The sequence below is a fragment of the Hyperoodon ampullatus genome (genome assembly GCF_949752795.1).
Source record: "Hyperoodon ampullatus genome assembly, chromosome: 17".
Classification (NCBI taxonomy): Eukaryota; Metazoa; Chordata; class Mammalia; order Artiodactyla; family Ziphiidae; genus Hyperoodon; species Hyperoodon ampullatus.
In genome coordinates, this window is record NC_136930.1 from 7,682,706 (window position 1) to 7,925,274 (window position 242,569).

At 42.5% G+C, this 242,569-nt stretch overlaps 1 protein-coding gene across 1 annotated transcript; it reads left to right on the plus strand.

Annotated features, from left to right (window-relative positions):
- Positions 1-92,662: 92,662 nt before the first annotated feature.
- CLVS1 (clavesin 1) lies at positions 92,663-239,275 on the plus strand (the record flags this gene model as incomplete). The annotated part of the gene is made up of 5 exons (XM_079722789.1): positions 92,663-93,117; positions 147,402-147,576; positions 207,130-207,240; positions 211,825-212,060; positions 239,188-239,275. 5 exons carry the CDS (start codon positions 92,663-92,665, stop codon positions 239,273-239,275), a joined length of 1,065 nt encoding a protein of 354 aa, XP_079578915.1.
- Between the last annotated feature and the right edge of the window lie 3,294 nt (positions 239,276-242,569).

Genomic DNA, 242,569 nt, shown 5'->3' on the forward strand with positions numbered 1-242,569 from the left:
ACTGATGACCATAAAAGGAACCCAACGTTAGATCAATGATTGTAAAAGTGAGGCTGTTATGGGTTCTGAGTTTCTAAGTCTCTGGCCCCAAATGGATTGCGTCTTAGGACATTGAGAAAAAAAACCCTTCATTTTCAACTGCAGCAGCGCTGTCAGCAACCTCGGGGGGATCCTGGAACATCATCCAGGGATTAAAGTTGGAATTTTCAAGGGGAAAATAAAAATATGTGTTCCATAAACTGGTGAGCACGTATATAGAAGAGGCAAGGTTCTAGAACACATATTTAGAACAGAGTTTCAAAAGGAGAGTTTTTGAGAATTCAAATTCAAGACTCAGCACCGGTTTAATGCCACAATGACCTTCTTTCTTTGTTCTCTGGGTCTTGAATGAATGTATAAGTGTATCTGGATTTCAGCAAGTGTCTGGCATATTTCTCTTTTCTGTGAACTGGCTTGTTATATTTTAGTTGGGTTGATAACTGCTTGACTGTCCACAGTCCTTCCCTGTCCCCTCCTGGGAGATGTTTGTATCATAAGTTGGATCTGAATGTTGGTGTCATGCTTATAAAATCTGAGAGTGAAATGTAGGACAGTTAAAATCCTAATGACAGTATCTGCACTAAAAAAAAAGAAAATATCGGGCTTCCCTGGTGGCGCGGTTGTTGAGAGTCCGCCTGCCGATGCAGGGGACATGGGTTCGTGCCCCGGTCCGGGAGGATCCCACATGCCGCAGAGCGGCTGGGCCCGTGAGCCATGGCCGCTGAGCCTGCGCGTCCAGAGCCTGTGCTCCACAATGGGAGAGGCCGCAGCGGTGAGAGGCCCGTGTACCACAAAAAAAAAAAAAAGAAAAGAAAATATTAATCAGGTAGCAAAATGGTTTTAACAGAAAAAGGGTGAGACCCAGGTCCCCCTCTTGAGTACCCCTCCCCACCCAAAGGATACTAGTGATGACGCTCCGCAACAGCACCTGTGATAGACTTACTGTACTTAGTTGGCTGAGAGCTTAATGGGAGAACTAATGAATACAGGTTGTCAAAGCCGATGGCGACTTTGGCACCCCAACGTCTGGAAGCACAGAAGTCTAGTTAATGGTAGGATGGAGTCCAGAACAAGAGAGTGAGTGCATGGACCCCCCCTCCTGTATCTGTGAGACCACATTTAAAGTGGACTGTCCAGTTTTGAACACTGTATCTTAAGAGCAGCACTGATGGACAGATTTATACATTTGAAATGATAGAGGAATATCGCTGTTTAACCAAGAGGAAAGAAGACAGCTGTGTCTGCGTGCCTACATAGGCCTACACATGCGTGCGTGAGCGTCATGGTATCTGTCTTCAAATATGAGCAGAGGCCAAGGCAAGAGGGCTGGAAATATGCTGTGTGATTCCAGGAACATGCACGTGGCAGGTCATGTGTCACCTTAGCCCTTCAGAACCCCTCATAGAGAGCCTCTCCTCCCGGGCCCACACTGTCTCATCATCCTGTTTCATTTCCTCTGTAAGGCTTAGCACGAGTTGAAGTTTTTGTTCATTTGTTTTCTTTTTTTTTTTTCTTTTTATCCATCAAACTATAATCCCCATGAGGCAAGGGCCCTTCTCTCCTCTTCAATGCTGTGTCCTGGTGCTCAAGCCAATTTACACAGCACAGAGTAGGTTCTTAATCAATAATAGCTGGAAGATAGAAAGGAAGGAAGGAAACATGAATGGATTCCAATGGGCAAAAATAGACATAGTGCATACAGTTAGGAAGAGACTAATTCTAACTTAATAAGACATGGGATGTTCCAACAATTGTTGGTGTCTGGTCGTGGAACCAGTGTTTTCTGGGGATGGTTCTCTGTGCCTTGATATATTCAAAGAAAACATTGCAGGCCAGGACTAGAGTGAGAAATGGATTCAATAACCTCTACAAGCGAGTGAGATTAAGCTAAAAATATTTTTTATATTTAAAATCTCTTCTCCTCTTTAGGAATCCAGCGTTGTGTGGATTTATCAGCTTAAACCGTGTGGATTTAGACCTCCGGCTGCTAAGGCGCACTCACGGCCACGGGAGGGGGGAAGAGGTGAGTCAGTGGCCACTTTCATTATCTGTGACCGTCACGCTGCTGGAAATCCCACTTCCTGGGAGCGCTTTGAACTTCTTGTTTCAGTTTTTTCAGTTGGGGAAGGTGAATAATAATACCTTCCTTACAGACATGTTGTGACCTAATTAAATATTTCAAAAGTATTCCTGTGATGCCCAGATAAAAGGCATCTAGTAAAGGCCAAACAGCCCTCTTGTTCTCTCTGCAGACACTTCCCTGTAACCGTCCTCACCACAGCACCTGGTGCGCGCGCGCGCGCGTTTGTGTGTGTGTGTGTGTGTGTGTGTGTGTGTATTTGTGTGTCCTGGGAGCAGATAAATGTAAGGCCGGAAGTGCTTTGTCAGTGTGATGGGAACCCTTGAAAGACTTGACTTAGCTGCCATGTTCCAGTTTCACTCTTCTTCATTTCTGCTCCAGCAAGACAAAGCTCTGAGCCACACAGAGGGTCAAGGTCATGGTGCTTAGTACTTCCTGCATTCGACCAGGTGCTCGAGTGGCCCTGGGTAGCTCTGCTGTTCCTTTCCACACTTTTCTAAGCTTGATCTCCTGAGGCCAGGTGCTGGGGAAACCTGCCTTGTCCCATTCTGTGACCCGAAGTTTCTGTGGGTTATGTGGAAAGCCTGGTTTGGATTCTCCCCCTGCCCCCAAGGGAGGCTCAGGGAACCTGGGGAACCTGCCCCTGACTCCCATTAACCGACCCCAGTCGGGCCGGGCTTCCTCTAATGCTCCAGGGGTAGGGCCCTGGGTCGCTGGGCCCAGGATCCTTGGCTGCAGCGGGCGTGTGCCCTCCAGAATGTCATGACGACCCTTTCTTGCCCTGAGGTTCCACCGGAAGCCCCAGCCACTGTGATCTGCCTGTCCCCTCAGTTGTACAAAGATGTGACTCTCACAGGGCTAGTTGGGGCAAATCCCTGGAGTTGGTGTGTAGGCACTGTGGGTGATGCATCCTCTTGTTATGGAGGTGGATACGCTGGCAGGATGAGATTCCCGGGCCGCAGAAAGCCATCTTTCCCAGCCAGCAGACAAGCTATCTTCAGCAGGAGAGGAGGCTGCTCCACAAAGGAAAGCAGAATGAGGCATGGAGCCAGAGAGAGCTGGGTGACATTACAGGGCCCTGGATAAGCCAGGACGTGAGTTCTCGGTGGTGGGAATCAATGCCCTTCCAGACCATGTTTGAAACATTCGATTTCTGTCTCTTGCAGTAAAAAAATCCTGACTAGTACACTGGCTACCAGGGTTAGAGGAACACAAACTCGTGTACCTACGTGCACGTAACAGGAAGTCAATGTCGAGGTGAAGAGAAGTAAGAGCTGGGCTTCTGAGGTGTTAGTACAGCAGCTTGGGTGAATTAAGAAGGTAGGTTTTCAAGTCCGGTGCTGTTCAGAGGATTTTGGAATAAATCAGAAAATGGAAAGGGGCCAGAATGAGGAAACTAATATTTACTGAACATTTACTGGCTTTGGACCCTGGGCTATGTGCTTCGCTATGTTATCTTGTTAATTCTCACGATTATCCTATGAAGTAGATAGTCTCCCCATTTTACTGATGAGAAAACTGAGGTTTAGTGGAGCTAAGTTACTCTTTCAAGCGCCCACAGCTACAAAGAGGCAGAGGTTTTACTGAAGTCAAGATCAGTCTGATCTTGAAGTTGTTGCTCTTTCTAGAGCCCCCGAGGGCTTCTTGAAGTGAGAGATTGTGGCCTCAAAGAGGACTGTGGTTCCTGTGGAAAGATGGGAAAGTGTGAGGGGGTGGTGGGGAGCTGGGCGCGACGGGGGGCCTGTCACATGACCTCTCCCGGGGCCAGGCACATATCAGGTGGTTCACAAATATTTCCTGGGAGGAGTAGCTTCCGGTTCTTGCATTTTTCTCCCCCAGGAAGGGTGATCCACTTGGATGCAAGCCTCTTCCTTGCAGATTTTCAGATCTGAAATCCTTGAGGTCCTGGTTTATTAAAGCTGAAAGGATGAGACCAGGCGCTTGCAGAGGGGGCCGGGGGAGGGGAGTGTTCAGCTGCCCCTCCCTGTGTCTCATGGACCCGCGTGGGGTAGGGGCGAGATTTCACCGAATGTCGCCCCACCACTCTCTTTCCTTTCCTATTTCTTCTTCTTGGCTGCTGCGAGGCTCAGATTCTCTGTAGGTGTCTGAAAAAGGTGACTATTAAAGTGAAGAATAACTGGTGCTCCCCACCAGTGTTTTCCTAGGGGTGGTGCAAGCGAATTTTCCAAAATTGGTAAACGCTGTTAGCAGAAGAGTCTGGAGACCCCTTCTCCTATGGGCCTTGGTTCTTGGTAAGGACGCAAAGAAGAATCTGGGGTCTTACTCGTTGCAAGAGAGTTTACTGAAGATAAGGAGAGAGCAGAGAGAACACCTCAAAAGAGGGGTGGGCCAGGCCAAGGAAGGCGATGGCCCCCAAGGACTGGGGTGTAGAGCTTTTCAGGCAAGGGTTTTGCCTAATCCAGGAGGTCGTTGATTGATAGTCTTAATTGACAGCTGCAGGTTATATAACAAGAGGCTCTGCTGCGCACGTTCTTCCCATAATGCAGTCTGTTATAATTAGATGTATATATTCATAGAATATTTATGAACTTTTAATGAGCCCAAAGGTTATCTAAGGACATGATAGCCTGAGGTGTGCGCATGTGCCAGAGTGAGGCCCGTCCCTCCAGTCAGCCGGGGCGGTTGCGGGGGGTGGGGTTCGGTGCCCTGACCATTTTGGAGGACTGATGGGGTCGTGTTTGGGGCAGGGCTGGCAGAATAGCTTGGCGGGATTAGGCGGCTGTTGGACATACCGCCGAGGGGACTCCCTCGCGTTGCTCGTGGCTAACGTGCTGCCTAACAAAACCAATGCAGTTCTCGGACAACCCTGCGGAAGCGCTTGAAATGGGTAGATTTGCCTTTTAGAAATGCCATTTGAAACGCTCACTTATGGACTTTTGATTGTCTAATCAAGGGGCTGCAGTTAAAAATCTGAAATCGCAGTGTTTACGGGAAAGCAGTCGCGTGGCTGGGCAAGTGGCTGCCTTTCAGAGGCCCGTTGGAAACGTTTGCACGCGGATGAAAGGAGCGCTCTCGCAGTCGGTGGCTGCAGGTGGGGCTTGCTCTAGGGGCAGGGGGTGTGGAGACAATCGGAAGCGCTGTTGTGGTGTGTTTTCTGCAGCTGGCAAGGTAGACATAAAAATAAAGTCCTCCAATAACTAGGATAAAGTAAACGGGAGAGGAGGTTTGTGCCTCCGTGGGGGGGAAGGCTTGAGGGGGACGGGGACCGTAACGGGCCCACGCTCGGGGCTGCGAGTCTCTCCTGGAGGAGGGCGGCGGCCTCGGGGTTCAGGGAGCAGGAAGGGGCTGCCCACGGGACCCCTGCCTCGCGTCTGCATGCAGCCGTCCCTGCAACATCGTGGGTCCGGGCTCGTCCTGGGTTTCCAGGTGCCTCCAGGATACTGAGGGAAAGGAGGAATGTCGGCCACCTGGCGGGCTCCTGAACCCGGTGTCCTGGGGGCATTTCCAGGTAAAATTGCACCAATACAGTTAGATGGAGTTCAGATGTGCAAAAAACAAAAACGAAAACATAAACCTAGTCCTTTCAAGATGCTTTACAAGCCATTTTAAGCTAGATCCCTAGGTTTTTAAGAGAGACTATCTGGGGAGCTGGAAAAAAAAAAAGTCTGCAAATCAGAATTTTTTTCTTCTCCACAAAGAAAGCAAAAAAGGAAACCCCAAACAGCAATTACAAGAGGCTCAGCACCAACCCTGCTTTTGTCATTATTCAGAATAATGACACGGAACCTGAGATCTTTTGTTTTCCCCCTGGTGGAGCACGTTACTTTATTTTTTAGGGGGCAGAAATTGATTTTGTCTGTTCTGAATGAAGCTGAAATGAAAGAGGCTGTATTCAACAACACCATCAGATTCAACAGAGGAAATAGCGTTTCTTTGCCAAACATTCCAACTGAAAAATCAGAAACAACCCTGTCATCATTCTGGCCTGAAAAATTGTAGCTGCCAAAGCATATGAGGGCACTGTATCACTTTGCGGGGGGGGGGGCGGGTAGTTTTAACACATAGCTTGAGCTGGCAAAAAATAGAACAAATAAACCCAGAGCAACACAGAGGAATCTAGCCTACATCGTGGTTAGGAACAGGCATTGAAGCTTGACAGCCCTCTATTCAAACTCAGGATTAATTAGCTCTGTGTCCACAAGCAAGTGGTTGAATCTCCCTGCGTCTCTGCTTCGTTATCTAGAAGATGATAATGATGAAACCTCCCTTGTACTGTGGTTGTGATCATCAAAGGCGATGCTGCCTCTGAAGAGCTTAGCACAGTGCACGGCACAGTCAGTGCCCAGCAAGTTCCTTTCCTGCCCATCTCCAAGCACTCAATATATTCACAAGGCCCCTACATTGTGACTTTGACGACCATGGCTGGAAGGAAGACTTTCCACCAAAACTTCAAAGAGACCTATCTGCCATGGATGTACAAAAATTACTATTCTTAAAATGTCAGTTTCCCTATGATAAAAATCACTTTAGAATTTATGAGGAGGAAATAGGAAAGTGAAAATTGGTCAGGCTACTTACTCCTTAATTCTGATTTAGAGCAGCTGTAAAACTCTAAATATATCTGCTCAGTGCCCTAGCATGGAGGAGGTTTCCATGCGGTTTTCTAGAAATGAGAGTAAATGACTGTGTTTTGGATCAAGAAGCCCCACACGGCAGAGCTTCGTGAAGAACCCGGGACCATTCCTCTTTCAGTGGGGATGGAAAACAACAAACTAGGACTGTATCCTTTGCAAATGCCAACAGCTCTTTTGATTTATTTTCCGTCTCTCTCTCATCATCAGAGAGCTTGAGAAGCTAACATGAGAATCAGGCCTCAGGTAGAAGTGCCCCCTGGTTCGTGCCAGTCACCTCCCCAGCTTGAACGCTCCTGGGCTTCATTCACTGTTGGTTTCTTCTGTTCGAGGACAGGGCAGCTCCTGCTCTGGAGGATTCACAGCAGACCCGGTATAGTCCTTGTACAGATGAGAATCAGTTTCTCTGTGGCCTTCCCTTCCTCCTGGTAGAAAGGGGTCTTTTTTACATAAACATATTAAAGTAATGGTAAGTCCAGATATAAGCATTCAAATGATTTTTAACCTGGGCACCAAAGCCATTTAATGGAGAAAAGAAAATCTATTCAACTGGCAGTGCTGGGATAACCGTGCATCTGTTTGGAAAAATAAAGAATGTTGTTCCGTCTCACGCCACACACAAAAATCAGCTGAAGCTGGATCACAGATCTACGTGAGAAAGCAAAAATGATAAACCTACTAGAATAAAACACAGACATATCTTTACAACCTTGAGGTGGGTATATATTTTCTAGAGAGGACATAAAAACCACAGACCATAAAAGAATAAACATTAATAAATTAGACTATCAAAATTAAAAATTCCTGTGGATTAAAAAACACCAAGAAAATTGATAGGCAATTCACAGACTGGGGAAAATAATTCACAACACATACATATGACAAATGACTTGTATCTAGTATATGAAGAACTCCTGCAACTCAATAATAAAAGAGACAACCAAATAAAAACTGGACAAAAGACTTAAGTATTTCACAAAAGATGATAATGAAACGTCAGTAAGCACATGAGAAAGCACACACGATCCTTCAGGAATGCAAATGAAAATCACGAGATACTGCTGCACACCCACTATAATGGATAAAATGAGAGAGAACATGCCGTAATCAGAGCTTTCATATATTGCTAGCAGGAGCATAAAGTGGTACCTCCTGTTTGACAGTGTTTTAAAAGTTAAACTTACAACTACCCTATGACCTAAGTATTTATCCAAGAGAGATGAAAACAACATGTGCAAGCATGTTTATAGCAGCTTTCTGTATCATAGCCCCAAACTAGAAGTATCCTGCATGCCCATCCATAGAGTGGATAAGCAAACTGTGGTACATCTAAGCAAAAGGTACATCAAAGCAAAAGGAACAAACTAATGATATACGCAGCAAGATAGATGCACCTCAAAAACATTTTCCTAGTGAAAGAAGCCAGACCACCTCATCAGCCAAAACCTAAGTGTATGATTCTACTTATATAAAATTCTAAGTAAAGCAAACTATGTTATGGTGATGGAAATCTGATCCGTGATTACTTCCAGGGAGCGAGAATTGAGTGGGGAAGGGCACACAGACTTTTTGGGGCAACGTCAATGTTCTGTGCTTTGATGCACATTCGTTAAGACTGAGTGGACAGTACACTTAAGATCTGGGCATTTCACTGTGCATAAATTAGACCTCGATTTAAAAATGAAAGTTAGCAGGGGAAGGTGGTCCAAAGGTACAAACGTTCAGTTAGAAGATAAATAAGTACCAAGGATATAAAGTACCACGTGATGACTATAGTTAACTCTGCAGGGTGATATATAGGAAAGTTATTAGAAGACTAGATCCTAAGAGTTCTCATTACAAAGAAAAAAATATTTTTTTTCTTATTTTGGTTTTTCTTTTCATTGTATCTCTATGAGATGATGGAGGCAAACTAAATTTATTGTGATAAACATTTCACAATATATGTAAATCAAACCGTTAGGCTGAATGCCTGAAACTTATCCAGTGATGTATGTCAACTATAGCTCGATAAAACTGGAAAAAGAGTTAAAGCCACAGCCAATTGATCATGGGTTGCAAAAGAGAGCTTTGTTTGTCTGGCAAGTGCTTCCTGCAGAAGACCCAGCAGTGCATAATGAGGGGCTGGATGGCCTGGGCTCTGAGGACAGAGCTCCTCTCACAGGTCTAACCTAAAGGGGCGGCAGCAAAATGAATCTAGGTCAGAGGGTGGGTGAGGGTAGGAAAGAAAGGGGATCAAGAGAAAGACCTCACTGACCCATCTGCAGTGGCTTCTGAAGGACTGGAAGATGAGGGTAGGAATCATAAAGAAATACGCTGCAGTGGCATCTGGACCTGATGGGCTACTAGTAAAATTGCTTCCTTTGTGCTCTCAGCCTGTGCTTACAAATGACTTCACTGGGCCGAGTCACGGGCCTAGGAGATGCTCAGTAAATACTTCTCGAATGTGTGTTCTTCTGGAGGGGCCTTCTTCCTCACCTGAACCTACCTTACATACCTTAGTACCTTAAACGCTTCTTCCTGGCTCACCCGCTAGTCCCGGGGCAGGCAGGAGAAAGGCTGGGATGCAAATGCAGGCCCAAAGAGACGAGGCTGGGCAAGCTTGCTGAAATGGCTCATGCCTGTCTGAGTCTGCTCGGGCTGCCATGACAACACGCCATGGACACAGCACTCAAACAGCAGACATTTCCCGTCTCACAGCTCTGGAGGCTAGAAGTCCAAGGTCAAGGTACAGGCTGAATTGGTTTCTGGTGAGGTCTCTGTTTCTGGCTTGTAGACAGAGAGAGAGAAAGAGAGAGAGAGAGAGAGCGAGAGAGCGAGCGAGAGCGAGAGAGCGAGCGAGAGCGAGAGAGCGTGCTCAAGCAAGCGAGGTCTGGTGTCTCTTCCTTTTCTTACGAGAACACTGATCTTATTAGATTAGAGCCTTACTCTTATGCCCTCACTTGACCTTCATTACTTCCAAAGGCTCTATCTTCAAATTACAGTCACATTAAGGGGATGAGGCTTCAAAGTATGAATTTTGGAGGGACACAATATTCAGTCCACAACAAGGCCAGAGGAGTGACCTTTGCAAAGACTCCCGGGTATGGGGGAGATTTGCTCCTTCTCTGCTAGTGAATGGCTTTTAGACAATAGCCTCTTGTCTCCATTACCCAAATGGGATTTGAATCAGAGAAAAGCACTTTTATTTCCTCAGCCTCCTGAGCTATCTTGTCTTTCCACTGGGACATCTCCTCTCCAGGCGCCCAGTCATTTATCAGAAATGAAAAAGCTTGCTGAGAATGCAAAATGCTGTAAGACAAGGCATGGATCTGAGTCCATAAGAGAAAGTCAAGGCTTCGTGCATTTAATTGATTGCCAGGAGGAGAAAGAATGGCTGGTGTGACAGTCCTCTGGGGCTTTGTCACATGAGCAACAGAAAGAAAAGTGGGCTGTGTCCTGAACAGAGCCCAGAGGGGAGGGGCCAGCGGACATTGAACCATTGTCTACACTCGGGAAAGGAATTCAGAGCGATTGGGAGTAGCTTGGTTTTCCTGAACATTCTCCAGGAATTCTTGGGAGGCCCTCAGAATTATTTATAGCTCCTTTCCGCCTAGACTTAGGTTTCTTGCTGACACCATAAGTGAGTGACACTTCCCCAGGCTGGACTTTTTATCTCAGTGTTCACTGTCAGTGGAGCTGAGGCTGGCGTGTTTCCGTTTCTTCTCTGGCCTGACTGGTTCTGGAAGGAACTGCAAGTCTCCTGCAGAAGCAGAGCACAGAGGAGGCTGGGAAGGCCCTACTTGAACGACTCTTGGATTCAGAGTCGTTCAACCTTGAATTTTAAGAAATCCATATTGATGACAAGAACTAAGTGCGGTGGATTTTAACCTTACATTTTAAGAAACGCATATTGATGACAAGAATTAATTGCAGTGTCTCTAAATTCAGTATCAATAGTATGTCAATAAGCCATTAAAAATATCTAAAATCAGGGCTTCCCTGGTGGCGCAGTGGTTGGGAGTCCGCCTGCTGATGCAGGGGACACGGGTTCGTGCCCCGGTCCGGGAAGATCCCACATGCCGCGGAGCAGCTGGGCCCGTGAGCCATGGCCGCTGAGCCTGCGCGTCCGGAGCCTGTGCTCCGCAACGGGAGAGGCCACGGCAGTGAGAGGCCTGCGTACCGCAAAAAAAAAAAAAAAAAAAATTAGCTAAAAATATCTAAAATCAGTATCTGCTGACATTGTGAGGAATGTTTGCTTTTTCAGCCTTTGTTTTACCCATTATGATTCCTTACTATGAAAGAGAATCTATATTTAGTAAACAAAGCAAAGCAATCACCCCCCTCTGCCCCACCCTAAACAAAACTAATTCTACCAGACCCTTCCTGGTGGCAGCCAACTGGGCAGCCCAGGAGAGCATCCTTCACGGTTCTGCTAACTTAAGCAAAATAGAAAAAGGGAGGAAGATTTACTTATGCCTTTACCCTCAGGGGTTCTGGCTGTCCCACCCACACTTTCCCAAAGATTGTGCTTCTAAATTATCTCCTAGTCTCTCTCACCAGCTTCCTTTTCCCTCAGATGAATTAATAACCAGGCATACATGACAAAAATAACCTTTTTAATAGGCATTTGCTTTTCAAAAGGGTTTGTTGAGCTCAGTTGAATATTCAAAGGATGAAACTGATAAAACCTCCCTCCTTGACCAAACTAGTCACGCTCCTCTGAGCTCCTGGCCCAGTCCTTGCCAGGCTGGCATAGCCCAGTCTTAGCAAGAATCCTGCCAAGTCAGCTTAGAATCTCCCCATCCTTGATATTTGATCACCTGTGATATTTGATCCCGTTTCTCATCTGCCACCCTTGATATTGGATTCCCCCGACCTGCCTTCAGCAGGAATCCTGTTAAGTCAAGTTCATGAAACTCCTCCCATCCTTGACGTTGCCTCTTAGTAATTTTTCATCCATCCTCCCTGCTACCTTAGCTAGAAATCCCCACTTTTCTGTGTTGCATTCAGAGTCGGATCTGATCTCTTTTCCCAGGTGTGATGGTCTTGACATCTGTTACAGTAGTCTTGAATAAAGTCTTCTTTACTGTTTCAACAAGTGTCAGAATAACTCTGTCTTTGATAGAATGAGAGTGCCGTGAGGGTAAGAACTTTGTCTTTCTGTTCTGCTAGTGTATCCCCAGCACTGGAAGTGTCAGGAACCCAGAAGTCTCTCAGTGAATGTTTGTTCATAAACAGATGCTGACACAAATCATCTCATTTGCTTCTTTCATCAACACCGAGGCAGGTTCTTGCCCCCCATTTTATAGAAGAAGAAAATGAGGTGGACATGGCTTAGGGTATTTACTTCTTATTTCCCAGCTAGTAAGAAACGTTCCATATAGGGATTGTTCTTTGCTCTGTCCTGTGTTGCAAATGTCTCCTAATGTAAAGGTTAAGAACTAGCTTCGATGGAGGTAAACAGTACATAAATCTTCAGAAAACAGCAAGAGCTACGTTTACTGAGAATTACCTACATGTAGGCCTCTAAGTATATATTAACTTTAATCTTCTCAGCAAGCTAATGATACAGGAGCTATTATTATTGTTGTTGTTTTAATAGCTTTATTGGGGTATAATTTAACATACAATAAACTGCACACACGTAAGTGTACAATTTGTAAATTTTGACATGCATACACCTGTGAAATCACTCCCACAATCAACGTCATGAGCATATCATTCCCCCCATAGGAGCTCTTATTATTCACACCGTCTTACAGATAAGACAGTTGATTTCATCTGTACGATGTTACACCGCTGCTGTGTGAGGTGCCAGGACTTGAAGCCATGTCTGCAAGATTTCAGAACTATGCCTCTTGCCACAGTATCAGCAACGTGTCTCTCTCCCCCTCTCTCTAGCCCCCTATTTCTCTCTCTGTATTTCTGTCTCTCTCTCTCTCTCTCAGGTATTACTGATCACCCACTATTTGTTAATAGCTCTATATTTATTTATTTATTTATTTATTGCCGTACGTGGGCCTCTCACTGCTGCGGCCTCTCCTGTTGCGGAGCACAGGCTCCGGATGCGCAGGCTCAGCGGCCATGGCTCACAGGCCCAGCCGCTCCGCGGCACGTGGGATCTTCCCGGACCGGGGCACGAACCCGTGTCTCCTGCATTGGTAGGCAGACTCTCAACCACTGCGCCACCAGGGAAGCCCTAAATATGGGGCCATATTTAAAGCGGTGTGGGTCTTAAGCTCTTGGCATGGCCATCAGGCAGACTCAGCTTTGAACCTCAGCCCCCTCAGTTACTGTGCAGCCCTGGATGATCTTAGGAAACCTGTTGAGCCCCTGCCTCTTCATCGGCAAAAGGAGAGTCGCAATGAGCATCTCAAAGCCGGTGTGGAAACCACACGGCAGAATTACGTAGCACAATGCCTGATAACAGCAAGTACTCCCGAAGTCACTGTGATCCTGAAAATCATCACAGCAATTTTGTAAAAGGGTACAGCTCCCAAAATTTTAAGCAATAATTTTTCTCTTTCAAGACTACAGTTGTTTTTACACAGGTAAATAGATTACATACAAGAGCCCATCTCAGTTTTCCAAAATTCAGCAAATATTGATACTTTGTGGAACACCAGAAATTCAGTATTGTTGGAAAGGGGTAGAGAAAATTGGAAATGGTCAACATCTGCTTAATTTCCCTCTTAATAAGTTTATTTTTAGTAAAAGCCTCTTGAGAAAATGATATGACTCTCTTAGACAGTAGTTTAAATAAAGCAAAAGGATGTCTCCATCTAGCCACCCAGGTGTCAGGCCAAGGGTGAGTTTCACAGCCTCCTATTAGCCCCCATTTCATTGGTTTTTAAATGCTGTGGCTCCATTTCCTCATATAAGCACAATCATCATTGAACAGATCAGCAAGAAATTTGAAAAATATTTTCCAGGTCTTGTGGTCAATAAAAAAATCAAGTTAATAAATTATTATTGAAATAAATAGCGAATTTAAATGTCGAAGAGATCAGCAAGTCAAGACAGGAGAGAAATTAGTCAGTTTAAAGAGTATGGTGGGGCTTCCCTGGTGACGCAGTGGTTGACAGTCCGCCTGCCAATGCAGGGGACACGGGTTCGTGCCCCGGTCCGGGAGGATCCCACATGCCGCGGAGCGGCTGGGCCCGTGAGCCATGGCGCTGAGCCTGCGCGTCCGGAGCCTGTGCTCCGCAGTGGGAGAGGCCACAACAGGGAGAGGCCCGCGTGCCGCAAAAAAAAAAAAAAAGAGAATCAATTTTATATAACAAAACAAATGTGAAGTGCCACATGTCACTTTGTTTAGCTACTTGTCTATTAAAGCAGTTTCCACTGTATGTGGGAATCCTGCTTCATTAAGCTTCCATGAGGCCAAGTTATCCCACGAATAGATGACCTAATGGACTTAGTGTATTTTATTTGTTTTCTTCAAGAGTTCTTCGCCACTAAAAAATCCAAAACCAAACCAAACAGAAGCAAAATGGGAGTAGCTTATGGATGTCAAGTTTGTAAACTACAATTTAAGGATGTATGTTTCAGTATCTGCTAAGCCAGAGGAAATGGTTGAACTTTCCATAAAGAATAACTGCTTAGGAAAGAAATTTTGGAGGTAGATAGGATTGTTCATTTGGTTGAAAGAACTAGAAAATCTGCCAAGTTTCGTGAATTCATACATCACGAGGAAATTACTTAAGCTTAATGAGGATAATGCTTTTTAAAAAAATTAAAACATTAAAAAATTGTAGTTAAATACACGTAACATAAAATTTGTTATTTTAACTATTTTTAAGCATTTGGTTCTGTGACATTAAGTACATTCACATTTTTGTGCAACCATCACCACCATCCAAATTCAGAACTTTTTCATCACCCCCAGTCCCTGGTTACCATAATCTTTATTTAAAAAAAAATTTTATTGGAGTATAGTTGATTTACAATGCTGTGCTAGTTTCTGCTGTACAGCAAAGTGAATCAGCCATACATATACATATATCCACTCTTTTTAAGATTCTATTCCCATGTAGGTCATTGCAGAGTATTGAGTGGAGTTCCGTGTGCTATACAGCAGGTTCTTATTAGTTACCTATTTTATATATAGTCGTGTGTATATGTTAATCCCAATCTCCCAATTTATCCTTGCCCCCTTTCCTCCTTGGTAAACGTAAGTTTGTTTCCTACATCTCTGACTCTATTTCTGTTTTGTAAATGGTTCATTAGTACCATGTTTTTAGATTCCACATATAAGTGATATCATATGATATTTGTCTTTCTCTTTCTGACTTACTTCACCCAGTATGACAGTCTCCAGGTCTATCCATGTTGCTGCACATGGCATTAATTCATTCTTTTTTATGGCTGAGTAGTATTCCCTTGTATATACCTTCTGTATACCTTCTGTATATATTCTGTATACCTTCTATATATATTCTGTATATATCTTCTGTATATATTCTGTATACATTCTGTACATATTCTGTATACATTCTGTATATCTTCTGTATATATTCTGTAAACCTTCTGTATATATTCTGTATACCTTCTGTATATCTTCTGTATATATTCTGTATACCTTCTGTATACTTTCTGTATATATTCTGTATACATTCTATATACCTTCTGTATATATTCTGTATATGTTCTACCTTCTGTCTCTATGAATTCGATTACTCTAACTACCTCATAGTTTTAAAATTGAGGTATAGTTGATTTACAGTGTGTGTCTGTTTCAGGTGTACAGCAAAGGGATTGGGTTATATATATCCCTCATATATTATTTGTTGAGCAACTTCTGGGAGTTGTGAGACCCATGCTGTCTCATGCTCCATCCCAAAAGCAGCTGACATCTCAGGTGGAAGAGTCCTGCTTTGCTCTCCTGATAAACTGTAGGGAGGTAGTGTGATTCAGAGCTGGCCTCCTTAAGTTGCACGCACATCATATTTGCCAGGAGATAGCATTAAAATACAGATCACGGGGCTCCCAGGGCTCTGGTACCAGGCTCTAAAAGACTCTCAGGGATTCTGATATACACTCAGGTCTGAAAGCTACTGAAAAAGACAGAGAGACCTGAGCTCACAGCCTGGCTCTGTCACTGGCCAGTTGTACGACTTCCAGTGATTCACCTGCCGACTCAGCCTCCGTTTCCCGACTGTATATTGGGTTTTGGTGAGGAGGAAGTGATTGTGAAGTACTTGGCTCATAATTCGACACCATTTTTATCCACATAGAATGTGTGAGGGAAAAGGTTAGTTATGTTTATCTATCATGATTCTCAGCTCTAACTCTGTTCACAGGGAGGGCGGGTGGAGACAAATCACTCAGCCCCTTGGCTTTCCAGGCAGCCGGTCTACCTGGTCTTGCAGTTCCAGCTTTCTGCCACTGGAGGGCCTTGGAAAGATGCTGACATTGCTCAGGGAGTTAGGCGAGCACACGCTGGCGGTGGGAGCGGACACACCCTGGTTATATTATCGCAGGTGGATGGAAGCGGGGGGAGAGCGGTGGGCTCAGGTCTACAGGAAACTCAGATTCGTCCCTGTAACCTTTCGTCGGGGTTCTCGGTCCTTCAACAAAAATACAAATGAGAAATCAGAAATTAGCAATGCCTTCAAATATTTTATTGCATACAGATAGATCAAGTGACTTTGTGATCCATTACCAGTACATTTGCTAAGGAGGGATATTTATTGGCTTCACAAAATGATGGATTTTTTCCAGACACACATGCTGATTTAGTTTCAACTGTGTGGCAGAATTCTGTAAAGCGCCTATCTTTCATATATTTTGGAGCAAGGTATCCAGGTCATTAATTCTGAAGAAAGGGTTCTGACAAAATATGAGATACATCAGAACAGTATTACATCTTAGTCTTTCCTGGCAAGAGCCACAATCGTTTCAGAAATTAGCCCACAGAAAGTGCAACGCTGAGGTGAATTTTGCACATCAATGACTAAGGGTTTTTTTGTAGTGTTTGAACAGAAAAATCAACAAAATGTAAAAGTTATCAGAATGTATCTACCAGATATGAAAAATAATTTAGCAAATTGACTGCTCACCCTTTTCTAAAGGGATTGGAGAAATTTTCTCACAAATCCTCTTTGATTTCTAAGAGACAGCTGTGGGCAGGTGTATGGTCCCATTAAAAATAGGGTGGACGAGACTGAGTAATTCTTGTAAGATTATCCAGCTGGTAGGGTGGTGCAAGACCCTATGTCAATCAGCCATAAAAAGAAACGAAATTGAATTATTTGTAGTGAGGTGGATGGACCTAGAGTCTGTCATACACAGTGAAGTAAGTCAGAAAGAGGAAAACACATACCGTATGCTAACACATATATATGGAATCTAAAAAAAAAAAAAAAGGTTCTGAGCACCTAGGGGCAGGACAGGAATAAAGACGCAGACATAGAGAATGACTTGAGGACATGGGGAGGGGGAAGGGTAAGCTGGGACGAAGTGAGAGAGTGGCATGGACATACATACACTACCAAATGTAAAATAGATAGCTAGTGGGAAGCAGCCACATAGCACAGGGAGATCAGCTCCGTGCTTTGTGACCACCCCTCTAGGGTGGGATAGGGAGGGTGGGAGGGAGATGCAAGAGGGAGGAGCTATGGGGATATATTTACATGTATAGCTGATTCACTTTGTCATAAAGCAGAAACTAACACACCATTGCAAAGCAGTTACACTCCAATAAAGATTTTTTAAAAAATAAATTTATTTTATTTACTTTTGGCTATGTTAGGTCTTTGTTGCGTGCGCAGGCTTCTCATTGTTGTGGAGCACGGGCTCTAGGCACGTGGGCTCCAGTAGTTGTGGCACTCAGGCTCAGTAGTTGTGGCTTGCGGGCTCTAGAGTGCAGGCTCAGTAGTTGTGGCACACAGGCTTAGTCGCTCCGTGGCATGTGGGATCTTCCTGGACCAGGGCTTGAACCCGTGTCCTCTGCATTGGCAGGCAGATTCTTAACCACTGCACCAACAGGGAAGCCCTCCAATAAAGATGTTTTAAATAAAAAACCCTATGTCAATTCTCCTAAATGTGGGGTTATCTTAATAAACTTCTCCGTCACTAAGGTAACAGCATCCATTTCTACAGGCACTGACCGTATTTTCAACCTGGTAACTCTCAGGGAGACACACAGTGAATAGAATGGATGACAGATGTGTGGACCAGGCTCGAGGGGCCCATCCGTATCCAGGGCTGGCCTCGGAGCCCAGCAGCCAGCTGTGAGGCTAAGCTTGTTCTCTGGGTGTGGAGGCTGCTGTCTTGACTGCCCAGCCTAACTGCCTCAAGCTTGGAAAGTTTTATCCCATCCTCATAGAAAATACTTATTGTCACATTTCTATAGCCCTTCAAAAAAGCTGCAAAAGAAGAGAGACTCACCTATGATAGAACACTGGCTGTCGTGTGGCTTCGGGTGGGCAAGACCATAAGCGTGAGGTCCTGCTTGACGGCTTAAAGACTGGCTTCAAGTGTAGTCGTCTAGGGACAAGGAGACCACTGCCTGACTAAGGCAGAGGCAGTGGAGATGGAAGAGGGGGACCAGTTCAACTTCCAGCTGTCTGAGTGGGAGTGGTGAGAAGGAATGAGGAGTGAATGGTGACTGCCATGTTCTTGGACCTGAGTGACTGGGTCAGGTGACTTAACTGAGCCTTGCAAAAGAGGAGGAAGGGTGAGGGTTGAGGAAAAGCTTATTTACTTTTGGACATATTTTGTCGGTACCTGTGTTGTCTAAGATAAAGGTATTTGGGGAGCAGTTGGATAGATAATTTGAAGGTCAGTGTCATGACCGAATTCTAAGAGGACTCCCAGTGACTCATGCCTTGAATAACCTCTTCTTTTGAGTGTGCGTGTATGGGGCGACCTGTAACTTGCTTCTGTGACCAAGGTGATGGGATATGGCTTCTGTCATTATGTTACATCCAAGTCTCAGGTGATTCCAGGGCCTCTGCAGATCCTTCAGAGTGGTTTGTGGGTGGTACACAGTCCTGTTTAAACATCTCACCCTGACCTTCCAGCACATCTGGCCCCAGTGAAACGTCTACCATCATTAATGGTCCCTTTGGGTCACTCTGTGACTTTTTTCTCTCCTGTGGCTTCGAAAGTTTTTACCTTTATTCTTGGTATTCTGCCTTTTACTATATGGATTCTCCTTGTGGCTTTGGTTTGTTTTACCCTCTGAGGCCTTCTGTACCCACTCTGTTGTGGACACCTCGGAGCCATTACCCGTTTCATTCACCCCTCTGCCCGCCCGTCCAGTCTTCTGAACAGAGTTCCTGTTAGAAGCACGAGGAAGCTTCTGCAGCCTCCTGTACATCTCTTAAACTCTCGTGCATGCTTTTTAGCTTCATATCTCTCTCTGTACAGCATTCTAGGCAAATTACTTCATATCACATCCTTTCTTCCTTTAACTTTGCCCTGTCATAGGTTTATCCAGTTTGTTAACTTTGTAAAAGTTAATTTCCATGTCAACGTATATTATTATTTCCAGGGGGCAGTTGGCTAATCTGCTCAGTTTTTTTTTTCATACTTTTATGGTTTGATTAAATGAGTGTTATTTCTTCCTTTATCTCTTTGAGGCCCTAAAGCATACTTATGTTAAAGTCATTTCAGATTGGTCTGTTAAGTATTCCATTTTGTTAGGAGCAGGATTATTTGCCAGACTCAGCAAAAGCCAAAAAGCAAAAGCCAGTTTTCTTCTGGCTGGTCATTTCTCAGATTACCAGTTAAATCTGAATTTTAGATAAACAATGAATAACTATTTTTAGGATGAGTGTCTCCCATGCAATATTTGAGACATACCTATGCTAAGAGATTTTCATGGAACTGCATTGTATCTGGCAACTCTGTGCCTGTCCTGGCACCTCTGGGGATCTGTGATCTCTATTCTTAACACTATGCCCTGGTGATTGTGATGTGCATCAAACTTGAGAATGACAGGCCTGCACTATACTGTCTCCCTAGTTGGGTGGAAGCTGGTTTGTTGGTTATCTTTCTTAGTGTTTAATTTTTCTCATGTGATTTGAAATGACAATTTGCAGTTGTGTCAAACTAGGTTACTTTCAAAGTTTTTCCTCTGTTTTTCCCTCCTTGTTTGGTGGCCCTAAAGTTGCGTCCATCTGGTCTCCTGGGATTCCCTATCCAGAAGCAGCTCTTACACTATTGGCTGGACCCTCATGGTGAAGCTGGGTTTATGGCATATCCGGTTCTCAAGCCAGTGGGCACTTTGACCCAGAGCCAGTCTGCAGTTTTAGTTTCATTTATAGCTGTGCCCATTTCTGATCTATGTATTGTTTCTTCTGTTTTTTTTTTTTTTTTTTTTTTTTTTTTTTGTGGTACGCGGGCCTCTCACTGTTGTGGCCTCTCCCGTTGCGGAGCACAGGCTCCGGATGCGCAGGCTCAGCAGCCATGGCTCACGGGCCCAGCCGCTCCGCGGCATATGGGATCCTCCCAGACCAGGGCACGAACCCGTATCCCCTGCATCGGCAGGCGGACTCTCAACCACTGCGCCACCAGGGAGGCCCCTCTTCTGTTTTTAATTGCACTCAAGTTATTCAAATTAAGTGTGTGTGTGTGTGTGTGTGTGTGTGTGATGTCACTAATGTGTTTAAAACAAAGTGGGAAGCTTATAGTGTTAAATCAACAACATCTTTACAAGAACGCTTTATGACTATATTCTGATTCTTTAATCAATGGCTTAGTGGCACTCGAAACGTATAATGAAGAATTTTGAGATAAGGTTGCCTTCCGTGAGTTAAACTAATGAAACCCACTAGGTGAATGGGTTTGGCCATTTGTGGAAAAGAATAAGAGAATAAGTCATACATAAGAAATGTGTGACTCAGGAGTTAGGGAACAGCCCAAATCCAAAGGAAGCTGCCAGTCGACAGAGGCAAGATTGAAATAAAAATGCAACCCAGGAAGGTTAGATCTAATCGCTTGAACGATACTCTTAAGGAAAATTGCAACACTGGTGGGACTGTCATCACTGAACTCGAATGGGGATCCCATGAGCCAAGAACTGGTGTTTCCAGTGCTGTCAGGCAGAGTGCCCTGAAGAGGCCCCACAACTGCGCATCCGCATGGTTTCCCTTTGACTTTGTCAAGGGAAATCGAGGCTGACCTGGGGAAGGAACTAGCTCCCATGGCTGTGCCACTGGGGAGAGGAATGTGAGTGCTGTTTCTACCCAGGGAGCTGACCTGGGGTCAACAGGTCCTGCTCTCCTCCTGCCTCTGAGTCACCCCACCCCCAGTTCACTCCACTTCTTGGGCCCTTCCCAGGTGCGTGAACATGTAAACTGGGTAGTGGACACTCAATCCGAGTTTGTGAGTCAGATTCCAGCACAGGAGGATTTGGGGGACATAGAAAATATCCTCTTGGCCTTTACCTTCTCCTTGGTAGGCCTGCCCTGGGGCTTGATAACCCTTTACCATCATGCTGAATTTAGAGCCCTGCTAATGAAGCGCATCCCTAACTGGAGGGTACACTGGCTTGTCTCACAGGGCCATGGATTCAGTGTTAGCACTGGCTCCTTACTGTTTAAATTCATTAGGATCTCATGGTCACATGACCAAAACTGGGTGTCAAGGGAATATGATTGCGAGTCTAGAATCCTGAGGAATAGCTTGGAAGATCCCCCCAAGAGCCTTTGCCTCGCCGGCCACAAACGTGCGCTGGAAGCCAGTCTGCTCTCTAAATATACCTGCCTGACCCTTCCACCCTCTGGTCTGTTTGGAGGATCGAATTTAGCAGACCATGCTAGCATCCACCTTACAGCTTCCCCATAAAGACAGCCACGCGGCCTTAGGAGCTGGGCTCTGGACCACAAACACTCTAACATTAATGTATTTAAATAGAGAAAAGAGGCTGATGTGTGGGGATCGAGATGGGGAAACCAGATTGATTTTATCACCCCGCAAAACAGGATTGCAAGATGGACGTTCAGAAATAGTATTTTTCCCAAGGGAGTTTGACAAATGCTGTAGACGTAATAAGGATGTGAATCCAGTTTTCTGTCTCTACTGGGATGTGCACAAAGCAGGCAGCCTCTGCCCTGACACAGGCCCTGGCTTGGGTGCTGGCGTTCTAGTGTCCAGGTCCTATGACATTAGGGCAAGTTTCTCATTGGCATTCTTCTATGATGTCAGGACACAATCTTTAGAAACATGTACCTTCCACCTCCAGGCTATTCTAAATATGTTTTAACTCAAAACAAAAGCACAGATTTAAGCATCTTTAACCTTCCTTAATTGTCCGTCACATAAAAATGTCTGCTCGTCACTTGTCCGGATCTAGATTTTCCCACCTTCTCTCTTCTAAAACACTATCCTAATTAACCTCAAGTTCTTGAAATCTCAGCTCCTCTAGAGTTTTTCATTACCTTTTCTGAGGCTTTTCTACTATTTTCTTTCCCTTTTCCAAGTGTTGTGTTAAATAGCATCTCATCAGTGTAGGTGGATTTGATCTTGAGTTGCAGAAAGTCCCTCACATTTACAGATTGGAGAGTTGGGGTTTCAGATGTTTCTAGTTCACCAAAGTATGTATGCCCCATGGATCACAAGAAAGTCACGGCAGGGGCCAAATGAAGGGGCTACAATGCCATTTGCCCCCCTTTTTATTTCCTAGCAGACTGGTTGATTTTTTAAAAAAATTTTTTATTGGAGTATAGTTGCTTTACAATATTGTGTTAGTTTCTACTGTACAGCAAAATGAGTTAGCTATACATATAAATACATCCCCTCTTTTTTTGATTTCCTTCTCATTTGGGTCACCACGGAGCATCGAGTAGAGTTCCCTGTGCTCTGCAGTAGGTTCTCATGAGGTATCTATTTTATACACAGTATCAATAGTGCAGATTATTTGGCGTTGAAGGGAGAAAAGTAACACCAAATGGTGGAAGGAAGCAGCCTGCAAGAAATGCTCAAGTACATTTCCTCTTCTAAAGTATAAATGCTGCGAGTACTGCATTTTGGACCAAAATTATGCCTCAAGTCACCATTTAGCTTCTCTGTTAGAATATGGTTGACTAGATTAGCCTCATGGTTCAGCGCTTTAATTAAGCGCCTATTACTTGCCAGGCCATGGGCTGGGCGCTAGATGGTATACAAACAAACGAGACAGCGGCTGAGCTCAGGAGCTCACAGTCTTTGTAGGTGGAAGAGATGAACAAGTAAACAGAGCAGCTCTCTCGATGTGGTTAATTCATGTTCACGGGGGTCACAGGATGGGGTGGGGGCGCGGGGAGATGGGAGGAGATGGTCCTTAACCACTGCAGGACATTCGCTTTCTAATCCTCCGTCAATGCGCTGTGAATTCTCATCGATAACTTTGGGAGAAATACATATTTGTGCTTTACCAGAGTAATTTTATAGTTTTGAAAACAGAAGCTTAAAAAAAGGAACATAAAACCTTCATGCCTAGTGGTTATCAACTATGATCGACAATCATTTATACTTGCCAATCCTGAGAAACCGAGTTAAAAAATCTCACATATTGTTATTGGTTAAGTGAAATCTTTGGCAGTCTTGTTCCAATGTGCTGAACATGTTGGGATTTGAAAGCGAGATTTTTCCACTGGATTCTCAAATCCTGGTAAGGCAGTTTCAACTCTGAAGGGATTCTTCTAAATTCATATCACGGTTCCCTTTACAGTTTTACAGGTATTGAACCACTAGGATGAAACCTGAACCAGAAGAAAAAAAAATCCTATTTTGGCTGGAGGGGAATGTATTTTGTAAGTCAGTGTGTGTATTTATGTATTTCAGGCTATTTGCACGTGCTACAAATAGAGCTACTTACCTGGACAGCACATCCTAGGGCAAAATGACTAGTTGGAATTAATGGAATTTTGTCATCAACTCAGTCCCTTGGCAACCCCTGGGCTATCATTAATCCCCAGGATGCATTTGCCTGTCCTGGTAGTGCTTCCTCCTGGGTAGCAATTGCTAAATGTAATGCATAGGAAAACATCATGTCCACTATTTCCAATTATACCACGAGAGATGGTGTAACCAACTGGGTTTCTAATACTATCCCTAAAAGGCCATCTTTGCTTATTCTCAAGACATTTCCTGTAAGCTTTTTAATAAGGAGAATTATCAATTTCCAATTTGAGATACATGGGTGATAACTACTAACTTTGACTACAGTGAAGATAATCTCTAGGTTTGTTTTGGCTTCAGAAGTGTTGCCCTGGAGCAGAGATGCTTACTGAAGTAAGATTTATATGTTCCAGAAATGAAAAAAAAAAAGCTGGTCAAATAATTTTTTAAAAACCTAGTGGCTCTTTTCAAGATGGCTAAATCAATTGGTGAAGAATAGATGTTACTTTTTTTTTTTTTTTTTTGGCGGTACGCGGGCCTCTCACTGTTGTGGCCTCTCCCGTTGCGGAGCACAGGCTCCGGACGTGCAGGCTCAGCGGCCATGGCTCACGGGCCCAGCCGCTCCGCGGCATATGGGATCTTCCCGGCCCGGGGCACGAACCTGCGTCCCTTGTGTCGGCAGGCGGACTCTCAACCACTGCACCACCAGGGAAGCCCAGATGTTACTTTTAAAAGGAAAATCAACCCACAATTTATTGTTCAACGGTATTATTAGAAGTTGTGTTTTTGAAGAGTACTGCATTCTTGGCTTGGAACATAGAAGACACTCAAAATGTTTTATTTTTAAAATTAAAATGTCCAGACCCTTAAGATCATTGAAGCTTTTCAACTTGAGTCTTGGCCCTTAAAACTGGAAAATATTTTTCACATGCAGCACTTTATTTTTGTTCATAGCTAGTGTTGTTTTCACCTGATCAGAGTGAATGGGTGAAGAAATACCAAATTCTCCACTTTCGCATGCATCTTGATGTCTTCTTGTAACAGGATTTGAGGCAGAACTCAGTTTGCCCTTAAAATCAGTAAAATTTAGAGTGAAGAATAATTTTGGAGTGTTCTTCATGTGGACTTTTTAGATCAAAATCATCTCCTCTTCATCGGCAATCATGCAGGCCATACTGTGGCGTCTTCTCATTTAAATGCTGGGCCTGGGGAGGGAAGAGGCTCAAATTGGTGGGGATATGGGGGGAAGGTAACTGGTTCTATTTGCAATCATTGGTGTGGTGTCAGAAAGTGAGAATTAATGTCCGTCTAGTGAGGACATCAGAAGGTACTGCGGTCTAAAGATGGCACAGCTGAGGTAATGTGTTTCTCTTTGGAAAGTATTTAGAATGAATGAGAGTTCAGTTTTTTTTGATTAATTTTTATTGGAGCATAGTTGCTTTACAATGTTGAGTTAGTTTCTGCTGCACAGCAAAGTGAATCAGTTACACATATACATATATCCACTCTTTTTTAGATTTCCTTCCCATTTAGGTCACCACAGAGCGTTGAGTAGAGTTCCCTGTGCCATACAGTAGGTTCTCATTAGTTATCTATTTTGTATATAGTTGTGTATATATGTCAATCCCAATCTCCCAATTCATCCCACCCTCCCTTCCCCACCTTGGTAGCCATAAGTTTGTTTTCTACATCCATTTCTTCTTTGCAAATAAGTTCACCATTTTCTGGATTCTACATATGAGTGATAGTATATGATATTTTTCTTTCTCTTTCTGACTTACTTCACTCTGTATGACAATCTCTAGTTGCATCCATGCTGCTGCAAATGGCATTATTTTGTTCCTTTTTATGGCTGAGTAATATTCCATTGTATATATGTACCACAGCTTCTTTATCCATTCCTCTGTTGATGGACATTTAGGTTGCTTCCATGTCCTGGCTACTGTAAATAGTGCTGCAGTGAACAGCAGGGTGCACGCAGCCTTTCGAATTATGGTTTTCTCTGGGTATATGTCCAGGACTGGGATTGCTGGCTCATATGGTAGCTCTATTTTTAGTTTTTAAAGGAGCCTCCATACTGTTCTCCATAATGAGGGTTCCTTTCTGATGATCTGGGCTTTTAGAATTACAGGAGTCCCCCCTTATCTGTGGTTTTGCTGTCCATGGTTTCAGTTACTTTGGGTCATCCAGGGCCTAAAAATATTGCATGGAAAATTCCAGAAATAAACAATTTATAAGTTTTAAATTGTGTGCTGTCCTGAGTAGCGTGATGAAACCTCGCTCAGTTCCGCCTGGGACGTGAATCATTGCTTTGCCCAGCGATTCCTCTCCTTTAGTCACTTAGTAGCCAGTAAGATTGACTGACACGGTGTGGCAGTGCTTGTGTTCATGTAACCCTTATTTTACTTAACATTGGCCCCAAAGTGCAAGAGTAGTGATGCTGGCAATTTGGATATTCTCTTACTCTGCCTACTTTATAAACTAAACTTTATCTTAGGTATTATCTCTAGGGAACAACATGGTATATTTAGGGTTTGGTGCTGTCCACTGCTTCAGGAATCCCCTGGGAATGTATTGTCTGCGGATGAGGGGGGTGACGACCGTACATGAAGAACACCTGTCATATTATGAAAACTTGTTTTTCCTTGCTCAGCTCCCATGTTAAATTTAGCTTTTCAGAAGCAGTTCAATATTACAGCAACACCTGGTTCTAATAAATAAGTTCTGATAGTAGTTGAAAGGCATACTACAAAATGAAGTGTTACCAGTAGGCCCATGACATCCATGTGTGTCCGGAGCTGGACAGATGTGTACTAATAGATGAACATCCAGGCAGATTGCCTTATAAAACAAGATTCTATCATAGACAACCAGTGCCATATTGAATGAATTCTCATTAACAGTGAAGTCCACTTGGCTGTGAGGAACTAGCCCTTTAAGGATTCAGTGAGAAATGCTATTCCTTTCTTGTGTGAGCGATTTTACAATCTTTCTCATCAGGCCCACAGCTGTAAAATCTGATTCTGGCAAACTGTATAATCGCATTTCCAGCAAACCTTTGATGTACCCTGAGCTGAAACCACACCATTACATTTTCATGAGAACTTGATGCTCTTTGCTTCATTATAAGCATTTTCTCACATTTCCTTCTGTTTAAATAATCCAACTTAAAGAAAAATATCTTGAAGGGACGTGAGTCATTCTTTTTATATTAATTCCTGTTTTGGCTTTTGCCAAGAAATTAGTATTTATTTTCCATAAATATGACACATTCATTCTTGTGTTTACCTTTTTCCCATTGTGATCGTATCCAAAACAAGACACTGAGAGGGAAGGCATATGTTGTTTGACAAAGGTCAAGTGCAGAGGAATGAGTTATTTTGAGACATTTTATATTACACTGCGTGGTACCCAAATGTTAAGCTTTTACAGTTCAAAGCTATCTGGGTGCCAAGGAGGGTGATGTGAGAGAGGTTTTCTTGAACACAGGACTGTTGGTACTAAAACTGTGAAATGCTTGGCCAACCAAGGCTGTCGTCCAACCTGTGCTAAGACAGTGACTAGACTAATGAGACAGGAAAGATCAAGACAGAGGAATCCTGTTTGAAGAGGTGTTTCCTGTTTGGAAAGAAAATACACAGAAATCGAATACCAGAAGTCGTGGGAAGATAAAAAAACTGGTACCCTGACAAATTGAGGTCTGTGGGATTCTGTGTTTAGTTCCAAAGAGAAGTGACTTTTCTGAGACACAGCTGTTTCTGGTTTCCCTGAATTTCAATGAGTGAGTTAAAACCAACAGTTAAGTGGTTTGTCTTATCCACTCACTCATTAGTTTATTCAAAAATATTTATTAAGTATCTTTTTCCTATGCAAGACATTGTCAACAGAAATACAGTCATCCCTTGGTATGCGCAGGGGATTGGTTCTAGGACCCGCCATGGTTACCAAAATCCGCAGATGCTCAAGTCCCAGAGTAGGTCCCTGTATCTGCAGTTCTGCATCTGTGGATTCAACCAACCTAGGATGGTATAGTTCGGTATTTACTATTGAAAAAAATTCTGCATATAAGAAGACCAGCCCAGTTCAAGCCCATGTTTGTTCAAGGTCGACTGTAAACCAGAGAAGGAACAGCATGCGTCCTGTGGGGAGGTTCACACTCACCATGCCGGCTCTTACGTCACGCTGAGCACCCACCTGTGTTCTCATGTATTCCCCATAATAAGTCTAATTACTGAATTCCATTGTTAGTTCACTTTCTAGGGAGAGAAACAGAGGCTCAGAGACAAAGGAACTTGCCCAAGGCAGAACGGTGGGATTTAAGCCACTAGAGTCTGAAATGAAGCCCCTGTGACACCATGCCCCTTGAAGCAAAACCTGGGATTCAATGCACAGCTGAGTAGTGGAGCATTTGTGTGGTGCCAGGCACGTTTCTAACAGCCTTCACATGGGTACTCTTATCTGATGTTTCCATCAGCAAGGAGGAGAATGCCGAGCCATCCGAAAAGGGCATTCTTTCCTAAGATCTGGGAAACTCTCTAACAGGAGTAAACTAAAGGGGGGGCCGGTGACAGATGAAGTTCTCAAAGACCATGTGCTAACCCCGGACAGGGACTACCATGTAGCCAGTTTCTGCTTTGCTTTTTTGGGTGAATAAGTTAAGTTTTCCAAATGTCAGTATTAGCAGATGGGCAGCACCTAGCACAGTGGTTGATCACACAGACCATCTAGGTCTAGATCCCAGCTCTCCAGTCCCTGGCTGTGTGGCCTTGGGCCTGTGACTAACCTCTCTGAGCTTCAATAATCTCATCTGGAAAATGATCATGAGAAAGACAGCATCCTCCTTAGACGTTATTAGGAGGAATCCTTTAGGTAATAGGTTAAAGCATAGGATAGTCTCTGGAATACAGTAAGTATTGCTTAAGTTTTAGCTATAGTGTACTGTAAGGCAAATATCATCACTACTATTTAAATTAATCTTAATTGTGTACTTTGTAATTTGCTGTTTTTGTTTACCTTCTCTTTTTCCTGTTCATCTACTCAGACCTTCTACTTGGGTTGAGCAGAATTAGCCACGTGGCTTAGTCCGCAAAACTGGACAATGCCGTTTACCTGGAGATCCAGGACCCGGAAAAGCTATCTTCCCTATAAGCTATTTGAATCCATAGGGCCAGCTGGACCAGGTCCCATGTTAGAGTCCACTGGGTCCCTTGCTTCCACTAAAAAGGGCATTAGAATCTCTGGGGGAGTTTGAAAAATACTGATGCCCAGGCATCCCCAGAACAATGAAATTAGGCTCTCTTGAGAGTAGGGGCTGGGTCTCAGTTTTTTCTTTTTTTTAGAGAGCCCCAGGTGGTCAATGCTGAGACCCCTGCCCGAAAGTAAATCGACCCCCATGTCTTCCCTACCCCCTTGGCACACAGAGAGTTTTCATTTCTTGAGTGTAACGAATGCTTTTTGAATTCACCTGTTGTACTATTTAAAGTGCACTGGAGGCAAGTGACAGGAAACCGGGTAGCATCCAGATCACCTGAAAACTCGCTGGAAATACAGATTCTCAGGCCCCACTCCAGACAACTGAATCCGAAACTGGGAATGCACACTGTTTGCACAAGCTCTCTAGGTGCCGACGCTTGTGCACACTAAGGTTTGAGAACCTGGCTTAGACCAGTAGGGACCCATACCTAGAAATGAGGGCAGGGCCACTTCATTCAAACCTTACCACAGCTCACAACACAGGAATGGGTGTGTGTGAGGGCAGATATGGGAGAGGCAGTCATAGTGGCCTCCTGCATGTCTTTTGCTGCCGTAACATTAGATGCTTCCCGATCCTTGTGGTCTACGGGGCAGCCAAAGAAGGAACCCTGAAAAAAGTTTTAGGATAATTTTAAAAGTATAGTTTGCATCAGGGACCTCCAGGCATCTATATGGAAGAGGTCTGTCTATTATTAGGGTCAGCCACATTTAGGACTCTTGTGGATATGGAAAGCTTTTGGACCTTTGAAGAATGAGAAGCTTGGGTCAAAAAGAAGTCTTATTTAACTCTCACATTTTCCCAGACTACTTTCCTTCGTTTGAAAGGTTCATTCCCCATAGAAAGTCTACTAAATGGGAGCTGCAACCCAGATCTGCAGTGTTGTTGGTTTTTGGACGCCACCATGATGTAATCCGTAGTCTCTTTACTATGTGAATATCCATGGATCTAGAAACTTTCTTAGTGAGAGCCTCCCCAAACCCCAATATCAATCTTTGGCTATCCTTACCCCTGGACTTTCTGACCCAACATCAAAAACATAGCCGTTACTATGTCAACTATCTGGCAGTATTTTCACATCTCCCCCTATGATAAGTGGGGCCTCTTGAGCAAAGCATAACAGCATGAATTATATTAGTTATTGAGAGGTTGCATTAAAATAAACCACATTTGATCACCTCTTTAGCTCTTTGCTTAATTTTGCGGATTTTTTTCATTTTTAGTCTTGGCTTCCTAGAATCTTTGGAAAGTAAAATAATATATAAAAATTATATAACCACATAAAGCTTTAACAGAGGGTAAAATACGTTGGTTATTTTCTAGCATGTCTGAAGAAGATAGTAATTGTTTAATATCTTTGATTAATAAACCATTGCTTATTTTTTTTTACCAATTTTTTTTACATCTTTATTGGAGTATAAATGCTTAACAATGGTGTGTTAGTTTCTGCTTTATAACAGAATGAATCAGTTATACATATACATATGTCCCCATATCCCCTCCCTCTTGTGTGTCTCTCCCACCCTCCCTATCCCACCCCTCCAGGCAGTCACAAAGCACCCAGCTGATCTCCCTGTGCTATGCTGCTGCTTCCCACTAGCTATCTACCTTACGTTTGGTAGTGTATATATGTCCATGCCTCTCTTTCACTTTGTCACAGCTTACCCTTTCCCCTCCCCATATCCTCAAGTCCATTCTCTAGTAGGTCTGTGTCTTTATTCCTGTCTTACCCCTAGGTTCTTCATGACATTTTTTTTTCTTCTTAAATTCCATATATATGTGTTAGCATACGGTATTTGTCTTTCTCTTTCTGACTTACTTCACTCTGTATGACAGACTCTAGGTCTATCCACCTCATTACAAATAGCTCAATTTCATTTCTTTTTATGGCTGAGTAATATTCCGTTGTATATATGTGCCACATCTTCTTTATCCATTCATCCGATGATGGACACTTAGGTTGTTTCCATCTCCAGGCTATTGTAAATAGGGCTGCAGTGAACATTTTGGTACATGACTCTTTTTGAATTATGGTTTTCTCAGGGTATATGCCCAGTAGTGGGATTGCTGGGTCATATGGTAGTTCTATTTGTAGTTTTTTAAGGAACCTCCATACTGTTCTCCATAGTGGCTGTACCAATTCACATTCCCACCAGCAGTGCAAGAGTGTTCCCTTTTCTCCAGCATTTATTGTTTCTAGATTTTTTGATGATGGCCATTCTGAATGGTGTGAGATGATATCTCATTGTAGTTTTGATTTGCATTTCTCTAATGATTAAAGATGTTGAGCATTCTTTCATGTGTTTTTTGGCAGTCTGTATATCTTCTTTGGAGAAATGTCTCTTTAGGTCTTCTGCCCATTTTGGGATTGGGTTGTTTGTTTTTTTGCTATTGAGTTGCATGAGCTGCTTATAAATTTTGGAGATTAGTCCTTTGTCAGTTGCTTCATTTGCAAATATTTTCTCCCATTCTGAGGGTTGTCTTTTGGTCTTGTTTATGGTTTCCTTTGCTGTGCACAAGCTTTTAAGTTTCATTAGGTCCCATGTGTTTATTTTTGTCTTTATTTCCATTTCTCTAGGAGGTGGGTCACAAAGGATCTTGCTGTGATTTATGTCATAGAGTGTTCTGCCTATGTTTTCCTCTAAGAGTTTTAGAGTGTCTGGCCTTACATTTAGGTCTTTAATCCATTTTGAGCTTATTTTTGTGTATGGTGTTAGGGAGCGATCTAATCTCATACTTTTACATGTCCCTGTACAGTTTTCCCAGCACCACTTATTGAAGAGGCTGTCCTTTCTCCACTGTACATTCCTGCCTCCTTTATCAAAGATAAGGTGACCATATGTGCGTGGGTTTATCTCTGGGCTTTCTATCCTGTTCCATTGATCTTTGTTTTTGTGCCAGTACCATACTGTCTTGATTACTGTAGCTTTGTAGTATACTCTGAAGTCAGGGAGCCTGATTCCTCCAGCTCCATTTTTCGTTCTCAAGATTGCTTTGGCTATTCGGGGTCTTTTGTGTTTCCATACAAATTGTAAAATTTTTGTTCTAGTTCTGTAAAAAATGCCAGTGGTAGTTCGATAGGGATTGCATTGAATCTGTAGATTGCTTTGGGTAGTAGAGTCATTTTCACAATGTTGATTCTTCCAATCCAAGAACATGGTATATCTCTCCATCTATTTGTATCATGTTTAATTTCTTTCATCAGTGTCTTATAATTTTCTGTATACAGGTCTTTTGTCTCCTTAGGTAGGTTTATTCCTAGATATTTTATTCTTTTTGTTGCAGTGGTAAATGGGAGTGTTTTCTTGATTTCACTTTCAGATTTTTCATCATTAGTATATAGGAATGCCAGAGATTTCTGTGCATTAATTTTGTATCCTGTAATTTTGTATTACCAAATTCATTGATTAGCTCTAGTAGTTTTCTGGTAGCATCTTTAGGATTCTCTATGTATAGTATCATGTCATCTGCAAACAGTGACAGCTTTACTTCTTCTTTTCCAATTTGGATTCCTTTTCTTTCCTTTTCTTCTCTGATTGCTGTGGCTAAAACTTCCAAAACTATGTTGAATAAGAGTGGTGAGAGTGGGCAGCCTTGTCTTGTTCCTGATCTTAGTGGAAATGGTTTCAGTTTTTCACCATTGAGGACGATGTTTGCTGTGGGTTTGTCATATATGGCCTTTATTATATTGAGGAAAGTTCCCTCTATGCCTACTTTCTGCAGGGTTTTTATCATAAATGGGTGTTGAATTTTGTCAAAAGCTTTTTCTGCATCTATTGAGATGATCATATGGTTTTTCTCCTTCAATTTGTTAATATGGTGTATCACATTGATTGATTTGCATATATTGAAGAATCCTTGCATTCCTGGAATAAACCCCACTTGATCATGGTGTATGATCCTTTTAATGTGCTGTTGGATTCTGTTTGCTAGTATTTTGTTGAGGATTTTTGCATCTATGTTCATCAGTGATATTGGCCTGTAGTTTTCTTTCTTTGTGACATCCTTGTCTGGTTTTGGTATCAAGGTGATGGTGGCCTCGTAGAATGAGTTTGGGAGTGTTCCTCCCTCTGCTATATTTTGGAAGAGTTTGAGAAGGATAGGTGTTAGCTCTTCTCTAAATGTTTGATAGAATTCACCTGTGAAGCCATCTGGTCCTGGGCTCTTGTTTGTTGGAAGATTTTTAATCACAGTTTCAATTTCAGTGCTTGTGATTGGTCTGTTCATATTTTCTATTTCTTCCTGATTCAGTCTTGGCAGGTTGTGCATTTCTAAGAATTTGTCCATTTCTTCCAGGTTGTCCATTTTATTGGCATAGAGTTGCTTGTAGTAATCTCTCATGATCTTATGTATTTCTGCAGTGTCAGTTGTTACGTCTCCTTTTTCATTTCTAATTCTAGTGATTTGAGTCTTCTCCCTGTTTTTCTTCATGAGTCTGGCTAATGTTTTATCAATTTTGTTTATCTTCTCAAAGAACCAGCTTTTAGTTTTATTGATCTTTGCTATCATTTCCTTCATTTCTTTTTCATTTATTTCTGATCTGATTTTTATGATTTCTTTCCTTCTGCTAACTTTGGGGTGTTTTTGTTCTCCTCTAATTGCTTTAGGTGCAAGGTTAGGTTGTTTATTCGAGATGTTTCCTGTTTTTTAAGGTGGGATTGTATTGCTATAAAATTCCCTCTTAGAACTGCTTTTGCTGCATCCCATAGGTTTTGGGTCTTCATATCTCCATTGTCATTTGTTTCTAGGTATTTTTTTACTTCCTCTTTGATTCTTCAGTGATCACTTCGTTATTAAGTAGTGTATTGTTTAGCTTCCATGTGTTTGTATTTTTTACAGATCTTTTCTTGTAATTGATATCTAGTCTCATAGCATTGTGGTCAGAAAAGATACTTGATACAATTTCAATTTTCTTAAATTTACCAAGGCTTGATTTGTGACCCAAATATGATTTATCCTGGAGAATGTTCCATGAGCACTTGAGAAAAATGTGTATTCTGTTGTTTTTGGATGGAATGTCCTATAAATATCAATTAAGTCCATCTTGTTTAATGTATCATTTAAAGCTTGTGTTTCCTTATTTATTTTCATTTTGGATGATCTGTCCATTGGTGAAAGTGAGGTGTTAAAGTCCCCTACTATGAATGTGTTACTGTCGATTTCCCCTTTTATGGCTGTTGGTATTTGCCTTTATGTATTGAGGTGCTCCTATGTTGGGTGCATAAATATTTACAATTGTTATATCTTCTTCTTGGATCCATCCCTTGATCATTATGTAGTGTCCTGCTTTGTCTCTTCTAATGGTCTTTATTTTAAAGTCTATTTTGTCTGATATAAGAATTGCTACTCCAGCTTTCTTTTGGTTTCCATTTGCGTGGAATATCTTTTTGCATCCCCTTACTTTCAGTCTGTATGTGTCTCTAGGTCTGAAGTGGGTCTCTTGTAGACAGCATATATATGGGTCTTGTTTTTGTATCCATTCAGCCAATCTGTGTCTTTTGGTGGGAGCATTTAGTCCATTTACATTTAAGGTAATTATAGATATATATGTTCCTATTCCCATTTTCTTGATTATTTGGGTTCGTTATTGTAGGTCTTTTCCTTCTGTTGTGTTTCTTGCCTAGAGAAGTTCCTTTAGCATTTGTTGTAAAGCTGGTTTGGTGGTCCTGAACTCTCTCAGCTTTTGCTTGTCTGTAAAGGTTTTAATTTCTCCATCAAATCTGAATGATATCCTTGCTGGGTAGAGTAATCTTGGTTGCAGGATTTTCTCCTTCAACACTTTAAATATGTCCTGCCAGTCCCTTCTGGCTTGCAGAGTTTCTGCTGAAAGATCAGCTGTTAACCTTATGGGGATTCCCTTGTGTGTTATTTGTTGTTTTTCCCTTGCTGCTTTTTTTTTTTTTTTTTTTTTTTTTTTTTGCGGTACGCGGGCCTCTCACTGCTGTGGCCTCTCCCGTTGTGGAGCACAGGCTCCGGACGCGCAGGCCCAGCGGCCATGGCTCACGGGCCCAGCCGCTCCGCAGCATGTGGGATCCTCCCGGACCGGGGCACGAACCCGTGTCCCCTGCATCGGCAGGCAGACTCTCAACCACTGCGCCACCAGGGAAGCCCATCCCTTGCTGCTTTTAATATGTTTTCTTTGTATTTAATTTTTGACAGTTTGATTAATATGTTTCTTGGCGTATTTCTCCTTGGATTTATCCTTTATGGGACTCTCTGTGCCTCCTGGACTTGATTAACTATTTCCTTTCCCATATTAGGGAAGTTTTCAACTATAATTACTTCAAATATTTTCTCAGTCCCTTTCTTTTTCTCTTTTTCTTCTGGAACCCCTATAATTCGAATGTTGGTGCGTTTAATGTTGTCCCAGAGGTCTCTGAGACTGTCCTCAGTTCTTTTCATTCTTTTTTCTTTCTTCTGCTCTGCAGTAGTTATTTCCACTATTTTATCTTCCACGTCACTTATCCGTTCTGTCTCAGTTATTCTGCTATTGATCCCATCTAGAGTATTTTTAATTTCATTTATTGTGTTGTTCATCGTTGCTTGTTTCATCTTTAGTTCTTCTAGGTCCTTGTTAACTGTTTCTTGCATTTTGTCTATTCTATTTCCAAGATTTTGGATCATCTTTACTATCATTATTCTGAATTCTTTTTCAGGTAGACTGCCTATTTCCTCTTCATTTGTTAGGTCTGGTGGGTTTTTATCTTGCTCCTTCACCTGACGTGTGTTTTTCTGCCTTCTCATTTTGCTTATCTTACTGTGTTTGGGGTCTTCTTTTTGCAGGCTGTAGGTTCATAGTTCCCATTGTTTTTGGTGTCTGTCCCCAGTGGCTAAGGTTGGTTCAGTGGGTTGTGTAGGCTTCCTGTTGGAGGGACTGGTGCCTGTGTTCTGGTGGATGAGGCTGGATCTTGTCTTTCTGGTGGGCAGGTCCACGTATGGTGGTGTGTTTAGGGGTGTTTGTGGACTTTTTATGATTTTAGGCAGCCTCTCTGCTAATGGGTGGGATTGTGTTCCTGTCTTGCTAGTTGTTTGGCATAGGGTGTCCAGCACTGTAGCTTGCTGGTCGTTGAGTGAAGCTGGGTGCTGGTGTTGAGATCGAGATCTCTGGAAGATTTTCGCCGTTTGATATTATGTGGAGGTGGGAGGTCTCTTGTGGACCAGTGTCCTGAACTTGGCTCTCCCACCTCAGAGGCACAGCACTGACTCCTGGCTGCAGCACCAAGAACCTTTCATCCACACGGCTCCTCAGTTTGGGATGATTCATTGTCTATTCATGTATTCCACAGATGCAGGTACATAACTTTGATTGTGGAGCTTTAATCCGCTGCTTCTGAGGCTGCTGGGAGAGATTTCCCTTTCTCTTCTTTGTTCTCACAGCTCCCGGGTCTCAGCTTTGGATTTCGCCCCGCCTCTGCGTGTAGGTCGTGGAAGGGCGTCTGTTTTTTGCTCAGACAGGACGGGGTTAAAGGAGCAGCTGCCTCGGGGGCTCTGGCTCACGCAGGCTGGTGGGAGGGAGGGGCACGGAGGTGGGGTGAGCCTGCGCGGCAGAGGCCGGCATGATGTTGCACCAGCCCGAGGTGCGCCGTGCGCTCTCCCGGGGAAGCCGTCCCTGGATCCCGGGACCCCGGCAGTCACGGGCTGCACAGGCTCCCTGGAAGGTAGGTGTGGGTAGTGACCTGCGCTCGCACACAGGCCTCTTGGCAGCGGCAGCAGCAGCCCCAGCGTCCCACGCCCGTGTTTGGGGTCCACGCTTTCAGCCGCGGCTCGCGCCCGTCTCTGGAGCTCCTTTCAGCAGCGCTCTTAATCCCCTCTCCTTGCGCACCAGGAAACAAAGAAGGAAGAAAAAGTCTCTTGCCTCTTCAGCAGGTCCAGACTTTTCCCCGGGTTCCCTCCTGGCCAGCCGTGGCGCACTAACCCCTTCAAGCTGTGTTCACGCCGCCAACCCCAGTCCTCTCCCTGCGCTCCGACCGAAGCCCGAGACTCAGCTCCCAGCCCCGCCCACCCCGGCGGGTGAGCAGACAAGCCTCTCGGGCTGGTGAGTGCCGGTCGGCCCCGACCCTCTGTGCGGGAACCTCTCCGCTTTGCCCTCCGCACCCCTGTGGCTGTGCTCTCCTCCGCAGCTCCGAAGCTTCCCCCCTCCGCCACCCACAGCCTCCGCCCGCGAAGGAGCTTCTAGTGTGTGGAAACCTTTCCTCCTTCACAGCTCCTTCTCACTGGTGCAGGCCCCGTCCCTATTCTTTGTCTCTGTTGTTTCTTTTTTCTTTTGCCCTACCCGGGTACGTGGGGAGTTTCTTACCTTTTGGGAGGTCTGAGGTCTTCTGCTAGCTTTCAGGTGTTCTGTAGGAGCTGTTCCACGTGTAGATGAATTTCTGGTGTATCTGTGGGGAGGAAGGTGATCTCCGCGTCTTACTCTTCCGCCATCTTCCCCGGAAGTCAAACCATTGCTTATTAATCAAATAATATTAGTTAATTAATCAAACAACTTAGCAGTCATTTGAACATATAAAGGTTTGAACCTTTATAAGGACATCACTAAAGAGGGAATTATGGACATTTTTCTCTCTTTCTGCTAAGTGAAAAAATTAGGAAATAGGAAATATTAGTGTATCTACCAGACAAACTATGCTAGAGTTTGTCATCTTATGTTTCAAAAGGCTAAATGAGAATTTACGGAGTGTCTACATATTCTGAATCAGTTTGCATTGTGAGGTATTCAGGACTGCTAGATATCTGCCATTTACATGTATGAGATTTTGTGGAGGACAAACATGGAAAGGACATTTTCTTATTTTTCTCCCCATCGTTTCTGTCGGCCGTTCTCCGTCAACTGTTTCTCATTTCTTCATGAGGTCTCAGGAGGAACCCATAGCTTTTTACAACTTTCAGTTATTTAAAAATCTAGGTTGGTATAGTCTAGGTTAAAACTTCAGACTCAGTTCTGGCTTAATGCTGATCTCTTTCCCGTCTCCCAGAACCAGACCTCTTCCAAGCCTGCCACCAGCGCTGCCTCTCCTGGCTGAGGACCCCCAGTCTCTCATAGCTGGGGTCTCCTCTCCTGGCAGCCTGTTCCCTTGGCTGGGGAAAGGGCCTGCTTCATCCACGGGGTCCATTCAACCTGGGTAAAACACGCCCATCCCCCCTCCACCCTGGCCCCGCCCTCACTCTGTTCTTTGCGGGGCCGGTGGAGCAGTCTGTTGCCCAGGGCTACGCATGGCTGACATCCACTCGCAGCACGAGACGCCAGCCCCTTCTCTCTGCACACCCAGTGCTTGGTTTGGTTTTCTTGGAGACTTTCTCTCCCTTTCTTTTTGAGAAGATTCCCCCAAAGAGAGAGAGAGGAAATGGTTGGAAGTGTGAGTCTTGCACGGGGGGAAGTGATACTCTTTTCTTCCCTGAGTACCCAACTCAGGAAGGGGAGAGGAAAGGGGTAGCAGTTGGATGGATAGCAGGGCCGATGGCTTGCTTCTTAGTAAGCCAGGGAGGGGGGTCTAGCCCCCAGTTATGTATAACTTCCACGAGAATGGGGGGCAGGTGACACCCCTTTGCTTTAGTTTTGTGCACCAGCCACCCATCTGAGGCGACAGGAAAAGGCCCGCTCAGCATCCTGTTACCTGAACCAGTTCCCTGGTGGCCTCAGTGCAGGATCCCACCTCAGGCCCCCGGCACCAGGGCATTATTGACCCTAGTGCAGAAGTCTCTTTCACCCAGGGAGTGGGGGACCAGGGTGGCTGGATCCTGTCCCTGGCTGGCTGGACAGTGTGGGCATTCTGGCTGGAGGGACAGGGCCTGGTCTGACTAGCCCTGTCATCCTTTGTCCTGCCTTTGCTGCTGGAGTGTCAGCGTGGCTCGGGGTCCCTGGGTCTGTGCATAAGTAACTGTAGATAATTACTCCAAAGGAAGAGGTGAATTATCCCTGCTGGGCCCACCTGTATCGACAAGAGCGTGGACATGCCTTTTATCTGAGTCCAGGCAGGCGGGGGCTCAAAGCACACTGGGGCTTTGCTCTCCTTCAGCTGCTCCATCAGGAGGGAGGGTGTGCCACCCTGGCCATCCCACGCAGGATTGGAGTGCGTGGGTGGAGTTCGGGGAACCTGGCATTTTAGGAAGAATTCTTTCGCGTCCATGACAGGCCATACGAACTGCTCACTGTAGGCTGCCTCGGCTCCTGCAGTGGAGAGAACAGCCTTTCACGCTTCCCCAGAATAGCAAGGCAGTGTCTGAGCCCTCAGGGCCATAGGCATAACCTTCACAAACAGAAATCAATGAGAATCAGGTGGGAAGTGGTATCCTCAACACATTTCTGATGAATAATAATTGTTTATATTTGCAGGGACTTTTTATATGCTAGATTTGGGGCTAGGAGTTCAGGGTATGCAGCATGTAGACACATGACCCTGTTCTCAAGTTGTGCACAACTAGAAATGTATCTCCAGTCCCCCTAAGCCAGGGAGAGTCGAACAAGATGGGACGTATACATTAAGAGTTTCTGTCACTTTATACACACCATTTCATTTAATCCTCAGAACCACCCTACGTGACTGGATACTTTATCCTCAGTTTTTTCAGATGAGAAAGCTGAAGCTTAGAAGTATACTTAACTTGCCCCAAATCACACAGGTAGACAAGGACAAGCCAGGGATCAGTCGCTGGTCTCTGGCGTTGTATGTAAACTTTTAACCCTTGTGATACTGCCCATATCTTTACCAGCTTAGCAGACGTGGGTCTCGGCAGGAAAATAGGGGTGTTCAGAGCTCACAGACTTCAGCATAAATGGTGCAATTTTTGCTAGTTTTTATAGTTAGGTCTTTAAAAAAAAAATCAGAGCCGATAAAATAGCTGCTGTGGTTCTCTTCCACCCTAGATCTCTAAGGAGCAGGTGGTTTTCTCTGCGTGGGACACGCAATTCTAGGTCACTTCAGAATAATCATTGTTACCCTAAATAGAGTAAGCCGAGTGTTGTTTTTAAAATGACCAATCTAATTGCAGCTCATAGGTGGATCTGGTAGCCACTTAAATAGAAAGTCTAGGGAGCTGGGTAGAGGGAAGCACTAAAAGAATTTGTGGAAAGAGCATCTCAATGACTCGACTGTCCTCTAAGCAATTACTGTGTAGATTGTAAAGGTTTCAAAGATTAAAATCCAAGCACGTGAGCAGAACACAAAAATGTACCAGTTGCTGGAGGATCTGTGACAGCCCCCAAACTGAACAGAGAAACGACCCACAGAGAGAGGATTCCAACATTGAAGTGCCCTCTGCCTTCTTTTTTAATGGTCTCAAGAGGCAAGAATTTCAAATCACAGATGCATTTACCTAGTTCTGCGTTATTATCAATAACTATGATTAAAGCTCAAGAAAATGGAACTTGAGTGGACACACTTTGTAGTTTTTGTTTTATTCAAATTTAGCAAAACTCACCATTTTATTTTCTCAAAGCTTCTGAACATGTCTTTCAATGAAAAGAAGCAATTATAAATTTTGAGGGCAAGATTTTCTAGAAAGTAGAGAGGAGCGTGGGAGGAAAGGAGAGTTTTTGGTTTGTCTACGCACAGTTCCTCTTCCCAGGCTGATCTCCAAGAGAGCCTGCATTTGTAAGGATGTCAGAACCCACAAATATCAGATGATTTGACTTGAAGGTTAATAAATGACTGCCTTGTTCTCTGGCACATTCTGTGTCCTGAAGCTGAAACAGAGTGTACCAGCCACTTCTTGTGGCTAGGAATGAAGACCATCGGGGCCAGGATCTTTTGAGACTTTCCTTCTTTGTTTACAGTCCTGCCTCTGAGCCAGAAGCCCCGTCAACATAGCGATGTGCCCTCTGGCACGTGGTCAGCCAGGCCTGGCACTCCAAGCAGGCAGGTTTCTGACCGGTGAAATCAGAGGCTGGGGTCCAATCTGCCGAGACGTGCTATTGATGTCAGGATCTCCTGTGAGGCTGCTGGACCCCTTTCCATGGTCGGTGAGGAAGCAAAACCGGTCGGGAATGAGTTGGCTGTGCCATTAATCCCGGTACCTGAGCCAAGCTCCCCTCCGTTCATCTTGGCTGTGCTGACCCAGCGTTGACATGAGGCAATGTGCCGCCAGGGCCAAGGGCAGGGAGAGAACAGCACGTCGGCCAAGGGCACGAGAGCGGGGAAGGGACAGTCCTCAAGCCCGAGGGAGAAAAGGGTGAGAGAGAGCCGCGAAGTCAGTGTTTACAGGAAGGCGGTCAACGTGGCGACAGCAGGCAATTAGGGATGCTGTGTTCAGCCTGAGCACCGCGGGGTCCCGAGTGAGCGCGGGTAGAAGACCTCCTTCTGGGATGTGGCCTGTGGGGGCGCGATGTCCCCCGCCCATCTGCCACTTGCTCAGACATCCCTCTGGGACCCAGAAATCCAACCAAGCACAGACCTCTGGAGTCGAGAGTAAAATTTCACAAATGCAGCCCTGGCATTGTTTCTTGGCGGATGGCCTTTTCTTTTTGTGAAATCCCATCTCTTCTCCCAGCGTTCAGCACCTGCTCTGTTCTTTAATAGCTCCCCAGGGCCTAGATCCAGCTGGGCTTCACTTACAAAAATGAGAAGGATTACAGGCTTCTAAACAGAAAGGATGGTAGAGATCATCTAGTTCCTTGACCTCATTTCACAAATGAGGAAATGGTGGCCAAGAGAGGCTGAGTTACTTCCCCAGGGTCACACAGCTTGTGCGGGGGGCAGAGGGGGGATATCAGCTCAAATGGATGAGCCCTCACTTAGCCTGTGAGGGGTCAGTGGAGCCAAAACCTGCCTCCTCAACACTGTTCTCTCCACACTGGTGGGTGGAGGACCATTAATTAATGAACACAGTATAAGTAAACGTTATGAATGTGGCCAGAAGACCCAGAAACTCTCAAATCCTGCCTTCAATTAATCATTCCTTTATATGAAGTTCCTAAGAGAAATATATCCATGGGGCAATGATCAGTAAGGCAAAAGAGAGTATTTTTAATTAGCCCAGGCTCTGTGCCAGACCTAAGAGAATTCCATCAGATTAAAGTCAAATCACAGAATGACGCCTATTTCAGACAGAGCTGGCCTAGGCAGCAAGCCCCCGGCCAGAATGATGAAGTCCATTTTTAGGAGGTTGTTTGGAAATGCCAGTAAGGGGGGAAATGGAAGAGCAAGGTGGTCCATGGAGAAAGAAGTTCTCCTCTGTTCTGAAAATCTTGATGGCACTGAGCTGGACACCAAGATGGACTCAGGGGCCCTTTTTTCGAACTTGTTCAATTAGTAATTTAAGAGCTGAGGGTGCTGAGGTCTAGAGAGGTAAAGTGACTCCTCTCCCAGCTTTGACAAAACTCTGGGAACCTTCAGACAGACCATGGTGGAGCAGCCTGTCCAGGGGGCGGTGGTTTGATGGGGTCCTTTAGAAAACTGAGAAGCTGCTGGAGGGCCCGAAGGGGAGAAAGACCTGCGGTCACACCTAAGACGCTCAACGCTCAGAGACGTCCCGACTCGAGACAAACGGCAGAACCAGGTCCTTCCCCTCTCCAAAGGCAGATGGACTCAAAGACAGGTGAGGCCCAGAGGCTACGCGGCTGACCTTCCGGGGCCATCAGGTCCCATCATCTATCCTGATGCTCCCGTGAAGAGGATCCTGGGGGAGGACGGAACTCCGAAGTGCTGAGTGTTTACCTGAGTCATTCAGGCAGAGACTGGATGAGTTCAAGAGGCACTTTAATGACTGGTTTGATCTGACAGATCCTAATTTGTAGGGTTCTTCCTACCCCGTCCCACACTACTTCCTGACCGAGCAGGGGGTCCTAGAGATCTGAGCGGGTGTAATGAAGAAGCTATGAGATTGTCCGAGACTGTGCCATGGATATAAAAAAAGGGAATCAACAGTTTCCTGTAATCCTAACACTCAGAGAGGCCCTACCGTGAACATTTCTGTCCCGCCCTCCCTTCCTCTTTTTTTCTTCTTTCTTTCCTTCCTGCTCTTTTCCCCACAAAGAGATGCTTCATTAAGAGGCTACAGCTTGGCTCCTAGAGCAAAGGTGACAGCTGTTGCCAGGCCCCAGCAACAGACTCGAGCTGGGGGTAACCCAGAAAGGCTCTGCTTTGGTTCTCCCCGCAGATGTGTTCCAGCCAGTTCTCTGCGGGGGGTGGGTTTTCTCTGCTTCTCGGCGCAGTGGTGGGCCACCCACCATCACGTGCTTCTGTGTGCTTCCTGACACTCAGCCTCTCAACCGGAGTCATGCTGCACAGAGTTTAAAAAAAAAATCTTTGTTTTACTTAATATTAAATTGTGTGTAGTTTCTCATGCAATTAGGTATTTTTTAAGAATATTATTGCAAATGAAGATAACATGATGTATTGAATCAATCTGCTGTTATGGCTATTCAAGCAGTTTCTAATTTTTCACCCTGATTTATATTTTTATACATCAGTCTTGGTGGATAAGTGTGACTCTTTCTGTACGGTAAACTTGGATGTTCTTGGAAGGGACAGGCTTGTGTTTAAGGAGACCCGTAGTTTAGTGGTCTTAGTACATTCGGCCAAATTTCTTCTTGGAAGGAGCAAGGCAATTCACACTTCACACTGAAGTGGAATACGAGTCTCCATCTCACTGCAATTTCTTCAACATTTTACCTTTGCCATTTTGACAGCTGGAAAATTTATCCTTTTTATTTTAAGAACTCTTTTTTTTTTTTAATTTGGGTGCACCGAGTGGCCTGTTGGATCTTAGCTGCACAGCCAGGGATCGAACCAGGGCCCCCCAGTGAAATCACCAAGTCCTAACCAGTGTATCGCCAGGGAATTCCCTAGAACTTTTAAAATAGTATGGTATTGGCTAGTATATTTGTTTCATTTTTAAACCCAGCTTATTTTAGATGTTATTTTAATGTGATCATTTAATAAAGATGTACTGTTGCTCATTGTTCCCTGGGATTGTACAGTGTAAAATGTAGACAACTGGATATATCAGCCCTAAAGTATTTCTAAATTTTGTTAAAATCACCTGTGGAATTTGCATATATTTCCTTTGTGATTTCCTTTATTGTTAGTGTGCTTAGAAAACCAGGCCTTATCCAGAGATCACTTACACTTTTTTTTTTTACAACTTTATTGGAGTATAATTGCTTCACAATGGTGTATTAGTTTCTGCTTTATAACAAAGTGAATCAGTTATACATATACATCTGTTCCCATATCCCCTCCCTCTTGCGTCTCCCTCCATCCCACCCTCCCTATCCCACCCCTCCAGGCGGTCACAAAGCACCAAGCTGATCTCCCTGTGCTATGCGGCTGCTTCCCACTATCTATCTACCTTACGTTTGGTAGTGTATATATACCCATGCCTCTCTCTCGCTTTGTCACAGCTTACCCTTCCCCCTCCCCATATCCTCAAGTCCATTCTCAAGTAGGTCTGTGTCTTTATTCCTGTTTTACCCCTAGGTTCTTCATGACATTTTTTTTCTTAAATTCCATATGTATGTGTTAGCATACGGTATTTGTCTTTCTCTTTCTGACTTACTTCACTCTGTATGACAGACTCTAGGTCTATCCACCTCATTAAATAGCTCAGTTTCGTTTCTTTTCATGGCTAATATTCCATTGTGTATATGTGTCACATCTTCTTTATCCATTCATCCGATGATGGACACTTAGGTTGTTTCCAGCTCCGGGCTATTGTGAATAGAGCTGCAATGAAACATTTTGGTACATGTCTCTTTTTGAATTATGGTTTTCTCAGGGTATATGCCTAGTAGTGGGATTGCTGGGTCATATGGTAGTTCTATTTGTAGTTTTTTAAGGAACCTCCATACTGTTCTCCATAGTGGCTGTATCAATTCACATTCCCACCAGTAGTGCAAGAGTGTTCCCTTTTCTCCACACCCTCTCCAGCATTTATTGTTTCTAGATTTTTTGATGATGGCCATTCTGACTGGTGTGAGATGATATCTCATTGTAGTTTTGATTTGCATTTCTCTAATGATTAATGATGTTGAGCATTCTTTCATGTGTTTGTAGGCAGTCTGTATATCTTCTTTGGAGAAATGTCTATTTAGGTCTTCTGCCCATTTTTGGATTGGGTTGTTTGTTTTCTGCTATTGAGCTACATGAGCTGCTTATAAATTTTGGAGATTAGTCCTTTGTCAGTTGCTTCATTGGCAAATATTTTCTCCCATTCTGGGGGTTGTCTTTTGGTCTTGTTTATGGTTTCCTTTGCTGTGCAGAAGTGCTTGGTTTGTGTGTACATGTCCCTGTCCAGTTTTCCCAGCACCACTTATTGAAGAGGCTGTCCTTTCTCCACTGTACATTCCTGCCTCCTTTATCAAAGATAAGGTGACCATATGTGCGTGGGTTTATTTCTGGGCTTTCTATCCTGTTCCACTGATCTATCCGTTTTTGTGCCAGTACCACACTGTCTTGATTACTGTAGCTTTGTAGTATAGTCTGAAGTCAGGGAGCCTGATTCCTCCAGCTCCATTTTTCGTTCTCAAGATTGCTTTGACTATTCGGAGTCTTTTGTTTTTCCAAACAAATTTTGAAATTTTTTGTTCTAGTTCTGTGAAAAATGCCAGTGGTAGTTTGATAGGGATTGCATTGAATCTGTAGATTGCTTTGGGTAGTAGAGTCATTTTCACAATATTGATTCTTCCAATCCAGGAACATGGTATATCTCTCCATCTATTTGTATCATCTTTAATTTCTTTCATCAGTGTTTTATAATTTTCTGCATACAGGTCTTTTGTATCCTTAGGTAGATTTATTCCTAGATATTTTATTCTTTTATTTTTTTTTTATTTATTAGTTTCTGCTTTATAACAAAGTGAATCAGTCATACATATACATCTGTTCCCACATCCCTTCCCTCATGCATCTCCCTCCCTCCCACCCTCCCCATCCCACCCCTCCAGGCGGTCACAAAGCACCGAGCTGATCTCCCTGTGCTCTGCGGCTGCTTCCCACTATCTATCTACCTTACGTTTGGTAGTGTATATATGTCCATGCCTCTCTTTCGCTTTGTCACAGCTTACCCTTCCCCCTCCCCATATCCTCAAGTCCATTCTCAAGTAGGTCTGTGTCTTTATTCCCGTTTTACCCCTAGGTTCTTCATGACATTTTTTTTTTTAATTCCATATATATGTGTTAGCATACGGTATTTGTCTTTCTCTTTCTGACTTACTTCACTCTGTATGACAGACTCTAGGCCTATCCACCTCATTACAAATAGCTCAGTTTCGTTTCTTTTTATGGCTGAGTAATATTCCATTGTATATATGTGCCACATCTTCTTTATCCATTCATCCGATGATGGACACTTAGGTTGTTTCCAGCTCCGGGCTATTGTGAATAGAGCTGCAATGAACATTTTGGTACATGTCTCTTTTTGAATTATGGTTTTCTCAGGGTATATGCCTAGTAGTGGGATTGCTGGGTCATATGGTAGTTCTATTTGTAGTTTTTTAAGGAACCTCCATACTGTTCTCCATAGTGGCTGTACCAATTCACATTCCCACCAGCAGTGCAAGAGTGTTCCCTTTTCTCCACACCCTCTCCAGCATTTATTGTTTCTAGATTTCTTGATGATGGCCATTCTGACTGGTGTGAGATGATATCTCATTGTAGTTTTGATTTGCATTTCTCTAATGATTAATGATGTTGAGCATTCTTTCATGTGTTTGTTGGCAGTCTGTATATCTTCTTTGGAGAAATGCCTATTTAAGTCTTCTGCCCATTTTTGGATTGGGTTGTTTGGTTTTTTGCTATTGAGCTGCATGAGCTGTTTATAAATTTTGGAGATTAATCCTTTGTCAGTTGCTTCATTTGCAAATATTTTCTCCCACTCTGAGGGTTGTCTTTTGGTCTTGTTTATGTTTTCCTTTGCTGTGCAAAAGCTTTGAAGTTTCATTAGGTCCCATTTGTTTATCTTTGTTTTTATTTCCATTTCTCTAGGAGGTGGGTCCAAAAGGATCTTGCTGTGATTTATGTCAGAGTGTTCTACCTATGTTTTCCTCTAAGAGTTTGATAGTTTCTGGCCTTACATTTAGGTCTTTAATCCATTTTGAGCTTATTTTTGTGTATGGTGTTAGGGAATGATCTAATCTCATACTTTTACATGTCCCTGTCCAGTTTTCCCAGCACCACTTATTGAAGAGGCTGTCCTTTCTCCACTGTACATTCCTGCCTCCTTTATCAAAGATAAGTTGGCCATATGTGCGTGGGTTTATCTCTGGGCTTTCTATCCTGATCCACTGATCTATCTTTCTGTTTTTATGCCAGTACCACACTGTCTTAATTACTGTAGCTTTGTAGTATAGTCTAAAGTCAGGGAGCCTGATTCCTCCAGCTCCGTTTTTCGTTCTCAAGATTGCTTTGGCTATTCGGGGTCTTTTGTTTTTCCAAACAAATTTTGAAATTTTTTGTTCTAGTTCTGTGAAAAATGCCAGTGGTAGTTTGATAGGGATTGCATTGAATCTGTAGATTGCTTTGGGTAGTAGAGTCATTTTCACAATATTGATTCTTCCAATCCAGGAGCATGGTATATCTCTCCATCTATTTGTATCATCTTTAATTTCTTTCAACAGTGTCTTATAATTTTCTGCATACAAGTCTTTTGTCTCCTTAGGTAGGTTTATTCCTAGATATTTTATTCTTTTTGTTGCAATGGTAAATGGGAGTGTTTTCTTGATTTCATTTTCAGATTTTTCATCATTAGTGTACAGGAATGCCAGAGATTTCTGTACATTAATTTTGTAATCTGCTACTTTACCAAATTCATTGATTAGCTCTAGTAGTTTTTCGGTAGCATCTTTAGGATTCTCTATGTATAGTATCATGTCATCTGCAAACAGTGACAGCTTTACTTCTTCTTTCCAATTTGGATTCCTTTTTCTTCTCTGATTGCTGTGGCTAAAACTTCCAAAACTATGTTGAATAAGAGTGGCGAGAGTGGGCAGCCTTGTCTTGTTCCTGATCTTAGTGGAAATGGTTTCAGTTTTTCACCACTGAGGACGATGTTCGCTGTGGGCTTGTCATATATGGCCTTTATTATGTTGAGGAAAGTTCCCTCTATGCCTACTTTCTGCAGGGTTTTTGTGTTGAATTTTGTTGAAAGCTTTCTCTGCATCTATTGAGATGATCATATGGTTTTTCTCCTTCAATTTGTTAATATGGTGTATCACGTTGATTGATTTGCGTATATTGAAGAATCCTTGCATTCCTGGAATAAACCCCACTTGATCATGGTGTATGATCCTTTTAATGTGCTGTTGGATTCTGTTTGCTAGTATTTTGTTGAGGATTTTTGCATCTATGTTCATCAGTGATATTGGCCTGTAGTTTTCTTTCTTTGTGACATCCTTGTCTGGTTTTGGTATCAAGGTGATGGTGACCTCGTAGAATGAGTTTGGGAGTGTTCCTCCCTCTGCTATATTTTGGAAGAGTTTGAGAAGGATAGATGTTAGCTCTTCTCTAAATGTTTGATAGAATTCGCCTGTGAAGCCATCTGGTCATGGGCTTTTGTTTGTTGGAAGATTTTTAATGACAGTTTCAATTTCAGTGCTTGTGATTGGTCTGTTCATATTTTCTATTTCTTCCTGATTCAGTCTTGGCAGGTTGTGCATTTCTAAGAATTTGTCCATTTCTTCCAGGTTGTCCATTTTATTGGCATAGAGTTGCTTGTAGTAATCTCTCATGATCTTTTGTATTTCTGCAGTGTCAGTTGTTACTTCTCCTTTTTCATTTCTGATTCTATTGATTTGAGTCTTCTCCCTGTTTTTCTTGATGAGTCTGGCTAATGTTTTATCAATTTTGTTTATCTTCTCAAAGAACCAGCTTTTAGTTTTACTGAACTTTGCTATTGTTTCCTTCATTTCTTTTTCATTTATTTCTGATCTGACCTTTATGATTTCTTTCCTTCTGCTAAATTTGGGGGTTTTTGTTCTTCTTTCTCTAATTGCTTTAGGTGCAAGGTCAGGTTGTTTACTCGAGATGCTTCCTGTTTCTTAAGGTGGGATTGTATTGCTATAAACTTCCCCCTTAGAACTGCTTTTGCCGCATATCATAGGTTTTGGGTCTTCGTGTCTCCATTGTCATTTGTTTCTAGGTATTTTTTTATTTCCTCTTTGATTTCTTCAGTGATCACTTCGTTATTAAGTAGTGTATTGTTTAGCCTCCATGTGTTTGTATTTTTTACAGATCTTTTCTTGTAATTGATATCTAGTCTCATAGCATTGTGGTCAGAAAAGTTACTTGATACAATTTCAATTTTCTTAAATTTACCAAGGCTTGATTTGTGACCCAAGATATGATCTATCCTGGAGAATGTTCCATGAGCACTTGAGAAAAATGTGTATTCTGTTGTTTTTGGATGGAATGTCCCATAAATATCAATTAAGTCCATCTTGTTTAATGTATCATTTAAAGCTTGTGTTTCCTTATTTATTTTCATTTTGGATGATCTGTCCATTGGTGAAAGTGGGGTGTTAAAGTCCCTTACTATGAGTGTGTTACTGTCGATTTCCCCTTTTATGGCTGTTAGTATTTGCCTTATGTATTGAGGTGCTCCTATGTTGGGTGCATAAATATTTACAATTGTTATATCTTCTTGGACTGATCCCTTGATCATTATGTAGTCTCCTTCTTTGTCTCTTCTAATAGTCTTTATTTTAAAGTCTATTTTGTCTGATATAAGAATTGCTACTCCAGCTTTCTTTTGATTTCCATTTGCATGGAATATCTTTTTCCATCCCCTTACTTTCTATCTGTAGCATGGAATATCCTTTTCCATCCCCTTACTTTCAATCTGTATGTGTCTCTAGGTCTGAAGTGGGTCTCTTGTAGACAGCATATATATGAGTCTTGTTTTTGTATCCATTCAGCCAACCTGTGTGTTTTGGTGGGAGCATTAAGTCCACTTACATTTAAGGTAATTATTGATATGTATGTTCCTATTCCCATTTTCTTGATTGTTTGGGTTCGTTATTGTAGGTCTTTTCCTTCTGTTGTGTTTCTTGCCTAGAGAAGTTCCTTTAGCATTTGTTGTAAAGCTGGTTTGGTGGTGAACTCTCTCAGCTTTTGCTTGTCTGTAAAGGTTTTAATTTCTCCATCAAATCTGAATGATATCCTTGCTGGGTAGAGTAATCTTGGTTGCAGGTTTTTCTCCTTCATCACTTTAAATATGTCCTGCCAGTCCCTTCTGGCTTGTAGAGTTTCTGCTGAAAGATCAGCTGTTAACCTTATGGGGATTCCCTTGTGTGTTATTTGTTGTTTTTCCCTTGCTGCTTTTAATATGTTTTCTTTGTAGTTAATTTTTGACAGTTTGATTAATATGTGTCTTGGCCTATTTCTCCTTGGATATATCCTGTATGGGACTCTCTGTGCCTCCTGGACTTGATTAACTATTTCCTTTCCCATATTAGGGAAGTTTTCAACTATAATCTCTTCAAATATTTCTCAGTCCCTTTCTTTTTCTCTTCTTCTCTGGAACCCCTATAATTCGAATGTTGGTGCATTTAATGTTGTCCCAGAGGTCTCTGAGATTGTCCTCAGTTCTTTTCATTCTTTTTTCTTTCTTCTGCTCTGCAGTAGTTATTTCCACTATTTTATCTTCCACGTCACTTATCTGTTCTTCTGCCTCAGTTATTCTGCTATTGATCCCATCTAGAGTATTTTTAATTTCATTTATTGTGTTGTTCATCGTTGCTTGTTTCAGCTTTAGTTCTTCTAGGTCCTTGTTAACTGTTTCTTGCATTTTGTCTATTCTATTTCCAGGATTTTGGATCTGTACTATCATTATTCTGAATTCTTTTTCTGGTAGACTGCCTATTTCCTCTTCATTTGTTAGGTCTGGTGGGTTTTTATCTTGCTCCTTCTCCTGCTCTGTGTTTTTCTGTGTTCTCATTTTGCTTATCTTACTGTTTGGGGTCTCTTTTTTGCAGGCTGCAGGTTCGTAGTTCCCGTTGTTTTTGGTGTCTGTCCCCAGTGGCTAAGGTTGGTTCACTGGGTTGTGTAGGCTTCCTGGTGGAGGGGACTGGTGCCTGTGTTCTGGTGGATGAGGCTGGATCTTGTCTTTCTGGTGGGCAGGTCCACGTCTAGTGGTGTGTTTTGGGGTGTCTGTGGACTTTTTATAATTTTAGGCAGCCTTTCTGCTAATGGGTGGCGTTGTGTTCCTGTTTTACTAATTGTTTGGCATAGGGTGTCCAGCACTGTAGCTTGCTGGTCGTTGAGTGAAGCTGGGTGCTGGGGTTGAGATGGAGATCTCTGGGAGATTTTCGCCGTTTGAGATTATGTGGAGGTGGGAGGTCTCTTGTGGACCAGTGTCCTGAGGTTGGCTCTCCCACCTCAGAGGTACAGCACTGACTCCTGGCTCCTCAATTTGGGATGATTCGTTGTCTATTCATGTATTCCACAGATGCAGGTACATCACGTTGATTGTGGAGCTTTAATCCGCTGCTTCTGAGGCTGCTGGGAGAGGTTTCCCTTTCTCTTCTTTGTTCTCACAGCTCCCGGGGCTCCGCTTTGGATTCGGCCCCGCCTCTGCATGTAGGTCGCCGGAGGGCGTCTGTTCTTCGCTCAGACAGGACAGGGTTAAAGGAGCAGCCTCTTCGGGGACTCTGGCTCACTCAGGCCGGGCGGGAGGGAGGGGCACGGAGTGCGGGGCGAGCCTGCAGCGGCAGAGGTCGGCGTGACGTTGCACCAGCCCGAGGCGCGCCGTGCGTTCTCCCAGGGAAGCCGCCCCTGGATCCCGGGACCCCGGCAGTGGCGGGCTGCACAGGCTCCCGGAAGGGCGGTGTGGACAGTGACCTGCGCTCGCACACAGGCTTCTTGGCGGCGGCAGCAGCAGCCCCAGCGTCCCACGCCCGTCACTGGGCTCCGCGCTTTCAGTCGCGACTCGCGCCCGTCTGTGGAGCCCCTTTAAGCAGCGCTCTTAATCCCCTCTCCTCGCGCACCAGGAAACCAAGAGGGAAGAAAAAGTCTCCTGCCTCTTTGGCAGCTCCAGAGTTTTCCCGGACTCCCTCCCGGCTAGCTGTGGCACATTAGCCCCTTCAGGCTGAGTTCTCACCGCCAGCCCCAGTCCTCTCCCTGCGCTCTGACCGAAGCCCGAGCCTCAGCTTCCAGCGCCGCCCGCCCCGGCGGGCGAGCAGACAAGCCTCTCGGGGTGGTGAGTGTCGCTCGGCACCGATCCTCTGTGCAGGAATCTCTCTGCTTTGCCCTTCCCAGGTACGTGGGGAGTTTCTTGCCTTTTGGGAGGTCTGGGGTCTTCTGCCAGCGTTCAGTAGGTGTTCTGTAGGAGTTGTTCCACGTGTAGCTGTGTTTCTGGTGTATCCGTGGGGAGGAAGGTGATCTCCGCGTCTTACTCTTCTGCCATCTTCCCCGGAAGTGCCCATGTTTAGTTTTGCAGGCACTCTTGCCTCTTTCTTTAGATGGAAACAAATCTCATTTTAATTGTAAAAGCCTTCATTTACAGTGAATTTAACAATGAACAAGAAATAGATAAGTAATAAGGACCTACTGTGTAGCACAGACAACTCTACTCAGTATTCTGGAATGACCTATATGGGAAAGAATCTAAAGAAGAGTGGATGTATGTATATGTATAACTGATTCACTTTGCTGTACACTTGAAACTAACACAACATTGTAAATCAACTATACTCCAATAAAAATTTTTTAAAGAAGTAGACTTGCTGATGAAGATGTGGAGGAAAGGGACCCTTCCTACACTGTTGCTGGGAATGTAAACTGGTGCAGCCAATACGGAAAACAGTATGGAGGTGCCTCAAAAAATTAAACATAGAACTACCGTATGATCCAGCAATCCCACTTCTGGGTATCTAAAGGAAATGAAACCATTATCTTGAAGAGATAGCTATACCCCCATTTTTATTGCAGCATTAAATAGCCAAGGTATGGAAACAACCAAATGTCTGTCAACCGATGGATGAATGGATCAAGAAAATGTGTATACACACAATGGAATAATATTCAGCCTTTAAAAGGGAAGGAAATCCTATCATTTGCAGCAACATGGGTGAAACTGGAGGGCATTATGCTAGTGAAATAAGCCAGACAGAGAAAGACGGAGTGGCATCACTTATTTCTGGACTCTAAACAAAAAAAAATAGTCAAACTTATAGAAGCAGAGAGTTGAAAAGTGGATGCCAGGGGCTGAGGTTGGGGGAAATAGGGAGAGGTTTGTAAAGAGTGTAAAATCTTTCAGTTATAAGATGAATAAAGTCTGAGGACATAATATGTAATGTGGTGACCACAGTTGATAACACTGTACTGTGTGATTGAACTTTGCTAAGAGAGTAGAACTTAGATGTTCTCACCAAAAATAAAAAAAGGGGGGTAAATAGGTGAGGTGATGGGTGTTAATTAATGGGGGAACCCTTTCACAATATCTACGTATATCAAATTATCGAATTGGTACACTTTAACTATCTTACAATTTTACATGTCAATTTTACCTCAATAAAGCTAGGAAAAGAGAAGTAAATTTGCAGATTTTTAATTAACCAAATGCAAAAAAAAAATCTTGGTATTTTAGTAGTCAACATAATAACATTCAACAAGAACGCAGCCCAACTCAGTTTTCCAAAGAATTGATTATTTTATATTTTAAAAGATTTCTTTTCTCCTACATCCTAGGAAGTCCAAAGCAGTGCCATGCACCTGGCAAGGAGAGAAGAAAATGTTGTCTCACGTTACTGAGCAAGTCCATACACACCAGGAGGACCACTGTGAATCAGGCTTGAGCCAAATAATACTTAACAAAGGTGGCCCAGGGAAGGGGTGGGGACCAGGAGACAGAAGCATCCCATGAAGCACGAGCCCAGCGGAATCAATTCTCACCCCTGTGACCCAGGCATTACACCCGTGACACCAGCACAGACACAGCTGTTACTTACCGCTCTCCCTGCCTGAAGCAGCTGAATGCCTTTCACCTAAACCGCAGAGAACATCCTTGGTAAGTGCATTCAAAATCGCCACTGTGTTTATGTCATAAAAGGGAGGTATAAGGAGACATTACTTAGATTAGAACTTCTATTTGCTTGTCTAGTGAAATTATTACCTAATTAATATGCTTGTTCCCGTAAGAGTTTATTCTGCACAGCAGAATGTTTTGAAGAAAAGCAATGCCGAACTTTGGTTTCATTTGACACATTCCAAAGCTCTAGTGTAAACCCAGAGTAGGCGGGCAATGCAGAGTCCCTAACTCTGGGGCGCAGCAGGTACAAAACATTTAAAAACTTCCAATGTCTGAAAAATTGCATAGTAACGATTCCTAAGCCAGGCGTAGTCAAGAATTCTGCAGCCAAACGATTTACAGTAAGTCCCCACCTATGCATGAGTTCCGTTCTGAGAGCGAGTGTGTCCAATTCGTTCGTACGTCCAACAAAGTTAGCCTAGGTGGCCAGCTAACACAATCGGCTATATAGTACTGTACTGTAATAGGTTTATAATACTTTTCACACAAATAATACATAAAAAACAAAAAATAAACATTTTTTAATCTTACAGCACAGTACCTTGAAAAGTACCGTAGTACAGCACAACAGCTGGCACACAGGGGCTGGCATCGAGTGAACAGGCAGGAAGAGTTACTGACTGGAGGAGGGAGAGGAGGTGGGAGATGGTAGAGCTGAGGGACCCTCAGCAATAGCAGACGGAGGGCGAGGTTTAATTTCACTCACGCCTGATGATGATGGAACCCACGGCCGCATCTTTGAAAGTTCACAACCTGAAGGTTCGTAGGTAGGGGACTTACTGTACAGCATTTTAGTCAACGTCTGTGTTTAAAAAAATCACTCATAAAGTGATTTAATATATCATCTCTGCTTAAAAACTGCAGCATATCATTAGTGAATAACTTCGGTGTGCACTGAAAATGAAAACTTCATTTTCAATTTTAACAATGAAATACAATACCTATTTAACTATTGCTTAAATACCTGGAAAGTCAAACTGTCTTTCCTAGGTACGTTTTCCATTTGGCCAAGGGCTCACGTGAGAGGTAGCGTCATCCCCAGAGGGACTGTTTCATGGCAATCACGGCACTAAAGCACATGCGCTAGTATCTACTGTATAAATCACAACATCAGAGGAGTTCCTGACCTTGGCACATTGGAAGTCCCCAAAACACAGCAGATCGGGTAGCCCTTAAATGCAAAGATAATTCTCTATAGGAAGGAATCGCTATCGTGGTATCTTCCTTGATGGGAACATTGGGGGAAGGCAGTTATCCTGTGCAGTCCTGGGTGGGGCTGGGTTAAACCTGACAGAAGCGGCAGCCGAGGTGCTGAGGGCAAACCCAGAGGTGTGGTGATAGAAGAGTGAGTGCAGGCAGCCTGTGGTCATGTCCATCCCGAGGAGAGATTTCAGTAGCCGCATCACCTACGCATTCAAAGTCCCCTGCTAGCTTAGCCTTTGGGAACACACACTCACGGGGCTCCGCAGAGCACTGGGCACCGTGCACAGCTGCATGGGTGTTGACGGTGAACAGCAGATGTGAGCAGGCCGGTGCCGGGGCCGCAGGCAGCCCGGGCTGCAGCCGTCGGCATAGCGCTGCATCGCTGCAGGCAGGGGTGCTCTGGGCCCAGCTGCAGCACCACGCTTGCAGGAGGGGCTGCTGTATTTTCGCCCTTGAGGGGTGGCCGAGGTGCAGTAACTCTACGCCCACCTGATGCCTCCCTTCACACGACTGAGCCCCCCTTCCTCCTCCTCCCCCTCCTGCCGTCAGCGTGAAGGCGCCGTTCCCTTGCCCCCTCGTCCAGCTACACTGGGGCGGCAGGGCCCTGTTTTCAATCATTATCTGTGCACTTACGGGCTAGATCTTACTTACTAGGGTGTCCAACCCCCGCCTTTTATAAAGGATATGAATAGCCAGAGAGTTAGCAAAGTGCTTAGAATTGCTTCCTTAGATTAACGGTGGTGCCCTTGGCTGTGTCTCTAACATCTGAAAGGTCAGGGACGTCTGAGAGCCCATCTGCCTGTAAACACATCTGACTATTAGGTGATAAAGCCAATGCACAGTCCAAAGGAAGGAACCAAACCGCTTTCTGCCTTTCCCTTTAGATTGCCAGCAAGCAGCTGTTCTCCTGGCCTCTCCTTCCCATGCCCCAGCTGAGGGGGAGGAAGTAGCTTTACCCCTCTCTGTCCTTCCCACGTCGCCATGCCAGGGATGCGTCATTTCTTTCTTTACGCCTCTGGGGAAGCTGTTGGTTAATGAGAGCTGGGGGAGGGGGCAGTTCTGATCTTCAGGGCCCTCGGGTCTTGTGTATAAAGTGAGGGGTCCTTCCTGGTCCAGCTCAAACGTACCGACAGCCTCTGAGCACCCAAGTTCTGCGTTTAATTCTGCTGAGTCTTTTTTCTTTCTTCTGTCTTCTACTATCTTAACATGTAGGTGCCAGCTCCCCAGAGGAAACACCCCAGCCAGGAAGTGGATACAGGAGAGAGGTAAGGGAGATGAGAATGGAGACACCAAACACAGAGGTTTGCAGGCTTAACTGGCATATGAAGATGATACGAGGAGCCTGCATAAATTCAAATCCCCAGATCTCCCCGACTACTTGAATTTGGATTCAGTAGCTCTAGGATGGAAGTATTGGACCCCAGAATCTACATTCTGGCGCCCTGATAATATCATAAAAGTGAGTCTTGCATGTTTTCCTGTCCTGAAAGAATCAAGTACCTGTGGCTTGAGCTCCCTGATCTAAGTCAGTGCTTCCAAGTGATGTGTGCTCAGATACTGCTTCCCAGGGGTGGCCCAGGGACCCTTGACCAGCCTCATCCATTTCCCTTGCTGTGCTTTCCAAATGCTGTCATTTGTTCTGAGCGTGCCGACGTGAAAGAGGTTGTGAAGCACTGGCTAAGCCATGCTGTTTTAGGATCCCATACAGGCTAACTATCCCTTGAATAATAAAGCTAGTTTCAGAGGAATTATAAATAAAAGAGGAGAGTGGAAAGGATATAGTTTGGGGCCAGGTTGGGGCTCAGGAGAGGTCTCTGCACAACATCCTCGTCCACTGCACCAATCCAGAGAGACGGAAAGCCCTGGCGAGAGGGAGGATGCCACAGTTCACATTTTTCAGACAAGGGATGCTCTCCTGTTGTGTCAGATCACTGCTTCTTGTCTTTCTTTCACCTTTTGACAGCGGTTCTCACTGCCTTGTGTTTTTGTTGTTTTTTTTTTTTTTGGCAGTACGCGGGCCTCTCACTGTTGTGGCCTCTCGCATTGCAGAGCACAGGCTCCGGACACGCAGGCTCAGCGGCCATGGCTCACGGGCCCAGCCGCTCCACGGCACGTGGGATCCTCCCGGACTGGGGCACGAACCCATGTCCCCTGCATCGGCAGGCGGACTCTCAACCACTGCGCCACCAGGGAAGCCCTGCCTTGTGTTTTTAAAGCATGTCGTAGGATGCTGCTTGACTGTCCAGGAAGATAGTACTTACCCATCAGCTGTACAGGTTCACAGGCACATCTGGTGAGAATTCAGAGGGATTTTGTTCCTTGTTTTGAGATCAGAGAATGGCATCATGTCAGTAAGAGCACATCTGCTGAACTTGTCTTTGACATCAGCATCTGGAAAGATAGAGATCAGGTGGCCTTCCTCTGCCAACCAGAGCCCATCTCGCGTTTAGACAAGTTCCCCCTTGTATACGATTTTCGGCCTCCCAGGCTGCAGGCAGTGTCGGGTGACAGGGTGGCCAGTGTTCCGGGTGCTCTCACCCTCTGGTTCCTTGTCCTTGACTTTCCTGACTGACTGGTGTCTGCCAGAGGGTTCAGAGCAACAGTAGCAAACAGCACTTATTGCTCTGAAAGCCTGTCACAACCTGCTCCCGCTGGAGGTGCTGCAAGGGGTGGAGGTACCAGTAATTTAAGATGGTCTTATTGGCAATTTAGTTAAACCTGCTGTGCTGTACTGTCTCAAAGCAGGAAGGTAAATGAACGTTCTAGTGACTGAATCAGCTGGCATTTGAAAGAGGAGGAGCAAGAGAGAGACACCTCCTCGGGAATCTTGACAGGTGAAAAATGACCCAGAGGAATCCTTTGTTCAATAGTCAGCTTGGCTGGCACAGGTACTAAAAACCAACTCATATTTGCTATAATTTGCTTAAGATTTCTGCTAAAAGTCCCTGCCCATTTCACCAGCACACAGAGGACAGGGTTTTACATATTGTTGTTTTCTACCTACATGCTTTTCTTTGAATATCAACTCTCAATTATTTGTAATATCGCAAATACACAATTATGGTAAAAAAAATCCACAGATTATTTTTAGTTGACTTTTACACGTAGTTTTATATTTACATATGAAAATGAGTGTGCTTCATGCTTGGAGAATTCATGTTTAACAAAGTAATGAAGCCCTACTGAGCTGATCTCCCTCTGCAAATGTTGGCCGTCTGCCCAGCTCCTGTCCGACTCCTTTTATGGGCTCTTATCTATAACCCACGATGTCCTGGGATTCACTATTAGCAACCCTTAGACATTTCGGCTAGTAGGAGAGATAAAGTTAAATGTTTGCATTTCTACCTTTGTCTTTTGACAAAATGAATGGGAGCTGCAAACGTTGTAATGAGGCACACTGGCTGTGCCGAGCAGGCTTGGTGTTGCTGAAGGGGCAAAGGATTTGGTAGCACGTGATGTGGGTCTGAATCCCAGCTCTGCTACTCAACAGTACAGCCCTAAGCAAGTAATTTAGTCTCTCAGACATTAGACTCTCACCAGCTAAGGGTCATCATCGTCAGTGGCCTGCTTACCTCATGGGGTGGGGGTGAAGGTCACAGAGGACGGGAGATACAAAACCGGTTAGTAAACTGCAGCTCGGTCTTTTATATTTCAGACAGTCTAGGGCTTCAGTGCTAGGAGGTCTCCTACATGTCAACAAAGCAGTATCTTAGCTTGAGCAAGCGGTCATTCTCATAGTGATCAAGAATGACGTTTTCTACACACAGAGAGATAGTCTGCCCCAAATAAATTGCAAATTAACTTTCCGCTCACTTCAAAGTTTCTTTTCAAGCTGCAAGAGTATGAGAAGGAGGCATCAGAACAGATATCCTCATGCCGAAATCAGGAAAACTCAAATAGAGGCTCAAAGCCAGTGGTGTAGCTTCTACACCTCTGCCCTGCCCAGGGTGCAGATCCTGTCTTTTTCTCCTCTCCCACCCCCGAACCCTGAGGTGATCTCATTTAACCCTGTGGTGTTGAATGCCATGTATATGCTGAAGATGCTGGAAGTTACAGCTCCGAATTGAAACTTTCCCCGAGCTCCAAACATATACCCAGTTAAATTTTCAGTACTGTCACTTGGTTATCTAACAGGTACTAGAAAATTAACATGGCCTATACTGCGCCATTGGTCTCCTCTTCAAGTCCACCTCCCACCGAGCCTTAATTATTTCAACCAATGGCAGGACCAATAGCTCAGATCAAAAGCACAGGAACCGTGTATGCTAGACTCTGCCCTGGAGCCTACCAGGGTTCAAATCTCAGCTCTGCCGCTTACTAGCTCTGTGACTTTGGATAAATTACTTAATTGTTCTGTGCCTCAGTTTCCTTATCTGAAAATGGGAAGCACACAGTACCTATCTCTTCATATTTTTTGGTGAAGATAAAATATGTGTTAGTACACATCAAGCACTCACAACGGTGCCTAGAGCGTTGTAGGTTCTATGGAAGGGTTTGCTGTTGTTATCATTTCCTCATGCCTTATCTAAATTTCATTAGCTCTACTTCCAAAGCATACCTTGAACTGGATGACTTTTCACTATCCCAATACCACAACCCCAGTCCAGACCATCATTCCAGCTCTGCAGAATTGCCAGGCCCTTCCTACACACTTCCCTGTCTTTGCTCTCCCTCTGCTCTGTCCATCCTCGGCAGAGCAACCAGAGTCTAGGCTCCTTACCTGCAAGTCCCACCTGTTCTGGCCTTGCTTTCCTTTCCAGTCTCATTCCTGTTCCCTACCTCATTCAGGATGGTCTAGCTGCCATGATGGCTCATTTGCATCACTTAATTCTCAGCTCAAATGGCATGTCTTCTAGGAGACCTTCTCTTGTCTCCACTGTCAGAGGCCTCCTCTACCAGTCACTGCCCACCATTGTCATATCCTCCTCTTTTCTTCATAGGCTTAGCAGGATCTGAAACGACCATATTAATGGACAGGCCTAGAGGTCCCTGTTCATTTCATCCCATGGAATCTCAGGTCCTTGACTGTGAGGACCCATTTTGTCTACTTTGTTGCCATGCCCTGACAGTGTTGAACTTTACCTGATGCTTGAGAGCCTGGAAAACAGTAAAGACTAAGAAATCCCCCCATCCTTTGTATTTGAGAAATGATTTGCTTGCAAAGAACCATCCTTCATCATACACCATGATCAAGTGGGGTTTATCCCAGGAATGGAAGGATTCTTCAATATATGCAAATCAATCAATGTGATACACCATATTAACAAATTGAAGAATAAAAACCATATGATAATCTCAATAGATGCAGAAAAAGCTTTTGACAAAGTTCAACACCCATTTTTGAAAAAACTCTCCAGAAAGTAAGCATAGGGGGAACTTACCTCAACATAATAAAGGCCATATAAGACAAACCCACAGCAACATCATTGTCAGTGGTGAAAAACTGAAACCATTTCCACTAAGATTAGGAACAAGACAAGGCTGCCCACTCTCACTGTTATTATTCAACATAGTTTTGGAAGTTTTAGCCACAGCAATCAGAGAAGAAAAAGAAATAAAAGGAATCCAAATCGGAAAAGAAGAAGTAAAACTGTCATCGTTTGCAGATGACATGATACTATATATACAGAATCCTAAAGATGCCACCAGAAAACTACTAGAACTAATCAATGAATTTGGTAAAGTAGCAGGATACAAAGTTAATGCACAGAAATCTCTTGCATTCCTATACGCTAATGATGAAAAATCTGAAAAAGAAATGAAGGAAACACTCCCATTTACCACTGCAACAAAAGGAATAAAATACCTAAGAATAAACCTACCTAAGGAGACAAAAGACCTGTATGCAGAAAACTATTAAGACACTGATGAAAGAAATTAAAGATGATACAAACAGATGGAGAGATATACCATGTTCTTGGATTGGAAGAATCAACATTGTGAAAATGACTCTACTACCCAAAGCAATCTACAGATTCATTGCAATCCTTATCAAACTACCAATGGAATTTTTCACAAAATTAGAACAAAAGATTCACAATTTGTATGGAAACAAAAAAGACCCCAAATAGCCAAAGGAATCTTGGGAAAGAAAAATGGAGCTGGAGGAATCAGGCTCCCAGACTTCAGACTATATTACTAACCTATAGTAATCAAGACACTATGGTACTGGCACAAAAACAGAAATATAGATCAATGGAACAGGATAGAAAGCCCAGAGATAAACCCAGGCACATATGGTCACCTTATCTTTGATAAAGGAGGCAAGAATATACAATGGAGAAAAGACAGCCTCTTCAGTAAGGGGTGCTGGGAAAACTGGACAGCTACATGTAAAAGAATGAAATTAGAACAAGCCCTAACACCATACACAAAAATAAACTCAAAATGGATTAAAGACCTAAATGTAAGGCCAGACACCATCAAACTCTTAGAGGAAAACATAGGCAGAACACTCTATGACATAAATCACAGCAAGATCCTTTTGGACCCACCTCCTAGAGAAATGGAAATAAAAACAAAAATAAACAAATGGGACCTAATGAAACTTAACAGCTTTTGCACAGCAAAGGAAACCATAAATAAGATGAAAAGACAACCCTCAGAATGGGAGAAAATATTTGCCAATGAGGCAACTGACAAAGGACTAATCTCCAAAATATACAAGCAGCTCATGTAGCTCAATATTAAAAAAACAAACCACCCAATCCAAAAATGGGCAGAAGACCTAAATAGACATTCTCCAAAGAAGATATACAGAGTGCCAACAAACACATGAAAGGATGCTCAACATCACTAATTAGAGAAATGCAAATCAAAACTACAATGAGGTATCACTTCACACTGGTCAGAATAGCCATCATCAAAAAATCTACAAGCAATAAATGCTGGAGAGGGTGTGGAGAAAAGGGAGCCCTCTTGTACTGTTGGTGGGAATGTGAATCGATACAGCCACTATGGAGAACAGTACAGAGGTTCCTTAAAAACCTAAAAATAGAACTACCATATGACCTAGCAATGCCACTACTGGGCATATACCCTGAGAAAACCATAATTCAAAAAGAGTCATGTACCACAATGTTGATTACAGCACTATTTACAATAGCCAGGACAGGGAAGCAATCTAAGCAACCTGTCAACCTTTATCCATCGACAGATGAATGGATAAAGAAGATGTGGCACATATATACAATGGAATATTACTCAGCCATTAAAAGAAATGAAATTGAGTTATTTGTAGTGAGGTGGATGGACCTAGAGTCTGTCATACAGAGTGAAGTAAGTCAGAAAGAAAAATACCGTATGCTAACACATATATATGGAATCTAAAAACAAACAAACAAACAAAAAATGGTTCTGAAGAACTTAGGGGCAGGACAGGAATAAAGACGGAGATGTAGAGAATGGACTTGAGGACACGGGGAGGGGGAAGGGTAAGCTGGGACGAAGTGAGAGGGTGGCATGGACATATATACACTAACAAATGTAAAACAGTTAGTGGGAAGCAGCCGCATATTACAGGGAGATCAGCTCAGTGCTTTGTGACCACCTAGAGGGGTGGGATAGGGAGAATGGGAGAGAGACGCAAGAGGGAGGGGATATGGGAACATATGTATATGTATAGCTGATTCACTTTGTTATAAAGCAGAAACTAACACCACTGTAAAGAAATTATACTCCAATAAAGATGTTTAAAAAAAAACAACCATCCTTCCCCAAAATGACTTAAAGTTCATGGATGCCCCTTGTTTACCTATAACAAGGCCAGACACAGACCTTCCAAGTTTCTATTCTTTGCCTTATAAATGACTAGCTGAACTGCTTGTCTCTACTGAGCAATTGGAACGAAATGTTTATTAACCAAACTTTGGTTAATATTCTCTCCTTCCCCGAGGCCACTGAACTGTGGCCCACCCTCAGCCTGAGCCAGCAGGCAGGTGAGAATGAGTTGGCTGCAGGGTAAACTGTCCTCTGATCTACTGTCTGATCAGAGCACTCCTTCACCCCACTCTCCCACACAGATTCTTTCTAGCCTTTTCACTCCTCCCCGTAAAAGAAAAACCCTTGTTTAACCGTTGAGGTATTCACAGATCTTACGGCCACAGCTTTTCTTTCTATTGTAATATTCCTCTTCTACTGCAATAATTCTTTTCCTCCCTTGCAATAATCTGTCTGAATAAAGTCTCTCTTAAATAAATCTGGAATGGTTTTTTTATTTGACAGTTTCTGGTGTCTAAAAGGTGCCCGGCCCATCCTAAGTGCTTAATGGATATCTATTATGGAATAAAAATAGAGTGTCATTTGGGATTCTAGTCAAAATACTGCAGCTTCCGTATGGCAGCCCTGTGCATGGTGGATCTGTTAGGGAACCGCTGACCAAAACCGCCCGCCTTGGCCAGGCACGGTGGTAACCACCTGCCTGAGCTGTCTCACAACAGGAGGTCCCGACAAGGAACAAGGTGCTTGCACGGTGCTACCGCCGAAAACTAACTGGGAGAATTCGAGAGGGGCGGAAAGGAGGGAGGAGGTGCCAGCCCATAACATATCCTGCCAACCTCCCAGAATCCTTCTTGCTGGAATCCATCTTGGCTGAGAGATGCGCATGCCACCTGGAAGGATGCTGAGGCAGACCAGATATGGGCAACAAGCAAGATGACTGGCCACAGACAACCCGGAAACTAACCCTATTACCATAAAACCTGACACTGTGAGCCACGCGCCAGAGCAGTTCTCCTGGGTTCCCTCAGCCCACTGATCTCCGCCCAGGCGCCCCTTCCTAGTAAAGTCTTTTGCTTTGTCAGCACGTGTGTCTCCTCAGACGATTCAGTTCTGAGTGTTGGACAAGAGCCCACTCTTGGGCCCTGGAAGGGGTCCCCCTTTCTGCAACAAATCTAATGCTCATTGCTTAATACCCGCTCCTACCACCAACTGCTGTGAAGCACACAGACAAGGCATTCAGGCCAAGAGTAGGTGGCTGATGGTAGAAATGGAATTGCCATTTACCCAGCCACTTATTTCATTCTTATTCACTTGCAGAAAAAATGCCTGCCCTGGTCCTCTCAAGAGTTTAGTTCCCTCATTCTCCACTCTAGCCTTCATTGTGTACCACCTGGACTGGGATGCTGAATAAAGATGAGAGCAGTATGGGTTTGTCTTTGTGTCTGCAGAAGGCTAACTATCCATGTAATCCAGGGATATTATTAAAAATAAAATTTCCCACTTTTCAAGCAGATATTTAGCATCTTACAAATTTTGTATCAAATTTGTGTCATATTCTTGGTTACATTTAAAAATTAAAACCAACAGAAACAAAACAGTGTAAAACAAAATACTCACTAAGCCCTAAATACTGCCACCCCAATACACACTCACACACACAATCTTCCATTGTTTTTGAATTTTTCTTTTCTTTAGATCACCCGTGCTTAGTCTCAGTCTGACTATAATTTTATGGGAAAAATTATCTTCAGCCTTGAAAGATAGAGCAACTCCTATATTTTCCATATACTGTTTAAACAGCTATGATTTAAAAAAACCAAACTTTCCACACCAGTTTAGTTTTTCCTATTCTTGTGACTAACCTAAGCATCCTTCTTAATTGCAAATATATTAAATGATAATCATGACTGACGTACATAGCTAATTTGGGTTTGTTGCCTTCTTACATGTATAACAAATACGAGCTTTTCAAGTTGGTATGATTATGTTTCAAGACCCATAAAATATGCTTCATTTTATCGTAACTGTATTGTCATTTTGAGTTAATGTATTTAAGAAAATTCTGCTCAGTTCTCTTAAGGAATCTATCTCAGGACTGGGCATGAAAAAGGGCGTCCATTAACTCTTTATTGGTGGATTGATCATGGAAAGAGACTGCCATTCATGGGTCCTGGTGGTTACTCAGCACAATAAAAAATGCTGATGCCAGCTGTTCTGGTGATGAGAGAGGCATTCTGAACTTGTAAGCATTAGAAATGGCTATTCTGGATAAAATATTTTAAAAGCAACATTCGGTTTATTTTAAACATTTCACATGTCAGGCAATCAGGTAATTTATTGAGTACCTTCATCATGCCTGGTGTTGCACTGAGAGCCAATGGGTGATTTAAAAAATGGCATAAGAGCTCTTCTTTCAACACTGTTTTAAAGAATCTATTTTTATTTTGTTGCCATTTGCTTGGATTAGTTTAAACATTCTTTGAATTTATTTTCCTTACATTACTGATGTATTCCTTTAATCCAGCTGAAATTGGCTCTATTTCCCTGAGTTTAAATCTTCTTGACAGTTATTGATAATGCCATTTCTCTACCCAGTGAATCACTTCACCAAGGACATACTTAAGTCCTTTAAGCTTTTTTCTTCTTGCTTTCTTCTCCTCCTCCATCTTAACCAAATTCTGATCAGTGAGCTCATTACAGTTTGTTTCCGGGTGTCCTTTAACATGTAGCGAATCAAATGTTTCCACTGAAGCAGGGAAATTGCTACCTTCCTCCTTCATCCCACTGCTGCTGATTTTCAAGCCCTAAGACTTTATCTCCATTTTGAAGATACATCATGGCAAAGGAGGACACAATCACTGACTATGTTTAAGTTTGGATGGCTTAAATCTAGCTTAAAACACATCCTTTTTCTCCAGATAAAGTTACTTACAATTTGGTGCTACTTTCTTCAATTGATTAACACCTGTAGTGTCTTATGTCTTCAAAATTCATATTATAGACTCTGTTCAATTCTCCAAGTATGAATAAGGTTGTCAGACAGCTTTAAGACTGCAATCAGTGAGTAATACATGGAGTGCAACGAGTAAGTAATTTATGGAAGGGCTCTCTGGTGATGAAAAGAATTAATGAAGTTTCCAAAGGTGCCCAATTTGTAATCCGGGGAGAATCTGATGCTGAGAGATCTTGACTTCAAGCCAAACAAACAAAGACTACAGACCTATGAAAACTGGAGAGGGAGAGAATTATTATCTAGCTCAGAGATTGCAAACAGGAGAACTCCAGACTTCGTCTGGCCTGCAGATTGTTTTTATTTCTTTAACTCTGGTTTTGAATGCTTTTAGGAAAGGCAAACTGATCTGTCCACCACACTTCCCACCATCAACCCTGCCTGACCCCTGAACCCACTCACGCATTTGTATTACCTGCCTGGCACCTCAAGGCATTTCAATCTGTGACCCAGTTTTCACAGTCAGGAAATGAGAAAACTGTGGAGGTGAGTGATTTGTTCAAGGTAACTGATGAGCAGTGTGTTTCATACGCGGGTTACCTCACCGACATCCTGACTGTCCATCTAGAATCCTTTGTACTGCGGCCTTGGTTATATTAGTCTGAGAGATTAAAGTCAGAACCAACTAAAAATCTATGAATGAAATCACAAAAGTATTTTAGAAGAAGGAGTTATGAAAAGGAAGCTTAGTTCAGGAGGTTGAGTAATTTAACCAAGCTGAAGGAGAAAGCTGGGTTTTGTGTCTTATACTCAACACCCTTCCCTACACACACACACACACACACACACACACACACACACACACACACACACACAGGGTTTATTGCTTATTTTGCAAAATGAAGGGAACAGCCTGTGGAAGGTGATTGAGTTATGGCGTTTCTTTCTGTAAGCATAGAGTCAAAATTTCCAAATAAGTTTGTAGAAGGTGCTGGCCTTTAAAATGCCATTGATCCTTCAAAAGAACAACCCAGTAAATGAACATACATTAGTGAAATCTTACAGCATGCTCAGAAATTTTCTCGTAGCTACCATATTACTCATGCAAGATTTCCTTATGTCACATGATTTCATTTCACAAAGATCATTGGGGTTGGCCAAAGAGGCAACCGTGCTTCTTCACCAGTCATGCCATTAACGTCGTAAGCAAGATCCACGATTACATCATAGGAACGTAAAAGGGAACAGAGAAGGGTTTAGTGTGCGGAATTCTGGGCTCCTTGCACTTTCTGACTCAGAGCTAAACATTCGTTAAGAGAACAATGCTTTTGGTGGTTTTCTAAGACATTTAGAATAAGCTGTTAACAGTTAGGGCAGGTGACCACAGAATGAAGCGCAAGGTCCAGGTTGGTAATTAAAGTACACGGCAGCAACATGGATGGACCTAGAGAGTATCATTCTAAGTGAAGTAAGCCAAACAGAGAAAGGCAAATATCATATGATATCCCTTATATGTGGAATCTAAAAAAACGGTACAAATGAACTTATTTACAAAACAGAAAGAGACTCACAGACAGAAAACAAACTTACGGTTACCAAAGGGGAAAGGTGGAGGGAGGGATAAATTATGAGTTTGAGATGAAAATACACGCACTACTATATATACAATAGAAAACCAACAAGGATCTATTGTATAGCACAGGGAACTATACTCAGCATCTTGTAATAACCTATAATGGAAGAGAGTGTAAAGAATATATATATATAATTTACACATCTGTGTACGATTGAATCACTTTGCTCTACATCTGAAACAATCACATTATAACAAACCCTAATCAACTATATTTCAATGAAAATTTTAAAATGTATTAAAAAATTAAAAAAGACACTGTCCCATCATTCTTGGTCCAATCATTGTTATCAATATGCACTCACACTGGTTTACACTCTCTTTTCAGTCTCTTTCCTTTCCATTTCTCAGTCACTGTGTCTTCACAGGTTTGGAATACCTTTCTCTTATTTTTTGTTTACTCCTTTTTTGTCTTCTGAGGGGTCATCCCAAACAGTCCCTTCCCGGACCGGGGCACGAACCCGCGTGCCCTGCATCGGCGGGAAGACTCTCAACCACTGCGCCACCAGGGAAGCCCCCCATACTTTTTACTTATATCTGTCAGTCTCTTCAATCTGACTGAAGTCTGGTCTTGCTGGCTCAGGAGTCCCTCTGTCTCTCTCACTCAATCTCTTGCTCTCTATCTCTTTCCCTCCTTCTCCCCACTGATAGAGCATTTACTATGCACCAGCTGTGTTCTAGAGGCACCAACATTGCCCGTAGATCTGGGTAATGGGAGCTTTTGCCCTGGTCATGTGCATAGCATCCCCGTGGGATGAAATGCTCACTGGTGCCCGGGGACATGTCCACCCAGAGTCTGCACCCACCTCCCCCTCCATGTCCCAAGTACCCAGAATGAAAGAATCCCCTGCCCAAATGGCCCCAAACCTGCACCTGGGGCTTGTGTGGACCTGTTCCAAAGGTCCTACTTCCTGAGCATGCCCGTGCTGTTGGTTGCGGGGTGAGGCTGGATGAGCTTTGCTGTGTGGGATACCCACATATGTGTCCATGAGGCCCCTCATGATACAGAACACAGCCAAGGGTGTATGTACAAGGGGGTGATCTGTGGGTGGGGGGATGCCTCTTCTTTTATTTGATTCCCACTTTCAGCTCCCATAAATGTTAGCTCCTGCTATGTGCTTTACATATATTGCTTCATCTGTTCTTCACAACAGCTCCTTGTGGGGGGAATCAAGCTCTTACGGGGAATTAGAGGGAATTACCAAGGTCTCAGGTAAACTCATTTATCCAACAAATATGTATTGATGGACATAGTGGTGAGCAAAACCAAATGGCCTCTTCTCTCATGAATCTTCTTATGTCCACTGAACAGACCAATAAAGACAACCCAGTAAGCAAAGACTGTGTCATTGTACACTTACTAAATAGCAATCACATGGACTGTTGCACTAACCCAGTCTTGGGTTCCTAGAAGACATTTAGGCTCAACCTCCACTACGATTTCAAAAAGGTCCTTGTAAATTTGTCTTCTTTTTGTGAACATTTTTTCGTATGTCCTGTCTTCAAAGCAGATGTTCAAAATGTCTCTGCTTTTATAACCTAGAAGTGTTGGACACAACTTTCCAAGTTCTCTGGTAGTGTTAGTACCACAAACTAATTTGGTTATATGTGGTGCTGGATGTCATCAGAGATTTTACATACGTATATATCTCTATCTATCTATCATCTGTCTTCTATCTATCTATCTATCTATCTACCTATGTATCTATGTATATACACGCATATACATATATGCAGGAGCCTTGAAATCACTGAATGCAACTTCCCTCCTCCAACTCCCACAAGCTTAGGACTGGGCCCCTTGGAATGACTTAGAAGGTCTCCCTCAGAAGAGGAGATCATCTTGGAATCACTAAAGGTGTCTTTTCCCTGGACCACAAGGGTGCTTGTCCCCAGCCTAATCCCGTGCTCCTGGGGCCTGTGGGTCAGGCTGGTGCTGAGCACTGGAGCACAGACAGCCCTGCTTGGGACAGAGGCCACAGGGATGGGTCAGGCACCCTCCCTGACAGGACTTGCACCACTGGTGTAGGAACTGGTTCCCAGAGATAGAATATGGCTGTGAGAAACACTGGCCCGGGCGGCCAATCGAACTGCACCGTAACTCTAGGGGTGGGGCGGGGCCAGCACCATCCCTTCGGACTGAGTTAACCTGGGGGGCTGGCTAACCTGGGGGAAGCGGGGACTTCCTGCTGACAAGGTTTTGGGAGACATATTTAAGTAACATAGGAGACTGCTGACCCTATTACATTTAGAATTTGTGATGCAGGTCATATAGGTTACATTTGGGATGAAAAAAAGTGGGGCTTAAAAAACCTGAATTGTGTTTCCTAACCCCAATCTCCTTCCTTCTTACAACACAGCTCTGCCCACAGGGCTCCTTATTCAAAGCCAGCTCCTCCTTTGGCCCAGATGTGCCTTAGTTTCCTCATTTCTCCCAAGTCTTCCTGCAAAAACTCGGCTCCTTTCTACCTTTTCCTTTACCTCTTTCCTATTCTCAAGGACCTATTTCCTATTCTTTTTCCTTATGGTCTTCCCAAAGAATGACTTGCAAATTGCAAATTTAGAAACCAAACTCTTGTGGTTGCTGAAAAGATCTGCAGAAAGAATTCCGCAGGTATTCCAGTTTTGCAGAAAGGGGAACTCACAGTGGCTGGAATCCATTTAGAGCCGATTTGCAGCACTAATTTCCCAAACCATAACTCTCCTCTGATCGCCTACTAAGATATCCACTGAAACCCTTGAGGAACTGGAAGGATGTAAATTTTAACTGTATCACAAGGATATAAATTTGAAATATCAGTCCAATAAGATATACATATGTAAGTTGAATGGTTGGTTGATTATTTATTTATGATATGTGTATATAATATATATGTTAAACACAGTGAGTTTAGAACCCAGTAGATATTTAACCCACTTTCTGAGTCTCAATAAAATTTTTGGTAAGATTACTGTGTATTTCAGAAATAATACTAATAACTTTGAAATTGCTTAATTCTTATTAGAAGAAATGAAGCCTCATTTAGCATGATAGTATTTGTCATGAAGGCATAAAATTACATGAATAGAAGACAAAAGTGAATTTTAAATATCTTATTTTAAATAGGATAAGAAGTCAACATACTTAAATATTTTCTGTACACATTATTAATCGTATTATTCAAAGCATGGGGCAAAAGGATTAATTTTTAAATTAAATGGAAGGTTTCAATATGCTAAATAAATAACAAACCCAATTAAATACACACTTGCTTAAGTTTATCCCTTGTATTAGAATTTTTCTTTTGGAATTCAAAATGATATCCAGTTTCTGCTGAATCCAATTTAAAAAATCATATTGTTGACTTCTGGTATGGAAGAGGTATTTTATCATGAGTTTTATATTAAAATGTTTTATACTGAAATAGAAACAAAAATAAATGAACATAGTAAGATCATTAAATATCTGCATTAATGAATATCACATATTTTAAGGTAAAAATACTTTAAAAGGTATTTCTTAAAGACACTAGGGATGAATTTCCCTGCACCTTCATTAATGGCAACAAAGCCCCTTATCTGCAAATATTAAGAGTTCAAAAAATAGAGGTTTTGGAGTAATTTTTATCACATACTTTCAAATACTCTTGCCTCATAAGCAGTTATTTATGACCAACAGGCACATGTACATTTCAGTCTTCTTTCATTAAACCTCGCTTGAGACATGCATGTGCTTTTCAGTCTTGGAGACAACTAGAAAGGCTCCCCAGACTAAACCCAGAGACTTGGATTTGTCCATTTATTCTGCACAGTTTCTTTCTCTTGAGCGGAATAAACAGCACCATTACAAAAAATTTCTAGAAAACATCAAAGAAATGTGGCTCTTCCTTCACTCCTGAAATGAGGCATGAATTGTTGGACTGTGTAAGAATGAGTGGGGTGAGTGCAGGGCTGTTCATGACCCAAAGGGTAAGGGAAAGAGTTTGGGGGTGTTACCAACCGAACTGTATCTCCCCCTAAATTCATACGTTGAAGCTCTACCCGCCAATGACTGTACTGAAGATAGAGCCTTCGTGGAGATAATGTTAAATGAGGTCATAAGGATAGGGCTCTAATCCGGTAGGACTGGCGTCCTTATAAGAAGAGAAAGAGACTACAAATGTGCATGGAAATAGCGAGGAGGCAGTTCTCTGCAGCCAAGGAGAGAGGCCTCACCAGAAACCAACCCTGCAGACATCTGGATCTCAGACTTCCAGCCTCCAGAACTGTGGGAAAATGAATGTCTGTCGTTTAAGCTACCCAGTCTGGGATACCCTGTTATTAGCCCCAGCAGACTAATGCAAGGGTGTCCTTCCATTCACTAGTTCACCCCTTTCTGTGTGTCTGCCATACTTCCAACCCCATCGCGCTGGATATTCAAAGTCCTCTGGCTGCGTCCTGTCTCTCCAAGGCATCCACAGATCCCCTGTGATTCCAACCTGCTCTCCTGGCTCCAGACATTTATGATATTCCACTCATAAAAATATACTGATCCTACATCTCAAACCCTGAGAAACATGCCAAATAAGTGACTGGTTTGCCTATTTTTTAGTTACTAAAACTTGCAAAGAGGTACACGAACATGTAGCAACAAATAACTAATAAGCCATGAAGTTCTGAACACCTTTCATCTTCTCCTTTGAGAAGAGTATCTATGTGTGTTCCATTACAATTATGTCACCCCGCTATCACCCTGGCCACAACCAATTCAAACAGGGCTGGTCCTGAGCAAAAGGCGGCTAGCGGTGGGACAGCCTATCATGCTGCCTATGAAAGAATTTTACCAGAGAGGACACTCCTCAACTGATAATGACTGAATAAGCCAATCAGATAGTGGTTCTATGAAAGTTTGAATGCAACACACAGAGAAAATCTCAGTAAGCAGAGTGGGGAAAGATACAGAGAGAGGTGACAGTAGGCATAAAGTATAAGTAGCAGAACTCATGAGATAAAAAGGAGAAGAGAGAAAGAAGCGACTGGTAGAAGCAGAGGGAGTGGATAGAGAAGCCAAGAGAGCAGCTGCTTAAGAGACCACAAGGGCGACACTGAGATATGACGCTTTTTAGTTCTCCAAGAGGCCCCAGCCCCCAGTTCTTGTGGGATTCACATAGTACCACAGAAGAGTGGTTAAGAGCATTGGGCTTGGGAACAGACATGGGTTGTGCCCCCAGCTGCCCAAATAATTCAACCATGTACTTAAACTCTCTGTGACTCAGTTTCCCTGGTAAAAAGAGGGCAATAGAGTACCCCCATCATGGGATTGCTATGAGGATTCAGTGACATATTACTTGTAAACTCCTTCTGTATTGCTTATATATAGTAAAAGCTTAATAAATTTTAGCTATTATTATTATTATAAACTGTGTATACTTATAATAAACTCCCACCTGATGAGGTAAATGAAGTGTGGATCTATTCCTTGCAATGTGGAAGACACTAACACATAGTTATTATGACAAAATGAATAACCTCTCTCTAAAAGACACTTACATTTTGCAGAGGTTTGGTGGGAATTAAGGTGTATAATTTCTAATACTCAACTGCTTATTTTTGCCCGAACAAAGAGGAGACCTGCGTGGAGAAGTTTGGGATTCCCCAAAGTAAGCTGGCTAAATGGTAAGAAGTCTCATAGACAAATCCTAGTATGGGTAATGCCAGTTAAACTCACTAGTACTTCTTATTTTCTCCTCCTAAGGCTGGGCATTCACTAAAGGGACCAATTTTCAGGGAAGTAGACATTTCTCATAGGACCAGGTTTCACAGAGAAATTATGGTCTGAGTAGTAAGGTCTCCTCAAACTCTTTCAAAGAAATCAGTAGAATTAACTAGAACTACTTAATAGCAAAGATGAAAATTCAAATTCCATTCAAATGAACTTGATGGGCTAGTTCATGTGGCTCAAACAGTTGAGGGAAGAGTTTTGGGAATCAAAACCTTGGAACAGGAAATGGGACCCATAGGACTCTCTTTCCATAGGTTTTCTTTTTTTTCTTAAATATAAATTTTTACTTAGAATTAAAGCAAATACTTCAGTATCACAATAATAGTATAACACTTTGAGAAATATACCACTAGTTTGGAGTGAGCATTTATTTGCCCAATTACAACATGCAGACAAACACAGAAAACATGAGCAAGCATGACATTTCCATCCCCAGAGCAGCAGTTGGTTACACCACCCCGGACAAAGAGTGACACTGTCAGGGACTGAGGTCAAGGGCTCCAGCAGTGGTGAAGTAGAAAGGATGTGAACATGCATTGCCCCCACTCCTCCTCACCCAAAGACTCTTTCTCGAATGTGTAGGCCGCGAAGTATAGATATAGATATAGATATAGAGATAGATAGAGATATATAGATATAGATACAGATATAAGTATGTATGTGTGTATATACATACATAACCTATTGGTAATGTTTCTCTGGAGAACCCTGACTAATACAGAAGGAGTTATCAGCCCAGTAGTCATTTTCTTCTGAATTCTGAATCTGGAGCATCAGAGTATAATGAGTATCAGAGTATAATGATGCATTGTGAGGTCTTTGTTTTTAGTCTCTCTCAAGCATGGAAATGAGCTTAGGTTTGCACTTCCCTATTAAATCCTACTGCACATCAACTACTCTCTCCCTTGTTCCCAGCTCCATGCATTCAAGTAGGAGCGGACAACTTACCCTGGTCAATGGGCTGTGAGTAGAAATGATACATGTCACTTCTAGGTCAGAGCAGGAAGAGTAAGTGTGAGTTCTCATGGCCTCGTTCTTCCTGTCATGATGGCTTTCCAGATGATGGGACTTCCCTAAGTCTGACTTTGAGGAGCGGAGCCCTTCAATCTCCCCTGCATCCCGTCTGCCTGTCAACCAGCCCTGAGCCTCCAGCATGAGAAATAAGATTTTGTTGTATGAAGACTGAGATCTTTGGATTTACTTGTGACTGAAGCATAGCCTACCATCTCCTGGAAGTGAAGTGCTGTATTAAAAAATAAATGGTGTAGTGTTGACTTAATGGTTGGCAATATGTGGTTAGGAGTCTGATATCAAAGGTAAGGAACATAATCCGTGTTATGCAGTGGTAAAACATTTGGCAAAACTGTCACCTGCAATAACTTAGTAAGTTTGCATATTTAAAGAACTCAAATTTCTAGGGGAAAGTGAGTGAAAAACAAAGTGTTTGTGGTAGAACGTCTTGGTTATTATTTGTTGTGTTTTACAAGATAGTAAAGAGAGAAAGAAAAGGATGACTGGTTTTATAAGTAGAAATACAAGGAAATAGAGACTTCTAGAAATCCAACACTTTACCATGTTGGAATAGCTGATTGATTTTTACTCCCAAAGAAAGAGTTAAAATTAAGAAAGAACTTGAGGAAAAGTCCATTAAAACAGATATTTTTGCCAAGAATCAGATTAAGGATGTTACTTCATGGTTACTTAAAACCTCTCAATGGTTTAGACTTTTTCCAGAAAAAGATCAGATAAAGGATCTGGCTTTACCACTCACTACCCCAGAGAGGCTCAAATACACTGAGAGGTAAGAAATATATTGAGGGGGTAAAAAGCAAATAAACATAGCAGATCTGAAGTCTATGTCTCCAAAGAACCATACTGTGGATATTATAATAAGAAACCGATTAAGCCAGACAGACAATGCACCGCTGAAGTATTCAGAGAATGACACTTTCAAAAAACCTATGAACTTGGAATAAAAAATTCGTGAGCCTTAGAGAACTGAAATAACTTGTGTGCCCCCCTTGTTCCCCTATGGAAGGTAATGGTCTGAAAAACTGTATCCCCTAAGGAGGCTGAAGTATATATCTGCCAAAATATTGTAAAGGATGCGTCATCTTGTTTGTAACCACTTGCTCACACCTGCCTTACATGCAAAATTGACTAGATGTGAACTTAATTTGATCTGAAGCTTTTCCACGTCACTCCAAAGGAAATGGGATACTTTGATGAGCATATGGTCACCTCGCCCAGGACAGATTAGAATACAATGATCTACGAACACTCCAGCTTAACGACGCAACACTGAATGTTGTAACCTTGAATCAATGGAATGTGAGGTATATCGATACCATCCAGGTCCCAGTTGGAAGATACACCCAACCTGCCACAGCAGTGATGGAGCAACCTGTGACATTGGTTCCCTGAATCTCTCCAAGAACCCTTGAAATGACAACAAGCAGAAGATATCTGGTAGTGGTCAAGACAGAGAAAAACTGACTCAGAGATACAGTTTGTAAACCACTTTACCACCGTTTTAGCTTGCTTACTCATTTAGACTTTGGAGGAAATAAATGCTGGAATTTATAAATGTTTAACTATGTGGTTGTGTGGTTTCTTGAGTGCATACTGCTACTCAAAGAACTGGATGTTTGCTGTGACCCAAGTGAAATAGAAATTGAAACTAAAATTGGAAATTGAATTTCAACTAAGGGCATATTCTGTAATTCCCATTTTGGATGCGGCCAAGGTGTATAATGGAAAAAACAGCAATCTTTCATTTGTGGTGCCAGGGGTCACAGAGAACAAAGGAATAAGAAGCTTTTCCCAGAGACCAGAGTAAGACTCTAATCAAAAAAACCCTCTAACCCCCAGTGTAGGAGGTCTTGGCCACACCCGTTCAGTGTGATTTCAGAATTACTGGGCTCAGTGACTGCCAGGTATCCTCCCATCCTTCCCTTTCTAAACGGGAGTGTTCGTTGTGGTTACCCTGTCCCTCTCTTACTGTTATATGTTGGGTATGTTGGCAGATGGGTTGCAAATTATTTGCATTGTAATACATCTTTAGGACAGGATCACATCTGGATAAGACAACTCCATAAAACCTAGAGATCTGAAACTTGGAGCTAGATGTAGTGAATAAATTAATCTTTGGAGATGGGTTGAGTATGTTCTATGTGTGTTAAGACATCTTTGGTAACCACAAGGGTAGACTGTTGTATAGATATTGACTGCTCATCAAATAACCCTGTGCTTGTACACATTTCCCAGCTCCCTTTTATATAGGCAGGGCCATGTGACTTGTTCTGGCCAATGGGCTGTGAGCAGAAAAGACGTGTGTTACTTCCAAGCAGGTCTAAGTTCTCCATGCATTGTTCTTCCCTGCTGTGCCAATTCCACACCTGGCCCTTAGGTGACTAGAAGGAACACAGATCCTCTTCCCCCCAGCCCCCAAACAAGTGTAAACAAGGAAGAAGACACTGCTGTGGGAAGCCACTGGCAGTGCAGAGTTAATTTGTTCTTTCAGCATTACCTAGCCTATCCTGACTAATACAAACTCTAAAACTTCAACATTGGCCTGCATATTAGATAGTAAAAATATCAGTGACAATCTCTTATAATAATAAATTGAGGGCTTCCCTGGTGGCGCAGTGGTTGAGCGTCCGCCTGCCAATGCAGGGGACACGGGTTCGTGTCCCGGTCCGGGAAGATCCCACATGCCGTGGAGCAACTAAGCCCATGCACCACAACTACTGGGCCTGCGCTCTAGAGCCTTTGAGCCACAACTACTGAAGCCCGTGTGCCTAGAGCCCGTGCTCTGCAACAAGAGAAGCCACCGCAATGAGATGCCCGCGCACCACAACGAAGAGTAGCCCCTGCTCGCCACAACTAGAGAAAACCCGTGTGCAGCAACGAAGACCCAGTGCAGCCATAAATAAATAAATAAGTAAATTTAAATAAATAAATAAATAAATTGAGATGTACATTACAAAACATACAAAAGGAGAATGAATTATCCTTATGGCTAAGTAAAATATTTTTACTTTTGCAATCTGACCTTAGTCTTTATACATTACCCAGTCCTTAAACATCCAATTGTCTAGAAATGTGCTATTTTACCATTGTAATATCATCCTAACATCCCTCTTATAAATATCAAGATTTCTCTGGGTATTATCCCATCTGCCTGGACTCTTAGACTTTAGTGCACTCCCACATGGATACAACCTTCATCGGTCACTAGCCAACCACAGAAAGCACCTTCCCATTAACCAAACCTAGACCACAGCAAATCCAATGTTAACAGGGTCCTTTAAGGCAGTACGGAAATGAGTTAACTGACTTAGGAATGTCAGGCACGAGGTCAGGGACCGGGAAAGATGCTTGTGAGCAGATGAACAGACTACACTTGAACCCTTGGCATTGGCTACTTATACACAAAGGGGATATGGAGGAACCCTGCAAACAAATATGGAGGCGGCTGAGAAATACAAGAAGCTGAAATGGAAGGTAAGTCGAGTGTGCCAAGTACAATTTCAATCAGGGTGAGGAAAGAAAAGAAACCCATCACAGAAGCCTCTGGTTAACAGTTATCAAGCAAAGGCTCGAGCAAAGATAATCTGGATCCTGGAAACAAAAAGATCCAACACAATGAAGACACATCTACTCAGTAAAGGGCAGTTTTTCTTACACAGAAATTTTAAGCAGTGTAGAATGGTATTATGATAAACAATACAAGGATAATACCCTTAAATACAAAGTGAAATGGTATACTTTCACTGGCACTTTGGGAAGAAGTAAATCTTGTAATATAGTGAATATATCTGTTCTAATCATAAATAAAAGTGAGGTTTTTTTAAAAACAACTATTTTTTTCACTCTGATCAGTGCAAGTAATTTTAAAACTGTTTTTTAAAACTTTCAGAATGTAAGACTATATTCTGGCAGCCAGTAGCTTTTGTGGTTATTCTGCCCATCTCTGTAGGTCCTATCACTCGATCAGGCAGGAACACTCTGGGTTTATGTCTCAGCCTCATGTAAGTGGGGAGAGTTTTCTTCTATAAAGATTTCTCGGGAAGGAGAGTACACACACAACACACACACACATATATGATTTTTGTTTCTACAAATACAAATAAAACTTGGCTAGGTTATCACTGATGTCATTCAAAAGTCACAATTGGGAAAAAAAAACTGAAAGAGAACAGAAGCTGAGCAAAGGTAGCCAAATTCATTTGAAACTTTGAAAAAGTCTTTTTATATCATAGGCTAATGAAACACTTATGTCTTGATCTTGGTTTATATTTCTATTAGTGGTTATAAAGTTGATGAAAGGAGGAAGAGAAGCAGAATAATTAACATTAACATCTCAGAAGAAAGCAAAGTCTACAAAGCTTTTAAAGGGATCATGATCAAGAAGAAGTGAACAGTATTAGACTGCAAATTAATTAGAGAAAACTTTTTTCTCCTAAAAAGTTCCCATTTAGTGCTACTTTGCAAGTCATATCCATGATTAGTTATACTTTTGAAGATGTCCCTTTAAGCTGACATGTGATCGAAACTCAGCGGCAACCTCAGGTCGTTTTGGTGTACTATACATTTTTGGATAAATTTTTATATGAAATTCATGGCTTTATAAAATGTTTTAAAACATATCGGTATGTGGGGGGTTATGTCATTCATTCATTCATTCGTTCATTCATTTTTCTATTTCTCAAATATTTATTGAACTTCTATGACATTCAGGCATTCTTCTAGGTGATTGGGAAGCAGTCCTGAACAGAAGAGACAAATTTTCTACCACATGGCGCTTACATTCTATTGGAGAGAGAGATAATATACAGATAAGTAAATAAACACATAATGCTATGTCAGAGTTGGAAGAATTCTGACAATTTTAAAGGCTCTGTGAAATATACAATAAAAAGATTGCATTAAAATATTTAATGTTTCTTTTTTTATCAGTAAATATGGAAACTTTATAATGGGGGGGTACTGTATCTGCTATCTTGCTATTTCTTCACTTACCATTTTGTGAGCATGTTTCTTTGTCTATAGTAGTCTTCAAAAATATGTTTTTAATAGCCACAAATATTATAGGCTATATACAAAAAATGTGATTCTTTCATTATTTTTGACAGTTTCTATGGTCCTAAATTGAATTTATGTACATAAATCCTTATCTGCATATCTGATTATATCCCCAGGATAAGGTGCATAAAGTGGAATTATTGGGTCTAAATGTATGTATATTATGACTCAATGTATGTTGCAAAATAGATTTATAGAAAGGTTACACTTCCTCACCTTATCTCAACAACATGAGATATTAAGTAGATTTAAACCCTCAGCCAAAATCCACTATTTTAAATTACATATCTCTTTACAGGTGAGGTTGATTTTTAAAAAATAGGTTTATAATGCAGTCACCTTTCTTTAGTGAATTCTTTGTCATGTGCTTGTCCTTTTTTTTTTTTTTTTTTTTTTTGCCCTTGGGCTGACAGTGTATTTCTTTTGATATATGAGATATTTTATGTATGAAACATATATTTGTTGCAATTTTTTCCAAGTGGTCATTTATATTTACGTTGTTAACGACATTTTTACATTCAAAAGTATTCTTATGCACTCAAACTTACTGCCCTTTTTTTCTTTATGATTGCTTTTATTCCTCTGGAGCTTAGAAAGCCTTCCCTATGCTGAAATCAGTAAACATATTTCTTATGTTCTTCTAGTTGTTTTTCTAAATTTTATTTTACTTTCTTATTTAGCTCTTTAATCTAGGTGGAATTAATTTGGTACGATGGGGCTTTAATTTGAGCCTTTTCCAAATCGTTCATTTTCTTACCACCATTTGTTAATGAAATAATCCATTCTTTCCCCTATAGGTTTGTGATACTTTCTCATCTGTTGAATTTACACACACACACACACACACACACACACACACACACACATACACACACGAGTTTTGTTTCAGCGCTTGCATTAATCTGTTTAAAAGGTTTTGTTTTTAAAATTTGTGTCTGTCGGGGGGTAATGGTAAGTAAATACTTTTTGTCCCAGATGTTACAAAATTACAATAATTCTTGGTATTGTCTTGACGGAACCCGGGAAAAACAACGTTGCGGAGGCATTTAGGACCCAGGGGAAAGCCAGGCTCCATATAGAAGGACAGAGTCTCGGGCGCACACGCCTCCTACCAAAATCACAGCCCCTAAGAGCCAGGGCTCTCTCTCATTCACAGCTTTCTAGAGAAATCTGAGCCCGAACCTGCCAGAATAGGGGATCTCACCCACTCAGCTCAGCAACGAGGACACCTGCAGAAACACATTCCCAAAGCAAGGCTGGGCAGCCGTGTGAAGGTATTTGTTGCCTTTTTTCTCCCTTCTATATTTGCAGCGCCTCCCCGCCTTTCTCCGCTCTTGTGATGCCATGGCTGCGGCGTTTCAGCACTTCGGTGCGTGGACAGCTCCCATCTGCAATCCCTGCTCACTCCATCCCTCTCGCACCCCACTCTCCACCGCCTCCGTGGTCCATCCTCCCCACCGGCGCCCGCTCAGCCTGCGCTCCTTACACCATCAGCCCCCCATCTCCACCATCACTGTCATGATCTCCACCATCACCAGCGCCGTAACTACAGTCAACACAACTGTGCCTTGTCACTTAGACAAAGCCGCAGGTCCGCAGGATAGAGGAAAAGAGCCCAAGTTTTCAGGCATAGAAAGGAAAGTTCAGGTGGACCAAACCCCTGAAAACAAAGAGAGACGCCTGCTTGAGAGAACGGGAAAGTGAAGACAGTAGAGAGAGACCCTGGGCAGGGGGACAGATGGGGCACTTGCCAGACACCAGCAGTTAGCCAGCTGCCTTTCAGCAGATTAGGGACTGTTTAGTTCAGGAAATTAACATGGTCTGCGGTACAGTATTATTCCGGTGAAATAGCTGTATAAACTCAATCCATGTTTCTGGTTTTCCAGTGGAGAATCACCAGGAAGCGGCGGCGGGGGGTGGTGGTGACTGATGACTCATGTTCACCCACATGCTGGTTTTCCTTCCTAAGCGTTTATTGCAGAAACTCTGGAATTAAGTTTTTTACTGAAATGTTTTGTAAAATGGAGACCCCAAAGGTTAACTCTGTGTCCAGAATGAAAATTAAAATGATCATGATGATAATAACCTAACAAATAGGGCTCTCTTTGGAAAGTGTTATTTGTCCAAATGTCTCTTCCTGTCTACTTATTTAATTTCAATTTTCCAATCTAAAACCTCTTTTTGAAGCAGAGAAGATAGATCCCTTGCCCAAATGGCCAAAGTAGTAATGATATTCAGAGCAGATGGCCTGGCTTTGTTCATCCTAGTCAAGGACTGACTCGGATTTGGAAGGCGAGATTTCTGTGTGCTTTTTCAGTAATCAGGCGATAACACCATTTTCCTATAATACTAAAGGGTAATAGAGTGGGAAAAAAATGGAAAAGGCATTTTATGTAACTGTGTTCTACCAGGTTCTGCTTTTAGAGTGCTAAGATTTTCTATCTCAGCTGAAAGGAAGTTAGGGTCTTCAAATATCTTGAAGGTAGCACCTCTTTGATTTAGCCAGGATCATCTGTTTATAAGAGCTAACAAACCTCAGAAAATAAGTGCCCGAGCCTGTCATAAATAAAAGTCTTTTCGTGGGTACTCATTTAATCAATTGTTACCAAACAGCAAAATGCTGGGGTTTTTAGCAAATTGTTTTTCATAAAATCAACATTTTTATTAAAAATGAGATGGATTATAATTTCATATGGGAATAATGTCAGTCACATGTAACAACCAAGTTTAAACCAAAGCACAGAAAAGGCTGATTAAAAAATCCCCGTTGTACATTTATTCTGCCTCTTTGAAAAGAAAAAGAAGCAAGTTTTGTCTAAATCAGCTTGCTCATTATCAGAGGCATTGTCAAAAAAAAAAAATAGTCACCAACAAGGATCTGCTGGAAGAAGTTTTGAGGAAAAATTCACATCAAATACTCTTCTTGAATGAGGAATAGTAGCATTTTGTCAAAAGTTATTTACTGCTATGAATTAATTCTATCTGCATCTAAAATTCACTCACTTTTGAATTCAAACCAAGAAAACTAGTGAAAATACCTGGTGAAATGGATTTCAGAGAGGAAGGAAATCTGGTCATCTATATATTGTTCTTAGATTGGTAATATCCACAGTAAACTGGACTTCTCCAGTCCCCAAGCAACCAGATTCTTAAAACTCCCTTATCTGTCTGCAAAGAACGGTTCAGCCCAGACAATTTTTAAAAATGTGTATGTTGCCAGTTCTAGCTGCTTGAACCAGAAACTCAGGCCAGGAATGTAGTGCCTCCAATGCTGCTTCTTCCTGTGCCTCATACAATTTCCTGTGGCTGGGGAAATTTCAAAACAATGCTGCTTCCATGAGATTTACAGGCATCTGTCTCAGAAGCAATGCTTTTCCTTGACTAAGATTTTATACTGAGTTCATTAATTTTTCTAAAGTGCCACTATCCTGGCTTCCCCTTTTGTTTTTTCTATTAAGGGATATTTTGCTTTTTTCATATTTTCAATAACAGAACTTTCTCATTTTTATGATGGGTTTAAAGGTGAACAGAAAACACATTTTCCAGCAGAGTGGCATCATAACATTTTCGTAGACATGTTCCCAGAGAGGTGCATCCTTTAGAATCATGGAGTATAAAGCTGGAAGGTCATTCATTTCCCAAATGGGGGAACCTAAAACTCCAGAATTGGTGGTGTCTTTTCACTTCTGCAGGTTTCACAAAAGGACACCTTAGTAACCCTGAGAAGTCTGTTCACGATTTTACACATTTCCCCAGCAGAGGCATCCTTAGTAAATGGATCCAGGCCGACTTGGATCTTGTCTGCTTTCCCATTAAATGGTGACCCAGAGGATGTAACACAGCAGAATGGGTATACAAAGTATGAAGTTTGGCCACATGCAATCAGCCCAGAAATACCCCTTAAGCTAAGAGGGATCTTTTCCCCATTACATCTTTCTCCCAAATTTTTATTGTTTTGATTATTGTTCATTTTATCCAGTTGTTTATTTACTGGACTAAATTTCAGGAGAAGATCCACAGTATTACTCTAAGACTGTAGCCTCCACTGTCAGCCCCAAGTGTACATTTCTCTAGAGAAAACTGTGGTTATTTTTCAATCCAAGTTTTTCTTAGCTTAATGGGAGTTTATCTTCTTTGGCTTGATTCTTCATGGGTGTAGAAATCAACTGGTCACTCTCCTCTCCATAAAGAAGCTTTCATTTATTCAGTTAATAAGATCAATATTCTCCACTATTTCTGCTGATTCCCACAGCCCCTTATCATCTTGTCTCTGGCCGGGTAACCCTATTCTCCCCCTTTACGGACCTGTTATCACATGAAAGTTTCTGTGCGGGGGGCTAATTCCCTGTGAGCTTTCTTCTTCCTGACTTCTGACCAGTAGGGTTTTCCCCATATGTGTTGGAGATGATCCACTCTTGTCTTCATCTCCAATTTGTAGGTATTGTTCAGACCTCTCTCCATCTACTCTCCTTAGAATAACATGTCAGTTCAGCCTGTATTATTGCTCAAATGTCTTACGTAAAGTCCCACACCTGTATGTGTGTCAAGTACACAGTGTGCTCAGTGTCCACTAGTTTGTAGTTTTGGAGGGAGTAAGAGAGAATCCGTGGGCCTGGAAATGGCACTTGGGAACTCCAATCCCAGGCTCTAGAAATAAAAGACATCTAGTCTTCTGTGTGGACAAGATAAATCAAACTAAACATGTAAGATTTGTCTCTCTTTCCTTTTCTCTCTCCCTCTCTCTTGCTTTCACTTGCTTCCTTCCTCCTTCCTTCCTTCATTGCTTTTGGTTGGTATATAGAGCATGCCAGCATGTTTGAGAACAAGTAATGAGGTGATCTTCTGTGAGTGTCAATGCTCCAAAAGCACACTGCGAGTGCTTTTACTCTCCTCTTGGACAAGGTAGCACTGCTGTCCGCAGACAGAGTGAGCTCTGAATTCAGGGGTAATTAACCTACCTTCTCAACCCCTCTGATTATCAATCCTTTAGGTCAGCGCTTCTCAAACATTAATGTGCATCCAAACTGACCGGGGATTCTGCTTAACCATTCAGCCCGTCTGGGTGGGTCCTGACATCTGAGATCCCAACAAGCCCCAGGAGCTGCGGAGGCTGCTCAGCCATGGACCATACTTTGAGAAGCAACGGCAAAGAACAAATTCCTTCTTTTTTTTTTTTTTTTTTTTTAACATGCCCACCTTTTTTTTTTTGCGGTACGTGGGCCTCTCACTGTTGTGGCCTCTCCTGTTGCGGCGCACAGGCTCCGGACGCGCAGGCTCAGCAGCCATGGCTCACGGGCCCAGCTGCTCCGCGGCACATGGGATCCTCCCGGACTGGGGCACGAACCCGTGTCCCCTGCATCGGTAGGCGGACTCTCAACCACTGCGCCACCAGGGAAGGCCAACATGCCCACCTTTATGTCTGATTATTAAATAATGGCACTCACACTAAAACAAAGCAAAAACCACCCCAACTTCTGAGGCCATAAGAGCTCAAAAATCATAGCTCTAGTTGAGGAGGAAGTTATGCAAATAGCCCCTGTGCTCCCACCTCTATGGCCTTTCATTTTCACCAGGCAGTTTTCTTCATTCTGATTCCTGCTGCTTTCATAGTCTGCCAAATCACACCCAGAAAAAGAGTCCTAGTCACATAGATATGCGGGGGAAAACACTGAGTGGAAAAGGGGGACCAGTGGGTTTAACGGCTATCTTTGAGTGAGCCCTGCCTTTCTCACATTCCTCCAGTTCTTCCTCCTCAAAAAGAGTCTGAGAGAAATACCTTCTTCCAAGTGTTTTTGTTTTCCTTCCCTTCTCATTGATGCCCCTAAGAAGCACAATGAATCTGTCTTTAAAATTGGGGCATTGACTGCCAGTGACTTCTTATGGGGATAGTTTAATGGCATAGAAAAACATTCCAGTTTAATTTTCCATGTCTCAATAATTTTTCCCCTATAGACTTTCTTTATTTAAAATACAGTGAAGTGTAAGGTAACCACTGCTTCAATTACAAACTTTTCTACCTAACACAGTTAGGAGGCCAGAAAATCCCATGCCTTCCTTACAAGTTGTCTTTCCCTTTAACTCCTTGTATTATTTGCCCCAAAGCAAACTAAAAGGACAAACATTTTAAAGACTGTTCTGGAACAGGACACAATCCTTTGTCAAGAAATTCACTTCATCTGAGTCCCAGCCTATTCTAATTCTGATCTGGCATCTATTTTGGGTAGAAGCTCTCGGTGTCTCTACTGTGATACAACTCATTCCAATTTACTTTTAATCTTTCTTCAGAGCAAGAACAAATGGGTGCAGATGACCGTGTATTTAGTTGCTATTTTAAAGGGAGCCAAGGGAGTCTATACAGTGAATGTTTATGTGGCAAGGGCAGGCCCTGGGCTACTACTGAGCTAAAGGCAACAGAAAGTGGACCATGAAGGGGCTAAATTTAGCCCCACAGGGGCTAAATTCTGGCCACACTACACTTTCAGATGATTAAAGGTCTCCCCTTTATCCTTCTAGACTACTCTCCCTGCCCCGGGTATAGGTAGCTCATATCTGCAAGTTGGCTAATGTTTGATAGAAAGTCAGTGGATTCAAGTTCAACTTGTTACTCACAAGGCTTAGGTTCCCTTGCCAGCACTTATGCAGAGAAGTCCTACAAACCCTAATGGTCAATCTCAAATTCATCACTTGGAAATAAGATTCCTTTCGGGTCAGCACCATAGAATACTGTAATCAACCAACCTCTGAGATTTAAATATAGGCTCCCCTGGCAATAGGGGAGCATGTCATCTTTCAGGAAAGCTTTCAAAGAGAACTGTACTTAAGAAAAGGTTTTTGCTCACTGTGACTTTTGATTTTGGTTTTCATATATCAGCAGCATCTATTTTTATTTCATTCAGTGTAAAAATCCCTTTCAGCACTCCTGGGGGGAAATACATATTCAGTTAAAAAATTAGAAGTGAGATTTTAGAAAGGTGAAGAGCCATAAGGGTTAACCTAATTCAATATACATTTAAAATTTTGAAACACATCTTTCACACCTACTGATGGCTGAGGTAGTTGATTAGACTTTCAGGTGGAAAGTCGTATCACTGAGATTCATTCTTCATCTTTTTCTTATAAAAGAAACCCATGAAACAAATATAGGTATAGTTTCTCATTTTGTATTTGCATTAATTTAAATTTATGTGTATTTAAAATTGTTCTTTGTATTATCAAGAACATTCAGAAGCAATAGATATTTGAGGTATTGTTCATTAGTTACTGATGTTCTTATGTTTCAAACAATATTGAGGATTTATAGATTTCATCTTTCTGGTCATGACGACAATATACTCTTTCCTCCCAAATTTGGCCAAGTTTACATCTCTTAAACGTTCTTCCTTAGGATTGGTGGGGTGTAGGTCTGTGCTTGCTGTGTGAGTGAGTCTGAGAGCACCGATACCCAGGCTGGTAAAGAGAAAGCACCTATTCGGAGAGGCAAGGTAGGGCAATGGACAGAACGCAGGCTTTGAGTGAGGCAGGTTTGGGTACGAATCTTTGCTCTTCCGGCTACACTTAAGCTATCGAAATCTCAGATTTATCCTTTTATGTAATAAGTAATAACCTAGCTTTAAAGGTTGGTGTGGAGATTAGACTATATAATACCAAAGCCCGAGGCACGTAACAAGTAGTCACAAATACTTGTCTGTTTTTTCCCTCACTTTTAACACCAGCTCATTATCTGACTTAATGCCTGGTGCTTAGCTGTTCTAGGCTTCAACATCCTTTTATCTACCTGGAAACAACAGAACTATGATATCAACAAGAATATTACAGTAAATGTAAACTGGAGCTTTTCATTTACAAAGCACTTTTTTCTTTTTTGTGTGTGTGTGGTACGCGGGCCTCTCACTGTTGTGGCCTCTCCCGCTGCGGAGCACAGGCTCCGGACGTGCAGGCTCAGCGGCCATGGCTCACGGGCCCAGCCGCTCCGCGGCATGTGGGTTCCTCCCGGACCGGGGCACAAACCCGTGTCCCCTGCATCGGCAGGTGGACTCTCAACCACTGCGCCACCAGGGAAGCCCTCAAAGCACTTTTACCTACATTATTTCACATGATTCTCAGCATCTCCCAGGGAAGTATCTTTATTCTACCTATTGCGGAATCATTGTAATGATGAAAAAGATAGTTGATGTAAAATGCTTTGAAATAATAATACACATATGTACATATTTGTAGGTAAGACATGGTTATTATTATTCTGATTGTTATCCTATATTTAATGTGTGTTTCTAAGGATAATGAAATAAATGAGAATAATAGATTATAAAATAACCAAAATAGATTTCATTTGAATTATTATACTTTCTGAATTGATTTTTCCACCTAGACTCCTTGGTTCATAAAGACTAGGGTATGTGTTTATAAGTGTGTGTGTGTGTGTGTGCAAATACACTTTCTTAAGATTGAATTCTGTATGAGGAAATACACAAATATGTATTTTTTCTAATGTAAATTTGAGATGAAGTATGAGTCTGGAATCTATGGATGCCATGATTTCAAACATCATGATATGGAGACTCTTCTTTCCTTCCCCTCACACAAAAATACCACTACCTAAATTTCTAGTTCATTAGAAAAAGCATGGATTAGAAATGGAAGTAAGCTTCTACCCTGGGCTCCCCAGAGAGTGTAGTGAGTTACTCTTCATGTATTTGAAACAATCTCTAAATAAATAATCATTTCGGACCCAACCAGCAGTGGAAGAGAGAGTTTCCGAGGCTCATAGGAATCTGCCTAAAGTGCCCTTTTGGCTTATCAAGCACATTTCAATGCCCAGGCTATGCTTGGAACTCTACTAGGCATGCCAAAATATCAGTCCTTCAAATAGAATGGCAGGGCCTCTGATTTGTCATTTTAGCCACAGGAAAATACGTAAAGGCAGAGCAAAAATCAATGATAGCCGGAAAAGTCATATATAGGTAGATTTTAAATAGTTCCAGTCATCCGCTGATGAACTATGAGGACAAGATGGTAACTGGACATTTGTAAGGTATGGTGTTAGGCCACCTAAAAATGTCTGTTAACCCCTTAGGCACATTTAGGCTTACAGAATAGTGAATTTGGAAGGAATTTTAGGGAAGGAGAGTGAGGGTCTGACAGGGATGGTAACTTGCTGAAGGTCACATAGGTCTTAAGTGGTAAATACTAGAACCTTCTCTGCTACATATAAGGATGGAATAGCACAGTCATAAAGAACACGGGGCAGCAGAAATATTACTTAAGCTTAAACCCATTTCTGACTCTTGGGAACTGCGTAACCTAGGGAAAGTCATTTACCATCTCCTGTGCCTGTTTCCTCAACTGAAAAATGGGGACAATAATATACTCATCTCGTATAGTTGTTCTAAGGATTAAATAACACACTATATAAAAAAGAGAGCATGCAAGTGCCTGGGACATAATAAAGAGTTATAATAAATAATAAATTGAAGCAATTCTTATTACCACCAGGACAGAAACCGCTCCTACTTCTTCAGGTGATACCTAGTCCAATGTATGCTTTATACTTGTTTGACCAATTCAGAAAAGTTGAATGAGAACCAAATCCTTCACGTGAACAAAAAAAATTGCCATTGAAAATGCTACATCTGGAGAACATTCTTGTGTAGCATAGCATTTTTAGTGCCTTAAATCTTATCAATTGAAGCTGTTATTTTTAGTAGCAGTCTATTCAGACTTCTGAAATGAAGGATTTGCCTTTAATGGAAAATGTCTATTTCATCCTAAGTATGAAACCCAGTGACCCTGGCTTGGGTATTCTCCCCAGCAGCTTCCACTGTATGCTGAGCACAGAACAAAGATATAGATTGAAACACATTTATTTCAGAGATTGCAGATTGGAGGCATAACTACGTGTGGAAGTGGGCCATGAAAAATGCAACCTCAACTCTCCCCTTGAACTCACAGTAATTTGTCTTGGAAACATTGTTGAGTTCCCTGAACTGCAAGATAAGTAACTTGCTCCCAGCAGCTCTAAATATTCTGCCAGGGACCAGCCTTTGCTATGCCTTGTGCTCTGAGCACGCTGTGCCATGGCTGGAACCATGAATATCACCCAGCATGCTTCAAAGAGGCCGTGGTCTGAAGTACAGTGTGCCTGGGCTAACTTCTTCTAGGAATACTTCGTAGATGAGGAAGGAAATTAAAAGGCAGCTGCCACACCCTCATTCAAGGAAAACAGTCCTAGAGGTACCCAAACAGCAGGGGAAACCACTGACTCGTTAAAACAACATTTTGACTACTTGATTAATTGGTTCTATATGTACGTACATATATGGCACCTACTCAGTGTAGGCACAGTTTCAGGCACTGCGAATAGGCAGTGAACACAACATAGTGGCTCTGCTCGTGGCACGGACCCTCTGTGCATGCCAGGCACTGCACTGGGGACACGCAGAGGAGTAAGATCCAGGTAATTAATGAGATTCTGTGCAAGGAGCTCAGAGTGAGAGGGGAGAGAGGAACATGGCAATAAAATGAGGTGTGGTCAGGCTGGCGGGCTACCTGTGACCTCTGAAGGTGAGAGAGGGCTCCTGGAGAAAAGGATCCCCAGGGTGACTCCTGAAGGGGAAGGAGGAGTAAATCAGTGGTTTTCCTAGACAGAGGGAGCATCTTTTGCCAAGGCCCAGAGAACAGAGAAGAAACTACAAGTGTCTCGGTGTGGCTGCATGGCTGGAGGGTGAATCTGGAGAGACAGAGAGGGACCAGATGATGAAGCGTCTTGGAAACCATGCCACAGAGTTTTATATTTCATCCTAGGACAACTGGAAGCTATTGATTGCTGTCAATCAAGCAGTGACATGAGCAGATTTCAATTGTAGTGCAGAGAATGGACAAGAAAAGGGCAAGGTTGGCCCCAAGGGCACCATAGGGAGAATGCTGCAGAACTAAACAGATGAGTGGAGACGCGCTCTAAACAAAGACAGTGAAAATGGATGGAAAGGACAGGGAAGATTTAAGAAACATCACGGAAGTGATTGCCTGGATGTGGGCGGTAAGGGCGAAGGTGGAGTAATAGTTGACTCCCAGGCTTCTAGCGTGGGAAACTATACAGAGATGATGTCAGTCAGTAAGAGACGGAGGTGGGTGAGCAGATTCAGGATGAGGAACGATGATTAGTTCAGTTTTGAACATACTGAGCTTGTGGCGTCTAGGGGACATCCAAGTGGGGGTGATCAGTAAGCAACTGGAACGTGGAAGTAAGCCTGAAGGTCAGGAGAGAGCTATGGACTGAAGGTAGCCACATGCAGGTGGTTAAGTCACGCTGGATCCTGGAAACTAGCATATGGACGTGGTGAGCACAGAAGAAGATGGAGCAGGAATGGATAGAGGTTTGGAGAAAAAGAGGGTATATGGGATCACAGAAAAGAGTGGGGAAATGGTAGAGTTTTAAGAAGGATGAAGTCATCAATACCAAATGCTGATGGCGTCGCCCATAATAGGTTACCAAAATTTGTCTACTGGAGGTAGCAACAGAAAGGTCACTCACTAGTAGAGTGCTCATCTGTCTGGGTTTGCTTGGAAATGTCCCCATTTATGCCTGTTGTTGAGCATTATTGTTATTAGTGACCCCTGGAGTCTAAATCTGGATAATAAATTATACGATCATCCTGGTCATTGGCTGGGGAGAGCCATCCAAGATAGACTGCAAGGGGTGTAGAGATGAATTCTGAAGCGGTGTGGTGAGGCTAGTAGAGAGGGAATTTTTAAATCAGATGGGTGTCGAACTAGATGGATTTTTAAGATTCTTCCAATCCTGGGACTAGTGCATAGCACTGTTTTCCTTTACTATTCTAAGTCCTTAAGAATCAGTGAGAATCAAGATGTTGTCATACTTCTTATTTTCACACATTACAGAGCTAAGTGCTACTTTCTTACAAATTAGTTTACAAGGCCAGCATTTTGTAAATAAACATTTTTACTATTCTATATTCATTCTTGAAAATGAATACTAGTTACCTGAACTGATCTTCATCTCCTCCACGTCACAAAGGCGATATAAAGCAGAAATGTGTGAGGTGATTGTCTCCCTGAAGAAATTACTGCTAGCCCTAAATTAAGTAAAAGAATCATTTTTGTCTTTAAAATTATTTTGTGTGATATGGCATTAATAATTAGGTTGGAAGTAAATATTCTGCCTCTTATTGCATATACTGTTTGATCTAGGAAAGCTAGGAAAAAAATGCATGCCTGCAAGTTTTTTTACACCTAATATGTTCTGATTTTTAGAACTTCTAAGTTAGACCAAACCAATGTCTGAGAGAGCTTAAACACTTATATTTAAAATGAGAAAGACGCAAATAATATGAGCATTTGTCGGTATACCATTTAGGTAGAAAAATCCAAGGGGATTAAAACACTCAGTCATTTAGTATGATCATCTCTAGTTGCATCCATGTTGCTGCAAATGGCATTATTTCATTCTTTTCTATGGCTGAGTAGTATTCCATTGTATATATGTACCACATCTTCATTATCCATTCATTTGTCAAGGGACATTTAGGTTGTTTCCATGTCTTGGCTATTGTGAATAGTGCTGCTATGAACATAGGGGTGCATGTATCTTTTTGAATTAGAGTTTTGTCTGGATATATGCCCAGGATTGGGATTGCAAGTCAGAAAGAGAAAGACAAATACCATATGACATCACTTATATGTGGAATCTAAAGTATGACACAAATGAACCTATCTGTAAAACAAACAGAATCAGGGACATAGAGAATAAACTGGTGGTTGCCCAGGGGGAGGTGGGTGGGTGAGGGTTGGATTGGGAGTGTGGGATTAGCAGGTGCAAAGTAGTATATATAGCTGGAAACCCAACAAGGTCTTACTGTAGAGCATAGGGAACTATATCCAATATCCTGTGACACACCATAATGGAAAAGAATATGAAAAAGACTATGTATAGGGCTTCCCTGGTGGCGCAGTGGTTGAGCGTCCGCCTGCCGATGCAGGGGACACGGGTTTGTGTCCCGGTCCGGGAAGATCCCACATGCCGCGGAGCGGCTGGGCCCGTGAGCCATGGCCGCTGAGCCTGCGCGTCCGGAGCCTGTGCTCCGCAACGGGAGAGGCCACAACAGTGAGAGGCCCGCGTACCGCCAAAAAAAAAAAAAAGCAATCTATTACTAATCTGACCATACACTATCATGTTAACTAGTCAATGTAACTAAAAACTTCCTAAATGTATTGCAAATACTTGCATATTACACACTGAAGTTGTCAATCATAAAATTATGCCAAATACCCTCTTTTAAAGAAAATATACCCTTTATTCTTCTAATCAGACCTGCAGCATTAATATACTGCTTTTCTGAGTTCTAATTAACTTACAGACTTTCTTTGTATCACCTCTGTTTGTTTCTCTTGTGTGCATTTGTTTTGCAGTAAGCAATGGCCTCGGTTTTGCTTCTCTTTGGGATGGCCGCCACCACATAGGACCTGAATGTCCTACTGCTTTCCAGGAACATAAAGAAGACCCTCTATTTGTCTGTTTCAGTGTCAGCTTGGTAGTAAAAATAACTGTTGAATGGGCCACAGTTTCAGCAGACCATCACGTGAATGGGACCAGTCTCTTTTCTTCCCAAATATCAGAAATTAAGCACTTGGAAAGGAGATTTGGCCAAGATGACCCATTTACAGGCTGGACTCAGCCCAGAGACTATAGAGAAAGCTCGCCTAGAACTGAATGAAAACCCAGATGTTTTACACCAGGATATTCAGCAAGTCAGGGACATGATCATCACCAGGCCTGACATTGGGTTTTTACGCACAGATGATGCCTTCATCCTGAGATTTCTCCGAGCCAGGAAGTTTCACCAAGCAGATGCCTTTAGACTCCTGGCCCAGTACTTCCAGTACCGCCAGCTAAACCTGGACATGTTCAAAAACTTCAAGGCTGATGATCCTGGCATTAAAAGGGCCCTCATCGATGGGTTCCCTGGAGTGCTGGAAAACCGCGATCACTATGGCAGGAAGATTCTTCTGCTGTTTGCAGCCAATTGGGATCAGAGTAGGTAAATGTAGATAGTGTCTTTGTTTTTTCTTTTTCATAAGCATTGTCACTGCATGTTTGGGGCTGTATGCCTTTACAGATAATGGGCTCTTATTTAAAAGTATATATTCTACATGTCCACAAAGAGAATTTTAAGGCCACAGGTCTTTTACTGTCATCACTAGGTGATTACAGATGCACAGCAATGTTTTGGAACAAAAGAATCACAGTTTTAGAATTGTAAGAGACCTCAGAAGTTATCCTATTCATCAAAGTGGATCATTTAATAAAATTGAAACCTGGTCTTCTAGAAGAACCATATATTCTGTCATTAGGGTTCTCATCTTTCACAACAACAAAAATGGATTCAGTAGATGGCTTTAAGTCAAGTGTTTTTAACACATGAATTCTTGGATCCTCTCCATGACTTTAATATCTGACCTCTCTTCTGCGTGCCAGACCTTCCCATCCAAATGCCTGCCAGCCATTTCTCCCGGAAAGTCCTATAGAGAACCACAAACTCAACATGTCCCAACTGAGTGCAGCATCTCTCCCACTCTCCCCGCTCTTCCATCCCTCCAGTCTCTCGAGCCAGAAATCTGGGTGTCTTCCTGGACCGCTCCTTGCCCTTGCTGCTCACATCCAATTAATTGCCAAGTCCTTCCCCTTTCTTCTTAAAACCACCTCAGATCTCTTCACTCTCTTTGCCCCCATGGCTACTGCCCTGGCGTAATTTCTCATTATTTCTCACCTGCATCACTGAGACAGCCTCCTGACTGGAGTCCCTGCCTCTGGTCTGGTCTCCTCTGAGCCATTCTAGTCTTTACCATCATCAGAGTAACCCTTCCAAAATTCCGTGACGTCCCTCCTCTCATTAAAATTCTTCAGTGACCTGCAAGGTCTTCAAAGTAACGTAAAGCTCTTTATGATCCACCTTCTGCGTCTCCTGCTCTTCTTCACCCTCTGCCCTTTTCCATGTTCTCTGGTCCTGCTGGTTGGAAGTGTAAGCCTTGTCTTAAATAGCTGAGGTTTCAACATGCCTCCAAGCCTCTGGACTTGCCCCACCAGCTACTTAAAGGAGGGATCAACCATTTCTTAAGCCAAGTCCAACCATCTTGTACATAACCTGCCTACTGACTCACACCTATCTCTATGGTTCTTCGGGAAGGTAGTCTTTACCTACCTTCCATCCCAACCTGTTTCACTGAGGTGCCTTACTCTGCTCACATATTTCCGTTAAAGTAGTTACAGTTGGAGTAAAAGAACCACTGTTATTTTAGTTAATATTTTTGAAAACATACGACATACTCTGCTAAGCATTTATATGTACATATATTATCTCATTTAATCCACTCAAGAACTTTGCATGATGGGTGTTCCTATGATTCCTATGTTACATTTGATGACACAAGGTCTTGAGAAGTTAAGTAACTCATTCAATGTCACACAACTAGTGAAATACAGAGTGGGGTTGACTTGAGAGCAAGTTATCATAACCTGGCTTTACTGTAATTGCGTGTTTGCTTGTGTATTTTTTCTTATCCCTGCTCCCAAGACTGCAGGTTCCTTAGGAGGAGGAGACTGTGCCTTTTTCATATTTATCTCTTGGGCACATGGTCCAATAGGCAATAAATGTTGAATGCAAAAGAATGCATGAATTAATCTCCAAAACTTCACCTGTGGCTTGAGCTCTCACAGGGGTATCATATTGAAATTATGGTATTTGGGGAAACATATGTTTAACTTTAAAAATATACCAAAGAGCCCCTCCCCCAAATATAATTAAAAGGAATTTCTAGGGCGCCCCTTTAGTGCCTCATATGACTATTCCTCCTCCTAAAAATGATGATTAGGATGGGACACCTTAGGGACCACTGGCTGTTTTCTGGCTGATAAACCGGAATAGAGCAATCCACTCCTGAAAAGGTATTTGAATGTTTTAACACTATCAGTCTAGAGATTGTTCAGGTCTGCACCTAGGCCTGGGCTGCCCTGCCATGTCTCTGTTTTGTTATTCCATAAGCATTAAGGATGGGCCTCTTGTTACAATGCTCTACTGATGAGAAAGATTTCCAGGTCTTTACATTCACGCATATACCATTCACTCAACAAAGATGTGACAAGTGTAGACTTTGTGCCAGGGCTTGTGCTAAGGCACAAGGACATGATGAACACGATGAAAATACAAGGTCCCTCCAGCAAACAACCCCTTGGGCCACCCACTGTCCAGTTATGGTGCAAACACATAGACAGCTAACTCCCATCTACCACAGGAGAATTCCTTTTGAGATGTAAACCATCAACACAGGACATGAGTCTTAAACTAGAGGGAACAGCTGTCCTCTCGAAAAGGGCACATGAACATTTTGGATTTCGAAACAGAAAACTTTGATGATTCTGGAGAATGATCATGCTGACTTCATTTGTGCTTAGTTGAACGTGTTGGAGAACTTGTATCTGCTAAGACAGATGATGCACAGGACACCAGTAAGCGATGATTTACATATGAGGAGATAAATCATCATGAAATATCTTGTTTTCTATTAGTCTTTGGTCTGTATGTACCTCAAACTGTGTTAAGAAGCAAGAAGAAACAAGTCTTTAAGGGAATAATTCAAATCTTTATGATTAAGATAACCTTGAAAGAGTTGCTTCACGTCTCTGTTCCTCAGTTTCCTCAGGTGTAAAATAAAAAGCTTGAACTAGGTCATCCCTGAGAGATCTTCTAGCTCTAATGGCTCATGAATGTGAAGCTCATTCAGCCTGATCCTATGGATGGAGAGGGATTTTAAAATTCACTTTATAGGCTCCTGATTCACTAGGTTCTTTGAAGTAGTCCCTTTCTTCTCTCACACACACATACACAACACACACACACAATACACACACACACACACACACAATCTCTTTCTTCCACCCCTCCCACCCCTCCCAAAGCTGGGTCTACTTGAGGCAGTTTGTTTCAAATTGTAGAATACTATTTGTTCCAAACCACTTTGGCTTTAACAAGAAGGTGAACGATAAGGCTATCTTACTGATAGCCAAAGATGATCAGAAGCAAACAAACCTCAGTTTGAACCTGGATACTGTCATGTGATTTACTGGTTCTATGACCTGGGACAAGCAACCTCTTGATGGTTTTTTAATAATGTAGTTGGGAGACTGAATGAAACAAGGCATTTAAGGTACACAGCGCATTGCTTGGCCCATGGTAAACAATTCATGTTAGCTTCTAGTATTATCACAAACACTATTAAACCTCCCACTACAAATATAATAGAGCACAGATGGCACATAAGTTAAAAATAGAGACAGGCGTACGATATCTGAGAACAGAAGTGGGCCGACGGGTGTGATCTGACCCTTACCCATCCTTAGCACCTGTTAGCTTTCTCCCCAGCCGTGCTCCCTGTCACACAGCCCTGGCCTAATGGAACCCTGAAGGGCTGCAGAGTTAGCACGGCTTTGCAAAATGATGACTTGACTCCCGTGGGGAGCCCGAGATGACTGGGAAGTGATTTGAACGCCTCATATAAAAGGTTTACTGAGATTAAAACGGTTATTAATATTTATTAAAACGATGTAAATCTCATTCATCTAGACCCAGACAGCCTGAGCAAGAGCCCAGAACAGTGAGTGATGAGAAGTGCTGCCCTCCAGGGGCACGTGCAGGGTTAGGTGTGCCCACAGAGCACAAGAGTCTCCGAGCACAAACTGGCCTCCTCGGCCGACTTCTGTCTTTCCTGAGGCTGCCGGGCTGAACCGAAACGAGTTAGATTACATCAGCACCGAGCTACTCAGTCATACAATGAAGCTGGCACCTCCAGGGTCAGCAGAGTGTACATTTCAGCTCAGCAGCCTGGTGTGTTACGGAGACCTAAGGAAACCCTCTTGTTCAATGAGCGTTTTGATCTTTTTCACCTAAATTCATAACAACATTGGCAAGAATTCCCAACTTGTCCCCTAAGATCTGATTAAAAAAGACATCTATCTCTTGTATCTTTCTGAGTTGCACACTTGCACGGGGCCACACAGCCTGATTTGCCCAGGAGTGCCCTTCCCACAAAGGGGAAAATGTGAGCAAAGAACTCATCTATTTTCTTCTGGATTTTGCTCAGTTAACAAAAGAGCTAAAATTGGTCAGGTTATTTTACTTTCTGGAGCCTCAATATTATCAAATGGAAATGGGTCTAGTATCTGGCATGTGGCGCTGTTGCAAGGATTAACCCCAATTACTCTAGTTGATGGTGTCCAAGGGGCAGAATAGGATAGTGATTAAATGCACAAACTCTGAAGCCAGATGGCCAGCTTCAGATTCCAGCCACCTCCTAACCAGCTACAGGATCCTGAGCAAGTTGCTTAAATTCTTATTATCCTCAGTTTCTCACCTGTAAAGTGGCAATGACCATGATCATAGATGAGCACTAGTCAATAAATGGCAGTTGTTTCTTAAGAAAAAAACTCAAAGCAGGCAAATACCTAGGATATCAGGTCACAAGATGTTGTTTATAAGGGCAGCAGAATTTGATGCCATTACTAACTTTCTTCCTCCTGAAAAGTATAGACAATACAGCTAAGACCCCAAGCCATCATGCCCCAAAGTCCTCCATGGTAGCTCAGTTGTGGCTGGCAGGCTCTAAGAAGTCACCTGGTCCTAGTGTCCCTACCTATTATGTTTACTATAGTCTCAGGATATCAGAAAAGCATTGGGGGGGCAGTCCAGGTAATAAGAGCCCCACAGTAGACTACGATAGTATCTGTTGGTGCCATGTGCAGACCTGCTGGTCCCCAAGTACTTTAATGGGGAACAAAACAACTGGAAATGCATTGTAAGTCAAAATATATAAAATTACACTGGACATTCTTCTGTCAGTGTATTGTTTGTTTCCCACAACTGAAAGCTCAAAAATCAGCAGCCAGGTGGAAAATTAGTTGAAAAGTTGGTTCTTTGAGGAGGCTGAGGTATTCTAAGGAAGAGCCACATTAGGGTAATTTAGTAGAGAGAAAAGGCAGCTGATGAACAGCTTGATTACTACCTTCGAGTATACAGAGTTATTATAAGAAGGCAATGAATCCTGTAGGCTCCCTTTCCCCAAAGTACAGGACCAGGGACAAAAGATTTGCACTGAAGCACAACCATCTGGATTGAAGATCAGGGAGCCTGAGCCACGACTTCAGCCCCAGGGCTGGGACAAGGGTGAGGGGTTGGTGTATTTGCTTGGGATGCAAAATTGAAGGGGGCACCAAAACACTCATTAATCAAAGTAAATGATATTGTCATAAAACAGTTTTTAGAATCAAAATTAACACAAACAAAAATTCCTGATGAACAGAATATCAAACTTTTCAAGAAGGCAGGATAAGAATTATTGATTTTTCCTTGTGCTTTGCGTGCCAATATGGCTCAGCACAGCATTGCTCAGGCCAATCAGATTTCTCAAGGGAAGAGCCTTAAGTTGGTTCCTAGTCAGTTTTATTACAGTGCATAATTCTGTACACCCATACTCTATACAGCTGTTAGGACCTTATGGTTCCCAAGCATTTCCATGTACATTTTCTGATTTGATGCTCATAACCATTTGAGGAGTTTCAGTATCACTAAGTTACAAATAACAAAGAAGAGGTTTGGGGAGGAAAGGACACTTTCTAAACAAGGAGCATTATGACTCATCAATGGAAAAACTTAGACTCAAGGCTTCCAATTCCAAGCTCATTGCAAAGACACTTGGAGCTGACTGCTCAGCTCCTGAGTGATTAGATATTTCAAAATATCCATGGAGCTTCTGAAAGGCTGGAAGTGGATTTCCTGGTGGTAGACAAGGGTGTAGATGAAGACAATGACCACAGTGGAGAGGATCTAAGATTTAAGAGCAGAGATTCTCAAAAGAAGCACAACTGGCATTTGAAGCTGCTTAGCTCTTAATGTGCAGGGCTGTGTCCAGCATTGGGAATGTCTAGCATCCCCTGTCCCAGGTACCGTCATCACCTGAACGACCACCTTCATATTTCCAAAGCCCTTAGGGGAGCTAGAACCCACTGTGAGAACCTGATGGGGCGTGTCTAAAAACGTCCTAACACCAATGTCAATAACACCCTTTGTTAATTGCTTTTGTGCCAAGTGTTTGATACACATAATTTCTAATTCCTACCATAGTCCTGCAAGGATCTATGTTATGTGTGTAGGTAATCTATAAAAGAGATGAAATGCTTCACTTGTCTGTCTGAATAGAAAGACTATGCTTTCCCACAAAACCCTAGCTATGGTCTCATTCCTACCCTGAACTCAAAGCTTCCAGAGCTTCTTACAATCAAAATCTGAATCACTGGTGTGTTGCTAAGTGGCAAAGCAGCCCTGGGGTCCAAATGCAAGATTTTTCACAGCCTCCTTTCAGCCCCACTCTCCTAGCCAAGAAGCCCAGGATAGCTCGGTGTAAACAACAAAGCCATTCCTCGTGAGTTCCCATGGGGCTCAGACAGTGAAGGATGAGCATTGCAAGTTGGGTGCGCCGGAAGTTGAGATGAATCTGGAGGCTCAATGGGGAGGGCCCATCTAGTCCCTAATAAGAGTGGGAAGAAAGGGAGTGGAGAGGGACCCATCACTTCAGTTTGAGCAAATAAGAAAGTGTGTGGGGTGCTGAACAATAGACAAGACTTGCCAGTCTTTTTTTAACTATGTGATCAGTATTTTATTAAATGCAGTAGCATTAGTAACACTTGAAAAATAACAGTATACATAGAAGCTGGGCCTGAAATGTATTCAGGCTGCAGAAAATACTTGGGCATGTGTGCATTTTTTTGACTCCTCATGAGATGGTACTTATGAGAATTGGGCCCATAGGTTAGGGACCAGTGATTAAGAGTATGGTTCAATCCCAGCTTTACTACTTGTGAGTTATGTGACTTTGGGTGATGTAGCTCTTTAAGTTTTTGGCTTTCTCAAATGGGACCTGGCAGTAACCCTAGCTAAGGTTGCTGTGAGGATCCGAGATAATACAGGCAAAGCACTTGGCGGAGTTGTTTGTTTTTTTTTTTTTGCGGTACGCGGGCCTCTCATTGCTGTGGCCTCTCCCGTTGTGGAGCACAGGCTCCGGACGCGCAGGCTCAGCGGCCATGGCTCACGGGCCCAGCCGCTCCGCGGCCTATGGGATCTTCCCAGACTGGGGCACGAACCTGCGTCCCCCGCATCGGCAGGTGGACTCTCAACCACTGCGCCACCAGGGAAGCCCTTGACGGAGTCTTTGACACACCGTTAGTGTTCAGTGTATGGAGACAAGTACTGTTACCACTTTATAGTGTAATTATCTACTGTAAGACTTGCTATTGTTTAGCCGGATGAATCCAAACGTCACACGTTCCTCCACGCACTCCAGAGACGCGCTGAACAGTTACAGTTGGCCAGCTCTGGGCGAGCTCCTGAAGGTCCAAAGGAGCTCCGCATCCCAGAATGGCATCTCACACAAGCGCCCCCGCCTCCAGTCCCTCCAGGTGTGAAACGACAGGAAGATGAATGATACTAGGGTACTTGACCTTCCTGCTGTCACGATTCTGAAAGCAAGGACACTGCCATGTTTACTTTGCAACGACGAAATCAACCGAGGATCTATCTGCTCTCAGGGAGCGGGCGCTTTTCCACTCACACTTTTTTTCTGGACAGGCGTTCAGCTGCTGCTTGTCCCCTCATGCCAGACGTAATGGAGCTAATGGAAATGCTGGCGATCCAGCTCCTTCAGACGTCACCGGTTATTGCTGAGCTGTGGCAGCCTCCAAAGGGCTGGCGTGGCCTGCGTCCTGACAGCACGGTGGTGGGAGATGCGCATGAAGTGGGTTTTCTCTTCTGAGTAAAACCGCGAGCTAGTGGGTGGGATGTAAGTCTTCAGACTATAAATAAGCCACTTGATGGAGGTTCACCTTTAGCTTCTGCAACAGCATAAAAGAGCTTTTTTTTTTTTTTTTTTGCAACATCTTTTGGAGTATAATTGCTTTACAATGGTGTGTTAGTTTCTGCTTTATAACAAAGTGAATCAGTTATACATATACATATGTTCCCATATCTCTTCCCTCTTGCTTCTCCCTCCCTCCCACCCTCCCTATGCCACCCGTCTAGGTGGTCACAAAGCACCGAGCTGATCTCCCTGTGCTATGCGATGAAATTGAGTTATTTGTAGTGAGGTGGATGGACCTAGAGTCTGTCATACAGAGTGAAGTAAGTCAGAAAGAGAATGACAAATACCATACGCTAACACATATATATGGAATCTAAGAAAATAAAAGAGCTTTTTACAAGCAGCAGGGGGTCTACACCTCGTTAAGCTTTACTGTCCTAAGTATAAGAACTTGTGAACGAAGGGGCCAGATTTCCAAAATGTCAGTGCTGAATGTTGGGTAGCCAAGGGGGAGGCAAGTCAGGTGGACTTTGTGCTTCTCACCAGGGCCATGAGGCAACCCTCCTCCCCAGTCCCAGGCCCTATAGAGGCAGGTTCAGGAAAAGGTCTAGCTCTCTGTTCTTCCTACAGAAACATTCCCAGCATCGTTCTGGGAGTGATTCGTTTTCCAGTTGTTGTGACCTTGGCAATAGGCAAAGTTGAACTGAAGAGAAGGAGAGTATTACAGCCACAAAATCAGACAGTGTTGAGGGCTTACCCTGCGGCAGGCAGTAATGCTCTTAGGTAGTCACTGTTCATATCCTTATTTTGCAGGTGATGAGATTGAGACTCAGAGAGGTTATGTGACCCATCCAAGATCACACAGCTGGTAAATGGCTAAAACAAGTTGGATCTCAGACCTAACTCCATAGTTCAAATACTGTTCTGTATAGCTCACCACTAGAGCCCATTTGCCAAACTTGGGGGCCATTTGATCAGACACTCAGGAGGGCTCTCAGCAAGGTATGAGTGAGCAAGCCTCTCTTGGTCACTCAAGGTCCCAAAGACTTGAAAAGGCTCTCACAGCTTAACAGGGAAATCCTGTTGCCACATACTCCAATCTCATAGAAACCTGGCAAATCAAATGTTGAAGATCCTGTCCAATCTCAACCCTAATTATTTGGCCATAATAAGAGTAACAACAAAAACAACTTTGATTTTTTAAAAACCCCAGCCCAACAAAGGAATCTGGATATTGCTTGGAATATGCCACAGAAAGTGGTCCTAGTATGAGTGTGATCTAAGATAGTCATCGAAAACGTCATCTTTGCCCACCTATTCCTTCCACTAAGATGAGTCAGCTTGCAGCTGGCAAACAAAGCCCCAGCTCCACAGCTTACCAGCTCTGTGACCTTGGCGAGATACATAACTCCTCTAACCTCTGGTTTCCTCACTGTCTGGTAATAATTGTGTGTCCCTGGTAGAGCTGTGAGGGTTAAATGAGGTGCTAGGTAGGAAGGGGTCTGACACGACAGCCATGTCCTTTCTTCCATCATTCAGGTGGGTTTCCCACATCGATCTCATATAAAACACCCAAGATACAATTTCTCATTCGGTTTAAAGACCTTATAAAATGGACTACATCTCTGTTACGCGCTTCTAAAAAGCTGGCGATTGATGCGGAAGTGAAGTTAGAAGAGTTTACTCTGCTTCCTCAACCTGCTGGATGAGTGTACGGCTCGCCACGTGGGTTAGTCAAATAGTTCCTCAAGTATTTCTTTTAAATGTCCTTCTTCCTCCATAAGAACTCCTTGTCGGACATTCTTCAGCACTCACGCTCTAATTCTGCTTAGTCCAGGGCTCAGCTGCTTTCTGCCCACTGTCAACATCCCCTTCGACTGAGCTCCCGGCCTTGGAAGCATGCCCGTTAGAAGCGTCTCCCGTGTGCACTGAATGGAAGGCAGAGCAGTGGGGTCTCTGCTCTGAGATAACACAGCAGTGCCCGTTCCTGCCTAACTGGGTGGCTGCCCCTCAGGGAGCTGTCAGATGTCACGCGGCTCCTGTAACATTGTTGCGAAGGCCGGGCAGGTTTGCGGCAGGAGGGGTACCAGGAGAGCAAGCTTTCATTGACAGCGCGTCTTTCCAGGCCACCTGCTCCTCGCAAATTCTCACTTATAAACCCAGGAGTTTAAAAGACATGACAGGGCTTCCCTGGTGGTGCAGTGGTTGGGAGTCCGCCTGCCGATGCAGGGGACACGGGTTCGTGCCCCGGTCCGGGAGGATCCCACATGCCGCGGAGCAGCTGGGCCCGTGAGCCATGGCCGCTGAGCCTGCGCGTCCGGAGCCTGTGCTCCGCAACGGGAGAGGCCGCAACAGTGAGAGGCCCGCGTGCCGCAAAAAAAAAAAAAAAAAAAAAAAAAGACATGACACTCATTACTTTGTAGATAAGGAAGTCTCCTCTGATGCCTGGAAATTCGAGGGTCTAAGAATAAATTCCTCCTTCCTGGAGCGTGGCCTGGATATAGCAGCCAACCCAGAGCTTTGCTCACTTACTCAACTTGAAATGCTGCTCCAGTGGGAGGGCACAGCCTGGGTCTGCTCTTTAAAAGGCCAGCGGCAGTAAAAGAGGGCACGGAGAAAGGGCGTTTTTAATCATGGTGCTTGTCTGTGTGCTGCGTTCACTGTGAGATTTTCTCAAGGGCGTAGCTGACTTCCTGAACGAGTGCATTGCGAGCTATGGGGCCTTTTCTTGTATGATCTGAAGCTCTTCTGGGCTGTTCGCTGCTTTCCCCAGTTCTCAATCAGCCGGGAAGCATCTTTTGATCCCTGTACAAGAAGCACACTGTAGAGCTTCCAAGGGAACCCCCCAGTGCCTAAGCCCTGAACCTCAGTCCTAGGACCAGCGCCCAGCTCTCCTGCCCTTATATGGTTCCTAGATAATGGCTCCTGAACGGCGATATACAGAACCTTAAATAGCTGCTGGGGATGATTAAATGCCTACACTTCACTGAGGTTGTAAATCAAGCTCAGAAGCCATTTACTGTGAGTCCTATAAAGCAGTAGAAGTTATTGCTACTATACTGAGAAACACAGCATCAGACAGGAAAATAAAGAGAAGGTAAATTTTGTTGTGAGGGTTTTTAAGTGATGTGTTGTTTTTTCTTTGCAAATTCTCTTTGTTTCTCATCATTTTTCTCTTCTCTTTGCCTCTATTTCTTCCCCATCTCTAATACTCCCTGCTGAGTGTCTCCGAATCTAATTTCAAATATGGCACTCCTGCAAGTAACACCCAGTGTCTTCGTGGCTAAGAGCGTGCTAATATTAGTAATGCTGCCCAGGCAATGGGCATCTCCTGTGCCACGTTGTTAATTTAATCCTCCCAACAATTTATGAAGGAGAATTATTATCTTCATTTTAAATAGAAGGTGTTTAATCTGGACAAAATCACAAGACTGGGGGCTTCCCTGGTGGCGCAGTGGTTGAGAGTCCGCCTGCCAATGCAGGGGACACGGGTTTGTGCCCCGGTCCGGGAGGATCCCACGTGCCGCGGAGCGGCTGGGCCCGTGAGCCATGGCTGCTGAGCCTGCGCATCCAGAGCCTGTGCTCCGCAACGGGAGAGGCCACAGCGGTGAGAGGCCCGCGTACAGCAAAAAAAAAAAAAAAAAATCACAAGACTGGTTGGTGGTTTGATTCTGACTATTTCTCTTTCTCCTTCTTCATGATACCTGGTTATGTTTGGGGTCTGCTTCTGGGGATTGTGTCACCTAATCTCTGATTGCTCACAATTTATTACAAATTTCCTGCTCAGGAATCCTTAAGGGCTCCCTAACAAAACGGATTCAGTATCTTTGCCACACCTTTTGCCATAGAAAACCTGAAGAATTTGGCATTCCTTTCCTTATCCAAAAGACATCTTCCACCCGAGTAAGCCTCCTCTCCCCCTCCCCCCTCCTCACTCATTGAAGGTCTTTCCCACCTTTGCTTACCTAGTTCCTACTATTTAGTTTTCGTTTCCATCATGAGGTGAGCACGGGCCCTACCGGAGCACAGACAAGAGGCATCTAACCCACTGGGAAGCTGGGGCCTCGGAGAAATTGTCCTGAAGGCGTTATCTGACTTGAAGGAGAAGAAAGACTCAGCAGGCAGAGGGGAGGAATGTGAGGGGTCCGTTGGAGACAAAAAGACCACAGAGCGCAGGGATCCAGGGAAGAGAGAGCTCGCCTTGTTGGAGGAGCCTCAGTTGGTCCCACTGAGCACAGACTATAAGGGCTCGCATGGAGAGAGATGAGGCTCAGGAGGTAAGCAGAGGCCAGGAACGAAAGGCCTCGCTTGCCACAAGGAATCTGGGCTTTATGCTTGAGGCCAGATCAGGCCTTACTCCTCTTTCAAAGCTCTTCTCCACACTAAGAAGCTTTGTCCGTGGCTGGGGCAGCACTGATCTCTTCCTTTGTTCTTCCCTGAATGCCTGTCACACTCATCTTCTTTACTGCACACTTCTCCGTGCTTCAGGAAGCTTCTGGAGGCAGGATGCTGTGTCTTTTTCTCCTTGGTACCCACAGGTACAGAGTAGTGTTCAACAGCGTCCTCTTGACTGCCGGGGAGAAGCTTGGAACAATGGGAAGTCCAGAGGGGAGAAGCTCTTTGTAGACTCTTCCCAATGACAATATTCTTGTTAAGGGGACCAGAGTTGTGTGCGGTTGAACTTGAGAATGAAGGAGGAAGAGGTGAGGATGCTCTGTCTACCGCCTGCCCAGTGATTCTCAGCATGACATCACGGGGACAGAGAATGTCTTAGAAGCAGCAGGAGCAACCAGGACATGGGACAGGAGTCACTACTGCGGGGTCTGTGGCGGCTCCATCCACTGTGTGATGAGCTCAGGTGCCAATATCCTCACCTAATAAGGATGTGGAAGTAGATGACCTGCATTGTTTTCTCTCAATTCTTAACGTTCTGTATTCCGTGCGTGTCATTGTGCATAAGACCGAGTTGAGAGAAGGTTTCGTGTCATAGAAACGTCCATTGTTCAGGGTGCTTCCTTCCCTGCAGAGCTCAGGGAGCAGAAACCCAACTCCCTGCCTCATTCTTTGCGAATGGCGTCTTATTTCTACTCCAGATCCTCCTCGCCCTGACAGGTTTGTGTGGATGATGTCGATCACGCATTTCCTCATGAGTTTCTGATGTTAATCCATCATATAATTTATAGCATGCATATTGATTAGTAGATCACACCACCACAGCTAGAGTATTTCAGTTTGATATCTGATCTGTGAAAACCCCCAGAATAATACTGCAATGCCTCATTTACCTTATAGCTTTGTAAGGGAAGAGGGTATCCCATCCAGAGAAGTTAAATCTTCAGATAGTTGAGGGTTGCTTTTTAGAAGCCAATTTTAAAATTTTATTTTATGCAGTTGTGTTTTTTTAAAAAAACAACCTCAGAATGCATTACGTACTCCCTACCCTTATCAAATATAGTGTAATACTTTTTTAAAATGACAAATGTTGACAACAGTAAATATAAGTTATCGTGCCCTGGGCTGTGAAATAACTATCGTGATGAGGATTCTTAGAACATATGGGCTTTGTCCCCATGCTACATGGCCCATACTGCCACGCTATGTGCACTTTCTAATTCTGTTTGTTTTTGTTTTGTCTTTAGTACCTCTTTCTCCTTTTAGCTATTAATTGGCTATTGTTAGTGGGCTTGCTTCAAAAGCCTTTCTCCTAATTTTCTGTGGATTAGGAAGCCAGAAAATTAAGCTTGTTGAATTGTATGCTTTGGGTGAAGATCTATGGGGAATCCCAAGAAATAATGTAAATGAGCTGTAGCAGTGCGTGAATTTTAATGGCATCTCATCTGTATGCTCAGAAATATAGTTCTGCCTAATGCACCTGCAGGCAGGGCATGAAGCACCTTCTGATGCAGATTCTATCTGGAACTGTGCAAAATGGAAAACCTGGGCAGTTTTTCTTCCAAGGTTTTTCCAATCTTGGATTCACATACTACACCCGCCTCTGACTTGTGTGTCTTTCTTCTCTATAATATTTGCCCAGCCTAGCAGAAAAGGACCTATGTTTTCATTTACACTTGGACTAAACCTGTTTTTACCAAAGTGGTGACTATCCTTTATATATATATATATATATATATTTTTTTTTTTTTTTTGTGGTAGGCGGGCCTCTCACTGTTGTGGCCTCTCCCCTTGCGGAGCACAGGCTCCGGAGCACAGGCTCAGTGGCCATGGCTCACGGGCCCAGCCGCTCCGCGGCATGTGGGACCTTCCCAGACCGGGGCACGAACCCGTGTCCCCTGCATCGGCAGGCGGACTCTCAACCACTGCGCCACCAGGGAAGCCCTATCCTTTATATTTTTATGTTTAGATTTTTCTAGCTATTAAATGCAAGCTTTTGCCTCTCATCAAGCATATATTGGGCAACACAAAGTAGCTTAGCTCTCTGTTTATCTTTTACTGCATCCTGTCTCTTTCCCGAACACCTACTCTAAGGGAGTGGGATGCAAAGAGCATTGTCCCTGGGCCCACTCCCTTTGGTCCCCTCACTTGAGCTGCCACCCCCTTCTCATGTGTCATATGACCCTGACCCCACCACCATGACCAAAATATAAGTTTTATATTTATAGATTTAAATTTATACTGCTTTGGTCTGTTCACCCAGGGATGGGGACAGGAACACGGACACTGGGAGGCATCATGAGCTCATAGACACCTTAGCTGGGGAGAAATGTGGGAGATGCCTTCTTCCTTGTTTTCCACAGTGGTCTAAGTAATTGCAGCTGCTGGGTAAGTGAGACACATTTACCTGGCTCATTCTGAACCTGAGGGCAGAGACTTTTGGTCTACATTTGGCTACTGGGAATCTGTGAATCTCCTGAAATTTTAGACACATGTGCATTTGGTATAGAAGGTACCCAGCTTCCACCAGATTCTCAAGAGGCTCACAGCCAAAAGTTGTTTAAGAACCCCACCTTCGATTTACTGGTTTCCCTGTGCATACAGTTCTGCGATGCCCTGGGGAGCAAACACCCTACTTGGATAGTATTACAGAAGGGCTGCCAAATGGGCCTGTTGCTCTATCCTAAACACGAAGGGCTGTGTGACTGTAAGAGGAAGCATTACTGTTATATGTGAAATAGACAAACACCAAGGATCCACCACAGAGCACAGGGAACTATATTCAATATCTTGCAATAACTATAACACTATATCTTGCAACAACAATATCTTGCAACAACTATAACAATATCTTGCAATAACCTATGACGGAACAGGATCTGAAAAAGTTATACACACATATATATACATATGCATATGTATATGTATATATATAACTGGAAAATAAAAGAGTAAGCATTGATGATAATCATGACAATAGAGAAAGTGTTACGACATTGGAAATCATCCACAATCCCCCCACTGAGCTCTAACCACTTTTTACACTGAGAATTGAAGTATATTTTGCACACATAGACACACACACACACACACACACAATCAGCCTTATACTGGATAGCAGGATAGCACTATGATACAGAGCTCAAGAGCTGTGGCTGGACTGCCTGAGTGTGAGTCAGAGCTCTACCACATACGAGCTGCCTGAGCCTGGACAAATCACTTCAACACTCTGGGTCTCAATTTAATCACCCATAAAATGAGGACAGTAACAGTATCAACCTTAAAGAGTTGTAACGAGAATGAAAATAGTTAATATGAATAAAGGCTCAGAAAAATGACTGACCCATACTTAGCACTCAATAAGTGTCAAGTATTTTTTACTGATCTGCTTTTTTCAGTTCAGTAAATTTTTTAATTGAAGTATAGTTAATTTATAATACTATATTGGTTTCGGGTGTACAGCACAGTGATTCAGTATTTTTATAGATTATATTCCATTTAAAGTTATTACAAAATAATGGCTATATTTCCCTGTGCTGTACAATGTATCTCCCTGTGCTGTGTCCTTTTTTGCTTCTCTATGTTATACATGGCAGTTTGTATCTCTTAATCCCCTTCCCCTATCTTGTCCCTCCCCACTTCCTTCTCCCCACTGGTAACCACTAGTTTGTTTATTAATCTGTGTTTTTTTTTCAGTTAAAATTATATCATGGTTATTTTATTAGTTTACTAAGCATGTATTAAGCACAAAATTATGAGTGGATAGTTTAAAACTCAATTAATGCAGAGCATGAGGCTATTTTCAATTTTTGACCAGTATAAATAAGGGCATAATGAACATCTTTCTATATAAATATTTCTCTACATCTTTGGTTTTCCCCCCTTAGGATAAATTCCAAGAAGTTGAATTAGTGAGCAATGAAAACTCATATGGCTCTTGTACATATATACTTAAATTGCTTTCCAGGAATAAGGTTCCAGTCTCTATTTCCCCCAGCAGTCTATGCGAGCTCTCCTCTCTCCTTGCTGTACAATGCAATGTGTTGTCATGCATACTGTCATCAAAGCACTGCTTTCTGTTGGTCTGATCAAGTTTTATTGTTTCTTGCTTTTCCCCACTTCCACCCTTTGGGTTTGGAAGTTATCTACTTCTATTATTTTACATGTTATTCTCCAAATTTTAATATGGATGCTTTACCAGCAGATTTTGCTAAAAAGTTCGAGGTCAGTCTCTCTATTCTTATCCAGAATAAAGAAAAAAGAATGCTCCAACTTCTCTCTGAACTTCCCCATATTTAAAATCACTGCTATCTATTGTTTTAGTCCTACCATGTATTCAACCCCAGAGTTATTGTTATTGCTGTTGTTATCACTTGACAATTAATGCCTGTTCAAATTTTCCAAGGTGTTTTACCAACTTCTTTGCTCATTGTTGAATCTTTTCTAAAAAAAATTTTTTTTTTGGCTGCGTTGGGTCTTCGTTACTGTACGTGGGCTTTCTCTAGTTGCGGCGAGCGGGGGCTACTCTTCGTTGCGGTGCGCGGGCTTCTCATTGCGGTGGCTTCTCTTGTTGTGGAGCATGGGCTCTAGGGCTCGCGGGCTTCAGTAGTTGTGGCACCCGGGCTCAGTAGTTGTGGCTCATGGGCTCTAGAGCGCAGTCTCAGTAGTTGTGGCACACCGGCTTAGTTGCTCCGTGGCATGTGGGATCTTCCCGGACGAGGTCTCGAACTCGTGTCCCCTGCATTAGCAGGCAGATTCTTAACCACTGCACCACCAGGGGAGCCCTCACTGTTGAATCTTGCACATGACTCCTCTTTGTGAATTTATTTCCTTCTTGCTGAAGTGAGTAGCTGTGGCTAGTAAACTCTCTTAGCCACCCCTGTATGTTTGAAAACGTAATTTCTTCTTTACTCTTAAATAATATTTTAACTGGGTATATGGATCTAGATTAAATATTGTTTTCCCTAAACACTTTGAAGATATTAATTAATTGCATTTTGGTTGCCTTTTAAGGCCTTTTAAGGCCTGTGCTCCGCAACGGGAGAGGCCACAACAGTGAGAGGCCCGCGTAGAAAAAAAAAAAAAAAAGCTTTTAGTAATTACTTTTATGACCATTTAAAACACACATTCAAATTCATCTCTGCATCTTACTCATTTTTCTGCCCAGTGCCTGTCCATCTACCAAGATTTCTCCATTCTGGACTTTTTTTGTGTGTGGTATGCGGGCCTCTCACTGCCGTGGCCTCTCCCGTTGCGGAGCACAGGCTCCGGATGCGCAGGCTCAGCGGCCATGGCTCACGGGCCCAGCCGCTCCGTGGCCTGTGGGATCTTCCCGGACCGGGGCACGAACCCACGCCCCCTGCATCGGCAGGCGGACTCTCAACCATTGCGCCACCAGGGAAGCCCTGGACTTGTTTTTATATGTGCTTCACTGCCCTGGCATTTTCCAGCAGCTTTTTCAGGAAGACTGCCCTGATGGTAGAATTCTGCGTGTTGAAGTAGCTGAGGATGAGGACATGCTCATGTTTCTCAGAGGCTTTATTCTCCAGAGTTCTGTAATGGTTTGCTAGCTTGATTTCTAGCACTTTGACCTGCTAAGTAGTCTGAGAACAACCTGAAACTTTTGTGGATGTTTTTTTCTGGGTGATTTGATTTTTTTCTTCTGGATTTTTATAAAAATCCTACTCCTCCTCTTCCTCTTCTTCCTTTCAGATACTGAAAAATTCCTCCTTGTTAGTTATCATCCTGACATTTTTTTCTTGAAACAGTGTACACTGTTTTCTAATTAGAGTGTTTCTTTGTGTTAGGAAATAGTTCCTGTGTTGCTACAGTTGATTCCTCTCTTGTTGTTTCTTATTAATCAGTAGTGCTGTGCAAAGTCCATGCAATTTCTCCTACTATAGTGACCACTCTTCAGGCCAGCTTCTTGAAGTTCCACAGATGCAATACTCACTGGGATTTTTTTTTTTTTTTTGGAAACTGACAAAAAATTTAAAATATTTTATTTAATATTTTAAAATTATGAGAAATTCAAAAATATTTCCTCTCGTTCCTTGCTGCATCTGTCCTTTTCTTGAGACAGACCACTCTGTACTTTAGGCGAGTGGCTGCCAAGTGGCAAAACCTTGAGTTTCTTTGATGCTCTTTGGTCTAGCTGAAAGTGTTTATTGGCGCCATTTTAAATCTTTGTGAGGTTTAGCAAAGGACCAACAGGCACAGCCTTGATTTGGTCTCTATTTTGAAGCCATTTCTTACACTGAGAATTGTTTGCTAGTGGGGGAGACTGAGAATATGAAATAATTTTATTTTCCGGCTCAACAAATCCTGGGCCTTTCATACTGAAGAGTTCCTTCTTTAGTTCATCTCTCCTTTGACATAATTTATCATACATGACCAAAAAGTGCCAATTGACACTTTCAACTTTTTGCCATATTCACAAGTTCTTTCGGTACATTTTCTGTGCTCTACATTATCCCAGAAAACGGTCTTGAAAACGTTCCATCACCCATAACACAAACTGGCTTTCTCCAGTCTTTAACAGCAGTTTCCTCACGGCTCTTCCAGCCTTTGCTAACAACAGTTTCTCTGCCTTTCAGCCTTCACCTGCAACCCAGAACTAAAACCAGTGCCACGTGTTTTAAGTTTTTGGTACAGCACAACTCCATTTCCCAGTATCAACTTGGGTCTACTGTCTATTAGTGCATAGCAAACTGTACCAAAATTTAGTGTCTTAAAACAACAATGATATATTATTTCTCATGATCCTTTGGCTTGACTGTGTAGTTCTTTGCTGGTTTTGCCTGGGTTCACCTACATGCCTGTATTCAGCTGTAGGGTCAGCTGTGAATTGGGTTCAGTTGTGACAGCTGGAAAGCTGGACCTCTGTCTCCAAGTAGTCTTTCATCTTGGGCTTCTATAGTGGTTACAGGGTTCCAAGGGAGAAAGGGCAAAAGTTACAAGGTCTCTTGAGACCTAGACCCTGGAATTTACAGGTTACTTCTCCACATTCTATTTGTCAAAGTAAGTCACGTGACCAGCCTGGTTTGAAGAGGTACAGAAAGAGACTCTTATCTCTGGTTGAGGGGTGCAGCCCAGTCACATTACAAGTGGAGCTGTCTCCTGAGATGGGAGGTCTTTGTGACCATTGAATAATGTATCACAGAAGCCAGGTCCTGTTAATTTTTATATTCTTTGCAGCACCAAGCATATCATCTAACATAAATAAGCGCTATAATAGATATTTGTTGAAGTGGAGGAGGAAGAAGAATTGAGGTTAGTAATTCCAAATCTGATGTTCTTTTTATAATAGGCTTGGCATTCAGATACTTTCAAAGGCATTTCCCCGCCCCCCGATGATTTAGAAGGATTGCACTCCACATAATAAACGTGGCCAGAAAAATGCTGATTTTTATCTTTTAATACTTGAAATCCCTAAGAGCATGTTCAGTTCAGTTAACGGATTTTCGATTTGACAACTCTCATGAATACAGTAGTCAGGCTATCATAAAAAAGTGAGCTAAAGGAGATCTCTTTGTTCTGAAGGCAAGAACAATTCACACACATGAGTATATGCCACCATATATGTCTGTGTAGAGGAAACTATTAGATAGGCGAGAGAGCATGAGAAATTCAAAGAGAGCCCTTCAAGGAAGAAATCCAATTTCTTCTCTTTAGTTAAAAAAAAAAGGGGGGGGTAGGGCAGGATGCAGAAGCACTGTTTCTATATACTGCAATAAATTTCATCTCGAAATAATCAAAGGAACTTTAAATCCCGGCAATTTAAAATATGGTAAAAGTGGAGCACAGACATGTATGTACTAACAGCACAGTTAGTGTTTCTGTTGTCATGATAATGCTCTATTGTTTAATATCTGAGCCTCGTTTTACATTTCTGCTTATTAATGGATAGAACAGAAAATTTCCAATCACTTTTAGAATTATTTGTAATATAAATATTTTATTTCTTTAAAGTTAAAACTATGTATTACCTTTCTCAGAGCATTGCATTTAGTTGTTCCTCAAGATTTAAACTGAATTAAAGCACATCGAACTTGTTCCAATTCCAACTTTCCTATATGATTTTACTCCTATGTGCATACTGGAAAGAAATATTTTTCAGATACTTGTGAAGGCATTTTTCTCTTCCTCATTTAAAAAAAATTTTTTATTTTATACTGGAACATAGTTGATTAACAATGTTGTGTTAGTTTCAGGTGTACAGCAAAGTGATTCAGTTGTACATGTACATGTATCTATTCTTTTTCAAATTCTTTTCCCCTTCAGGTTATTACAGAATATTGAGCAGAGTTCCCTGTGCTATACAGTAGGTCTTTGTTGGTTATCTATTTTAAATATAGCAGTGTGTACATGTCAATCCCAAACTCCCAATCTATCTACCCCCGGCTTCCCTCCTGGTAACCATAAGTTCATTCTCTAACTCTGTGGGTCTGTTTCTGTTTTGTAAATAAGTTCATTTGTATAATTTTTTTTAGATTCCGCATATAAGTGATATCATATGATATTTGCCTTTCTCTGTCTGACTGCCTTCACTTAGGATGATAATCTCCCGGTCCACCCATGTTGCTGCAAATGGCATTATTTTATTTTTTTAATGGCTGAGTAATATTCCATTGTGTATATGTACCACATCTTCTTTATCCATTCATCTGTTGATGGACATTTAGGTTGCTTCCATGTGTTGGCTGTTGTAAACAGCGCTGCAATGAACACTGGGGTGCATGTATCCTTTCAAACCATGTTTTTCTCTGGATATATGCCCAGGAGTGGGATTGCAGGATCACGTGGTAGCTCTATTTTTAGTTTTGGAAGGAACCTCCATACTGTTCTCCATAGAGGCTGCACCAATTTACATTCCCATCAACAGTGTAGGAAGGTTCCCTTTTCTCCACACCCTCTCCAGCATTTATTGTTTGTACATTTTTGATGATGGCCATTCTGACAGGTGTGAGGTGATACCTCATTTTAGCTTTGATTTGCGTTTCTCTAGTAATTAGTGAAGTTGAGCATCTTTTCATGTCCCTCTTGGCCATCTGTATGTCTTCTCTGGAGAAATGTCTATTTAGGTCTTCTGCCCATTTTTTTCTCTTCCTCATCTTAAAGGGGTGTCACAACATAGTCAGATCACCTACACCTACTCCTGGGTCAGGATTAGATTCAGTGGCCTCCCCCCAACCATCATCTTTTATTAGTAGCATAGGATTCTCCTTCTCTAAACACACACGGTGCCAATCCTATTTTAATCAATCTACACAGATGCAATAATATCCACCATGTGCCTGGCACTATGATTCTAAGAAGGGAAAAAGACAAGACGCTGTTCTCAAGATATGTGTTGTCTGACTGAGAAAAGAATATTTATGTAAATAACCATAATCTCGGTAATAAGAACAGCAGCCACCATGTTTTGCACACCTGCTCTTTGACAGGTACTTTACATACATTATCTCCATTCTTCCAAAGACATTTCTAATTACACATTCATTATGCCCAGTTTGCAGGTGGGCAAACAGGCTCCGGGAGTTCTGTGAACTTGCCCAGTACCAGTGCCGTAGTAAGTAGATGAAGCAGGAATTCTAACTCAAATTCAGTGTCAAAGGCCACGCTCTTTCTGGGTGGCCTTCTAATCCAGGGAATAGTTGGATCGGGACACCTGGCAGAAAATCTTAAAAGTGCCCCAAATGCGGGTACAGGACCTCAGCTAACAGGGAGGAGGAGAGATATTACTGTTGTCTTTCCTAATAGGGCCCATTTGTGGCTTATGTGGAGATGGAGCTTGAATTGGAAGGTAAGGGTCGACTTGGACACACAGGCTGGTGAGGGTTATCGTGGGCAAGTTAGCGCCGGGTCAGGTGGGCAGGCTGTCCCGTCCCTTCAGCATAAGTTGCCTGTTATCCCCTTCAACCTTGTCCTGGCCAATCTTACTCTTTTCTAAAAATCACCTCCTTTATCTCCATGCAAGAACTGTCTTTTCTTCCTTCATTCATCAGAAAAATCCATTACTTCCATAAAGCCTCTTTCAGGCTGCAGATTCCCTGAAGCCTCTGAAGTCCTCCAGCGTGCGAGTTCATTTCTAATCTCACTCAGATGGATTTCTATGGGTCTATCATTTGTGTTTTCATGTTTTCCCACTTATGTGGTTGTCTCTCAGCGGGAGGGTAAGTCTTCAGGTAACAAAGATTTGTCTTTGGTTATTAACTCCCCTCCCTCCTCACCCTGCGCTCTATTTACCCTGAACATTTGCTAACTCAGAGGCATATTATGAGGAATAAGCTAAGGCAATAAAATAAGTGAATGACAAATCCATGAAAGCTTTGCAGAATAGGGCACTGTGTCTAAAATGGAATTTTCAATATTATGTCTGCAAGTTGGACCTGTACATTCTTTTCCTTTTTCTTTTATTTTTTTCTATTCTAAAAAAATTTGAGTTCCTCCCTTTTGATGTTTCTATATTTTCTCTTCATTTTTTCTCATTCATTTTCCCCCAGTATTTCCTTCTAATTATCTTCTTTTTTAATTTAATTTTGATTTTATCAAAGTAATAATGTAATCTTTTTCAATTTAATTTTGATTTTATCAAAAGCCAAATTATAATAGCTTTTGAACAGTAGGCAGCATCTTCTTACTTCTCATTATCTCTATCTCTAATTCCCTTGTACAGAGGCAAATGTTTTCAATTATTTTGACTGTATCTTCTGGTATTTACTTGCAAATTTTGAGATGACATGCATAAATTCCTATTTGTTTATTATTTTGGTTTAAGTTACTATTTAGTGATTCTGCTAAGAGAGTTTAGGGATTCTGCTAAGAGAGTTTAACCCCAACTTGCACATCATTTCCTCCTCTTCCCAACTTCTTAAAATCGTGAAAACACAATTTGGGACTAAATCAGTACTTAGTGTTTATATTTTTATAACTATATAAATCATATTCATAGCTGACCACATTAAAAAATGATTATAGCTTAAATGTTTTTTAACAGTAAAAAACTATGATGACATTTCCTTCCTTATACAACATTTTGTTATCCCTTAGGTTAGTCATTGCTTTTATAAGAGATTACTTGATGTTCTGTGCATCCAGTACTGCCCTTTGCCCTTGGCCATGAGCCTTAGACTCTGGCTTTCCTCCATCCTCGCCCCTCTATGTCACGGGATCCCCTGGCCAAGGGAGCCAAGGGGACAGGGACATGTCCACCTGGATGCTGTGCCCCTCTGCCCTCCTAAATCTGGCTTCTGAACCCCTGGACTCCAGAATTCCCTGCCCAGATGGTCCCAAGTGCCCTTTCAGGTCCTCCTTGCAAAGGCAGATGTTCTTACTGTGTGCACACTCCAAGGCCAAGGACGGATGGAGGCGCACGTGTGTAGCATCCACAGTTGTGTGCAAGACCCCTCATGGTAAAGGAAGGGGCTGGGTCTTTTTCATTTACTCAGTTGAACACTCCATGAGCCCTTCAATATGAAAATTCATGTGCTTAAGTCCAGGGAAACTTTCTTACTTTATTATCACTTTTTGTTGTTAAATCTCCTTCTCCTTTTCCTCTAATTTTTATTTTTGTAACTCCTGTTATGTGAATGGTTGATTTACAGGAGTTAACTTCTAACTTTTTTACTCTTTTCTTCCACTTTCTATATTTGTTTTTTGTTGTTTTATTTTATTTTTTTAAGACCTGATTGATGTGACTTTCTTATCCTTCTCTGCATTTTTCACACGATATCACACCTTTCCTTGCTAAGAGTACTCTTGGTTGTGTTAACAATATCTTACTCTTTTTCCCCACAGATGCAATATTTTCATCTGATAATATTAATATCATCTCTCTGATAACATCTCCTTCTTGCATATGCTCACCTTCTCTAAGTTAATTTGTTTCCTTACTTGTCCTTGATCCTTGGCTAAGTCATTCTTAAGAGTGGAGGCACTAAACACCTGTTTGGAAGTTCAGCCTGCATGGGAGGGCCCTGTGTGCTCCGCGGTGACATGACAAGGTAGTCAGCTGTCTTTTCCCATGGAGGACTCCCAACTGTCAGTATCTGTAGGTCTTTTTTCCTGCTCGGTTCTGCATCCCCAGAGAGAAGTCCTCCCAATCTCCTGATCGGGGTGAGGGTGGTGCCAGCTCTCTGGGAGCTGGGTGTGGGGAAGGAGGACAAGTGCTTTTGCAGTTTCAGAAATAGACTTTCAGTGAACCCCCTGCTTGGCCCGTGGCCCAGCCCCAGCTGGACATAGCATCCGGGAGCCTCTCTGTTCCAGCTTCCGGAGGGTAAACTGTCCTTTTGCTGAGTGGGATCTGGTATCTAACTGCTCCTTTAAACATGTTCCACGAACTCCCCTGGTTTGAGCCACCTGCCCTTCAGAGGAGACTATCTCCTGAGCAAATGGAGCTCATGGTGCAAAATCAACTTGCTTCTTGCTGGCCTCCTTCCTCTGGTCTGTTACGTCAGCAGCCACTTGTCCATCTGCTTCCTGGCTTCCAAAATTTGATAATATCTCTCATCTGCCATCATCTCTCCATATGTTCTCTTTGTTCCCAAGGTTTACTCATTTTTTAAAAATTCTTTTACTCTTATGTAAATAAGGTCTTAAGTGGAGAAGAAATGAAATCATATGCTCAATCTGCCATGTTTAACTGGAAGCTGTAACAGGTTTCTTTCATTTTGTTCATATATTTTCTTTTTACTTTCCTGCAAGGATATTACAATGCTACCATTTAAAACACCTAAGAGTTTTTTAGTCCATGCATTTTTATATGCATTTACTGATTATGTTTTTTATTACACTGCTTAGGAAGCAAAAAAGCTTTGAAATACCCTTTGAATTAGGGCAAGAAGAAAGATATTGCAAAATTCGAAAGTTTAATAAGGTGCATATCTAGTGACAAATAGGTAAAGCATCATAGTAGGAAGTAATTATAATCGGAAAACTCCTTTAGAAATTAAAGCCCAATCATCTAGTTGTGATACTTGACAGAGCCTGGTGGCGCAGTGGTTGAGAGTCTGCCTGCCGATGCAGGGGACACGGGTTCGCGCCCTGGTCCGGGAAGATCCCACAGGCCGCGGAGAGGGTGGGCCCGTGAGCCATGGCCGCTGAGCCTGCGCGTCCGGAGCCTGTGCTCCGCAACGGGAGAGGCCACAACAGTGAGAGGCCCGCGTATCGCCAAAAAAAAAAAAGGTACTGACTTAACAGTACTTGACTAACTGGAGCTTGCAAGAAAAATAAAATAGAAAGGAAACTTTAGGATTAATTATTCATCAGAAACCTTAAGTTTCAAAACTAGCAAAAGCAACAACAGATTAAAAAGTTTACCAAGTGCTTACTGTGTGAGAATAAATATATGGTCAAATAAAAAACAAATCTGGACTTAGTAAAGAGAGACTTCACTCAGAAAAGATTATTGCAAAGGGAGGAAATAATTTTTTTTTTACAATTCAGGATTTAAATAAGTTTAAGTTATTTAAGTTACTTGTTTTAAATTGCACAACGCTGAAGCCAGTCTAGAAAAAGATTTAAACACAACCCACTGCAAGGTAACTCAGTGAGTTGCTTTTTATTTAACAAAATTTTTTTTAAACAGAAAAAAAAACCCCAACAGATCACAATGTACACCATACAGCCACCCTGCCCAGCATGCGGAAGCCATGGGAGAAGGTAGCAAGAGGAAGTGGGACGGGCGGCAAGAACCTGCAGAAGGAGCTTCTGCGCACAGATGACACGCAGTGTAGAAACATCCTGAGCTCCCTTGGGTCCCCCTATTGTAGCAGGGGAAGGGAGACCACTCTGAACATACGGGCGATTGCAATAGGAAGACCACTCTGCACCTGAAACTATCACAACACTGTTAACCAACTATACTCCAATACAAAATAAAAAGTAAAAAAAAAATAAAACCACACTTTAATTAAAAAAAAAAAAAGCAATAGGGAGACCACTCTGAACATAAGATCTGTGAGTGTCTCACGGGTTAAGCAGAAAGAGTTTTCTTTTCTGGGGAGGAATAAATAAGGCTAGAAAGATCTGGATGTGGGAAGCGGCATGAAAGGATAGCCAGATGGAGAGGAAGTCAGAGAATGTTATTATCCTGAGACCAGGTGAGGATGAACCAGCCTTCAGGGTCCAGGGAAAGGAGAGAATCTTAACCAAATCTGGTTAACAAGCATTTGGCTCCTTTGATCAGTGGGGACCAGCAGTTCAGCTAATCATTTATGCGGCAATGAATGGGGAGCTGGGGAGTCTGTGTCTGTCACAGGTCAACAAAGGAGGGAGCGTCTGTGTGAGTCTGATCTAAGTCATGTGGGCAGGGTGCTGCTTTGCAGTCAGCACTTTTTTCCTGGAGCACAAAGGGTGGGGAGATTGCTTAACCTTGGCTGTTTTCCAGGATCACAGAAATTGGATAAATTTCAACATCGTCAATATAAATAAGCAAGATGGCTACCCCTGAAAACTTAAGTGGCTAATGAAGGGGATAACTGAGTAAAGTAATTCCATAAAGTGTAGTAAGTGTTGTCTGTGACAAATAAATATGTTGGTTGCCATGGCAATGCAAAGGCGAGGCACCTCCCGTGTGGGGAGGGGGAGGGGCAGACAGCCATGGCCACGCGGGATCTCAGTGAACGACCAGGATCCATCCGGGTGGAGACAAGGGCATCAGCTCCGAACCAGGAAATATCAGCAAAGGTCACAAAGGCAAACGTACTTTGTGAACTTTATGCAGCAAAGCTTATGTCCAAGGGGACTAGGAAAGTTGTCTTTCCTGGCTGATGAGAGATTTTTCTCCTCCTTAGGAGATCAAATAATGACAAAACAGAAGTCTATCACTCACAGACAGAAATGTGAGTCTCAAAGTGGGCTAAAGCCCGGAAATTCTCAAGGATGGATGTATGGTGAGACTTTATACTCTGGAGGGAAGCTTGAGTGGTGTCACAGCCACTGCTGCGAGCAGCTCTGGGTCTGGTTGTGGGTCCCCGACCCAAGCTGACAGCTCAGAGCGGGTAAGAGGGTCCAGCAGGAGTGGAGAAGCCCCGGCCCACCCGCTTGTTCTCCTCACTGAAATGGTTAAGCCAATTTTCTTCAGAGTAGGCGTCTATTTGTAAATATGTAGTAAAAACCTAGGTAACAGGTATAAGTTATCCAGCGTTTATTTTACAGTTTAAGGCTTTGGTTGTCTCTCAGCATCCAACTTCACATTCTAAAAAGTGTCAAACTTCTGCTTTACTCTTTTTGAAAAAGAGACTGCAGCAAAAACAGATTTTTTTCTCTTTTGCCCCAAACACAGAGTGGAGCCTTTAGGGGATCAGATATCCAAGCGTCCTGGGATGGCATGCCTTTCCCTGGAGGGAACTCACCCAGCAGGCACACCAAGTGTGGTGGATAAAGGGACTCTGACTCTTTAAGGGGTCAGAGGCCAGGGTCAGGGCACAGATGGACGCTGTCTGAAAGGAGAGGTACAGCCCCTCGGAAAGGATCAGAGAGGAGAACAAGCGGGTGGGCCGGGGCTTCTCCACTCCTGCTGGACCCTCTTACCCGCTCTGAGCTGTCAGCCTGGGTCGGGGACCCACAGCCAGACCCAGAGCTGCTTCTAGCAGTGGCTGTGACACCACTCAAGCTTCCCTTCAGAGTATAAAGTCTCACCATACTGTTCATCCTTGGAAATTTCCAGGCTTTAACCCAACTTGAGACTCACATTTCCCTCTGTGAGTAACAGCGTTCTGTTTTGTTATTATTTGATCTTTCTAGCTTTGACTGTAACTTCTAAAATGCAGTAGCACTTGTAACAAGAGGGAAACAAATACATTTTTTCAAAATCGGAGGGTAGTAAAACAAAACGTGTCCTAAATTTAGAGGCAGGAGCCAGTCTTAAAGTGTTTCATTGGCTTTAAGTTTGGCATCATGCCTTCTCCTGCAGGAAGAGTCCTCACTGTACAGAGAACAGAGCCAAGTGGACAGGCAGAAAGGCAGATGCCCTAGGCGTTGTCTCTAAGGTACTAGGACCTCTGTTTAGGATGCAAGATATCTTTATATTTGAGCAATTAAGAACAGGTCTGAGGCTGTTCACCTATGGGCAGTTATCAGCCCTGGGGGAGGTACTGAAGTGGTCCAGCCAGAGCCAGACCTGTGAACAGTGACCTGTGTCCAAGGAAGGTCACTGGGCCACATGTCCTTCACGGGATATTAACGGAGGGGCTCAGAACCCAAATATTTGGCCTGTGTCTCATCAGCAACAGGTATTCAGGGGCGCATACCTCAGGCAAGTTGATGAAGTGTTAGGAAGGGAGGAAGGGGGGAAGAAAGAAAGAAAGAAAAAGAAAGAAAGAGAGAGGGAGGGAGAGAGAAAGAAAGAAAGAATAGGAACTCTCCTAATTTTCTAGAAGTGCTGGGTACATTTCTAATTGGATGAATTTCAATATCGTATTGTTGAAGGCAAATGGAAATTTTGTTTCTGAATAATCTCTTTTTTAATTGTTTCAATAATTTTTTTTTTTTTTTTTTTTTGCGGTACACGGGCCTCTCACTGCTGTGGCCTCTCCCGTTGTGGAACACAGGCTCCGAACGTGCAGGCTCGGCGGCCATGGCTCATGGGCCCAGCCGCTCCGCGGCATGTGGGATCTTCCCGGACTGGGGCACGAACCCGTGTCCCCTGCATCGCCAGGCGGACTCTCAACCACTGCACCACCAGGGAAGCCCTGTTTCAATAATTTTTAAACTCTGGGGTAGAATATTTTCAGGTTGGCAGTTTGGGGGATGGGAAGACACTTCGTAGTTCCTGGTTTTTGCTTTGTTCTGCTTTGTAACCAGGTGTCCGTTCTGTCAGCTCAGCGCAAACATCACAGGCAGGATAGAGGCGTGGAAGATACTGGCCTTCTCTTAAAGGTATTGTGGATACAAACATATACCTTTAAAATGCACTGAGAAGAATAAGTTAGGCCTAGCGGGTAAACAATAGAAAACATTTCCTCTCCGGCTTGTTGATGGTATTGGCCTTTGTCATTCTAGCCACTACAGCAGAATGAATTCTATTCCACACGTTGAGAAGCCCATCATTCTGTTTAGAGGGAAACGGGCCTGCAAATTGTGCTGGAACTAAAACTGGATGGAGGCGTGAAGCTGTTAAAGATAATAGACCTGTGTTAAAACCCACAAATGAATGGAGGGTCCTCTGGCCTGCTGCCCCGCTCTCTTTGTGCTCCGTGGGCCATTCTCCACACGTACAATGTGTTCACAGCTGGCTGTCCGGTCTCTTTTGGGGCCTTCGTGAATATGCATGTCCCAAATCATAGGCCTGGCCCCCAGGCTGGGAACTCCCACCCATGCCTGTATCCTCCAGCATCTCTCAGGAGGGTCCTTCATCAATTCTGCACCCACCATCTGGCATCGTTGGGCGGCCAGCTCTCCAGGCGCTGCGTGCCTCCGTGAATTACAACCCGGGAGGATTTGTTTTGAGCGTCACTCAGATGAACTCTTCCCTGGGGTTTAGAATTGTGTTTCAGACAAAAACGTATACACGGGAGACAGTCTGGCAGTATTTTCCACCTTTCAAGGCTGGAGGCGAAAGCCAAGGTTGTACCAGCAGGTTGGGATAAAGCTACCAGAATCTAATTGATGGCTTTGAAGGGCATTTTAAGAAGACTTGGGTGTGAACACCCCTGAGTGAAAACAGCTGCTGTTCCCTCTCTTTGAATGGATGCTGAACTCACTGCCATTTCCTGGAGGGCCTTTAATGCTTAGCATCTGAAGAATGGCGGATTCAAAGGGTCATGAAAACGTGTTAGTTGGCTTTCCAGCGGAAAGCGATAGAATTTCTAGCCTTCAGTTACCCACCTCCGAAAACCCCAGATTCCCGAGAGGTGTTTGCAGGGAAGGTGCTCGGTGGTGGTTTGCCCCGAATCTCTCTGTTCGCTCCAGTGGTGAACTGGGCTGCACCGGCTCTTCTCTCCCTGGAGCGTCCAGCGGGCTCCCGTTATTAGCACCCTCCTCCTCACACCCACGTCTCATCCTGGCTCCACTGTGCCCCCTGTAGAGGGGGAAGAACTCTCCTCCCCAACCAGAGGGAGCCCAGGGCCCTTCTAATTGCATCACTGGCCTGGTGGGTGGAGAGAGAAAAGACAGCAGAGCAGAGCCCTGCCGAGAGGAGAGCTCTGCCGTGGACTCAGCAGGGAGAGGTCTTAGCTCCCCTGTGACTTGGCCAGTGAAGTTTGATGTCAGCATGTACTGCCAATTCCCACCCTACGCAAAGCTCCCTGAGCTACCTGTCTGCCTTGCTTGGCATCCTGTTCACCACTGCATTTATCACGCGAGATCTACTGCTTGGTTTTCTTCTTGGTCTCTCCCTGAATGGTAAGCTTGAAAACCAAAGCTGTGCTGCCTTCACTTCTGTTGCCCCTGCATCTGGCACAGTGCAAGGCACACAGAACTCAGTTACCCTTTGATAAAAAAATGAGTGATATTTTGTGCATCTTTTCAAAGTTAATTCTGCCACCAAAATCCTATGAATTTGGCACTCTCATTTTGATCATAAAGACAAGGAACTTGAGTCACAAAGAAATTAAAAAACAGTAACAAACTTGGCCAAGTCAAGCTGGTAAGTTCAGATGCAACATTCATACCCTGTCTGGCTCCAGAGCTCCCACCATGAACCACTATGGCCACAAGTGGGCCATCCCGAATACAGTGCAAAATTAATCTCTCTTTAATTCAATAGGACCAGACGGGGCACGGTGCTCAGCACACTGTAGTAGGGTTAGACTCCATCTCCAGGAAATGGGGCCGCCTAGCTCTGCCAGATAACCTCTGTCTCCTCTATGACCCCATAGCAATCTGCTCAACCCCCTGCCCCCAATTCTGGCATCTTGCAGTACAGACTGGAGTATGTGCAAGCTGGCCTTCTATCTCAGCTGTTCTAGAATTGAGCATTGGGCCATAGACATGGGTGCTCCATAAATGAATGAATGAATGAATATCCAGTAGGATCTGAGACACTCTTCCCCTTGTTGAAGGAACCAGCTCTAATTTTTTCCTTGGTTCCAATATTTGCCTTGACTTTTTAGCTATAAGACATACTTCTTTGGTAAATATTCATTTTTTCCTCCTGCTTATTAAATTGAGGTTTTGCAAAAGGCATACCATTTGAGGTCTGAACTACCTAAGAAAAAGTACCATATGGAATGGATATGGAAAATTACATCCACGTGACCCACTGTTACCAAAGGCAAATGTGTGTTTTGTTGGCTCAGAGCAGCTCATCTGCTGCTGTGTAGAATCTCTTTAGTGGTGGTTTTCTAAACTATTATATTGAAGGTTTTTAATAAAAACAAGTCCCTTTATTAACCTCTATTAAAGAGTACATTGCTACAGAAGAGCAATGCACCTGCCAGCATATCCACCAGAGCCAAGATGAAGCAAGTTCAACTTTGTTTCTCATGACCATGTGACCTGCACACTGATCAACCACATTTTCCTCTATTATAGTTCTTGTAATTGTATTTTTTCCATTACTGACAATTACCTTTATGAAAATTACTTATAAAATCCCATTTGCATTTTAATTTTTATTCTCAAAGCAAAGACTAGGCTGACATTGCATTGTTCAAGACCCTCACACGAGTGCCCCATACTAGATGCTTTCACAGGCTGAGGGTCGCTCAGAAAGATCACAGAGCATGGGGGACACCCTTTTCTAAAAGCAAGGGGTGTTCAGGGTTCAGAAGCAATTTGACAAACCTTGAGTTCCTGCCCTGAGCAAGGCACAGTGTCATGAGCATGACACATGGCAGTCCTGTACTCACAGGGCTTCTGTTCTAATGGTACAAACAGTTGTGAAACAGTTTATCACACGAATAATGTCCCATCTAATTTTTTAAGCACAAGTGTGGTAGTTGTTCAGGAGAGAAGAACGGGATTCTAAGGAATGGAAAGCAAGGGCCCCTGATCTGCTCTGGGGCAGATATTTGAAAGGAGATCTGAAAGAGCCAAGGTTAGCATCCCATATCAACAGCAGGGTCTGTGCAAATGGCCTCAGGTGGTAAAAGGCATAGTATATTCAGGGAACTTAAGAAGGCTAGTCAGCGGGAGACTTACAGCTTGGGTGGAGAGTGGTACTCACTCCTATAATGGTGCTTTCTTCTCTTGTTAAATGTACGCACACTTGGAGTTGCTGCACAACTAACTCCAAGGGGGCACGGGTCACAAAAGGGGGCTGCAGCAGCACCAAGAATGAGCCCCAACTTACATGCACTGATGCAGAGCAAGGCCGAGACAAAGCCACACGGAGGCTGGGAGGCCATCCTGAGACACAGCAGGAGGAGGCCATTGAGAGTCTGAAGGAAAGGATCGGTAGAATAAGGTTTGTCTCTTAAAACACTGCCTCTGCCTGTTGGGCTGAGAATGGATTAGATGGGCTGAGAATGGATTAGAGGGTGGTAAGAGGGAAAGCAGCAGAGGCCAGTTCCAAGGCTGTTTCCTGCAGAGATGGCGGTGACTGGGGGAGCAAGGTGGTGGCGGAGATAAGGTGACCCGGACAGACTGCAAAGTTACTAGGAGGTGAAATCAACAGGGGTCTGTGACTGCCTGGGAATTAGTGAGAGGAAGGGGAGAAGGCTGGGCTCAAGGATGCCTCTCAGATTTCTGCATGTGAGCCTGTGTCTGGGACAGCGCCTGAGATAGGAAGGAATACAGAGACGGAACGGCTTGTCATACGGTTCAGAACTCATGCCAGGAAGTTTTTTGTTCTTTCTGTTTGATCCCCCATCTGAGCGCTCAGAACCTTCGTGATCTGCCCCTTGGAGTCCGTAAAAAACAATTTGAAGTGATTTGCAATTCTGGTGTACCTGGTTCCAAACTCCCAGACGTTTCTCGTTTGAAAATTCCAAAGAGGAAAAAATATAAATACAGAATTAGCCTCCATACATTAAAGTTTCACAGGGCAGGAATCACCAGTTGGTGAAGGATCACTCTGGGTAGTTACATCAAGCACTTCCTGGCCTTCTAGCACTTTCCAAACACAACACAGGTGTGCACTACACTGCCTGCGTTTTTTAAGCCCCATCCAAATAATCCCTGAACTGCATCATTGAGGCGCCTGGTCTCTTTGCCATGCAAGAAATGTTGTAAGAAAGGTTTAATTTTGCCTGCTGCATAGATTAATAAGTCTGTGAGGGTATTCAATGAACTAAAACGCATTAAACTGTGGTTCCTCTCTACTCACCCTCCTCCTCAGTGTCTTTGACCATGGAAGAGAATCGGGGGTCCCACGTGGGTCATTGCTTACTTCATTTACCAGAGTTCTAGTTAGCACCTTGCACTCGGTGCGTTTTCTTCACTTCTTCTATTTCCCAAGTGAGCTATTTCTCTTGTAAGCCTGTGTACGTGGCATTATCTGATGTTGTACTGGAACATACTTTTCTCCTTATTGTAAAGCACGGTGATAATGCATTGCAAGAGGGAACCATTTCAATAAACCATTAGAAGACTTTTGGTTCCTAAATGGTAGTCTTTATTACTCTGAAGATAAGCTAATGGTGTAGTCTACCATCTTGTTTAAAGTACACACACATTCAAACAATCGTCAACCCCCAGACAGCTTAGAAAATGCATATTCTTCTCCTCCCCCTTATATCATTATGTTTTTGTTTATATGAATTGAAATCAAAGGTAAAGCAAAAATGAGCAAAGCAATTACCATGTTTAGCAGAGGAAATGAAGCTGAGGGGAAGCCTTTCATTAATTGTGTGATTCCCAGTCACCCACATGGTTGTGATGGTAGCAGAGTTACAGGGGCATCTGGCCCTTTCTTATGAAGGCTTCCTCACTTCTCTCTGCTGGTGCAGCTGAATAGAGATGGTGTGCTGCTTGCCTGGTGGGCTGCCGTGGTGGGCTGATGGAGATTTCTAGAGAAGTTTGGGATGCGTGAGGAAGTTGGCAGGGAATAAATGCTTGTCCTCATCTGTCCCAGAAAGACGTAATTGGCACCATGGCTTGTCCTAGTAAGTCACGTTATGGGGTATATGCTGAATCTTGTCCTTCCTCTGTACTTGCGCAGGTCTGGACTCCTCCAAGGAATCCCACATTGTCAGGGCACCCCAGGAAAGTCTAAATCAAACAGGGTCTTCTCCATGAGGCCTTCACCCCATACTGAACAATCTCCCTTCCCCATACAGGGCTGTAAGTGAGCTACCCTGGGCTCAGAAGGAGGTTCTGGGGCTATGGGGTGTTCTCAGGCTACTTTAGCTCCAGTCCAAGTGTTATTCACACAGATGTTTATGGAATGACTTCTTGATGCCAGGCACTGCTCTAGGCTCTGAGGATACAGCAGTGAGCAAAATGCATGGAGATGCTACCCTTGTAGAGCTTCTATTTCAGGGGCTACCTAACCGTGAGGTTCTGACAAATACGCAGCGCTGAGGCTCTGGTTTTCCTGAGGAGGGGAGGCAACGGCGGCCAAGAGCCCAGCTGAGCCCTTTCATGGAAACCCATCATCTGGGCAGAGCTGGTGTGTCTGGAAATGATGCCACTCTGAGAGCAAGGCCTGACACGTTTCACTGTGTTTTCCTTTGATGCACAAGAGAAAACTCCAGGTTACAGAGAAAGACAGATGCATACAAAGGCACAAAACATAACTTCAGATTAAGAACCCCTGCTCTGGGAAGAAAAAGCCTTAAAAACCAGTCTCTTCTGACTTCTCTTCCAGACAAAATGATACAGATGGGCTTCTCTTTGTGCCTCTACACTAACCATAGCTATAATCCCTGGAAATAGCACGGAAGACAACCAGGCAACCTTGCTGGAAGGTGGCAAGGAGGAGGTACACTGGGTTAAGACACCAGGACTGGAAAACAGCATAGCCCTGGGTTATCTTACGTCCTTACCCATGGAAGAAAGTGACCCGGGGTCAATGTTTCCTGGCATCCAACTTAGCAACAGAAGGCAGCCCAGGTGGCCTCATCCCTCCCCGTGGGATCTAACAATACTCTCTCCAGTGACATAAGGTGAGCTGCGCGTCATGAAAAAATGGGAAGTCTCAGCAAAAGAATAGAAGTTATAAAAAAGAACCAAGTGGAAATTATGGAACTGAAAAATATAATAAAAGAAAATTTAAAAACTTTGCTGCATAGTCTCAATAGTAGCATGGAGAAAAAGGATAGAGTCAGTGAACTTGAGGACAGATAAATAGAATTTAGCCAATCTCAACAGATAGAAGAGAGACTGAAAAAAATTGAACAGAGACTCAGGGATCTGGGGGACAATATCATAAAATCCTATATTTGTATGATCGGAGTTCCAGAGGGAGAGAAGAGAGTGGTCTGAAAGAGTATTTGAAGAACGATGACTGAAAACTTCCTAAATGTGGTGAAAAATACAAACGTACAGATCCAATAAGCGAAATGAATTTCAAACAGAATAAAACAAATTAAGACCCATCATTATAAAATATTTGTAAACTAAAGACAAAGAAAAAATCTTGAAAGCAGCCAGAGACCCATTACATATACAGGAACACTAATTCAAATGACAGTGGATTTTTCATCTGACCATGGCAGCGGAAGGAAGAAGCATGGCATTTTTCCACTGCTGAAATAAGACAAAAACAGAAAGACAACTAGAAAATCTTCAAAAGCATGGAAATTAAACAGCACACTTCTAAATAACCCATGGGTCAAAGAGGAAGTCTGAAAGGAAATTTTTTAAAGTATATAGAATTAAACGAAAATGAAAAGACAACGCATCCACATATGTGGAATGCAGATAAAACACTGCTGAGAGGGTTAACTTATAGCATGAGATGCTGCTATTAGACATGAGGAAAGAGCTCAAATCATAAACCTAAATTTCAGCCTTAAGAGCCTAGAACAGAGAAGAATGAAATAAACCCAAAGCAGTCAGAAAAAGGGAATAATAAAGAATGGAAATCCTTGAAATTGAAAGTCAGAAAATAAAGAGAAAATCTATGCAAAAAGTTGGTTCTTCCAAAAAAATCAATAAAAATTATAAACCTCTAGCAAGACTGACAAAAATTTTAAAAAGAGAAGACACAAATCACCAATATCAGGAATGAAATGGTGATATCACTACAGATCCTACAGCCTTAAAAAAGGAAATAAAGGACTACTATGAACAACTTTATTCTCATAAATCCAACAACTTAGAAAAAATGGAGCAATTCCTCCAAAACTACAAAGTAACAAAACTCAATCAATATGAAATAGATAATCTGAATAGCCCCATAACCTTTAAAGTAATTGAATTCATAATTAAAATTCTCCTGAAAAAGAGTCCTCCAGGTCCAGATGGTTCCACTGGAGAATTTTACCTAACATTTAAAGAATAATTAACACCAAGTTTACATAATCTCTTCCAGAAAAAAGAAAAGGAGGAACCATTTCCCAATTCATTTTATGAGGCCAATTTACCCTGATGCAAAACCAGATCAAGGACTTCTCTTCTGGCACAGTGGTTAAGAATCCACCTGCCAATGCAGGGGCCATGGGTTCTATCCCTGGTCTGGGAAGATCCCACATGCCGTGGACCAACTAAGCATGTGCGCCACAACTACTGAGCCTATGCTCTAGAGCCCGTGAGCCACAACTACTGAGCCTGTGTGCTACAACTACTGAAACCCGCACACCTAGAGCCTGTGCTCCACATCAAGAGAAACCACCACAATGAAAAGCCCACGCACTGCAACGAAGAGTAGCCCCCGCTTGCCGCAACTAGAGAAAGACCGCGCAGCAGCAAAGACCCAATGCAGCCAAAAATACATATAAATATAAATAATTTTTTTAAAAACCAGACCAAGACAGTAGAGAAAAAGAAAACTATAGATTAATACCTTTCACGAATTTAGAATCAAAAATCATCAAAAATTTTATCAAACTGAATCCCATGATATATAGAATTATACACAATGACTAAGCAGGATTTATTCCAAATATACAAGGCTAGTTCAACAATCAAAATTCAAGCAGCACAATTCACCACATCAACAAGCTGAAGAAGAAAAATCCTACTATTATATCAATTGACACAGAAAAAGCTTTGACAAAATTCAGTACTCATTTATGATTATTTTAGTCTTATGAAAACTCAGCAATTTAGGAATAAAGGGGAATTACTTCAACTTGGTAAAGAGCATCTACAGAAAACCTACAGCTAACATTATACTTAAGGGTAAACGACTGAATGCTTTCCCCCCAAGATTGGCAATAAGGCAACAATGTCCACTCTCACCACTTTTATTTAATATAGTATTGGAAGTTCTAGCCACTAAAATAAGAGATAGGAGATAACACTACACACCTATCAGAATGGCTAAAATAAAAACAGTGACAACATCAAATACTGGGAAGAATAAAGAGAAGCTGCGTCATCAATATTGCTAGTGGGAATCTAAAACAGCAGAGCATTTCTGGAAAACAGTTTGACAGTTCTTTTTAAAAAAACTATGCATGCAATTACCATACAACCCAGAAATTAGACTCATGGGCATTAGTCTCAGAGAAATAAAACTGATATTCACATAAAAGCGTATACACCAATGCTTAGAGCAGCTTTATCTGTAATAGCCAAAAACTAGAATCAGCTCAGATATCCTTCAAAAGGTTTAACAAACGATGGCAAATCTATACCACTGAATATTACTCAGAAATAAAAGGAATAAGCTATAAATGCAGCCACTTGGATGAAACTCCAGGTAATTATGCTGAGTGAAAAAGATAGTCCCCCAAGGTTATATACCATAATGTTCCATTTATTATAATACTTCTGAAGTGACAAAATTTTAGAAACAAAGGACAAGTTTAACGGTTGCCGCGGTTTAGGGAGGAATGCTAAGGGCTGCAGGTAGGGCCCTTGCTGTGATGGGTCCGTTCAGCACCTTGACTGGGATGATGAACGCGCCAAGCTATATGTCTGATACAACTGCACAGAACTAAATGCACATATATACACACACACACACACACACACACAAATGACGAAAACAGCATGTGAGTCTACAATGATCTCAACTGAAAAAATAGTCACTTCCTCCCTCTTCTTCATAAATATAAAGTTGTTCCCACCCCCTTGATACCAGTAAGTCCATCTTGGCACCAGTTTCTGCTGAGCTTCCATGTAGTGTTTGACTCTTTCTCAATAAGAGCACCTGCGACACCCATCAGTAGGTCAGAATCAGCCATGAATTCAAGCCTATTGGCACATCATCCTACAAAACAGTCTCTCCGGAAATATCTAACCAGAATCTCACCAAGCCTGTGGACCTCTTTCCGGTTTAAAAAGAACAAATTTAATGGCATAATGAGAAAACAAAAGGGTAGGACATTCTACAGGACAAGTAACATGGAAATCATTTTAAAAAATTGATGTATGGGACTTTCCACTTGCTTTCAGCTGTCCACACATATACACATACAGACGCATATGATAGATAAAGCAACTATGCCAAATGTTGACAACTGTTGAATCAAATGATGGGTGTATTACTGTGGTATTCTTTCTACTTTTTTGTTTGCCAGGACATTTTCTTAGTAAAAAGTTGGTGGAAAACAAACTCCGCTGGCCACGTGGGGATGGCATGGTCTTTCAGGTGCCTTCCCATTGTGATATTCGAACACTGACGTTCAAATCTTGGCACTGATATTTGTTACCTGTGTCTTCCGAGCCTCGTTTTTTTTTTTTTTTTTTTTTTTTCTCATGTATAAAGATGAAGGCTTTGGAACAGTTCTAAAATTCTGTATATCTTAAGGTCAGCAGAGAAGTTGATTCTAAATCTCTCAATAATCCATTCACATCATGAACAATCCTGATTGCCAGCACATTTTTTCTTTCAACATGAATCTTTCAAACAGTAATTTAAGAAATTTCTCTCTTCTTCTGGATCCAACAAAGAGAGAAGGAAGGAGAGAAAGTGTTCTTCAAATATTTGAAGAATGTTCTTTGTTCGCCCATCACCTACCTCCCTTCTGAAGCTAGTCATTTCTAGCAAGTCAAATCAATATACCATTATATCGTATACCATGTGCAAGCCTCTTTAGCCTTTCTGTTATCAAGATTTAGTCGTATTTGACTTTCCTCTGTACCCTTTGCCGAAGCCTGTCAGGCCAAGTTTTAGCCAACTTGCTCCTATTGCTCTGAGCTGCCCAACCAGTGTGTCTTATCCAAGGATAAGTCCCAAATTTGATCAGAATTCCAGGCATGACACCATCATTCTCCTTCCAGGATATAAAGCTGAACATGATTATGCAGATTTGTGCCGACAGGTGTGTTTGCCCTTAAAGCCCAGCTTCAGGAGCAGAGAACTGAAAACCCATCTCCTCTCTCAAGATCTGAGTATCCCAGGAGAGAGGCTGCCCGAGTAACGCAGGAAGAACAATGCAATGGAAGTGATCTAAAAGCTACGAGCTTAGGGTACACTGGGCATGTGGATTTTAGTGTCCATCCTAACAAACAGACGAACTTATGAGTCATTTTCTTTTGTAGGTGCTCTTAATAAAATGTACATTTTTTTTTTTTTTTTGCGGTACGCGGGCCTCTCACTGCTGTGGCCTCTCCCGTTGCGGAGCACAGGCTCCGGACACGCAGGCTCAGCGGCCATGGCTCACGGGCCTAGCCGCTCCGCGGCATGTGGAATCTTCCCAGACCGGGGCACGAACCCGTGTACCCTGCATCGGCAAGCGGACTCTCAACCACTGCGCCACCAGGGAAGCCCTTATTTGTTTTTTTTAAGAGTAGTTTTAGATTCACAGTATAATGGAGAGGAAAGTACAGAGGTTTCCCATCTACCCCCTGCTCCCTTACATGTAGCCTCCCAATTATCAACCCCTCTCATCAGAAAGGTACGTTTGTTACAAATGATGAACCTACATTGACACATCATAATCACCCAAAGTCCATAGTTAACATTATGGTTCATTCTTGGTGTTGTACATTCTATGGGTTTGGACAAGTATATAATGAAAGGTATCCATCATTATATTATTGTAAAGATTATTACTTATCTGAGCTAGACCTGGATAACCTGCTGCAACCTGTACACCAGCACTTGCTGCTTTACCTTGCACTTTGATGTTACGGACACAGCTTCTTCCCTTAAACTTCATAAACCAGCTTCTGCTAGATTCAAACTTTTCTTCTGCAGCTTTCTCACCTCTCTCAGCCTTCACAGAATTGAAGAAAGCTGAAGCCTTGCTCTGGCTTAGGCTTTGGCTTCAGGGAATGTTGTGGCTGGTTTGACCTTCTAACCAGACCCCTAAAACTTTCTCCATATCAGCCATTAGGCTGTTTCACTTTTTTTTTTTTTTTTTTAAGTCATTCATATGTTCACTAGAGTAGCACTTTTAATGTTCTCCAAGAACATGTTGTTTGCACTGGCAACTTAGCTAACTGGTGTAACAGGCCTAGCTTTTGGCCTGTCTTGGCTTTCAACATGCCTTCCTCACTAAGCTTCATTATATCTAGCTTTTGATTTAAAGTGAGAGACATATGACTCTTACTTGAGCACTTAGAAGCCATTGTTTGGTTATTGGTTATTGACCTAATTTCAATATCGTTGTGTCTCAAGGAACAGGGAGGCCCGAGGAGAGGGAGACAGACAGTGGAAGAGCCACTCAGCTGAGCAGTCAGAACACAGACTTTTATCCATTAAGTTATTATCTGGGTGCAACTTGTGGTGCCCTAAAACGATGAAAATAGTAACATTACAGATCACTGATCACGGATCATCATAACAAATATAGTAATAATGAAAACGCTTGAAATATTGTGAGAATTACCAAAAGACACAGAGATACAAAGTGAGCAAATGCTGTTGGAAAAACGGCACTGACAGACGTGCTTGATGCAGGGTTGCCACAAACCTTCGATTTGTAAAAAACGCAGTGTCCATGAAGTGCAATAAAGCCAAGCTCAATAACATGAGGTCTGCCTATATTGCGTATATACAGGCATATAGGGGTCCAGACTATTGTAATAGGAGAGAGTGTCTGACAAGGGACAAGTGGAGATTTATGGCTGATGGGCAGGGAGAGGGAGTGGATGGAAAATTCCTAAGAGGAATTTGGTTAGGTGCCAAGGATGCGGGGGCGGGGAGAAACTTGGTTTAAGATATGAAAGGTGGGGAGATTTTCAATATTCTCAAATTTCTCAATATGGTCAATATTCTCCAATCCTGGCTTAGCAGGATTTTTTGCGAAAACTGGGCTCTGCAGGCCAAGGATGGGACCAAGGAGGAGGCCTGGATGAAGAAAACACTCAGAGGAGCCTGACTAACGTTTGGTCAAGGTGGGGCTTTTTGTCAATACTCTGCCACTTCCGGTGGCAGGAAAGTGTTCCTAACAAAGCATCATTTGACTCAAGGCTTAAAGAGTGAGAAAGAGCCTGGTGAGGAGAAGGGAAAGAATAGTCTAGGCACAGAGGAAGAAAGTGCAAGGGAGAAGCAGCAAGAAATCCTGGATTCCACACCCCGTTCAGCCTCCCATCTGAGCCAGTGTTTCTTCCTTTGAATGTTCTGTGAGTCTCAGAGCTGTGACAGGCATACTAGAGCCAGGAGTCAGGAACCCTGTTATGACTGTGCAACCAACTGCTCATGAGGTTTCACTGAGCATCTCTGGATCTGAACTTCACCATTTAAGACGAAGAAGTTACTGGCATTGGGGCTGGGGATCTTATTCTGGGGCCTGTACTGCACATTGCAGGATATTTAGCATCAATGGCCTCTGCTCAATAAATGCTGGCAGCGTTCTCCAAATACTGTAAAAACCAGCAATGACTCCCTCCCATACACATAACCAGATGTCCCCCAAATTGGGGGGGGAGTGATCCTACCTTCTGCTGAAAATCACCTTGTAATCACCAGGATTCCTTGTAGCTCTCTATCGCTTCATTCTATCTGAATTGTAAATCCATTCTGGAAGAACCAACCTCATCTTAATCCATTCTCCCTCCCTCCAAGCTTCCCCAGAGTCCAGAGAATTAAGTGGGTGGGTAAGTAGCATCCCATACTCCTGAATGTGGGTGAAAGAGACAGAAAGTTCCAGCTCTTTCCTCCGGGAATGTTCTTACGAGCCAGAACTAGAAACACCCCCCTTGTGCCTTGACTGATAGAAGAAGAATGGGTAATAACCCACCAGTTTGTAGCAGATGAGGATCAAAGCAAGAGGGAAATTTTGAGATAAAACTCTCCAGAGCCTGAGCATTTAAATTTTTTCCTCTTTGGAAATTAAACTGCTGATCTTTCCAGGTCGTCCTTTACAATCTCTGAGATTTTGTTAGGATAAATATAGGCAATGAAATCCTCCTACAGCAAAATTCCAAGTCCTAAAATGCTGTATTTTCTCTTTGTGTGAGAAATAGATTTAAAATGTATAAATTGTGTCTCTATACATATGTAATACATTTTCCAAATTCTGTTCTGCTATTCAGAGTAGGATATTTTGGACTTATGTTGAAGATAAATGTATGTTGATGTTTTACAGTATCTCCTGCAGTGCAGCTACTGTTTAGTGGCAGCAATAAATAATAACCACTGGCTCTAATTGCTTAGAGAATTGCCAAGTGATAATCTGTGATGTAATTAAGTAAAAGAAACCAATGTTGTCTTTAACCACCTCCATTAAATGATTCCCTACAGAGGCATCTGACCTTCCATAAGTAAAGTTACCTTAAGGGGCAAAATTAACCCTCTAAGCACACTCCCTTAGCTAGGAAAAGTCAACCAAACCCTGCCGTTGGTTTTGTTGTTGTTGTTAAATGAACTATGTAGAGCCTATATTTATTTTTTTATGAACGTTTCAAGAGTTACCTTTTGTTTTGATTCTGATTCCCAAAATAAACAGGGTAAAGATATGAGCTTGTGTTTTGACTGGGGGTCCGTGAGTGAGTTCATGGGAGCTTCCAGGCCACTGGTTTGGGAAGAGGGTGCAGGGAGAGGGCACTGCCACTCTTTCATCTCCATAACCCACTATCTGAATTGGGCTGGGCTGGGGCCCAGGGAATGTGCACGTGGAACCTCTTCTAGGAGAATTCTAGAAATTCCCACATCTCTCTTCTGACACGTCTGGTCCTGCCAGGTAACTATTATAGGCACAGCACTCAAGGTCCAACCTGTCTTCTGAAACCTCCAAAGGGGATTTTTCGCTGAAGTACATGTTCAGTTCTGGAAGAAAAGTACGCGGGGTTTGCAAAAGGCTTGATCCTTCTGGGCATGAAATATATTTATCTTAGTTTCAGAAGGATGATCAAACTGCTTGTCATTATTGCAATTTGTGAACCATCACAAGCATTATAGGAGTTGATCAAGACCAAAAAGTTCTCCTGTCAGACTAGCCTCAGTGGTGCCAAAGCTCAGAGACAGTATAAACAGTGGTAAGGGGCTTCCCGAGCCTGATAGCTGCGATGGTCATGGGAGCCTTATATCTTTCTCTCTCTGAGAATCCAATAACCTTGAGGTGTCTTGAGGAAGATGAAACAGCTCAAGGGTGATAGCCAGAGAGAGGATGCCTATCTGGAAACCAGCCAACAAGTTGTATTTCTATCAGAGTAGATTATAAAGCTCTCCTGAATATATTATCTACAAAAATAAGCTTTTTCTTTCCATTATGTAATGATTTCCTTGTGGCTCTCTCCTTTTAATCGTGCATACATTTGATTGCTTGCTGCTGTTTAAGTAGCTTATGACTAGAAGGCTAGAATTTTCAAAAGGGGAAAGGATAAACCAACTTTGAAAACTTCAATCAGATTGCAGACTCCCTGAATTCAATCAGTCTCTGTTAAAGCTTCTGATGTGAATTACCCATATTTTTCAGGGTTGAGACTCCTAGTTACAGGCAACTAAGTTTAGAACCTTGGGACTTCTCTTGGTTTTAAGATCTTGCTATCCTGCCAGAAGACACTGATCTCTTCATTAAGTACAGAGGTTTGGAGTTTTCATTGGAGATGGGCAATTTTATGAATTAATTAAAATGATGAGATGCTGCATACTTCCAACTCAAGTCACAGGTATGCCTTCCATGAAAGGTAACATCTAGAGTTGTTTTGCTAATGCACTATTTAGTTCAAACTGTCTTGCACACAGTTTGTGATTTCAGAAAGGAATCTCTTGATTGCAAGAGTGATTGCAGCATATCACTCAGAGGGAAGGACCTCAGGAGGGCAAAACCATTCCAAGCAGTGTAGTACCATGGGAGGTATGTTTCCCTAAAATGCCTCCTCATCTTATTGTCCAATGTCTTACCCTGAAAGTGATTTTATGGCTATAAGAGTCAGACAGACTTAGAGGAAAGAATATTCCATTTCAAGCAGTGGCAAGTACACTACCATGAACTCCATGCAAGATCTATAAATATCAATTGAATTCCACTGTAAGTAAGAGTAATGTGGCCACTCATATTCATTCACCCATGTCAGAGGAGATCTTGCTGTTTGTGACCCCAGTTAGGCTGATATGATCATAGCTCCATGTCTAGTCTTAAGTGCTTTCTTTGCATTCTTGAGACTCTTCCTAGTTTTTACTTTTCTGAAGCTCCTCAGCCAAAGAGTTACCAGAATAGATAAGCATGAAACTAATTTGTCATAGTCATTTAGTAATGGATGGAATGCTCAGAGCTCACTCCCATTGGGGTGTTTTCTCTTCCATGGCTGCTGCTCCCTATAGGCCCTGGCCCAATCCCCATCTAGAGGGCTAATGAAATAAACCTCTTCCCTGCTTGCATTTCGGCTGTCTTCAAGTGGTGTTTTGGGACCAGTTCTTTCCCAGTGGGCTAAGAATCTTGTGGTATACCAGCCTTCCTATCTGTAGACATCCATCTAGCATTTATTATTAACTGTTCTAGATTGTAATCTTCTTACTGCCCACACTAACCTTATGTGAATACAGCCACGGCCCTCTCCTAAACCAAAATTAATCCTTTTTTTAAAATAAATTTATTTATTTTATGTATTTAGTTTTGGTTGTGTTGGGCCTTCGTTGCTGAGCGTGGGCTTTCTCTAGTTGCGGTGAGTGGCAGCTACTCTTTGTTGCGGCGCGCAGGCTTCTCATTGAGGTGGCTTCCATTGTGGAGCGTGGGCTCTAGGCACACGGGCTCAGTAGTCGTGGCTCACGGGCTCAGTAGTTGTGGCTCGCAGGCTCAGTAGTTGTGGCGCACGGGCTCAGTAGTTGTAGCTCGCGGGCTCTAGAGCGCAGGCTCAGTAGTTGTGGCGCATGGGCTCAGTAGTTGTAGCTCGTGGGCTCTAGAGCGCAGGCTCAGTAGTTGTGGCTCACGGGTTCAGTAATTGTAGCTCGCAGGCTCTAGAGCACAGGCGCAGTAGTCGTGGCTCACGGGCTCAGTAATTGTAGCTCGCGGGCTCTAGAGCACAGGCTCAGTAGTTGTGGCTCACGGGCTCAGTACTTGTAGCTCGCGGGCTCTAGAGCGCAGGCTCAGTAGTCGTGGCTCACGGGTTCAGTACTTGTAGCTTGCGGGCTCTAGAGCGCAGGCTCAGTAGTCGTGGCTCACGGGCTCAGTACTTGTAGCTCGCGGGCTCTAGAGCGGAGGCTCAGTAGTTGTGGTGCACGGGCTTACTTGCTCCTCAGCATGTGGGATGTTCCCGGACCAGGGATAGAGCCTGTATCCCCTGCATTGGCAGGCTGATTCTTAACCACTGCGCCACCAGGAAAGTCCCCCAAATTAATCTTAAAGCCTGGTTTTCTTTCCAATTCTTGTATACATGGTACTTAGTAGCATATTATTTTATAAATATGAGCCATGATGGAAAAAGGGCTTAAGGACATACATCTGCCATCACTGCTCCTATCAATGAGCATAAGAGGCATTGAAGAGGAAGAAAACGTACCCAGTGGTGCTCCCAGAGTGGGTTTTGTCTATTTTCAGTGTTTCAAAGCTTCCAACAGGTTGGTTTAACGTTTGCCTTCATTCATTTACTAAGAATCATTTATTCAGCATCTACTATGCATAGGTACTAGTGATTTACAGGGATTCAAAGACAAATACTATACACGTCCAGCCCTGATGGAGCTCATGGTCTAGGTTAGAGAGGCAAGTGGTCCCTTCTTGCAAAGAGAGCAGGAAACATTCTCTTCTGCAGACATGGCTTCTACTTAGGGTGATATTTCATCACTTGAGTGGCAGGAATGCTGACCCCACACAGCCATGCACTTCTAGGCACCCCCTTGACAGCCCCGAAGTCAAGTCATATTAATAACTAATAGTATTGTGCGTTGCTGTCCTGGGTGCTGATCCTTACCGCGTAAGAACTAGATACAACTAGAGCACCTCTAACGCACTTCCTACCCGGCAGAGCTCCTTTTGCCCTTAGTAGCACCTCTGACCTTCCTCTCTTTACATCCACATTCAGCTCTCACTTACTACATTGCAATGGCCTCCTCTTAATTGGACTCTGTGTCTCCAGTCTCCTAACTCCAATCCACACAATCTCTGTTACCAGTTCAAATCTTCCTAAAGCATAACTGCTGTTGCTCCCTCACTCTGCATGAACAGCCAGCAGCTCTCCCAGCAAGCGGGATGAAGATGGATCACGATTCTAACCTTATTGCTACATTCCTTTACACGTGCCCCAGCGGCACTGGCAAACGTGCCACTGCTCCCAATACATCAGTCTCTGCACCCTCAGAACTTACTGTTTACATGGCCCCTTCTGCCCTTTCCCTTCTACGTCCAGCATCCAAAGCTTCCCATTCTTCACAGCCCAACTGAAGATGTTCTGAAACCCCCCAGCCATGGGCGACCTCGCCTTATAACTCCCAAACACTCTGCAATTCCTGTTACTTTCCACCTGATATCATGTCCACTTATGTAATCATGAAAACCAACATGTCCATCAACTCACTCTATGGATAGAACAAGTCAGTTGCTCTATGACTCTGTGTACATGAGCTCATGTTATCATTACCAGGGAGGTAGGTGCTATGATCCTCTTTCTACAGATGAGGAAACTAAACCACAGAGAGAGAAAACTCACCCGCTAAGTTTACACAGAACAGCTGAGATTTGAATCAGTCTGCTAACTCCAAACCCTATTCTTTTAATGACTATGCCTCACTGCCTCCCATGTATGTATTTTTTAATGTCTTCTACTGGTTTCCGTCTGCTAGCAGAAAAGTAAAAAATATCCTTTTATCTTATGTGTCTTCCACAGAGTAAAATTTTGTCATATCTTTGAATAAATGCCTTCCTGATTCCTCATCCAGTTCTAGGTACTTCAAAACTTTTAAAATAAAACATTGAGTGATGATACATTTCATTAACTGTTTAAGTGAGCAGATAGAAGCATTTGATGTTAATTTCATTCTCTTCAATTCTTGGGAGAATTTAGAAGCACTTGGACCAAACGTAACAAAATATTGTTTTTATTTATTCAAACCATCTTCTCATTTAAAATAAAAAACCCTGAATGGAGGCAACCCTAAAGGATGAATTCATTGTTTGTGTACACACACACACACACACACACAGATGATTTATACACTTGCTCACCACAGAAACACAAACAAGGAAAAACCCTGGCAAATTGGAATTTGAAAACTTTAGTTTCAGTTTTAATGGTGGATATGAATACTTTGCATTCTTGTGTCTATATCCTGAGATGGATAGGCCTGTCAGGATTGGTCTAAAGAAACAGTCTCTTATCTTCATACTTTGAGTGAGAGAACACTGCCTTCACCATTTACATCACTATTTTCTCTATACTAGTTCAAAAGCCGGGCCCTGTTCTTAGACAAGAACATTACCCTTTATGTCCGGTCCTCCATAAGCAAATGCTTGAATTGGAGGTGAGTTGGGGCTCCCTCCCTCCCTTCCTACTCCCTCCGTTTCCTCTTTTTTCTTCCTTTCTTTCTTTCCTCCTTCCTTCCTTTCCTTCTCTTTCTTTCTTTTTCTTTTCCTTTCCTTCTTTCTTTCCTTTCTCTCTCTTTCTTTCCTTCCTTCCTTCCTCTCTCTTTCTTCTCTCTCTTTCTCTTCCTCCTTCCTTTCTTCCCTGCTTTCTCCTTCCTTTTCTTTCTTACTCCTCTTAATCATATGAGCTTCATCAAACCATACGAGGCAGAGTTAAATCCCAGGCTTCTGTTCTCTGGGAGACCATCCCTGCTAAGAAAAGTAATTAACTAATTGACTTTCCAGCTAACATTCAGGGTAATACATTTAAGATTAAGGTCTTGCAAATATTAGTTCTACCACAGCAAAGCTAAACATTTTTGTTAGCGTCTTCCTTGACCTAATATTATCTGAACACAATTATTTTTTTTACTTTTTCTTGATTACCTCATTTAGAAATATAGATTTGTTTGCCTAGATGCATAGTGACACACAGAGACCAGCCAGCTGAAACCTGATTCACATACAAATTATTAGAACCCATTTAGGAAAGTATATCACCCGAATTCCCATTCCAAACCACTTATCAAAGACCCTCAGCCCTAGAAGAGGAGAAAATAGGTTCATCTGGACAGAACACAATGGAGTTTTGCACATTTCCTATTGTCCTGCTGTCATCACCACCATGAAAGCAGTGTAACCAAGAGGGGTATCTCTCTATTCCATGCAAGTACAAATACTGCCTCCCATCCTATTGGGATGAACTTTCCAATTCACAAAGCTCCTTCGCACATGTAATTTTGCATAACTGTGCTATAGCCCCCTACATGGAGAAACAGGAAATCACCCCACGTTGGACTTCAGTCTTCTACACAGAGTTGCATGCTTGTTGAGTGGCAGAGCCAGGATGCCAAGCCCTTGAGTACAGACCCTTTTGCCACTTTACTCAGAGGGTTCCTGCCATGTCTAGAGGCCAAAATGCATGAGAAGAGTTGCAGAGGGAGCACATATTCCTCTCCATGGCGGCTTAGGCAACGTTATCAGAAAAGGGGCAAAGTAGGAACTGTGAAAGTCAGGCTGTGGTTATTTTAGTAATTCACTTTGAAAGAAACTTCAAATGGGATGAAGAGATAAAGAAACATACTCAGATGCAATGTTTCTGCACCTGCTGCAAATAGATATTGGCGGCAAACCATCTGCACAACTAGTCTGTGGTTTAAGGAGGAACCTGAAAATCTCCAAGCGACAGTCATAAACACAATGATATTGATTGTAAAGTGAAGAGGTTTCAAGAACTGGCCCAAAGAGCTTTAACTACTAATATTAACAGACTTCTTGCTGTTATAGGCAGAAGAATTAGCATAGAAATATGCACTGTGATTTCAGAATTAACTAAGAGGCTTCCCACCACTTTTTCTGAGAAATAGTGTCACTGGCAACCACATCATGTCTTTAAGTGGTTATCTGATCACAGGTAGTCTCTTTTTTCTTATATGAGTCTAGCCCTGGGATCTAGGTTCTAAAATCTCCACTAAAAATTCAAAGCACAAAGGAGTCACTTCTTGAAACTTAAATATCTTCTTATAGATAAAACACTATTTTGCATCGCATTTATTACGCTGTTGACTTCGATTTTAAAGCCTCAGGTGGCAATGTTGGGTGCTCAATTCATAAAAACAACAGTAGAACTACAAATGTATCAATTTTCATAATCTCTAATTGCTCGTAATATAATGATGAACCGCCACATATAAACCATTAATAAGTCCTAATTAATACAAAATTATCCTTCTTTTGAGACAAGTTCTTTACATTTCACTGGCAATTTGCAATTCACAGAGCTTTCGCACATTTTCACATTTGAGCTTTTCATTATCAAACTAAAACTGATATAATCCATAGCTGACTGTGTAAATGCCTTGCAAATTATAGAAGAAGACTGAAAAAATCTAAGTATCCACTTGTCACCTGTTAGTTCATTTTGAGATAAGTGCTCAGCTACACTGATAGAATTGCGATTGTAGGCAATACAGAAAGTAATTTCCCCCCTCTCTGGTTTATTAGCATTAAACCACGCTATAAGTCTAAATGAGTTGGGAGAATGAGGAAATTCCGGAAATTCCGGAAGAGGTTCATGGAAACTTACCATGGCAGATTACGAACTCCAGTACGCAGTTTAAAAAAGTTAACTTTTTACCTAGAACCATTGTAGATTTACAGAATTGTTGTGAAGATAGTACAGAAGGTTTCCCTATCCCCTGCATTGGGTTTTCCTTATTATTAATATCTTACATTAGTATAGTATATTTATTACAACTAATGAACCAATATGATACATTATTAGTCACTAAAGCCTATGCTGTATGCAGATTTCTTTGGTTTTTACCTAATAGCTTTCTTCTGTCCCAGGATCCCATCCAAAATATCCCATTACATTTAGTCTTCATGTCTCCTTAGGCTCATCTAGGCTGTGACGGTTTCTCAGACTTTCCTTGGTTTTTTATGAACTTGACAATCTTGAAGAGTACCGGTCAGGTGTTTTGTAGAATGTTTCTCAGTTAGAATGTGCCTAATGTTTTCCCCTTGACTAATCTGGGGTTATGGTTTTGGGGGAGGAGGATCACAGAGGTAAAGTATGATTTTCATCATCATATCCAGGGGAACTACTCTCAACATGATTTATCTCTGTTGATGTCGACCCTAGTCACCTGGCTGAGGAAGTGTTTGTCTGGTTTCTCTTGTAAAGTTTCTCTTTCTCCCTCCCTTTCCACACTGTACAAGATCTCTGAAAAAAAGTCACTATACCTAGCCCACACTTAAGGAGTGGGAAGCTCTGTTCCACCTCCATGAGGGTGGAGTAACTACATAAAGTATTTGGTATGTCAAATTATAAAAAGCTGAGAGGATTTCACAACTCAAAGATATCATAAATAAGAAAGAGGAAGAAGATGAGGAAATCCATTTGAGGAAGCCAGGAAGTAAGGAATTCAAGCTAATGGTCAGCTAAGATATAGGCGGTGGTCACACCCCTCAACAGGGGTAAGCCTCATGACTTGAGACCCATTCCATTCAACTTTTTGCTGCCCAACTTTCTAGTTCTTCTAGAAAAATGAAGTACTCAAACATTTGGAAACTATAGTGAATTCCAAAATTATTTTACTTTTCTCCTGGGATCACCCCGTAAGTATAATACTTCATTCATTGCAAATGCCTACCCATCAGTAAGGTTCTGGTCTTGAAAATGCATAAAATAGTTTTCAAGTTTCCAAGAGTCAATGTTTCTTTCTTGGGAGTGAATACAAGCGGATACGTGATGGAAGAGGTGCTATCTCTCATTTACAGAGGAGTAAAATGCGGTAGCAATTAAGTGATTTGCTAAAGATCTTCATCATCAATGATGTCTGTCTTCACTATTCAACGAAAAGGGCTATCTCAAAATTCTCCAAAGACCTACTTGTTGTCAAATACAATAGCCCTTTCTCCTTCCTTATTCTCCTTCATCTTTCTGTTGCATTTGACTTGGTTACCTACCTTCTGGTATTGGGTAGCTATTAATTTATAACAAACCATCCCCCAACTCAATGGCTTAAAAAAGCAATCATGTACGGTTGCTCACACATCTGTGGGGCAGCTAGTGGTTATCTAGGCTGGGGTCAGCTGGGTGGCCCTGCTTCTTTCAAAGATCTGCTAGCTGGCTGGCTGGCTGGGGAGTCCTTCTTCTCTTCAGTCTAGCAGTCTAGCTGGGGCATATGTTTTTCCATGGCAATGGCAGAAAGCAAGAGAACAAGTAACATCTGAGGTCTCTAAGAGCTAGGCCCCAAATGGGTACAGTCATTTCAGTCACATACCATCAGCTAAAGCAAGTCACATGGCCAAAGGGCAAGAAATACACTCTCATCAGTGAGGTCAACACACAGCTAGTGTGTGGATGCTCAGAGAAGTGAAGAATTGGGGTCAGTAACGCAATCTATCATTTCCTTCTTGAAACACTACCCCCCTTTTTAAAAAACACATGACTATCATGATTCTCTCACCTTTTATTTCCTTAACCTTTCTTCGTTCAACCTCAGAACTGTATGTAAGCTTTACATAAGGCTTAGCTTTTCTAAGTTTCCTGATTCTCTCCATGTGTGTATTCTTGCTAAGAAAGCTTATCCAGGATCAGACTCTCTAATTCCCTAATGGTCATTTGTAGTTTACCATTGGGCATTTCCATGTTTTCCTTTGGAATTGCCGGAGCTCACAATCTTTGGTCTCACGCTCTGTTTAAATCAATGTTTCTTCCCAATACAAAGCTGTATCTCTCAAAAAGACTTGGGTCTTTAGATCATATTTGCTATGAATGCAAAAACAAAACTCAAAGCCCTAGTGAAAACTCACCCTACATTAAGGAATTTGACATCTCTAAAATTTAGAAGAGAATATATGTAAAAGAAAATGATGAGAACATTATTAAAAACCACTTCCTATGAGAAATGGTTAAAGTTACTAATATATATATTTTTTAATCTAGAGATTATATAGGGCGTCATGTCCACCATGTTTAGATAATTTAGTGTGTGGTATAGGAAGACCTGAGGTTCTCTTCTTTGTAGCAGAACTCTACTCAGTGGGTGGATTTTGCGGAGGAAAAGTTTTGCTTGATATAAGGAAGACATTTTTAGTAAGAAGAACTGTACAGAAACACAATGGGCTAATATCTGTATTTTTCACATGTCACTCCTCGTTCCTGAAATGTCTTACTCTTTTTCCCACTTATCCAAAATCCTATTTACCCTTCAAGGCTTAGCCCAAGCTTTCATTCCTCTGTAAGCTCTTCCTAATTACCCAAATTGTATCAATCCCTTTCAACTCATTTTGCTAATCTCCTACCCGACCCCAACTAAATTAAGGGCTCTTTGAAAGTAGAAATAGGACATACTATTCTATAACTTCAAGTATTAAACAGAGCTCTGAGCTTATAACAGCTATTCAGTAAATTCTTACTGGTTTTTTGTTTGTTTTGTTTTTGTTTTATTGAAGTATAGATGATTTACAAAATTGTGTTAGTTTCGGTAGTACAGCATAGTGATGCAGTTTTAGGTTTTTTTGCAGATTACCTTCCATTATAGGTTATTACAAGATATTGAGTATAATTCTTTGTGCTGTACAGTGAATCCTTGATGTGAATCTATTTATGTATAGTAATTTGTATCTGTTAATCCCATATTTAATCACATATTTTCTGATTTCCAGTCTAGAATCATTAGATTTGGTTATAATTTGGATCGGATTGAAATGCTCGGGAATCTGTTCATTTCATCTGGTTTCACAGGACGATACAGCTTCTGATTGTAATGACAGCCTGAAGGAAGTAACAGATTCCGCCAGCACTTGACATCCACAGAATTTAGAGATCCTTTAAGATCTTAAATTTTTAGCTCAAATAATTTGCTGGGAGAATTAGCAAAGTACGCCATCATTTCTTCGTGTCTGAAAATTATTTAAAACAAAAATCAGCTGGTGACTGGGAATATATGATGTGGAAGAACACATCCAACACTAGAGAACTGTCACTCTAGTTTGTATTCAGGTCTACCTGTTGTCATAGTTACTGCTGTACTGCAAGCGATTTCCTTCCTGAATCACATTCTGCAAACCTTCAATGAAAATAAGCTTTTCTTCTTGCTTTATTTTTCTCTATTCATGAGTTGAGGCTAAAAAATAGCATCAATTGCACAGTTGTTTTTACACTTTGAGCAAGATCTTAACCATACAAAAAGAATAAGAGGTTTAATCAAAACAAGTGCCTCTGATGAAGGCCTTACCTCATTTTTTCAGCAATATTCATTAAGTAGCTAGATACTGGGGCCACAACTATCATTATGGCCCAGGAGGGAGAGACGAGTAAGGGATGCATTTCAATGAAATGCAGTCAGGTCTGTGGTGGAAGCAAGAGACTAGAGACCCAAGGAAACACAAAAGAGAGACATCTTGTGAAGTTTGGCGTTCTGGTCAGATCAAAGGGAGGTTCCATCCTGTGATTCTCAAAGCATTGTTCCTGTGAAGTTTAGCAAATGTATTTTCTGTCACTTTGGGTACAGGACACTGGTGTTACCCTGCAGGCTGGGCTCACGGAGCACAGGAGTGAGGCAGCCGGTGCTTCACACACAAAGTCCTATCACCTGCTAATATTCATGCACAGCCTCTCCTTTCTGCTTTGGCTGCAGGAACTCCTTCATCGACATCCTCCGGGCCATCCTGCTGTCACTGGAAGTCCTTATTGAAGATCCGGAGCTTCAGATAAATGGTTTCATTTTAATTATAGACTGGAGTAATTTTTCCTTCAAACAAGCCTCCAAACTGACACCATCAATCCTCAAACTGGCCATTGAAGGGTTGCAGGTATGTTCAATGAATGGACCGTACGAGATAGTATGTGACTGTGTGCTCTTTTCTTATTGCAACCCAAGTAATGTTTGCCTTTGAGAATGGAAAAAGAAAACTTCAATAGAATCCACCTGTGAATACTCCGTATTTTTACCCCAGCCTGAGTTGAGATGATTTTTTTAAAAAAAATTAGCCTCCATTTTCATTAACAACTCTAAACTACTGTTACCACGGGCACAAATTACCTACCGGTGCGATTATGAATAAAGCTTGGAGGTGTTTAGCCAAATCCGTGTGAGAGTTCACACAAATTAAAACTAGAAAACATCTACTTTATGAGTGTGCCCTTATACTGCAGTGGCATGGAAGCTTTCCAGCGTTTCTGGAAGCATCTTTGCACATGAAAATATACCCGCTGGATCCTCACTTCTCTGAAGGCAACGTGCTGAGGTGTTTGTACTAAAGTAAATCATTTCAGTGCAAAGGAAGCATATGGAACTCTACTTCCTGTTTGGATGACCAGTTGTCAGGACTTTGGGGAAGGGGTTTTTGCTCTGTGTAGAGTTTAGGGGAGTCAGTTCCTGGGGTCCCTTCTACTTTTAAGGACCGGTGATTCCATGAAAAGTAGCAAACTCAGAGCTAAGCAATGCTGCTTAGCTTCCTGGTGATGCATTATCATTGTACAAAAGAAAAGGCATAGTTCAGGAAGATTCAGAATCGGCATAGATAAAACTCAAGTCCCTTCTTCATTTTGTAGGAAGATTGACTCCCAACCCACGGCAGTTATGTGCAGCTACATAGGTCACGAGCTATTTGTTAATTCCCAGATCAAGCAGCCAGTACTCAAGCTCTTCAAAGTACAAGACTGGGAAACCCATTTCAATCACCCATCGTACTCTAGTGTGATGAGTAATTGGTGGGCCTGTTTCTTAAACTGTGGCTGATTCACATTAGGCTCCCAGCAAATAGGCAGCATTTACAGGGCCTCTGATAAACTCATGTTTATTGAATGGAACTTATTTTGTTGAAAGGGTTTCCTATTTCAGAAGAGGAACAAGTACACACTGTTCCAAGAATGCCACATTATCCTGGGGAGTTACATCACACAGTGTATCGGGGGCACATTTTTAAATTTGCTTTTGCATTTCTAGGCTACAGAGGATCCTGCCTTGCCTTAAAAACATCTCAGTCATAGACTTGTTTGTCCTTTACTGTCAATCCCTTTCTCTTAGCTCTCTTTTTCTCCAGCGTCCTCTCATCTAAGCCTCTGAACATCTGATCTTTGTCTCCTTAAAGCTTTTATCAAAGGGAGATTTAAAGTAAGCTGCAAGGTTTATTTCATTCCCTATAATTATGCTGGCCATATTTCCAGGATTTTCTGTGGTGTAGTACAAGCGTCATATAATTTTATCTTTCTAAAAAGAGATAATTCATTACATGTGTAAGTAGCTGTGATTCAAATTCTACGTATTTATAAGATTTTTCATAAATCAGGAAGAAAAATGTACTTTTTCCAACCCTGTGTTCCAATTTTTATTTCTGGAAATGTGTGGATTATATAACATGTCCCCTGCCAACTTCTCTAGGCTAATGTGGGTCTTACTGAGTCAATGCATGCGAATGTGTTTTAAAACATAAAGCTGTATATAAGTTTGTAATATATTTTTACAAGAAATACGAGATGACCTTTTGTGGGGCAAAGCGAGTCCTATCTGGGCCTTCTCTCTTCATGTATCAGGGTCCGGGTTGAACTCCACAACGTCCTGTAGCTCTGGTTAAAGAATAGCCTCTACTGGGTGAAGGGGAGATGCGTGGGGTCAGGGTCAGAGTGGAGAAAAAGTACCTCCTCCCATCATCTCACAGAGCAATGGCCTGGACCTCTCTGTTGCTAAACAAGGTAAACTCCCTTGACTGTGGGAAAGCATCAGGCCTATCAGGCTGTCTGGACTGGGATGCAGCTTTTTCTGTGAATTCCGCCTGCCCAGACCCTGAAGACCTAAGAACTCTTAAAAAGGTGCAGACCCTCCTGCCAGGAGAAGGAAGCCAGTGATCCTAGAAGAAGCTGAGCTTGGATGTAGCTCCTCTGTCTGGGATATGGGCTCCTTGTCCTAACGAGCTTGTTGGCTTGGTTCTTGCCCTACAGTGGGTGGTCAGCTCTGGCCAGCCACTGGCAACTTCTCGCTCCAGGCTATCCTCTCTCAGGCTTTGCGGGAATTCAGACACCACGGTCACCTCTCTACCAGCTCTCCCAGGGACCTTTTATCACTGCAGGGATTGCTTCCATCCACAGTGTAACCATTAACCTCTTATGGCATTTCAAAAAAGTCCTAACTGATACTAGCAGAATTCACGTCTTTGTGGTCACACTGTGGTACAAGGAAGATCCCATACAGGTCTCCACTTGTCAGCCATGAAAGTTCAAGATAAATTGCATAACACCACTGGCATGGGTAAAGGCCATGGACTTCACTGGAGAAGAGGAAAGGGTCAGTGAGAGATGAGAAGTCACTGCTGTTCTTTTTCCTCTGCACCATCAGAGAGGCCCAAAGAGGTTCGAGTGTCCTGTAGACATGCAGGAGATTGCAGGGGAGGGAGACCCCATGTTCCAGTGAAGGGAACTTGCTTTCTCTGCTGTCCTGCCTTTTGTGGGGTAGACGTGAGAAAGTAACCTGGCACGGGGGTACTAATCAGACTACTTTTGTGCTAGGCCATCTGGTTTGGCGTTTCAGCTGTTCATAGGCGTTCTCTAGGATTACCTGCGGATCAACTCCTAGAGGATCTGGGGCCCTGAAGTATGGCAACCCCCTCAACACACACAGACAGTACAATACCTGCTGCAGGAGAAGGGGGTGGGGTGTTCAGGTTGTGAGGATTCAGAATCATTTTTGTTCAGTCCTTCGCCTGCATCACAACCTAGTTTCAAAACCCTGAGTTTTAGCTCCATTACCTCTGTTCTTAGTTCTCTATAAAGAAAGTTGTTCAGTGAGACCCTCAATTACTAATTGTTCCAGGTTGGGTTCTCTGATGAGCAGATTCTGACACAGAGATTAACATGCAGGAGATTCATTAGGGAACGCTCTTGGGGTCAGCACCGCAGAAGGGAAGCTACGAAGAATGGTTGGCAGCAGGAGAAGTTAAGCTGGGATTCAATCATTTCCAATGAAAGCTTCAGGTGTTCTGAAACTGAGATGACCCTTCAGAGTTGTCCCTGACTGGAGTCAAGGGACTGGACCTTTATATTCCCACATTGTTCAGTAACTGGGTGCAGGCCATCCTGAGAAGTGGTTGTGAGTTTGGGCAAAGCAGCTCTCTTCAGCCTGGGGCTCCAGGGGGTACTATTATCTGAGAATTTTCTCCTGGTAGCACCTCAAGCAGCTGGGAAATAAATACTCAGTCCTAAAGGGGGCCTGGCAGCATATCAGAATATCTACCACAATAAGCAAAAGACATTTGGAATACCCTGTAATGTAATGTCGAGAAGCTTCCTTTATTTTGAATCTGGATGTTTAACTGCTTTTTTTCTTGGTTATATACAGTCCCAATTTTCCCCAAGTGGAGTTGATACCATGTAATATAGAGGTGATGGGCACTGGGCTAGCAAGTTGGTGACAGTCTTCTGGTTGGGTCTACCAATTGTATTTTAATGCTTTAAAGGCAATTATAAGTTAGTAGAAGGAAGGAAATAATAAAGATTAGAGCAGAAATAAATGAAAAAGAGACCAAAAAGAATTTTAAAAACCAATGAAACTAAAGGCTGTTTTTTTTAAAAGATAAAGAAAATTGATAAACCCTTAACCAGACTTATAAAGAAAAACAGAGAGAGGGACCAAATAAGTAAAATTAGAAATGAAAGAGGAGAAATTACAACAGATATTACAGAAATACAAACAATCATAGGAAAACACTATGAACAGTTATACACCAACAAACTGAACAGTCTAGAAGAAATGATTAAATACCTACAAAGATATAATCTTTCAAGACTGAATCAGGAAGAAATGGAAAACTGAACAGACTGATTACTATAGTAATGAAATTGAATCAGTGATCAAAAAACTCCCAACAAGCAAAAGTCCAGGACCAGACAGCTTCACAGGGGAATTCTACCAAATATTTAAAGAAGAGTTAATACCTATCCTCCTCAAACTATTCCAGAAAGTTGAAGAGGAGGGAACACCTCCATACTCATTCTACAAGGCCAGCATTACCAAAACCAGACAAAGACACTACAAAGAAAGAAAATCAGAGGCCAATATCCCTGATAAACATAGATGCAAAAATCCTCAACAAAAATATTGGCAAATTGAATTCAACAACACATTAAAAGGATCACACATCCTGATCAAGTGGGATTTATTCCAGGGATGCAAGGATGGTTCAATATCCACAAATCAATCAATGTGATACACCACATTAACAAAACAAAGGATAAAAATTATGTGATCATCTTAACAGATGCAGAAAAAGCATTTGACAAAATTCATCATTCATTCATGATAAAAACTCTCAACAAAGCTGCTATAGAGGGAACACACCCAACATAATAAAGGGCATTTATGACAAACCCACAGCTAACATTATACTCAACAATGAAAAGTTGGAAGCTTTTTCTCTAAGATCAGAAACAAGATAAGCATGCCAACTCTCACCACTTTTATTTAACATAAGTTTTGGAATCCCTAGCCAGAGCAATTAGACAAGGAAAAGCAATAAAAGGCATCCAAATTGGAAGGAAGTAAAACTGTCACCATTTGCAGATCACATGATACTATATATAGAAAACCTGAAAGACTCCACCAAAAAACTATTAGAACAAATAAATAAGTTCTGTAAATTTACAGGACACAAAATTAATATACAGAAGTCTGTTGCATATCTATACACTAATAATGAGCTATTAGAAAGAGAAAGCAAGAATACAATCCCACTTACAATCAAATTTTTAAAAAATAAAATACATAGAAATAAATTTAACCAAGGAGGTGCAAGACCTGTATACTGAAAACTACAAAACATTAAGGAAAGAAATTGAAGAAGATGTGAATAAAAGGAAAGATATTCCAGGCTCATGGATTGGAAGAATTAATATTGTTAAAATATTCATACTACCCAAAGCAATGTGCAGATTCAATGCAATCCTAATCAACATATTTATGGCGTTTTTTACAGAACAAAAAATGATCCCCAAATTTGTATAGAATCACAAAAGGTTCTGAATAGCCAAAGCAATCTTGAGAAAGAACAAAGCTGGAAGTATCATGCTCCCTGAGTTCAAACTATACTACAAAGCTACAGTAATCAAAAGAGTATGGTACTGGCATGAAAAGAGATACAGAGATCAAATGAACAAAATAAAGAGCCCAGAAATAAATCCATGCACATATGGTCAATTGATCTATGACAAGGGAAACAAGAATATACAATGGGAAAAGATGGTTTCTTCAATAAGTGAGATTGGGAAAACTGGACAGCTATATGTAAAAGAGTAAATCTAGAACATTTTCTCACACCATATACAAAAATAAACTCAGAATGGATTAAAGACTTAAATGTAAGACTAAAACCTATAAAAATCCTTGAAGAAAACATAGGCACTCTGCTCTTTGACACTGATCTTAGCAATATTTTTATGGATCTGTCTCCTCAGACAGGAGCAACAAACGCATAAATAAACAAATGCGAGCACATCAAACTAAAAAGCTTCTGCACAGCAAAGGAAACCATTAATAAAACAAAAAAGCAACTTACTGAATAGGAGAAAATATTTGCAAATGCTATGTCCAATAAGGGGTTAATATCCAAAATATATAAAGAATGCATATAACTCAACATAAAAATAATCCAATTAAGAAATTGATAGAGGACGTAAATAGGTACTTTTCCAAAGAAGACATAGAGATGGCCAACAGGCACATGAAAAGATGCTCAACATTGTCCATCATCAAGGAAATGCAAGTCAAAACCACAAGGAGGTATCACTTGACACTGTCAGAATGGCTATCATTGAAAAGAGAAGAAATAACAAGTGTTGGCAAGGATGTGGAGAAAAGTACACTGCTTGTGGGAATGTAAATTGGTACTACGGAAAACAGTATGGAGGTTCTTCAAAAAATTTAAAATAGGGGCTTCCCTGGTGGTGCAGAGGTTGAGAGTCCGCCTGCCGATGCAGGGGACGCGGGTTCGTGCCCCGGTCTGGGGGGATCCCACGTGCCGCGGAGCGGCTGGGCCCGTGAGCTATGGCCGCTGGGCCTGCGCGTCCGGAGCCTGTGCTCCGCAACGGGAGAGGCCACAACAGTGAGAGGCCCACATACCACAAAAAAAAAAAAAAAAAAAAAAAAAAAATTTAAAATAGAACTACCACATGATCCAGCAATTCCATTCCTGGGTATTTATCTGAAGAAAACGAAAACACTAATTTGAAAAGACACATGTACCTCAATGTTCATAACAGCATTATTTACAAGAGCCATGATATGGAAGCAACCTAAGTGCCCATCAACAGATGAATGGATAAAGAAGACATGGTAAATATACACAATCGAATATTGCTCAGCCATAAAAAGGAATGAAATCTTGCCATTTTCGACAACACAGATAGACCTGGAAGGTATTACACTTAGGGAAGTAAAGAAGACAGAGAAAGACTGTATGTTTTCACTTATATGTGCAATCTGAAAAACGAAGCAAATGAACAAACATAAAACAGAAACAGACTTACAGATATAAAGAACAAACTAGTGGTTACCTGAGGGAAGAGGGTCAGGGAGGGGTAAAATAGGTGAAGGGGATTAAGACATACAACCTACCAGTTATAAAAAAGTAAGATGCAGGAAAAAAATAAAAAAATAAGATGCAGGGATATTATATACAGCAAGGTAATATAGTTGATATTTTACAATAACTTCATATGGTGTATAATTCATAAAAATATCTAATCACTATGTTATACACCTAAAACTAATATAATACTGTAAGTCAACTATACTTCAATAAAAATCTTTTAAAAATAAAATAAAAGACAATTCTATATATCCAACTAATCTTTGACAAAGGAGCAAAGGCACTACAGTGAAGCAAAGATAGTCTTTTTCACTAATGGTGCTACAATAACCAGACATCCACATGCAAAAAAACAAATCTAGACACAGACACAGGAGATGTAGGAGAAAGTCTATGTGACCTCGGTTATGGTGATGACTTTTTAGATACAACACCAGAGCCACAATCCAGGAAAGAAATAACTGATAAGCTGAACTTCATTCAGATTAAAAGACTTTTGCTCTGCAAAAGACAATGAATGATGACCAGAGGTTGTGGGCAGGAAAGGATGAACAGGTGCAGCACAAAGGAGGATACTATAACGACTGATACTTGTTGTTACACGTTTGTCCAAACTCATAGCGTGTACAGCACCAAGAGTGAACCATAATGTAAACTATGGACTTTGGGTGATTATGATGTGTCAATGTAGGTTCATCAGCTGTAACAAAGGTACACCTCAGGTGGGGACTGCTGATAATGAGGGAGTATTATACGTGTGTGGGAGCAGGGGGTATATGGGAAATCCCTGTCCCGTCCCTTCAATTTTGCTGTGAACCTAAAACTGCTCTAAAAAATAAAGCTTTAGTGAAGAAAAGGGCAATTATACTGCCTCTGACAACAGTCATCAAAAAAAATGGCATGTTAGGCTTCCCTGGTGGCGCAGTGGTTGAGAGTCCGCCTGCCGATGCAGGGGACATGCGTTCGTGCCCCGGTCCGGGAAGATCCCACGTGCCGCGGAGCGGCTGGGCCCGTGAGCCATGGCCGCTGAGCCTGCGCGTCCGGAGCCTGTGCTCCGCAACGGGAGAGGCCACAACAGTGAGAGGTCCGCGTACCAAAAAAAAAGGCATGCACATAGAACTTTGGTTATGTATTTCACAGGCTGAATTAATGAGTTATAATAATAATAATCATGTACAAAGACTGCTCTTTAAGGGGTCATCAGAATTTTTACATCAAAAATTATCTTGCATCAGCCAGTCATGAAATTCTAATAGTGTATATAGTATATATTCCTCCTTCAGAACAATGGGGTATGTCATTGTTTAGAATATTAAGTTGTCCCAGATACATAAATACTCTGTGAATATTAGTTCAAAAAACTTGAGTTAAAAATACTAATTTTGAGAATGCCTAGAAGTCACTTTCTCTCACTCTGCTGTTTCATTCCTTAAATGTGGTCAATAATGTCTAAAAGAGCCGTTATATCTGTTCATTAAAACTTGTTTAAATTTTAATCAAACAAAGTAATATTTATGCCACCATTTTAATATAGCAAAGCATTATTCTCAATTCTGCTCGGGAATTCTGGCAGAATAAGCAGCTTGCTGAAGTCCTGTTCTTGAGTTTTGCACTGTTTCCAAAATCAATTTTTGGAATTACTTCTTGTAAATCACTGCCACCCAGCCATTACGATCAGCACACAGCATTTATCAATGTTCAGCCATCCCAGATACTTAAAGATTTACTGTGCCGAAGTGTTTCACTTAGGAAGAGCTATAGCCTTTTGTCCCATAGGCTACTTACAAAATATCTGATTCCCTAAGGACCCAGATGTTTGTTAAGGGTTTAGAGAAGCTTACTTTTCACTCACCAGAGGAGATCTAGGAAGCACTCTTTTTGTTTTTTTCTCATTTCTGTGCTTATGTCATTTTCTTCTGGCCAGACACTTTATCAGTTCATTAACTCTTCGTTCCAGTTTAAGGTTTACGTTTACTGTGTGACTTTTGTTGTCATTTTTTAAAAAATGGTTTTATAATATTTATATCTGCTTTGATTTAAACTCTCCCAACAGCTTTGGGCCAGTCTAGTGTGAAAGGAGGTTCATTGCTTTTCCAACTCTTAACCCAAAGGTGGGAGGGGACTGCGGGCAAGGCTCAGAGGCTCAGGCAGCTGGGAATCATCCATCTCCTGGGCGTCCCTTTTCATTAAACTGTTTCTGATTCTGTAGATCTGGAGAAGAGCCCATGAGTTTACCCTTCAAAAACGTTCCCAGGTGATGCTACTGCTGCCGGTACAACCATGCCTTGGTGTAGGTGAGAGCAGAGTCCAACTATTTGGGCTTCAGTCCTGGCTCTGCCACTTTAAGAGCTCAGTCGAGTCATTTAACTCTTTTCAGTTCTGGTTTTGTTGTCTGTAAAAATGTGGTGTCTAAACAGTACTACCTCATAGGTTTATGGTAGAAATTAAATAGTGCATGAAAAGTGCCCAGGCCATAGTCAGTGCTCACTGAAAGGTAGAATGTTATTGAAAGAATGAGGAGGCCAGTCCTTATCTGTGGGCTCCTGTGCCTCTAATTCACGAATTTAAATGAAATGGCTCTCCATTGCCTCAGCTCTAAAGTTTGACCTCACCAGCCTGTTCACTGACCCCAAACAAGGGAGCTACCTTCTCACCTCAGTTAATGACTTGGGTCCAGCTTGGTGTCACTCGTTCAGACTGTGGCACTTGAGGTGTTTTTTCTTTCTGTTTATGTGTTGTGATCCTTTTAATTATCACCAGAGAGTCCACTCCCAAAGCCTCTGTAGCTGAGTGATTAATGGGGTCAAAATTCACCTCCTTCATCCTGGAGGACTCTTTTAAGCAGTAACATTTACAGTCTTTGATGCTTACAGTTTTCATATATTAAAGAATAGGAGATACAAACAGTTTGAAGGAAAAGGATATTTGTATATATTTTGCCAAGAAGGTTCTTAATTCATTCTGAACACTCCAGGGGTGCCTGAAGAACACTTTCTCTCTAAACAAACTACTTTCTCAGGCCACAGAGCTGTAATTCTGAGTTTGCAGTAGTGCAATATGTTATTATAGAAATATTAGAGGAATAAAATATCCTTTTTAATGCTCTACCTTGTTAAATATCAATTAAACTCAGGAAGACAATTAGAGGTAATGACACTCTGGTGATCCAGATGGCAGACAGGATGGCCCATTTAAAACAGTTCCAATTATATAGGTCTATCTCTGGCATATTTTTGATAACTGTTTTTTTCTGGACTCTCATGCATTATAGACCTAGCCAATGCTCAGATTCATCTATTCATGAAACAGTTACTAAGACCTGACTTTGAATCAGCCACAAAAGTAAACAGATACAGTCCCTGCTGTCAACAAGTCATCATTCAGAATAGAGGCAGATCTATAAACAAATGATGTAAACAATGTTGCATGTGCAGGAAGGGTCATATGTACCAGGTTAATAAAATCCCAACCCAGGCAGGAGGAGTTAGGAATGGCCTCCTGGGTGAGGCCACACCTCATCTGATTCTTAGCAGATGACTGTGGAACAGCTACATGAAGGCAGGGTGGGAGAAATTTCAGGTAGAGGAGATATTATGGGCAAAAATACAGAGGCAAGACATCACTCACTAAGAGAGAGAAGCAGAATTAATTTCATAATCCTGGCGTGCACAAGGGCCAGGCAAGCAGCTTGTATGCCCCTGTGGCATGCTAAGGAGCTTGGTCTCTTTCTGCAGACGTTGGGGGCCACTGAACATATTGAAGCAGGATGACACCACAGATTGATATTTCATCCGGGATCAATTTGGTAGGTATGAGGAGGGAAGATTCAAAGGCAGGGGAACCGAATAGAAGACAACCGCAATTGTTCAAGTAAGAAATAACCAAAGGCGAAATTAGGAGTGATAAAAGGATTCAATAAGTACATAGGAAGTAAAGCAAAGCAGTGCTTGGTGGCTGGATGTTTGAGAATGGGAAGCGGAAGCACAGGGGTCGAGGATGAAGCTGGGTGTGCGGCTCCAGGGAAGGGCAGGGGTGGTGCCAACCTACGAGATGGTGCAGACGGGAGTGAGCAGGCGTGGGGAGAGAATGAGTGCTGGACATGCTGAGCTTAAGATGCCATGGGGGTACTTAACTGTTTACATTAAGTATAAGCTGAGGGGAGAGGTCTGGGTTGGATCTATAGAGTTGGTGGTATTTGAAATCATAGGAAAGGAAAGATCATTTGGAGAAAAACTATGGAGTGAAGCCAGTGACTGAGAAAAAGAACCCAAGTGAAGCACAACAAAAATGTACAAGTTAGATGAGGAGGAGCCCACAAAAGAGAAGGGGAGGTTGAGAAGGAGGACGAGCTCATTCACCAAGAAACTAAAAGGACGGGGCTTCCCTGGTGGCGCAGTGGTTGAGAGTCCACCTGCCGATGCAGGGGACACGGGTTCGTGCCCCGGTCCGGGAAGATCCCACATGCCACGGAGCGGCTGGGCCCGTGAGCCATGGCCACTGAGCCTGCGCGTCCGGAGCCTGTGCTCCGCAACGGGAGAGGCCACAACAGTGAGAGGCCCACACACCGCAAAAAACAAAAAAAAGTCTTGGTCTATTTGTAACCTCCCCACTATGCCTCCACCACACGGCCCCTTTTTGTTTTAATTTGCTTTGATTACTTTGACTACTACTGAGGTGGAACATTTTCCCATATGTTTATTAGACATTTTTTATTAGCTGTTTCGTGTATCACTTGTTAATGTATTTCAACCATTTTTCAGTTGAGGTTTTTAAATTTTGTTTTATTTCTAATTTTGTAAGAGATTTCTATTACCTAAGGAAACTAACATTTTCTCACGTCACAAACATTTTTCCATAATTTGCATCTACACTGACTAATGTTTATTTTTGCTGTTCTTGTTTAAAGCAGTTTAAGACGTTTATATGATCAAGTCTGTTAAGTGGCTTTTGCTAGGGCTTAGAAGTCTTTTCTTTCCCAAATGTTATATAAAATTCATATTTCCTTCTAGACTTAGATTTTTTTTAATTTAACATTTTTATGTATCAGAATTTACATTTAAAAAGGTGTGGAGGAAGGGATTTAACTTAATTTTTTTCTAGGTATTTTGATTAGTCTTAATCCCAGTTATTGAATAATGCCTCCTGAAATGCATTTTAGCAGATAGATAAATCAGTGATGAGGAAATATTAAGGAGAGTGATGGCAGAGCCAGTTATTCATTTAATACTTTCTGTTAAAAATTTGAGCTACTTTTTGGTAAGTATGGGTAACATGAATTGGCAAAGGCTGGAAGAGAAGATTCACTTAAATTCAACAACTGTTTATTCAACTTTTCATGCGCCAGAATTCCAAGCAGGCATAGGTGGAGGGACCAGCTGGTCATGCCCCCAGGACAGGACAAAGATTAGCTTGGTGTTCCTTCCATTACACACAGGAGAAAAGGAAAATGAGGTGTGTTGGCCAGGCACAGGGTGATTGCTGTTGTGAACAAAAGCTGGACTGAAGACTTTGAAAAATATCTTTCACCGCTAAGGAACTCTTAAAATACAGTCATAAACATGATTTCTCCTGCTTCAATAATACTAGAGCGGAGTTTAGGAATTTCAAGATGTTTGATGGAGAGTATTAACAATGTGAAAAAAATTAAATGGTTAAGCTAATGCCAGCTCAGCTGAAATGTCGTTAATTGAGAGGAGTAATCCCTGATGCCTTAATCCAGAGACTCATTAAGGATTTGGAAGAAATTACGAATAACTTGTTCCATTAACTGAATGAGGTTTTTTTGTTTTTGTTTTTTGTTTTTTTTTTTTTTTGCTGTACGTGGGCCTCTCACTGTCGTGGCCTCTCCTGTTGCGGAGCACAGGCTCCGGACGCACAGGCTCAGTGGCCATGGCTCACGGGCCCAGCCACTCCGCGGCATGTGGGATCTTCCCGGACCGGGGCACGAACCTGCGTCCCCTGCATCGGCAGGCGGACTCTCAACCACTGCGCCACCAGGGAAGCCCTGAATGAGGTTTTAATTAAGATATTCTTAGAGAAAGAAGAGGACAGGGCAACGTTAAGGTGGATTTTCAGACTTTGGAAGGGGGAACTGAGTTTTGAAAGAGATCTATAGGGAAGAGAAGACCTGACTCAGAAGTTGCGACAGACATAAAGCCTGAGAACGCTCTGAAATATCCTTCTCTGGTCAGAGCACGGTATTGTTGAGTACTTTGGTACAAAGTTCTACTTCTTGATTATTCTTGTGTTTTCTTTTTCCTATAGATACTCACATTTCTTTATATTTGTAAAAAACTGAGTGTCTTAATTACAACACCTTCCATAAGAAAGTTAGCTAAATATAGTAATTCGAAGTATAACAGACACATAGAGAAAATAACCAACTATGAGCATAAACTAATATTCAATATTTAAGAGCAACCATCAGTGGCTCTACCCTACTCATCCAAGTTTATTTACCAGTGCTGCCCAAAACTACCCCCCCTTCCCTGCACCTCTTGCCTAATTTCCTCCCTGATCACAGATGAATTATAAAACTCCTCTCTCTCCATTCCCATTCCCCCTGGTACCTCAGCTTTGCCCATCCCCCTACCCTTTTACCTCTTAACAATCCTCTCCATCTTTTATGATTAGTATGATGTCACGTCACTAGATCAAACCTTACGTCCTCTGTGAAGATTTTCTCCAGATTTTCTAATTCTTGATGAACGTTTCTTCCCCTAAAAACATGGTTTCTTCTAGACCACTGAATTTTAGATCTAAAAGAGAACTTGGGAATGGTACTGATCAGTAGGTCTCCATATTTAGCATGCTTCAGAATCTACAGGGAAGTTTAAAAAAAATACTGAACCCCTCTACAGAGTTTCTGATTTCCATAGGCCTGGGGTAGTAAGGTCTGAGAATCTGCATTTCTACCAAGATCACAGATAATGCTGATATTGCTGATATGCTCCTTTTTGAGAATCACTACTATAGCATACCTTCTTTTTTGCCTTTTTTTTTTTTTTTTTTTTTAGATTCCACATATAAGAGAGAACATACAGATACAGGATTCACCTTTTTCTGTCTGACTTGTTTCACTTAGCATAACGCCCTCGAGGTTTATCCATGCTGCTGCAAATGAAAAGATTTCCCTCTTTTTATGGCTGAATAATATTCCATTGTGGTGTGTGTGTGTGTGTGTGTGTGTGTGTGTGTATGGAATCAATTATATATATATATATACACCACAATTTCTTTATCCATTTATTTGTTGATGGACACTTGGGTTATTTCCGTATCTTGGCTATTGTAAATAGTACTGTAATGAACATGGGGGTAAATATATCATTTTGAGTTAGTGTATATCTATCTATCTACCTACCTACCTATATATAGCTGATATACATATATAGATATAGTATGTGTATGTGTATATATGTGTGTGTGTGTGTGTGTGTGTGTGTATATATATATATATATATAATTGATTCCCAATTCCAATTCCAAATGATTTTATCTCAATATTTTTCACATTTCCATCTTCTTCTTTCCACCTCCAGAGCTGCCACTTCAATTTGGAACCTCATCAGTTCTCTCCCAAAAGACAGAACACTTTTTTAAATTGCTCTTCCTGCTTTGTTCTAGGCTTGCTTTGATTCTACTAAAGGTTCCATGTTGTCTTCCTAAAAGTCAAATCTGTCTTGTAATATACACCATTTCCTTTTGTCTTAATTTAAATAAATATTTTTCATGATAAGTTGAAAAAATAAAAATTTACTTGCGCTTATTGGAAAATTTCAAAAATATGAAGAAGAAAACAAAATCAACCATAATTCCTCAGTCCAGAGAGAACCAGAATTCACATTTTGGTGTTTTTCCTTTTCACCTTTTACTGAGATATAACTCACATACCATATAATTCACTCATTTAAAGGGTACATTTGGTGGGTTTTAGTCTATTCACAGAGTTGTGCAATCATCACCACAATATAATTTTAGAACATTTTTATCACCCCCTCCCCAGAATCCCAAATCCATTACCAGTCACTCCTCATTAATCACTTCCTCCACTCGTTCCAGAGCTGTAGGTAACTACTAATCTACATTCTGTCTGGATAGATCTGCCAATTCTGGATGCTTTATATGAATGGAATCATACAATATGTGATCCTTTGTGACTGGCTTCTTTCACTTAGCATACTGTTTTCAAGACTTATCCATGCTGTAGTATCTATCAGTACTTCATTCCTTTGTATTGCTGAATAATATTCCATTGCATGGCTACCCCATTTTTTTTTCATTTATCAGTTGCTGGCCATTTGAGTTCTTCCCACTTTTGACGATTATGAATTATCTTGCTATGAACATTCATGTACACATTTTTTCCAAAGTGGCTGTATCATTTATATTCCTCCCAGCAATGTATGACAGTCCCAATTTCTCCACTCCTTGCCAACCCTAGTTATTGTCTTATTTTTTTTTAGTTATATCCATATTCATTGGTGTGAAGCAGTATCTCATTGTGGTTTTGCTTTGCATTTCCGTAATGACTATTGATACTGAGGATCTTTTCTTGTGCTTATTGGTCATTTGTATACCCTTTTGCAGAATGGTCTATTCAAATCCTTTGCCAATTTTTTATTGGGTAATTTGTCTTCTTATTATTGACTTGTAACACACATATATATTCTGGATACAATTCCCTTATCTGATATATCATTTGCAAATACTTTTTTCCCATTCAGTAAGTTGTGTTTTCACTTTATTGATAGAATCCTATGAAGCATGAAAGTTTTTAATTTTGATAAAGTTCAATTTTTCTTTTTTATTTTTTTTCTTGTGTGTACTTTTTGTATCGTAGCAAAAAAAAAAAAAAAAAAAAAAAAACCAAAAACAAACCTTGTGTAATCCAAGGTCATGAAAATTCACTCCTATATTTTTTGGGCGGTGTCTGTGATTCACTTTGAGTTAATTTTTGTGTATAGTGTAAGGTAGGGGTTCAACTTCAATCTTTTGCATGAAGATATCCACTTGTTCCAGCACCATTTGTTGAAGACTACTCTTTCCCCATTAAATGGTATTGCTTCCCTGTTTGAAATCAATTGACCATTAATATACAGATTTCTTTCTGGGCCCTTAATTTTACTCCACTGATCCATATATCTATACTATGCTGGTATAACGTTGTCTTGATTACTGTAGCTTTGAAATAAGTTTTAAATTGTGAAATGTGAGTCATCCAACTTTATTCTTTTTCAAGATTGTTTAGGCTATCATAGGTCCCTTGCATTTTCACATAATTTCAGGATCTGCTTGTCAATTTTTGGAAAAAAAAATGGAACTGGGATTTTGATAGGGACTGAACTGAATCTCTAGACCTGTTTGGGGAATTCTGTCATCATATTAACATATTGACACATTCTGTCATCATATTAACATATGTCATCATATTAACATCTCAGATTAACATTTACCTAGAATTTAGGTTCTTGAAAAAATATTTTATAGTTTTTTATACAAACCTTGCACTTCTTTTGTTAAATTTATCTCTAGGTATTTTATTCTTTTTGATAATATTTTAAATGAAATTAACTTTTCATTGCTAGTATATTGAAATATAATTAATTTTTGTATATTAATCTTGTATCTTACAACCTTGCTGAACTCGTTTATTAGTTCTAGTAGTTTTTAAAACTGGATTCCTTAGGATTATTTATATACTAGATCATGTCAACTGAAAACAGACAGTTTTACTGTTTTTCCCATCTGATGACTTCTTTCTTGATTCACTGCTCTGGCTACAATCTCTAGTACAATATCGAATAGGGGTGGTAAGAACAGACATCCTTGTCTTGCTCCTGGTCTTATGGGAAAAGCATTCAGTCTTTCACCATTAGGTATAAAGTTAGTTGCATGTTTTGTAGATGCCCTGTATCAGGCTGAGGAAATTTCTATTCCTAGTTTGGTCAGTCAATAATCATCTCCTTTTAAAATCCTTCAGTAGATCCCTATTTCCTATCAGATCAAGTTCATGCTCCACAGCCTGTGACTGAAGATCCTCCTGGAGCTTCCCCTGCTTACTTCTCCAGCCACATCTCTGGACACTCACTCTGCACCTCCTTTTCCAACCTCATCTCCAAAATGTTGAGCTCTACCTGTTGTAAACTGTATGTCGTTCCTAACATTCCATGTTACCTCATGTCTCTTTGTTTCATCTTCTGCCTTATCCCTACTCTTTAGTTCCTAATTATACTTCAAGACACAGCTCAAGTGCCACTAATTTCAAAAAGATATCAATTAACTAGATCTGGTTTAGGTGCCCTTCCTCTATATTCTTACAACACACTGCACATATTCCTATGCTAGAGTTCACATACTATTCTGCGTTGTTGATTTAAGCTTCTGCCTCTCCAAGGAGGATAAATTTCTTATAGTCAGGGGCCATATCTTAACCCACTCAGTAATTTGATGGGCAGATGAATGGATGGATGTTGAGATTTATGTCACTTTTTAATATTGAGCATACATAAATGAATAAAAAGACTCACACAATCCTAAAGTTCTTAGCAGCCATAAAAAGCAAGAGACCTTAAAGGTAAATGGAGTTGTTCCAGGGCCCATGGAATATAAACGCAGGAAAATATGGATGGCAAATAAATAGACAAGTCAAGCAAAAAAACCAAAAAGTGTTGAGTTTACAGACCTTGTCTCAATTACCAGAAATAATGGTCTCTAGGAAACACCTTCCTAGGGACCCTTATGCCCCATTTCTCCCACCGCTCAACAACAATATCCACCACTAGTTATAATACATTCCATTCAACTCAAAAAATACAGCAGACTATATCAATATATCAATCTACCATGTTCATGCACAGAAGAAGTAAGAGTTGTAGCCTCTGACTGTAATAAAAGCAGGTTTCACCAAATGGTTAACGCTCACACACAAGATTCAGTGAGACATTAAAGCAGTCAATAATTAAATGTTAAAATGGGTAGTGCAGACAACAGCATTTCAGTGGAGAGAGACTCATTCACTCACGATTATTGACTGTGCACTAGCAGTATGCTAGGTACTGGCTTGGATGTTGAATATATAATGTTGAATAATTCAGAATCTGTGTGTTCAAGGAATTTATAGTCTAGTGAGGAAGTAATGCAAGTTAACATATAACTTATATTTATTCATTCAGCAAATACCATCACAGATACTATCCTAGGGGTGCTCATGATACAGCAATGAATTAAAAAGACCAAAATCTCCGCCCAGACACAGCAAACATTCTAGTTGGGAGAGGAGGCCAATAAGCAGGTGGAGAAATTATATAGTATGATAAAAAATAAATACTATGGAAAAAACAGATTAGAGTGATTGAGATTGCTGGGGCATAGATGAGAATGGGGTGCAATTTAGAGTCCTTGTGATTGGCCTCATTAAGAAGGTGACACTGGAGCCAAGACTTGAAGGAGGTGAGGCAGTTAACCATACAGCTACTGAGGGAAGGATGCTCCAGGCAGAGGGAGCAGGCAAGCCAGCGCCCTGAGGTGGGAGTGCCTGCAGTATTCACAGAGCAGCAAAAAAGCTCTAGTTCTGAGGTTAATTGACTAAGGGCAGCTGTAGGAGATGAGGTCAGAGAGGGTGGGGTGCCCTATGGGCCTTGGAAGGACTAGTCTTAGTAAAATGAGGAACAGTTGGAGGTCTTTGAGCAGAAGAGTGATGCAATCAAATTTTTAAACAGATTACTCTGGCTGCTTGTGAAGAATAGACTGACAATACAAGAGTAAAATGAGGAACAGTTGGAGGTCTTTGAGCAGAAGAGTGATGCAATCAAATTTTTAAACAGATTACTCTGGGTGCTTGTGAAGAACAGACTGACAATACAAGAGCAGATGCAGGGAAACAGGTTGGGAGATGACTGGCATCATTTAGGCTTGAGATTATTCTAGTGGCTGAGACCAGAGTGAAAGCAGCAAAGGTGGTGGGAAGATAACCAGGCTCTGGATATGTTTTAAGTTAGAGCCACCAGCATTGGATGTATGAGTTTTGAAACAGAGAGGATTCGAAGATGAATTCAGGGTTCTGGTGAGGGCTAACACCTAGGAGAATGGAGAGGAGGGCAACGACTTCAGGTGAATCCGATCGGGGACGGGGTCGGGGAGCTCAGAAGTCCAGTTTTCTACACTGGAAGCTTGAAAGCTTCCAAGTGGAGATTCATGTTAGCAGCTGGATATGTAAGTACCAAAGCAGAGATGAGCAGAGGGTTCCATGGGACCGTGTAGGAAGGGCACCCATATGAGGCTTCCTGAGGAAAGGACAAACACTGCCTCTTAAGAGGAGGCCGGTGCGATCCAGAGGCTTCAGGGAGTGAAACGGGCATCGAACAATAGGAAAAAATTGGCTACAGAGAGTAGGAAGAGAATTCCAGACACAGGAAATATCTAAGCACGATCCTTGGAACAGGAAAAAGCATGGTGAGTTTGTAAGAGTGAGCAGAGCCCTGCCTGGGGTGAGGAGTCCTTACTGGAAACACTGGAGCATAAACAGGGACCAGATTTGGGGGCGCCTTGAAGACTAGGCTCCTCGTCTAGAAAATCAGCCCTGGCCCACTGATCAGCTTCGGGTTCCCTCCCCAACCAGTGTTCACATTTCCATCTCAGCACCGTCCCAGGGTATCCTATGAGTCTGTTTACTTTTCTCTTGGCCTCCCTAGATTGTAGTTCCTTGAGAGCAAAGACCTTATATGTTGATTTTTATCTACCGCAATGATTCATTAGGGGAATTTTAATGTTTTTTCAAGGAGTGAATTGTATTTGATACACACACCTCCTTATCATATTTTCATTTCAATGCCTATGGGGGATTTTAATTAAAAGAGAAATCCTTGTCTTTACTGAATAGGTGAAAGATCCATTACAATTAGATTACCTTGTAAGAGGTAGCAGACTAGAAAGATTTCAGAAAACAGGATTTTTCAGAACAGCAACTATCAACTGGAAACTTGACGGCAAAGAACACAGGTCAGGTTGTTATGAATTAATTAAAGAGAGAGAAACGGTGGTGGATTTGCAGTAAGGGCATTTGTCTACGCTACTTGCATACCTTATAAGGATGAAAGAGCTGACGTGCTAACTGTACCTGATAATGAGAACTTTGGCATCTGATACTCATCCCTTCAGAGACCTGTCAGAAGAGCCCTGGGCTCCGCCCGCCCAAAAGAGACCCGGACAGCTATCTTTGGCAGGGGAGGAGATTCAATGTCAAGCTCAATCTGCAGCCCTGGCGAAAAGAGTAGGATGCACTATCATGTGTGGCTTAAACCAGCCAGTTACCACGATCTAGGGGTTGGCCACCAGGACCAAACCACAGCTCTGCTCAACACGCACTAAGGGGAAATGGCTGCTGCTTGAGCCACCAACTGGGTATGCTGGAATGTCACAAAGAACTCTCCAGGGGCAGGGAATATAAGCACTAATTCATCTAAAACTATTACTGTGTTAATTACTGTCCTAGCCCTGCTTCTAGCCCTGACTCTTCTGACTTAAAAATACTATCACCTGTTATCCTTGAAATGACAGGATTGCTTTGTTCATTTAGGAGAAAGTATCTGCTAAAGCCCCAAATCTGAATATCCGTGGTTTGCCTTTCAGTTGTTCTTTCACAAAAAAAGGGCATTCCATATAAAAAGAAGCTAGTTCAGTTCACAAATCAAACGATGACACAGGGCATTTCTTCAAGACAACCAATATGCCTCAGTGCCCAGCAGAAGCACTCCACCTGTACTGCCCATTTCTCACACAGAACATTAAAACCATTTGTATTCAAGGGTCGAGACTTAATAAAGTTACTGGTTTTTACTACTTTACCAAGGATACCCTTAAGTAGGAACTGACACATACTTTTCTCCTGGGGCTGGCAATGTGGAAGGCCATGAGTTCTAGTACAATTTGGTGCCACTCTCTTGATTCCTGTTGCATCACTGGTGCAAACAGCAACACAGTGAAAGAGGCAAATAATCTGAATACGATTATGAAAATAATTTTGACCTTGTGGTCCCCCTAAAAGGGTCTCAAGAATCCCTGCAGGATGGCAGACCACAATTTAAGAACTGCTGCTGTCTACAAATCCTTGAAATTCTTCGGTCAAAGGCTATAAGTATTTTAAGGTGACCAATACATATTAGAAATTGCCTTTCAGACATGATCCACCAATTTGCATTTCCCTCTGCAAGGTACGGAAGTCCATTTTATCAGGCAAACCCTCTATGGAGTTAAAGCTCCTATGTCCTCTTTACAGGTAAGATAAAGAGTCCAAATTTTAACTCATAGCTCTGTGTGTCTGAGGGGAAAGAGTAATTTCTCTTCAATTTCTGTTACTTCTCCCAACTCAGATTATCTCAACCATGGAATACATTGCTCACATGAACTCCAAATCATCTTCCAAAACAATATCTGTTACAACAGATCCATGAGTTTAGAGAAGGAAATAATGATAAAACAATAAGTGCATGGCCCATGACTTTCCCTTCTCTGTGCTCCAAGAAAACACTTTTTTTCAGTAATTCACCACACAGAAACTAGTAATCAGTTGTGTTTCAGCTCCTTTGACCTGAAATGTGATTTTTAGGCATGTGTTCATTAAAATAAAATTGAAGGCTAGAAGAGTTAACGTATAATCCTCAGAATGGAAGAGAACCTGAGATAGTTCCTAATTAACTGACTGATTACATGCAGTTTGACACACAATTCTTTCCAGATAAGATCATCTTAATCAAAAATTCTCCAAGATGAGATTCTGTAGTTTTAAGGATTTTACAGTATATTGAACAGCATTATTACTTGTGACAAATTTAATAAAATAAGATTTATCTTGGACCCAGATCAAAAGGATTCGGTTTCCCAAGGTTCCGTGTCACAATGTACACTGCATCACACAAAACAGCCCACAAGAGTTGTGCCTCAAAGGCTGAGTGGTTGGCAGAAAACTCCAGAGAACGTTTAATTGGTCCCCAACATATGAAGAATACCCAGAACTATGTCTAGACACCCAATACATGTTTGTGTTCCTTTCCAAAACCTGGGGTCACTATCTGTAATTTTAGCTCATTAGAAAAGGACATATGTTGGAGAAGGAAAATACTTTTTCTAAAAAAGGATTTAAACCTCATTTAAAAGCACAGATATTATTTGTATTTTTAAATGTAACTAGGTATGTCTCCAGGACTATTAATATTATAAATGTAGCCTTGTGGTTAGGATTTACTAAACCAACACATCAATTAACTCTAGTTGTTTATACAATTTAAAAATCTATCTTCACACTGATAAAAACGGCATCTGAAATTGGAATAAAGCACCTAAAGAAATATTGTATTGTTGATGACGAAGAATTCTGTGCAACTGATTTTTAAATCAGCTATTGGAGGAAAAATAAATTCAGTTTAGCACAAGTTCCATTGAGTCTCAAGAAAAATTATGTGTATAACAAATAACTCTTCTGAGGGTCAAATAAGCCTTTTAAGTTAAATAAGCTTTTTAGTGCACTTTAGGCCTTCTTAACCAATACGAAAATTATAAAAGAAAGCTGGTTTTTTAAATCAGAATTTCGGAGATATCAGTAATTGTCCTAAGTGTGATAAAAAAAACAGTGATGATTGAACAAGTAAGGGTCAACCTAGAGTATTTTCTTTGCCCGATTGAGTGTTTTAAAAGGCCATGCCCATGTCTAAGAAGAGTTTACTTGAATTTATTCATTCACTGAATAAGAATTTGCTAATTTCATTTGCTAGGTTTTATGTACAAAACCCAATTAGACATGGACTCTAATCCTTCATTTATTCATTCACCAAATATTTATGGAGGTCTTATTATGTGTCAGACCCCGTTCTAAGCACAAGAATATGTGGGAGGGCAAGACAGATCAGGCCCCTGCTCTTCTGCAATCTGCAGTCTATTGGGTGGTGGGGAGAAGAGGGTTAATAAATGATAAAAAAGTAAACAAGTGAGTAAAAAAGACCATTTCAGACAGTGACTAGTGCTATCAAGAAGGTAAAACTAGAGGACGTGATAGAATAAATGGTTGCTGCGGGAGGGGTGAGCAGCTTACACCTAAATGACACAGAGAAGAAAGTCATTCAAAGATCTGGGACAGCAATTTCTAGGCAGAGGACACAGCAAGTGCAAAGGCCTTTAGGAGAGTTTTTAAAAAATCGGATTGGAAAGACAGGCAAGTGGAAGCTTTCTCCTTCCTGCAACTCCGCACCTCATCTCCTCCAGGTGCGCTCCACACCATGTTAGAACCTGACTCGCATCTCTAGACCTAGAAATCGACGCACCAGACCAGGACACTGTCAGGGTTTCATACACCTACAGCAAGTCACAGACTTTATCTTATCTACACAGAGGCATTGAGGAATTGTTATAGTTTGCATGGAAACATTATAAAATCAAACTATATATAAACCACTGTTTATAACTGAGGAAAATAAGCTTGGGCACGTAAGTGCACATACCTGGGATCCTGGTGCTATTCGTCTCAATGAGAGACACTGCCTTTACTTCAGTCACTCTTGGGCTGAAACATGACTGCTGTAGATCTACTTGGGTGTCGTTAGCAGGTTGAGAGCAGTGACCTATAGAGGAAAACAGTGCATTAAGAACAGCTGACGCCTCAGAGACAGATATCCAGAGTTAATGGGAAACGGTGGTCTCCATATTGTTGAGAGAACACCTCAAATCCTCAGGCCACTCAGCGCAGTTATTTATCTTCTCCAAGTCAAAGGAAGAAACATGTCAGGCTTAAAAGCCCTAACGGGAACAGAAAACAAAAGAGGAGACAGAGTAATTTGTAAGAAACAGTTTTGAGTTTTGTTTTGGTTTTCATTAAGAGGACTGTTTTCAGTGATACTATCAAAATCAGACATATTTCAATCTGACTGACACATACTATATATAAGTTTTGAATAGGCAATCCATTCACATTGCATATAAATCAAACAATATAAAGGGGTATTCATCAAATGTTTCTACTTCATTCCTATCCTTCATTTCCACAACGGTAACCTCTTTTCTTAGTTTCTTGTGTCTTTGTTTTTTGTGTAACAGAAATAGAAGTATATATTCTTATTTTCCCCTTTTTATTCAAATATTCCATACTCTATACAGTATTACCCATCTTGCTTTATTATTTAAACAATATGTCTTGAGGATTTCAACATATCATTTCATAGAAAGGACATCTTTCCATATCAGCACATAGAGAACTTTCTTTTTATTTTCTTTTCAGATGTTCAGAGTATTCTATTATATGGATGTACCACAGTTTGCTAAACACAGCTCTTTATTAGTGGATATTTGGTTTAATTCCAATCTTTTGCTATTACAACCAATGCAGCAAGGAACAAGTTTGTACATACAGTATTCTGCACATGTACAATTATATCTGCAAGAAAATTCCCATAAGTAGGATTTTTGTATAAATTAAAAATTATCCACTTGTAATTTGGGTAAACAGTCAGAAATATCCCTCCATGGGGGATGCACTACAATATCCACCATCATCAGCCATTATGAGAACACCTATTATCCAAGGCCTTGCCAAGGCCAGAATGTATTTTCAACCTTTTGGATTTTTGACAGACTGACAGAATGAAAAATGTTGTCTCAGTGAAATATTAACTTGCATTTCTCTATGACTGAGGTGGAGCATCTTTTCATATGTTTAAGTGGAATTTGTCTTTCCTTTTCTGTTGATTTTCTGTTCACAGCCTTTTCCCATTTGCTCTATAATGTTGTTGGTTTTATCAATTTACATTAGGGAGATTAGCTCTTTGTCATATGAATTGCAAATATTTCTCATAGTTTTCTTTCAATTGTCTTTTGATTTTACTTGCAGGATTTTTTGCTTTGTTTTTGCTAGATAAGAGCATTTTTTAAATTATAGTATTTATCAATTTTGATGGTTTCTGGATTTTCTCCTAAAATTTCATGGCTTCTTTTTATTTTGCATTTACATTTTTGCAGCTTATCCTAGTGCACAGTGTGGGTTTCTGCTGTTGTTTTCCTAGAAGCCTGCCTGGTTCCAACACAATTTATGGACACATTTATTTCCACCCTTCTGATGATACTTGCCACTTCATCATACGCCATATATACTTGGGTCTCTTCATGCATAAATACCACACCGTTTTAACTACTGAGGCTTAAAAATAAGTATTAATATCCAGTAAATTTAGCTCCTTTGAGAAATTCTACTCAATATAAATGTATCGGCTATGAAAAGAAATAGATCTGATTCTCCGAAGCTGACTGCATGATTTCTTGGTTCAGAAGCCACGTGATTTCTTGGTTCAGAAGCCACGTGATTTCTTGGTTCAGAAGCCACGTGGCCTCGCTGAGAGCAGCCTCCTTCACTCTGCTTCTACTCTCTGCACACCTGCTCCACCTTCCCCCATCAGATTTACCCTTAAAGCTGCTGTTTGTGGACACAAAGAACTGTTTTCTCCTCCGTTCTCTGTGCTTTTATTTGTAAGATGGTAAATGCAGTGCTTTTGAAAGCTTTCAGATGTACGGGGACTTATACCTGCCCTGCAGGCTGTTGGATCCAGATCCTAAAAGTTGTTCTGGGGAGCAGATAATCATTAACTTTTTATAGATGGATTAGAGAAATGTAGGCTTCCAAGAATGTATTTTGGAGATAGAGACATACATCAAGCGGGTCAGGCACAAAGGAAAAGGGGGGTGGGGCGGAGGGAAGAGAAAAGAAAAGGAATTGGGAAAAAAAAGTGCATTTCAGGCTCCAGAGCTTGCTGGACTTGGAATCCCAGAGCAGCGGCACCCAGTGACCGCCATGTCCCAACCTGACACCTGCAAAGACAGGAGGGAACGGGCCGCCTCTCCGCCCTTCCGGAGCCGGGAGTCAGAGACAGAGTCAGAGTCAGAGTCAGAGACAGAGACAGAGACAGAGACAGAGACAGAGAAGTCGAACCTGAAGGAAGCATACTTAACAGTTCTCACCGGTTGGGGGGCAGCTCCAGGGCCTCGGGGACCGTCCGTCGCCGAAAGCCACGGAGGGAGCAGCGTCCACGTCCCGCACGCAGGGGGCGGGGCCGAGGAGAGCGGGGCGCAGGCGCGGTCCGGGTGGGAAGGCGGGGCCCCCGGGGCCCACCTCCCGCGCCCTCCCGCAGCTCTGCCGCCCAGGGCCGCCCCTCGCGCGCTCACACACACACTCACACACACTCCTCTCACACTCACACCCCTTCACACCCTCACTCACACTTCACACCCCTCTCACACCCTCACACTCCTCGCACACTCATTCTCCCCCTCGCACAGACACCCCGTCATACACTCACACGCTGCCCCTCCCACACTAGCACCGCCTTCACACACTCCCACGCACTCACACACTCACCCCTTCACAGACTCGCCCCCTCGCGCGCTCACTCACTCGTCACTCCTCCTTCAGGGTCCTCGTTCTCACTGGCTCTCATCGACTCTCCCTTTCTCTTCCAAGTCTTTCCCACTTTGCTCCGAATTAGAGCCCTTTGGGGCCTGACCCCAGGGCTGAGCGCAGCTGTCCGGGCTGTGTCCTTATCCAAGAAAAACAGAGCCACGTGTTTCCGTTTACCTCAGCCAACATGGGTGGGCCCCGAAGGAAGCAGCTGTGCGTCCAGGAAGGCTCAGCCCCCGAAGGGCCCTCTCTGTGCATCACCCGCTCCCACCCTTGTTAGCAAAGGGGACACGGCGTTCTCTGTGGCTCATACCACACTGGGTCCTGGGGGTAAAAGCAGGGAAAGACAAAGTGCTACCCTCAGAGAAAGTGATGGTTTTGCGGGGATGGGAACAGGTAAACCAGTAATTAAGACAAAACACATGTTTCAAATTATTTCTAATTTTAAAATCGTATTTAAAAAGCACACACATACTATGAGACGTGCCAGGAAAGCCGTGGAAATACTGTGAAGATTTAGAAAAGCAAACGACCACACGTGCTGGGGGTTTCAGTGGAGGTTTTGTGAGAAGGAGGATTGACAGGGACTTGGCGAATCAGGAGGAATTTTCACGGAAGCCCTGAACTGGCATCTGCCCGGGGTTGTAAGAATGAATTACGGGCTTCCCTGGTGGCGCAGTGGTGGAGAGTCCGCCTGCCGATGCAGGGGACAAGGGTTCGTGCCCCGGTCCGGGAGGATCCCACATGCTGCAGAGCGGCTGGGCCCGTGAGCCATGGCCGCTGAGCCTGCACGTCCGGAGCCTGTGCTCCACAACGGGAGAGGCCACAGCAGTGAGAGGCCCGCGTACTGAGAAAAAAAAAAAAAAAGAATGAACTACTGGTGGGGATGGTGCTGAGAGGCGATCGTGGTATCGTGATGAGTGGAACTTACTTGTGCAAAGCCCAAGTGTCCTCAGGGACAGTGGTGTCCCAATTCCTCCAGCACCGCCAGGCTGCGTGGCTCCGGGGCCAGCCGAACCCTTTGCGCGAGGAACCCTGGGGCCAGTGTGGCCAAGACTGGGCCACACAAAAGGGGGTGCAGAACTAAGGCTCAGACCTGGGTTTGAGTTATTGTTCAGAGGGCCTTGAATGTCACTGAAGGAGTTAAGACCTAGTTTAGGAAGTTCGAAATTTCCCTAGGCTTTTCTAGACCTTTCTGTCAGAATTATATATAGGCTCTAAATTGCAAGTCTTTATTCTCCTTCAATTGTACCTTGTTTTATTCCCCACTAATAACAGATACCTATTACTTCCTCTTTGGTTTTTGCCCTTCGGATTTACACTCAGAAGTTTTTGTGTATTTTTGGAATTAATATTTTGATTTAGTTTATGTGTAAATAAGGCCTTGATGCTTCAAGGCTATGACAAACAATTTGTCATTTTGCTGTGGCCCTTGAATTCGGGGTACTGCAAAGCTGGCAGTGTGGCCTGTCACTTAACCATGAGCAGGCTGGCTCAGCCCAGGGTCGACTTCTCAACCCCTTTGAGTTCTGTTTGAAACGCCTGGTCCAAGATTTATTTTATGGGGCAAATTACATGCTACAGCAACATTCACAAAATGCAAAGGATGTACAGTTAACCCTTGAACAGCACAGGTTTGAATTACAAGGGACCACTTATTCTCGGCTTTTTTTCAATAGTAAATACTAAACTGCTACAGGACTGGAGTTGGTTGAACCCCCGAATTGGGAGCTGCCCATCTGGAGGAACCTCGGATATGGAGGGTGAACGACAAATTATACCAGATTTTCTACTGCGTGGAAGGTTGACGCCCCTAACCCTCGCGTCGTTCAAGGGTCAACTGTACTCCATTAATATTGCAATAGAATTGCTTTTGGCTACTCAGAGCTAGTATGTGTCTCCTTGATCACAAATACATACTGGAGGGAGTGATTAATGATGCCAGTAATGTAATTGCCATTCTGAACATGGGACTTATGGGAAACTTCATTTCTAATTTTGAGTAACTGATTAGTAACTTAACCCTGGGGGGACCTAGTCAATCAGCAAACACTGAGCACTCTGTGCTAGGCCACCTGAAAATAATAATAATATAACATAACGTAAAATGAGAAAGTGCAGGGAAGAGAAAGAAATAAATCTGGGTTCCTGCCCCAAAGTGGCTCGCAGTTTTGTAGGAATGATAGGTATATAAACTGATACAAAGAAGAGTGAGAAGTATGAAAATCAGGGTGTGCCCAAGATGCTACGGAGCTCTGAGAAAGAAATGCCTAACCTGGGAGTTCATGCAATTAGGCAAAAAAGGCCCCGTGACTGAAGTGGGATCTGCAGGGGACTTTAAACGATAAATAGGTTACAAAAGGCAATGAAAAACAGGGCACTCAAGCTTCATTTGGAATTTATCAGAAAACTTATTTTTCATATTTTCCATTCTTTTTTTTTTCTCCTGGGATATTTTTATGACATGAGATGGAGAACAGAGTGAGACTTTTTTTTAATTGAAGTAGAGTTGATTTACTGTTCGTTTCAAGAATGAGACATCTTTAACAAACGAAGGTGTTATTGTGAACTTCCAGGTCTCAGAATTGTTTTTCAAGAGAGGGAGCAATGGCTTCTTCCTTGGCTGGGGCGGTGGATGGGGTCTGAGGTTTCCAGAATGATGTATGGAACCAGCTCCTACCTTTACCATTGCTGTCACCAGCCCACAGTCAACTGAGAAAAGCTGTGGGAAAAAGAAGCTACAGAGGAAAAGAAAGAGCAACACCATCATGAAGGTGCTGAGAGTCGATCTGATTAAACTGAGCCTGTCTGTGCAGGAAAGCAGACAGGCAGCTTCCTGCAGGCCAGTCGGACGAGGGGTCAAATGCAGCTCCCCCGCACAGCACCTGCCTCTGCCTTAGTTCTCCCAGCCAGGGACAATCCGCCTGCTTATCAGGCATGAGGTTTAACTTATTTTCTATACCCCACAGGCTTATTTGCTCTGCGGCATGTGGGAGCTTCCCGGACCAGGGATCAAACCGTGTTCCCTGCACTGGCAGGCGGAGTCTTAACCACTGCGCCACCAGGGATGTCCCTGCTAGGAGATTCTTAATTGTCTTTCAAATGGTGATGGCTAAGTCATTCCAGGGTGTAGACCTCTAGTCAAAGTCATCAGAATGATCAGTTGCTCATCAGGAATGTCTGGACCCCTGTGCACGGGAAGGCAGAGCTGCTGGAATGCCAGCAGAGCTACAGAATTCCAGGACCTGGAGGACTCAGAACTCACAGAGCGTCCAGGGCTACCAGTATACGGTCCATGCTGTTTGCTCTCCAGATATGCAAAGCGTTTCCAACAAGTGGCCACCAATCTTCATCCTCAAAGTGATGAAGCACACGAATTGTCATTAAGAAGGGGACCGACTAGCAGCCCCAAGATGGTGCACAAGATGATCCACCTACTCAGCCATAAAAAGAAACAAAACTGAGTTATTTGTAGTGAGGTGGGTGGACCTAGAGTCTGTCATACAGAGTGAAGTCAGTCAGAAAGAGAAAAACAAATACCGTATGCTAACACATATATACGGAATGTAAAAAAGAAAAAAAGGGTTCTGAAGAACCTAGGGGCAGGACAGGAATAAAGATGGAGACGTAGAGAATGGACTTGAAGACACAGGGAGGGGCAAGGGTAAGCTGGGACGAAGTGAGAGAGTGGCATGGACATATATACACTACCAAACGTAAAATAGATAGCTAGTGGGAAGCAGCCGCATAGCACAGGGAGATCAGCTACGTGCTTTGTGACCACCTAGAGTGGTGGGATAGGGAGGGTGGGAGGGAGAGGCAAGAGGGAGGAGATATGGGGGTATATGTATAGCTGATTCACTCTCTTATAAAGCAGAAACTAACACAAAATTGTAAAGCAATCATACTCCAGTAAAGATGTTAAAAAAAAAAAAGATGATCCACTGATGTATAGGAAGAAAAATTTCTATTTTCTAACTTCGTAGATTTTATCCACGCATTCAATTTATACATAAGTATACATTATCAAAAAGTTTGGAGACCCCTGAACTAGACCCCGACGAGTACAAAAAAGCCCGGTGAATCCCTTAACCTACGTCCTGGTGCCAGAGACTGGCTACTCTGCCCTGAGAGACATTTGATGACAGCTGGGAGCTCCTAGAGGGTCTCTGGACTTGGTAGAAGAAAAGTAAAAGAAGTTATGAAGAGCTTGGTGTATTCAACGTGGAGTCTGACATCACATCCAGAGCCAACTGGTCTTCTGCTTATCCCTTCAGTGAAAATGTCTTATCCCTCAGTACAGAGAGTTTTACTTTGCTTCGGTACACTGCCCACAATCCTAACAAGTTGTGATGTGTTTGTTCTATGGAAAGGAAACAGCTGCTTGGGACAGAAATCTCACTGTCCTCTCAACCAGAAGGTTTGGAATGGAGCCTGGCTCTGTTTCTGGCCTTATCACTTGAGTAAAACCCTTGCTTTCCCCACATTCAATTTCTTCACCCATAAAAATGAGGTATTGCTAATCTCAACTTCATAGGATTATTTTTTTTGTGTGTTTTTAAGTGTAAAATTTTTACCTGATATCTCTCAAACTACAGAAGTACTGCATGCTTAGTTTACATAACGAAACAAGTGCTAACAAAACGGTATGAAGGCAAAGATGATTTTCTCCCTTTCCTCCTCATGCCCTCCCTCCTGATACAGACAAAACACGCAGTCCCAGTGTATATACCCTTCCACCTCTTTCTCCTTGCTCATACAAACATAAATAAAGAGGAATTTTTTTGTATTAAAATTTATTTATGATATATACATTATTCTGCAACAAGCTTCTTTCCCACTCTATATATTGTTTTCAGAAGCAAATGAAATCAGATTCATAAAAGAGCTTGGTAAACTGTAGTCACCACCCAGCTTCCTCTTCCTAACATCAATGAGAGGTAAACTGAGCGAAAGAATAGGTGAGTTTACTAAACACAAATGCAGTCAGTAATTTTGCTGCATAGAATCCAGAGTTGTCCCATCTGTCCAGCCTCAGTGGAGAGTGCCTCAGTGGAAGCAGTATGAGGGCCCAGGGCCAGGGAAGAGGGCACCAGGGCTACCTGATCCATGACTGCCCCCCAGAACCAGGCACACTGCAGGTGACTGACCAGTAAGAGTGGGATGACAATGCAGGAAGAATTGATGAATAGATTAATGAATTTAAAAAGGAACAAATGAAGGTACAAACAAGACTACAAATGAGGACCATTTCTTTAAGAAGTGTTTTCCTGAAAATATGGAAGGAAATAATGAGGGAAAATAGGGAATTTTCTCTAAGAGATCTGAGGATGCCTCTGAATAAGCAATGGGAAAAAATTGGCTGACTCATTGAAGGCTGGTGGCCTCCCGGGACCTGTAATCGTTTCACCAGCCCAGGGAACTCCAAAGCTGAGTTGGAAATCAGGCTTCTCTTTTACCTTCTTACATTAATCTAGTTTAACATAATTCTTTGGAACTTCCTCAGGGAATCCTGCCCCTGGAAGCAGCTGATTCCTGGACTTTAGATGCTTTAGTTTTACTCTTTATTGTTCTCTACATCTCCAAAGGCTTTTTCAGCATAACTTCCTGATTCTGGATGCTCTGGACTTTGCGTGTTGAACTTAACTGCATATCTGCAAACCACCAGTTAAAGATGTACTGTCCAAAGGGACCAAAGCAGACTTCCGGAGTTTCTAAGAATAATTCCCTAAGCCCTTGACCCTTGCTGTTTACCTTGGTCATGCAAAATAAGCATGTTAAGGCTGGCTTAATAAGGTAACAGGCAACTAACCTATCTGTTATTTATGCAAATCTGTAACCTTCAAATCTGACTATTATTATTTAATATATTTCAATAACCTTCCTCCCTTTTATTTAATGGAATTGTATTCAGTGTAGGAACTCTGGAGTTGGACTGCCTGGATTTAAGTCCTGCCTCCAAAGTATGGATCAGGGTTATAGATCATGGGGTAAATTAGTTAAACTCTCTGGGCCTCGATTTTCTCACCCTTAAAATGGAACTAATAATATTATCTTTTACAGGGTTACTATGAGATACCATTGTAAAGCAATTATACTCCAATAAAGATGTTTAAAAAAAAAAGTGCATCTCAAAGCATTACCAGAATGAGCAAAATGTGCTCTGCATTGTGTGGTCCCTCCGCCACCGGCCCTGCCCTGCAGATGAGATCACCTCCCACGGGTCCCCTCCCCGCTACCTCCTCTCTTAGGCTGTGGCATCAGGGCCAGGTGCTTATTTCTTTATTAACTCGTGTCACCCCAAAACTCATATGAGTAAGTGTCAAACTGCTGTTAACTTGTGCCAAGTTACAGCTCTTTATTATGTAGTAATACTAAAAATTAAAATATTCTTCAAGTCAGGCCATTTAGAAACTTTTCTAATTCGCAGAACACGTTAAACTAATGATGCTAATTAGCTTACTCAAAACAAACTCATCATGACTTTTACATCTTTTCTAGGGCAGGACCAGCATAGATGATATTCTATAGGGATTTCTCCCTGCAAGGGACACAGGCTTTCCTTTCTCACCTAATTATAAATATCTTCCAAAATGCAATCTGTGCAGTATTATATAATTGTGCTTAAAAATGTTTTTCAATAAGGGGAATGTGTCCTAAATCTAACCAAATATATATCAAAATATAAATGTTCAACTATAAAACTGTTTGGGGAAAATTTATTGTGCTCCACGTTCTACAAGATGGGCATATGTGTACTGCCCACATGGATTTTATAAAGATTCTAAGTGTACTGTGAAGTCTGTTTATTGGCCACCAAACACATACACACAAGCAAAACCTAATATTTAATGATCCAACGAGTAACAGCCATTTTCTTTGCCTGATTCAGATTAATGGAATATTTTTTCTTTTTTTTAAAGAATGATTTTCTTATATAAGTTCTCTGAAAACACTATTCAGGGAGATTTCATCTGTGCCCCCTTTTCCTCTTGCCTCTTGATAGAATTATTACCTAACAGCTAGTAGAGGCATCCAAATACATGTACTGACTAAACAGCTACGTTTTTCAAATATTACCAGGAATGTTCCCTTTCCACTACCTAAGAGGAAACCGTGTTTGACCAAAGCGTCTCTCAGGAGAGTGGACTGAACTAAGATGGAAGTGTAATTTGAGCAATATCAAAGGATTAGAATGGTTAATTTGCAAATATGACAACATTGATTTTCTGTATGTAGCAAAGGCATCTCATTTACAAATCAAGAGTAATCTGCAGAGACTTGGGAACATTCATCAACGATTTATAAGATTATTACATGAGACTCCAGAACACAGACCATCTCTGTCTATACTCAGACACATAGACACACAGACACACACACACACCACATAAAGCCATCCTGCATTATACACAGATATACCTGTTGAATTCTGTATCACAATGGAGAGGACTAATTAGCAAATTTGTTAATGAGCTCCTGTTTTTTTCCCCAAAGTTGTCAGATGTAATAATTAATCTGTTTTCCTAAACTGTTTGCCATTATTATCTACATGAGTGCCTCTCAGTGAACCCGGGGACTTCACAAAGGTTTTACTCTTCCTGCAGAGCCAGGACTCCAGGGCACCAAGGGTTGTGGGCAAAGCACAGAGATTCCCCTGACCAATGGCTGCATTGGGCACAGAGTACCTCACAAAAGACTCGCTCCTCATTTGTTTGCTCTGTATCACCAGCAGCAACTAACCACAGACACAAATATATAGACGCCAAAGTGGCTTGGCCTAACCTCTAAAGTAAGATAATTAGCAGATAATTCATTTGTTCTCCCGCAGCAGTAGAAGCTTTGTTAATCAGGCAGTAGGTTACATAGACTTGCCTTTAATTACTTACAAAAAGGCACATGTTCTCCTATATCCACTAATAGTCAAATATCACAAGTATTATACAATATGTATAAAATTGCTGCAGTTATTTGTTTTCTTGGATCTTTCCCCTATCAAACTGTGTCTCTCTCAAGGGAGGCTACCCAGTCACTTTATCGCTGTGTCTCTAATACCTCCACCCAGAGGCGGTGGGTCTCCTTAGATTATTGATGGCAAAGACCTGGAAGCACATATGAATTACTCTGGAAGATTTTGTGTGTTTTCTTTTTCAATTGGAACTGTTCACATAAAGGAAATGCACAGGGAACGTATCCTGAAGATTAAATCCCTACATTTTATGCAGTGGAAATGCACTTGCTATGAGCTCTTTATCCACATGGATATTAAGAATATAGTTTAAAAATGACTACTTACAGGCTTCCCTGGTGGCGCAGTGGTTGAGAGTCCGCCTGCCGATGCAGGGGACACAGGTTCGTGCCCCGGTCCGGGAGGATCCCACATGCCGCGGAGCTGCTGGGCCCGTGAGCCATGGCCGCTGAGCCTGCGCGTCCGGAGCCTGTGCTCAGCGACGGGAGAGACCACAACAGTGAGAGGCCCGCGTACCGCAAAAAAAAAAGAAAAAAGAAAAAAAAGACTACTTACATCTTGGCAAGGGGCTCCAGTAGTTTTTGATCATCCTTGTGCAGCTGGTTCAACGCCTCAAATGTCCAGTTGAGCCTGTAAGTAGCAGCAGCAGTTACATTAACCTATGTGTGAGATCTAGCTCTTAATGCCCACCTACGCAATCTGCCTGTGGTCAGCTGGGACTCCCCTTCCAGAAAGAAGTCTTGGTTATAAAATCGTGTTAACATTTCAGAAGGATTGAAGAGTGTAGATTAACACCTCAAACCTCATTCTTATAATTTCCCCCCAATTATGACAGCAGTTACAACAAGTTAGTGAGCAGAGGCTTGCCATGCTTCTCTCTTCACCTCTTTTCATTATATTCTTTGTTGCCTTCACAAGGCTGACCTTTCTTTAACTGAGTTCTTTGCTGTTCATCCTCAGGGAAGAGAGAGCTACATTGGGAGGGTGTGATATATTTTTATTTCACCCAATATATCCAAAATAGTGTGATTTCAACATAAAATACAAATTTTAAACTATTAAAGAGATGGTTTAGATTTTTAGTACTAAGTCTTCAAAATTTGGTGGGTATTTTGTACTGACACAACATCCCAATTTGGATAAGACACATTTCAACTGTTCAATAACCACGTGTGTCTAGAGGCACTGGACTGCCTATCAGCTATAGTTCGTTGAAGCTTACGCTGGATGCCAGGTAGACAGAGAACTGATGGTAGTTCTGGGCCATAAATGTTAGAGGAAAGTCACTATAGCTAGGAAAGAACGTCCATTTTTCTGTTTGTAGAAGCATCAGGATTTGTGGTCAAGATGAACACAGTTCTGTTAGAGCTGTGTAACTCTCTCTCCCAATTTTCGTCTGAGAGAGCCCCAGGTCTTGCTATAGAGGTAACAGATCTATACCGCCCAGGATGTAGTGTATACACAAGGTATTAGAGAATTTCAAACCTTTCTGTTGCTCACTGATTCAGCCAGTGATGAGACAGCTCTTCAGGGATCCTAGAAAAATACTGCTACTCAGATTTCTTAATAAATGTTCATTGGATGAGAGACCAAATGAGCCAATAACCCAACTACCAATTCTCTGATACACAGAATATTTGCAGCTCTCAGCTAATAAGTTCCTGCTCATTTGCATGCTGGTCTTTGGTTTAAAGTGCTTTCATATTTCATCAGAATATTTTTTTCTCTCTCCTAAGGTCATAATTTTCATTGGATTATAAGTCTCCTTATGTTCAAGAATAAAACTAATTTCTTACACTATGCACAATGAGCTGTATTTGGATTCTCGAGTTATAATGTATTTCATCAAGACTGAATCTCAACTATGATTAAAAAAACCAGCTGTATTGAAATATAATTCACATACCACAAAATTAACCCCTTTTAAGTGCCCGATTCAGTGAGTTGTAGTTTATTCACCGAGCTGTCCAACCATCACCACTGTTTAATTTCAGGACATTTTCATCACCCTACATAGAAACTCTGTACCCGATGGCACTCGCTACTCAGTACCCCTGCCCCCAAGCCCCATGCAGCTTCATTTCAATTGGAAAAATCACCTTAAAGGCTGAATTGAATGTTTTTGTGATTAGAATAGACAGTGGACTTTTTTGGTGTGGTGGTTTCTCTTATTCATTTGTTCTATAAATATTTATTGAATACTGTCTGGGGTATAAAAGAGGGAAGAGAGTAGACAGGTCTGCGTGTTAGATATGGTTCTTTTTTGAGATAAACTCAGAGTACACAGACTAGCTCTCTTTTCTGTGCTTGACTGCTGAAAGGTCTGCTACGACTCCATTTTGCATGAAGTTAGAGTTTTAAGCTGGTAGAACACCATCATTTGGTACCTCTGGCCCCACAGAGCTGTGAATACATTTTCACAAGTTTATTTAGAGTTAGAACCTGGCTCCAAACAGGAGACCACAGGATATAAGTGAAGAATTTTGGCTTGCTTCCATCTCACACTTGGCCTCGATTCTATTCTATTTCAGGGGAAAACCAACCAGGGTATAGCCCATGAACACCAACCCATCATTTCCTACACTCATCATCCCGACACACACTCCCTCCTCCTGGGGGTCCGTAGTACCACCTTAATATACTCAAAACATTCTTATGGGCATTAATTTCTGTTGCATGAATTCTTTGATGTAGGAAAGGCTTGCCCGACAGTCAATTCCCACAATACGTAGCCACTTCTAGCTCATGATTTTACTGCTTCCCTGTATGTTTGCTAATTGTGTTCTGAGTTTGTCTTATCTTCCTAAAGAGAATGAGGTTACCTTGAGAATAGAGACCAGTGTGTCCCTGTCCCGCACCGCCACTGTGTCCTGATGCTGTTAATACATGACAAATCATGGAATTGGTTTAGCTGTCAGGTAAAAAGCTGTGGGTTGAGCCACTGTTTCTACTGACTCCCATTTTATAATAGTTAAATGGAGAGTTGGCCCCTGACAACTGGTATGGCTATGTCCCTGCATTTGGTTTTCAGCCCAGCACCCTCTTTCACTGGATGTGCCTTGTGTCTGAGCAACTGCTATGTGCCTGGCTCTGGGCCAGGTGTTTGAAAGCAGCATCCCTCCTCTGTGCTCCCCTGTATCCTCATGTCCATCATTGCATTTACCCCATGGTACAACGCGGGCTGTGTTTTCTGTATTTCTCCCTGGACTGTGAGCACCTCATGGGCAAAGTGGAGTTTTACACAGAGCCTGGCGCACAGCAGGCTCTCAAATTAATTTTTGTCACGTGAATAAATAAATTAAAAGGCAGTCGTTAGCAGCTCTCTGACTAGCCAAAAAGACAGCACACACACATCTGAAACAATGAGAGAACAAGACAGTATCGCTGAAAGGGTTCATTGTGCACAGCCGACAATGTGTAAACCGAATAAACTTTAGGCACCCATATCGTCTGGTATAGCTAAAACATGTTTTTGAAAAGTATAATCCAACCACTAAAACTCATTTTACAGTACATCAGGTTTTTATCTGCATCTTTTTTTTTTTTTGCGGTACGCGGGCCTCTCACTGTTGCGGCCTCTCCTGTTGCAGAGCACAGGCTCCGGACGCGCAGGCTCAGCGGCCATGGCTCATGGGCTCAGCCGCTCCGCGGCATGTGGGATCCTCCCAGACCGGGTCACGAACCCGTGTCCGCGGCATCGGCAGGCGGACTCTCAACCACTGCGCCACCAGAGAAGCCCTTATCTGCATCTTTTAAAGAGCTTTAAAGGAGATGTAACTTACGTTCAACAACAACACTTCACGAAAGTGTTTCTTTGTCTGCCCATCTTCTTGTACTCCTTGCTTCTCTGCAGCCTCTCACCCCGGTCCCCAAGTCTCTCCCCTCACTCGATGGGCACCTACTCTGTAGGCATCTGCCCCTTGGCTTTTTCTCAGCTCCAGACTCAGCTTCTCTGGCTTCCTTGACTCCCTCTCTTTCACTCATTATCCCAAGTCTGCACTGCAGAAAAGAGCCTGGAAGCAACCCAGTGAGCAAGAGCTTCCTTCCTTTCTAGAAGTGGGTGGAGGTGGGGAGAGCAGTAAAGAGGATGTATATGGGTGAAGACTATGAATACTCCAGTAGGAATTGCGTCCCTGTTACCAGTGAAATAAGATTAAGAAATGGAGAGAATCTAACAGGGCTGGTAAAGAGTTGTCCTCTCCATTTGGGGACACATCACTTGATGTTGTGATGTAAATAGCAGCAAGCTCACAGAAGTTGTTTATGACCACTTAACCTAAACTTGATGGGACATCTTGCCCCCTCACCAAACACAGAATACAAATCGCTCGTCTCAGGAAGGGGTTCTCTGGTCTTCAAAATTCTCTTCGGTCCTTCCTACAGGAGTTTCAGCTCCCTGTTTCAACACAATCTGTGACCAGGGGTAAACAGAGGTCCTACCTGGACGGACCACACACGTGTCTTCTGTGCTGATGTGTAGAGCTGAATTCACCAGGCTCCTCAAGCTAAGTTGGCCCTGTGAGGGTTCAAGTCCATTTACCTGAGGAATCGAAGCACCCATTGCTTTGAAATTCCACAGTGTGAGTCTCCAACCCAGAGGCAAAAATTCAGTAACGTCATAACACAGCATCCATGTGTCAGTCAGGGTCCAGCCAGGAAAACAGAAACCACAAGAAGTATTTAAAACAGAGGTAACTTAATTTAACACAGGGAATTGGGTACACCAATCTGAGAAGACAAACAGGGATGATGGGGCAAGCTGTAGATTAGCAGGAACAGGAAGCAGAGACTTACCTGAGGCTGAAAGACAAAGTATTCCTAGGGCCCAGCGGCGGCACCCACACAGGCCTGTCCCAAGGGAATAGGAGCCTGGAGGAGAGGCCACCCAAGCTAGAGCCACGTGGGGGAAATGCCCTGGTTTCTCCCCCATCCCACCCACCTCTGAGTTCCCCGTTGGCTGAAAAGGAACCTGGGAGGGTGGCCTGGGTGCAGGGGCAGAAACCTTGCCCTCTAGCTCAGGGAGGGGAGGGTGCGTGATGGACCTACCCTGGGTTAAACAGGCCCAGGACACACACAATCCCCGTGAGATATCACTGACAAAGCTGGGGAAAATAAGGATGCAACGGAAAGACAGACTTGGCATGCAGAAGCAGCCTGGTCACCTGGGCATGCCCACACCTACTGCCATGAGAGGGGACATGCAGGGCCTATGCCGGTTGCCAGACACGGCGGATGACACACTCTGATCCAGTGAAGCCTCACAATGGCCTGCGGAATTTTACCAGCAGCAAACTAGGCCCAGAGAGATGGAGCAACTTGCCCAAGGTTGTACTGCCTGTAGCTTTGGAATCAGAGCTCACTGAAGGCGAGTTTCCATCCACCGTGCTGCCCCTGAAACAGTGTTGCGTTCTCAAAGGTGTCGATGAATACGTGCCTTTCGGCGACGCCACTGGAGGAACAGAGCTGGCTCTCTTCGACCTACCTTTGCAGGCTTCCTTCTCAGCCCTACAGTTCTCCTCTGCCACCGACACTCACATCCTCCACTCCGTCCCCATCACCACCCTCAGTGCACAGACGCACACAAACCTCGCATCCGAAACAGCTCCAGATCTGCTCCCGGGCAATAACGGGAGAAAAATAACTGGAGTGTTACCCTGACAGTGGCGTCCTTATTTTACCAGGAGATCAGCTCTATGGCAGAGGCATGATTCTTTAATGATGGATCTGCAGCTTGTAGAAGGGGGTGAGGATTTGCTCTCACCCCTGAGGTAACACCCACATAAGTCACAGCTTGCTGACAAGGCTGACATTGGAATTTTTTGCTGTTGTTGTAAATTTGAATTCATTTAATCCTAAATTTGGGAGGCCTCAATTATAAACACAGAAGAGAAAAGCCGAAAGATAGACATATACCAATTACGCACTGGGGTCTGTGGTGTGTGTGTATGTGTGTGTGTGTAAGGAGAGAGAGAACAAAATAAGAATTTTTATCCTGAGTTAATAGTCAATTACAGAGCTAGAGTTAGTGGATAAAATGTGAACTAAAATTAAGTACAAGGGAGGAAACATTATAGCATCCTAAGATCCCTAGAATCTGTTCCCTCAAGTAGAGGATTCCTATTTCTTAAGTCGGAAGTCCACAGAGGGGGTGTGGCTAGGAGAGCAAATCTGAATATTGTGTGGATACAAAAAGACACATTCTTCCCCATGGAGCTGACTGAGACGCTCCCTGACCATCAGATGATCCCTGAAGATGTTACTCTGCAGATATGTGCGTATGTATGATAATCCTGCAGATGTGTGCGTATGTATGATCATCCTGCAGATATGTGCGTATGTATGATAGCATTAAAAGAATTTTCTTGAAGATAATAGGTAATTCTGGAAGCTCTAATCTGAAATGGAATACCTTAATGATGTAATTTTCAATAAATACAGTGGTTTTGCTGGTATAAAATATAAAGTACTTATAAGGATTTGTGTGACTAATAAAAAACTGGAAAGCCATTTTCCCCAAGGTATTTTATAATGATGGAGGTAGAAAATATCTAATTTTATCGGGAATAATCTTCTCTCATTTGGCCCTTAAATTCCTGAAGATGCTCATAGCTGAGTTAAAAGCACAAGCAGTAGAATTTAGAATCTAACACGTCCTGTTGGTGAGATCTTATTTCCTCTGGGATCATTTCTATCATTTTTAAAAGAACTGTCCCTGTAAACTGCTGTGTCCATGATAAAAATTACTCAAATATTTATAATGGTCAATATTTATTAGAGACCTGATTGGGATTTTTAAGTTGTACCCTTAAAATAGCACTTGGGCCACTGCAACATATAAATAAGTGTATAAAATTCTTGTAAAGTCTATATAACTGCCAAAACTCTTTTGCAGATGCATTTATAAATCATAACTATATGAATGCATGAGACCTCTAAGATGCTTAAATCAAACATTAAATTTCATGGCACCATTTGGGTACTTGTGTTGGGATTTAGGGAGAATCTCCTTTGGATAGTGCAGTAAGTGGTCACAAGACAAAATAGGCCCCATTCCACATGGCAGACAGATGAGCTTAAAGAAGTAGTGTATGAGGTAATTTTCCAAAGAAAGGGAAAAAAATTCCCCAAGATCAGTTATTTGCCCTCCATGTTCATGGTGTGTTTTTTGTCTTTTTCATCCAGAAAAGCAGCAACCATATCTAGGCAGTAAAAAGCAGTATTCTCTGCCTATGTGAAAGGAGACTTGGGCTTTGTTCAGGTCCAGCCTGGCTCTTCTCTGGGATCCCAGGTCATAAGGACCTGTCAGCTGTCTCCACAGGCTCTGCTACCGTTGGTGCCCTGCTCTCAAGGTGACACCAAATCAGTGCTTAACGTGGTCCTGTTTAAAGGCAAGATTCTGCTCTATCCTAACCTCACGAACGTAGGTTCCATTTAAACTCTAATGGATGGCGTGGTTCTTTCCCCAGACCTGAGATCAAGTAATTGGGATGGAAGTATAGACAGGTGTCTCAGGAGGAGAGTCAGTTCTGTTCTTTGCTCCTGCAAGAAGTTGCAGGGCGTCTCTTTCTAAAGATCACGGGTAAGCTGGGTCAAATATGAATAATACAGATTTTCAAGTGACTAACGCACAGTTCAAACTTTAAAAAGAGATAAAGTAATATCCTGAAATCACATGTTTGCTCCCTATAACTATATGACTTTCACAGTAGATTTCTTTAAAATGGTATCTGACAGGGCTTCCCTGGTGGCGCAGTGGTTGAGAGTCTGCCTGCCGACGCAGGGGACACGGGTTCGTGCCCCGGTCCGGGAAGATCCCACATGCCGCGGAGCGGCTGGGCCCGTGAGCCATGGCTGCTGAGCCTGCGCGTCCGGAGCCTGTGCTCCGCATCGGGAGGGGCCACAACAGTGAGAGGCCCGCGTGCCGCAAAAAGAAAGAAAAAGAGAGAAAAAGAAATGAATGGTGCTGTGAAAACCCAGTAGGGCAGTTATCAGTTAAATGGTATCTGACAATATTCAAACTGTCACACTGCCAACTCAAGTCTGACCCATCCAAGTACCTGAAGTACATTGTTTTCTGACTTACACAGAGAGGTGAGGAAGTCCAATATTTTCCCTTGTGAATTTTCTAGAATATTAGTTTTGGTTAACGGATAACCTTCCCCAAATGGATCTTATGTTGTAAAACGCATAGGAAACAAAAGGTTAAACAAAGTTCAATTGGTTTTTTTGCTACCAGACTTTTTCAAAGGTTTTAATTAAATAGACCAACATGTTCTTTTACTTCCTAAGAGAAAGCCAAGAACGCAGTGTTTCACTTGGAATCCTCTTTTTGTACGAGGAGACCCTTCAGAATAATATTTTGCCGTACCTATTTTGGGAAAGGCTAGTTTACATGATCCGTTTCTGGGGAGGTGGTGAGGATGCTCCCACCGCTGGCTTTTTGCTCCTGTTCCCTTTGCCTGAAATACTAGCCCCAGGCAGCCACATGGCTGGCTTCCCGCATCACCTTGAGTCTTTACTAGGAGGTGATTTTCTCAGTGAGGCCTTCCCTGATCAACTTTTTAAAATTCGGGTCCCTTTCTCAACATTCGCTAGCCTTCTTCCCTGTTTAATTTCCAGCGTGGCACCTTCTAGCATTTTTCCCCCTCTATCTTTTGTTTATTATCTCTCCCTCCCTCCCAAATAGAGGGTAAGTTCCTTGAAGGCAGAGACCTTCCTATTGCCACACTCAACGGACAGCTCTCAGCCTGCATTTTATTCAGCCTATTATTTTATTCAACACCATCGAATGCTCCATCAGCTGTGAAAATACTGCGATAGCCTGAAAATGCTCCCTTCACTCAGCCTCCAGGACACTGTCCTCTTTCCTGCCTGCCACCCTTCAGGTATCTGTCCCGGATTCTTCTCATAGTTGTGCCTTTAAACATGGCAAAGCTGAGGGCTCCGTCCTGAGATTTCATCTCTGCTCTAGCTTCACTCACGAAGCACATGCATGCGAACATCATCTACAAGCTGATAACTCCCAAGTCATTTCGGCAGCCCAGATGTCCCTACCCATCGTTGTAGTGGCCGAGCTCATCAGGGCAGGATAAGCTATGCTGCGTTTGGTTTTACTAAGAGAATGAAAGTTTACTCCTTACCTGCTGTCCTTGGTAGGCAGCTCCACTAAGCATGGATCTCTCCTCCAGCAAGTGGCTCATAGGTTGGGGCTCCTTGCATTCTGGGGCTCCCCCATCTTCTAAGGCATCAGAGTTCTTCATTTCCAGCCATGCGGAAGAGAGAAGAAAAAAGCATGGGAGATTCACATCTATTTTGTTTGAGTAAAGAAGTGGTGAATCTTACTTCTGCCTACATTCCGCTCTCCAGAACTTGGTCGTATGCTTCATCTTGTAACACGGGGGCTGGGAAGTGTAGTTTAGCCAGGTTCCCAGACAGGGGAGAAGACCAGGGTACAGGTGAGCTCCACCATCTCCATTGCTAGGAGGAAGGAGGAGTACCACAAATAAATTTCATGGCTTTGTCTTAATAGAATCCTCCCTGCTGTTTATTTTGGAGATGGGTTACTGCTAGCTTTTGATATGGAGAAGTGATGTATATCTAGTGATTAGAAAATAAATTGTGCTCAAATACAAGAAAATTTTCAGCTGACTCAAATCTCCTACAGAATGAGGCCATGTTTTTTTTTTTTAACATCTTTATTGGAGTATAATTGCTTCAGAATGGTGTGTTAGTTTCTGCTTTATAACAAAGTGAATCAGTTACACATATACATATGTCCCCATATCTCTTCCCTCTTGCATCTCCCTCCCTCCCACCCTCCCTATCCCACCCCTCTAGGTGGTCACAAAGCACCGAGCTGATCTCCCTGTGCCATGCGGCTGCTTCCCACTAGCTATCTATTTTACATTTGGTAGTGTGTATATGTCCATGCCTCTCTCTCACTTCGTCCCAGCTTACCCTTCCCCCTCCCCATATCCTCAAGTCCATTCTCAAGTAGGTCTGTGTCTTGAGGCCATGTTAAGATGATTATATCTATGCTATAAAAGTACAATGTTCCCTAATAAGGCAGGGTCAGTATGGAGAGATTCAAGTTGATCTTTAAAACTTCCAGAGTGCTCATTAGGGAAACTTGTTCATTCTGTTCTAATAACAACTGAAACTCTTTAAATGACAGCACTTTCAAACCATGAGGACAGTCCTCTTGTAAATGTCATCTAAAGTGCTCGCAGCTAAAGCAAGATTAAGAAATTTTAACTTGGATTTGAGATTTACGCTTTGAAATGTTTATTGTTTTATCTCAATTAGTGAGCATATGCACCCTTAAAACCCTCAGGAAGATGGTCGACAATCCAAATTTTGCTGACATATATAGAGTTTGTATGAACCTACAGTAGGAGATAAGAGCTTCAACTATAAGAACTGACAGGTCTGGATTCAACTTCATTCAGTCTCTTACTTGATGTGTGAACTTGAGCAAGTTTTTAACTACTCTAAGTAAGATTATGTTTCCTCATCTGTAAAATTGGGATATTATAGACACTATAACACATGTATTATACCTACATAAGATTGTCATGGGTGTGATATGAGATAATGTATGTAAAAATTCCTGGTAGATACTAAGTGCCCAATTCTTAACTATTAAATTACCTTTACTGACTTTAATGTTTTCTCTTAAATTATATCTATTAAGACTTTAACATCTTACTACACTTACTTATTATGAGCTTAGTTACAGACCAAAGATATTTTCATGGTTAAAACTTTAACATTTGCCAGAAGGTTGGCTTCGAGTGACCTCTGTGTTCCTTTGACCATGCTTCTTTCTCTAAGACACACCATGGTTTTGTAACTGTAAGGCCTAAAGGGTGAAGCACATCGTATCTTCTGGCATTGATTGCCCATGCAAATCAATGATTCAAGCAATCTGGATTTCTCCACTAATTGGCTTTTAAATAATGAGCAACAATCATCTATTTACCACATAAGGCCCCTGAGGGAAACTTGAAGATGTTGACCAGAATGGAATATGAAAAATATCATCAAGGAACATTGTTTAGGTTGTAGCCAGGGAAGATTCTGAGTTTGATCTGCTGATCTGAACCAGTCTGACAGAAGGCCAGTTTTGCTTACTCTGTTTAAGAGAATTGCCAAAGGATTATAACAGTTCTAGGATCTGCAGATAAAAATTTCAGCCTTTAGCATGCCCTGATCTGAACCTGCATAAAAAGCCCAAGCCCTTCCTACCCTCAAGAGAACACTGGGTTGGTACAGCTTCTCAGAAATCAATGATGCCTTCTAGGAGTGTATATTCGAAGAAAATCCATAGCCCGTAATCAGCTGGAGCTATCTCCCAGCGGTGTCCGAATAAGCACGCTCTTTTCTCTCTCATGCTTGCTCCTGACTTGCTATGTAAAGCATTTGGTGTGTAACTGTTATTGCATGAGCTCTCCATTTCCTTGCAAATAGGTGGATATGTGACTTTCACACTAATGAGTACCACATGGTGTAATAGAAACCCATCACCATGAAATAGAGCATTTTTAGAAGGCTCTCTTGCATCAGGGAAGCCCATTTATGCTGCTGAAAATGTTTTTATCTGTCTGCTTTGATGTGGGAAATGGGTGTCATTAGTAGGACATGAGCCAAACCCTAACTTCATGCTTGTGTCCTCGTGTTGCCTTCAGACCTACATACATGCAGTTCAGTGAATGAATGGAGGCCTTCAGCCAAGGTCCTGAAAGACACTCAGAATCACCACAGGGAAGAAGGCAGATGGTCTAAAAGACAGCTCCTGTACTCATCCTCTCTCTCTTTCCTTCTTTGCCTTTGGTTTTCAGAGGAATCTTAATAGATGGGGAGAGGGCATAGTATCTGAGAATTTGAGTGGTCCTGCTCTGGTCTCCACATAGGAGCAGCAGAAGAAGAGAGGAAGGATGAGAGTTAGAGACAGCCAGGTTGAGCAGAGCTCCCCAAGCCTTGCCAGGCAATGTGATTTTGAGGTCAGGTGTGTCTTGAACCCTGTTGGAAGTATGTTTGCCTGCAGGCATTACAAACTTAGCGAATATCGCTAGTAAGTGCTTTATGATCCAGCAGGAAACTCAGCCAGCTGCCACCAGTAACATCTGTAACTGATTGTCAAGGAAAGAGAGAGGAAATAGTTTTGGCCCTACCATGTTGCTCCTAAATCTTGATCAAACACAAGAAAAGGCAGCTGAGTGATGCTTGAATAGCGCCAGTGTGAAAATGAAGTGCAAATGTAGTGCCCATTGAAAAATGAAGGATTTTTCTAATGGACTGCACGAATCACTTAATGCTGCTCAAGACTCCCAAAGAAAAGAGAGAAGAGCCCCTTAGACTGTCCTGCAGTGTATCTCGTGCCTTACCATTTACCTTGGCATTCTTTGTTTAACACTTCACATAAGGCAAAAAAGATTAGCCTTAGGAAAGCTTCTGCTATACTTAAAAAAAATGGCTACTCCTATTGGGGAGTTTTGAAATATTCACAGTAATCATATTCTTTGATTTTATTTTGAGATAATTGTAGACTCACACGCAGTTGTAGGAGAAAATACAGAGCGATTCCGTACAACCCTATTCAGCTTCCTCCACTGGTAGCATCTTGCAAAACTACAGAGCAATAGCACAACCAGAATACTGCCATCCGTAGAGTCAAGTTAGAGAACATCATCACCAAAAGGCTCTCTCCTGTTACCCATTTATCAGTCTCGCACGGCGTTAATAGTTATCCTCTCCCTGGGAATTCCTTCTAGGGAGCTGACCTTGATTCTTTAAAATTAGCCTCAGTCCTAAGCCCAGGTACCTTGCACGGCTCTGAAAGAGTCATGCCACGTCCATGATGCTGTGACTCTGGTTCACCCTCTTATTTTCCACAATAAAGTCCCATCTCCAATACTCATTCCACAGTTACATTTCTGAACAATAGAATGTACAGTAGAACCTCCTCTATCTCCTTCTCTTTCCTAGTTGATTTATCCCACTCAACTGGCTTTCCTAATTTCTTTTTTTTTTATTAGTTTCTGCTTTATAACAAAGTGAATCAGTCATACATACACATCTGTTCCCACATCCCTTCCCTATTGTGTCTCCCTCCCTCCCACCCTCCCTATCCCACCCCTCCAGGCAGTCACAAAGCACCGAGCTGATCTCCCTGTGCTCTGCGGCTGCTTCCCACTATCTATCTACCTTACGTTTGGTAGTGTATATATGTCCATGCCTCTCTTTCGCTTTGTCACAGCTTACCCTTCACCCTCCCCATATCCTCAAGTCCGTTCTCAATTAGGTCTGTGTCTTTATTCCCGTTTTACCCCTAGGTTCTTCATGACATTTTTTTTTTAATTCCATATATATGTGTTAGCATACGGTATTTGTCTTTCTCTTTCTGACTTACTTCACTCTGTATGACAGACCCTAGGTCTATCCACCTCATTACAAATAGCTCAGTTTCGTTCCTTTTTATGGCTGAGTAATATTCCATTGTATATATGTGCCACATCTTCTTTATCCATTCATCCGATGATGGACACTTAGGTTGTTTCCAGCTCCGGGCTATTGTGAATAGAGCTGCAATGAACATTTTGGTACATGTCTCTTTTTGAATTATGGTTTTCTCAGGGTATATGCCTAGTAGTGGGATTGCTGGGTCATATGGTAGTTCTATTTGTAGTTTTTTAAGGAACCTCCATACTGTTCTCCATAGTGGCTGTCCCAATTCACATTCCCACCAGCAGTGCAAGAGTGTTCCCTTTTCTCCACACCCTCTCCAGCATTTATTGTTTCTAGATTTCTTGATGATGGCCATTCTGACTGGTGTGAGATGATATCTCATTGTAGTTTTGATTTGCATTTCTCTAATGATTAATGATGTTGAGCATTCTTTCATGTGTTTGTTGGCAGTCTGTATATCTTCTTTGGAGAAATGCCTATTTAAGTCTTCTGCCCATTTTTGGATTGGGTTGTTTGTTTTTTTGCTATTGAGCTGCATGAGCTGTTTATAAATTTTGGAGATTAATCCTTTGTCAGTTGCTTCATTTGCAAATATTTTCTCCCATTCTGAGGGTTCTCTTTTGGTCTTGTTTATGGTTTCCTTTGCTGTGCAAAAGCTTTGAAGTTTCATTAGGTCCCATTTGTTTATCTTTGTTTTTATTTCCATTTCTCTAGGAGGTGGGTCCAAAAGGATCTTGCTGTGATTTATGTCACAGAGTGTTCTACCTATGTTTTCCTCTAAGAGTTTGATAGTTTCTGGCCTTACATTTAGGTCTTTAATCCATTTTGAGCTTATTTTTGTGTATGGTGTTAGGGAATGATCTAATCTCATACTTTTACATGTCCCTGTCCAGTTTTCCCAGCACCACTTATTGAAGAGGCTGTCCTTTCTCCACTGTACATTCCTGCCTCCTTTATCAAAGATAAGTTGGCCATATGTGCGTGGGTTTATCTCTGGGCTTTCTATCCTGATCCACTGATCTTTCTGTTTTTATGCCAGTACCACACTGTCTTAATTACTGTAGCTTTGTAGTATAGTCTGAAGTCACGCAGCCTGATTCCTCCAGCTCCATTTTTCGTTCTCAAGATTGCTTTGGCTATTCGGGGTCTTTTGTTTTTCCAAACAAATTTTGAAATTTTTTGTTCTAGTTCTGTGAAAAATGCCTATCCTGATAGGGATTGCATTGAATCTGTAGATTGCTTTGGGTAGTAGAGTCATTTTCACAATATTGATTCTTCCAATCCAGGAGCACGGTATATCTCTCCATCTATTTGTATCCTCTTTAATTTCTTTCATCAGTGTCTTATAATTTTCTGCATACAGGTCTTTTGTCTCCTTAGGTAGGTTTATTCCTAGATATTTTATTCTTTTTGTTGCAATGGTAAATGGGAGTGTTTTCTTGATTTCATTTTCAGATTTTTCATCATTAGTGTACAGGAATGCCAGAGATTTCTGTGCATTAATTTTGTATCCTGCTACTTTACCAAATTCATTGATTAGCTCTAGTAGTTTTTCGGTAGCATCTTTAGGATTCTCTATGTATAGTATCATGTCATCTGCAAACAGTGACAGCTTTACTTCTTCTTTTCCAATTTGGATTCCTTTTATTTCCTTTTCTTCTCTGATTGCTGTGGCTAAAACTTCCAAAACTAGGTTGAATAAGAGTGGTGAGAGTGGGCAGCCTTGTCTTGTTCCTGATCTTAGTGGAAATGGTTTCAGTTTTTCACCATTGAGGATGATGTTGGCTGTGGGTTTGTCATATATGGCCTTTATTATGTTGAGGAAAGTTCCCTCTATGCCTACTTTCTGCAGGGTTTTTATCATAAATGGGTGTTGAATTTTGTCGAAAGCTTTCTCTGCATCTATTGAGATGATCATATGGTTTTTCTCCTTCAACTTGTTAATATGGTGTATCACATGATTGATTTGCGTACATTGAAGAATCCTTGCATTCCTGGAATAAACCCCACTTGATCATGGTGTATGATCCTTTTAATGTGCTGTTGGATTCTGTTTGCTAGTATTTTGTTGAGGATTTTTGCATCTATGTTCATCAGTGATATTGGCCTGCAGTTTTCTTTCTTTGTGACATCCTTGCCTGGTTTTGGTATCAAGGTGATGGTGGCCTCATAGAATGAGTTTGGGAGTGTTCCTTCCTCTGATATTGTTTGGAAGAGTTTGAGAAGGATGGGTGTTAGCTCTTCTCTAAATGTTTGATAGAATTCGCCTGTGAAGCCATCTGGTCCTGGGCTTTTGTTTGATGGAAGATTTTTAATCACAGTTTCAATTTCAGTGCTTGTGATTGGTCTATTCATATTTTCTATTTCTTCCTGAGTCAGTCTTGGTAGGTTGTGCATTTCTAAGAATTTGTCCATTTCTTCCAGGTTGTCCATTTTATTGGCATAGAGTTGCTTATAGTAATCTCTCATGATCTTTTGTATTTCTGCAGTGTCAGTTGTTACTTCTCCTTTTTCATTTCTAATTCTATTGACTTGAGTCTTCTCCCTTCTTTTCTTGATGAGTCTGGCTAATGGTTTGTCAATTTTGTTTATCTTCTCAAAGAACCAGCTTTTAGTTTGGTTGATCTTTGCTATTGTTTCCTTCATTTCTTTTTCATTTATTTCTGACCTGATCTTTATGATTTCTTTCCTTCTGCTAACTTTGGGGGTTTTTTGTTCTTCTTTCTCTAATTGCTTTAGGTGCAGGGTCAGGTTGTTTACTCGAAATGTTTCCTGTTTCTTAAGGTGGGATTGTATTGCTATAAACTTCCCCCTTAGAACTGCTTTTGCTGCGTCCCATAGGTTTTGGGTCGTCGTGTCTCCATTGTCATTTGTTTCTAGGTATTTTTTAATTTCCTCTTTGATTTCTTCAGTGATCACTTCGTTATTGAGTAGTGTATTGTTTAGCCTCCATGTGTTTGTATTTTTTACAGATCTTTTCCTGTAATTGATGTCTAGTCTCATAGCATTGTGGTCGGAAAAGATACTTGATACAATTTCAATTTTCTTAAATTTACCAAGGCTTGATTTGTGACCCAAGATATGATCTATCCTGGAGAATGTTCCATGAGCACTTGAGAAAAATGTGTATTCTGTTGTTTTTGGATGGAATGTCCTATAAATATCAACTAAGTCCATCTTGTTTAATGTATCATTTAAAGCTTGTGTTTCCTTATTTATTTTCATTTTGGATGATCTGTCCATTGGTGAAAGTGGGGTGTTAAAGTCCCCTACTATGAGTGTGTTACTGTCGATTTCCCCTTTTATGGCTGTTAGTATTTGCCTTATGTATTGAGGTGCTCCTATGTTGGGTGCATAAATATTTACAATTGTTATATCTTCTTCTTGGATCGATCCCTTTATCGTTATGTAGTGTCCTTCTTTTTCTCTTCTAATAGTCTTTATTTTAAAGTCTATTTTATCTGATATGAGAATTGCTACTCCAGCTTTCTTTTGATTTCCATTTGCATGGAATATCTTTTTCCATCCCCTTACTTTCAATCTGTATGTGTCTCTAGGTCTGAAGTGGGTCTCTTGTAGACAGCATATATATGGGTCTTGTTTTTGTATCCATTCAGCCACTCTGTGTCTTTTGGTGGGAGCATTTAGTCCATTTACATTTAAGGTAATTATTGATATGTATGTTTCTATTCCCATTTCCTTAATTGCTTTGGGTTCGTTATTGTAGGTATATTCCTTCTGTTGTGTTTCTTGCCTAGAGAAGTTCCTTTAGCATTTGTTGTAAAGCTGGTTTGGTGGTGCTGAACTCTCTCAGCTTTTGCTTGTCTGTAAACGTTTTAATTTCTCCATCAAATCTGAATGAGATCCTTGCTGGGTAGAGTAATCTTGGTTGCAGGTTTCTCTCCTTCATCACTTTCATTATGTCCTGCCACTCCCTTCTGGCTTGTAGCGTTTCTGCTGAGAGATCAGCTGTTAACCTGATGGGGATTCCCTTGTGTGTTATTTGTTGTTTTTCCCTTGCTGCTTTTAATATGATTTCTTTGTGTTTAATTTTTTTTTTTTTTTTTTTTTTTTTGCGGTACGCGGGCCTCTCACTGTTGTCGCCTCTCCCGTTGCGGAGCACAGGCTCTGGATGCGCAGGCTCAGCGGCCATGGCTCACGGGCCCAGCCGCTCCGCGGCATATGGGATCCTCCCAGACCGGGGCACGAACCCGTATCCCCTGCATCAGCAGGCGGACTCTCAACCACTGCGCCACCAGGGAGGCCCTCTTTGTGTTTAATTTTTGACAGTTTGATTAATATGTGTCTTGGCGTATTTCTCCTTGGATTTATTCTGTATGGGACTCTCTGTGCCTCCTGGACTTGATTAACTATTTCCTTTCCCATATTAGGGAAGTTTTCAACTATAATCTCTTCAAATATTTTCTCAGTCCCTTTTTTTTTTTTCTCTTCTTCTTCTGGAACCCCTATAATTCGAATGTTGGTGCGTTTAATGTTGTCCCAGAGGTCTCTGAGACTGTCCTCTGTTCTTCTCATTCTTTTTTCTTTCTTCTGCTCTGCAGTAGTTATTTCCACTATTTTATCTTCCACCTCACTTATCCGTTCTTCTGCCTCAGTTATTCTGCTATTGATCCCATCTAGAGTATTTTTCATTTCATTTATTGTGTTTTTAATCGATGCTTGATTCATCTTTAGTTCTTCTAGGTCCTTGTTAACTGTTTCTTGCATTTTGTCTATCCTATTTCCAAGATTTTGGATCATCTTTACTATCATTATTCTGAATTCTTTTTCAGGTAGACTGCCTATTACCTCTTCATTTGTTAGGTCTGGTAGGTTTTTATCTTGCTCCTTCACCTGCTGTGTGTTTTTCTGCTTTCTCATTTTGCTTATGTTACTGTGTTTGGGGTCTCCTTTTTGCAGGCTGCAGATTCGTAGTTCCCGTTGTTTTTGATATCTGTCCCCCGTGGCTAAGGTTGTTTCAGTAGGTTGTGTAGGCTTCCTGGTGGGGGGGACTAATGCCTGTGTTCTGGTGGTTGAGGCTCGATCTTGTCTTTCTGATGGACAGGTCCACGTCTGGTGGTGTGTTTTGGGGTGCCTGTGGCCTTATTATGTTTTTAGGTAGCCTCTCTGCTAATGGGTGGGGTTGTGTTCCTGCCTTGCTAGTTGCTTGGCATAGGGTGACCAGCACTGTAGCTTGCTGGTCGTTGACTGAAGCTGGGTGCTGGTGTTGAGATGGAGATCCCTGGGAGATTTTCGCTGCTTGATATTATGTGGAGCTGGGAGGTCTCTTGTGGACCCGTGTCCTGAGGTTGGCTCTCCCACTTCAGAGGCACAGCACTGACTCCTGGCTGCAGCACCAAGAGCCTTTCATCCACCCGGCTCAGAATAACAGTGAGAGAAAGTAGAAAGAAAGAATTAGTAGAAGAAAGAAAGAGAGAGAGAAAGAAAGGAAGAAAGGAAGGAAGGAAGGAAGGAAGAAAGAAAGGAGGGAGCGAGGGAGGGAGGATGGAAAGAAAGAAGGAAAGAAAGGAGGGAGGGAGGGAGGAATGAAAGCAAATGGAAGAGTGAATGGAAGAAGGGAGGGAGGGAGGGAGGAAGGAAAGAAAGAAAGACAGGAGGGAGGGAGGGAGGAAGGAAAGAAAAAGAAAGTGGAAAGAAGAAGGGTGGGAGGGAGGGAGGGAAGAAAGAAAAAGAAAGAAGGAAAGGAGGAGCGGAGGGAGGGAGGAAGGGAAGCTAGGAAAAAAAGAAAGAGCAGGTAAAGTAAAATAGAATAAAGTATGAAATATAGTAGCGTTATTAAAATTAAAAAGTAATTATTGAAAAAAAAAAAACACGGACCGATAGAACCCTGGGACATATGGTGGAAGCAAAGCTATACAGAGAGAATCTTACACAGAAGATTACACATACACATTCACAAAAAGAGAGCAGGGGGAAAAATCAAAAATCTTGCTCTCCAAGTCCACCTCCTCGATTTGGGATAATTCGTTGTAAAAAGAGGAAAAGGGCGAGAAGTCTGAAATCTTGCTAAGTCCACCTCCTTAATTTGGGATAATTCGTTGTAAAAAGGGGGGAAAGTCTTAAATCTTGTCCTCAAAGTCCACTTCCTCAATTTGGGATGATTCGCTGTCCATTCATACACTCCACAGACGCAGGGCACATCAAATGGACCGTGGAGCTTTAATCCACTGCCTCCGAGGCTGCACAGAGAGATGTCCCTGTCTCTGCTCTCACAACACCCGGGTCTGGCCCCGCCTCTGCGCGTAGGTCGCCGGAGGGCGTCCGTTCTTCGCTCAGACAGGACGGGTTTAAAGGAGCCGCTGATTCGGGGGCTCTGGCTCACTCAGGCAGAGGGGAGGGAGGGGAATGCCCTCTCCTCGCGCACCAGGCAACAAAAGGGAAAAAAGTCTCTTGCCTCTCCGGTAGCTCCAGACCCTTTCCCCGGACTCCCTCCGGGCTAGCACTAACCCCTTCAGGGTCTCTTCCTGCCGCCAGCCCCAGACCTCTCCCTGCGCTCCGACTGAAAGCCGATACCCGAGCCTCAGCTCCCAGCCCCGCCCGCCCTGGCGGCCGAGCAGACAAGTCTCTCGGGCTGGTGTGTGCCTGAGGGCACCAATCCTCTGTGCTGGAATCTCTCCGCTTTGGCCTCCGCACCCCTGTTGCTGTGCTCTCCTCCGCTACTCCGAAGCTTTCCCCCTCTGCCACCTGCAGTCTCCGCCCGCGAAGGGGCTTGTAGTGTGTAGAAACCTTCCCTCCTTCACGGCTCCCTCCCACTGGTGCAGGTCCCGTCCATATCCTATTGTCTCTGTTTATTCTTTTTTTCTTTTGACCTACCCAGGTATGTGGGGAGTTTCTTGCCTTTTGGGGGGTCTGAGGTCTTCTGTCAGCGTTCAGTAGGTGTTCTGTAGGAGTTGTTCCACGTGTAGATGAATTTCTGATGTATCTGTGGGGAGGAAGATGATCTCCGCGTCTTACTCTTCCGCCATCTTCCTCCGGCTCTCCCTAATTTCTTTTTTTTTTTTTTTTTTTTTTTTTTTTTTGCAGTACGCGGGCCTCTCACTGTTGTGGCCTCTCCCGTTGTGGAGCACAGGCTCCGGACGCGCAGGCTCAGCGGCCGTGGCTCACGGGCCCAGCCGCTCCGCCGCACGTGGGATCCTCCCAGACCGGGGCACGAACCCGCGTCCCCTGCATCGGCAGGCGGACTCTCAACCACTGCGCCACCAGGGAAGCCCTCTCCCTAATTTCTTAAAAAAAATTTTTTTCCCCGCATGTTCAGACCTATTTCTTTTTGTTTTCTTTTTTTTTTTTTTTTTGCGGTACGTGGGCCTCTCACTGTTGTGGCCTCTCCCGTTGCGGAGCACAGGCTCCGGACGCGCAGGCTCAATGGCCATGACCCACGGGACCAGCCGCTCCGCGGCATGTGGGATCCTCCCGGACCGGGGCACGAACCTACGTCCCCTGCATCAGCAGGCGAACTCTCAACCACTGCGCCACCAGGGAAGCCCCAGACCTATTTCTTATTACCCCACCACTCTCTTGGTCACTGGCTCCTCCTTCATTCATTTTTTTTAAACATCTTTATTGGAGTATAATTGCTTTACAATGATGTGTTAGTTTCTGCTGTATAACAAAGTGAATCAGCTATACATGTACATATATCCCCATATCTCCTCCCTACTTCCTACACTCTCTGGTATCAGATCCTTACTTTAATAACCCTCGAATGCTCCGATTTTTATCTCGTGTAGGAAAATAAGGCAGATGGATGAGAATAGCCTTCTCTGAATATTCAGAGAGCAAAGAGGGGATCCTAGCTTCAGCTTTTCTGGTCAATCACTGAGCCAGTATTCCATTTAGGAGGGATTTAGAGGTAGCACTCTTTGAAGGTGGAGTTAGAATATTAGTTATTTTGGAAGATATGCTTGCTAGATTATCTAGTGTGAGCATGTATTTGTGTGACTTGGGGGTTAGAGGAAGGATCGATTATAGCAATGTTAGCACTCCAAGCTACCTCTTGTGTCACCACTATTCCAAAGAAAAATATTAGAGAAGGATGACTGTAAATTTAAAAAAAGGACACCAAGGAACACAAACCTGACCTCAGCAGCCTAGGGCATGAGTAGAGCTCGGGTAGAGAAGGAGGGAGAAGGAGCCAAAGTACCAGAAGGCCGTGGTGATGGCCATTTCTGCCAAGTGCTTTAAAGAATATAATCCAGTGTTTGTCTTGGAGTCGACACTCCTAAGTATGTGCTGAATTGAAGAGGTGCAAGGTCTGAGCTGATGGTTCAGTGAGGAATTAAAGACAGTAAACCAGTCATTACATAAAGGCAATTTTCTGTCTTCCCGTCTCCCTCTGTAAACTCGACCTTGTATTATTTGATACTGATTATTTGATATTATTCCACGAGTATCAAGCAGGCCATTAGTTGTCCAATGTAAAAACATCAAGTCCAATGTAAAAAACATGATCCCATTTAGAAAGGAAAGAAGGAGGAAAAGGAGGGAATAAAGGAAATGAAGGGAAGGAGAGCTTGGGGAATCACTAGTGCTGTTCACCAACACTTCTCGTCTTTTCTTTACCAGCCACATGGTAGAATTATACTTCCTGACACCCTAGAAGTCAGTCACGGGTTTGGCCTGTAAAATGTGACAGATGAAGCATGTCACTTCTGGCAGCCAACCTTAAGAGCTAAGGTGTGATCCCCCATGCTGTTTCCCTCAGCTGTGGCAGCCCTGTTCCAGACGGGGAGGCTACATCCCTGGCTGAGAGCAAGTCAAGCCCGGCTCCTGCCAACCCTGCAAGGACATTTTGTGTGAACGAGAAGTAAATCTTTACAGTTTTAAATGATAAAAAGCAGAGGTTGTGTGTTACTATAACATAACGTAGCCTGTCCTGAATGATAGAACATAGTAAGTAACATAGTCTTTCGCAGTAGGATGGTAGGTGTTTTTTCTTTTCTTCTTTCTTATCTTTTTGTACTTTCTAATTTTTCAAATAATTTTTAAAATCAATTTTGTACTCTTCTAGAATGGGTATATTTTTTGTAATAAGGAAATAAATTAATTTAAAATAAACTAGGGAAAAGATAATTTTATGATTTGAATATGTTTATAATTCAAAATTATATTATATTTTTATTGATAAATGCATGAAATACACAGAAATGAATGCCATGTTCTTATTATTATTTTTTTTTTGCGTTACGCGGGCCTCTCACTGCTGTGGCCTCTCCCCCTGCGGAGCGCAGGCTCCGGACGCAGAGGCTCAGCGGCCATGGCTCACGGGCCCAGCCGCTCCGCGGCATGTGGGATCCTCCCGGACCGGGGCATGAACCCGCGTCCCCCGCATCTGCAGGCGGACTCTCAACCACTGCGCCACCAGGGAAGCCCGAATGCCATGTTCTTGAACCTGGGGTATGTTTTTGGAGCATACTCTTTAGTCACCAAGAACTCTGAAAAACAAAACGTCACACTGTCATGGAATCAAGGTTTACCGTCTTGAGATAGGTCTGCTCCAGCCCCTAAGAAATGCACCTTCGTGAGGGTGGTGGACTCCTTTGGGGTCCTGGGAGACATTTGTGTGACAGACAACTTCCCATTTATCTGTAGTTTGCTAATGAAATCAGGCAAAACGACCAAGAATGATGGGCATTGCTTAAAAGAGCACTCTGTTTTCTAATTTTCCCTTCCCTCATCCTTCCCTTTGCACAATACACACACACACACACACACACACACACACACACAATTAATAATGCAGTCAGGCTCATTCAAGGATAACCATACCATTTGCACATTGCCCTTATTACACAGGACAGCCTTGTTACATGTGTTTATCTGCACATATTTGTTTGCTGACCTGAATGAGATCAATAAGATCCCATGCCTTCAAGATGGCAGACTCACAGCCAGGGCCAACCCACAGACAGCTGATGGGTCTCAGCCCTGTTTTCTTTCAATCTCTTCTGACACAAATCGAAGACAGAGCCACTGTCTTTGAGGACTGAGATTCCACAGACAAAAATTAGGAGTCTCTAGGTATTTTGTAAAGGTTAATGTTTTCTTTGAGATTTTACCTAGTGCCTTTGCAGTAGTATTTACAGGGTTTTCTTCCACTTGACCAACCGAGAAATATATTATATCACAGACTCTCAATAGAAATAAAAACCCTCTTATTGGTCCTATTGAAAAGGATAGTAAAGCCCTGGTTTACAGATAAACTCTTCGCTCTTTTTCTCCTTCTACAGCCCCAGAACCCATGTTTAGCATGTAAGACAATGAATTATAGTTATTTTTAGTTCTGGATAACAAGTTCAAAAGGCCCTAAACGACTGAGGTTATTGCTTAGTGCTCACTGCAAAGGAAAACCTTCTGGGAAAGGTCTTTCTTTTTAAGAAACCAAAGAATTTTTAGATCCCAGACTGTACCTGAAAGAGAAAAGAAAACCTTATTAAGAACTTCTACTTTTCTAAATTTACATTTGGAATAGTGAGAAATTATGACAAATGTGCAAATTGGTATAAACAGTCTCTCCACCCTTACTTGGTGGTTTCGCTAAGTTTTTTTAAAAATAGAATAAACAAAAGAAAAAATACATACCCCTCAAAACAAAGACCTTTTACTGAAATTGTCTAGTTTAACCTTCAAGATATTTAATTCCATTGTACTCTGTAAAATGTCTAGATAGAGGCACAATTATTGTTCAATTTTTTAAAGGTCGACCTTTAAGCACAGGTCCATGTACTTGCCTTGGAAACTAGGTCTCAATGTAGAAGGTGCCCATAGAGCCTATAGACTCAAAGGGTTCCGAAAAAAGTTAATAACCCTCATTCTTTGTGACTAAAAAAGACCCAGGCAGGGCATTTCATACACCGCAAGGAGCAGCTAGTGGCCTGAACTGTTCGCTCAGATGAGAGGCTCCTTCTGCTTTCATCCCATCTTGCTAACATTCTACAAAGATGTTTGTGGCAATGAAATTGATGGCCAGCACACTTGGCAATTCGAATTGCATTAGCTGTTCCTTCTTTTATAATGCCACTAACCACACGAATGCAATCTTTGGAAGCCCTATATCAGGAACTCAGGACCTGGTGCTGTGGGACTAGCTCAGGTCTTATGGTCAAGGTCCCTTGTTCTGTGGATCTAATTAGCAGGCAGAGCAGCTTCTCCGCTTCTGAAGTGTAAGCTTATGCCCTGAGCTGGATTCTAAAATTGAAAGCAATTTTTTAAAGGCTCTTATTTCCTGATATTTACAAAATGTGTTCATCTGCAGAAAAGGAGGACCTCAATTAGGGGAATCAACTAGCCCATCAGTGAGCAAATGTCTGTCTCCGGGACCTACTGTGTGGATCCCAGGTTGAAGTAAGGAGCCAGTTCTGAAATCTGTGAAAAGGAGCCACAGATGTTGGATGCTGTCAGACTTGGGAGGATTTCAGAGAGCCCCATCTCCGAAGAGCCTTTGAAATCCTTTTCCAACCCCTTCCTACACAGCTTCAGTCACCCAGAAAGTTGAGTTATCGTCACGATCACCCAGTGGAGCGGGCTGGAGCCGGAGAGCAGAGAATGAGGGTAAAGGGTAAAGAGAGCCATCTTGCAGGGCTCATGGGACCTGAAGCCTTGGTGCCCTGACACTATGAAGAATTCCAACTCCTTCACTGTCTGGGCTGCAAATGCTCTGGTGTCATGTCGGAGGTCATATCATTGTGACTTGGAAAAGACAGGCCTGACGTACGATTTGTCAGTTGTGGAGCCACAGGGGAAGAGGGCGGCAAGGGGAACAGACAAGACCTTAACAGCTGGGAAGTGAGGGTGTTTCCTGTCTCTCCCTCCGCTAGCTGGTGCTTCAGTCTGAGAGAAGAAGCACCCCCTCCCACCTAACCTGTGACGTGTGCTGATTGGTGTGCGTTTCTTTCTTTCCACCCAGGACAGCTTTCCTGCCCGCTTCGGAGGAGTCCATTTTGTCAACCAGCCCTGGTACATTCATGCCCTCTACACGCTCATCAAGCCATTCCTTAAAGACAAGACCAGGAAACGGGTAATGAAAACAAAAACCCAAAGGGGGGATTCAGAGGCACAATTACAAAGCCTGTCCTCTCCCTCTCTCTCTCCCTCTCTCTGTATTTTTCATTGTTTTTTCCTGCTTTTCTGTAGCCCCTGAGCATTTGAGCCTCAGCTGGAGTTTGCAAATGGCCTGGATTTAATCAGTAATTTAGTAACTGAGTTATTTTACCGTACGGGTGGCAAACCAAAGGAAATATTGATGGCATGCAAATACCAGATGCCCCTTTTACTGTAAATGCTTGTGGGAAATATGGGGTCAAGCAGCTTCCTGTTCATGGAATATTTTAAGAGTTAGCATTTTGTCCTGTGAATGTATTATCGCTACGAAGAATACTGATGATTTGTATTTTTCCCCATGGCTCTTGGGTCATAGCTGCCAGCTCCATCACCTTTGAGATTGGGAAAGCATTCTTCTTTGGAAATAATAGAGCTCGTAGGAAGAAGTCTTTTAAAGTCTTGATTGCATCAGCTGATGACATTTGGGAAGCCAGCCTCTTCCACCAGAGCTGGGTATTTTTTCATGGCATTCTGATTAGCTGAGAAACCGAACATTCTTTAACCACTCGGAATCTCAGTTTCTTCATTTATAAAATGGAAAAACTAACACCCACATCACAGAGTGGTTGGAGTAATTTAATGAGACAGATAGCATAAAGCCATTCATGTAGTAGAGACTCCAGGACACCAATTTCTCTTTCCCATTTAGCTCTCTTTTCTTGTAAGCTTTCCGATTTCAGCTATCACCTGGCTCAGGGACGTCACCTCTTAAAGGAACCGGGGTCAGTCTTACAGCGCCTTACATAGGCCTCTATGCCCCAGGGACCCCGTGCTGGGGAAGAGCTCTGAGTATTCAGGGGGGAGTGACGATGTGAGGGACACCCTCCCATACACACTCTGCAGGTTTCCTAACTCCTAGACCTCAGATGCTTCCAGATCCTTAGGAAACACTGCAGTAGGGTATGGGATACGGGGTAATTCCGCTGTCCCCAAATGAGTGTGGAACTGGGAACTAGAATTCACCAGGCCCAAGAGGCAGAGACATTCTGGAACATTCTGCAATCTGTCTGGGGTTCACGACAGTGATAAGGGCAGAGAAGTGCCCTAGACTGTTCTCAATGTGGCTTCATGCTTCCCACTGGCTTCATTTTCTACTTAAGAAGGATCCAGTGGGAATTCCTCCCACAAAGCAATCGACATTTGTGCTGTGCCATTGAAGGGGGTTTCTGGAGCTCTGGGTGCAGAACAGAATCTGACAGGTGGGGATTCCACCTCCTACCTGCTGAATTCCTCCACCCCACAGGACCCCCGGAGAGAGGGCCAGTTTCAACAGCGCTCCTTTTCCTCTAAGACCTGGAAGTGTTGCGTGGGTGGGTGGGTACCAGGGCCAGTATTTTGCTCCAGCTTTTCCATGCTTCAAATACTACAATTCCTCCAGTGAGACATTTTGCAAAAGCCAGAATATGTGAATTTCTTCAAAAAAATTCTTGTTAAAATTCAGTCATAGCCAACAATCCAGTGTCAGAAAATGTACACTGTTTTCTGAAGTGCTACAGTATTCTTGTGAAGAATTTTAACACTTAGCTTCTTGTCCCCTTCCTCGTTAAATGATGTCATTACATCAGAAGTTAAAATCAGTACAACAGAACAAAGTAGCAAGTATTTATTATATACTTATATAGTACATTATAATAAACAGGCACACCTCGGAGATATCGCGGGTTCGGTTCCAGACCACCACAAAAAGGCGAGTATTGTGATAAAGTAGTCTATTAAGTGTGCAGTAGCATTATGTCTAAAAAAATGTTCATACCTTACCTCTTGCACTGTTGGTGGGAATGTAAATTGATACAGCCACTATGGAGAACAGTATGGAGGTTCCTTAAAAAACTAAAAATAGAACTACCATATGACCCAGCAAGCCCACTACTGGGCATATACCCTGAGAAAACCATAATTCAAAAAGAGTCATGTACCACAATGTTCACTGCAGCTCTATTTACGATAGCCAGGACATGGAAGCAACCTAAGTGTCCATCAACAGATGAATGGATAAAGGAGATGTGGCACATATATACAATGGAATATTACTCAGCCATAAAAAGAAATGAAATTGAGTTATTTGTAGTGAGGTGGATGGACCTAGAGACTGTCATTCAGAGTGAAGTAAGTCAGAAAGAGAAAAACAAATACCATATGCTAACACATATATATGGAATCTAAAAAAAAAAAAAAGGTTCTGAAGAACCTAGGGGCAGGACAGGAATAAAGATGGAGACGTAGAGAATGGACTTGAAGACACAGGGAGGGGGAAGGGTAAGCTGGGACGAAGTGAGAGAGTGGCATGGACATGTATACACTACCAAACGTAAAATAGATAGCTAGTGGGAAGCAGCCACATAGCACAGGGAGATCAGCTACGTGCTTTGTGACCACCTAGAGGGGTGGGATAGGGAGGGTGGGAGGGAGACGCAAGAGGGAGGAGATATGGGGATATATGTGTATGTATAGCTGATTCACTATTTTTTTTAAAAATATTTATTTATTTATTTGGTTGCACCAGGTCTTAGTTGTGGCAGGAGGGCTCCTTAGTTGCAGCTTGCCAGCTCCTTTGTTGCAGCATGTGGGATCTAGTACCCTGACCAGGGATTGAACCCAGGTCCCCTGCATTGGGAGCATGGAATCCTATCCAATGTGCCACCAGGGAAGTCCCCTGATTCACTTTGTTATAAAGCAGAAACTAACACACCATTGTAAAGCAATTATACTCCGATAAAGATGTTTAAAAAATTATTAAACAAATTCCTCATTAACAGTCAGAAACTTTACATGTTCTTTTTGTTCTCCTTGAACTTGTATTTCCATTATACTTCCCCCACCGACTCATAGCCTCATATAACATTTTTTTATACTGGAAAGCATTTTATCGGTCACCCTATTACATTTCTTTGCAACAAAAATATGTAAATAAATTTAAATTACTCTTGGATTACCCATGACCCTAATGCTTTAAGTATCAAAAATTTTTCTTTTAAGTTGGGTAATCATTAAAAATGTTATTAATGCACAACTGCCCAAAACAACATAAATATATTATAAATGTTAATAATTATTAAATTTTAAAAGTAAAATTTTTATTAAAAAAAAGTTCATACCTTAATTAAAAATACAAAACAAGAAAAAAAGTGTAATAGTTACATCGAAGATCACTGATCACAGATCACCATGACAAATATAATAATAATGAAAAAGTTTGAAATATTGAGAGAATTATCAAAATGTGACCCAGAGACAGGAGAGCAAACGCTGTTAGAAAAATGGCACCAATAGACTTGATGCCATGTGCTTGACGTAGGGTTGCCACAAACCTTCGATTTATAAAAAGCATAATATCCGTGAAGTGCAATAAAGCACAATAAACAAGGGATGCCTGTAGTATGTAGTATATAGCATAATATAGTACTTATATGGTATATTATTATACTATATGTATTTTAAAAATCACATTTACACTTCATCATGGTTAAGTATGGGTGAGTGTGTGTGTGTAATTGATGGCCCTGTACTTGAGTACAATTTATGCGCATTAAGCCTGCAACATGAAGAAGTGTGCGAACCGATGTCATTTTACAGATGCACTTTAGATAAACTTTCAGGAGTCAATTCCTAAATCACAGGCAATGGTAATTATCAACTTGTGGCTTATCCACTTTATACATTTGTTTGAAAATGTTGTTATTTGGGGGTGTTTTCTCCCCTGCTTGACTAATTTCCATCACCATCTATCATATGCTTAGAAGATGCAAACTTGTTTGTTGAGGGTATTGGCAAATCCAGACAAAAATAGAAAATCGTTGCAAAAACATCTCACGGTAAATTCTCAGGTCCCAGTTTTCAGTTCCACTGACTAAGAACTCACTGAGCTTTTTCCTTGTGCCCACACCACCCTGGGAGCTAGGAGAGTATTAAAAGAGAAAGAAGACACTGTCCCTTTTCCTGAGCATACTTTTCTTGCTATGGGGAAGCAAGACATAAATGAACAAATCAGAAAAAACTAGAAGTCATCACACAATGAAGTGTTAATTTGGGGAAGAGGGGAAAACCAGAGTGGGCAGGTGCTACTGGCACAGACTGAGAAAGAAGTTGCCACTTGGTGTAGGCCTGGGAAGGATGGGGAGGGTGGAGGAGGGTCCGGAGGGTGCTCCGGGGGAGAACATCGCAATGTGAAGCATGACTGGATGGTTTTGGATGGTCTACGTCCTTACTCTTTTCATCAGCAGGGATAATTAAGAGATGACTGTATGTGTAAATTTGGGCCATGGCCAAGTAATACCCAATTTGTTCATGAACTTCATTTTTAAGGACTATTAATTCAGGCCCTTTTCTGAGCAATAAATTAACATTTTATGCAGACTAAGCTACAGACACAAAATTGAATGCCTCTTTAAACCCCATGATCACCAGCAGTGCATCCACTTTGTCATTGCTAGATTGTGTATTAGATTCAATGCTTGGTCATACGTTTTGGATGCTTTTCTTGCTAATTATTTTTTCTTTCCAGATTTTCCTGCATGGAAACAACTTAAACAGCCTCCACCAGCTAATACACCCTGAATTTTTGCCGTCTGAATTTGGAGGAACCCTTCCTCCTTATGACATGGGAACTTGGGCCCGGACGTTACTCGGTCCTGACTACAGCGACGAAAATGATTACACTCACACTTCCTATAATGCAATGCACGTGAAACACACATCCTCCAATCTGGAGAGAGAGTGCTCACCCAAGCCGATGAAGAGGTAAGGCCCGGGTTAGCAGAGCCTCCCAGTTAGAGGTCAAGAGGCGTTTTGGATTTGGGTCTATTGTGGGTTAAGTAACTGAAGATCTTTATGAGCACAGAACTTGCATAAAATAAATTGCAGTACATTCTCAGCTGATTTCACCAGAACTGAAAGTAAATGGGGGTTGGCTGGCCCAGAAATACAGTTGTCCCCATTGTATGAATGAAGCAGTAAAAGGCTGGGACCACATTCATGTCGTGATTACAGTCCTAGTCTCTACGGAATCTGTTAACTCACACAGAATGAAATGTGGGACCTTTGAGATACATTTAATGAAAAAGCAACCTGCTAGAAAACGTTTCTATCATTGATGCATTTGGAACCATTTATTGAGCATTTACTTGGCCACAGTCACTGATTAGGCGCTGGGAGTACAAAAATGAATAAAGACATTAAAAACAAAAAACAAAAAAACCGAGAAGGCAGCCCTGGGAAAATCTGCCAAGTAAGACTTCTAGCAACCAATTTCTAATGTGAGTGATGTTTGAGCTGGGCTCTGAAGGATGAAAATCAGCAGCCCAGTCTTCAAAAGGAGGAAAAGACAAGATAGACAGAGGCCTGGAGGCAGTGGAGGGATGGGATATTCTGGCGTGGTGTGGCAAACAGGCATGTGAGGGTCAGGGGTGAGAGTGGGAATAATGTTCCAAAGATGGTCGGATGCAGGTGGGGAAGTACGTTGCATACTGTGTTCAACGCAGAGCCATGAAGGAGGGTTTTTTAAAAACTGATGTACAAATAATGTACGAAATGTATAAAAAGTAAAACTTTATTCTACTCCTTCAATCACTATTCCCCAATACCAACCCCTCCCCAAAGGAGGGATGAGACCGGGGTGGGCCCTTCCATTGTCTTTTCCATATATTACACACATCTAGACACATCCAGAGAAAATATCTAATAGCGGGTATTGTGTAGCCCAGTTTGATAGGGCTGCTGTAACAAAGTCCCATAGACTAGGACAGATCAGGTGCCTTAAATAATAGAAATGTATTTTCTCATATTTCTGGAGGCTACAAGTCCAAGATCAAGGTGTCTGCAGGGCTGGTGCCTTCCGAGGCCTCTCTCCTGGGCTTGTAGATGGCCGTCTCCTCTCTGTGTCTTCACATGGTCTCTTCGTGAGTGTCTGTATCCTAATCTCTTCTTATGAGGACACCAGCCGTATTGGCTTAGAGCCCACCTCATTTTATCTTAACCTCTTTAAAGACGCTATCTCAAATATACTCACAGTCTGAGGTACTGGGGGTTAGGACTTCACCATGAATTTGAGGAGGGGACACAGCTCATCTCATAACATGTCATTATGTAACACCTTTTCACGTCAGTAAATCTAGGTGTATCTTATGTTTTCGGTGCTGTGTAGTGGTCCAGAACATGGATATATCACAGTGTAGCCATTTCCCTGTTGATGGGCAGTTAGGTTTTTTCTCTGTTCTAAATGGGGCTCAGTGAACCTTTTGAACCTTTTTGATGTGCCTCCTTCATTCTCCGGAGAAAGTTCCTCCGGGTAGACTTGGAGCCCTGAGGCTGCTGGGTCAGAGGGGTGTGCACCTTAAATTTCAGTCCACACTGCCTAGATACCCTCCAAAATGACCCTCCTCCCACCAGGAGTATGTAAGACTCTCTCTCCCAGACCTGTGAAAAGTGCTTGATATTATCAGACTTCATTTTTTTCTCTTGAGATATAATCGAAATACAGCACTGTATAAATTCAAGGTATACAACGTAATGATATGACTTACACACGTGATGAAATGATTATCACAATAAGTTTAGTGAACATCCATCACTTCATATAGATACAAAATTAAAGAAATAGAAAAAATTTTTGTTCCTTGGAATGAGAACTCCTAAGATTTACTCTATTAACTTTCATGTTTAACATAATTAATTATATTATATTAATTATAAATTATATTATATAATTATTACTTATACAATATTAATTATATTATAATATATTATATATCATATTATAATTAATTAATTAATTATATTAATCATGTTGCACATACGTTACATCCCTAGTACTTATTTTTCTTATAACTGGAAGTTTGTACCTTTTGACCACCTTCATCCAGTTTTCCCTCCCCCTCCCCCCTGCCCCTGGTAACCATAAATCTGATCTCCTTTTCTATGAGTTTCGTTGTTTTTATCCTTATTAGATTATAATTGCTTTACAATGTGGTGTTAGTTTCCGCTGCACAACAAACTGAATCAGCTCTATGTATACCTATATCCCGTCCCTTGTGGGCCTCCCTCCTACCCTCCCCATCCCACCCCTCTAGGTCAGTTTTAACCATAATCCTGATGGTGGGACAACCATACGTATTTTTGTTTTCATCTGTATTTTCCCACCAGACACAGTCTGGGGTTTGTAAGAATCGTGGAATTATCAGAGAAAAGGAGACTAAAAGCCATCAGCAGCTGATATGGGGGCTCAGGTGGGAAGATGAGGGCCAGAACGGACACTGAAGTAGTGGAAGAACAGCTGAATTCTGGAGACGTTTGGGGAAGGAGGAGTGTCACTGTCGAAGCCTCCTTTGGGTGGCTGGGCTCATGTTGATGTCCTGAACCGACACAGTGTCCAGGAGGAGGAGAAGCTCTGCATTTCCTGCTCAGTCAGGATTATTACACTGAAATGTCTGGAAAACCTCTCTGCTGGGACGGGAGGGACCTGGAAATTCATTTACTCCCCAGGTTACTAGTCAACATTCTCTGGGAAGTGGTGGTCATGGTGGCTGAGAGATTGGCTTCGTGCCTCAACAGGGAAGAGACTGACTTAGCGGCCCGCGTCCTGACCTACGCTCAGTCCAGATGACGGCACAGTGACAACTGTAACGACAACTCACACTCTTGACACTGTTCTGAGCCCTTTAGCTCATTAAACTCTTTAAATCCTCAGCACAACTGTATGAGAACGGTATTGTCATTATTCTCGTTTTACAAATGAGGACACTGAGACACAGAGAGGTTAAGCAACTGCCCGAGCTCACATAGCTAGTAAAGGGCCAAGCTGGGACTCAGACCCAGGCGCGCTGGCTCCACGCTCTGGGTTCGTGTCCTCTATAAGACATGGCACGCTGTCTGCTTTTCCTTGTACTTTCTGTCCTCAACTCCAGTGCCAGCCTTCTCTCTCCAGCCCCTCCATGAACAGGAATAGTGACATCTCATGTGGCCTGTCCCCACCCTATCTCTTTCGGATACGGCCATCGTACCTTCCTATGTCTGAACTTCCAAAGTCAAGTGGCATGAAATAGGAATTTGCCACTCTTTCCCCAGTCGATCAGTTACAGAGTTACACCTTTTTTTGGGTGACTAGACACGTCCTGACTCCAAGTTCCACCTCTGAATTAATGTTGAGGATCAGAGGAGGTGACACCCTCCCTTATCAGCCAGTGAATTCTGGAGGGTAAAGGCTTTGTCTAACTAACTCTTGTTCACCTCACTCCCTCCCCAAGAATCCGACTCCACGTCCGACACAGCAGACACGCAGCAGACACGCTCTACACGCTCGCTGCATTTCAACGTTGAGTGAAAGCTTCCACCTCACAAACCCATCCTTGGTGCACTTGCCCAATTGCTTCAAACAAATTGTCAGCTCCAGACGGAAAGCGCTCATTCTCCTGATTCACCAAGACTCTCCTGGATCTCGTCTCTTAGGATCTTACAGGGGAGATAAGACGTCTGCACAAATAACTATACTTAGGTGCAGAATGGGAGAGCTACTATGAAGGAGGTGTTAGACCTGCCGCAGTGCTCTGAGGACGCATTCACTAATTTCAACCAGAAGACTCAGAGGAGTCTTCACGAAGGAAGGCAAAGCTGACCCAGGTTTTGGAGAAGGTAAAATATCAGAGTCAACATCCAGGACTATGCCAGAGTAGCTAGTAATTGCATATGCATCTCATTACCCCACCAGTCCTGCTGTCCTTGGCATCCTTGAGTCTTTGCTTGGGGATTTCAGGCCGCAGCAGGGTGGGCAGTGACAGCCTGGTGCCAGCAGTGACGCCAGCAAGGACTCCTGCTACCAGGCTGTGCCTGCCGTCAGATGCCTCACAGAGCTCTGTGAGGAACGAGAAGATTACAGGGACAGCACAGTCACCATTCAGAGCATCTTTTGGCCTGTAAGGACCCAGAGGGGATAAGAAAATTGGAAACAGAATTGGAGGAGACTTTGAAGGTCATCTCTTCCAGCCCCCCACCCCATATGGTGGCCTGTTCTCCAGCACAGCCTGTCAGGCAGCCCCAAGTTGCACCATCCAGAGACGGGCAGGCAGCTTACGGGGCAGCATGTGCCCTGCTGCGTGGCTTCAGGACGTGCCTCCTTATTCTGAGCCTGATGACCTGGGTCTGAGCTCTGCAACAGCGCTGTCAATTCCAGTGGGTAGACGATGCCCATAGTCCTAATCCTGCCATAGTTTCCAGCAGTCTTCAGACCCATTTGGAATCAAATGGGCTTTTGTGACTGTCCTTGGGACCTAATCACTTTTCATAATGTGGTCCAGGAGCACAAACTGCCTCAGTTCCAGGCGGCTCGGAACAATGGGTTCTGGCACAGGCGCAGAGTAAAATCCAAGATGTGTGATGTTCTCAGTGAATGAGTGGCTCTAACAGCACTTTTTTTTTTTTTTTCCAGGTAATTTTGGTTCAACCCTTGAGCACAGAAACTTTAAAAAGTTATTAGTTTAGTTGACAATTTCTCTATACTACTTATTTCTATATTGGTCGGTTCTTTGATATGATAATGCCTTTGTGGGCTGAGTGTGTGACATTTTCTGCTCTAATACTAGATGACCCTGAGTTTTGTATTTTTAACTTCTTGTTTCTGTTTTTTATTTTATTTGTTATAGTCTGTGTCCTTGCTCTCAGGCCACCGGCTGCCACTTTGTGCTCTTGGGACTGTGTAGGTCTGAAGCACCCCACTTCCTCCTAACTTACTACTGGAATATGTTTAAGATCTGGAAAGTAGGTAGCCAAACTTTTTAATACTGTCCAACAAATAACAGTAAGTAGGCTTTGTATTAGGCTCTATATAATTATTTGGCTGCGAATATGACAAAACTCCAACTGCATTGTTTTAAACAATAAGGAAAATGTATTACTTCACATAATGAGAAGTTACAAAGTAAGGTGGCTACAGGAATGTTTATTCTAGTGCCTCAGTGGTTGCCACCAGAACCCAGGTCCTTACCCCTGTGTCCAGCACGAGTGGAGATGTCTGAGGCAGGGGTCCACCATGATTCACAGGGGGAGGACAACCCCCAAACTGAAGGAGCTTTTGCTGCCTGGAAGGAGGAGGGAATGGCTTGGACTGGGAACCAGCAGCCCTGTTTCAGTTTTGGGAGGGAAGGCCTGGAATTTCTGTCCCATGAAGGAAGTGCATGGTCTTTAAATCAGTGTCACAGATTTTGTGACATCTCTTTCAGTTATTAGGATTGGTTTATTAATTACTTTCTGGTTCTAGCCTATATCTCTGATAAAGTAATTTAAATGGCTATGGATATCATTAAAAAGGCACACCCATGGGTTTCCCTGGTGGCACAGTGGTTGAGAGTCCGCCTGCCGATGCTGCCGATGCAGGGGACGCGGGTTCGTGCCCCGGTCTGGGAAGATCCCACATGCCGCGGAGCGGCTAGGCCCGTGAGCCATGGCCGCTGAGCCTGCACGTCCGGAGCCTGTGCTCCGCAATGGGAGAGGCCACAGCAGTGAGAGGCCCGCGTACCGCAAAAAAAAAAATAAATAAATAAAAGGCACACCCATACACAATCTTGAAGTAACTACTGGTGGATGAGGAGCATTTTTGGAAAGGTTTTACTTTTTAAAATATATTTGTAGGTATTATACGTGTATACATTTACACATATACTTGTACACATATGTATACATTTGGTGTTTATGTACAAATGGATATATGTATATGTTGAAATGTATGCATACACACATATACATAAATTTTTTTTAAATTACTGGTGATAAATCCTATGTAAATTTTATCCTAAGATCTTGATTCCAAGTAAGGAACTGAAGCCTTTCCCTAGAGGTGGAGCCATGCTCGTGCAGAAGCGGCCGGTTTGGTACAGTGCTGCTCAGACCCGGCACTGAGAAGGCAAGGTTATCAGCAGCCCCTCTGCAGCCCGGGAGAGATCACACATTGCTCTCAGAGGCGTTGTTTCATGACTCCATTGGTTGCTCCCAATCTTAGTTGACCCTGATGGCAGCTACTGCCAATGGAGCTGATGATCTCAAAGAAACAGTGTCTTTCCCCGCATTTCTGGGTGAACGTTAAAGGGAGGCCTCTGAAAAGCCAGGCTTTGGGCCGTCTCTGAGCCCATCACTGAGGCAGGGCGCGTGTGCATCTGAGTTTCCAGGCCTGGGCATGTGCTCACTCTGGTGGAGGGCAGGGTAAAATCCCGGACTAAACCAGGTTGTTATAGAACGAGGAAGGGGTGCAGACCAGATCAGAACGGTGCGTTCCCTCCATACCGGAAGGACAGGTGGTCTGTGCCAGGGCAGCCAGGGAGAGAAACAGTCTATCTTAGGCCATCCTCTACTGATCTCCAGCAAGTTCCTCTTGTCTAAACCACTGCAGACAGCTTCTGTTTGCAGGATAAACACCCTCCACAAAAATTGTATATAAAATACTAAAATTGCATATAAAATACATTTTATCATTCTCCTTATTATCAGGGACTTAGGAGATTTTAGAGCGGGAGGAGGTCCTTAGATGTCATCTGGAGATCATCAGGTGTCCCCCACATGGTTGTGTGTGTGTGTGTACACACACACACACACACACATATAGATGTTGGGTAATGAGAACTTTGCATTTATTAAGTAATCACCAACTCATGTTGCCATGATGGAATCAGTGTTATTTACAAAACTCCTAAGATCTTTAATTTTAACAAAAACGAAGTTATTCGCTGTTTGACTTAAATTTTAGTCTTATAGATGGTAAATTTCCATTACATTTCGTGGACTCTCAACCATGATGTAAAGATATCCACCCCAACCCCTTGCCCATTACTGCTTCAGTGGAATAGCTGGGAATCAAGCTCAGCGTCCTGACTTTCAGTCTGAAGATTTTTGGTTTGGCCGCACTGCTAGCTTCTGCCAAAAGCATGGTATCTTGCACATGGCAGGCGCTCCATACATACTTAATATTTTTTAGTTAAAAAATATATAAGTATATAAGTACATGGTACACAGTTATGCTTTTTTTCCACTGGTACTAAGATTTAAAAAATATTTTTCTTCGTCTGATTATCATAGTCAATGTCCTGAGAAGTCCTGCAGGGAAAAAAGCTGCATCACCAGAGCTATTTCATCAGAGAGTGCTTTTTTTTTTTTTTTTTTTGCGGTACGCGGGCCTCTCACTGTTGTGGCCTCTCCCATTGCAGAGCACAGGCTCCAGACGTGCAGGCTCAGCGGCCATGGCTCACAGGCCCAGCCGCTCCGCGGCATGTGGAATCCTCCCGGACTGGGGCACGAACCCGTATCCCCTGCATCGGCAGGCAGACTCTCAACCACTGCGCCACCAGGGAAGCCCCAGAGGGTGCTTTCTGAGTAGAGCAGCCATTAACATCTTACAGTACACTCATCTCCCAGAGGCTACGAGGATGGAAAACGCTGCCCGGATATTCGAAAGAGAAAGTCAGGGAGCTGATTTAAGTTCATGGAACCGGGTTGAACTCTGACTCACAATTTTCATCCGTTGTCGCCTGGAGGTCCCCTCACAGTGCGCTCAGATACATCTGCATTTTGATCTGGGCTCAATCTGGCATCCCTGCTATTCAAGGAAAGGCATGATGATGATGTTTTTAATGTACTATCTGGGATTCCAGTCTCATTCAGCTCATTAATTTTCCAAATAAACATTTGTGTCTCAGCCCTGGAAGAGGAACTCCTAGCATGATGATGGTGGAGCTGTGGTTCCTTCTCAAAAGCCCAGAAATTACCACAGGCAGAAAGGCACATTTTCTTTTTCCTTGTACAGTGAGTGAGCTGAATGGGGCCTGATAGCTAAACCCAGCCCGTGATGCAGGCTCACCAGCCACCAAATCAGACGCAGTCACTTTGAGGAAAAGCAGAGCCAAAGTGACTTTGAAGATACACAGAGTAGAAGCCTGGCCTTATCCATTCGATAGGTATTTAGGGAGAGCTCCTCTGTGCCGAGATCACAGGCCCCTGTACCTCGTGGAATCAAAAGACCAGTGTGAGCAAAGCACCTCAAGGCAAAAAGTGGCACTATTGCAGCACCCGTGTAGAAGAGCGCACACATAACATTTTAGTTATAAATTCCATACTGACGTTCTAAGTTGGCATGACATGGCAATGATTCTGCTGCCTTCGGTGTGTATTTACATGTAAAGAAGTTTGTTCCCAGGATTATTTTTTTAGCTAGAGATAACACCATTCATTAGTCAAAACTGGCAGTTTTTGTCATTTCCAGTAATTTGGGGGTTTTGATGCAGCCTGATCATAGATAAAGTTTGGCTGAGTATATGCAATAACTCCTGTTTTTATTTATTTATGAAACCTTTAGAACTTATTAGGAATCCAGAAACTTGTCTGTAGAGGAAGAGGCCTTAGAGACCCGAGCGGCACCTTCACTCATGCCAGTAAGGAGTGGCCCCAGCTTCCAGAGAAATGATCCACATCACCCACCCTGTATACTGGGCCATCAGAGGGACCAGTGCTTTGGGGTCTTGTCCAGCTACACAGTGGAAGGACTGCTTTTTTCTTTTTTTTTTTGTGGTGCGCAGGCCTCTCACTGTTGTGGCCTCCCCCATTGCGGAGCACAGGCTCCGGACGCGCAGGCTCAGCGGCCATGGCTCACGGGCCTAGCCGCTCCGCGGCATGTGGGATCTTCCCGGACCGGGGCACGAACCCGTGTCCCCTGCATCGGCAGGCGGACTCTCAACCACTGCGCCACCAGGGAAGCCCGGAAGGACTGCTTTTGATCCGTTTGACAAAACGCCTTCGTCCCTATGCTCCCTAAAGGCCTCTCCTAGATCCCACATGGAAGAAGCAGGACGCCGTCAAAAGACCTTGTGAGCCACACGCTATTCTGGAGGCAGTGTGGAGAAGGGGAGGGAACGCTCGGATCGAGTTCAGATTTCCGAGCCAGAAGGAAAGTTTTGGCCGCGTTGTTCCCTTTTGGGTCCTGCCTGGGTGGTTAAAAAAGAAAGTCGTTTTAACTGTTTTCAGCTGTCAATAGAATTGGCCATGACCTTGGTGATCTTTCGGCACGTACTCCTCGTTTTATAGGGTGAACGTACGCGTTTGCTGGATAACCACTCATTTCCGGCAGAAGCAATACATCATCGTGAAATACAACCCATACGAAAAGAATGAGGGGTGGCAGTGTGGAAACAGGAGGACCCTTGTCTTCTAAGCAGTCGGGGCAAAAAAGGGCCCATTTTACTGTGTGGCCCGGGAACAGATGTTCCATATGGAGGTTACATTCAGTAAAATTACATAATGCGTCATTTCTTAATGAATGCCCCGCAGTCCCTGCTGCCCTGTAAGTTGTCTTGTGACTGGTTTATAGCTCAAACAGGATTGAACTTCATACTTTTGGGGTGTCACTCCTCTTCAGGCAGCTAGTGCCTGAGATATCATCACTTCTAGAAGCAAAGACCTCATGGGTACACCACACATGCCTGGTGTTTTATGTCGGTTATTGGATACTGAAGTGTTGCGTGGATGCTGACAGGAAATTGTTAACATATCTTAAAGAACCAAGAAAAATAGCTGCCTAGTCTCATCATTACTTGTGCATCCGGCTGAGATGGATGTCCTGCTTTTATACAACTTTCTTTGCTGGGGCAGAAGTGGGGGTGGTGGTGCATCTCCTTGCAAATGAATCCTATAGAGCCATGCAACATTAGAATGGAAGAAAATCTATGATGAATTCAGTCCATAAGAACGTGAATGAGGCCAGATAAAATATGGTGGGGGGATGCCATGTTCTCCTCTTTTTTAACGAATGACATGACAGATTATGAGATAAAGAGTTCTAAGCTCCTGGCAAAGCCAGGAAGTAGGGTTGAATTAGAGGAAAATGAACAGACGTGGGTGTGACTGGGTGTAGTTTCAAGTGCAAAGTGTTTCGCTACTCACAGTGTCTGTTCCGAAAAAGACTCCTGTTTGCTGAAGACTCATAGTCAGATGCAATTACTGGGAAAGGGAGATGTAGTCTAGGCAAGAAAAGCAAAGAAAGCTTATTTCTTGTGAACATATTGCTGTTGGTAGACAAATATTTTGCCTGATTCCAGTAACGCTGATGCTGTGTGTACCCAACATCTAGCTAGCAGTGGGTCTCTTATGTAAGTTTTAGTGATCGTATGGATGAAAACAAATATTTGACATGATACGTGATAAAAATCTCTTTGAAGTGTCAATCATAAAAACAATGCACTGCTTGCATAGAGAATTTCAGCTCCTTTTCAGGTTTAGGCAAACCTGCTGTAGATCTTATTTGGGCTTAAATTATCCAAACTGCAGTGTTCGAGTTTTCATGTCAAGGCCATAAATGAGCATTGTTGAGCTTTCAGCATCTCAGAGGAAACTCCTTCAGGGCCCCATTTGGGATACAGCTGCCTGTGTCCCTGTGATGATGGTGATCAGCCCCGCTGGCCCGGCTTCCCTTTGCTCCACTGCTCTTCAAGACGGGCCTCAGGGGCTCCAGGCACGTGTCACCGCATCCTAATCCCAGCCGCTTGCTTCAGCTTTGAGACCTTGAGGCAGTGTTTACAGTTCTTTTCTTCTCACTTGCCTTTTTTTTTTCCCCCAGTCTCCCCTTATGGGACTCGATGTGGGTTCTGGTCACTTCCTTCAACTGATTTTTCTAGTTATGTGGTTAGGCACACGTCAAGTCTTGGCTTAACCACATGGAGTGTTGGCTTCCTCAACTCTAAAGTGGATATAACCTCAGGGGTTGCTGTCAGAGTCAGATGGCAGCAGGGGGAGACAGTACCCAGGACGTCCTACAGAGGAACAGGATGATAAGTAGTAGCTTTCCTTCTCCAGTATGGTTTGTAAGGATTTCCAGTTTTTTAGAGTTTTAACTTCGTTCCCAGGGGAAGTTTCTCACTAACTATGGAAATTCCCAACTCCCTGAGAGAGAAGCAGGCAATGATTAGGTGTGGTGGCTTGAAGGGAGACGCCTTGAATTCCTGGTTAGAAGTCAGACTTACATTGGCCATTTCCCTCTTCTTGGCCTTAATGTGTGCAGAGGGCAGGAATTTTGTACCCTTGGAGCCCTGCACCCAGAGCGGTCATGCACAGTGGGTGCTGGACACAGAAGGCAAAGTCAAGGCGGGGGGAATTAGCAACACAGACCCCCTGCCTCTCTTCCTCTCTGTCTGCCAAGAAGGTCTAGTCTTCATATGAGTCCTGATTTTCCACTCACCAACCCGTCCTGGTGTAAGCCTGCCCTCTTGGGCTTGGATAGCAGTTATATCCTCATTGGTCTTTATTAGTGTTATTCCTTCCTCTCTGTCCCTCTAATCTAGCGTATTATCCATGGAATCTTAAGTGTAATCTTTAAAAATCACAATGATGCCACCCCTTTGCCCAACATCCTCTGCAGACTTCCCACTGGTTCCCTGCATTGGATAAAGGCTGCTGCCGTTTATCACAGGCCCCTGCCACACTGGCTTCTGTCCGCCGCCTCCATGGCCAGGCTTCTTCCTGCTCCAGGGCCTCCCTGCTCCGAGATGTTCTCCCCTGGCTCGTGGCCCACTCTTTCATCAGGGCTGGCTTCTCCACCCACAGCCCTGGAGGCAGTTCTTCACCCTCCCCGTCCCAAAGACCCCTCCCTTCCCACCCTGCTCTTCTCTGTCACTGAGCACTGTTTTCATTAAAAAAATTTTTTTTTAGTATTTATTTGGCTGCGCCAGGTCTTCGTTGTGGCATGTGGGATCTTTAGTTGCGGCATGCAGGCTCTTAGTTGGAGCATGTAGGATCTAGTTCCCTGCATTGATTGAACCCAGGCCCCCTGCATTGGGAGCGCCGAACCTTAGCCACTGGACCACCAGGGAAGTCCCTGTTTCCTTCTTAATAGGGATCACAATCCCATAATCACACATCTGTTGGCTTATGTATTCAATCTCCCTTCTATAGATTATAAACCCTCTCAGGGCAGAGGCTGTGCTGTTTTATTCACCAGTATGTACCCCGTGCCTCACACATACCCTAGTATATAATAGATGCTCAATGCACATTTTCTGAAGAAGAAAGAAAGAGGGCAAGGAGAGAGACGGGGAGAGAAAAGGAGAAGGGAAATAGGAAAGAAGGAAGGAAGGAATTGTGTGGCAGTAAATGCTGTCAGGAACAGGGGACTTTGTAGAGTGATGAGCTTAACAGTCAACCACGCAGAATGCAGTAGGACAGGGTCATCGTCTTATTTGTAATCAATGTTTGATCAGACTTTGAAATTGTCTCTAAGGGTATCTGTAACTACCTCCTTAGTCTGATGATTTCTCCTAGTTTCTGAATTTTCATTAACAACTAACCTTTATGATACTTATCTTTTTGAAAACTTTGTTCATTTATTCACGCAGCAAATATGTATTGAGGACCTACTAGACACCAAGACGTAGTACAAGATAGAGTCATTAAGAGACCAGGATCTACATCAGATTCTGTGGGTTCAAATCAGGAGCCATGTGACCTGAGTAGCTATCTCTCTGTGACCTTGGTTTCCTCTCTCCAACGGGAAAAACTATTAGATCTGCCTTATTATTGTGCTGTGAGGGTGAAGTGAAGTGTTAGCTGCTGAGGGTAAAGTGGTTGGAAGGGCAGACCCCGCCCCTGCTCTGAGTCCACAGCCTATGAAGGGAGGCAGGCTTTAAACACATCACTGTACAAACAGCTGGTTTATTCTCACCAGGACAAGTGCTTTGACAATGACAGTGTACCATGAGGTGCATCTTGAGGGTCCTAATCTGGTCTGGGAGGGGTGCTGGTCAGAAAGGGCTTCCCTGAGGAAGTCACGCATAAACTGAGACTTGAGGGTTGAGAAAAAGTTTCCCAGGTGAAAGGAGAAGCGTGGAATTGGGAGCAAACACCCTGCATTTGGAAGGAGCAGGGGCGTTCCTGGGACGACCGTGTTTTACCAATAATAAGACGTATTTTTTTAACTTAAAAATCTCTGAAATCAGGACCTGTCTTACAACTGATGACATCTTGGATTCAATGAAATACAGAATTAAAACGAAAACAAGAACAGAAAAGCCCAGAGAGGTTGGAGAGCAGAAAGTAAGACGAGAAGAGGTGTCGTGTCGGGGGGGGCATGCAAGACCACATAGGTCTTGAGAAGGATGTTGACCTTCATCCTAAGAGCAAAGGAGAGTCATGGAAAGGTTTTAAGCAGGGGAGTGACACGAATATATGAGTTTATGAAAAGGCGCACCCAGTCTTCTGTGAGAAGTATGACTTGGAGTGAGGGATGGTACATGCACGGAGACTGTCCGGGGCTCCCGCAATAGTACAGGCAAGAGATGGCGGTAGTTGGACCGGGGCTGTGTGAGTGGAAGCAGAGAGAAGGTGGACTCAATGATATGTAGTGGGTAGAATCAACGTGACCTGATGATAAAGTCATTATGGGGAACAGAGGGAAGAGATTTCAGGAATAACTGGAGGTCTCTGGCTTGGGTAACTTGCTGGAGAACATTTCTGTTTCCCAAGATAGGGAACTTGGAGGAGGAGCTGAGCGGGGGGAAGGTCAGTAGAGCATCCTTCCTGAAACTCTCACTCTACACCCTTGGCTTCAAGGGAACCACTTGTGGTTCACCTCCTACCACTCTGATGTTCACTCTGGAGCTCTCCTCCGTTCCCGTGGCTTGCATGCCTTTATGCCTTGGAGCCCCTAACTTATGTTCATTCTAGAAGTCTCCTCTGAGCTTTAGAACCATAGAAGCAGCTGCCTATGTGACTACTCTCACTGGATGCCACACAAGCCCTCACACTAACCGTGTCCAAAACTGAACACATAACCTTCTCCCCAATCTTGTTGGTTCTACCCACTGAACACAGATCTGGATGCATTACTATAAAAGCTGACTTTTGTGCTATTTTGAAAAGTTTAGTTGGAACCAAAGTATAAAACAGATCCAAACTGAATCACAGTAGTCGTGCGTCTTGGTGGAGGAGCATCCTCACTAAAGGAACAAGAACCCCTTTCCCGAGGCCCTCTCTGTCACAGTGCCCTGATTCTTTGGCTTCCCAGCACTTCTCACGTTCCAGAAGTTTCTCGTTTGCTTCCATCTTCCACGTTCATTGTCTGTGTCAGCCCCACTAGTCACGTGAACAAGGCTTCTCTGACTGGATCAGTCCTGTGGTCCAGCACTTACACTGATGCCCAGCTTTGAGACAGCACAATCCTGACTTTCCAAGGGTGTTTCCAACCTGTGTGTGAGCTGTTGACACTGAGTCTGGGCAACTCTCTGGAATGAGAGTATGCAGAGCTGCCAGAGTGACAGGAGTTTTTATATTAATCTCTATGTCTTTCATGTGGATACCTTGAAGGCAGAGATATTTTCCCTTCCTTATTTAGCATATAGTACATGCTCAAAACTTTTTTGTTTTAACATCTTTATTGAAGTGTAATTGCTTTACAATGGTGTGTTAGTTTCTGCTTTATAGCAAAGTGAATCAGCTATACATATACATATATCCCCATATCCCCTCCCTCTTGCGTCTCCCTCCCACCCTCCCTATCCCACCCCTCTAGGTGGTCACAAAGCACCGACATGCTCAAATCTTTTGAAAAAATGTATTGCGTGACATGAACATGGACAAAATGTGAAGTGGGAAAGCAGGATTGCTCAACTTCGAATTTCCAAAATGTTTTCCAGATTTGAAGGCAGATTTTCCTAAACCGAGAGCTGTTCCCTAGTAATAAATTTGGCATTTCATGAGCTCTTCTGACTCTTTAAGATATTGCATCCTTGAGTGAACAGAAGCAGGAATTTGGTTTGAATGAGCCACACCTGACAAATCCTTGCAGCTCTTCTTGAGGTAGATGAAAGCAGATTTCCTTTCAGGCAAACCTGGGATGGGAAGGTGTCCTACTGCCCCACAATTATTTAGCCAGGGAGTGACGGCTCCAGAGCAATGCTTTGAAGATTGTAGTGTGCAGCCAAAGCACCGGGATCTTGTTAAAATGCAGATTCTGATTCAGTGGGTCTGGGGTGGGCCTGAGAACCTGCATTTCTCGTCAGCTCCCAGGTGGTACGGGTGCTGCTAGTCTGGGGACCACACTTTAAGTGGCAAGGCCCTAGACTGGAATATTTCCCCACATGCCAGACTGGACACAGATGTTCCTGGACTTATTCTAAGGGTTGTTGAAAAATTGAGCCTTTCAGGTTTTGAGAATTTTTAAAAAATAGATATGTTTAAAAATAGAGCATTTGAATAGATTAAAATTAATAAAAGTAGACAGATTATTATCCCCATGCTATAGATCAAGTAGCTGAAGCCCACAGAGGTTAAATGATTTAGCCCAGATCACAGGGCTGGTAGGTGGCAAAATATTGTAAATTCAGTTCTCTTCGTTCCAAGCCCAATGCTCCGTCTCCTTTATCACATCTGTTCTCACACTTTTGCGTATTCCTTCCTCCCTCCCTCCTTTCTTCCTTCTCTTTCCTTCCTTCCACAGGGGCTTACTGAGCACCTTTTCGGGGCATTTGCCTTTGTGCAAAGCACTGCAGCTGTCTTGGATGTCTGTTCCCGTTCCCGCCAGCCCGGATTGTACCCTGTCTTTAAGACACAGTTGAAAAGCAACTTACTCTGTCACACTTTCATGTACTGTGCTGTCCTCAAACCCCATTCTGAGTGGGGAAGCTACAGCTACTCAGGAAGAAAATCGATATTCAGGCTAATGCAGTACTATCAAAGAAGATCCATTAACGTCCTGTCATTTAGATCCATTTAAGTCCTCTGACTCAAAAACAGACTTACAGAAGGTAGTTTTTATCGAGAACCCAGCCAGCCTTTTCAAACTCAGGAGGAATGAGTCATCCTCATGGTCTCAGCTGCTGGCAGCTTCTGGCATTTCTCTACCTGCTTCAGAACACCATATTCTAGTTCTAGCAAAGGAACTCCACTGAGGCTGTGCACCATCCATTTCACAGGGAGAAGAATAATTTGGAAAAATTAGGGACGCTCTGAAAGTGCCTGGCGGCTCTTTGTGCCCATCTAATTCTAATGAAAGATGAGTGCATTCAAAGCAGGGGGTGCCAGCACCTGTAGCTGTTTGCTGTGTTGCTATTTTAAGATATGATGGGTAGTATTAAAAAACTCTCCAGAAATATCTGCATGTTGAAAAGGCATTATTTGAACCATCCTCTGACCACTCAGGACACCGGAATCCACATCAGAGTATCTATAGCAGTGCATTCTGTTTCTCAAAATTTTGGAAACCTGCACACACACAGAATGTGAGCTCACGGCAAGGACAGTCATCTGGTTCAGCTACAGACTGGCCCTAAGACAGCTGCAGCCCTCACTCTGCTGCCTGGGGCTCCTCTAAAGGGTTTGAACACAACACACGCTAATTATGACCTTGAACACTCTCATCCTCAGGTGCACTAGGGCGACTCTGCTTAAAGGAATGCTTTGAGAAATTGCTCGGTAAAATTAAGAATATTTTTATAATTAAATAATCCTCTTCTCTATATCTATTTTCTGAATTTGCATTCTTTCCTTTGGTTTTCTTCAAGAGGGCAGGCAAGGGCTGCCTCTGTTATCAGAAAGGCTATCAGCTGTTCATACCCAGAGATCATATTCAGAGAAGTGTTGGTAAAATGATGTCTGTCCACTGAAATAATTTCTCCTTGAACGAGCTCCAAGAGCTTTATTGTATCTTTTATCTCTCATAGCCCTCTAGAGAATGTGGGAATATCCTGTCCACCTGGTACCGGTGAAAAACTGTGAGTTAATATGACAGGAATGCATTGTTTCATAAAGAGCAATAAACTGGTTTGCAAATAAATTAAGCGGAACAACCAATTGCAGCTGCCAGTTTCCACCAGGGCCTTTCTTGGTCTTTCCTTTCATTCCTTCCTCCTCATCTCCAAGTTCCTGGCCTTGATTTGTCTTCTGGCAGCTGAGCTCTGTTCTCAGATAATCTTATCTGCTCCCTTTCTCCATCCTAATCGACTCTCCATGTTGGCTGATTCCAGTTCTGTAGAGCTGTTCCCAGGTATTTGGGTGAATGCTGTACATTTAAAAGAAAGGATCTTGAAGTGTTATTAAATTCTTTGCTGGTCATGATAGATGAAGATACGATTGTACAACATGTAATTACTAGAACACTTTTTTTTTCCTGAATGAAGTTCTGCTATTTTCTGATTTCATCACTGTGCCTAAAATAAAGTTTTAATACATAATAGATGATTTTGTTAACCGCTGGCTTCATCAATGCCAACAGAAGAAATGCTCCTCTGAGAACTTGAAATATTAACAGTTCTGGATATATGTTAATATCCTTTGGTTTCTTATCAAGTTGTAGGTATTTCTTTTCTTTTCTTTTTTTTTTTGCGTTACGCAGGCCTCTCACTGTTGTGGCCTCTCCCGTTGTGGAGCACAAGCTCTGGACGCGCAGGCCCAGCGGCCATGGCTCACGGGCCCAGCCGCTCTGCGGCATGTGGGATCCTCCCGGACCGGGGCACGAACCCGTGTCCCCTGCATCGGCAGGCAGACTCTCAACCACTGCGCCACCAGGGAAACCCCCTGTAGGTATTTCTTGAACAGTATAGCATAGTGTTTAAGAATGTGGGTTATAGAGTCGTATTTGGGTTCAGATTCTAGTTCCACAACTAACTGTGGAAACTTGAGCAAATTAATTAACTTTTCCAAGGTTTAGTTTCCTGATCTGCAAAACAGAATTAACAATACTCACCTCAGTGGAGAAAAGGGAACCTGCCTACACTGTTGGTGGGAATGTAAATTGGTGGAGCCACTATAGCTATACCATAAATAGTATGGAGGTTCCTTAAAAAACTAAAAACAGAGTAACCATATGATCCAGCAGTCCCACTTCTGTGCATATATCTGGAGAAAACTCTAATTTGAAAAGATACATGCACCTCAATGTTCAAAGAAGCACTATTTACAATAGCTAAGACCTGAAGCAACCTAAATGTCCATCAACAGATGAATGGATAAAAAAGATGTAGTATATATACACAATGGAATACTACTCAGCCATAAAAAAGAATGAAATAACGTAACGTAATTTGCAGCAACATGAATGGACCTAGAGATTATCATACTAAGTGAAGTAAGTCAGGCAGAGACAGACAAATATCATATGGTATCACTTATATGTGGAATGTAAAATATGATACAAATGGATTTATTTACAAAACAGAAACAGACTCACAGACATAGAAAACAAACTTATGGTTACCAACGGGGAAAGGACCGGGGGTTGGGATAAATTAGGAGGCTGGGGTTAACATATACACACTACTATATATAAAATAGATAACCAACAAGGACCTACTGTATAGCACAGGAAGCTAAGCTCAATATTTCGTAGTAACCTATAAGGGAAAAGAATCTGAAAAAGAATATATATATATATACTGAATCACTGTGCTGTACACCTGAAACTAACATAACATTGTAAATTAACCAATACCTCAGAAAATTATTGTGAGGTTTAAATAAAGATAATGCAGGCTAAATAATTAGTGCAGAACCTGGCATGAAATAAGTACTCAATAAATAGTGTGGCTGTTATTGTTGATGGCCACGATGAGATGATGACAATAATTATATAACCAGCCCTGGGGATGGGAAACTCTCCTGTAGGTGATAATTCTAAAAATATCCAATTAAAGTGTGTGTTGAAATCTTCCTTTCCAAAACATTCTGAAACTGATTTCAGATGTGACAAGCAAGATTTGCTGAGTGCCAACTGGAATTTTTCTGCACACTGGAAAACCCTTGGTGGCTCCAGATCAGATGGGAGCTACTCTGCAGCAGGAAACTGTGACCTGCGGATATGTAGCAAGAAGTGTCTTTAAATAAACTAAAACGCTTTACAATGACACAGGAAAATAGTTATTAAGTAGCACCTGGCAGCTCTGAATTCAATATTTAGAAGCTTACGGAAATAAAAATATTTTTAAAAGGTAAATCTTTTTGACTCATGAAATCTAAATGTATTGGGCATACACAAACTTCAGGAAAGGCTTTCCAGGTCTGGCTAAATTTTGTCATTTTTAGTATTGTTATGCTTTTCTAGAAGGAGGTAAAGACAAATGCTGAGATAGAGAGGAACTTAGACTATCTGAGCAAATTAGCTTAAAGTCTGAATTGTAGAACTTTGAAAAATGACGTCTAATTCTTTTCAAGAACTAATGGGTGATTTAACCAGGTCTCGTAGACTTCGTGAAATCTTGGGGTTAAAATAGCACTTAGTCTGAGATCATTTTACAGTTGAAAAATGTGGGATCATAGAAGCCAAGTGAGGTGTTCCATAGAGCCCTAGTTAGTGACAGCAAGTTAGTGACAGGGGTGATGAGAAGAGGCACTGAACTCCCAGCCTAGCTCCGTTCCATCAGCTCAGCTCCCCAAGGACCCTTACAATGAACAGCAAAAAACATCTGTAGTGGTCACACAAAGTTAATACTAATTTTGCTACATGTTCAGAAAGAACTTATTTCTTTCACTTCAAGTAGGTTAAATTTCTTCCTAAAGCCTTTTCATGTTATTTATTCATTTAGAGGTAAAATAATGGTATGTATTCACCCTCATCTAAAGGAGAACAAATTAATGGAATCTAGACTGATGAAGTTTCTTTCTATTTAGAATTCAAGCAACGACAGTGATACTCAGAAAGCAGCTCTCATGTCACCTGGGGCTTTGTGTGTGTCAGTGTGAGGATTAAGTGAGTTACTAACACACGGAAAATAACTGGGCACAGTGAATACTGGCAATGACAGATCATAATGTAGTTGCTGTGGTCCTTTGGGATGACTATGAATGTCTAAATGAGGATTTATATTACTCTGGCTCAGCTACAAGTGTGATGGAGGGAACTAGGTCTTAAATAACATTGCTGTCCAATGGAAATATAATGTGAGCCATACATGGAATTTTAAGTTGTCTTGTAGCCATGTTACAAAAGTAAAGAGAAACAAGTGAAATTAATTTTAACATGTTTTAACCCAATGTATACAAAATTATAATTTCAATATAATTTTTAAAGTATTAGTGAGATATTTTATTTATTTATTTATTTATTTTACTTATTTTTTTTTGCGGTACGTGGGCCTCTCACTGCTGTGGCCTCTCCCGTTGCGGAGCACAGGCTCTGGACGCGCAGGCTCAGCGGCCATGGCTCACGGGCCCAGCCGCTCCGCAGCATGTGGGATCTTCCCGGACCGGGGCACAAACCCACGTCCCCTGCATCGGCAGGCGGACTCTCAACCACTGCGCCACCAGGGAAGCCCTAGTGAGATATTTTACATTCTTTTTTTTTCCATACTGTCTTTGAGATCCCATGTACACATTATCTTTATAGTCCATCTCAACTCAGACCGGCCCAGTTTCAAGTCCTCAATGGCCACGTGTGGTTGGGGCTCTGTGTTGGACAGAGCTGCTCTAGTCCTATGTACATGTAAGCCCGGTTTCCTCCTTTCTGAAGGTGCACGTGTTTTCTCTTGGCTCTTTCCTCCTTGCTATAAGATCAGTACCCATCATGGTGAAATAGAAATATGTTATACATTTAAATTTGAATTACAGTGCACATAGGCAAGACCTGAATTGAATGTTTGGCTCACTCTAAAAATAGTTCACTTAAAAAGCAATAGAGGGCTTCCCTGGTGGCGCAGTGGATGAGAGTCCGTCTGCCGATGCAGGGGACACGGGTTCGTGCCCCAGTCCAGGAGGATCCCACATGCCGCAGAGCGGCTGGGCCCGTGGGCCATGGCCGCTGAGCCTGCGCGTCTGGAGCCTGTGCTCCACAATGGGAGAGGCCACAGCAGTGAGAGGCCCGCGTACCGCAAAAAAAAAAAAGCAATAGAATATTTATTTTTCTTGGATTAGTTTATTTATATTTCAGTAAGTTGTGGCTAACTATATTGTCAAAGTAGAGGGAGGTTTATTTTTTATTTCTTTACTTTGATAGGGAAAAGCTTTGCTGACATGAAAAATACTTAGGTTTACCTTTGTTAAAGTGTTTTGTTGATTTATGATTCGTGATTTATTTACTAGTTCAGTAACTATTAATTGTTTCATGTTGCCTGAAAGTATGATTCTAATACTGAAGAGTTTGGTAGCTGGACAGAAGAATACACGTCTTACAACTATAACTTAAGACTCCTTATCAAGGACATTATCAAAGGCCTTACAGTAGAAGGAAACCCCATATTGCTCTACACAGTGGGAAACAACTACAAATAGATGTGCTGAAAGCTACATAAATAATCGTTAATCAGATGAGAACTTCTGTGTTACTTCTGAAAATTATAGGATATAAAGTAAAATAATAAGGTTCGCTTTCATGTGGAATAGTCGCATCACTTATTTTGAAATTTTAAAATATTAGTCTGGATCTGTTCTCAAATCTTAGTCTGCATTTAGTGTCAGGTTACCTGACACATCAAGCAGGACACACAATTTTCTCTCGTAAGTTTAATCATGAGGCTATGGGAACTTGGAGTTGAATTCATGCTTTGTGACTCAATGTGTAAATGAACTAAATATTCCAGGCCTTAACTTTCTTATCGGCAAATGCGGAAGAGTAACAAGAGCTAAAAGTGTAGGAGCACATAACACCCACTGACACTGGGCTCGACACCTTACTTGCTGTAATTCATCGAATTCTCATTACCCCCATGTCCCGTGTTGTGGGCACTATCCTATTTCCATTTTACACATGAGGGGGTCGAATTTGCCCAAGATCACAAAGCCAGCAGTGGAGTCATCATTCAAGCCCAGGCAGGAGCTCCTGAGGGAACTGCCTTGATAATTGAACTTACAGGGAGAAATAGAGGTTAAACAGAATTACTTAGAGGCATCTTTAAACATATCTTTAAAAAAACCCCCACTCTTTCTGTTTAGAAGTTCTTATACAGGTTCACTAAGATATTAGACTGTCCTGCAGTATTCCACAAAACCAAGCCCATCACTAACTTTAAGAAATAAAATCGGAAGCATAGAAGACTTCCTGATGAAGTGACGAGGTTGGTCCCTGGAAGAGAAATGGGGAGGACCTGAGTTGAATGAGAGTTTGACTGAATTGCCTCTGAGGTTCCCTAAAGCCCTGGCCTTCAGTGACTCTGGGTGAATGTCTGGGGTTGAAGGGTGGAGTTCCTGTGCCCTTATTTGGGGTCCACAAAGCCCAAGCCAGGCAATGGCAGTTCATGAGTAAGAAGAATATGTGGTGATAGCTGTTGAGATAAGGTAGCTCAATGAAGTTCTGCAAAGAAGCCTCTGACTGAGAACAGAACTCTTAGTTCAACCGCAAGTCTGCGCAGAATGGACTAGCTCATGGTGAAAATTTTCCGTCTTTATCTTGTTCTTTTTGGAATTTAATTGCCTTTGGAATCAGTAAAAATTAAACCATGGCTATAGATGTTTGATGACATGCAGTGCAGACAGTTCCAAATTTTGGAGAGGAAAAGGGGAAGGCAGAAAGAAGAAAGGTAGAGGGAATGGGGGCAGAGGGAGGGAGGGAGGGAGGGAGGGAGGGAGAGAGAGAGAGAGGAGATATAATAGCAGGAAAACAAAATGTGGCTATCAAGGCAAGAATGAAGCCTTTGTTAGGGCAGTCTGCTACAGCACTGAGATAATGATGGCTGAGATGGCTCAAATAACTCCCCTATTTGCCCTTGGGGTTAAGCTGGCTTTCAGTGTTGGAAAGAGGACCCAAGAGAAAAGTATGAAATGTTTATTTTAGCAGAAGTGTTAATCTTCTTGGGAGAAGGCAAAGCCACCAAATGCAAGGATTACCACTGAGCGTGATCTGGGCAACAAAGTCGCGAGGCAAGTGGTCCTCCAGTTAATGCACAATTCCTGAGCTCTCTGTTTACAAGTGGTGGAGACATTTCTATCAGTGAGCAGTGGATCGGTCTTCCCAGAGAGTACTGTGACTCAGCTAAATGGACTGCGGGCCAAGATTTAAGAAAGGTGTTTCTCTTGGCTTTATTTATACTAGATTTTGAAAACAGCAACATATGCTTTCTGTTTTTCCAGTGAATTTCAAACACTTCGTAATGAGTGTGTTCCTTGTATCAAATGTTCATTGTGTGACCAGGTAAATGGAATCATGTCACGCTGGAAGTAAAGAGGCTATGGTCTCCTTCTCATCAGGGAAAAAGCAAACAAGGGGAAAAAATGTTAGGTTTGGTCCCTCATGGCCAGTGCCTCAGAACTGTTCAATGGTTATTCACCACTCACCCAAGACAAACCGTTTATTGGCTGAGATTACAAAACTAGCATTCTGTGTCCCTGCCGTTAGTATGGGTATTTAAAAATCCCCAATAGATCCAAATCTGATGCCAAGTGGAGGGAAGAGTCACCTGAATAAGGACTGTGAATGATGTCACTGTGTGAATGACAGCTTTTTCCTTCCTTCCTTTCCTTCTAGAGCTAAGGCCTCCCCTCCGCCAAATGCCCTGTTCTCAGGGTGCCTATCACAGTAATCCCATACCTATCTGTGCGTTTCTGACTGGGTAACTGAAGCAATATTTCCACTAAAGAATGAGGGGTTCTGAACATTGTCTCACAGTCCCTGGCATATAGCAGAAGACATTCACAAGCATTTCTTACCACGAGTGAGTGGAAATAAGTGATTGTTGATTGAAAGTTCAATATTTGAGATTTTGTCGATTTTTTTTTCCCATAGTGGCTCCCAAAATAGGGGAAGGGAAAGTTTGGAAACAAATCCAATACTCATGAAAATCACAGACAATAATTTGGATGGATAACAAATTTCTAGATCCAAAAGGATAGAGATACAGTGGTAATATAAGCCAAATTTAAAAAGATGAAATACTCAACCCTGCACTTTCAAGATGGGGGAGAAACGACTTAACAGCAGCACGTGTAAATATAGCTAAGATTTCCCTCGGCTTTATTATGTGAGTGCCAGAAAGGTTAAGGCAATTCTAGGTGCATTTTCTATGCTTCAATAGAAGCATACAAAAAAAGAAGAAGAAGAAAGGAAGCAATAATTTCATTCCATTTTGAGGTGACATCCTGAGGGCAACCAGTTGATGAAGAGATGCAGGAGGGTGGTAATTTTAGAAACCTTGGTTTAAGAGGAATTTGGTTAGTTTTAGTGCAGGCAGAGAGAGGGCTGGAGAGCACTAGAGAAATACGTAAAGGGCTGTTACGTGGACCAGATGGATTACACATACTCTGGTGGCTCCAGCAGACGAAACCAGAAGCAGTATATAGAAATCCTAAAAAGACAGGTTTTAGTTCAGTGTAAGAAAGAACTGTCTAGCAGAGCTCCGCCTCTAGGAGCATGGAGGAGTAGATTTCTTAAGTCAGGTATATTCAACAGGAGGCTGCGTGGCCCATGACTGAATATGTCCTAGTGGGTTAATCTAGTGGGTCGCCAAGGTCCCTTCTAACTCTGTGGCTGTGATTCTCTTGCCATGTTGTAAAACAAAGCCAACTGGCATGAAAGTAGAGGAATACAGTTCAGTAACAAAGGACCGGCCTTGAATATCCTTCGTCTTCACCAGGGCCTGAAGGGCAAAGCAGTTAGGCAGCTGTCCGAGGTGCTGGATGGAGTGGCCTGTGTGTGCAGTTCTACTTCTGTTTTTCAGTTTGTTTTAATGCCTTCTGGGTTTTCAGCTTTTTTTCTTCTTATATAAATCTATTACCCCCCACACACGTGTGTGCATGCACACACACACACACACACACCAGGACTTCGTTAAAAGCAAAGACAGAAATATGTAGGCAATGTGTAAAAGAGCTGAACTACACTACTGCCTGGGGCTTCTCTGCCCTGTCCCAGGAGCAAACGAATCCATTTCATTTTCAAAGGTTAGACTTGGTACCTGAAGTTGGACTGTTTGACGGGACTGACATTTAGAGTAGCTAAAAATCTCTGCAGTGTTAGGTAGACCCAGGAACACTGTGAGGGTGATAAACCTGTCCTGTCCTCTATTCTCTATTTGTGCAGCCTTTCCTATGTTACTTGATTTTTTTTCTCCCTTAGTTTTTCCCACTCCCCAGATGGAAGCAATAATAGCATCACTCCTTAGGTGTATGAAAATGAAGTAACTTAATGCATGTAAAGAAGTTACAACTATACCAGGTGCACAGATAGCAACTATTAGTGTTATTATATACTGTGTTTGGGATCCTCAGATTTGATAATTTGCTAGAGGGACTCACAGGACCCAAAACGTAGTTACACTCACAGTTAAGGCTTCTTATAGCACAAGGATACAGATTAAAATCAGCAAAGGAAAAACGTGCACTGGGTGGAGTTCAGGTACACTGGACCACTTGCAAGCTTCGTTTTCCTCCCGTGCAGCCACACAGAGAGAGCTCAGTTCTCTCAGCAATGACGTGTGACAACACATGCACAGTGTCACCAACCAGGGAAACTCACCCATGCCTTGATGCCCAGGGTTTTGGGTTTTATTGGGGTGGGGGGGGTCCGTCACATAGGCATGCAGAGCATGTGTGACTGACCTTAGCCACTCGGTCTTCAACTCCTCCACCTTCCCCAACAAGAGGTCCAACTGACAGGGTGTGACCCAAAGCTCAGGCATATAAAAATAGGCATTCACCATAAATCACATTGTTTGCATAAACCATTGAGGCATGGCCCAAAGTCTCAGGCATACAAAGACCCTTTATCAGTCAGGATACTCCAAGGGTTCAGAAGAACCAGTCAAGGGACAGTCCTGAAGACGTTTGGAATGTGGAGGGTTTGGGCAACTCAGGCCTACTGAGTTAACCATTTACTGCACATATATGTAAATCTTGCTTATTTGAACAACCCAATTCAACCATTTTCTTAATGTTTGGAATGGCTTTTTTTTTTTTTTTTTTTTTTTTTTTAGTATGTGAACGTTTATTGAATGTCTACTGTGTGCATAGCTCTTATAATCTTCTCTCTATAAAGCTAGAAAATAGGGCTTCCCTGGTGGTGCAGTGGTTGAGAGTCCGCCTGCCGATGCAGGGGACGCGAGTTCGTGCCCCGGTCCAGGAAGATCCCACATGCCGCGGAGCGGCTAGGCCCGTGAGCCATGGCTGCTGAGCCTGCGTGTCTGGAGCCTGTGCTCTACAACGGGAGAGGCCACAGCAGTGAGAGGCCAGCGTACCACAAAAAAAATAAATAAAGAAAGAAAGAAAGAAAGCTAGAAAATAATTTCAGTTTCAATCCATGTTATAAACACAGGAAATTGTTATTACTCTAGTATAAAAGGACACACCAGAAACTAAGATCACGGCCATTACTTCAATAATGGTGGTAACAGAGTGCTCCATATATTTTGACTACAAGTACATGTCACGTGCTTTAGGTATAGTATTAGTTTTAGTCCTTCTCAACAACTCTGGAAGGTAGGTAACAGCTCTGCTTTACAGGTGAGACAATAAAGGTCCAGGGTTCTAACAACTCCCCCAAGACTCCTCAGTCAGTAAGGGGTCAAGAATACATTGACCATCTGATTCCAAATCTCATGGTCTTAACATCATACATGATAGTTTCCTATGACCTTGAGAAACAAAGGCTCTCAAAAATACTTTGAAACATTAAAAATCCAACAAAATTTATGAGACTTTACACATCTCAAGATCCACAGAATGTTTAGACAAGGGGGCAGAGTTGTGGCTAGAACACGTGTTCATTTTACCAAAAGAAGAGATTCCTGCAAAGAAGATTCCACGATGCCTCGCTCCCTAAAAATGTGGTGTAGAAGACACAAAAGCAAGGAAAACAGAGATACAAAAGGGGGGAGAAGTTATATAGCTATTTTGAGTGTCTTGGTTAGTAAGGGGGACATAAAGTCTGAATGCCCTACAAGATTCCAAAATGGCTGACACCATGACTTATTTATAATCATATCTTTTTCCTTCCCGTTATTAGATCTCAGTCTGTGGTAGAAGCTGGGACCCTGAAACATGAGGACAAGGGAGAGAATGAGAACACTCAGCCACTCCTGGCTCTGGACTGAACCCTGAGCCAGCCTGTGCTCCGGACATCGCCCGCCCTCAGTGGTATCAGCCACCAGGAAGCACATGTGCAACTGACCCCACGATGCGTGTGTTCGGCTCGACACAAGGGCCTCCTCTCCTGCCACCCAGTAATGACTGTCACCAGCCATTGGTCTAAGCAGCCAAAGTTGAACAAAGACTTGAGAGATGCTTTTTTTCCCAATGAGGGAATTGGAGGATGAAGCAAGGCAGTTATGGAAACAAGATTCCCCCCATCCCATATTTATAGTATTAAGTGAATTGAAAAGAGAAAAACTAAATTTGATGCACACACTTCATTAGGATAAGGATTTTTCTGAGGCTTTGCAGAGACTCTGTCCAGTTTTTGCAATTTAAGATTAAGTGCATTTCCAAGTAGATACATAAGAATTAAACTGTGCAGACACAATTGTCAAGTTTAATGTAGTGCAAAGCCCCAGGACAATAGTATCTCCAGTGATTTCCATTCCTATATTGAAATATTTTCTTGACCTCATCACCAGCATCAAATTTCAAATTGTTCAGCCTAAGAGCACGTTCTCGTAGGTCTGGCTATTTGCAGAGCTTGTTTTTTTAAACAAGGACACAAATTGAAAGATGACTATTTCATCTTAGCAATGTGACTTCCCACAGGAGATGTGTGTCTCTAGAGGGTGGGGGGGTCTCATTGAAAATACATGTCACTGATTAATGAATCCATTCAAGTTGCCTCACTTGGGTCACTACAGAAAAGAAAAGTGCTACAAAAGCATCACACCACTCCCCATGTCCCCTCACCTCCTCTTGCAACCAGTTAAAGGTGTGGAGAAAGGGCCTGGCTGTTGCTGAGAGGGTAGGTATCAATCATGGAGGAAGACCCTTAAGGATGGTGAAATATGAAAGAACTGAAAATAAGAGAAGACCAGGAATGCAGGATGAAATGCCAAAGATCACTTTATTTCTTTGTTTATTATCCTTAGAAATGGAGTCCCCAGCTATCCATTCAAAGGAAATTAGATAAAAAATAAGCAGGTATCATAAGATATGATATCCTTACTTGTGCCATGTTTCCCAAAACCAGGTGTATGTTTTTAGCTATCTCTTATTCTCCCAGCCATCTGCACGACATGGGCCTTCATTAGTATGACCAGTTGGTGCTCAATGTCAAATAAAAAATATTTTAGTTGATAATGAGCAGTAAAATATGATTTTACACGTTAAGTACTTGGGAGGGTTAATTTGTTGGCTAAAAAATTCAAAGGAAAGAGGTGATTCAACTGGCCATAATCACCCTCGATAGATACTGATCTTAATCATTTATTACATCTCTTTCTCAATGGATCTAGTGTTTTAATTTTTTTCTACTGGTTGAAAATAATAACGGAAGTGATTTTTGTATCCCACCCTTGAAATAAAATTGAAAGAGAATTTAAAATATTTCTCAACCAATGGCATCACAGTATAAATAAAACCAATCCATTTTGTATAGACATTTCAAATAACAAAAAAATAACATTGGTAGAAATAATTCTACCAATGCAATGACTGAAACACTTTTCTTACATACCACAACATAGGGAAGAAAGATGAAGAATTAAAGCAAATTAGAAAACCCATTTTATTACTTGAGTTTATAAAACAGTTGTGGGATCCAGGATTTCAAATGCTACTGGAGTCTATTATTGCCAACATCCTGCAGCAGTAATAGTTCTGGCTTTCCAACCGGCAATATTTAGAATCCTCCTGTAGTGACCCGATTTTAAATACCATACTATAATTACTAACTTAAGAGCTAGTTTTTACTCTATTCCATGATTTCATTAAATGAATCTATGATGGTTCAACAGTGACAACTTACACTTTGAATTTCTTTATGTGTATGCAATATACATACAAGAACCAAAATCAGTAAGTGACATGAATGTTACCACATGAACACTAGATTGTATTGTTCTTTGTCAGCCATTTCTTCTGTTCAATAAATACTGAAGGACACAAATGTTTTTTTATTTTTCAAGAGTTTCCTTTTTCTTCTGGATTTCGGTAATTAATTTTGATATTTTTCCTCACGTGCTTCTTCATCTATTTTAGTGAGATTTTTCAACAATGGCAAAACAGAAGGAAAGAGGGCAAATATTTTACAAACTCTTTGACTGGAAGCTGAAGTCCTTAAAGACAAGCAAAGGGGCTTCATTTCAATATTAAAGAAGATTTTCTAAATAAGATAAAGAAAGCATCCTTCTTTGTCCTTCAATGGAAAAGAAAGCACAAGTGTTTCTTCCACCTGCGAATGAAAGCTGGTAACCTATGTGTCATTTCTCCAGCAGTTTTGTTCATATTGGCTTAAAATTCAGTGCATGAATATCATTACATTCTTATAGCTAACATTTCTAGTTAGCTTTGACTTAAAAACCACAAAATTTAATGCATCAATATTCCACTAAATAAATGACGTGGTCATCTTTGGAACGAGTAGGCAACTGTTCTTTCTATGCAGTAGGAAATTTTAAAGCTAAACTATCAATAATAATTGCCATCACAAAGTGAAGCTTAAATGGCAGAAGTTTCTCAAGCCAGGGAGATGTCAGAGTCCTCCAAACAATTTCAAAGAGGACAGCAATTTTTACATCCTACACGCAGGACAGAGATCCTGGCATTCTTGGTCTTCCACTCTGCCATCCTTCATAATTTTACAAAATTTTGATTGGAATCCTTTCAACGACCTCATCACTCACAAGAATCCACAATAGAAAACACTCTGGATTCCAGCCTTGTTTCACAGACGCTAAGGGACCAGGAGCCAGGTGTCCTAGCAGCCCCCTATCTACCTGATCCCAAGAGAAAATTTTCACTTGGAGAAATTTTACTTTTTGTTTTCTAATGCCTAGTGCTTGACATTAAAAAAAATTTACGTGCGTCATTCTTATAACTCATTACAAAATGACTCCAAGTCCTTCTTCAGTGTAAAAAGTTCCTCTTAGAAAGAAATACCATTTTGACAGTATCTCCACCATTCACATAGTGAGGAAAGAAATTAAGACACCAGCTCTCAATGATGACAAAAAAGCAAAGAGACTCAATGGGTAGGGAGCAGTCCGGTTCATGAGACATTGGCATAATTATGGTCTTTCTCCTTTGTATTAGGAAAATAGAATCGTTTTTTCATATGAGTGCCTTTTACTAAAAATAATTAAAAGAGGGACGTCTGAGTTCACCAGGAAAGTTACGATTAAGCAAAACTAAAGCGTTTATACAGCTTGTCATTAAACTCAACAAAAAAGTACTGGTGTGTGATG